Source organism: Patella vulgata, chromosome 5 (assembly GCF_932274485.2).
Source record: "Patella vulgata chromosome 5, xgPatVulg1.2, whole genome shotgun sequence".
Classification (NCBI taxonomy): Eukaryota; Metazoa; Mollusca; class Gastropoda; family Patellidae; genus Patella; species Patella vulgata.
The window spans coordinates 31,755,871-31,992,929 of record NC_065883.2 but is presented as its reverse complement, the minus strand read 5'-3'; the positions used below and the strand labels follow the sequence as shown (position 1 = coordinate 31,992,929).

The following is a 237,059-nucleotide window of genomic DNA, read 5'->3' as shown; positions in this document are numbered from 1 at the left end:
GTTGATAGAGCACTTTTTTCTGATTTCACTTGTTAAATAAATTGTCTCCCACCTTTCGAAGACAGCAGGGGACTATTAAAATGTGTTCGTCTGTCTGTCACACTTTTGGGACACAAAAACTTTACTTCTAATTGAGCTAGAATGTTCAAACTTGGTGAAGGTGTTTATTAGGTCAATGCCTTGATGGTGTTCGGAGATGAGCTTTTTCTGCGTGAGATAAGCAATTTGATTGGTTGATGCTTTTGGAAAAGATAATTTAATTCTAATTAAGTGAGAGAGATGAAATTTGGTGTATAGTTTTTATTATGTGCTAAAAATAGCACCACTTTCTCCACGTGAAAAATGACCTGCATCAATTCTGTTCAGACTAAGCAGAGAGATAAACATTTTGGAACAACTCTCCTAATTGAGGTAGAATTTTCAAACTTGGTGTAGGCGTTCATTGGGTGAATGCCTTGATGGGAATTCAATGATAAACATTGTCTGCTTGCGGTAAGCAGAGATAAGCAATCTGATTGGTTGGTTGATGCCTTGGGGCACGATAACTATGGTTTTAATTAAGTGAGAGTGATGAAACTCCGAATAGGCCTATACTGTAGATTTATTATATACTGAGCGCCATTGAAAACGCATCAAAACGTATAACAAAATGATCCTGTAAACGTATCTTATTTATTTTGCTTCTTATTGTGAACAATATTCAAATGGGAACACACCAATAACAACACATTTGTACACTTATGGATGTTTAATCTGTAATCAAGGGTACAAAGTCAGAGGGGTCAAAACCAAAAGTACGACACAGATGTCAGTAGCCTCCCCACACCATTACACTTCCCCCACCCCATCGATTCGTTTCGAAGACGCAGCAGTCTGCAAGACGTCTCCACACACGTTGACGGCCATCAGCGTGATAAAGATGAAAGCGACTCTCATCACCCAAGAGCACACTTTGCCAGTCTACTCTTCACCATGTCTGGTGTCCTTGAGCCCATATCAAACGCCGCTGACGGTGATGATCCCTGAGGATAGCTCCAACATAAGGTCGTCGTGCATGGAGTCCTACTTCTCTTAATAAGGCGAATATAATTCGGCCGAATATATCAAACCTGTTTGATTTAGGCGCCGATTGATTCGGCCGAATCATTCGGCTAGTGTGTCCATCGCTTTAGACGTCTTACGGTGTTGGCACTTACTGGTCCTTGTCTTCCGACGACTGCTGCACCCGTTCGCGTCGCTGGGCGGAATCTGTCACGCAGATGAGTGACCCGGATGTAGCGGTTGTAACGGGTTGTGGACCAGGACGTTGGCGGTCACGTGTTGATCCAGTAACTCGAACACGTTCCACCAACCTTACAATAGTGGACTGATGACAATTGAAGTGTCTGGCAATAGCACGTGTAGACATGCCAGACCTGTACACGTGCGCCTGGACATTCCCATGGCTTCATTCCGTTGATTTTCAGTAAGTCTCGGCATCTCTAGCTCGATTCCTTCACACGCCCAACAACAGATTACGACAGATTGAGATTGACGTTTCACAGTTCATGTACTGCACATTAAGTTGAAAACATGCTTTTAAAGGGCTCACACACAATGCTGCACGTGAATATTGGGTTTTTCATGTGCATCTCGTGCATTTTTGCACACGGGCCGATATTTTTTGCGTTTGGGAGCATTGTGTGAAACAATAGTTCGTAGTATTGCATAATATTATACATACAAAACGACCTAGTAATAAAATATTTGGGGAAAAAAGTGATGCGTTTTCCATGGCGCTCAGTACAGCATTACCTTGACTAAATTTGACGATGAGACTTTTCTGCTTAGGCTACGGAGCGATAAACAATTTGATTGGTCAGGACTTTGGAACATAACACTGCTGTTAATTCTGCTTAGGCTACGGAGCGATAAACAATTTGATTGGTCAGGACTTTGGAACATAACACTGCTGTTAATTGAGGTAGAATGTTTAATCTTGATGTAGATGTTCATTTGGTGAATGCCCTGACTGAGTTTAATGATTAACAGTTCAAACTAAGCAATGTCATTGGTCGATGCTTTGGGACAAGATAACTTTAATTCTGTCTGATAGAGAGTTCTGAAACTTAGTGTATAATTGATAATCAGTTTGATTGCTTGATTCTTTTGAAAAAAAATAAATGTGCTATTAATGTGTCATCTATCTATTTAGGGATTTCGGCGGGGAACATCAGCCTCACTGTTGGCATCTATTTTTGAACTATTAAAGAAAGAACATCTCTGTATCTTATATCTTACATAATGTATATTTAAAATACAATATGTTGCAAAACATTGAGATCTGTCCCCATTTGGCTACAAACTGTATCATGTGGAGGGACTGGAAGTTAGCATTATCAATGGAATCTCAAATGGAAATAATTTATGAAAGAACCATTATCACTTTTACAGTGGAAACAAATGTGTTCAATTTTGTATTTACAAAACCTTGTAAAAAATATCGAGACTTAATTTCCGCAACTTATTTTGTACCATGGGCTGTTGGACTCGGAAAAAAAAACATCTGTCTTAAATTTTGCAAAATCTAATTAAACTCTATTTTCAAATTGTATTGAATCAAGAATTAGTCGAACTACAAGATAATAGTTCCAATTTAAATGGTCTACTTCCTGTTCTGAAGGCAGTTAAATTGAGGAATTTGTCTTCTGGGAGGGTCCAAAACTAAGCTGGGGGGGGGGGGCAGTAAGATGCTGAACATAATAATCATGTAGTCAGTTGATTGCTGATGCCTTTTCACTTACATAGTTAGCAAATTAGTTGAAAATAATGATCTTTGATCCCGAAAGGAAATGCACTTGGAAGGGTATCTACACCGAAAAGGTGGTGTTCATTTTTTTAGGGTAGGCTATACCAAGGCAAGTAGCAAGTAGTGGATAGAAATACTTAAACATACATTATATATGCAAGAGTTAAATCTGCCTATTGCATGTCTTTTTTAAAGCCTGAAATGTTATCTAAATTATTAGACATTAATTAAAGATACATTATGTAAGATTTAGATAAGTAGCTGACCATTCTTGCTATAATAGCTCAGATTCATATTACTTTCATTCATATTACTTCATTCTGAGTCAAGTTATGACTGTTGTTTTGAAAAGATGTGTGCATTCTTTGGGACACCATAACTTTAGTTCTAATTAAGTGAGATTGTTGAAATTTGGTTTATAGTTTTATTACACCAATACCATGACTAAGTTCCATAGGACCATAACGGGTATTTTCTGCTCAGGGTAAGCAGAGCGATAAGCAATTTGATTGGTCAAGACTTTGGAACACAATAACTCTCCTTCTAATCGAACTAGAATGTTCACACTTGGCATATGTGTTTATTAGGTGATTGCTTTGAAGGATTTCATCGGTCGATGATGCTTTGGAACAAGATAACTTTGATTCGATCAGATAGAGAGTGATGAAACTTAGTGTATGGTTGATAATCAGTTTGATTGTTTGATACTTTTGAAAAACATAAATGTGCTATTAATTAATATGTGTCATCTATTTATTTTCAGATTTTGGCGGGGGTCATCAGCCTCACTGTTGGCTTGTTCTTTTTTATTATACGGGAACTTAGAAATGTGGTCGTATATTGCCGTCCGTCACAATTTCTTGTGTCATGTGAACACTCTACAGCCTACATTTATCACCTGATTGTTTTGAAATTGATATATGTTGTTTAAATCAGTGCGATGAAAAGGTCTATTTAATTTCAATAGTTTCCGTTGATTTCTTCTGGAGTTATGGCCTTTGTTGAACATTGTGAACGCTCCAATGACAAGAGTTATCTGATTTGTATGAAATTTATATGCATCCTTTATATAAGTCAAAACTAAGAAGCCTATTGAATTTCAGCAATTTCCGTTTATTACTTCCAGACTTTTGACCCACGTTTCACATTGTTGTACCCCGCCTTTCGAAGAAATCAGGTGATTATTAAAATGGGTTCGTTCGTCTGTCTGTCACACTTTTTGGGACACAATAACTCTCTTTCTAATTGAGCCAGAATGTTCAAACTTGGTGTAAGTGTTTATTAGGTCAATGCCTTGATAGAGTTTAAAGATGAGCATTTTCTGCTTAGGGTAAGCAGAGATAAGCAATTTGATTGGTGGATGCTTTGGTACACGATAACTTTAGTTTTAATTAAGTAAGAGTGACGAAACTTGGTGTATAGTTTCATTACATCAATACCTTGACTAAGTTCAATAATGAGCATTTATCTGCTTAGGGTAAGCAGCGCGATAAGCAATTTGATTGGTCGAGACTTTAGAACACAATAACCCTCCTTCTAATTGAGGTAGAATGTTTAAACTTGGCGCAGGCGTTCATTAGGTGAATGCCTTGATGGGAGTTGAAAATTGTCTGCTTACGGGAAGCAGCAGAGTTAAGCAATCTGATTGGTTGATGCTTTGGGGCACAATAACTTTGGTTTATAATGAAGTGAGAGCGATGAAACTCCGAATATTGATTCATTATATCATTACCTTGACTTTAAGTTCGATGGTAAGAATTTTCTGCTTAGGCTAAGGAACGATGAGCAATTTGATTGGTCAAGACTTTGGAACATAACAACTCTGCTTTTAATTGAGGTAGAATGTTTAAACTTGATGTAGATGTTCATTAGGTGAATATCTTGACTGAGTTTAATGATTAACATTTCGAGCTAATCACTTTCATTGGTAGATGCTTTGGGACAAGATGCTGTCTGATACAGAGTGATGAAACTTAGTGTATAGTTTGATTGCTCGATACTTTTATAAAAAATAAATGATCTATTTATTTTGGGATTTCGGCGGGGGACATCAGCCCCACTGTTGGCTTGTTGAACCGTGTGAACGCTCGAACGCCAAAAGTTATCCAATCTGTATGAAATTTATATGCATCATGTAAATTAGTGAACCGAAGAAGCATATTGAATTTAAGTCATTTCCGTTAACCACGTCTAGAGTTATGGCCCTTGTTTAACTTTGTTGAACGCTCAAAAGACAAACTATCATCCCATATGTGAAATTTATATGCATAATTGAAATTAGTGAAACAAAGAATCCTATTGAATTTCAGCAACTAGAGTTATGACCCTTATTTCATTTTGTTGAACCTTGTGAACGCACGAACATCAAAGGTTATCATCTGATCTGTATGAAATTTATATGTATCATTGAAACAAAAATCCTATTGAATTTCAACAATTTCTGTTAATTACGTCCTGAGTTAAGGCCCTTGTTTCAGTTTGTAGAAACTTGTGAACCCGGAAATGACAAAAATTATAATTCGATCCGTATGAAATCGTCTTCTAAATTCCCTTGTAAATTCCCTCATTACGTACAAAAGAATAAATATGCGACAAGCGTATGTTTCGTTGTCTGGCAACCTATCTTTATTTGATTTTAAAACCGTTCAATTAATATATGTTGGTCACACCAAAATCACGGTTGAGTTCGAATTTCGTGTAAATCGTTCTGTAACTTCCTGTCAAAATGTACGTTCCCCTTTACACAAACGTTACAAAGTATTACCAAGGTTGTGCGCATCGGGAAATGAAATGAAATGGGGTTTAACGTCCTACTGTTTTGTTCAGAAATGGAAGACGGGCATTCGCCATACAGTGTGCTATGAGGGACATTTTGTCCGGACAGTGGCACTGCGGCCTACTCTTACATCGAATTCCAACTGTCAAGGGATCTTTCACGTGAACGCCAATGTGTACACGGGACCTCGGTTTTTCGTAACATCCGAACGACTAGACAGCTGTCCTTATTAGGCCCTCCGCCCTGAATCACTGACAATGGGGAACCACGCCGGAAAATCTGGATGAACTTTCTCGGCCAATGCCGGAATCGAACACCCGACCTCCAGGCTAGCGAGCCAGCGTCCTACCTACTTAGCCACTCCGTTCTGGAGTTATGCACCTTACCTTTTACGCAAAATGTTAAATATGTGCAAAGACGTTGTTCGATTTTGGTGATCTTCGGACCTTCCGTTTTGAAGTTGTGGTCCTACCTTTTACGCAAAATGTGAAATATGCTCAAAGTTGTGGCACTTCCAAAGGTCAAATTTATTGTTTGATTCAGATGAAGCTCAACATATTATGTTATGGATTAAAAGATCTTTGATGCGCATCGGACTGTCCATATTGATGTTATAATCAACATATTAAACAATGTACATTTTGTTCATTGTTTTGATTATTGTTCAATCTAGGATTATTGTTTTAAGCACGTGGACACGAGAGCTCACATTTCTTGAAGGTATCGTAATCGAGTTTGTTTAACAGTTTTCCTTTCTGGTAAGCTGCAGCCGAAACATAGCTGATGTGTGGGCGTATTAGCACGCTTTGCCTAGCTATCTTTTTCAAATTGAGTGGAAAGCATTGGAGATGACGAGTGTCCTCGAAAATCAGAGTTCCACGAGGAGCTTCCTTTCTGGAGCTATGTCCTGTTATTCAAAAACCTTTTGAACTCGATAGAGGCTACACTTTATAACGGATCTTTTCCAAACTTGGTGTGAAGCATTGGGGTCAAGAGAGGACGAACCTTATCGATAATCAGCGTTCTGCGACTCTCCGCACCGGAGCTACCTCCACCCCCTCAGCTTTCCTTTCTTGTAAGCTACTGAGGAAGCATAGCGGGGGGGGGGGGGTAAATCTTGGTTTTATGAGAGATGGACGAAATCTGGTACCCAGACATCGGAATCAGAGTAGCTTACCACACTGGAAATCGCAAAAGTCATGCTCAATTGCGATGCTGTACAAAGTATTAGCTAAAATGTTATCTTAGGGTCGAGATATTTATCAGGGGAGCTAGGGTGCGCGGATATTAAGCAAAAGGTGTGATGGCATAGTTGACGATGCCATCGGTCATTGAAACAGGCATAAAATTATCTCTGTTTTCCATGCGTGTATGACGGTTTTCTAGCACTGCACACAGACAAATATTGACATGCATAATGATCAATTCGTCTGTAACGAGATGTGCAGTTTGAAAGGATAAAATTCGTATTTGACTTCAACTTGACGAATTTAATATCTGTCCACCAACAAGAAAACCGTGGATGACTGTTTGATCAACTGTCCGCATTAAACACGTCTCTATTTACACAAAATATTGGTGACAGTAAAAAGATTTTGTTTGTTACTTGAGCCTAAGATAAGGGAAGTAGAACGAACCACTGTTCCATGTTAATATCAGACATGAGACCCCAGTTGAATGAATACAAATTGATTGTGGGTATTTAGATGGAAAGAGTTCGTCAAGCCAGACTTGACATTATTACTCCTGACACAATCATTGCACGAACAGTTTGCTTTAAAGAAACAGAGAAAACCTATCTCCAAACTCCAATAATTGCCATGACAATCAACTGGCATGCAACATCCGTACTATCATGACGTAAACTAATCTCCGAAAATTGTTCAGACGTGTATCAATTTAAACATTAACTTCAATTAGATGAGGCTGTCATGGATGTCAAACAGATAATATCCAAAAACTAAGATATTGGCACCCTAATTCAATTAATGCGATTTCACAATTTTGACAAACTCAAAAGACATCATCTTTTCTTGAGCAGAAAATCTCCTCCACAAAATAATTTAAGCCCCTGGGTGATGATTGTCGAGTTGATTGGGTCATCCACGATGCCTGCACTATGTTAATTCTAATATAGAATTTCCAACAATGGAAAATTAATGTCAAGAGTTTTATCTTCTTTTTTTTCAAAATGGAAAAGAAAAAAACAACAATACTAGCATAGGCGACAGTGCGCCCCATTTTGATTAGGAGACCATATATTCTTTCTCAGGTGCTAATTCCTACTCAAGATACCTATTTATCGGAATGTTAGGTAAGGGGTATGCTTGTAATTTAGGAACACCGTTTACACATTAATCCTTGGAGGTTGACAAACTTATCATTATTTGTAACAACTTTAATCGGGAGTTGTTTACCAATTAAGCACTATTTCTGCTCACTTCCGGAAAGCATATTTTTTTAGATTGAGTATGAGTATGGAAGCGCAGATAAACAATATTATGTAAAGTGTGTTACTATTATATACGGGAAATTAGTTAGATTAGAAACTTGGTGTAGGTGTCTATTACATGAAAGCCTTGACAAAGTTAGATCGTGCACATTTTCCACCAAGGCTAAGCAGAGATAATCAGTTTGATTGGTTGATGCTTTGGGGCAAGATAATTTGATTCTAACAGACGGAGAGTTTTATCTTTTTTCAAAATGTTGGGTTTTTTTGTTGTTTTTTCTTCTTTTTTTTGGGGGGGGGGGGAGGTATTTGTATATTTATTCTCGGTGCCATATTTGGTAAAGCGTACGAAAGCCCGTAGTCTTGAGGTTTTGCGCTACAAAACTATTTATATGTCGAAGTGCTCCTAACAAGGGCTATATATTTTCCCACTTTGGTCAAGATCGCCACTATACAAATATAAATAGCAAGGACTTTGAGGCAGAACTATACTCGGACCTAGCTTTCACTGTAGCTGCTTGGTGGGAATCGTTCTTCACTTGATAATACGGTGTGAACAGAATATAACCCTGGGCATTAAATGAATATCCGCCATAACTCATGATGTCAAAATAGATACTGAGCTGATCATGCAGACCAGTTTTCCCGTTTTGACTTTACAAGGATCTCGGATTTTCAATATGATCTAAACAGAGCCCCATGGCCATTATCACAGATTTCCATGGATGTTTGAATGGTGGAATATTACGAACCATAAAAACGGACAATATTCTCTGTTCTTCAAAAGAGTGTAATTGGGTGTCTCTTTTTAGATTAAATTTCTCCTGCCTTTACAGCAGGGTGTGTTCATTTTATTGTAACTCTCACGAGTTCTCTTTTAAAAACCGTACTTAAAGCTAGGAGTAAAATAAGACCCTGGCTATGGTTATAAATCATGTGCAATAACCTCTTTTTATACTGTCGACTTTTACCATCTGTACACCTCACGCGTTCAGCAGTCCGAAATGCACTCAAAACATGCGCCGTGCCACAAGGGTCATGGCAACCAATGAAATAAATTAGCCTCGCGGATTAAACCATTATGGGCAAATAGATGGAATTTCTTCTAAATCACCGAGATTCTTTCGTGTGATCGGAGTGTAATTATTGGAAATAGATACTTGTTAACATGACTTTAATCCTTACTTCTGTTCATTGGCCAGTCGAGGATTTCCCGGGTTAATAAATCCAATAAAATATGTCGTCTGGGAAGTTGTTTAGTTGGAAGTTAGTTTAGGATTGGTTAATGAACAGGAAGGAGTAATATACTTCAATCACATATTCCCCAGTCCACGATAAAAAGATGACTTGATTGCGTGTAACAGGGTGGATAACTTTAAAATGTATCTAATTGACCATGTGCTTCAATCAATCAGCACTTCGTTCCTTGTCTTTAAATCAAGAACACGTCTTTGGTTTGGGGAAAACAACCCCCATAAAATATGAAGAATGACTGTCTTTCCAGTTCAGACGTTCAGTTGAACTGGTTTTTAAAAAAAACGGCGATCGTTAAACCAGTTTAACTTTGCCGTCTTAATGCAAAGGTGGTAAAAATAAACCATTTAAAAACCCCAGCTGTAGTACCATGGGTCTTTTGTCAGACGTGGAAAGCGGGTCTTCCACACCCCAGTCGCCACATTTGGCGTATAGCCCATGCACTCTCTTCTTGCTACATATCTTAATAGCCTTACTGATCGTTTAGTATTTTCACCAAAAACAATTTTCTTCCACCAGATTTCTTTTTCACCAAATTTTCTTCACCTTTCTTTCTTATTTGCCAAATTTTCTCCACCAGATTTCTTTTGGGTACTGGTTCTACGTGTGTTTTTTTTTTACCTTCCAGATTTCCTTGAGGATCGATCCTGAGTTACGGCAACCAGATCAAACATGTAGATTCCCTTGAAGGTCGATCCTGGTCACCGTACCAAATCAAATATGTAACACTATGCAGTGCTATGCGTCGCTGGTTAGATGTGGAAAGTACACTTAAACAAACAAAAAAAAAACACATCCAACGTGTGACACATATTAATGGCCTTGTGATCGTCTAGTATTTTTAATTGTCTTCTTTGGGTTCCTTTTCAGGTTATGTATTTTATTCTTACTACCATCTAAGTAGCTAAGCCGCTTGTCTTACCAGGAATAACAATGCATCAGTTCAGTTCTACATTTTATATCAAGCTGGATACATATGGTATACAATGCATAATATATTACATGAGCATACTTAGAATTAACACCTTTCTCTCAACCCCAACTCCTATAAAAGTCCGGAACCCAATGATATTTGAATTATAAATGGCTGGTTTGAGCTTTTCAACAGATTTGCGCACGTCATAACTTAAGATTCTGCAAAAATATAATTTGATTGGATGGTTACAGTGAATGATGCAATTAGTAAATTTCAAATCACGTGTTAAACATGATATTCTGATTCCCACGGAGCCAGCTATGTTTACCAAATTATAACTCTTTTTATGTGTAAATCCGTCACTCATTATTTGAGTGCATTAGATATGATTTCTATACAATGTATCTATGTGAACTCAATAATTAGTTAAAGATACAATATGGTCGCAAAGACCATAGTACTACACAGCTCGCGACCTGTCTTCGAGAAGGCCTTTTTTTAAACTGGTTCATCTTAGCCGCCTGAACGCGTTGGCTTAAAAAATCCGGCCCCACTTCACCTTGGACAGGCACAATACGCAGTAAGTTACAGTCCTGGGAAAATGACGGCGGCGTCATGCATTGCCAGTGTTATCTATCATCCATAAGTACGTTGAAGACTAAAAGGTTCTGGGTGACCGAAACTATATTAATAATAATCGAGTGATTGGGGCAATTTCTGTGTGATGAGGGGACGCCATTCATTTCTATATCAAAGTAATGCCATTTGAGAATATATAGCCGTCACATGTGTACATGCAAGATTTCCTTTCCAGAATCGATAAAAAAAAATTTATTCGACACACGTAAGCATTTTACATAATTCCCTGATTTCTCATATTTTAGTATTTTATATTTTTTAACTATCTATCAGGAAAATGGGTAGGCCAACAAAAAATCCGCAGGATAGCTACCCATGCGTAGTTAACTCTATATACCCCCCGACCTATAGGCATGGGCGTCACACATGGGCCCAAACTCCTATTTATTTACAACAATTATTAGGAATAGTTAAGATTCTATCTGTATAAAACCTGTACATATCCCAATATGGTTTACATTGCTAAAATAAAACACAGAGATAATCATCCTGGAAACATGTGTGAAGTGAAAAGTACCTGTGTTCCATAAAATTGTGTCTAGTTAGCCTGTCAGTAATATTTTTTTTAAATTTTTTTCTGCCACTTATCAAAGTGAATCGCATGCAGGTACCCAAAAACATAACCGCCTAAACCAAATATTTATCGCTCGCTCCGCTAGCAACGTAACCATAATGCTTTTGCACGCGGTGTTTGTTTATATTTTTTAGGGGTTTTAAAAAATGGGTTAGGGGTTAGGGTTGCGGACCCCCCCCCCCAATATATATTTCACGGCTACGCCTCTGCCTATAGGAGGTCAGAATAGATTAACTGGTTTGGCTTATGGTACGTGCGAACTCAACACGATCCTGTCTAAAAAAAAAAACCGGCTATTTTGAACTTTTTTAAAAATAAGCGTCTGAACGTTTGGGTTAAGTCTAACAAAACTAACAGGACTTAAATTGTGTCAAATGAGTAACGGAATATTTATAATTGGATGTAATATTGTAAAACATTGAAAACCTTACAGACACAGACGATAGGTCACATTTTTAAAACACCAATTATGTCATATTCTAAAGACCAGAATTGGGGGTTCTGGTTGTACCTCAGTTATAACGAATACCATTTGTTACGCAGCACAGTCGAGACATGAACTGAACATCAGAAATGAACTTGTTTGTAAAAGTTGTATTAAAACATCACCTTAGATTATGTGGATGATAGACAAAATTTAGCAGTGGCCGCTGGTAGGGGGGTCTGGTGGGGTTCTCCCCCCAGAAAATTTTTGAAATTTGACAACGGAAACGCGTTTTGCAAGCACTTCAGGGAGAAATCTACTCAGGGGGACCCGCTTATACGGGTGGACTTATTGTTTAATGGGGGCCTGGGAGGACACCGTCCCTGCCAGCACGCCCCTGCCTTCTGTTCCGGAGCCCCACCCAACTCTTTGTCGAAGATTATAGGTGGCGCTGGCTAAATCTAGTTTTAAATTATACCGTATGCAGAGGATGTAAAATTCTCAATTCTCAAAGTAGTGGACAGAATTGCTCTGAGACCTTAAGGGTTGTCAGTCCAAGGATAGGAGCTGTGATGTCATTATTCTGGCTCTTTTATTTAAAATTTTACACAATTAAAGTTAATGTGCAGAAAGTACTTATGTAATATACAATCTTTTGAAGTCTGTCGATGGTTAGATGACATAAAGCCTACGGAGATCATTAGGAGTTAGTTAGTCCCAGAGTTACTATAATCTGTAATGAGTCGTTGGTTCGGTAGTCAAGTCTAGTTTATTGTTAACGTGATTTAGTCACAGATTTAATTTGTCTTTTATGTCGTTACTGTGCATCGAGACGACATTCGGCACGACCTTCAATTCTCCTGTTGCAACTCATTTTACAAGCAAGGCGACAAGAGTCAATCGACATTCATTTTGACACCAAGCTGGGACAAAATGATGTTCCTCATTATTCACTGTCTCAAATAACGTGTGGCCATCGTTTGTACACGGATAGAAAAGTTGATCGGGGCAGAGTTTGACCAAAATCTCTGTCTAGTTATCATGAATTAATCATTAACGTAAATTAATGAGTCCTCTTAATTCTATCCCTCATATTTTAAAAATTATCCTATTATTTTTTGCTGTTTTTGCATTTGATATATTTCAGCTCTTATATTTAAAACATTTTTTTCTTTACTTCTCTATAGAAAAAAAAATTGGTCGAGATATTATCGTTAAAATTTAAGAACAAACTATCAGCCTGACGAATCGAATTTATTACAAACATTAAAAGAATCCCGAGACACGCAAATAATGGTCCTGCAACAAATAAAAGCAATTATAAAACGTCGTTTAATCTTTCCAATTATATGCGAATTTATGACTCAATCCTTGTTTTAATCAAATTTCAAATCTTAACTTAAGCATATCATGATTCACTAAACACATTAGATAAATGTTTAATCACTTTAAGGAGGAGAGAGATGGATTTATTATTGTTGATTTATAGAGATTCAAGTGGTTGGTTAACGCCATTCTAAGACGGAAATGGGACCAATAAATTGAAGCATGGTTGAGATTTCAAAATGGTGATAATGTAACTTCGCTTAAATACACTTTCCTTTCGCCGGAAAAGAAAAATGTATTTTTTGCTGGATAAGATTGGGTGTGATCAGGGTTCTGCAATATCACCAACCCATTTCATGCTGTCAACTATGACCTAAATAATGTTATCCATAGCCAACTGATTTAAGCGGATTTTAGTGCCGAATTCTCTCCTTATAAGTAAGATACAAAATTTACCCTGTCCATTTGCCAAATATTCCAGCCTTTGTTTTTAGCACTCCAAAATTAACATTTTTAAAAATTCAAATCATGTCTATAGCATTAAAATGTCCTGGTTTGCTAAATCGTTATGTTTCTCGCATCCCTCAAGAATAAACCACAATAACATAATGATGACCTTTGAGATAAACCATGCAAAGTTTAGCCAACGGAATTATTCTAAGCCTGGCAGGGCCTATTGGGGCTATATTTCACAAGCAGTCAATAATCAAGATTATTGAGCCTTGATAAATCAGCTGTCCACAGAGAATACATCAGCTGTAAGGTCTTTCATTAACACATATAACCCGTGGATTTTTTGCATTTATTACAGAAAGTAGTCAAGATGAATATTAATGGGTGTGTAAGACGAGAAACAAAGACAAGACTTGAGCTAGAGATTCTGGGGATTGACCAAAATAAGACCCCGTTACTTACAATAGTAGAGCAGCGATCTCAAAACATTTTTCAGATTGCCCATATCATCAAGCTATACCAGGATGCTATATACTACTATACGTCGTACCACCTTCCCATTTTTGAAGACAGGCTTTCAGATGAGTCATGTTATCAGTCAAATCAAACGCGTTGGGGATTTTCGCCGGTTTTTTTTGGGGTTTTTTTTTTTTTTTTTATTTCATATTACTTGACCATATAGATAGATACACCGGAGTTTAGAATTTTCAAAGAGATCTACTAATCTACCCCGCATTATACGTCTGTGTTGTTTTGGGGTATTTTTTACAGCTTTGGGGTGCGCTCGTGCAAAGCGTTTTGCTCTAACTATGTCAGTGCTTGGAATTTCATAATTCCTTTAGGAACGGTCTCTGATCGGGCGATAACGGTCTCTGATCGGACGATGTCCGGTGATCGTTCCTATCCGTCCCTATATAGCTGCAATGTGAAAATACCGCTCGTCCTCAACTCTGTTCTAAGCCTATTTTGGAATCCTTACAGACTTTTTTCTTCGTGATTCTTCTTTGTTCGTCAAAAGGAATGATTTCTCGCCACATCTGACGCAAACATATAATAATTCAACACTATTTTCAAGTAGAACTTTGCGATTAAAAAACACACAATCCTCGCATGTTTAAGTCTCGTAATGGCTAATCAGTTCAAACCTATTTTGTGTATGTTTTTAATCGCAAAACTTTACTTGAAAATAGTGAAAACGGTGAACAATTGTCGGCAAGGATTCCAAAATAGCCTTAGAACAGAGGTGGGGGGGGGGGAGGTGAGCGGGATTTTCATATTGTAGCTATATAGGGATGTATAGGAATTAGGATGGTCTGTTGTTACTTTGAGTTGCTGAAAATGACAAAATCTCTTTACGGATTCGCATCACTAATATTGTTGTAGAAAAGAGAATCTTGGATTATGGTGCTTTCCATAACTACTTTTATGGACACGCCCCATACGCTGGGGTCTTTGAATATTTTGACCAAAATAATGGAATGGGAAACTTTAGTTTTACATTTAAAAGTTCTGTTTCAGATCTATTTTTCTAGCCACTGCCTTTCATGGAGTGAGGTGCTGGCTCACTATTTAAGGTGTTCCAGGTTTGATCCCGGTGTATACCGAGATATTTGCTTGGAATTATCCTGCCTAGCGCCATACCCTTCACCCCTTGGTGGATGTCGGAGGGCCTATTCGTCATTAGCCCGATTTCAGTAACCTGGTTGGTGCATTAACGACACAGAAAACAATAATATTATGTTAAAGGGGAGGTCCCAGATTTCTCAGGATAACATATAACAACTATGTTTTTATATGTAAATCAGACACCAAAATGCCTGAAAATCTCAAATCAAAATATTGACCCGTTCGGTTTACCTAACTTATTTAAGGAATTCCATTTTTCATTTGTATGAGTGACTTAACACTGTAACTTCGGCGTTATTCGGGGACCTACACGTCGTGGAATTTTCAAACTGAATATAGCCAACCCAACATGGAAACTTTATTTCTTCGAACCATAATTTTAAAAGCTTTAGATAATTACGCAGGACCTGGATAGCGGTTTGCAAGGGTCTTCCATCCAAAAGTAAGCAGTTTTAATCAAAATCCAGTGAAATCCTGGAAGAAAATGTTTGGGGATTTTTCTTAGCGACGTTTCGCTACAGTTATGGTGGGTTGATCGATTATTTCATAGAGGTTGCACCGGTAGTCACAGCGAGGTTGAAATTTTTTTCACAAGACCCGTGTTAAAATGTGCAGAATAAGTCAAACATTATCCTACTGGACGATAGCCAATGTGCAAGGGGCGAACGTTTCCTTACACACAATTCGTGCAGTTTTCTTGTGGACTTTCTGAAACTGTTGAATTCGGTTTAGTGGGAGACTATACAAAGAGAAATAGGCCTACAATAATCAACTTTTGTTCTGTACCGTAATCAAAGAAAATGGGTACTTTGCCCAGTATATTGTAGGAATTGGATGGAGTTTTTATAAAAAATATTTTTTTAACGAAATCGAAATGAGGCACCCCACACCCACCACACACAATACTCCATTGCTTGTTGGAGACCATAAACGAGACTGACATTATCTAATTATTCACAGTAAAAAGTGCCCAAACTGATTATTTGTCATTGAATTAAGAAAACAAAAACCAGAATATCAACAGTAGATAATCTCCCGGTTCAATTAAAAAGAAGCACCTTAAAAGATTTTAGCCAATATTATAAGTATCGCTGGTTTCATATGACCATATCCCCTTTGTAGAGGATGCCGAATGTTGACAAATTTTTAATTCGTCATATCTTTGAAAAAATTGAACCAAATGAGGACCAGAAGCGTTTTAATCAGAATACTGGTAAGTACCGTGTTCTCTTAAGCGCATAATACTGTACATGTATATCGTTTGCCATTGTTCTTTTCCCGTTAACAGACTGGACAAAGGTCAATAAGTGTATGTTGTTTGTGACAAACCCTCGTTAATGTTCAATATACACACAATACGATATAATCCCATTATCGTTTATTAAATATTGTTAGGAAATATGAAGGATAAAGAAAGGCATGGGTGATGAAATTGCTTTCAAGATCAGTTGAGAGCTTCGTGGAAGGCATTATAAAAACAAAACAGAAATGTTTCCCCTTTTGTTCTTTAAAAAACACAATGACTAAGAAAAAACGTCTATTTTCTGCGCGTACAAGTTCAGCGTTAAACAATAGTCTCGCAATGGTTGCATTGATTCCAATATTGGCACATTATTAGTCATGGCCAAACACTTTAGTATTGCCCGAACTAATTAATTCCCCTAGCTGAGAGAAGAAACCCAATTGACCGTAGAATGATAAATAAACTTCGTTTAGATCATTTTGCCAGTGTGAAAATACGGTGCTAAAAGTGTGGTAGCGTAATTGTTACGCTAAACCCTTTCTACAAAACGCTCGCCTCTATTTCAGACTTTTAAAATTTGCTTTTATTCGACGAGAAAAACTGATAATCATAACTTGAGTTGTGAACACTCAAAAAGGGTCTGCCTCCAGCTACTTTCAAATGTGTTCATTTAATGTTTTTCTCATTATTAGACGATTGTTTGTTGAATCGATTAAAGGGGATATGTCTCTGTCTGTTGCACGTCTTCTTGTTTAGAGAAAGATCATTTCCTTCTTCACCATGACAGCTTTGATTGACTTATTTTATGATGCCCAATCCCTTGTTTGTTATTTACAATTTATTATTTCACTAATAAAATGTTTAGTCCATATACCACAATATGGATTATGCAGTTATGTAAAATTGGTTCTTGTCTTGAAATGATCATTCGGCGTGTGTTTGTATAATTCTAAACAATAATCCAGATTGAGTGTGTGTTGTGTAAAGGGGGGGGGATATCCACCCATGTTCCCTCGCCATAATACAGAAGCCTTTGGGGTTTTAGGTGTAAGTATGTGTAGGTTGTCACAAAGCAGGAAATAGTCCATTTCATCATTTCATGGAAACCCCAGCCTATAAATATCTTTGGTGGAAAAGTTTATAGAAATGACAAAATCTCACGGATATGATTTGTCGGGGTTTACAGCACAGACACTACTCGTTCATAAAACTTAAACTACTGGTGGTGAGGAACCACGCGACTATTGTCTTTCGTAATTCACGTAACAATTGTTGAAGGCTGTCCCCCATTCTATGGAAATACTAGTGAAGATACTATCAACTAATTTTATCGGTTTATGTCTTTTTATGATCAATTAAGAACTTTAAAAATTGACACAAATGGGTCGAAACGCATATAATAATGTAACATGAATGTATATAAAATGATTTGCATTCAATCGTTTCTGTTTTTACATGTACTGTAATTTCTAATCAGTTATGTTCGGCGAAATACGACAGAAGTCTCAATGGAATGGCAATCTCTAGCGTCTAGTTATTCCAGTTTATACCGATGGTATTTATTGCGCACGCTGTCCAGATAAGAATAATAATGTCGTCACCGTTTGACATGACTTGTGCAATATGTCGAGTCCCTTGTTACAAATGACGCTGAAACGCATTATTTTGTCTTAAATATTGAATATCGGAAACCCATCTTTTCCCGGTAAGATCATAACATCAATGTTGATTTAAATTGACAAATAATTCGTGTTTTCAATGTTGAAGACTTTGGATGATATTGAGTCAGAGACTTAGATACTTTAATAACAAATATACGCAAAGGCAGTATATTATGGTCTACATATTATTTCCCAAGGACTGGCCTATGAATAATATTGATTATCAACTACATGTGTAACGTTATAAGAATCCATTTAAGGTACTATCGACGAGTCCCCTGGAAAACTTCATTACACATTAATTATCATTGAAGACATTTAGTCATTAAAAAATCCTAACGAGGGCCTTGCTGTGCTCTTCAAAACTAAACTTATTAACCCTGCTGTTCAGATTCGTTGCTTTCTTAAGAAACCATTGTTAGTGGCTAGGTTGGGGGTCAGTGCAGAAGAGCTTTTCTTTCAACGAGAAAACAATGAGTCCCTTCTTATTCTTCCTAATATGTGCTAAGTTAATTGTTAAACACAACTTTAATGCATTCAGTTTCGTTTTATTTGTCCAATCATCATCATAGGGTCACGTCATTTTTTCTGTCGGTTGTCCAATAATACATGCCCACCAGAATCCACATGTATGCCATTTTTGGGTACTGTAACTAAGAAGACAAAATAAAACACGATGCTAGACCAAACATCAATCATTTAAAGATGCATTATGTAAGATATAGATAAAAAGCTGACAGTTTTCGCTATAATAGTTAACAAAATAGATAATGAAAAGGGAACATGTTTAAAATTTCAGTAAATTCCTTCCTCTTAAGCCGAGTTATTGTCCTTATAAGAAGAACAGTGTAGTCTCGATTGTCATTGCTACCATTGTTACGATAATAAACAAAGTCTCGATTATCCACTTTTTAAATTATATTAACTAGAAATCGTGTTTAAATCCGTTGAAAATCAAAAGCATCCGATGGTCTAGAGCGTTGATTATGGGCTTAACATGTGAATAAATGTCTTATTTATGGTTTTATGAAAAACGAAGTTTTAATGCAGTAATTTATCGTCACGAGAATCGTGTATTGTTTCAATATAAATAAAATGTATGTTTTGAAAATTTCAATACTCATTACACACCTATAAATACTATTTCTCAAAAATACCCTATATTGTCATTATGAAAGCTAATTGTTTTTCACGTTGAGTTAACCCAGTAGTATTAGTTCAAGAAATCTAGGATGCATACTTTGCATAAGCTGTAATAAAAGGACTATCTCATAAATCAAAAGCACGTATTGATAGAAATAATTAGATCACACTGTCATTTGTCACATAGAAAGTCAAATGTCACTGATGATTTTTTATACTAGCAGAAAGTATGCCTAATGACGTATGGTATAAAACCAAGATAAACGCCCGGTCGTAAAATGTCATTTGTCCTTTAGGATCTAAATATATCGTATTCTAATGATAAGAACAAGTCGGTGTTTTTTTCTCTGGATAAGTCAACACTGAGAAGATTATTTCTGCAGTCATCAATCCTCGCTTCCCATCAGTATTTTAAGCTAAACATTACAAACGATCTTTTTCTGCGATATTTCCACATCCTTTGTGTTGAATTGACTTCGCTGCCTGCCACTTCGCCTTGAAGGCGTCTTAATAATCGAAGACTCGAAATGGATGGACAAAGCGCTTTGTCGATAACGGGTTTTGCCACCGTTATGTAGACGATGCACATACGGTGTTCGACGGTGCGTGAAGTAATTATCATCCTTGGATAGGCCCAGTTTAGATGAACATTGTCATCAAACCATACGACGTTAGAGTTCGCATTCATCTATAAACAGTTATAATTACAGTGTTAAAACCACTGGCTTCGCATTTCTCCCCTTGACATATTATTAGTGTTCAATATTTCATTATTACATTTTAAATGTGACAATACAATGGATGCGATTTATTCAAAGAACTATATAGACCGGAATATATTAGACTCATAAAATAGTTCTTATTTACCTTTTTGTTTTGGGATTATTAGAAGATCAGTGATGTTGTGAAATAGTTTCTAGAAACTAATAAGTTATTTTTGTCCCCATCGTGAAAATTATTATTCATTCCATTCGCATTTTTTCTTCATCACCAAGGAATAGTTTTTCTTTATGCCAATGGAAAATGGTAATTGTGACCAGCGGCCATAGAAATGTTGGCTTGTTCGTCAGTAAGCCGGCGTGACGTTTTCTTTTCTGTCTTGGATGCAATAGTCTTCAGTTTCTCTGCTTTTCTTGTCATCTCACACGTGTTCGGAAGTCATAGTAATCTGAGTTGAGGTCGGTTCCTGCTGAAGGAAGAGTGGGAGATATTTTAACAACTGAACTATTCAACTAAACCAGTGAAAATATGAGGGTAGCTAAAACTTTGTTTAACCTGTGGTAGGTGATGATAACACAAACAGCTGAAAAAACTCTAATTTTATAGAGAAAGGGGAACTTTAAACTGCGTGTCTGTCATTAATACGATACGTGTACGTGGTGTCTTGCAGAATGGATACCTAACCTAAGGAATGTATATGACTTTGTAAAAAAATATTTGCTTTCCCGTCTCTTATTTTTTCTGGATTCGTATAGAATGGAGAACAATTGGCCTTTAAACAGATAAATATCTGTTATTTAAAGCCATCTCGACTGTTTGCTGCGTGTTGTGTTTCAAGTGATTCTATAAATGGATAAATCATTCCTGGTGGACACTATTGGATTTAAGTAGTTTTTAACTTTACTTTTATGTGCGTAATTGACTAGTGAAGAGCAGCAAACTGATTTTAATTCACTGGCGTCTGAAGGAAAAACTTAACAGAAATCAAATACGTTTGACAGAAGCTCGAGCCACTGAGGATCGAAGAGATTGTGAAAGAAAACAAGGACGGATGAGATGGAAAAACACATTACGTGGTAGGGTGCTAATGTTATACAATTCATTGTAATTCTATCATTGGTTTCAAATCACGGGGGCACTAACAAATCTTTTTAATTAGGCGCAGAAATCCGCCTTTCTTTTGAAGTAAGGTTGCCCATTTCTCCCCATCTGGTACAAGTTAACGATCAAAAGAATGGTGACGATGTTCCTTTAATTAATGAATTTATTGTCACCGTATACGTGCTATAACGCTCATTTGAATCGGATTCTGATTTTCTTTGATATCAGTTTTCAATAAATAAAAGACATCTTAAAACAACTAAAGGGAATTACTAGTTTAAAGCTATACGATATTATTATTATTGCGTCGATGTCAAGTGCATTCGAATTACAGGAGTCCCAAGCAGGAACGGATCCAGAGGGAGCGGGGGGGGGGGGGACTGGCATTCAAAACTCGAAATAATGATATAGACTATACATGTCTATATTATAGACATGTGTGATATCACAATTAATGCTTTGCATCAATGAAATTGAATCACAATGTGATTCTATTAATTCATTATAAAAATCGACGTCAAACCGGGTGTTGGATATTTCTCTCTTTAAAAAGCTCAATGTGTATGTATTCCTACGTATTATTTAGAGACGATTATGGCATCATGCATTGTCAACTATCAAATTTCCTTAACATGAGCCTGGCAGACCCCCTCCTGCAAAAAATCCTGGATCCGCCCCTGTCGAATCCTACGTTTGTGGTATGTTTTCTCAAGATCCCGTTAAATCAATTTTCTCTCGCTTTCGCCAATATTGAATTTGTTCCTATAGATCTATATATGGACCAATTTCGGTCGTTTGTTCAGAGAATGGTTTTAAGGTTGATAAATTTTTGCTAACACTAGTAAGATTTATAGCCATGGGCAAAATAGTTCTAGTAATTGACGACTCGTGCTGTTGTGGCCAGAAAGTTATTTCTTTGGTGCACATTAGAGATGTTGATTAATATGTACACACATAAAATGTTATCCCAGTGTTTTGCTGGTGCAGGGATAGTTTGTGAAAAATGTAATGAATCTGGACTTATATGAAGCTCCTTAAAGTTAAAAGAGTTCTAACAATTTGTGCCAAGCTGGTTTTTTAAACTTTGTGGTAGGGACAGGAGAGGGAGGGTGTGGGTGTGTGTGTGTGTGTGTGTGGGGGGGGGGGTTGCTTGTTGGGACATTTAAATTAGTCATAAAATCGAACCCCAGAGTTATTGTTCTTGCCTCCATAATTATTTACACTTTTTACATAGTTATTGCTCCTGTCATTGAATCCTTGGGAGCACGGTGGCTAAGTGAGTAAGATGCTGGCTCGCTAGCCTGGAGGTCGTGGGTTCGATCCCAGTGTTGGCCAAGAAAGTTCATTGGGATTTTCCACCGTGGTTTCCCCATGTCAGTGGTGCAGGACAGGGGGCCTTACAAGGACAGCTGTCTAGTCATTTGGATGGGATGAAAAACCAAGGTCCTGTGTACACATCAGCGTGCACGTAAAACCACTTTTGGAACCACTTGAAGTTGAAACATGGCAAGATTCAGCCAATTAAAAAGTTCTACACAAAGTTCTTCAGGCAACAGCAAGTAAGATTCAGCGCAGCAAAAAACATCACTGAGAAACTGATCAAGTTTGTAGCCAAGCATTATCAGCCCCTCTCTCTCTTATTGACAATGACCATTTTCGGGAATTGGTAGAAGCCCTGAATCCATCCCACAATTTGCCGTCAAGAAAAACACTCAAAAAAAGAATGGAAGAAATCTATGATGCTGTTCGTCCCTGAATGTCAAATCAGGGATGACCCAAGTCAGAAGTTAGCCCTGTGACCACAGCTGTATGGACATCAGATGAACAAAATGAGTCTTGCATTAATTTAACCGCTCATTTTGAATCACCAGATTGGGAGATGGTGGCTAAGACTCTAGAAGTGAAATCATGTCCAGGTTCACATACCTCGGATAAACTAAAAGAGCACCTGACGGAGATGGCAGATGACTGGAGTGTGGTTGAGGTCCGCGTCTATTTGTTGCGATGCCATGGACGACCGAGGTCTTGTGTACAGATTGGCAGTTTACGTAAAAGATACACTGGCAATTGCTAAAATATAATCTTGAGTATTGTTCACTTGTCACCAGAAATTTCACGAATTACATAATTAATTAGAAATTATAATAAAATGAATATAAACCACTTTAAATAAATTTATATTAAGATTTGAAAATATTCGAATAGTATTCGAATACTCGAATACAAATTTCAAGACCCAACGAATATTCGAATAGTATTCTTGTTCGAATATCCGAACACTAGTTAAAACCCATTTCATTTCATTGAATCCTTGTAAACACTCCAAAAGATCAAAGTATTATTTAGATGGAGTAATACAGCACACTATTGCTTCAGTCATGTACAGTTGTATTTTTGGTGGCCTATGGTGCCCCACGGCTATTGGTCGATAGTCATAACGTATTATATTTTATGTCGTTTTTTTGCAAACTTCGAATGATTCCGTGATTACACTGTACGCTAAATAAAATCCAGACGATGTGTTTGAAACTAAATATCTCAACCACAAATTTGCTTTGTATGAATCAACAAATGATTCTGTGATAGCAGTTAGTGCCCCACCACAATTCCCACCTACTTCACTTCATCACTTGTCTGCCTGTTATTACGCATACAGCTTTTTGTGTACAGCCACATTTACCCAAGTGGGTAAAACAGGACAAAACAGGTGACCTGTTTAATACCATAGATTAAGGTTTTTGTATTGACCTCAAACATTTAGGAGCAGAACCAGATTTAGTTGCCTTAAAGTTCAGTGAAGTTTCTGAAATGTTATTGGCATATATTGCACTGCCGTAGACAACAACTGCCATAGTGGCATTCATTAATTCCGGGCTTCTAAAAAATTCTTAATCTATGTAATATTATGAATTATTTTGTTATTACAGATGAAATCTCATTGTGAAAGAAGTTCAGCTTACATGGCGAGTGGTCACAGTACAAGAAGCGTTAAAGAAAATGGTGACCAAAGAGTTCGGTCTCCCAGAAGAGCAAATATTTCTTCATCCAGAACCAATAGGTATCTTTCACAGGTATGATTATTTTCAAATTTGATATATGAGGTAAAATTTTACCTGAAAAATCAACCTTAATAAGAATAGGATCTTACAGTAGTGTTTGGATTGCCAGAATCAAATCTTCTGCTGTTTATAGCATATGCCCATTAAACCATGCCTCTAAAAGTTAAGTTACCTATAAGTTACTCATATAGTATTTCATGGTCATAACTTTAGTTAGAATATATACAATTTTAATGTCTGTTATTATTATGTAATTAAGCACATCTGAGTATAGAAATCTTCATAAAGGAAAGACTGACTTGTATGAATATAAAATAAGAATGGTGTTAGGGATGTGGGCAGGGGAGGGGGGGGGGGATATAAGCAATAGAAAGCAAGTATTGCATGGCCATAACTTTAGTTCAGACTGGTCGATTTGAGAACTTTTTGAAATATGATATATTTTTTTATTAAAGTAATTGAATAGTTTAAACAATATTTTATTCAATGAAAAACTGGATTGAGCAACAAGCAAAAGCCTATATTAAGTTCTCTCTTTTGATCATGCATGATGGTCTTAAACTAAATATTTAACTTTGTTCTGGCATGTTACGGATTTTAAAAGAGTTAGGTGTGTAATCTAGATTTTTAAAAGGATATCTTTAACAACTTCACAATTAAGCAACTGGATCAATAAGTGGACCCCAACAAATAAAAAAAACATGGCATCACAGTCTTGTGTGTAACATTTGGCTGTGTCAAGTTTTTAATAACATTTTAACAATGCTTAGCCTAGGATATCAACTAATTCAATATTCAGAGGTTAATCGAAAGGCTTGGGTCCTATTGTCAGGGAATTAAGTTCAATTGTCAGTGTCTTGCTGAGCTTAAGTTGTTCTATGATGCCTGGAATTGTTCTAGTGGAATAGAAAAGGTCTTATTGTTGACATCAAGAGTGATTGTACCATCTGCCAACATGTATTTCTTTACTAATATCATTTTAATGTTTCTTAAATTAATTGCATACATCAGAAAAATATTCAAGCTTATTTTTTTAAAGATCTGTTTCTATGAACATAATTAGTTCATCTGTTGGACACACAAAACATTTCAACTATTTTAATGTTTCTTAAATTAATTGCATACATCAGAAAAATATTCAAGCTTATTTTTTTAAAGATCTGTTTCTATAACATAATTAGTTCATCTATTGGACACACACAACATTTCAACTATTATATATCATTCACAACTTGTTAGCTAATAAAAATTTGGATATAAAAAGAGATCTTATTAAAAAATCTAGGAGAAATATTGGTTATTGAAGTTAAAATTGTGTTGAAGATTGCTTGGAGAATATTTCTTTAACTTTTAATACAGATTTTTAAATAAATTAGTGTTATTATTGAATGTGGTGAAGCCGTGTTAAGACATGCCTCTGGTTAATAACTTTACCCAGGGTACCAGTTTCAATTAACATAAATGTATGCATTATTAGTAATATATTATAGCAGGCAATTGAATTTTACAGGCTATTAGAATCAATTTTATGGTTTTAATGATAACAGTTACCATAAAAGCTGTACTCTAGTCAAGCTTTAGTGAATTGTGATTATTTATTTAATGGCCAGATGGTGGTTGGTTTAAGTCAAAGTTTGAGGGGATGAACAGGCATTGTCCAGTGTTAAGATAGTACTGTTATAGTTATTATGAGTGGGATGAGATGAAGGGTTGAAGGGTCAAGATGAACCAATAATACCAACAGTTGCTAGAACCAGATATTCTACAGCTGTTTCAATGAGATTATACTGATGGCAGTTTCGTCTTCAATAAACAAAAGAGCAATCTGAATTAAATTATCATCATACACAGTTTTATAAATCAGGGTAGATATCAAATGGAAATATCAATAGCTATAAATTTGTAAAATGCATTAAGTATTTGTTATACTTCTAAGCCATCGTTTTAAGTGTACAAAGTTTGTAGTTCTTTATTGAGAAGTTTAACGAATGCTCATTAAAAATACATTACTTTAAGTAGGTCAATGCTTGGATTTTTGCTAATTAGATTACTTTGAATATAGTATTATTCAAAATTAATTAAATTTATTTTCATGGTAAGAGTGATAATGCCCCTTTAAGGTTATATATCTGAATAATGGACATTAAATGACAGAGTTTACCACATTATCATTTCATTTCCACACCTTTGTGTGAGCATATAATTCAATCTAACCATCAGAAACAACCATCACTAAATCTGTGGTATTGGTCAATGTTCTTGGTGCCATTGTGTCCAATTCCATGTGGTCAGGACTTTCATTTTAACATGATCATAACCGAGTATCTACAAATAGAGCCAGATGTAGCCATATTTCAAGACAATTTGATTAAATTATCAAAGAAACTATAAAGTATGAATTAAAACAATTTAAGATATTGGACTATACTGTAAAAGCTTCCCTTCTTTATTTAGATTGTTGAAAATCAAAACCATAAAAATATGTGTTATTCGATCATATTCCCTTTTTCTTTTTGAAATTCTGTACCCTTTTACGAAAAAGGTCAAACCATTTATGTCTTTAATATTAGCCCATGAAAAATCTACCGGTACCTTAATGTTCTTATTTCCTATAGATGTCCTTCAGCTAGACAAGTAATGCCATACGTAATGTGTCCTTAAATTAATAATATCCACGCAATTTACTATTAAACTAATTTGAGTAGACTGATTAAAGGTAATCATCCTTTAAGCCATTATTTACAGTTTGTCGTAAGCAAGTCTTAATTTGGAACTAAGAAAATAAGTCTGGAAGTCTTCCTAAATTTGTACATGGCACAGCATCATCAGATTCCTGCTTAATTTGTGAAAAAAAACTTCCTGCTTAAAAATAAATTATTAAATTTTCTTTGCACCCAATTATTTTGGACATTCGATTTCTGTCAATTTATAGGCTACATGCATATAAACCTCGCGATTTTTTTGTATTATTATTATTTTGCCTTGAGCTTATTTACTACCAGTGTAATATCACTGTGAATAGCTTATTATAGACTAAAATCAATCTGTTGTATGTAGCTAGAAGGAAAAATTTGATGTGTTGTGTCACATAGTCATTATAGATAGCATATAAACAGCCTGTAAACATATATTCACAACACTCACATAATGAAATATATGATGAGTTAGCCTCAAGCCTACTTATTTATCAAGTATGTGTATCTCAAGTCCACTTACTTACCCCTATATCATTCATTTAATGTGCAGACAGGACGTACTCTGTGTATACTCATTGGTTTTACTTACTAACTGGTCATTTTTCACGGTTGTCAATTGATTAATACAAGGCAGTCATTGTTATTTTACCTTTCATCTGATCCTCTGACTATCTGACAGTGATTTACCAGCAATAATTTATACCCATACCTATTAAACCCAACACATGTTTTCACTTTTGTTCATTTGTCTTTTTTATGTAGAGAGAACAACTCTTTGCCGAGAACAATTTTGGTGTCAGATCACCAACACCTCTTCATGTAGTTCTATCAGAAGACAGCACAAACCAATATTTGAACCATTCCAAAGAAACTTCAGTGGATAAATTTCACAGCCCCAAAAAAGACCATTCAAAATTGAATGAAATGGCTGATTTTAGATATACGATGAATGGACCACCATCATATATTGGAGACAGAAGAAGACATTTGTCAAGGATGAGTGAAAAGTGTCCACCACCATCAGCTCTGGAAGGTTCAACAATACCACAATCTCAATCACCTCCTGGATTACGTACCACACAAAGTGGTGTATGTTGTGAACATTGCAATAATTGTTTAATAGATTTAAAACGTCAAGCTCTCAGGATTATGTTTCCAGTAAATTCACGGGGTGAACCTCGATTACCTTTGCACGTAAGTTATTCATTTTTTTAAAATTAAATTTAATGATCTCATTGGCTAAAATCAAAAAGTCTCCTTCATGGAAATATAGGTTTAATTTACTTTGTAGATTATACCTTTATCCGCCAGTTTGGTCCTGTAACTCTCGCTTGTGAAGCTTTACATACATTCAAATTTATTTGTGGAAAATATTACTTACAGTCAAAATGATGGAATCTTCTCATTCTTATGAAGAAAATAACATTTGCTACGAGTATTGCAAATTTCATCTAAATTTGGTATTCAAAGCATAAATACAGTCTGCATTGTATAATATTTCTGCTGTATTGAATGTTTTCCTTTGTTTAAGTGTTTAATTTTATGTAAATGAATAATTATAACACATAGGCCTCTATATGAGCAAATCGGGTAGCATAATAAATGTGGTAAGGTGACCAAATGTGATAAAATTGAATACACAGGAGACTTTTTCTCTTGAAAAATTAAAAAAATTGTGTTTTACCCGACAGACTTTTTTCATGAGAACTCTCAAGCACAGCATGGAGCTGCTAATGGGACAAATTAGTTTTAAAGTTAGCCATGCTGTGAGGAAATTGTAATATTACTCATAGAATTGTGTAATTAGAAATGGGTCCCATTGAAAATTAGGCGTCATTGTTTCTTTACATGGGTCAAAGATGTCAAAAAGCTTTCTATTGATATTAATGATGGTTATCAATTACATCAGTGGGAGGGAAGAGAATAGATTTTAAAGATTACAATAGATGAGATCTAATTAAAACATTTAGATGGCATTAATACAGTATTAGAAAATGAAATAACTGAATCAATGGACTTGTGGCATGAAATAGTAGAAATTAGGATTTATTGTGTTATGGATGTGTTTTGTTATCTGTTATTTGTATGTTTTCAGGTTTTTATGATTTATAAAACAATAATCATTTTCCTTATTACTTAACAAAAATAAGGATTTGAAAGTGTTCTTTAGATAGTAGGCCTAATCTAAATTATTAAAACAATAAGCATAAATTAAATGTCATTTTGAACATGATGTTTGTAGATAGAAATCAAATATTTGTCAGACATTGACTAACAATTTTAGAGAAATCAAAATGGCAACACGAAATCAAAAGAAATCTATTTCAGTTAAAAAGAATTGATTTGAACAATTATTCAACCGATATATGCATTTTAATGAGACTATATTCTAGAATTTTGTGATTATACCGAGTTTGTGTACATGTGAAGGTCACTGAGAAGATGCACCCATTATTTGGATATTTATGGAAATTTAAGTTTTTTCATCATGAATTTGTGAGCTAAAACATAACATTGATGAATAGCAATTTCTATTTTAATTTTATTTTACAAAAAGGTGAGGGTTTGTTGATTAGGATTAGGATTTTATATAATCATTTCTGTTAGTTTGTGACACACATTTTGTGTTTTCATATGAAAATATTTTCGTAATGCATGGATCATTGATCTAAGGTGTAAAAAAATTGAAATGTTAATTTGATTAATAGCATAGATAAAACTCTAATATTGGATAATCAATTACATTCACCCTATCCAAAAAGTTTTGTTCCTCCAAGTTACCCTTGAGCAGAAGAAGTTTTATTGCCATTAATTATGTTAAGATTACATAAAATAGAATACCAGTGTAACAATTAATCCATAGACAAAATGATATCCACAATAAATCATAGATTAATGACAGCTAGATTGAATGTGACTCTTTTGCCTAAAGCAATAAGTCTAGACCGAATTAGTTCAAAGGTATAATGTAAGCAAAGGATGTCTGCTGGGATGAAAGTCATCTGATCATAATTGGGATCCAATTTATTGTTTTCTTGTTGACCTGCGACAATTAACACTTTAGCAATTGCTTTAATAAGTTTTAAATTAGTGAAGGTGAGACCTCATGTATAATGTATGACTTAGTCCATGCTCATTTGCATTATGGTCAGCTGTTGGCTTTAGTGGTAATATTTTGAGGGTGACCAGATATAATTTAAGATATGATAATCAATATCATTAATCTGAATTAAATGAAATGAGACAAAACCACAAATTGTGTTTCTAGTATTTTCTGATTAGAATATTCCTGAGTTGTGGTTGAAATAAAGACTTCTGCTCACCATGACAGATGGTAAAGTTAGTTTTGTCCCAATGAGACAGATTTTTTATCTCTCATTATATTTGTCATGTGCTCTGTGGAGAAGATTTTAATTTTTATATGCCTAATGGTGCAATTGGTGAATTAAATGTGACAGTTTAAGTTGAGAGATCAGAAATTTATGAATAATAAGTGAAGTATATGTCGCCTTTTGTCTCAAATAAAGGTATTGATTCAAATTCACCATTAAGAAATGACACCAAATTTATTTAAATTGTTGAAGAGAAACGATCTGTGCATTTGACTCTTACTCTGACATCATGCACTGTCAATTTTTTTAATGATTTTTTTTATTATAAAATTCCCTTTAAAGACAGATTTTTTATACGCCATGTGGACGTATATTGTCGTCGCCCCAGTTTGTTCGTCCGTCCACAATTTGTTTGTGGACACTCTACAGGTCACAATTTTTATCCGATTTCAACGAAACTTGAAATATAGCTTTATCTCCCTAAGATTTCGGTTCCTTTCGATATTGGCATGTATCAGACCATAACTTCATGGATTTTGGCCCCTGATTGTACGAAAAATCACGTTATTAGCTTGTGGACACTCTAGAGGTCACAATTTTGATCCGATTTGGATGAAACTAGAAATGCATGTTTATAACCCAAAGATCTTGGTTTCTTTTGGTATTCGTGCAAATCGGATAGTAACTTTCTGAATTATGGCCCCTGATTGTACGAAAAATCGCGTTTTGGGCTTGTGGTCCCCCCAGAGGTCACAATTTTTATCCAATTTAAAAACCGTTTTAGTATATCACTGTTACACCATAATAAAAGTTGAGTTCGAATTTCGTGAAAATCGGACCAAAACTGACGGACAAAATGGCCCCTGCTTGTACGCGAATAGTGTAAAAATATTGTATATCAAGGTTGTGGACCCTGTAGAGGTCACAATTTTAATCTGATTTTGATGAAACTTGAAATGTAAGTTTATAACCAAAAGATCGCGGTTCCTTTCAATATTCGCTTATCGGCCCGTAACTTCCTGAATTATGGCCCCTGATTGTATGAAAAATCAACTTTTTTTAGGTCACAATTATTATCCGATTTCAAAAAACGTTTGATTATATCACCGTTACACAGTAATGAGGGTTGAATTCGAATTTCGTAAAAATCAGACCAAAACTGACCTACAAAATGGCCGCCCCTCGTAAAAAAATAGTTTAAATATCTGGTATATCAAGGTTGTGGACCCTCTGGAGGTCATAATTTTGTGCCGATTTTGAAGAAACTTGAAATGCATGTTTATAACCAAAGATCTTGGTTGTTTTTGATATTCACGCATAGCCCCTGATTGTACGAAAAATCGCATTTTTAGATTGTGGACTTTAGAGGTTACAATTTTGATCCGATTTTGATCAAACTTGGAATGCATGTTTATAACCCAAAGATCTTGGTTCCTTTCGATATTCGCGCATATCGGATTGTAACTTCCTAGATTATGGTCCCTGATTGGTCGAAAAATCACATTTTTAGCTTGTGGATTCTCTAGAGGTCACAATTTTTTTTTTGATTTTAAAAAACGTTTAGATCACTATTCCACCATAATGAAGGTTGAATTGGAATTTTGGGAAAATCAATTGCTGCTCTTTGTATGCAAATTGTATAATAAGTATGTAATTCAAGTTTATGGACCCTCTAGAGGTCACAATTTTTATCCAATTTTGATGGAACTTAAAACATATCTTTATATTCCAAAAATCTCAGTCCCTTTTGATATTTGCACATTTCAGACCATAACTTTCTGGATTATGACCACTGATTGTACAAAAACTCGTTTTTGTTTTTAGCTTGTTCTCTATCCATCTCTTGTAAAATGTGGGCGTATCCTGCCTGGCAGCCACTGGTTTATTAATATATACATATAAGTAATAAAAAAAATCAACAATAATTATGATATATATATTGTCATGTTCAATATATGAATCATTTATGTCAGAATCAGATGACTGTCACATGATTTTGGTTAGTGAACAGAATACAATATTGAATCATTCTTAAGCCAATTACTGTACGGATTAAATATGCTGCAAAAGAAAGTTTCTAGTGAACTGTAGAGCATCACGCCTTAATTCTGTGTAAATTGTATTCCGGTACATTGATTCTGTTCTCTTTAACAGAAGAATGACACAATTTTATAATGAATCATGTTATAAATTTAATTTGACGTCATTAATTATTCTTCGAATTTACACAAATCTGATCAGAGGACTCTTCTCTTAAGATATGGCTCTTCTCTTCTTTTTGACAAGTTGAAGTCGATATAAGCCTTCTTGTATTTAAACTGATTATAAAGGATTCAGTAACTTGGGACTAAAAATAAGTATTTCTACAAAGGCAAATATAAGAATAAAAGCTCATATAAATCACATGAATCTTGTTTTAAGAAAGTCACCTCTACATTTAATTTAACTACACAGAAATGAAATAAAACAGGATGTAACGTCCTACTTTTCTGCTTCAACCGAGATAATGAAGCATACGCTATACAGTGTGCTATAAGGGAAATTTTGCCCTGACCGCAGCCTACTCTTACTTCAAATTCCAACTGTCAATGTCAAGGGATCTTTTACATGAATGCCAATGTGTACACAGGGCTTTGTTTTTTTGCCCATCTGAAAGACTAGGAACTGTTCTCTGTCCTGCACCACTGACGAGGCAAAACCACGACGACAAATCTTGAGGAGCTTTCTCGACAAACACAGGGATCGAACCCGGAACATTCAGGTTCGGGAGCCAGTGCCTTTCACACTCCCGTGGCAATTTACTCAAAGTATTTAATCTGAACTCTTCTGTTCATATTGACAAAATTGAATATTTACCACACTATATCCCAAACTATATCTCAGTGTGAATACAGCCTAAATTATAGCTACTCTGGCTAAGTATTTAGGTTAATAAGAGAAGTAGCTAATAATATAGATAGTTTTTAAGTTAATCTTATTATTGATCCCTTGATAGCAGGAATTGTAGAGACTTAATTGGTCACTTACACAACCTACATGTATTGTTCAGATGACAGCAACAAGGAGATCTTCAGATAGAAATAGCTGAAATGTCGTGAAATGATGAATCTAAACACTAAGACTAATCTGATTTGATCTGTTCAAAATGAAATGAAAGAAGTGAGGTCTTATTGCACAATTACTTAGAATGTGGGTTAGTTAGATTGAAGTTGTGTTGGGTTTTCCCTTTGTATTTAAAATGATTAATGTGGGGGAATAAATTTGGCAAGGTAATAGTCAGACAAGCTGAAATTCTGATCAGCGGTATAGTCTATAGTAGGCATGTGACAATATTCCATTGTATGAATGTATTGTGATATATTTTGACTAAGAAATATATATAGTGATACAATTTCTGAAAGTCAATATATCATGATAATTTAATGAATAATAGTTTTTTTTCATATTTGCAAATATTTCATTCTTAAATTGTTAAAATCACCTTACAATGTCTTTTCAGATGGAAAAGAAAACAATTCATTGCTTGATTGGTGTTTATTAATATTAATATATCACTACAAAAAACTGTTCAATATATTTACTGACTTAAATAAAAATAAAGCCCAGTTCAAGTTGTTACATGACCATTGTTCATTTCTAAATAATTAGAAATACACATTACGTTGATGAAATACAAATTATTAAACAATCTTCAGTGTGCATAAATATTGCATTGTATTGCAATATTGTTTTCAGCTGTAATATTCAGCCCTAGTCTATAAATCTGCCGGTTCCATGATTATTCTAAAACAATATTGCCTCATGCTGTGAGATTGTGTTTATGTATCTCAGTAATTGCTGGATTAGATAAATATGAAATGTTTGGGTTTTTTAGATACTATAATTACAATACAATAATCGTGTGTCCGTCTAAAGATCTATTTTGATATCAATAATTGATTGGGTCTTAGGTATTGGAATTCAATTTTGATTCAGTCGGTTTCTCATTAAAAGTTAAAGTAACGATGCATAATTTGTATTTTTTGGAAAATATCAAATTTCTCACAGATTAATCCACGCTAATATGTTCTAATTGATCACCAGTATTTAAAGATGCATTATGTAAGAGCTAGATCCTTCTTGTTATTTAATTCATTGATTAGACATTTACCATATTCGTATGCCAAGCCCATAATACACTCTCTAGATCATCGAATGGTTTATATTTTCAATGCATTTAAACACGATTGCAATGACAATCAAGACTACACTGTTCTTTAATCGGTTGTAACTCCACTCAGAATGAAATAATTGGATGGAAATTTTCAACATATTCCCTTTTGATTATATATTTTTAAAATGTTATAGTGAGAACTGTTAGCTCTTTATAGAAATCTTACATAATGCATTTTTAACATTCAATTAAGAAAACAGAATGAAAATAACACTGCTAGATAATCACATGTTTTATTGTGTATTATAATAACTACTGGGCACTGCTTTCTGAAATTTTGTGACTTTGTCTCCTATACATTTTTACACGTAGTGAAGAGTTCGGTATTCATCTGCTTCCCACATGCAGAGTTCTGTTACATGCAAATCAGACCCAACGCTTGAAGGGAACAAGGGTCCAAACAACTCACAGTAGGGATTTTGCTAATGTTTTTGCTGCCTAATACCATATTGCGTATACCAGAGTATTCTCTCTTTTAACATCTGCATGTTACAAATACCAAAAATTAAATGATAAATTCCAAATATTCAATGGTTTTTGTATCAAGCGTGAATTGCCATTTAACCTCTTTATCACATAGTACACAAAGTAGCAATTTTGTGAGAATTATTAAATCTTTTCCAAATGTCACTAAAATGTTTTTGTATAATAATTTAGTTGTTTTTCAGTTGTCAAATATGAATACAAATAAAAACTAAACCGCTGCCTTTTAATTCAAATATACCTGTATGTAAAAACTTTAAATTATAACTGGGGTCCATATGGACCCCTTGATACCTGCTATGTGATTCTCACAATGCGCACCGACAAGGGTTATAAAAGAAGGAAATTTAACTGAAAAATATATAATTACATGAAAATAAATTGTCTTAAGATTAAAATAGTGAATGATCTGGCTTGTTGTGTCTTTAATGTGCATGCAGTATAAAAAGGCATTAGATTTTTTAAGCTGACTATATTATCCAGTAGCTCACACATTGTTTGATCTACATTTACTTCAAGATATTATTAAAATATTATGATATCTTCCTACCTTTATTAAATACACTAAATACTCTTTGCATGATCTCCAGCTTAGTCTATTGAAAGATAAGACTGATGTATTTTAGAAATGACAAAGGAAGTCTAGTATAGACATCAATGGGATTAAAGTGGAATCTTCGTCTTTGGATCAGTTGATGTAAGTTTAGTGGTAAAGTTACCAATGAAATCAGTTGACAGGAGGTCTGGTTCATGTTGTCTCAGATTGACATATTATACAATCACATTGAGTTAAATGATTGTCACCTGTATAGATATATATATATATATATACATCTGTAAAGCTAAATATTTGACAGAGAATATTTGATAGAGACAACTAGGAGATATTTCATTGTTTAAATTTTTGTAGTGAATTCCAAAAGGCTGTCTTAAAGTTATCAAGGTATGTTTCAGTTTTGAAGTTCTAAAAGTAATATATATTTTAGAAACTAATATTATACATTTAACAACACTGATCAATGATTATATACCCACATAAAATGTAAAATTAGCTGCAAATTATTGGGAGCTTATAGCTGTCCTTTGGATCGTTTGTATATTGATGTCAGGGACAATCAATTCAAAATCCTTATAAATATAGATGGAATTTGGACTTTTTATTGAAAATTTCAGTTTCCACTTAAAATAGATACACCTACATGAGTACATGAAAAAAAGGTATTTTCAGTATGATTTGTATGTTTCAGAATAAAAACAGTCTGTTATGTAATATATTTAACACCTACGTTGATTTTTTAGAGACATTGTATGTATTTTTTGTCATGAAATGATACTTTTGTTTTTGAGAAATAGATTATTAACTTGACAAGATTATTCCTGTTGAGTTTTAACAGAAACTTGCAGGCAGAAATTTTTATTACTTTTATTGAGAACATAAGATAATACATTTTGAGTTATGTCATGTTTTTAGAAACAATTATCATTTTTAGTCTCATCATCCCAAAGGGCTTATGTCATCGCTTATGTCATCACTTCTCTCTGTCATTGGTGCATAGTCTGGTTGCCAGTCCTGTGAACTATTATACTGTACATTTTCTGAAAACTCCTCGATGGAATTTAGTTAAATTTGGTAGGTACCGTTTATTGCTTGGATGGTATTGATTCAGATTTGTTCCAGTGAAGTTGATTAAGGGGCAAACTGAAGTCATCTTTTTCTTTAGAATGGCTGAAAGGATCTATGTGAAATTTTGTTGGGATCATGGTAGATGACGAAGATAACTTTGTTAAGATGAAAGGGGGGGTCAGTTCTGTAGAGGTGGAACAGGACAGGCCATCCCGTGTGAGGGTTATTTAAGTAGTTTTATCTTATTCTCTTAAAGTACTTGACATATTTTGTTCAACTGAACTTGATGATGTAGATCAATTCAGTTCAATACTATATTATGACATAAATGAAAAAGTTATAACTCCTTTAAGCTGAGATGACACATGGGTCAAACACATTTTTTTAATTTGCCCCCCCATTAATCTGGTCTGCCCTGTGTTTGCCCCCCCCCAATAATTTTAGAAAATAAAAAAAAGTATTTGTGATACGTTTCGGTAATCAATACCTTCTACGGTGAATAAATCCCACATCCCCACTCAGTCATAAACTTGCATGTTGTAGAGCATTTCCGACAGTCTATTTTTCAAAATTTTCTTGGCGAGGTCCCCAATGGACTCACTACTTTGGCGCTCACAAGGGGAATTCGTTGAGGTTCGCAAGTCCGTTCGTTTGACATTTTGTTCTCTAGTCGTATAAACTAGTGATCAGGCGACGAACGGTATCTGGGCAGATCTATTTATCTCGACGATCGGTGCCTGACAGAATACTGTAAGACAGCATTTCCAGCAGTCTATTTTTCAAAATTTTCAGGGGGAGGACTCCCTACTTTGACGCTCATGAGTGGGCTTCGTCGTGATTCGCAAGTCCGTTCGTTTGACACTTTACCTCAACGATCAGTGCCTGAAATACTGTCAGGCTGCATTTCCGGCAACCTGTTTTTCAAAATTTTCTGGGGGAGGCCCCCAACCCCTAGTTGAAGCTCGTGCCTTTGCCCCCTTAACCTTGGACTTTGCCCCAGCTTTGCCCCTCCAATCACCGACGGCTGGCGCCGCCACTGATCCCAGTGCCCCCATGCCAGGAGTGCATCCTGCTAGGTTGACAATAAAATGATACTTAGTCATTCGGATAGGATGGAGTGGGAAAACAGAACTCCACCCTTGTACACGTTGATGTCCACATGAAGAATCTTTAACTGTTAGATTTGCCACTGTCTGTGTAATATTACATCTAACCATTAAAATGAAAAATATCATTGGGACGTATTGTGTTGATGAGACATTCAAATCCATTCCATTTGATTGTGAATTATTATTATATGTGTCAACTTGACGTCAATTAAAAATAAAACATAACAATTAACAAATGTTGATTGTTATTGTTTTACTTTGTACTAGGGACCTTTCACATCGGTAAGAAAAAGAACGAATGTTCATTTACGTTTTCATTTTCGTATCTCCTAACATACGGTTTCGCAATCCGACATACGATAATAGCTGAAATAAATAAGAGAATTAGGCCTTCATCTTTAAAATTAGGCCTAGAAGCTTAGATAGTGCAGCTTTTTCATTAAATGAACCAATTGTATCTGAATCACCTGAAATTCTATTATTCAGACTATAAATATATGAGGCAAGAAACATTTTCGTTTCCATACCTACGTAAATCCAGTTCCACATGCGTAACGTTCTTCACTGGCTGAACACTCATGTACGGGTTGACATCACAAGTACACCTGAATCGATGATGTTTTAGTTTTAGTTTTCATATTTGTACTGATGTGAAAGATCCCTAATAATGTCTATTTGTCCATCAGCAATCATTGGTCACTAGAATGTCAGTTGGGTGCAACTTAGTTATGCTTACAGGCAAAATGTAAACTGCATTTTAGGAGAGTTTTTCTTTTGCCCTAAATATATGTAGAAAACATTTTTTGTTTTGGTTCAATACTTCACAGAGGATTGGTTGATAATTGGCAGAGGATTGGGTCATGTACAACATGTAGAATGTAGTCAGGTTTAAGTATTTTTGATTTAAAAATAGTTCGATTGATACAGTGAATATTTATTCTTTCAGCCTGTGAGTTATATGAAAGTTGAAGAAATGTTACAAGTGCCTGATAATTTTCGTCGGTATGTGAAGCGAGAACGCTGTGATGTTTGTGAAACTCCTATAAGACAGTTAAAACAAGAAGCTGTTGCTATGATACAGTCCATCCAAAAAGCCCAAAGTGCCTCATCTGTTCCTGCAAATATACCTGCTTTAGTTGGATCCTATAATATAGGTGCACATCAACGTAATCATCAATCCAACAGGTAAGACCAGCTAGAAACAATTTATCACCATTTAGTATCTTTACATAATCTATCTTATCATTATTTTGATTGTTGACGTCATAGAGGAAAGTCAAACTATAAAAAGTTCCCTGTTTTTGTCCGATTTGCTGAACATTGTTACATTCTGCCATCTTCATTAGCCCAGTTGGAGGAGAAAAACAGAACATTAAACACCATTTCATTCATTCATTTTATGTTCGTAGGGTTTAGGAACTTTTTATGTGTATTTCGTCCTTGGCTTTAATGTTTGAATGCATAATCATTCACCATTTAAAAGATACTTTGTCTTACCGTCTATTACTTATTTATTGGAAGATACGGAAAAAAAACGCCCCAAAACAAGGTCTTATCATATGATTTTCTATTGTTATCAGTAAGTAAAACAGCCACAAAACAAAAGCTAGGAAAAGTTAGACATTTTGGATATCAAAGTACATGCTACGCTTGAATTAGTGGCTGTGATAAAACTTTCAGTGGCTAGTGGGAGACAACTCTCTTTATTTGGAAATTGACAAGTTAAATTGCAGGGACATTACTCATCCTGTATTGCAGATTGTCACACTCTTGGTATGAAATATTTATCTCAAGGAATGGATGTCTCCCATTGATTACCAGCATTTTATTATATCATTGATATCTGGAGCAGCAGCTAAGCTTAAAAAATTTGCCATCTGGAGTCTGGACAGTTTATCGTTGTCTTTTATTAAGCCCAGATTTATAATAAATTTTATCAGAAAATGTAACTAATTTGATCAATCTCTGAATGTGTAATCCCATTCTTTTAGTGTTCGGCACAGATAAAAGTACTAATTTTGTAGTTTCTATGCTGTTTTAGCCTGTTAAAAATGGAGAGCATAGCATCACAATATCCCTGCTTAGCGCTTCTCTTGCTGTAATTTCTAGAGGATATATTTCAGGCTGTGTACTTTTTTGGCAGATAATTTGATTTTACTTTTTGAGCTCATTGCATAATGCATAATATATATGTCGTGTCATCTAGAAATTGATGTACATGTGGAAGTGTTGTCATTGCTTGGAGTAAATAATTCTACCTCTAGAAAATTTTAAAAAAATGCAAATTGAATCTTTAACTCGCCAATTGGAATTAAAAAAAGTTTAGGTTACATATATGATATCTCTTAATTGATTTTGTACAAGTGCGAGGCAACATGGTCTATTCAGTACAAATTATAAAGCAAGCCATACATACAGTACTGGATGCTATTGACATTTCATTCTGTTGGAGAATAGTTCAGTAAAATTCAGTTGGGAATTATGAGAACAATTGATAGAAGTGAGGAATTGGAAAAAGAGTTTGATACGGGCCATGATTTAGTATGATGTAATGCTGAAACTGGTCACATGTCAAGTCATCCATACTTTTAAATGATGTAATAAAATTTGCAGAGAAAGCGAATCAAAGATATTAAATGCTGTAAGAGAATTTGCCGTCATGAATATACCAATCAATATGAAGCAGGGGAACATGCTTCAATGCATTTTTTGATCATATAAAGAAATGAAAGTACCATGCTTCATTTCCTACATCGCTTTACATAACAATTTATGATATTCAAATATTCTGGAGTGGAAAAATTTGTAACTTCCAAAATAATGACCATCATATTTCATAGTTTTATGAGATTTCGTCTCCTTTTTCTGTCAGTAATGGAACAACATTCCCCACTGTGTTTTTGTCATTGTTCTTTATTTAGTAGATAGTATTTTATAAAACTACACAAATTCCCTTTTAAAATATTACATGATTTATAATAGGATATGATAGTGAACTTTGAAAATTCAGCATCAAATTTTTTCATATTGGATATAGGCTTAAAGAGCCAACTTCACCAATAAAATAGATATCTTTTATGTCATATCAAATTGTAATCTAAATAGCTATTGCCAAAAAATAATTGTTGATGTTCGCCAAAAAAATATAAAAAAAATGCAGCCAATAGAATATGTATTCATTGTTAGAGTTTTTCTTAGATCTGAGCTCAATTTAAGATTTTGTGTGTAAAAGTTTCAAGAGATATTGGTAACTATAACTCTTACAGTACTACATTTACATATTAAAATACAGTAGAAGTATGACTGTTTCTGTTGTTTAGTTTTAGCATTTAAGAATTAAAAATCTGTTTCAATTTAATGAAGTTAGTTCTTTTAATTTCATTGGATGTCAATTGACTGATATTGATTTCTCAACTTTTCAACACAAAGAAGGCATTTCGCAGTCTGAAAATGGCCCAAATTGACAAGAGAGATTTCTGAAAAAGTTCTAGTACATGCGGTTTATGTTTGAAATCTGCATTTTTGATTGGATTAAATGACAATGATAGGTTCATCTAACTCCGAAAATAGATATAGAAAATAGAGGAGGAAATGACTTGATAGATGTTGACTCTGATGTTCTATAAAAACTTTTGGTCAGTGATGCTTACCTTTAATCCAGGAAATCTAAGATTGATTGATTGATTAGGCATGAAGTTAAGCAAGCGTTGAATTTATCAAATACACAAGAATTGTGATAAAAGGAAGGATATAATTCCATGATATATTTACAATACATGCCATTGTGGTGAAAACATGGTGATCAACTTGAGGTCATGGTACTGTTAAGTAAACTACCAGAACCAAGCATTTAATGCTCACCATTCATTTGTACTTAGGGGGGTTGGATGGCTGATACGTGCGCGCTGTATCATAAAGTCTGTATCATAAAGTCTGTCATTGAGTCAACCATATGTTAGTCCCGAAATGACCTAGTTTGTGTCGAGTGGACGTTAAACCCCATTTCTCTCTCTCTCTCATTTGTACTTTCACCACATAAATGGATCTGTTATTTGATAAAGACCTAAAATACGAACTACTGAATTCTGAAAAAAGTTATTCAAGTTTAAACTCTGTTATTTTATTCAACTTAAGTATGATTCATGTATTTTTACAATGTGATTGTGTAAGCTCACTGAAATTGGAGTTTATCAGCAGCATTTATGACATAACTAGACATATTTAATGGAAATAAAAGATTACTTTAAATAGATCATATACTGATACTTTTGAACCTAATCATAAGTATATATATATGACAATGGAAGTAAAAGTTTAATTTAAATGGATAAATGTTTCATGTAAAAATATATGAATTGACTTTTGAGCTTATCAGGTACATATACCTCAGTAACAGAACAATCCGGAAGCAAATTATGTAATTTTTGACGCATTAGGTACTGATGTATATGGAACATGGTTGGTGTAGAATAGTAAGACCTTAAACCCCATTTCATTTCATATGACACAATATACAGGAAAACTCAATTCTTATCTGTAACGTATATTATACCTAAGCCTAGTACACAGTATCTTCAAGACACATCAAAGGAAGAGCTATCAAAATGTTTTAATATCCTGGACTCCAATTCTTACATTTGACACATTGGAGTGCATTCATTCATTCATTCATTCATTCATTCATTAAACCTATGACATGCTCACCTTGTTATTCAATTCATCACAATAGAATAGTCTGTAGAGAAATGGTGGTGGGATGAAAGAAATTAGGATGACTAGTAGTATTAAATCAAACATGAAATGATAAAGAGAAAATAATTAAACAAGACATTGACAGTTATCATCAATAAAGTCAAATGAATAATTAAAGCCAAACATAAAAATCAATTGGTCAAGAAGTGTTGAGGTTTGGACGTTGGTAAAGACTATAAACTGACCAAGAACGGTCTAATCACTAGGAATTATTGTCACCAGCCTGCAGGTCTGATTATTAACCATTCATGGTTCCTGCGTAAATTACCCTTCACGCTAAAAACCTTGAAATAATCCTAACTAGTCGTAATTAACCACAAGATTTAGATGACATGCTAGATGTACATGATGACGATCTCCCTATCATAATATCATTCACATATATTGATTTTCAAAGTTCAGATTTATTTATTTTAAAATTTGTACACAGTGTTAGAAATGTGAGTATATTTTATGTAAATATATCGTATTTATATATTTTAAAAGATTAATATAAAAATTAGGTGTTAAATTACCTTAAAGAAAGGCTTTAATCTAGGTTTTATTGGTAGATATGAATGTGATATTAGATTCCCAATATTAGATCCCTCTCACCGGCCCTATTCCTTGTAAATTTTTTTTTTTCATTCTGCGTAACTTGGTTTATCTGCTAATTACCTTTTAGATCAAAGTATTAATACTTTGCAATCAGAATTTACAAACTTCATTTTTGAGATTTTTGTCATGTACTGAGGCCACCTGCTGTCGATTTTGACAAATTCATGTGCTGGACTATGTATTTGAACACTGGTCGGAATTAATTTTTATTGTATACATTGCATAAACAAGTTACTGTTTTAACTCTTAAATAATCTAACCAGCTGCTTTACCATAAGATGAAAATTCATTTAATTATGTGTACATTTAATTTTATTGTGTTTGTGACCAATGCTTGTTATTCAGTAGACCTGTACAAAATCAGAACTACGTATGTCAATCTTGCATAATTACCTTTTCGTAAAAAACTATTATCAGTATATTCAATAAGAAATATACAAATTTACATTCAATCACAATAGTACTCACAGCTCCTTATGTTCAAATAGAATGAAAGTGAGAGGGTGATGTTTTTAGACAAAAAAATCTGTCTGTAATCTGTCCTAAAATCAATATGATCTTTTTTAAGATGGATTATTTGTATTCAAGCATGACCTAGAAATATCCTGTCTGGATCATGTCTGTCAATTATTTGACTGGCTTCATAAAAATATCAATAATGGAAAATGAAGGTTAGTTTACACAAACAGGCCCTAATCAAAAACAACATTTTCAATTTCCTAATCAGTAAATTTGAGCCTTTGACTATAATCAGTTAGTTTGGCTGCTTGTATGTCTGAATGCGGCAAGGATTATAGAATTGTTACCATTACGAGTCGGCTGTGGAGAATTATTAATATGGATCAATAACCCCAACAGCTACCGTTTTATTTCTTCTCTTAATTTGAACATTTTTTCACGACTGCCGTCTCTGATGGAATGTGCTTACTCTTTGAACGCGGGTGTTTTATCGAAAGTAAACTTATTAATTGATTATACAAATTCTAGTCTACGATATTGTAAGGTAAGCTCCAGGAGGAATAGACTTTCTCTCTATAGGTTTAATGATACAATTATTGGATTGACTATTCTGGCTTCAAAATGATTTAGATTTTTTATCAGCAGCCATACAGTGTATATTGGCTTAAAACATATTAGCTTCATAATATATTTATGTTTTTTTCTTCAGATATTTATCACGGACATCAAAAAGTAGTCAGTACAGTTCATGTGTGTCGTCTGGTATACCATTAGCAGCTCAAGCACAGGCTTATCTTGAACAAAATGCACAATCCTGGTTAAATCCTGTTAATCGACATAATCAGGTAGGATATTTATATATTGTTTTCTTGCAGAAATTGAAACAGACTGTCAGACATAATTAATTAATGTAAATCATAACTTTAAAAATGGATGGATCTTTACAGGTACTATCTTTATTAGCTAAGTGGGTGCAGAAAAGTAGGATGTTAAACTCATTTCATTTCATTTCCTTTACCGGTAAAAAAATATTACTAATAGCTAAATATGAATTTTATACCTACTGAATATATTTAAAGAAAAACCTGCTTTTGAATTTACTATTAAATTAAATCCCTAAAGATTATACATGTTTACACATTGGATGATAAAATGGTCTTGTAAAATAACGTAACCTCCATATTGGCATAACAATATACCTTGGCTGCTTTGTTTCCCACCTCAACAAAGTGAGTATTCAATTCCAGCCTTGCAGATTAAGAAGTGAATGAAATGAAATGGGGTATAACATCCTACTTTTCTGCTTCAACCAGGATAACGAAGACATCTTATGCCATGCAGTGTACTATGAGGGAAATGATGTCTGGACAGCAGTGCTATGGCCTACTCTTATTACATGTACGCCAGCATGTAAACAGGATCTCAGGTTTTTTTTAACCCATCCGAAAGACTAGTCATTGGGTTCCTTGCCTTACTCACTGTGGCTTCCTTGCAGATTAGGATGGTATAGGTTGGGGAAATATTCCTTCGCCCTCTGCCATAGTTCACTTGTATTAAATTAAACATGTACTTTAGAAAAATGATTACTTTAATGTTTAAGCCTTTAAAACTTGAAGCTCCTTATATTAACAGTAAATATTTATGCTCAAAGAAATTGGAAGCACCAATTTAAATGGGGTTTAACGTCCACTCGACACAAACTAGGTCATTTCAGGACTAACATATGGACCCCGAGAAAACCCACAAGGTTGAACAGGCGACCCTACTCATTGTCACGTACAAGCAAGGAACCGAAACCACGCTAGTTGACTAATGACAGACCTTATGATATATCGCGCACGTGCTAACCATTCAGCCATCCAACCCCTCTTTCCTCAGATGAGACAAGCCTAAAGTGTGAAAAGGCAGTCTGATGACGAGGGGTAATGGATTCAAAGTGTTATGTGGACGATATATAAATAAATACTGTACAGGGCAACACCTTTATATCATGATGAACTCTTATAGAATCAATTGGAGTATTCCTTTAACATTGGAAACTCTTAGCAATGGAATGACTCTATTTTGCAGTGTTATAGAAATGGCATTGACGTGACAATGGTTGCAGATACATTTACAAAATACACTAGTTATTCATAGAATATTCATCAACATTAGATTCATTCTTACTCATTTACTTTACTGCAATCTCAGAGGAGATAGAAATGCAAATGTGTTGCTTGTCCAATTTATGTACATGCCAAAACACTAAAAATATAATCCCTGTGGATGATCAGCCAGCAAGCAGTTGAGTTATCATGAAATAGCGTGTCTAGCTAAATGTGTGCATATAAATTTAAACTGGGTTTTGATACTGTGATTAGAGCCGACGGTCAGTGAGTTGCTATTAAAGAAAATTCAATATTCTTTAGTTGAGCTGACTTAAAGTTTTTATTTCAGATAATAGAAAACTAATTTCATAAAAATAGTTGCGATAATGTTACATTCTTAGTATCTCATGACGATGGTTAGAATACTTATTTGGGGTGTGAATTTGTGGTTGATTAATTAGAAAAGGTTTGTGATTCGTATCATTTTGGTTTTAAGATTTATTTTCCTGACAGTTGTGGTCCTAATGTTTGTAAAGCATGCACTAAAATAACAAAGTCAGACACTGTGGTTAATTTTATTTTTCCTAATCATTATAAATATTTTCAGATAAAAATGTTTTATGGATAAGACAGATGAATTTATGCTCAAAAAACATCTTTCTAAAACTGTTTACTTAAAGGACAAAGTTGGTGTCAGCCAATGTTATGTATGTATGTAATAGTTTTGGTTAAACACATTACAAATATGATTTTAACATAGAGATCTTAGCTACAGTTGATCTGTAACTATACCCTGAAGAACTTCCATGTAGATACAGCTCTCTATTTCAGTTGGTAACTATAACTGATTTACTTTTTATACATCCCTTCCAGAATCTTCAACTAAGGCAAAAATTTCTTTGTTAAAGATTATTGGGAATGTGTTTAACCATTTCTATCACATATGTAAAATTGGTGAACACCAACATTGTCCTTTGAGAATTGATAGCTTTATATTCGATAATGTATTCTTTCAAGAAAAACAATTAACTGGCTAGTTCATTTCTAAAACATGCTATAAACATTTAAAAGATACATGTTTATTTATGATCAGTTTTCATGCTGTTAAATATATGTACAAGACAGTTAACGTTGACATAGAACATTTAAAAGAAACAGGGAAATTACTTCTGTTCAGTAACACAACGCATGTTTTCCCAAAAGTAAAGACAATTAAATTATATCCGAACCTCATCTGCGTTCCAATATGTCCATGCATTCACTTTAAAGACATTGCATTTATCAATGTCCCATGATACTTAGCGTAAGACGGAAAGGATTACAGGTCATTTTCCCTTGCAATATTGATAATCTATGATGGTCTAATGTAGGCAGAAACAGTCCATGGAGACACATATGGAACAAGGCGATTTAAATCCTGTTACAATTACTTGAAATGTGTTAATGATTTGCAAGACAAACAAGATAGACAGATTAATTTTAAAAGACAAACTCGACTGATGGATTTTTCATGCTTCCCAGGAGAGTGTACATTAGGTGACCATTAGAGAAATGTGTCTGTCATGTCAGAAAACTTCTGTACTTGTAGAAGAGAGAGAAATGTAGTTAAGGAAAATGTTTAAGATATGTCAATAAATCATATGATGTGTTTTGTATTTCATTGGAAGTAATGGAAAGTGAGATTGATTACTGAATTTAATAAAACTTAAGGTAGATGTACCATTAACTCCCCCCCCCCCCAAAAATCTAGTTTTTGCCCTTGTTTAAATTATAACCACGATTTTGCTAAAAATAAATAGAAAAGATTTTGCTAAAAAAAAAAGACAAAGATTTTGCTAAAAAAAGGCCAAGATATGGAGCTTAGCTCATAGAGAGAAATGGGGTCTATATATTTCGGAACTAAGCTTAGCTCAGACGTATAAACATTTCTTCAGGATTGATTGGAAAATTTGTGTGTGGGGGGGGGGGGGGAGGTGGGGGATGATTTTTTTTACTTAACAGTGCAATGCTTAGTGTTAATCTATCATAAATTCCCAATATAAATATGCACATTTTGTACACAAAAAGGATTAAATTATTAATATTTCAAGTATGGTTCGTCCTCGAAAAAACCCTAATAGTTGGAATTCCGAGAAGAGTAGCATTGTACACGTCACCATAGCAATTACATAAAGTTTACCTTTGTCTCACTATGACCAATTATTGTGTTGGCAAGACATTAAACTCTATTCCTTTCTTTCCAAATAATTAGAATGCTGGTTTAAAATGACTTTCCTTAAATCAACAGCCACAGCTTTTGTTGACTGCTCTAGTGTATATTTTGAATGTGACTGATGCAACTTATACAACACCAGATCTTTCTACATTTGAAACTCCCATTTTCAGTTCACCTATTGTTTCAGATACATCTTCTGAAATTTTCTTTTTAGGGGATTTCATATAGCTAGCAAACATTTTTATTCCCAGCAAATGTATTTTCTTATATTTTTTGTTAAGACGTACTTCTGTTTACATATTATTATTATATAATGAGTAAAAGATTAGAAATTAGAGATTATCACCAAAGAATGACAGAGTAAGAGTCTTATGGAAATATTAGAAAAAATATGTAGAATTTCTGAAAGAATGAATTGCCATACCCTGGGGTTGTTCATTGACTTGAGGTAATATTTATCCTTCTGTGAGGTCATCAGACTTTTTAATGCCATGTAATTTTTCGCAGATTTTTTAGCCTCAAGGCATGCTTGCTTCCACAATTCAACAAGTACGTTTTACTAATCCTTTGCAAGCCATTGATTCAACATCATAAATACGGGTGGGTTTTGTCTTGTGTTCAAGATGTCCGACAAACACAACAAAACCCGCAGGGGGTTTAGCCCTTGCAAAAAGCTGATTTTAGAAGAAATCAAAAAGTGCAGATGACTTTGCTTGATTGAAAAATTGATTTCTCATGGCAGAGAAATTAATCTGAACGGGAATAAAACAGAATGATAGTTCGTAACTTGAGATCTGTCGACTAGAGTAACCCCTAAAGGCCGTATATCTTTTAACATCAAGGAAATTTTATAACCACAAATTTAAACAAAATATGAACATTCAAAATAGTCTGACAATGGAAGTTATGGAATTCCTGCAGGCTCACCGTGTCATCCCCATATGATGAAAATATTAAAGGAGAAATATTACGCTTCAGGGTATTAAACTGGTTTAAGTCTATTTGACGTTTTGACTAATGTTAAAGACTGAGTCAGAGCAGACTTTTAACTATTCAAATGAAGATTTTAGAGTGGAGAATTATGAACAGATCTGGCCCAGATAAAGAGTGTGTTAAACTGTTGTTTGTTTTTGAATCTCAAATAAGGGAAATTCCATTTCTGTCATTCTTTTAGAAAAAAATTGCTTTAGGGTGTTGGCTGATGAGAAATATTGGAATTTTTTCATTTAATTAAAGTGCACTTTACAATTTTTGAAAGATTTTAATTAAAGTAATCATTGAAAATTTTATTGGAGGATTGATGAAATAAGATTAGAATGTTAATTGAATATCAAGATGCTTATGGAACAATGTAATATGTCATATTGAGATGCATATAGAACAATATAATTTCTCAGATTTCTTATATATAGTGTTCTAGTTCTACTTTATACTTTCCATGATGGTCCTTCCCCTCCAATTGCAAGTTTTCTTGTTAAGGAGGGCTATTTCGACCTTGCAACTGAATGCAACTGGCGTTTCGGCAACTGGGAGCAACTGAAAGCAACTGAATGCAACTGAAAAAAGTCGACCTGAGCGCCTCTTACAACTCAAAGCAACTAGTTGCAGTCAGATGCACATGTTCAACTTTCTGCAACTGGCTGCAACTAGCGGCAACTAGTTGCAGTCGACATGAGCATTCTTGCAACTGGAGTCAATTCGTTTCCATGGAAATAACATCACGTGATAAGAGACATGTGTCATGTGACTTTATAAATAAGCAAATGGAAGCGAACGAAGACACCCAATTTTCAAGTTTTGATGATGTCGACAATAATATGCTATTAGAATTGTAGCAAGACCGACTATGTCTTTGGGTTGCTTCTTCTAAGTGATTCGCCATTTTGTTGATCATGTGATGAATAAATTAACAGTCACATGTTCAGTGTGATCGCTATCAGTTCCGGGTCGACATAAGCTCTCCGAATTCAGTTGCTCCCAGTTGTCCTCAGTTGCTGATATGATCGACATAAGCACTCTTGCAACTGACTGCAACTAGTTGCTTTGGGTTGCAAAGTCGACATAAGCCCCACTTTAGAGCAGCGTGATCATTCACTTGGGCTAACACAAATCTTGGTGTATTTTTAATTGCATCTAAAACATGTAAAAAAGACCTTGTAAAATACAATCTCAGAAGTAATATTTATAGTGATTTTCACTTGATCATTATTCATTCAAAATTGCATTCGAAGGCATCAAAATATCCAGAAAACACAGTATCAACTGTTAAATTTGTATGCTTCTGCAATTTGTTCTAGGGACTTTTACATTATCATTAGTAGGTAGGAGAGTTTGACTCTTGCTATTATGGTACACGGGCAGGCGATACGTTTCAAGTCAGTAGCTTGAAGCGTATATATGGTATTAGTGTCAGTGGCCTGTGGCACGAAGTAACAGTATATTGTCGCATACATAATATATTATGTCAACGCTTGGGCGATATAATATATTATGTCAACGCTTGGAACTAGGATGGAGGTGACTAGGCATGAACTTGCAACGATAGATTTAATTGGCGCTTTGATAACCAATGAATGCTTGTTTTTTTCTTTTCTGTTTTTTCTCTCTTTTCTGTGTCCTAACCCTAACCCTAACCCTAACCCTAATCCGAAAGAAAAGTGCCCTTTTTTGAAATTCTGACATCACAGGTGCCCTTTTTCTGATAAGGATGCCCTCTTTTATTTACAGGGACACTTTCTATGGCTCTGATGACGCGTACATTCCACTGAGTCTACAGGTCTAATATGCTAACACGCTTGGAGCGTCAACACAATATATTATGTCGCCCAAGCGTTGACATAATATATTATGTATGCGACAATATACTGTTACTTCGTGCCACAAGCCACTGACACTAATACCATATATACGCTTCAAGCTACTGACTTGAAACGTGCAGGGTGACACGGGAAGGTATACAACTGGCTTGAATGCTGTATCTGTGATGTATGTGCAGGAACTGACAGGAAATGCAATTCACTGAGATTACCGTAACTGAAAGAATTTATTCCTTGAAGAATCATGCATGATTGCATATATAAGATTTGTGATAATACTAATATGCATCGAAATTTTCTTATGAGAGATAATAAATTGCTTAGAAGAGATACTTGATAGGCTAAAGATCTTTATGTTCAAGTGGTTTATAGTACGGTATGGACAAGAAAAAAAGAAGAAATAATTCTCTAACAATGGTGACGGATAATATATGTGCCATTTTTAGTTCCTGTATTGAAATATAGAAACTGTTCATGAGAAGCAATCAATAAATAAATACTTAATACAAATTAAGGAGATTAACCATCAGTCAAAAGAATCTTATATGAAGAAGCCCAAGGGTTAGGTTAATCACATTTGTTATAGGATTTAAGCTAATTACTTACTTAAAGAACTACTACCAGTAAAAAGATTATGATAGGGGATCAAGTCTGACTAGCCAGTTAAGTGTGATATGTCTAATATGACAAGATGAATTATTTTTATAGGTGTAAGTTAGGATAGAATGGTATTGTTGTATGCTTGCAGGATTAATACATCCTTGTTTGACATTCAGTTTAGCATGTGATTGGGTTATTGGGAGAAAGGTGTCGGGTGACCAATTACAAGAAGTGTGCATCCTCAAACAAACTTCAGTTGTGGATGTAATTCTCACTTTGAAAGAAAAGATGTAGAAATTAGATTAAATTTTTACTTGTTTCTTAAAAAACGATTAAGAAGTGTCAGAGGTCAGATTTCTGGTTATTTGAATGGGTGAATCAATGGTCATTTAATTGGTAGTTTAAGCGTCAAAGGATCTTTAGCAAGTTTAGACCCCACCTTCTGAGAGTCAGAGCATTTATAGTTATAAAAAGTTGATTTGTGTGACAGACTGAATCCATCTACTATCAGTTACTGATAATCTGCTACTCAAAAAGAATAGATATTGAATATCAGGTATATTAAAACGCTGCCTTAAAAAGGTAAATTTGTAACTATTCATATACAAAACCAGTTTAATGTGTAAAAAAAGACACATGTTGCAAATTTGTGATTAAGATATAGGCATTTATATTTCTAGCCCAGATGTCCACTAAAAATTATAATCAATTTTTTTTTTACATCTTAATGTATGTTTGATCATGATTCTTGTCAAATCAGAATTAGATTTATGATCAGAAAAAAATGTTGTTCAATTTGTTACTATAGCAGAAATTTGTTAGAAAGTCATGTAATTAGTGGAGTGTATGGAGTGTGGTTCCTGCTTGTCTGTTATTCTCTTATTGCCTTCCTTAGTATTCATACCAAGTGGCAACACAATCTGAAGTAGAGAAGATGTCCGTTCTTGTTAAAGTGAGGTATTACTCATCCCTAAATTTGTATCTGGTGATTTTTTTTTTTTAACTCAGTCCTACTGAATTTTGATGAAGAAGAGTAGTTGCCCTTGTCACCTGACAACCAGTGTCCAAACGTTGATAATTAAGTTTTCGTCTTCTGATCAGAATTCAAACCCATTCCAGTAGCGTTTTAAATTCTATTAGGCCATGGTGGATGTTGTTTAATTATTGTAAAGGGGGCAAATGTCAAAAAATTAGCAGGCAATCTGAGTTAAATAGCAGACCACTTTAACAGTAGTTAACTCCATACCCACAGGTGGTTAAAACAAGCTACAGTTTTTTTTTTTTAAAAAATATTTAGATTAGTCAAACGTTTCCTTTTAAATATTATCCATGTTATATTATTGAAATAATAATCTATTATTGTGAGAATTTTGGGGATTCCCATTGGTACTAATTAGTATTTGAAAAAAAAATGTTGACCTACTGATAAATTATTAATTAACTATTAAATAATTAAATTGGTTCTTTTTGTCCTTGCAGTCCATCTGTCACTTTTTATGAAATGTGGTAAATTTATTTCTAGCCAATTGATTTTTATAAATTGAAGTAGTCATGTGCAATCTGTTTGGTCAATTCTTTGTAATATAGTACCATCTGTAAATATTTAATTGACTGACTGTAATGTTTTTGGTTAATTGTGTGAAACACAATAACTCTATATCCAATGAACAGATACATATATATTCATTATATTATGGGGAGATGCTAATTGTAGGCTGGTTGGGGAGGTTCGGGAATTTCTGGGGTCCACAATGGCCGCTTTATATAAATGAGTATTTTGGGGAATACTAACCCTAACCCTTTTTAGAGGGAAAAAAGGTAAATTGGATTCAAGTTCAATCTTCTAAAAAGGGTGAGGGTTAGTATTCCCCAAAATACTCATTTATATATATAAAAAGGCCATTGTGGACTCCTGAATTTCCTGCACCTCCCCGACTGGCCTACAAATAGCATCTCCATATTTTACCACAATCAATAGCCTAAGGTGAAACTTCATTCAGTATATACTGCTGTCTGATTGTTTGATGAATGGATTTTGATAAAACTTTGAATGTAAAATCTTTTATAATCATACCTCTCTTAGGTTCGAAGATCAATGCTTATTTTATTGGCCTACTGCAATCTGATTGGTTGATATCAAAAACTATGAATATATCTTAGTCAGAGTCCCAATTTCAATTGAGCATATTTAATTACCCTCTTAAATCTGAATGGTAAATGTGTATATATGTTGTATTATCTGAAATCTATCCTTTCTGTGAAACCTTATTCATTGATGGGGATCACGTGGCTAAGTGGGTAAGATGCTAGCTCGCTAGCCTGGAAGTTGGGTGTTCGATCCCTGCATTGGCCGAGAAAGTTCATCCAGATTTTCCGGCGTGGTTCTCCCTTGTCAGTGATGCAGGACGGAGGGGCTGACAAGGAAAGCTGTCTAGTCATTCGAATGGGATGGAAAACCGAGGTCCCGTGTACACATTGGCGTGCACGTAAAAGATCCCTTGGCAGTTGGAATTCGATATAAGAGTAGGCCGTAGTGCCGCAGTCCGGGCAAAATTTCCCTCATAGCACACTGTATGGCGTATGCCCGTCTTCATTAGCCCAGGTTAGGAACAGAACAGTAGGACGTTAAACTCCATTTCATTTCATTTCATTTCATTTATTTATTGATGAGATATTGTGTCAGGGACTATAACCAAACCAGCCAGTTTCTTTAATTTGGGGTATTAAGAAGAAAAAGTGATCTGTGTTTATCTCTTAATCTTTTATAGGTTATTCATGCTTCAACTAGTGATCAAGTTGTTTCTACTCTCTATATGTGGATCTATACATGTATCTACAAGTATTGAACTTGGCCCAACATTGTGTCCGGAGGCTATTTTCACACTTTATGGCGATATGAATAGCCTGATCTATGGCATATTGCATTTCACTGTCAATATTTTCCCCTCTATAGCGGCTTGCTGAGACCAGATCGAAGCTAGAATAAAACATTACAAAAAGATGAGCTTTTATCCTATGGCAATAAATTGTTCTAAGTTAAGAAGACTAATATTGATGTATACATGTACATGTATGGCATCTTTTATACCAGAGTTATTGAATTCCTTGGGGCATGATTCCTTTATACGTAAGAAATAAGAATTTGAGCACATGAAAGTATATAATTATAGACATTTTAGGAGATAGTGGACTAGTTTCATTTGTGATATCATTGATCTTATAGGCTATAGGCCTACCTGTAATTTTGAAACTAGAAGGAAAAATGCTCTTGTGGTAAGACATTTTCAAGTTAAACTGGCTCATTCGTGTCAGACAGTGGTCGATTTATATATTTGTGGAAAATTTAATATATTGCAGATAGCAGTAGCATTAAGGGAATATTGAAAGTAATTTCTCAGAAATATTATATTGGAGTAATTGGACACAGATCTTATGGACAAGTCATTTAGATATAAATTTGCCTCATTGTTTCAAGAAAACCTTTGTCCATAGTTCCTATATTCTGTTCTTTTTTTTAGCACAATCTGAAGACATTGATGGAAGCAGACTCTGTATCAGACTTTTTAAAAGTGGGTTTATTTTTTTACTATTTTCAGGTCATTAATGCTAGAACGAGTGGACATGACAGGATTTATATGGAGTTGAAACAAGAAATAGACATGGGATCCCATGGATGTTCATCTCTCACAAGAATACAACATGGCAGTCAAGCAAGATGTAACTCACCTGCTGAGATTGGAATGGAGGATAATAACATTTTCTCTAGGTAAGTGAAAAATACTTATATAATAACAACCACATTACACCCATATTCTTCATCAGCAGATCATTGATTCAGTAGTTGTCTTATTATTTAAGTTTCTCATTTTGGGACTAACAGAATAAATATGCTACTATTTTAATTTAGTAATTCACTTGTGTGTAAGGGTCTCTAAGCAGTGGAAGGAAACCAGAGAACCCTGATTCAAATCATCGTCACTTGAATCAATGACGGGATGATATAAAGTACACTCGTCAGACCCCGGAACCCCCAATGTTAATGAGGAATGTGTTATATTAGCGTACTGAATCTTTAAAAAATAATTCACCATTTTCAACACTAAATTTGCTCAAATTTAAATTCACAACATTTTATCAGTTTCTGTTAAAGATCCAGGGGCCTATTTCATGAAATTTTAACTAAGATAAAATCCAAATTTTAGTAATTTGATTGGATAATATTAGATTGATTTTAGTGCTTAGCCGATCAAAATTGAAGTATCTACTAAAATTTGGATTTTATCTTTAGTTAAGATTTCGAGAAACAGGGCCCTGGTGACAGAACAATTAGCAACATTCAGATATTAAAAACTGTATAGTCTGTCTACTATGACATAAGGGAAACAATCAGTAATCTTCTTATAAACTTGTCCATTAAAAATTAAGAACTGTTTAATGACAGGATCATAAATTGTCACACTTGAAGAAATAATAAATTGGACAGAATGATCTGAAATGATTCTTATTATCACCATATGATCATAGTAACAGACAAAATAATGACCACTTGACACGATCCATACTACTAAAATTTAGAAACACCAAAACAAGTATTTCCACACCCCACAACTTGATCAGATGTTCTAATCGTATTAAGATGAGGCATTGATCACCCATGAAATATCCTCTAACAAATTTCCCATAATTAATGAGTTTTACCAATGACTCACGTATCAGAAGGTGATCATGGTCAAGAAGCACATTATGTGTACTGAGTGTGATAAAACCATAATTGCAGAAAATTTCATTACCTAAAAATCCAATAAAACTCGTAAATTTAGGTACGTACCCTCGTTTAGTATTGTAATAATGAGATGAGGAGATGAATGGTTGGTGACTAGTACTTGCGATTTGATATTATCTCGATATTAATAATCATAATATACCGTCACGATGTCTACACACTTAGTAATCCAATGTTAGTAAAGACATGCGCTGTTTATTGCCGTCTGATTTTTTAAAATATATTTTATTCCTAATATGATATTGGATGAGCTGAGAAATTGCAAGAATGCCTAGATTCATTGCCGGGTCACCTGTTGTATTAAATTTGAAATTTGTTGATCTGTCCCATACACTCCACTTTAAAATTAGAGCTAATAATTTATTAGAAGTAGATCAGTTTAAGTATTTATATTTTCCTTAAAGATGCATTATGTAAGATTTAGATGAAGATCAGACTGTATTTGCTGTAATAGTATAAAAATAGATAATGAAAAAATGAATATAATGTCAAATTACTTTATTTATGAATGTTTGAAGTTTTAAAATAGTACTGATAGTCTCAGTTGTCAGGTACAATGATATGGCAGACATCTTCAAAATCTCAGCCATCCGATGGTCTAGAGAGTTTATTATGGGCTTGTCATGTGAATTAATGTCTAAATAATAGTTTATGTAACATTTGAAGCCAGAAAAACGATCCACAATAGGTAGATTTAGCTGTTACATAATGCATCTTTAAAAGAAAAGCATATTATCTTCTTGGAAATGATGAAAAAATAATACAGACAAGATAAATTTTCAGAATAATAAAAATCTATTTACAAAACAAATGAAAGATAGGATGTTTTTGCGTTACATAACTCAGGTAATTGAAAAACATAATCTTATATTGAATTAACTTTATTCTAGATAAGTTGAGCCAGATAAATAAAAAAAATAGGTCGTTGAATAAAAAACAGATTACGCAATTGGATGTGTGATTAAGTTGAACCAATGGTGTGTTTGGTTACATTAATTTTCTAATCATGTTGTGTTGTTATGTATCCTTACCTAGTGATTTCTGATATTTGATCAGACACTTGATGACACACGATTTCATTAAAAATCTGATTTTTATGTCAGATGGCATGTAATGAATTGCTATGCTATTGCTACCACGCTTAAAGCCTCACAATATGAATTTTAATTCTTGTTCTTGATGATATTTGATCAAAGTATTGGATTTTTTACACATCATTAACTTCCAATTTATGAATATTGATTTTGTTTCCTCTTGTGCAAGACTTCTGTTTAAGCACATTAATATGAGGTAATGGTATCAGTCCACATAGAAAGAAGTTGGGTTGAATCGGTCGATTGATCATTTTGATCATTCGTTCTCTAGAGGTCAGATTTACAGATTCATAAGTTCAGTATTTGACTGGCTTTTTTGACTTACATTTCCTGATCCTTACCATTTTCTTTACAATAATTTTTCTTTTTTCTTGTGGACTCATAAAAAGTGCCTGCCTTCCTGAAAGAATGTCATAGTGTCAGATGTCTGACTGTATTTATTAGACAATAAAATAGGGATAGGAAATGCCATGACAATTTTCCAAGTCTTCAATGTTTGATTCGATTACTGTTTCATTTTTCAAAAACTGAACAAAAATTCATTTATAATATCCCACTGTTAAAGTCTATTATCATCATTTGAGGAATTACTTGCAAACTACAGTATTGTGAAAGTTGAATCTCTAAAAGGTGTATCTATCCAAAAATGGTTCAGGTCCAACATTCAAGATTCTCTGCAGTTGGGATATTCTCAAAACAAGCCAGTGGCACCTATAATCTTTGCTTAAATCTTTTAATGGGCCTCTTTTTAATCCGATTAAATCCAAGCTGTGAGATTATTTATAGTTGATATTTTGATTTTGTCTTCCTAATTAAACGTTAAATTTGATTATGCTATGAAAAATTAGATATTGTCAAAAAAAACCAAAACAAATGTTCATCCGTAACTTTGAATAAAGTCACACTGACACATTTCACCTAAATTTGTTTATGATTAAATCGGACAAGAAAGTTGGATGTGTAGTTTCCAATAACACCAGTTGTCCGATCTGCAAAATGGTTTATGATAAAGAGCCACAGGAAGTAAAGCTAATGTGCTGCCACCATGGAAAAATATTCCTTGCTCACATTAGGCTAGGGGCATAAATCCCACTATAAACTATCATGCCATGAAATCCCATTCATTTCCTTTAATTTGAAAAGCAGTTGGAGCTTCCAGTAATTGTCCAGATAATGTGCTTAATGTAGTTCATCACAACTGTCAAGGTATACATTACACATTTTAACAGTTCAAAATCAAAGAAAAATTCAAAAGTTGTATTCAATGTTATATGGTACCTTTATGATGTGCTTAGTGGTCTTCAGACAAGCGTATGAAATAGGCTTTATATGAACCCATTTATTCGTCATCCAAGTGTACCTATTAAAATTAAATTTCTGGGACTATCAGTTAATGTAAATTGGTCACAAGATTTCTTTGTTATTGCTTATTTGAAATGTAAATATATCCTTGGAAAGTATAATTATAATGAAGCATGACTAAAAACATACTTTTTTCTGCCTGAATAGAGAAAAATTTACAGACAAAATATAGAAATAATAGTTATTAAAAATTATTAGGATTTAGTCTTATCTGATGGTTCGTTTGGAAATTCTAATGTTTAATACTGATTATTAGGAATCTTTCAGATAGACTATAAAATGCTGATGATGCAGCGTCTCTAAAGCAAGTTATATTGAAACCAATTAGATGACAAATGTTCTGATGATTCTAGATTTCTTATTGTGACCATCTATGGTTGCAGGAATTGTCCAAACATCAGTTATAGATCTGCCTATTCATGTTCTGTACATACTGCTTTAAGTGTTTAACACATAGCCTCAATAAACATTCATCTTATTTTGTCAATTGATCGTAATTTGCCTGCATGTTATGTTTGCCATGGTATAGTGTAGATAATGTTCTAGAAGCAGATTATTGGACAAAAAAGATCAGCAACTTTATTAAACATATTGTTTCATTTATTGTCTTCTGTGTCTGAAATTGTGTCACCTAAATTTCCACGGCTACAAAACTTGGATGTAATCTATGATTACAAATTCCCACCCATCCCCAAGATTGTGTAAATTTGTCATTAAATTCAGACTGAAAAAATTTATTGTTGAATATCTCCACATCTGTCATTCTGTCCATTCATTAACCATTGTTGCTTTGTTCTTTATACTGGGGGGGGGGGGGTGGATGGCCCAATGGTAGGTGCGGGGGCGTTTCATCATAAGGTCTGTCATTGAATCAACTGCCATGGTTTTGATTCCCCAGTTGTACATGACAAGGAGTAGGGTCGCCTGTCCAACCTGGTGGGTTTTCTCTGGGTCCTCTAGTTGCCTCCCACTGCTAAAGACCCCTATTCGCAAGCGAATTATTGAAATAAAATTGAACAATATGTTAGTCCCAAAATGATCTAGTTGGTGTCGAGTGGACGTTTAACCCCATTTCTCTTTCTCTCTCTCTCTCTCTCTCTCTCTCTCTCTCGTTATACTGAAGTAATGGATCTTCTGAGATCAGGTGTTTAATTACCGACTGGACCTTGCTAGAGCATTAGATGGACCCACGCCTTCCTACAAAATAAATCATTTTAAAAAAATATAAACCAATTTTCCCCAGAAGATGAAATTAACAGCACTGTATACCCCTTCCCATTCATAAAAGTTATTTAACAACTTCTTTCTTTGAACAGCTGTGCTTGCAATTGATGGTGACTGTTTGCCAAATTATGTGGAAATTCTTCCCCTAACATTGCACATGTAACAATTGAAATGAAAAATATCATGTTAGTCCCAAAATAACAAAATATTGTGTTGATGAGGAGTTATAATCTAATTATCTACAAGCAGGGCTAAATTTTGATTTGTCTATGAGAGGGTTCAACTATTTTTTTTTCAACCAACTAATTCAATTTAAAACCTCCAAGTATAAATATTAGATTCAGTGAATGGATTTATATAATTTATTAAAAAGAGTTCAGATATAATTAGCGACAACATAAGCATTTGATTATTCACCCTCTCGACTTCTAGTGAATTGCATAGTAATGTTCTTAGTACCATAAATCAATTATATTTTACAATAGTGAACTACAAAATGTGAAAATGGTTGTGTATGTGAAGGAAAGGTTCTGAAGAAAGCTCCTTTCCAATTTATTAAGACACAAGTTATATTATGATGGGAAGAGAATAATAATGAACAGTGTGTAACAATGGTGACAAACCATGTAAGCTAATACACACCATTTAAAAACTTGTGTGAGAAATTTTAAACTGGAGTTGATTAAAACTTTCCTCCCTGTCTAATGGCTAACTTAATTACCAGGGTAGACTCTTATAATGTAGTAAAAGTCATGTGACACACCAGTAAGATTGGATGAGCAGCTTAATTTGTTAGACTGTAAAGGTATTGGTTTTCCAGCCTGGCTTCTAACTTGCCAGTTGTAAGTGTGGACTAGAGTGAAGAAGGGGCCAATATGACTGATAATATATCATGGATATAGTATAGAACTCACAGTAAAGTGGACATGCTGGATTTGATATACATGTACATGTATACTTAGGCATGGTCTATAGAGTTGTTCTTTGAGTGTTTCTTTCTCCAAGGATTAGAACAAGTAGAATAGGATATTGAAAATGGATTCTTTTAATAAGTAAGTAATCTAAACAACCTGTTGATTGCTATTTATTTTGGTTATCATCTACTATTTGTTTTAGTTATTTCTTTCTTTCATGGAATATTTTGGTATTTCAAAACTTTTCGTTACATGATTTTAACTTTGCAACTTTTTATGAATATACTTATGTATGTTACAAACTATGTGTTTATTAGTTGAGAGATATTTGGATTGCTTATGAAAGAATTTACATGATTTACAAAGATATTTGAAGATTTTATTTTTTTTCACTATAATGAACAGAGCAACATGGTTGCTTTTTTGCGTTTTCTTGCTTAGCCTTGTCATCTGTACCGCTTACCATTATGTGATTTTTGTTGATTATTTGTGTTGAAGTCGTCCACTGGACTTGGTAATTTGACCATAGAATTTATAAAGGAAACACTGTGGTTATTTTATTATGTAGAGAAGGCCGGGCTACCAAGGAGTTTCATTTGCCCATGCATTCAGACAGCTAATGTATATAGAAATGAAATGAAATGAAATGGGGTTTAACGTCCTACTGTGCTGTTCCGAACTGGGCTAATGAAGACAGACATATGCCATACAGTGTGCTATGAGGGAAATTTTGCCCGGATAGCAGCACTACAGCCTACTCTTATATCGAATTCCAACTGTCAAGGGATCTTTTACGTGCATGCCGATGTGTGCATGGGACCTCGTCCCATCCGAACGACTAGACAGTTGTCCTTGTCAGGCCTTCCGTTCTGCATCACTGACAAGGGGGATCCACGCCGGAAAATCTGGATGAACTTTCTCGGTCAATGTAGGGATTGAACACCCGACCTCCAGGCTAGTGAGTCAGCGACTACCCACTTATAGCCACCGTGATCCCTAATGTTTATATAAGCCAATTTAGAAACTCAGAAGTTTTAAGCCAGGGGAGTGTAGCGTTCACACAGACTATAAGCAAAACCAGCTAACTGTTTTGACCGAAAAAAAATGAAAAGTGCATGCCCTAAGCTAACTGAGTGAAGCCACTCAACTCCGGTAGAGAGTTGTTTTTTTTTTAAACTGGTTTCTTTGATAAAACGTTTGTGTTCAGATGACAAGGTCAAGCTGTTTAAGTTTTTAATTTTGTCGCCCATCTGAACTGCATATTTATTATGTATCACTGTGAGCAGTATACAAGGGGCATAAAAGAACATCGTATTGAATTGAAGGGATAGAAGTATAGTGGACACCAAGATAAGCAAAAGTCTGTAAATGAAATCCATTTTAATGCAATCAGCATTTGATGAAGAGAAAACTGGGAAGAAATTGGGGTGTGCTGGGTGTTATAAAGAAGATGTACTTATTTAATAGAGAGATAAGTTATTTCTAAACCTGGTCTAATACAGACAGACGACAGTATATTGATTGATTTGGGTATGTTGTCAGAAAGCAAGGAAGAAACAAGCGTTGAGATAATGAATCTAATTTCACAGCACGGAAATACTGTTCACTGAAGCACCAACTTAAAGACACACCGCTTCTCAATGGAGCCAGTTTCTTAATAGATATAATACTTTTTACGTCAAATCAAGCACCTATAGAAATGAAGTTTTGAAAGAAGTAATCAGAGTATGTTATAGATATGAAGCAGCACTTTGCCTTGAAATGTCCAATTCACCACAGAAATTCTTTCGATTAATTTAATTTAACTTCTTCTTAAATCTCCTACATTTTTTCCCAATCATTTGAACAGCTGTATTAGAAACTATATTGAATCTTATCTTTTGTAAATTGAGATGTGCAACATATGTCCTAATAGTTGTATTCTGATTAAAAGAAAGTACAATTTATTTTAGTTTTTCATAAAAAATGTTAATTTCTTTGATGTGTATGAAATAAAGTCTGTAGTTGTTTCTATCTCAGCACAACATGTAGCCTACAACCAGCTGTCAGCGACTACCAATAAATCTCTGATTGATGTAGAAAAAGGACCCTTTAAAATTAATGACATATTTCCACACACATATCTCATTCATTGCTATGTGTTTAATGGCAGCCTGATCAGTGAAGAGAAACCAGAGATTAAATTTGATGAGTTGATAAGATGTTTAGTTGGGGGTACTAGATATGGACAGCATGTTTGTATATATGTGGGTACTAGTAAACACATGTGAACATATAATATGTCAAATCATTCAAGAGTTGAGATGACCAGTACATTATTGAATTTGAGTGAATGTCCATGAAATTTGTCCAAATGACTCTTAAATTCAAACAGTCAAATATTGGTTTTGTTCACACATGTATACTTTTGATATAACTTCTTTCCTCTGTATTAATATGTTTGATGGGATCCTTCTAATAATTTAAAGAAAACAATAGAAAAGCATTGATTCTGTTGGAAGAAAGTTTGCATTTAGTTAAAAAAAAGTTTGCGCCTAGTTATAAAATCAACTATTAAACAAATGATCACCCTACATCAATATTGAACACGAGGCTGTAGACATACTGAAATAAGCAAAGACAATTATTCAGAACCAATTTCTTGAATTGACAGCATATTATTTCTTGGTCTTATATATATTATTAATGTGTATATTTTTAATATTTTCAGGGCTGCTCAGAAAATCAGTAAAAAGAAAAAGCGTCATCAGCCACCTGATCCCGAACCACCACCATTTCCAACTAATTTTTGTGACATCATCCGTTCATCACCTCCACCTGCTCCACCATGTTTAGCTCGAGGTCTGGGACGATTACTCAATCCTGGTGCTGGAAAGGTAAGAATTATGAAAATTTATCATTATTCTTTAACCATTTCTGGGGTTTGTTTTGAATATTATTCAATATATGGAATAATACTGAGGCACAGAAGCCCTAACCCATTCCATGTGAAGCAGTAATATGGCACCAAATTGATCTTGCGTAAGCTATAAAAGCCAGATTATGCTTGCATTAACTGCAGATTATGTGGCAGCTTGAAAATGATGAAAAAAAATAACAAATTCAGAAATATGTGATTACTCTCAAATAAATATATAATCAAATATTGGTCTTGATATGGTGCTATTTTCATTTGAGATAAATATCACGCAAATAATGCCATGCAAATTTGCTAAGCCCAGAAGTTATGGCACCACTATGGAAGCTGTGAAAGCTGTTTCTTCTCTTTTTACTCATTGGTTGCATCAATGTGAAAGTGATGTTTATCAAATTTGATAGTTAAAAATTCATGTGTCTGCATAATTGATTTGAGAAAAAAAGACATGAAACCAATAAATGGAACCCATAAATAATTGAGTGAATATCATTTCGGTGATTACTTCAATCTGCTAAGTTGGCTCTACATGCTCGGGTGAACCTTTGCTACATATATATTGAATTCAACAAAAAATAAGTTTGCTATAAAAGTTGATAACAGCAGCAGGATTGTGGAGTTTTGACCGGTATACAGCATGGTATATAAAATATATGAGGGAAAGGATTTTATAGGCTAGACATGATGGTACTTATAAAGCTGTTTTACTACATATTGACAACATGATAATCAAAGTTATCGTCTTATATTGCCCTTTTCACCAAACACACCAGTTTTTTGTGGGATTTTTATGAGAAGGCTTGTCCATTAGTTTAGGGTGACTTGTAGTGCAGGAGTTGGTGGTAGATTGACTTTGCAAAATGGGTGTCTGTTATTACTTTCATATATATTTCAATTTGACCAAATTAAAAACACAAACCCTGAAATTTGTCATTTTAAACATATTAATTTAGCTATAAAGTTAAATGAGATTCTTAATATCAGTTTAATACACCATTTAGAAATTTGAAACCTTTTTATAAGAAAATGTTATGGATAATTTATTTTTGGTCAAGTAGTCAGAATTTGCTTTTATGTTTTGGGGTTTGCTAGGTCCATTATTATTTTTGTGGATGATATCGGCAACAGGGGGTAATTCATATTTGGAACTGGGAAGAGAATAAACTGCAAATATGTGTCCCTGTGTTTAAAAGCTTCTGGAACCCCATTTTGGTTCACTTCTCTGACGATGCCCTCAATATGAGTTTCATTTATTCAACCAAAGTAAATTAAAGATAAAAAAATGTTATTTTTAGTACAAGGCAATGAATTTGTTTGGATCCAGTTTGATTACTTTTCACATATTTTATTTAACTGCTACTGATATTGAAATAGATTCAGGACATTTTTTTTTTCTTGGCATGGTATGTGTCCCTACACACATAACAAATTTATTATTGAACATTGGTATTGAATAATTGAATTTAATCAGCACTATATTGTTGGTTTTTAATTCTTTTGGGATGGACTGGGGAAAGAATTTAAAATGTTTTAAACAAAATGTTCTTCAACTCAAGACTTCTTCAAATTCACAACTGTGCCTTAAGCAATAAAAGTAAGAAATGAGGACTTTGAACCTCATTCGTTAGTTGTTCTTGCTTAAAGATTAAAATCTGTTTCCACCATGGGTGATACCGCATTGAGACCTCTTATCACATTTTGTTTTATAGTGCTAATTTACAAGATTACTTGCTGTGTTTGCATCTTGGATTAGCAAGGAAGTTACATGTTAATTCATGATTTGGCAGATCACCATTAAATTTGGTTGACTGATTGACCAGATACGGGTCTCTAGTTTATAGTTTCTAATTGTTAGCAACCAGAATTTAGGAGACAGATAATTATTCACCTAGTCGCCTGATTATGTAAGATAAGGGCACAAAATTTTATGGCCGATTTGATAACAGTTTCTTAAGAAAGCAAATCTGTCTTAGGAAACCATCTCAGTCTGTTCTGCAATAGAAACAAAACAATTGCCTAATAACTGATTATAATGGTAATTTTTTATTTCATTTTGCTGTTTTGAAATAACAAATAGTTGGGGTGTTTTATCTTTCATTAATATTCTAAATGTTTTGTGTTCAATATTTATAAATGAAAGCCAGCCTTAAAAAATATGTATTATGCTTGTATTCTTTTTGTTTTCAACTGTGTGGTTTGAGAGAAAAATATCAGACTGTTTCTTAAAAAATGATGAAAAGAATTGATAAACGGTGTTAAGAAATGATTTTTCTTAGTGTTATGTTTATGTGGGTTGTCAGTACTCCAAAATCAATATATTTTTACATACAGTCTGACTTTGACTTGATACATTTGAGTTGTAATAATTAAAACTAAGATGTATTCATGATTTAGGTCCCCACGGGAGTTCAATAGAAATACTGTGCTATTATCAAAGTAGCTATAAGATCAAGCTGAAAAAGGTTACCCATTACTGCTAGCTGGACCTAGTGGTCATTGGTGACCATTGGTCATTTCTGCTCAAGTATCCTGTTAATAGTGACCCATGCTCACTCTATCTTCTGTAATGGTCTTGTTTTAATTAGAACCACCATGATGTCATCTTATAATGGGCCTTAAACATGGTAGTTTTTGATTGAAATACCCAGAGGGTCATTTAGTAATTGAACTTACAATATTTACAACCTGATATGTGTTAGTAATCCCATTGATTAGTTAAATTACTTTAATACAAATAGGTCTCTTACAATTCAAAAGGAGTAAAATGTATCAGTAATCAGTCTTCAGCACCATGGAATAACGATAGAATGTTAATGTTATCAATGAATTGTTATATTTTATCATGTCTACACCAGGACTAGCCATGGTGGCAACATTGTCTTGTTAATATGTATATACTGGGGAACTGTAAATGTTACTTTTTGTTGTTCTTTTATTGGAAATGTCTGACTTGTAAAGGTCATCTGTATGTCAAAGATCGTATATTTTCTTATTGTTGGCTTTTAAAAAGACATTTCTATTTCTATCTTGGCTGAAATAAAAGCATTAGATCAAATTTGGATTTCTAAATAAAACAAAACATTTACTGGTCTTGCGTCTTTTCATATGGATAGGCACACTTCTTACTTTGAGTAAATAACACCAAACAATGAAATTTGAGAAAGAATTCATGTGGATGAAAAAAAAACAACCCCAGTTTAATTTGGACTTACTGCTGGGGACTTTAACATGGAGATCAAAGTTTCTCTGTGCAGGGCACAATAGTTCTATCTTGGTCTATCACACTGTAGCCTATATACTAGCCATTGAAATGTCAATATCATATCCCTGTTACGACCCAAAATTTACGCAATTCAATATATATATACAAACTAAAGTAATACTAAATTGGTTGCATACATTTCCAAAAGTAGAATAATATCAGCACATGCAATATGACACTGTTGTAAAAATACTAAACATTCTTTAATTAATTGTAGCAACATTCCAATAGACTAATAAACTGTAATCAAAGCTTGTTCTGGACATTCAATCATTGACCATAACTAATTATAATATCCATGGTGGAATTAGTACACTGATGTAACCCTAGCATTACACGGGCTAACTCCTCTAATAGATTTCTCTCAAGTTCCTGACAATCTTAGATAACCCATGGGAATATCAGCACCGTTAGTTATTCCAAGATTGATGGTTTTACAGATTAGGTATTTCATGGCACTGTGTAAAGTTAGTGTTTGACAACATAGAACAATTAGTCTAGGATATCTGTCGTCACATGAAATAATATAAATTTTTCTAATGTTCCAGTTGATTTCGACTGGAGCCTGTCTCACCTCCCACTGACAACATATATAAAATATTGCCATGGTATCCAATTTCTGTCATGCTGCTCTGAGAAACGATATGAACCCAGCCTTTCGGTACACTGATGACCCCTGAAGAGTAGATTTAAATCAGAGCCATCCATACATGTAAATATACATCTGGGTTTATTTTAAGAAAGCCTAGAATTTGAAAGAACATACTATGTATATAAAGGTCTGTGACTTTATCCAACACAGGAAGGAAATTTGATGATAGCAGCACAACAGAATATTCTCCTCCTTCCAGTGGTACATGTAAATAATTAGTTATCATTCAGTTGGAGACAACATCTTTAAAAACAAATCAACTCCACTTTCTATCACGAAGGAGTCACAATATTTGCTGGTGTATCTGGTAGATGCTGGTCGAGAAAGCTTTATTGGTTTTAATTCCTTCATGATCATATATGGTTTTAATGGCAAATTTTAGGCTATTGAATTTTGATAGACAATGCAAGAGAACTGCACATCAAAACCGAGAAGAAAAGAAACAATACAAGAACACAGCACATGTACATATTCCCAGAGAAGAAATATAATTTAAGATAGAACTGAAAATATTAAACAAAAACATATGTGGACTGGCCCAAAAATGGAAATGTAAAAAAAATATGTAGATATAACAGCAGACGAGTTAACATCAAAGGAACTTGTATTATATTGGTAAGTGCAGGAGGACTGCACCACACATGATAACTGTAGAAAATTTAAATATGTTTCCTCACTTAATGCGCTACTTGATATTGTTCCCTTGTATCCTAAATTGATCATGTCTGTAAGTAAGTTTGGTATAAGAACTAGAGCTATGAAAGCATTAATTTATTATTAATTACGGGTGGTTGTTTGTTTGCTAAAAATCACTTGATAATGTCTAGACTGATAATGAAAGGAACTAATTGTATTCTTCCACTACAGATAGTAGTGTGATGTTAATGAATATAACATTAATTGCTAAGACCAATGTTATTATCAAAAATAACTTGATTACTTCTGCTTGCCTTATTCAATTCATCCGTAAGCCAGATATAAGTGGTCAGGCTTAAGTCTTGTTAGGAATTACTTGAGGCGAGACGATTTTAACTTGGCTGTTAATTAACCTTGGGTGTTTCAGGTAATGAATGGGTTAACAATTGGTTAATTGATTTTGGTGAGAGATGTCGGAAATAGAAACTAAAATAAGGGTTTATAGTGTGACAACTTCTAACCTCTGAGTCATTTTGTTCAAGACAACTTATTTCATATAAACTAGATGCATAGAGACGATTCTACAAGGGTATAGGTACTTTAATCTCCCCCCCCCCACCACACAACTACACCTAGAGCCAATTTCAGCTGTTTATCCTCAGTTTCTCACATTCACAATAATTATTATAGCCTGCCAATAATTCCTACAGTGTCTGCATCTTCTCATGCGTTGTAGTCAATTAATGCTAATTGAATGTTTTGTCTATGAGCATGTAATTATATTAACTGTACACAAGTGCCTAATTTGTCTTATATACACCAATATAATTATAAGGGTGAAAACTAATTTTATTTACCTTGAGCTAGAATTATGTATTGACCAACACAATGGTACAGTAAGTACATAAAACCATTATATAGTTTATCAACACAACCTCTTAAGATCTTAATGATTTTAAACTGTTCCTAATGAGCAGAAGACAAAATATAGCTGGATGTGGTAGGTTGAACACATGGTATAATGATGATACATGTGGGCTACAATGATATAATAGGATGGAATGATGGATGACATGATTCCTGCTTTTCTGTGTTTAACTTATCTTTATGACACTTGTCACTAAATTCTTACTGCAGATAGTGCTGGGCACCACAAGATTATAAGGTAGATATTGAAATTTGATAGGTAGACCCTTCTAATTTTCAATACTTCAGGATAGTAACCATCATATCTACAGCTTTCTAGTATATCAGAAACTATTTTAATAATTTATATCAATTTGAATGAATGATATAAATTGTAAACTTTTGGGAGAAAGAAAGTTTGCCAGTTTGAATCAAACCATCTCCAGCAATTTGTGTCATTATTGATGGTTTGAATTATTTAAAAACATTTTGATTCATTGGTGCTAATATTTTGTAAATGATTGTATAAAAGGAATCATGTTTGGGTTTTTTGTGCATGTGATTAATTTGTTTATAGAAATATTGACGACGCTGTGTCGCGGAAATAGTAATTTGTTTCTTTGTTAGTTGTGGTGATGATAGTTATAGATTTTATCACAGTTTTAAATTCAGTTAATAATGCTTTTGAGTAACCATATTGACAAACAGATTCAATTAGTGCAATTGAATAGCAAGTTGAAATTTTATTATACAAAAATTTGTCCAGAAGCAATATTAATGTTGTCAACATTGTGGTTCCTATCTATACAACATTTAGTAAAATAATTAGATTATAGACTTGATATTATACCTCCATGTCTCTCTTTTATGTCTCGCTATTAATAACAGTGATCATAGGCCCATTAGGCAAGTTTTTTTTTGTCGAAAACTGTTCTATTTTCTAAACTGTTTTCGCACATTTTGTAGGCAGTAGTGTGATATTTAGGCAATATTTATAAATAAATTAAGATACAATGGTCCTGTGAGCTTATGATGGTGTCAAAGTTAGGAGTTATTTTTATGGGGGGGAAATCATGTGGGTCATGAAACAAGCACTGAAGGTATAAGTTTGATAGGTGGGATTGTGTCATATGTAAGAAAATTAGCACTGGGTTCATTGGTTTAAAGATTAAAAATGCTGTAAAAGGCCCCTTTAGATGTAATTTGTCCATGTCTCTTGTGTATATAATAATGATAGGTTTGATGACTGTTGTTTGTTTATATAAGGTATATTGTTTAATGGTCCACATCGCCTATTTGTTATTATTTCTATCTAATGGCAGTCAGATGACTTCCATCACACTTCTAAATGACTTATAATGACTCCTTAGATACAAAATTTTATCCAAATGTCTTGATAGATTTTCCCTGGTAATTCGAAATGTATATTGTTTCATGTATTAAATATTTAATGGCTGAAGTTTGTTAGATATTAATATATATAATTGTGATTCAGTTGCCAAGACATATTGATGTAAATAGCCCCATGTGGAGGAAATGACGCCATTCGACTTATTTTGACACCAAATATTTGAGTCCATTAGAGACGTTTGATCTATTGTCGTGTTATGTTTTGAATTTACACACCATTTCTTGAATAGCTCTGGGCATGTTTTTCTTCAACAAGATACAGTTCTATCTTAGTTAGCTACTTTACCATTTCACTTCACTTATTTCAATTGTCAGCTTTTACCCACTCTTTTATTCATAATGCGACTGGGTGCATGTATCCACAAACAGAAATTATTTTTTTTTTAAAAAAACAGTATAAAAGTTTCCCTGGATGAATATCTGACTGACAAGAGGCAAAATAGAAACAACATGCAGAGAAGAGCCACACAACATTCTCCCAAAGGAATCATCAAGTTGTCAAAAACAATTCAATCTGGAGATAATCGGTTTAACCCCAAACAATATGATGATGATGAAGATGATGATGATATTGTCACTGATAGCATGCAAAATGAATCTCATGGGTTGAACACTAAACTTGTATTTGTTTAAGGCATACATGGATATGCAGGCTCAAGTGCTTGTGTTTGAAAGTAGAACCTGAGTTGTCTGTGCAAACAATAGAATGAACATAGGTCATTCCATACTTAATTCTGAAATCCCAGATAATTTTAGTTTTCATGTGTATTTATGTGTATTTCTATTGCTCTGTTCAAGATATCGATTTTGCTTGAATATTTTTTTCCAGTCAACATTAGCAATAATCAAAATGCAGCTTTTTCAAAAGTTGCTTATACAATTTGTGTGCCTCAAATTTACATAAAATAAATTATCTTGAACAGTCACGTTGAAATAGTCACTTTGAGTCTCTTCAATCTGCCACTTCAAACATGATGTGCATTACATTCCAACATGTAGTCGTATATGCAGGCATGCATTTTGTTCTGTGTAACATTTTTGCTAAATCTATTTAGTAGAAATAATTTGTTCACGTTTTGACTGAATAGTATAATAAAGTTAGATGTAGGTTGAGCACCAATGACATATTCTCTATAAACAGACGACCATCTTCATAGTTTGCACTATTCATTAAGTTAAACAGTGTTATGGGGCCAACATGCACTGACAGCTTATACTAATCTTATTGTAAGATTGCGGTGGTACTTTCATTGCATCTGTAAACCCTCACACAATCAACACCCCTGTTTTCTTTCCTCTCAGTCAACGTGAAAATTAGATTTTCTTCTTGCCTTTTCCTACAGCCATTGCAAGAAACGGGTAAATAGATTGATAGAGAAGAATTATTTCTAAATGAGAGCCATTTCAGTTTGCGCATACACCTAAAATAGAAGGATATATATTAAATAAGTTGAAATGAGTGTGAGAGAGAGGAGAATAGATTTAAATTGAAATGTATGATTGTAGTAGACTTGTGTTGTTTTTTTTTATTATTTTGTTAATGTAATAAAGTCAAAGTATATTTAATTTTAAATTTGGGTTCAATTGTGATTAAGAAATAATCCAGAACCTAATCAGTAGTATTTACTTCTGTGCCTATGTTCTTTCACTCATGTGACTTTATTTGGAGGTGACTTTAATGATTGTTGTTGCCCTTGCTGAGGGGAGAGATCTACATCACTGTGGGGATTTCTGCCTTTGACATGGTGAACCTTGCCAGTATTCCTCAGAGCTCATTTATTGTGATACACATTTATCTTTGGAGACTGTTAGTTTTCCCTAGAAATGTATTTGTTTTATTCAAGGGTCAAAATGTGTTGAGGAATTTTGAAAAGTATATCATGGCTTGTTGAGTAATTAGGAGTGGAGTACATGTATCTGTTGTGACTCACTAATGAAGTTTGGGTACTACATGTACAAATTCCGATACAGGAACTTTCAATTTAGATGGCAGCGCCAGTGCCACAAATCATTATGATTATGAAGTTCTGGTGGTTAGGCTGTTATCTGTCATAACTGTATGGTTCTGTCAATGTCAGATGGGCAAGAAAAAACATAAATCATGACATACCAGTAGTCTTCACAGTTGGAGAAAAACTCGTTTGTTTCTGTTGGTAGCCATGATAATTGTCAATCGAATAATTTATTTTAATTTGTAGAGAAATTGACCAGCAGTTAACCTGTCACACAGATATTCATCATAGCTGAAGATCATATTAACGTCAAAATGTTTTTGATTCTGTCATGTGTTAACTTAAACAAGTAAATTAGTTTCATTTTGAAACTTGCTGTTTATTTAGTACAATCAGTTGGAGGTAAATTAGTTTATATTTACTATCTGGGGGTAAACTAATTTATCTAGACAGAAAGGTAACTATTAAACATTCCATACAGATTGATTAATTTGTTGCTCATGACTTCACCTCAGTGGAGATAGTCAAGTATCATAAGATGAATTTAATAAAAGTTATAAATGAGTTTTATATCTAGGTTCATCATCTAAAGTCAGATGGCATACCTATCGCTTAAACAAAAGAGTTATTCAGATGTGAAAAAATAGTTTTAGAATATGTAGAAAGCAAAGGACAAAAACATTTAAGTATTTAAACAGATCTGTTATATATGATTGTGATATGCTTACAATTATAAATAAATTTAAAATAATGTATCCAAAAAATTATTTTCAATTTAATGAGACAGATTCATTTTAAATATGCACCAAGATAGGGTGTTCTTGGGTTTTGTTTTGGGGTTAGATTTCAATTAAGCTAAAGTTCCTTGGAAATGGCTTTTGTACTGCAACAACTACCATCTATTAAAATTGACTGCCATATTAGATACCGAATTAATGGCATTATAGCTCCAAGTCAATAGTTAAAACAGCAGGGACTGATAAGGGTTACCTAGTAATTATTTTACTAATAATAGACGCCCCTGATGTCTTAGATTATTTTATCATTAACTTTATATATTCATTATAGTTGTCTGCCTATAGTGGTGGAAAAAGTAGGATAATGATAAGAGGTTATTATATGACAGATATATAAAACCAGACAGAAGATTACTAAAGATATGTCAGTCAATCATATTTAGAATACGAAATATATCTTATAGGACTGATCTGAATTGCAATGATATTATTTGAAGCTTAAATCACTAATTCATTTATTTTTTGTTAAGTTATAATTTGTCAGTTGGGACAATTATGAAATAGACATTGTGACTTTAATATTATTGTCTCATCAATGGTTCCTTACCAACCAAACATGTCAACCCCCAGGTATGAAAAATGATATTATTTGAATCCTAAATCAGTTATTCATATTAAATTTTGTTAGGTAATCTGTAGCCTGTCAGTTGGTACAATTATAAAATAGACATTGGGACTCCCATATTGTTCCATCAATGGTTCCTTATTAACATGTTTGGAAACTTATTTGAGAGTGTGAATGTGCAGTCTGTGTACCTATTGCCTTGAATGGTACTTCTACTCTAGCATTGCCTGGCAGCACTATTGAACTATTGATATAATCTGTGTAAAAAAAGATAAAATAGAAATTTGTCAATAGAGTATCAAGAGTTTTTACGCTATATGTGTTAAAAGTCAATACTTAATCTATGGAATGGCCACACCATTTTAGCACATTAAAGACTAAACAACATTAATCAGATCTGTGCCAAAGCCGATAGAATTAATAAAAATTACAAATCAGTTGTGAAGCAAATAGTTTGCTACAATGAGTTGACTGGGTCTTATGAGCAGCGATATAGAACCCAATTACTGATGATGTGTGTTAGTCATACAAGATAATGTACTAAAGGCATGTATATTTACAACTATCCAAAAACAATTGGCAGTGTCCTGCTAGTAGGTTAACATTGGTCATAGAATTGTAAAAAGATATAGCACATTTAGAGGAGTAAATGTGTTTTGTGTTTCAGTTACCATTAGCAACAGTCATATTTACATACATATTTTAATTTAATGTACAGATTTATTGTAAATGATTATCATTATTGTGCCATCAATAGAAGTGGAATTTGAAATGACAGCATTTATAGACAGATATCAAAATTATTCTCTAGAACTGGTAATCATTTCCTGTTATATATAAAGTCAAACAGATCTTAATATTTGTCCTTCCCACTATTTTAAATCAAACAAATTTCATCTTCAGATTTGTTTAAGCACCATTTTATACAATCTTTATGGACTGTTGGAACTATTGTGGGCATAGGTTTTGCTGTCTTACAATCTTTAACAATTAAACATCAAATAAAAAGATACCTTCTTCAGAACAGTGTATTATTTCTAATGCATTGTAAGATGAACAGTGTATGGTGCTCTGGTTTTAGTTATAATTGCTGGTCCTGACTGACTGGCAGTGAAATTGACCAGCTGAGAAAATATTTTGTGCCATAAAATTAGATATTTGAAAGAATATCAACTTAATATACCATAAATACTATTGTGTAGTATTTCTTCATTAAACACCTATAAATTGGTTTAATAGAACTAAAACTAGAAATGATCTCTGTCCAAATTTTGTGCTCAATTTGAAAGTATTTTGAAATGGATGTTTGTTGAAACATCTATCTATTAGAACTATTCATTTGCTTTAATAAACATATTAATCTTAATGTATACTCCTTTATTTTACAAGATATGCAAATACAGTATTTGGAAAATTGTGAGAGTTCTCAGTTTATAATAGTACATTTGCACAGTAACTTGAAATTTTGTGTAATTTATTTTGTTCTTAAGACATTAATCAAATTACAGTACAGAAAAACAGCTTTCTGTTGAAACTTGTGTACCAGATATACCTTAACTCAATTTATCTTTATATTAACTTAACTATTTCCAGGAACATTTCTAAAGTTAAGAAGTGGCACCACTTGATTTGATAAGTCCATATTTTAAAACTAGAATCAATATTCTTGTCTAGGATAGAGGATGGTGTTTAATCTAATTCAATTAAGAACAAAAAAGCAGACACAATATTTACATATTTACATACAGAATGAACTGCTGATGTTAAAGAGACATTCACTAAAGTCAGTCATTCAAATTAGATTTTTCAATTGATTTGATTAGATTTCGCTGTTCTAGTTATTCCCTAGTGAACTTCAGTTTCAGAAATTCATTTGTAAATGGTATTTATCATAATGTTATCATTTTGTCAAAAAATATAAATGATAGATTAAAATCATACAATATCTTGCATATTTCATTAAGAAAACGGTATGCAAAATATTTGTTAAAGGGAAATTGTAATATCTACCAAGAAAATGATTGTGTTTAATTTTAAATGATATCTTATTCAAAATAAATATAGACTCACGAAAATTCAAGCAATGGCCTAGCAGATCTGGCTCTAAATCTGCACACAATCTAATTTAAACACCCTTGATTCAACTTGATAGTCAAATCATATTTTTTTTTACCTACTGGCAAAGACCTCTAATGTTCTAACGGCTCTTTAAGCATTTTTCTTTGGTTCAGTATTAAGTGTTAATTATTCTTGTGATAAAAAAAAATGCTTTTAGATAAAAAAGATGCTTTTAGATAAAAAAGATGCTTTTAGATAAAAAAAAAATGCTTTTAGATAAAAAAAATGCTTTTAAATAAAAATCAACTGTACTTATTAATCTTTATGATAAATACTGACAGAAAATCTTGGTGTTTCCATAGTGAAATATATAAATTTAATTTAGGATTGCAGAAACATGGAAATTGGTAGGATAATGAGTTTGAATTTATGCCAAAATAATTGAAATATAGGATAATGTTGAACTGATGATTCCATTATATTTTCAGGTAAGGGTGATGTTAAAGATATGTTCTCCTATAGTTCCTGGACAGCAAGAACAAGGACGAAGTTTTCTAACCATCGACCCCCGCCGTAAACAAGTGACGGTACATGACCCGACTGCTAGTGGATATATGACGTCAGCCAGTCGAAGATCTGCTGTGGCCGCCCCTAAGATGTTTGCTTTTGATGGAATCTTTTCTCCAGACGATTCTTTGGTAAGATATTAGTAATATTCAAGTCACTTGAATACATGAAAACTATTTGAACACAAATTTAATTATAACATGATTCTTTTAATTTCTGTCTTGTTCTTTCAGCCTGAAGTATGTGCTGGCAGTCTTTCTGACATTTTACAATCTGTTGTTAGTGGTGCTGATGGCTGCCTGTTTAGTTACGGACATTCAAAACTTGGTAAGTATTAACATTATAGGCCTACATAACCAATTTTAATTAAAAAGGGGTATGGCAACAGAATGTTAGTAAATATACTTAATTAATTCTTTGAATAATTTTCCTTCAGGTAAATCCTTTACAATGGTAGGAAAAGATCATTCACCACAGACTCTAGGAGTAATACCTTGTGCTATAGCCTGGTTATTTAAATTAATCAGTGATCAGAAAGAAACGACAGGAGCAAGGTTTTCTGTCAGAGTTTCGGCTGTAGAAGTTTCAGGAGCACAAGAAATATTAAAAGATCTATTGGTGGACTTCAGTAAAGGTAAAGGAATTGCATGCATAATTGTATACAACGGGGATTTAATGGCTGAATGGTTTAGAACACGCACTTTAGATCATAGGGTCTGTCATTGATTCAAGTGGTGTGGTTTTGATTCCCCATTTGTACCTGACAATGAGTAGGGTTGTCTGTACAACCTCGTGGGTTATCTCTTGGTCCTCTTGTTGCCTTCTACTGCTAAAGATTCCTATGCTCAAACAAATTATTAAAATAATATTGTATCATGTTTGTCTCGGAATGACCCAGTTTTGTTACGATTTAAGTTACACACTATCTCTCCTTATAATTGTATGGCCTGTATAATAGTGTTTTACTTTCATTCTTTCATGTTTTAATACACGAAAACACTTCCAGGAATAGTCATTTATAATATTTTTAGTAAAACTGTTTGCTTAATATTTCAATTAAAGATTAGATCGTCATCATTTGTTATAAATTTTAATTTAATTGTCATTGTCAGACTTTTTCCTTTTACACTTGTTTAACATAAGGGAGATACAAATTATTTTTGTCCCTTTGTTTTGTTTTTTTAATTATTTGTATAGACGATATTCCCAGTGAATTTGAAAATGAACAGAGATCTCTGTTTTAAAACACTGTAATGACTCAATATTTGTGCCTATTTCCATGATGGTGTCTCTAGAGAAAGCTTGATGAATCGTTTGTTGATAGCGTCTGTTTTGCGGTAGAATGGACAAAAACTAGCACCTTCTTTCGTTATGTAGTTATTTTAGTTCAAAGAAAACCTGATTAACCCTTGGTAAACATGAGCAAGAGAAAATGTGTCCATTTTGACAGCTGGAGTAGTATTATCGTAACCATATTCACCAATCAAATATCCGCCTGCTACCTCACAACAATAGACATTTAATCTCTAGTCTCTTACAACAAGACTCTTACTCACTAATAAAGCTACAGAGCAAAACTTGTGCCTAAGATCGACAAATCAGATTCTGTGCAACAGGCACTAAAATGTTTGAATATAAAAATGATATTGCTCTCACCAGTAAATTCCTTTATATGAGTCATTGGATTAATTAACAGTTTAGTTAATTAGCTGAAGAGGATCAATTTATGATAGTTGAGATTAGCAGGAAGAATGACCATATTGTCCACAACTAGTGCAAGGATTAGATGGTAAAATGAGATGATGACAACCAGAAATCTGTGTTTATCAGACCACCCTGTATGATTAGATATTGAACTTCTGCTACCATGTGTCATAGTGTGCACTATTTACAAATAAAATTGAAATTGTAGACAGAAACAAGCTGGGTCTGCTCCCATCAGACCAGCAACATGCGCCTTCTCCTCTAATGTAAATAAACCCATGGCTTGTTCTCAAATCTCAATAATTAATCAGCCTATAATGCTTCCTAATTAAATGGTATGGAAAAGAAATTAAACTTCTAAATCATTTCAAATTATCCATAGAAAGTAAATAGATACATGTTTCCACTAACCTTAGGTGTGAAGGCAGTTTTCTGCATTGAGATATTTAATTGTAAACTGATGCAGTAAATGACTCTGCATTTGATTGGAGATGTCTGTCTGCCATGCTCATTTAACTTTTGTTTATTTATACAGTAAACTTGGCTGCATTTTATGTGTAACATTTGTGATCATTTAAATCATTACAATTTAAAATTTTCTAATGCTGCATTTTCAATTAAAATTATTTGAATGCTACATTGAATTCATGTAATGAGCTTAACTAAGAATGACTGAACATACTTATTTTACTTATATTAAACTGAATATTTTGTGTTTTGGACATGAAGACACATGTTACACTTTTTTCTCAGTAGCGAATGCAATTGTCTCCCTTATGCTCTTATACTATGGACAATTGAATTAGTAGAATATGCCTGTAGGAAATGTGTGTCGACCTTTTGTCAATATGTCAAGTACTGGTGTTGCTTTGATAAATTCTTTCAAATAAACAATTATTTATTAATTTGTTATGTCTTAGCAATATTTGTTTTGACTAAGTAAAACATAAATAGATGATGATACTTTTAGGGGTGGATGGTTGTGAGTCAAATGGTGTCTATTTAAGAGAAGATCCTATTTGTGGAACCCAACTAGAAAATCAAAGCGAACTACGAGCTCCAAATGCTGAAAGGGCAGCTTTCTATTTTGATGCTGCCTTGGCTGCTAGAAATAAAAATGGTAGGTTATTATTGATCATATGTATGACAATAAATTAGGATATAAACATTGTATTGAGAAAAGTAGTCTGCTAGGCATAGGCTATTGATGTAGTTCCAGTGGCATGGTTGCTGGGGGTAAAGGGTGTGAGGCCAAGGGGTACATGTTCCCCATGCAAGCTTTTTCAGCAGGGGCACCAAAGGCACCAAAATTCTATTAGGTTTATTTTTCACATGGTTGTTTATTCACCCTGGTTAGGGGTATTGCATGACAGCTAGAGTATCATAAAGGGGCAAATTTAGACATCTGTTAAACTTTTTGATAGATTTTAACTGGTTATTGAAATTTGTTAAAATAAAATTGATCAACCCCTTAAATTCTGGGTATCAGAACCTCAAAGTGCCAATTTAGCCAGCTTGATGCATTTCAAGAAAATTTATTAGATATGTAACTTTATTGTCAACCCCATAGGGACATATTCAAGGGGCAAATACTTTATGTATTTCAACTGAATTTGGTAGATGTCCTGCAAGTGCTGGTGTTTATTCAGATTCTTTCAATTGAAATTGCTATTATGCCCACTTGGGCTCTCTTTTATAATCGGGCAGATGTTATTAAAATGTTCCTTTGAATCAATATTTATTTTTACACAGAAAATTGATATTGAATTGAAAAATATTTACATAATAACTATTTATTTACAGTGGAGGAAGATGGACGATCATCTCATTTGTTATTTACCCTACATGTCTATCAATATAGAATAGAAAAAGCCAACAGAGCCGGATTACCTGGTGGTAAGATCTATAGATCATTTCATTTAATTAAAGAAAAGAAAATATGTACATAATTGATTGTATTAAATTATACTAACATTATTCATTGTTAGAAGTAAAACATCCAAAGCAATTAAAATCTAAAATTGACAAAAACAAGAGCAACAGACAAGACAAACAGTCCAATAATTAATTCAATTTCAGGAGCCTATTTTTTTAGGCTGATATATTCTGAAATAATAGTGCAGTTGTAATTCTTTGGCAAAACCAATATTTGTTTATGAGTTTGTTTTCAAATTAATCTACACTGTTAAGCCCTTGTGTGTGTTTAAATGAAGGAATTTAATATAGACGCACCACTTTTTCATAAATCATTTTCCTAAGTAGAAATAAAGAGTTTTGTTTAATATTTTGTAACTTCGCTAATTTAATAGTAACAGATCAGATATATAGTTAACTGACGATTGTGTTTTTGTGAAGATAAAAATAGGTATATTGTTCAAAGTACTCATTGTTCATTCATTGGAAATAAAATAAAAATGAATCTTTACCATTTTGATTTATTTGAATAGTTGCTGGAGGGCGAAGTCGTCTACATCTGATTGATTTAGGAAGTACAGCCAGATCTAAAGATCCAAAAAACACTTCTCTTAGTTTATCTGCCCTTGGTAACATCATCATGGCTCTACTTAATGGACAACGACATTTACCACACAGGTAAGGAACAAGATATACCTTCAATATACTTCATAACCAGTATTGTTAATCTCTTCTGTAAACGAACAACACAATATTTCCTACATCTTTAAATAAGAAAAGGAATTCACTTCTGAAATTTATGATATGCAGTTGACATACAGCACGGTATCTTCTTTGAACTAGTTAGACCATTAATTTGTTCTAGTTTTAGTTTTAAACAAAATTAACTATTTGCTTATCAGTTGTCTGTTCTGTTTGATTCTTGCTTGAGCCAGTTTGATGGGTTCAATTTGATTTTGACTATGAAATGTCATCACCGCATTGGATAGATGGAAAAAAATCCTGCATAAAACCGGGTATGCTTACTCTTTCTGGAACACCAATGGGCTTATCTGTGACAAGGATATTGTTTTTTAGTGGGTTCATATATAGTTAACAATTATTCAGACAGTGATTTAAGATATACCAACCCTCTTGATGACATGAATTAAGGTAAAATCTCAAATCATTAGCAATAAGGGTGGTAACTTACATAACATACCAAAGGCAATAACTAAGAATTTCTACTGAATACAGAATTTCGCTTTACACCAGAATTACCATGCTTACTAAGCATGCTTACTCCTGATTAAGAAATTATCATAAACACTTGTTTTAATTACATGAGATCCGAGAAAGTAAATTAGCTACTCACTAAATGCTGTGTTAATAAATCACAATACAGCTGTATCTCCTTAAACGTATACATTACTTTTATATATTTTAATTTTTTCCCATATTGGATGTATCAAAAACTTAATTAAATGAATGAACCACTAAAGGAAAAAATCGTTATCACAAGTATGAAGTGCTTTGAGTTCATTATTGGATTGGTAAGAATCTAAGAGTATTTGGCACCCCTAACAAAGATCAAAGTTCTAAATTTAAGTTGGAGACCATCTGGTAGATAGGTCTATGACTTGTTATTGACAGTTAATGGCATTATGGTGATGACACAAAGTTCAAATACCATGAAAATACCAAACACTTAACACTTCCTTCAATCAAACTTAAACTTGATTAAGTATATCTTAAAGTCTAGCCAACTTCTCATACTGAATTGAATTTTAACAAGTGTAAGAATTTTTGATGACTTTTAAACTTACATACTTTGACTGACATTATTATTAATATGTATTTCAATGTCCTTCTTCCAATTTCATCATGTCAAATATATAAGAATGTTTGATTAATATGAAGGCTTATTCTCATGATTCCAATACATAGAAGATTGGTGGAACTAGATAATATAATAGCCCGTTCAGATGCTTAAGTTGAACTGGTTTAAAAACCCCGGGGATTGTTTAACCTGTTTAACTTTGTCGCCTGAACGCAAATGTGGGGCAAATAAACCAGTTTAAAAATCCCAGCTCGCGACCTTTCTTCGAGAAGGCGTTTTATTTTAAACTTGTTCATCTTGGCCGTCTGAACGGGTTGGCTTAAAAACCCTAGCTCCAGCTTGCTTTGAGCATGCACAGTACGCTGTAGGTTACATTCCTGTGAAAATATTGGGGTCAGGCAGTGCCAATGTTATCGAATGCGTGCAAGAACCGAATAAAGAATATGAAGCTACCCATGCATAGTTAACTGTAACCTCCGACCGAAGAGGTCAGAATAGTTAAACTGTTTTGGCTTATAGTGCGTGTGAACGCAACATGGCGCTGTGTTAAAAACCCCCCCGATTTTGAACTGGTTTAAAAATAAGCGTCTGAACGGTATATTAGATCCCACAATAAATCTGACATTCCTCTAATTTTTCATTTTGGCCTTTTGAAGTTTACATTAGTTTCTTGTGATTTTACACCACCATCTTTAATTGTCTGTAAATGTAATGGTTCTACAAGCGATGACATAATTTATACAGATTTCTTTGGCCTATAGACAGTAAAATGTTAAGCATACACTTTTTTTGAGTTTTTGTTATTTTCATATTTAATATGTTGATTAATGATAAATGAAAATTATGCCAAACCTCAATTGTCTCAAAGTTTTACAAATTTTGCTCTGCATGTTACTATGTCATTATTTATACCAGTATTTTCACAATAGATTCTCAGTTTCGGTACTTTAATAAGATAAATTCATTTATGATGTAGAATTATTCAAAGCAAAATAAACAATTTAGCTAAGTTCATAAGAGTCACAAATATATTTTTATCTGTCAGCAAACTGACTCTTTAACATCATGATGGCATGATTCAGTAAGGTTTGGTATTTTGGTTGTAAAAGGCATTCTTTAAGATCCATATTTGACAGAATAACCTCTAACCACTATATCCAGTGACTGTCATTAAAAGATATGGCACTACAGAAATGGGATAGATTTTTCTCCATCAGCAAGTATAACCATAAAAATAAAATTGAAGAGAAGAAATAAAGTTTGCTCATGTGTTTAGATTAGAAATATTTCTAGTGAAGCATAATTTTGATTAGCGATTTATTGCCCAACGTATAAAATTGGTTTTGGTCCTATGTTGATATATTTTGGGCTGATTTAATAAGATTAATGGACGACTAGCTCTAATGGGAGAGCCATTTTGTGAACAATCGTAGGCCTGTAAGATATATATCTTAATCAATATACAATCCTACTAGCTACATCAAATACAGGAGAAATCGACAACAACTTTCCTTTAGCTTTATGTTAGACTTTTACTCACATAAATAGTCCAGGTTATGGGAGAGAAATGCATCTCGTTGAAGTTTATGTGGTAAAAGGTTAGAAAGTGGCCTATTTGGTATAACTTTTCACGTTTAATCAATGATTCTTGACTGATCAGTTTGCAAATGTCCACAAATTAACTCAACACTTAAATTCTTTCGTCAATGATTACCATATACATGTAGCCACAGATCGATTAAAATGCATTTCAACTATTTGTAAATGTTACAAGATAAAATGAACTGCTTACTTTAGAGAAGTTTATAAATTAAGTAGTAATAGTAAAAAATATTTCAAAGAATACACACACAAAAAAATAAAAGTATCATTTTGGTCCATCTGTTCACAATCTACTTGACCAAATTATAAATGGTATGAACAAATCAGCTGATTGACATTTTGTAGCAACACTTCCAAATTGATATATCATGCTGATTTTTTTCCAATATTTTAGGATAAACAAGAAACTAAATAAAAGTAAATTAAACTGAATGAATGAATCGATTTGTTGTTTGAATAAGCTATATTAAACAGGGTTATTGCTGTATATACGAGCATATGTATTTGAAAAGGGCAAGTTTTTTCTTAGAACTTTATACTGCTGATATTTTAGTATGGCCACATAGCGTCCTTTAATATTAATATCATGAAATAAACACACAGTTCATGTATTAAATTAATTCAAAATTAAGAAATACCTACATTACATAATAATTTGAAGAAATGGTTCTCTACATGCTACTGATATATTATAATTTGAGGCATTTGTTTAATAACCAATTAAAATACAAGAAATAATTAAATACTTTATATATGTATTAGGATATCTAGATTTCAAAAAGTAATAAGGTGATTCGAACAATAATCAGAGTTACAAGGTTTTGGAAGTGCAATATGTTGCCTAGAAAAACCTATTTGAAGAAAATGCTATGCCAGATATGTATTTAGGTTTTAATAATGAGTATATTTAGAACATTTGAAAAATAACTTTGAAATTAATTTTTGTTACATAAAAAAAAATATGAATAGATATATTTTTGTTTGTGATATAATTAAAGTCTGTATCAAAAAGTTAATATTCAGCTTTCTGGACGTTTGAAAACCTTTACCATAATTAATTCTACAAGCTATTTAGTGCCTCCTTTCAATTATTTTCTGAATGAAAACAATGTCTTTTCAAAGGCCATTGTTTATTGTGTTGATAGCATTATATTATGAAATCCCCAAAACATAATCATGTGAAGTAACTTTTTTCATTCTGATAATGATTGAACTAAATGACACATTCAAATTAAAAGAACCATTTTCCTGTGATTTGTCTTGTGTTCAAGATTTTGCCTGCATATCTCATTTCTTAGGCTGTAAAATTTTTTATGTCTCTAATAGCGAATCATAAATTGTCGTAAATAGCAGCGAATTGTAAACATGAGTGCCAGTCAGCAGCAAATAAAACGGTCTGTTGTCGTTATCGAAAATTGCGTTTTTCACAGATGTATCCTTAGATGTGATGCCTATTAGAGACGGACTGGCCATTTTAGAAGGGCTAAAGCTCGTAGATTATGGTTGATGTAATAAAATTCTTTATTGGCAGGAATGGGATATATTTAATGACTACTCTAGTAATTTCAAACAGCATTCATTAATTTGCTCATTAATATTTTTATATGATAAGATTTGATGATTAGTGCGAAGTATTAGACTTGTTTATTGGTGAAGAGATCAATATAGAATAAGTGGGAATTGGTTAATGTTCATTTTCTTAAATGAAGGAGTCTACTGTTAAGTAGATTATATGTAGAAGAATGATTTTATGATAAGAAAATATATACTGTAAAAGTATGTGATAAAGGGTTTATGTGCTATAGCTGTATAATGTGTATCAGTATTTATTATTGCAGTATAATTTGCAATACAGTATTAAACATAATTTGAATGAAATATATTATCACTTTCAATTGTATTTATACCTCTAATATGCTATTGATCAATCAGAATTTCTCAGGAGACAGAAATTGGGCTGTTTAATTTGCCACTTTTGTTGAGCACACAATTTTGCATCACAGATATTAATATTTCATTTTAATGAAAAAGGACACATTACTTACACACACACACACCTAAGTAAGTGACAGCTTCTGTTTACCATATAGTTACTTCATGTATAAAAATAGATTTACCACTTTATGGTTTTATCAAATGTAAACTGAACTTCACTCAGGAATTCATCAAAAAATGGATGTAAAGAAGTTTTGATATTTTTGAAATTTTAGAAAATATTAAGGAAATTGTCCCTTCAAAATCTCAATCTCTGGAAATGGATAGCAAAAGTTCTTATGAGGAAATGGAAGGATACTTTATCTATGTAGATGTATAACTCAACAATTTTGGTTCTAGTTTAGCCCAGAAAATTTTAGCATTTTCTTCCATCTTGTTACAAATTGTTCCATAATTCAAAAAGGAGGTCTAAAAGTTTTCAGTTTTATTGTGCTGTTGGATTTTGCATTTTGACTATTAGATAGTGTTGATTATGCTTGAGATTATGGCCATATATTGTGTGAAAGGCAGCTGGGGGTCGGGCAGGGGATATGATAAAAAAAAATAATTGATCAGCAATTATTGGATGTTTTAAAAAATGATCATCCAGTTATAAATAATCCCTGATCAGAACTGAATATTCGCCAGTCCTCCACAGTCACGTCAGTGGGAGTTAATTAGCTCAAAATATTAACTTTATTCCTTTTGCAAATTAAATTCTAAAAAATAAAGGTGTTTGAAGTATATCTGGATAAAGAATATTCCTATTTAGTGAAAATGGGCACATGAAATAGTAGGAGAGAAGACAATCAGTAAAAGGCACCATTCTGACTGGACAGTTTACGTCACTATGTCGTATGTAAACGTAAACAATGGACGTGCTATCGAGGCCATGTGATGTGACATCACACGTTTGCTAATGTTGTACAAAAAAAGTTATGGTCAATCACGACTGTCTATAATAATATAAGAATTGCCCCTTTTCCATAAATGTTCAACCGAACGTTTGATTTTGAATAAGAAACTTGGTTTGCAAATTCCCTTAAAGTTGATAACTGTCTGCTTATCAAATAAATATTTGATTTGCACTTACATATTTTTTGTTTAGCAAACTGTGATGCGTTGGGGTATCTGGGGACTGTTCTGACAGTGCCCTGCTCTTGTTTTTTGAATGGGCCTGTTTCTATTGCTACTATATTATTATGACGCATCTAAAGAAATTTCAGAAATCTTTTGTTTAATATTTTTCAGGGACAGTAAAATAGCTCAGTTACTACGAGATTCACTTGGTAATACAACATGTCGAACATGTATTATAGTTCATGTATCATCAGCCTTACCTCATCACGCAGAAACGCTTCAAGTTGTACAAATGGCTGCCAGGATGCATCGTATGAAACGCAGAAAGGCCAAGGTTTGTAATCATTTTTTTGTCTACATGTCTGATTGGTATAATTATTTGAATTTCACCAAATTCTTTATATCCTAGATCTAGATAATAATGTCTATTATAAATTGGAATCAGTTCCATACTTTTCTTGCCTTTAAGCATGTAGATATTAGGATGTAAATAATCAGCAGTATATCTCAATCAAACCATTCAGCCTCCCAAGTTTTGATACACTTTGTAACTTAGCAAAACGACTTGCATATAATGAATGAATGAAATGGGGTTTAACATCCTAATTTTTGGTATCTAGCACCTTACTTACTGAGCCACTTCGGCTCCCGGCATGCATGGAACATTCAGTGCTAGTTGCATATCAACGATTAGGCAGTCATTCACTTAGCAAGCAAGTACAAGACGCCCTTTAATATTATATGTATGGCCCCTGATTGTACGGAAAATCACGTTTTGGTACGATTTTGATAAAACTTGAAATGTATGTTTATAACCCAAGGAAATTGGTTCCTGTCGATTTTCGCGCATATCAGAACGTAACTTCCAGGATTATGGACCCCGATTGTTTGAAAAATCGTGTTTTTAGCTTGTGGTCCCTCTTGAAATCACAATTTGTATTCAATTTTAAAAAATGCTTATATATATCACTGTTACAACCTAGTGATGGTTGAGTTGGAATTTCATGAAAATCCGACAGAAACTGCCCAACAAAATGGCCACTCCTTGTGTGCAAATAGTGTAAAAGTATGTAAGACCAACGTTGTGGACCCTCTAAAAGTCACAGTATGTGCTTATTGGACCATAACTTCCTGTGATTGTACTAAAAAAATCACTTATTATTTTTTAGCTTGTTCTCTGTCCATCTCTTGCAAAATGTGGGCATATCTTGCATGGCAACCGCTTTTTTGTATATTCCATTGCCAAACGCCCCATACTGATTTTCTGAAGAATCATTCTTTCTGGGTGGTTATTTGTTTTTAGCAAACATTTTGCTGTTGAAAATAAGGAATGGTTCCTACTGCTGAAATATTTGCTCAAGTGAATTTTTTTTAAGCAAACTACATCCAACCAAACCAAATCTGGTTTTGCATGAACAGGGGTGTTTAGACTTTGTCATAAATTCTATATATATGCAGAACTATAAAACTGCCACATGTTATAAAACAGTTATATAGCTAAAGAAGCAAATTGTTTAACAAATGTTTTTAATTTTTACAGCAGATATCAAGTACAAGTTCTGAAGATAGTTCTACAGATGGAAGTGGTAATTTTAGACGGCCATATAAAGGTCTGCGTATGGGAACCTTGCGTGAAGACATGTTTGTGTCTTCTTCTCATTCAGATCCAGACAACTATACATCAAGTAGTGAACAATCATGTGATACGGCCATATTCTTAGGATCTAGCGGACAGTCTTTAAGTGATCGTGATTTTACTGACAATGAGGGTCCACATCGATCTGTGCCTAGAACAAATCCGCGTCTTCCGCGTCGACCTGGTGGATCTCGTTCCTCAGGTGATGAAGGTTCTATGTCAGATAGTGGCAGAAGTATGACATACTCAGATCATCAGCGTCTAAGGCCCAGGATGGGTGCTTCCCCTATGCAGCAGAATCATTATCATGTTATAGAGTCCCAGTCAGCCCCATGTTCCCCGCAACGTCATCCCCATTATAGCCAACATAAGATTTCTCAGGTAAAATCCAAACAGTTTCATCCTCACTATTTATCAAGTTTAATAGAAGCAGAACCACATCCGGACAGAAGTAGAAAAATCAGAAGTCATTCCAGCAAGCATCAGAAGTCAGTTGGTACATCTGCTGGTGTAGGTAACAGTGAACATTGGGTTGATGGTCCTATCTATGCTGAACCAATGGAAGTTGATCCGGAAACGAATTCTCACAAGGTTCATGAACATTGGATAGACGGTCCACAAGTTTTCAAGAAAAGTCCACAATCTCCCAAACCTGATTCTTCAACTCGTAAAAAGTTAAAGAATGTTGTGGTCAGTTCAGAAGAACGATGGATTGATGGACCCCGTGAAATGATTTCTAGTGGAAGTAAATCAACAAATAAAAATCAGGCCATGCATACATTAAGTACTGTAAACGATAACCAAGTACCACCTTCTCCCAGTCCTAAATTAAAACATGCTACAACCGGTGAACGAGCTTCAAAACAAGCCATTATAAAACAAATACCCGATATTAAAATACGACCAGAAAGTAGTATAAGTGTAGAAAGTAATACTTCAACTCATGCTGAGGCTGCTACATCACGGCCTGTCAGTATTTCTAGTAATGACGGACAGATGAAAGATTGTATTGATATCAGTGAAAATATGGTTGTTAAACCATTTGTTAGAGACTGGGTAGAAAAACATCATGATGTTCCAAGTACCATTGAATCTTCAGATAATCATTGGATGGACAATAATGAAAATACGTCTAGTCACAGGAAAACAAAATTACACGATTCTTTACTTAGAAAATTGCACACGTCTGCCTCAACTGTTCGAGATTCAACTCAGAATTCTCCAATGAGTAGTAGAAAAGCAAAAACTCTCAACCCCCGTTTGCACAAATCAAATTTATCTAAGGAAAAACATTACACAAATCGTGTCACCGAGTGGGTGAAATCTGTGTCAAATGAAATGGAACAGAGTAGTGAACTAGAACGCCACGGGTCTGTACCTTGTAAATTAAATGTGACTTTTGACAGTGGTGAACCAGAAATGAATATTGTTGATGCTAGTTATGATAGTGTTGATACAAGTGAGTGTGTTAGTGCTAAAGATTCTATTTACGAACACGATGTGGAAAAGAAGTTGGAAAATGTGTCAAATAGTTGGAAAACCCCTGATAATTCTGTTGGGGATTCCGATTCAAACATGAAACACAGTGCTGATGGAGATTCTTATACAGATATACCGGAATATGATAACAGTTGTTCAGTGTTAGAACCATGTAGATTATTATTATTACGTAAACCTGATGGAGCTTCAAATCCTAATTTATCAAAAGACTTTTTCAGTGAAACTTGTGTAATTTCCAGTGAGCATAATGAAAGTAATACGACTTGTAATCAACTTTCAGGATATATTCCCGAAAAAACTACCTCAACTGTCCTGTCTGGTTATAAACCCGAAAAAGAACTCTTTCCTGGAGTAGGTGCTTATGATAATACTAATACGAACTCATCGATGAAAACTGTTAAAACAAAGCCTTCTCCTGTACACGGTTTGGTTAAATTAAGTACCGTCCAACTTCCATCAAGTTTAAAATCGAGTCAACCCGCAGCTAAAACATTTATAGATATGTGTAGTTCACCGGAAAGAAAAAATGTGAAAAATGTGACTCAATCTGTTCCTTCGAAGTGCAACGAAAGAGAAGCGAAGGCTGTCAAATTTAAAAGTGCATCGAAAAAAACGTGTAAGAAAGTACATTTAGTAGAACCTCAATTTATTCACAGTACTCCGAAAGAAAATAAATGTGGGAAAAAGGAAAAAGAAATGTTAATCACGCAGCGAATTGTCAATGTACAGTTAAGTGAAAAACATAATGATTCGGACAGTGGTAATGATAGTGGTATTGTAGCAGCAGTAGAAAAGAAATTGTTGTCCCCATACAGTAAAATAACTAAACCTCGTACCCCGAGTCATTCTAGTAGTGGTCATGGTAGTGATAATAGTAGTTCTATTAGTACCGAGTTACATTGTCATCATGGTAGTAAGTCGGATAAAATACACGGTGGTACCAGTAGTGGATATGAGAGTATGTTGAGAGAATCAGAAGCTAGCTGTTCTGATACTGAGGATATCAAATTAGCAGCAGATAAAAAGAAAAATACTCTTCGAAAAGGTAAATTTTTTATGTTAAAGTATGTTTAAAGACTTGAAAATGAACCTTTTTTAACTGAATATGACATCATTCTACCCTGTATACAGTCTTCTGTAGATCACCAACTGAACATTGGCATGAACGTTTATCCATGAGAATTATTATTATATAAGTAAGCTTATATAATAAGACACAACTGTATGGTCAAAGTCAACCAATACATGTAAAAAAAAGTTTTATATTTGCTCTAGATGTGAATTAAACTCTTATTTTTAGATTCAAACTTCTGCTGAAGATTGGCAGATAGTAGACAAAAATGCAACAATACATGTGTCATGCAAGGAAGGGAATGATCTTAAACCTGTCCTGTTGGACAAGATGTCATTTATAATATATATGAATTATCCCAAAAGCTTATTTTAAATCCATTTGGTTTGCCTAGAATTCTTTGTTATCATAAAAATATGCCAGTAGTTCTTAGATTACCATCTCTTGACAAATTCAGGATATTAATTTATGATGTTATTTTATTCAGGTGGTAAAAGAAGTAGATCCGCACCAAGTCGTGCCATAGAAGTAGTAACTCTTGATACTTGTAACCTTAGTCCTATCAGTAAAATGAAACCAACTAGCCCTTACCGTGATTCTCGTCTAGCAGCTAAATTAAAAGACAGTCATCTAGAAATGAAGACAATGACGGTTAAAGAAGCAGAGAAATATCAGAGAAGGAGATATGAAGAGGAGGTAAGTAATGCCATTTTTATATGGCCACATTGGATAGTCTATGAATTTAGTCTGTTCTGACACATAAGTTAAACTTGTTTAAAAAACCTGGATGGTTTAAATATAAGCTTCTGAACAGCCTATTAGTGGCAACCTTTATGGTCTACTGTGGGCATAGGTTTTGCTGTCTGATGACTTCAGTAACAACATGTCACAGTAGCCTTATTTTTTTGCATTGTGAAGGAGATTAACCTAAATTTACATGCCAGCTCAATCACATAGCACACTTTCCTTTTTAGCGGAACTAGGGGTTACCCCTAACTGGTTAGGTTAGAACTGCTGTTCTAGCTTGAAAAATTTACATGCCAGCTCAATCACATAGCACACTTTCCTTTTTAGCGGAACTAGGGGTTCAAAATCTTCAACATTGAAAACACGATTTATTTGTCAAATTAAATCAACATTCATGTTGTGATCTTACCGGAAAAAGATGGGCTTTTGATATCCAATATTTAAGACAAAATAAACATTTTACCATTGGTACACGAATCGTGTACCATAATGCGCTTCAGCCCCAGTTGTATCAAGAGACTCGAGGAACGAGGCTAAACACATTGCACCAAATCAAACGGCGTATGTAGACTGGAATAACCAGACGCTAGAAATTTGCACTCGCTTGAGACTGCTGGCTTTTTTCGCCGAACATAACTGATTTGAAATTGGAGTAAAAACGGAAACCATTGAATGTAAATCAGCTTATATACATTCATATTACAGTATTATATGTGTTGCGACCTACTCTTGTCAATTTTTAGGTCCCAAATGTTAGCGATTTAGCTCCTTTAAATTAGAATTATTTAAAATATTTTATATTTATAGTTCATTGTCAAGGGTACTGTAGCTAGACAGCATTATAACATGGGACTATCAGATTCACAGTCTGACTGCAAATTATAGCTAAGAACATGATAAATAATCTTGTTTGGTTCAAACATTTATTTTTCTATTTTACAGCATTTAATGATTGTAGAAGAAGATGTGAAAACTGAATCAACTAAGGATACAATATCATTAGAAAGATCATCAGGCTGGAATTTTAGCTGTAAATTTTGGATGTGTTTTTCATGTAAGAAACCACAAGATCAGGAATCTACGGCTGTATAAATGACAATACAAGTGAATGATATATTCATTGTCTAAATATAAAGTGATGAAAATTACCCTTTTTCTGATCAAATGATATGAAATGAAACCTGTGAAAATGAAAAAAAAATATGGATTTGGTATCTTTTTCTTCCATCCTCTTGGCTTTGTAATGTGTCAAAAAACTTTAAAAAGTTGGAAATATGTGCAATATGTTGATTTAGTTGAAGTTAGACATTGTAACTGATGACTATATTTGATTATGATTAAGTCTATAATTTTTACATATAATATATTTTATGTAAAACATCCAGTAACCTAACTAAACTATAGCAGATTTTATTTTTGTAATCACTGATTTCATGGCTATATTTGTCTATTTAAATGTTCCGGAATCTCAGTTGTATCGATTGTATATCTGATCAAAATTCAAAAAAATGTCTTATAGAATAATGTTATTATTTGAATATCTTTAGAAATGTTTATGAATTATAATTTAATACAAATGTTTGTTTTTACATTACATTGTACTTATTTAAGAATTTTAACATATAAATCAATCATCTTCCCATGGTCAAGGTACTGTAAGACAAGAAATTGATGTGAACTTAATGCAATCTAAATGAGGTTACATGTACACATTGGCTGCGCTTAAAAGAACTCAAGGCAGTTGGAATTCAAAATAAGAAAAGGCTGTAGCATTAATTTCTTGTTTTACAATGCATGTTCACAATTCACAAGTGTACTACTTTGACATAGACATATCTAGTTACCTTTATCGAACTGTGTGAGAGTCGAAGGTCTAACTTGTTTTGTTGGAATTATTGATGACAAATCAATGTTTTTAAATTGATGTCTTATTGCCAAAAGATCTTCAGTACTTTTCCTTTGTTTTTGTGTAGTTAAGGTATAACATCTCTGCTTCTATTATATCATGATGCATGTAAAATTGTGATATGCAATTTGATGCAAATCATCAAAAATCAAGTGGCCACCTGCTGTTTCATTCTTTTGTCAAGATCAATATGCATTTTTGTACAATTATTTTGTGTAAATTTTTGTAATTTTCTATTTATATATGAAATATATATATATACAATATGGTGCTGAATGTGAGACAATGTTTTTATATTAAAATAGAAAAAAAAATTGTAATTATTGATTGTATTTAGAAAACATGTAGGATTACAGAAGTAGATTTGTATATAGATTTGTTATGGAGTATAATGCTTTTGTTATTTATAACTTGGAAATACTCATATTGTTTCATCTTGCATTTTGAGGAGAGTCTTCATTTGCCATTTGGTACAGAAAAGTAGGACATTAAAATCCCATTTCATTTCATTTTGTATCTTGAGGACAGTGATGCTATTAACATTTTCTAACAAGTAAATACAGTTTTATATAGCATGACAAACAGAATAGCATGTCACATAGGATAATTTTCATTTACTAGAAAATGATATATTTGTTCCACCTAAACATTTTTTTTGAATTTTAATGCTTTAAAAATAATAACTCTAGATATTGTTGTGAAATAGATTGTTTGGATTTTAATTCCCTAACTTGGTCAATGTGGAATGGATTTTGTTTTATACAAGGATGTAATTTTAAATTGGTGATCCTGCTAATCATCGACAATAGTGTTCTTTTGTCAATAGCACCCTAAGTATTGCAAAAAGTGTCCGACAAGGAAGGATTTGGCACCTCAATCTAGTCTAATAGTTGTATCAATCCAAAGCATATACTGATGAATAGTTATTGTTATATTGTAGTTAATGTTTTGAACTATAAGTAGTTTAATACTTATTTATGATAGAATTGTTTGTAGATAAATTAGTATCTATATGTAAAACATCAGTAAGCTGTGTGGTTTTGTAGCCTAGGTTACTGTATGTATATTTGTGTATTTTGTATATTAATATGATCTATTATAGTAATAAAGAAGGGTATAATCAGTACATAGAAAATGGCTTATATGTTTAAATGGGTTACAAATCACCCTGGGTGCCAAAATATATGGGTCCTTTTCTCTGGTAAAACAAATACTCATGGTATGATGCAAAGACTGAGTTTTATTAAAGATACATTATGGAAGATTTAGATAAAGAGTTAGCCATTCTTGCTATAATAGTTCGATAATAGATAATGTAAAATGAATAATTTGAAAATTTCATTTAAATTACTCTATTGCAAGCGAAAATATTAGCCTTTGAAGGTTTGACAAGATGTGTGCAATAATTTCAACCACCATACCGGTTGTTCGAAGCCGAAGCCAAATCTCGCTCCTCCATTTTTAAATTAAATCAAAATATGGCTGAACGGTTCTAATCTATTTAATATCGGAGAAAGACCTGCAATAGGCAGATTTTGTTCTTGCATAATGTTTGTTTAAGGGGAGCTATTCATCATCTTTGTAAGTTGTCTCTTTCATATGGGACCTTAAATTTTGATTTATCAAAATGATAAGAAACTCTTTAAAGTCCAAGGGCAGACTTCCAGCATGATTTCCTCTTGTCAGTGGTGCAGGATGGAGGACCTGGCAAGGAAAAGCATCTAGTTGTTTGGATAGGATGGAAATATGAGGTCCTGTGTATGCAAAAGATTCCTTGGAAGCTGGAATTTGATGCAAAGTAAGTGGAATGCCACTATCCTGTCAAAATGTCCCTCAGCACACTGTATGGTGTATGCCCGTCTTCATTAGCCCAGTTGGAGCAGAGCTGAGGTTTCTTAGAGTCTTTTACATAGGTACCCAGTCAGTGCAGAGGTACCCGGTCAGTGCAGAACAGAGTTAAACCCTATTTCATTTCTTTAACAGGTTTACCATTGGTCGCTACGAAAAATCACCCCAACCCTTGCATTATATCCATAGGAATTACCATATTATGTTAGTCTAAAAATTACCAGAATATTGTGTTGATAAGACATCAAACCCCAGGCCATTCCATCCATGTGTCTGGTCTCCTTTAATACTTCCCAGAGTCAAACTTTTGATGTAACAAAAGTCTACTTACTATCTTATAACCCCTGCTATTAAGTATATTGTATGTAAAATGTGTATAACCAGAATTTAATAGCTTAATTTGTTTGATTATTTGAAATTCCAGTGATAAAGTCATGTCCCTGCCTTTCAGTGTGAACAATAAATATTTAATTCTTGTCTAGATGCTGGCAGAATGACATTTAACTAATCAGCTGTGTTTTTATATTTTCTTAAGATTGCACGTAGGGGTCTTTTGCTGTGGGATGAAACCAGAGAAAACCCTAGAGTTCAGTCAAGCGACCACTACTGCTTGTCACATACTGTAGACTTCAAAATGATCCTAAAAGAGTTGGCCTTTAACGCCTCTCCAGTAGGTCTTGCATGTAATATGCTCAATACGCTGATAATAACCACGTATTAGTAATTATTTGCACAAGGTTTTTTGGTATGTTTTTATACGCCCATGTATATGTATCAACCTATCTTTTTTGTTGCCAAACACGTTAGTTTAATTCGAATCCAAATATATAGTTTTGGTAGGACACAATTTGGTATGTAAACTAAATTTATGTAGAATAATAGATAAAACACCCATCTTTAATGTGCCTAAACATTCCTGCCAACTAAGTCATATACCCAGATGCATTTGTAAATTTATTAGAATGGTATTTACCAGGTTTGTATTGATGTAAGCATGATTTCAGTTTAAGCTGTGTCTGTGAAGTGTAATTAATGTATACCTTGTTGGAAATCTATTATTTGACAGTATGCAGAAAAGGCCTAAGGTTTAGGGAAAGAGTCTAGTCCAGGACAAATTAAGTTTAGATTTTTAGATGTTGGAGTGTGTTCTTATTGTTGCCTTTTGTCTAGTTGCAGCTAATGTGTGTGTTTTCCTGTGCGTCAGACAATATTAGAATGAAGTTATAATGTCATAATTTAGAAGAATGTCTTTTCTGATGTGATGTTAAAATGATGTTAATCTGAATCTGCGGTTTAAATCTATGTCCTCTTGACTTGTCATGTTATGAGATTGATGTCCTGAAATATTATTTAACATTGTCATCGAAGAATAATGTTCTGATGTTTAGAAAATTATTCAGCAAACCTACCGCAATACTAGCAGCCATAGTAGTATGTCTAGTTAGCAGCCGCTACAGATACAAATGTGTGTTCCAAACCCACAACACTAGACCTTAAGATCTAGAGTGCATGCATTAGAACATTCGGCCATCTAATCTCCCCATTATCTTTATAAATAACAGACAACATATAAATATACTAGTATATAAAGTGTATATTATGTTTGTTAATATACAAAAAGACAAATTATACATCTTGATTTTACAATTAAACTTCATTTCATTATGTGAGTAGATTATGACAAGCTGGAAGCTAACAGGTTAGTTTCAGAAACAAAAAAAAATCATCTCTTACAACATTTATTGATGATTAAATTAACAAATTAACAAAATGATTTCTTGAATTCTCAAGTCTTCAAACATTTAATATTTTTATTTTCCACGAAAACTTTTGAAAAAGTTTTTGAATTATTTGAGATTAATTTAAGTGGCTAGAAATTATAAATCATCTTAAATTACTGTTGGGTTTTTGTTTCAGAAAACATTTATTTATACACCTTACAAAAAATTCTACATTCCTGATTTTTCTTTGAAATTAAATTTAAGATTGATTTGAATAATTGAACTATAACTTAAATAGTGTTTTATTTTGAAGAGTTCATACAAGTCAAATATATTTGAATATATTACATAGACTGAAAGACATAATATGAATAATTATAGAAACTTTGTACAATTTAACATGGAAAAATGGTTATAGGATCTGATTTCTATTATGCATATTAGCATGATTAATTACAATTATTGTACCAGCCATAAAATTTTCTAATATGTACAAATACTACTTACACCAACATATATGTCGTTTGAGTATTTAGACATTATGTCCTTTATAGTTAAAATCAATAAGCACCATTGCATATAAATATAATTCTTTCAACTAAGAACATTACTTAACTATATACATGTACATACTTTTATCAAAATGCATATAGCATATAGGATCTTCAATTCCTTTACTTTAGACTTTAATTTAGTTTAATAAATAAGAACTTAACAGAACAGTATCCAAATTCCATAATTTAAATCATGGACATTGTCTTATTTATTCAATCTAGAAAGTTATCCAAACGTCAACTATATAAAAACAGAAGACCGTTTATTAAAGAAAATATCAATACTTCCTTCACGAAATTAAATATCATTGCACATAAATTAACACAACCATAATATAATAAATTTAAATATTTTTAAATTCCTAGACAAAATATTTCTCAATTCATTGTTTTAGAATCGAAACATGTGACCATCATAACATGTGACTTGCAAGCATCTACTCGTTTTTCCAGTATGGCCGTTTCATTTTGCAACGCTGTTACATTGTTTGGGTCCTCTAAATCCGCATATTCAGCAACAAATACTGAAATTATTAACATGCAGCATGCTCATTATGTATTATTTATTTTAGTAACCATAGCAACATTATCGATACTTATAATATTCAAAACATAGCTTCACATTATTTTCTGTATTCAAAATATTATCTTATACAAACAATTGTTGAATTCCATAATATGTAAATATTTCTTAACAAACAATTACACAAAAATATATATATATATATATATCCAAACACGAAGTGATTGATTATTGAATATTTAAATGATTTTAATGGCAAACAGATCAGATGATGACTAAAAATGATTTGAATCTGACGGAAAATTATGAAAAAGTTATCAAAAGTCTAACAGTAGGAGTAAAATAGGTATGATGGATGATATGTACACCCAAGTCTTGAAAATATAAAACTTAAAAAGATCCAGAATGTAGATAGGATAATTTACAAATCATGTATTAATATCAATTTTCAAGAGAAGATCAGCTGAATAGAGCTCCTTCATATTTAAGATGTCAAAGATCAAATAGTTGACTTCTGTACTGGTATAACTCAATGACAAAGCTTTGTATCTAGAGTGGGATAGCATAGATATCATGCCCCCAAAATAGTTTGACATTTAATGTTTTATTTATATAAAAAGTTTTAATTTTCAATAATTAGGGTCCATTATGTGCTTATATAAAAATAGGCATGACCAAAAATATGTGCAGTACTATATAACATACACTAAGCTACTTCTAAAAAGAAAATAACAAACTATGGCACCATATGTGAAGACTAAAAAGACTTAAATGAAAATAAATTCTGTGTCATAGTAAATATGTCAAAACAAAACAAAAATATTTTGGCACAAATGTGTGAACTAATAAAAGGAAGGAAGAATTATTGTTTTATAATTTAATGTACAAGACCAAACCGAAAATAAATTGGATATGAATCTGTCTTTTTAATATGGTGGTGAATATTAAAATATCATTCAATCAATTATCAGAAACATATCAAGCTACCAAAAATGGAAGCTCTGTGATGTAGAGAAGTATTACGGCTGTGTTGTGGTACCTGGAGACAGGCGTTACCCAGGCCTCTGGTAAAACATCGACAAGTGAATCTAAAACTATCTTTTGAAGAAACAGGTTTACGTCACAACATCACACATCAGCTGGTTGTTGTCGTGGCTTACACGAGAAGCACATGAGAAACTTACAATCAAAACTCCAGCCCGACCGTTCCATCATGATGGTATCTTTTGCCATTACAAGTTCCTGTTTTAAAGTTTCCTGTTTGTTTAGTAATTGACGAACTTGTTCCTTTCTCTCAGATGTCTAAAAAAAAAAAATAAAATCAAAAGCAATTAGTAGGCACTCAAATCTCAGTGTGGTGCCATGCACCAGGCAGGATATGTACAAAAGGTTACACTATTTGTTATAACACTTCTCATTTATTAAAAAGTTCACTTGGCTAACCATATTGTTGTGTTTCTTAGTTGCAATTATTTTTCAATTGTTAAAATGTTTATGAGACAAATCTAATTACAGATGAATGACTATGATTGAAGATTTTCATCATACATTTTATAGAGACTTTCTATTCCAATTTCAAACATATTCTGACAGAACATTAAAAGCCACAGTTTTTAAGGATGATTAAGGTTACCATTGTCTTTTGTGTTCATTACTCTTGCTGTGTTAATCTCTGTTTAGTCTGTATCAGTGTTTGAGAATTGTCTGTGATATCACCCTAGGTGGAAGCAGACGTAAAGCCCCAGAAGAAGCAGAATGGTGGTAAATTTCTACTTACCTCATCATCAGGTCTCTTTCTTTGTAACCGGTCTATATCATTAGTGGTATAAGATTTAATATCAACTGGTTCTTCTTTTGATTTGCCGTGTTTGTTCTTCATAGAAGGACTGGATGTTTTGCGCTTAGCAGCAGGACTTTGTTTACAACTATCAGGGGGACTGTCGGATGTTCGACCTGGTGCGGATCGACTCCTTCTTGTACCTTGAAAATATGACAAAAATTATACCGTAATGACGTTAGCATCTCACATCAAACAGGGTCTAAAACACTTTAATATTCAAAGATGTATTATGTAATAAAAGCTAAATTTGCCTATTGCAGGGTGTTTTTCTGGTTTCAAATGTTCTATAAAGACATTTATTCATATGATAAGTGTATACTGAACTCAATAAATCACCGGATGGCTTAGATGTTGAGTGGATTAGACAATACCTGCCCTATCTATGTTAAACAATAATATGGCAACACACAGAGTAACAGCCAATCGAAGGACTGTAAATCGAAAATTAATATGACCTGTTAATCGACAATTTTCGATTAATTTTTATCTAATTCTTACATAATGTATATTTAATAAATCCAAAAGCAGTCAAAACATTCTTCTAGATTTAAGGTGTCAAAATTTATATTTCAAACAGGCCTGGAAATAATCATCCTGTCACTGACACCATCCAGTAATACAGGCTTTGTCTGACACAATTATGTTTTCCCACACACATTTATCTTTGTGCTGATACAGGCTTTTTTTAAAGACAGTGTAGTGTAGTGTTTACACATAATATAAGCCAAACTATTTAAAGGTCAGAGTTAACTACAAATGGGCACATGTCATCATTTTGCCAAGAAAATAACTGAATGCAATGCCCAAAGCTAGCTGGGTCTGTAGTTTTTAACCCAATCTGTTGACAGCCAAGACAAACCACATTTTAAGAAAAGCCTTCTCAAAGACAGGTACAGAGCTTGGGGGTTGGGTGTGTGTGTTAAACTGGTTATATGCCACATCTTTGTGATCGACAGGGTTATTAAACCAGTTTAACTTGAGCATCTGAATATAGGTTCTTCGATTCATGACCAGTAGACAGACATTGTCAGTTATAATTTAATAGTACTCAAAATTTGTCAGGTCTGATTCCATACAATTTCAGTTCCCACGTCACATGTATGGTTATATATAATTTCCTGTTTTAATACAAAATTTAATAGTAAATAACAACTGAAGAGTATAGCTTACCATTTTTTCGCTTAGATCCCTTCTTGCGTTCCCCAGAACTTTCACTGGCACTATCGTCATGCTCAGAAGAACAGCTAGCTTCTGATTCTCTCAACATACTCTCATATCCACTACTGGTACCACCGTTTATTTTATCCGACTTACTACCATGATGACAATGTAACTCGGTACTAATAGAACTACTATTATCACTACCATGACCACTACTAGAATGACTCGGGGTACGAGGTTTAGTTATTTTACTGTATGGGGACAACAATTTCTTTTCTACTGCTGCTACAATACCACTATCATTACCACTGTCCGAATCATTGCACTGCTTTTTACTTGAATTTTCACCCATTTGTCCATTACTCACTTTCAAAGTCACTTTACAGTCTTTCTTTTTTGACTTAGCCTCCTTCGTTGAGCCATGAGATAATAGAGGTAGTTTGCTGTTTCCGTTGGGTGTTTTTGGTTTCGAATTTATTTTGGCGACACCGTTACTTGTAGAAGTACTAACTGTAACACTTGTTTTAGATTTATTTTTGTTTTCACTTGTTTTACCATTATGAAGGATGGATTTTTGTTTTTTCTCGGGTGAATTGTCTTTACTAGATGGTGTGGATGGGGTTTGTTTCGGACTGGATGATGGTGAATAAGAAGGTTTGGGTAGGGAGCTAGGCTTGACGGTGCCATTAAGTTTATGCGGAAGCGGGGGTTTAGTTTTTATATTAGGTTTGTTGTTAGATTTGTCTTTACTATTTGTTAGTGAAGTTGAGGTAGATGTTTTCTCACTTAACGTAACATTTTGTCGAGACACATTAGCCACAGTCTCCATGTTATCACTATTAATACTTAACACTGATTGGTCGATACATTTTTCACTGAAAAAGTCTTTTGATAAATTAGGATTTGAAGCTCCATCGGGTTTACGTAATAATAATAATCTACATGGTTCTAACACTGAACAACTGTTATCATTGTCCGAGGAGACCGAAGATTGTCCCTGGCTGTACGCCAGACTACTTAATTTAGCACTAGCACGAATTTCCTTTTCAGCACTTTCATTGATATCGTTAGAAAATGATTTACTACTCAATGTTTCATTGTCTGTTAACTGATTTGCAAGAAGATGCATAGATTCGAGTTTCTCTTCTACGTCCTGTTCGTAAATAGAATCTCTAGCACTAACACAGTCACTTGTATCAACACTATCATAACTGGTATCAACAATATTCACTTCTGGTTCACCACTGTCAAAAGTCACATTTAATTTGGTTTTGGAAGCAATCTGTTCGAAATCTGAATCGTGATCTGTATTTGTTTCTGCATCGGCCATAGAAACAGATGAAAAAGTTGTGTCTAAAACCTCAGGCATCTCCATAGAAACAGAACGTACCCATTCTGTAACACGATTTGTTGTTTCAGGTTCTTTAGGAAAGATAGCATCTGGTAGTATACTGTCTGATTTTTTGGATAAAGATGGTGAACTTGTTGGTGATGGATAAGATGATGATGAAGAGGTTTGTAATTTTTTGATAACTGATTCATGAAATATTGGTTTGATTGGGTTATCCGAGGTTACAATGGTATTGGGTACTTCATGATGTTTTTCTACCCAGTCTCTAACAAATGGTTTAACGACCATATTTTCACTGATATCAATACAATCTTTCATCTGTCCGTCATTACTAGAAATACTGACAGGCCGTGATGTAGCAGCCTCAGCATGAGTTGAAGTATTACTTTCTACACTTATACTACTTTCTGGTCGTATTTTAATATCGGGTATTTGTTTTATAATGGCTTGTTTTAAAGCTCGTTCACCGGTTGTAGCATGTTTTAATTTAGGACTGGGAGAAGGTGGTACTTGGTTATCATTTACAGTACTTAATGTATGCATGGACTGATTTTTATTTGTTGATTTACTTCCACTAGAAATCATTTCACGAGGTCCATCAATCCATCGTTCCTCTGAACTGACCACAACATTCTTTAACTTTTTACGAGTTGAAGCATCAGGTTTGGGAGATTGTGGACATTTCTTGAATATTTGTGGACCATCTATCCAATGTTCACTGACATTTTTTGGTTCAGTATAAATGGCACTTCCGGGTCCATCAATCCACTGTTCACCTCTTACAGACTGTTGACCATCTTGGCATTTTTGTCGTCTGCTTGAAGAGCTGTGTGCCTTCTGACTCTTCTCTGGTGTGTGTGGACTCGCATCTCTCACATCTGCAGGCATCTGTGATCTGGTAACCAGCGGTTTAGCATGAGGATTCATTCTTCTAGAAGAGTGTGAAGGATGGTGTTGTGGTGAATTGGGAGCTGAATGCATCTGGAGAATATTCTGAATTGGTAAATCTGCTCGTGCAACTGGTGACTCTAAACCAGGACTGATGAACCTGTGATGATCTGAATACGTCATGCTTCTACCACTATCAGAAGCAGAACCTTCATCTCCCGAGGAACGAGATCCACCAGGTCGTCGTGGAAGACGAGGATTTGTTCTAGGCACAGATCGAGGGGGACCCTCGTTGTCAGTAAAGTCACGATCACTTAACGATTGTCCTCCGTTAGATCCTAAATAAATGGCCGTATCGCACGATTGTTCACTACTTGATGTATAGTTGTCTGGATCTGAATGAGAAGAAGAATATAACACATCTTCTCGTAATGTTCCCATTCTTAATCCTCGATACGGTCTTCGAAAATTTCCACTTCCATCATTAGAACTGTCTTCAGAACTTGTACTAGACATCTGTAAAATAGATTATGCGACATTAAGACTGAAGACATCAAGAGGAGCATCAATGTGCCCAAGGATCGTTGCATGTATTAATTTTCAGCAGCTTATGTTAAATGTATAAAAATATGCAATGCCTACCAAATAATTCAAAGCTATATTATCTCTATTTTAATAATTATGTAGACAATAAAATGATTACAAACCTTGGCCTTTCTGCGTTTCATACGGTGCATCCTGGCAGCCATTTGTACAACTTGAAGCGTTTCTGCGTGATGAGGTAAGGCTGATGATACATGAACTATAATACATGTTCGACATGTTGTATTACCAAGTGAATCTCGTAGTAACTGAGCTATCTTACTGTCCCTGAAAAAAATATAGAAATATCTTTGAATATTAGTTTCTTGCCATGAATTTATTCTTTTATGTGATCTATCTATATTGACCAGAAACCAGAAACTGAGCATGACATCAACACCGCCATCTTGGAATTGCATCATAGATGGAAGACTGTCAATCAATGCACAATTGTATAAGAAACAAGCAAACCATGTTGATTGTACTTGAATTGAAGGAGCCTTAGGCTTTTTTCTAAGAGCATCGGCCCAAAGAACAACAAGATAGGTAGTGCTTGAGGCCCAGCTCCTGATCCAAACACAGAACAGGGAAAAATCATTTGTTCTTTATTTTGGTTACATTTGAAAGTTAAGACCAGTTGTTTTAAACACTAGACAGAGATGAATTCATTTATGCGTTGTTAAAAAGACATATTTTCCCCCAAATCAAATAAAGCCATGATCAAAAGGATTTAACATGACATGACCACTTAAATTCCAGTGAGTTAATTCTTTTTAATTTATTAAAATCCTCATTAAAACACATTGGGAGATGGATAGATTTTAAATCACAGTTAACCACATCAGTTCTACTAACATCTCAGCAACTCTATCAGTCATGTTTAAGCAGAACAAATATGTGTAGAAAGGCGATGTATTTTAGGTTGACAAGTAATTGGAAGATGTTATTAAAGTTGAAGGGTGATCTAGTGATCAACATGTGTAATAATAACGACAGTGTGTAAAGTTAACCTATATATAGCGAGTAACACCAATTAATTCATCTAATCAATATGTTAACTTTTATATTCTGCTAACATCACAGGAATCGTTCTGTTTATCTATACTACTACATCCTATACTTTCACGCCAAATATCTGACCACCAAATCAAATTTTTCTATGACTATTTGCCAGTCTTGTTTAGAAGAGCGACAATTGTCTACAACAATTCATACCATTTTCCATAGAAGTAAAAACATCGCAGTTCTCGGAGGTCCAATAAAACGCCCCATCATTAGACGAATTGTGTTTTAATGGCAAATCTAACAAAATAATGAAAACTTCAAAAGATTTTGTCTTTCTTGTATTGAATACACATTACTATTGCCTGGAGGCATTACATTACATAAATATAATTTATAACATTACTTCTTTCCTAATGATACCAATTCTCTACTTCTATACTATAACGAAGTTAGAATTGCTTGAATTCCACTTGTATTGTAGGTAAACTTGTGGCAGACGAATGAACTACATCATGATATGTCATCGTTTGATATTACATCTAGAATGAAATCATTGACCAAGTTTTCAAACATGAAATAAAAATTCTATTTTTGCAGAAAACTTATTAGTTCCATTCGATTTCATTTCAGCACATTAAGCCACTGGTTTACAAATTTTAATCTTGAATTTTTGGGTTTTTTGGGTTTTTTTTTAATTATTTCTTATTTATCCCCAATGAAGATTATTTATTTCAGTTTGCATTTGGCATTTACTCGGCTATCAAACAAAACTTCCAGACACACAGAACAACTGTGACATTTAAGTTTTAAGCTTATTAAGCAAATTTAGAGTTGATTTCTGGACATTTGCACACTAATCAGTCAAGAATCTTTGATTCAACGTGAAAAGTTATACCAAATAGGCCACTTTCTAACCTTTTACCACATAAACTTCAACGAGATGCATTTCTCTCCCATAACCTGGACTATTTATGTGAGTAAAAGTCTAACATAAAGCTAAAGGAAAGTTGTTGTCGATTTCTCCTGTATTTGATGTAGCTAGTAGGATTGTATATTGATTAAGATATATATCTTACAGGCCTATGATTGTTCACAAAATGGCTCTCCCATTAGAGCTAGTCGTCCATTAATCTTATTAAATCAGCCCAAAATATATCAACATACAACCACCTTCTTCTTCTCCTATATATCATTATTGGACCCTAATATCGGTTTGAAAGAAACTCAGGAGACTTCCAGAAGAAGTTTTAATTTCATCATACACAAATATCATATTGAAAAATGCTGAATAAACTCTTTTCGACAAAGACAAGCTAATCAAATTTCAAAATTGTAGAGTAATATCATAAATACTTTTGAAACGTCTATTAGAAATTAACTAGTCAAATGCAGTTTAGTTCAAAACTATACCAACATTTCAATCTGTTTTATTTTTCATTAATTTATTCCACTTCATCTTTGACATATACTTAATGTATGATTGGTTGACTCCAGATCAACCTACCAATCAAACCCTGTGATGCAGAAAATTCCATGATTCCTTTAGAAAGGTTTTGATTATCGAGATATTTAATTGGTTGTCTAATCAAGGTCGTAACTCAAAAGGTATTTATTAAGTTATCGCACCGGTTCAGAATGTCATTAGAGAGAGAGAGAGAAATGGTATTAAATGTCCACTCAACACAATCTAGGTCATTTCGGGACTAACATATGGTGCAATTTCATTTCAATATTTTGCTTGCTCATAGGGGTCTTTAGCAGTGGGAGAAAACCCACAAGGTTGGGCAAGTGACCATACTCCTTAGGTATAAGCTTGGGATGGAAACCACGCCACTTGACTCGAATGACATATTATACAACGCTTCACCACAGTTAGACAACTCAACCACATGACTGATCACCCTATCCACAAATCAACCACCCATTTTATTTAGATGTTAATAAAATGTTAATTTGAGAAAGAGAACAAGAATAACATCTGATTTAATTGAAATTATATTGAATTATACACAAGAGTTACCAATATCTTTAAATGCTCATTTTTTCCCCTTCCCTGTAATATAATAAATGTCTTACTATTTTTCTAATCTATATAAATTATTTTAATAATTAAACATATGTGTTTGGATTATCAGCAGTGCATGTCATCTTAAACTCTGTCTTATGTTTTTGTATTGATTTTGTTCTAAAAATAAACAACCTTCAAAGTCTGAGGTCTGTGTTTGCTTTTAAGAACAAAAACCTAAGATCACTGGGTTTATCAATTATTCATTTGTTTCAAAAGGTTTCAAGTCAGCTTTGAAAATATATGTGCTGTCTGATGAAAAGACTAGAGCAAAAACTACAATAAAACTGAGAAATGTTATAGGGTGTTACAGAAAGCATAAGAACACCTTTCTCTGTACATGGCCACCATCACTTCTAAAACCCAAAATACCTTTTACAGCAACATCAAAGTGCCACCTAGATTCTTTAATTTATAGAAATTCAAAGAAGCTAGCTCAAGCTATTAACAAGTGGTTGCCATGCAAAATATGCACACATTTTACAAGAGATGGACAGAGAACAAAAAAAAAATGATTTTACGTAAAATGAGGGACCATAAACAGAAAATTACAATCTGTTTAGCGCAAGTATCAAAAGGAACCCAGATCCTTGGGAAATAAACATATATCTTAAGTTTCATTGAAATCAGATAAAAATTATAACCTCTACAGGGTCCACAATCTATTTGCATACGGGGAGTGGCAAATTTGTCGGCCAGTTTCAATCCGATTTTCTATGGAATTCGAACTCAACCGTCATTATGGTGTAACGGTGATAAATTTAATTGGTTTTTAAAATGGGATAAAAATTGTGACCTCTGGAGGTACCATATAAGCTAAAAAGCGTTTTTTTGTACAATCAGGGGCTGTAATTCAGGAAGTTAGGGTCTGATATGCATGAAGATCGACAGGAAGCTTGATCATTTGGATAAAAACATATATTTTAAGTTTCATCAAAACTGGATAAAAATTGTGACTTCTAGAGAGTTCACAACCTTAGTACTACATACTTTTACACTATTTGCATACAAGGAACGGCCATTTTGTCAGACAGTTTTATTCAGATTTTCAGAAATTCGAACTCAACCATGATTATGGTGTAATAGTGATATATTTGCACGTCTTTTTAAATTTTAAATATTGTGACCTCTAGAGGGACCACAAGCTAAAAACTTGATTATTCATACAATCTCGGGCCATAATCCAGGAAGTTATGATCAGATATGCGCGAATATCGAAAGGAATCGAGATCTTTGGGTTATAAACATTCAATCAAGTGTCATCAAAATTGAATGAAAATTGTGACCTCTAGTTTGTCCACAAGCTAAAAACTTGATTTTTCGTACACTCAGGGGCCATAATCCATGAAGTAATGTTCCGATACATGCCAATATGGAAAGGAACCAAGATCTTTGGGAGATAAACCTATATTTCAAGTTTGGTCAAAATCAGATGAAAAGTATGACAATATACGTCCACATCAAAATGTGGGGTATAAAAATCTCTGTCATAATAAAAGAACTGACAGGCCTATGGTTAAATCATGTGATATATGCAGAGCCAATCAGATCAATTTTCTTATATCTAATAAATTAATAAAACTAGAACTATAAAACTGATCTTTCTATGATTTATATTAATATGATCCCAGAAATCATTTACTGCCGGAATATATGATGGATGGAAGAGTAAAGAGAGCTCTTCCATCAATATAGCAGAAATCGGATAAAATTTTCATCACTTGCATATCCTCACTCTCATCGTATTATCTATCAAATTGTCATAACCTGCCAATCATAATATCAGCAACTACAATCTGACATTTTTATATTTGTACAGTATTTGATATTTATTCCAACTTTTCACTTCTGCCAGAACAACACCATTTACAAACAACTATCTCAGCATGCACAAGGAAGGATGTTGCCTACTAGTCAGAAATGTCAAGTGTAAATTAGCTTGGACCACTGGCAACTTGATATGGTTTTGTTTACAATACAGGAATGTTAGAGGTGATAAATTAGCTTTGTTCTGTGGCATACAGTTAAATAAAAAACACTATTTATTAGCTAATTCATAAAGAGAAGAAATAAGATATTGTGACAATGCATATATTCAAGCTGGCAGCTCCATGGTATCGCTTTTCTTGTGCAGCAAACCAAAATAACAATAACATGCAAGGAAAAGTGGCTAGTGCGCTAGTAGAAATTGAATTAAGTGTTACAACCGTGAAAGAAACATGGTGATACAATTGATGCACTGTTTGGTTTTCTCTATTGATAACTGTGATTTATATTCACTAAAGACTAAATATGATTTAAGGAGAAAAAAGATGGCGTGGAATAGAATAAACAAACAGTGCAGTCTCTCATTCGTAATAATCTTTCTTTTTCTCCCCTACGTTATTTTTGTCTCTTCTTTCATGCCAACGAAGTAACGCTGTTATTTCTTTCAAAAATATTATGTAAACTAATTAAATGTATTTTGCCCCCTTTATTATTCCAAAACCGAATTCCATTTTATCTACTTCATACTGTGAATGATAATCCAATTAAAGGTACCATATACCAGATGTAATTTTTCTGCTTCAACAAAAGTGGGGTATGTGCAGACTGTGAATCGAAAAAGGTTGGATCAAGTTATCATCGGAAGGCAGCTAAACTATAGCCTTGACAACTATTACTGACAATTTCACATATTATATACATCTATCTATGTCAAACTCTATGGGTCATTTCCATTATTTTATGCACAATCATTATTAAAGTGTTAACTTGCTACCACCGTTCATTTACTCATTTATCAATTTCGGCCTCTACTAGATATGGTACACTTCTCAATTATTGTCATCACACATATTCATATGTCTGAGTAAAAAATAAAATGACATTTATTCTCAGCCACTATAAGAGCATCTGGACTACCTATTGCTTGTAGCTATATACAGAATATTCCAGAGAAAGACAACACACAAATTATAATTACTTTCATGTTTTCTTACCTGTGTGGTAAATGGCGCTGTCCATTAAGTAGAGCCATTATCACATTACCGAGGGCTGACAGACTTAAAGAAGCGTTGTTTGGATCTTTAGATTTCGCTGTACTTCCTAAATCAATTAGATGTAGACGACTTCGACCTCCAGCAACTATAACAATAAAAAAAGAAGAAATTTCATGAGATGTCAACAGAATTAGGTTTTATCTACTTATCAATGTAAAATAATTTGAAAAATATTTTTTTCAAATTAGTTTTAACATTTTTTCCATTGTGCATCTAGATATTACACCATTTTTTTTACCAGGATAAATTGTGGCCTCCCTGTTTTTTGTGGCTCAAGAATGAACACTTTTAGTTTCATTAAAATTCACTGCAAACTTCAGCGACTCTCTAGAGTGACATTTAATTAAAGGGCGGGTCTGTAGGTACAAACAATATTTGTCAACTGGTTATTTGCATGAGTTGAAAAATAAATCAGATTATACAAGTTTGTACCGAATAGAATTCCAGAGTCTTTGATAAAAATGTTAGATATAGAAATGTGTGTCAGGTTTTCCAGCATAAGTCTATGAATAACCAGTATTTAACGTAGAAAATATGCTAACTTGTCAAGATAACGGTTATTCTGTCCCATAATAATAGTTTAACGATGGTTAGAATTACACCCCACAATCTAAAACATGTTTAAAGCGATAGTGAACAACTCAACATATATTTGTATTTTATTAGATAATAAAGTATTTAGTTCATATCTTTCTGTGTTGAGACATTTATAACTTCACACTCAATGTATTTTAACTTAAGATCCATGTACATTCAGTACCATTAAAAATATAGGTTTTTAACCTTATGTAAATAATATACTGCCACCCACAAAGTCACAATTTGACATCTCGTATGTGAAACTTTTACTTCTAAGGTTGTTGAAACATTTATTGCTTTATTTCATGTAAATAGTAGATATTACTTCTCTTCTAGTACATGTAGGAGGGAGTATAATATGAAATGAAATGGGGTTTAACCTCCTACTGTTCTGCTCCGACTGGGCTAATAAAGATGACTGGGCTAATAAAGATCGGGCATATGTCATTCAGTGTGCTATGAGGGAAATTTTGCCCGGACGGCCTACTCTTATATCGAATTCCAACTGCCAAGGGATCGTTTACGTGCATGCCAATGTGTACACACAGCCTTTGTATTTTAACCCATCCAAATGACTAGACATCTGTCATTGTCAGGCCATCCGTCCTGCACCACAGACAAGAGAAAACTACGAGTATAATATGAAGTTCAGAAGACCAAATATAAGTTAGTCTAATATAACACCTGCTTTTTTAAGCTAGGAGACTCTAAGGAGAGTGTAATGTTCACAATGACTAGAAGCGAAACCAGCTTGACATTTTCGATGGCTATTACCATGGGTTATAGCTACAACTGCAAATTTCAATAAAAATAATGAAATATGCATGCCTTGAAATAAAATGAAATGTAGTTTAATGTCCTACTTTTCTGCACTGACTGGGCTAATGAAGACGGAGTGCATGTCCTTAAATAGCTTAAACCGGCAATATTAAGCAGATCTGGTCAAAAAATTAAGATAAGCAGCTGTACAATCATCAATGTTTTAAAGTTTTGGTACGGAATACAACTCTCAATCTGGGCTTTGACATGCAAAAATCCTTCACCTATTGGTAGAACTGAATGTGTAAAATCCACAGAAGTTCTGTTCAACAGGCTATACTTTTCTGGTGGAAAAAAACATCCTCCATGGCTACTATGCTACACAAAAACCTTGCTGTACCCCAGTTTGAGTATACAGATGGGTGTCCAAGTGTTGTAGTGAATCCCCCTATTATAACATAGAAGGGTCTTGCTAAAAGGCTGGTGTTGTCATTCAGCGCTGTAATCAACATGACTACATGGAAATCGCTAATGATATTGTTTTGTAGAGACTGGCAAAAGAACATTGGCGCTGTATCAATGCAATTAATGTTTCAAAAATTCAGTTATTTGCCATCAAGCCTCCCATGTAGACCCAAGAAGAAATTCTTAATTATCTTTTTGCAAAAAGTAAAATTGAGTAATGAAATCCTACTTTGCCATAAGTAACTTATATGTTATTTAATCATATCATAATGTGCAGAAGTCAAAACATATTTAAATGTATGTACATTTAATTAGTCCACATTAGTTGCATATTATATTATCCATGCCTAGATGTAAAAGATTTTAAAAAATTTATCCCACAAAATTGTTATCATTAATATGATTTAAGAAAAAAATCTTCATTAAAATTGCTTCCAGATAAACTTTATATCAAGGTATATGATATAGTAAGATGAAGGAATTGCAGTCTTGGATATAAGATTTCAATATGCTAGAACTCAGCTTGTTCTAAACAGTAAACTTATATGTATTTTGATATGTATCTATTTTAGTTTTAAGTCTTTTGCCAAAAATAATAAATAATGCTGACTTTAATTATATCTCAAAATTGTAGGAGTACAGATTCTTGCTTTATCTGAAATTACTTGATTTTGTGAAATTTATGCCTAGCGGACATGCAGGTTATAGTTTTTCCAAATGAAACATGCATGTTTTTCCTCCTACTGGTAAAACAAAGATAGAATGCCAGGCAACGACACATATGCCCACAGCAGCTTAATCGTCCGAGCGGTCGGCAAGGGTTGTCGCATATTTATTTTTTTGTAGGTAATTGGGGCATTTACAAGACAATTTCTTATAATTTTCGTCCTTTGAGGGTTCACAAGGTTCTGCAAACTGAAAAAAGGGCCTTGTTTCAAAATAGTCCTCTTCTAGCTGAACACACTTTTGCCAACGATGTTGCAAGGCTTGAATGCCAGTCAGGAAGAAATTTTCTTCTGCCACCCTAAAAAAGTCATTCACACTGACATGGCAGCATCATTACCAGGAAAATGATGACACACTAGTTCCTTGGAAACAGGTCTCATCCATGGTTACAAATCTGGCCAAAAATATTATAAGGATATGCCTCAAAATGGCGCAGATTGTCACGGGACATCAGAATCTGACATGTTTCTGATCCGCAGTCGAGGTCTTTGGCACCCATCTTGCAGAAACTTTTGTCATTCCTAACTCGTTGCAGATAATGGCACTGGCTATAAGTCAAGTGGTCAATTGTCGATCTGCCATCACCATGTCACACACCCAGGTAATGGTCTGTTGAATGGTGGCTGTTGATGGCCTTCCCGTCCGGATGCGTGATGCGTGTTATCGTCAAGGCTCTCTCTCTCTGCCAAGTTTAAATTTTACAGTCCACTTCTTTACTGTGGAAAAGGAAGGGACATCATCCCCTCCCTGGTAATATACTATTCAAAAAAAGTAGGGGATATTTGATTTTGGGGGCATAATACTAAAATATGCAAATGACTACGAAAAAAGTCACTATAGAACCTAACAGAAGAAACATTTCCAATTACATGTGACGCCCAAACGCACCAATAGCTACCGCATGGAATGCAGGTGATGCTTGGGATCATCATGGGGGTCCAACCCAAGATTTGCACGACTCTGACTTTGAATGTTACAGTCATTGTGGCATTGAATTCCAGGGTGGAAACATCAGTTTAATTGTTTTAGTGACCAGAAAACAAATTTTGATATGCGTCGGCTTACCCAAAATGAAAGGTTACGTGCCCTTGGCATGCTACAGATCGGCACAACACAGGCGGTTGTGGCGCGGACGATGAATGTTTCTCAGTCTGTCATAAGCAGGCTATGGTCCAGATACCGTGATACACAATCTGTACAGGACAGACCACGCTCAGGTCGACCAAGGGCGACAACTCAAGCCCAGGATCGATTTATCCGTACCTTGGCCTTGAGAAATCGTGTCATCACAGCAAATCAGATCAGCGCTCGTCTTCAAACAGACACTGGTGTGAGAGTGAGTGGCCAGACGATTCGGAATCGACTGCATAGGGGTCACCTTCGCGCCCGACGTCCTCGCGTGATCCCTTGTTTGAGAGATCATCACATTCAGGCAAGACGTCGTTGGTGTAGGGATCGTCAACACTGGGATAATCGACGCTGGAGCAATGTGATGTTTTCAGATTAGTCAAGGTTCACTGTTGATTTTTTGGACAGACGTAGGAGGGTGTGCCGTCGTCGAAACGAGCGCTTCAAAGACATTAACGTCATCAGACATGATCGATTTGGGGGTGGTTCTGTTATGGTGTAGGGAGGCATCACTGTTGCTGAAAGAACGGCTTTACATGTTGTTGCAGGGCGTGTTACAGGCCAGTACTACCGGGACAACATCTTGGCAGTCCATGTTGTGCCGTTCGCACGACGTCATGGCCGCCGTTTCATCTTCCAGGATGACAACGCAAGATGTCACAGGGCCAGGATCGTTACAGGTTACCTCCAACAACAGAACATCACCACATTACCTTGGCCAGCACTGAGTCCCGACCTCTCCCCCATCGAGCATGTCTGGGACATGCTTGGACAGAGGTTACGTCAACGTCAACAACGTCCTGCCAATGTCCAAGAACTTGCTGCTGCGTTGCAACAGGAATGGGACAATCTGGACCAAAATGACCTTAGACGTCTCATTAGGAGTATGCCACGTCGGATCAATGCTTGTTTGGCAAACAGAGGAGGATTTACCCGTTACTGACTTGGTTGTGATGCTGTGGTAACTTTGCTGTTTGACCCCGGGTATCATTTTACCCTTATAATGGTCAGTCTGTGCCTTACTTAGTCTAACGATCATTTGGAATAAATCGATGAATGTGAACTTCATTTCATTTTGTCATTTGTTTCTTCGTCAGTTTCATTAGGTGACTTTAATAACATTTAAAAATCAATTATCCCCTACTTTTTTTGAATAGTATAATATGCTCAATCCTCTAAGAGATGACTGGAATTGTTGCTGCCAACCAGGATGCAGGTCCTCGTCAAGGCTCTCTCTGCCACACTTAAATTCAACAGCCCACTTTTTACTGTGGGAAAGAAAGGGGTGTCATCCCTTAAAGCGGAGACCATAACAACATGTATATGTGTTGGGTTTAGTCCATTCAGTTGCAGGTACTTGATGGCTGCCCTATAGCCAATTTGTCCATTTCTGGCAATTTCAATGGGTAGACCGGGTACAAAAACAATAAAACTACAAACAGTTCTTATGTCTATGATTCATTCAATGATCGTATTTGTTGGTGGCAAAAGTTTATTTCAAACTAATTGATCTACCTATTTCAGATTTGAAAATTTCAGTCAGCCCTCGTATATGCTTTTCATGAAAACATAGCATTTATTCAAAAGTTTCAGAGTAGTCCGCCACGACCCCTGCTGTAATTTAGGCAAGAGAGATTAGGTTTAATGTCATTCAAAACAAACAAAGTCATTTCACAACTAATATTGGAGATTGAAAACAAATTATCATTCGGTCAGTTGGACAATTAAAAAGTCCACCAGTTATATATATATAATATATAATTTGTATTACGCTAATTAAGGTTAATTTAAACAAATTATTCTATGTACCTATCAGATTTTATCTCGTTAATGGACCATATATTTCATAAGTTGACATTAAATATTCAAATTATACAGATATTTGATATCTCTATCTGGACAGTCCAGTAACTACTGTTTGATTTAGTTGGATTAATTCACAATATAATATCAGTTAGGAACAATTTGGCTAATCCTTTATTTGGTAGAATACATTACAATGTATAAAATTTAACTGCTTGTTATAGAATGTAATTGGAGAAATGTTTATAAGGATTCATAATTTTGAAATAACTGTTTAAATCCAAGCTATATCCAAGCCATCCGAGGATCAACATAGTTGATTTTGAGCTTATCATGTAAATAAAGGTCTAATTAATAATTTCTATAACATTTGAAGCCCAAAGAAAGACTTGCAATAGGCAGATTTAGGTTTTAACTTATGTATCTTTAATTACACTGACATTTATTAAACAATCAATATGTTTATCACTCTACATAACTTAAGCAGAAAATGACACTTATTGAACTTAGTCAAGGTATGAAACATCCCTCATCCCCACGCCAACAATTAAAAGTTATTATGTTTCAAAGTCTTAGTTAAACAAATGACATAGCCAAAGCAGAAAATACTCATCATCAACCCAGTAAAGCTTTACATTCACTCACTTTAAAGCAGAATTATTGCGTCTTGAAAACCCACATTAATAGTTCCTTGCTTTTGGAGACAATAATAAGGATATTTTGTAACTGATATTTTGCTGGATTTTAAGCAATCAGTTTCTGTTTCAACAGAAATATCAAATTCATCAAGCATCTATTATCTCTAATAGTATAATGGTTAAAGTAGTCTATCATGACTTGAGATTGGAGAAGGTTGTATACAAGAAAAAAAAACTATGTGTTCCATTTAATGTAAAAGAACCAGGTTGTAGTGGAAATGAGGCACCATTAACTCACAAAACACCACCCCAGATACTGATTTATAGCACCATTAACACTCATTCTGGCCACTTTCCAAATATTTAAATTTCTCTTCCAATTTTGTTCAATTACAACCTAGCCACCAAATATTTCTTATATTATTTAACTATTGAAAGTTGATTAATTAATACGTACTGAAGCATCTGTTTGGGGAAATATAATTAAAGAATTGACAAGAGCGCTTCATTAAATTTTCTTAATTATAAATAAAGTTGAAAAACACATGAAATCAATTACGTCATGCATATTAAGATAATTAGGATGATAATAGAATGCCAGCTACATTACATAAGTCATTTTTATATGTTTTTAGCTGGAACCAGACTAATGTATTCATTAGAAGACAGACATTCAAAACACACACAAGTAAAACCCAAGACCTACTCATAAACACCCCAGCATAAGTTTTGTATTTAAAAAGAATAAGAAATTGTATTATGTAATATGCAGTATGCCACAGGAAGAAATATTCTCCCTCCCAGAATATTGCCTACAGGTATTATTATTTTTCAAACTCTCATAATATCTTGATGAAAGTTCACTTGAAAGACTATGTTAAACTGATAAAGATTGTTTAATTTATGCCAGTTCCATATTCATTTCTTATCAAACATTCTTAAACAAGCCAACAATGTGATTCATGTCCCCAGCCTAATCCCAAAATAAATAAAGGACACTTAACTTTTTATAAAACGAAAATGAAATGCGGTTTAACGTCCTACTGTTCTACTCCTACTGGGCTAATGAAGACGGGCATACGCCATACAGTGTGCTATGAGGGAAATTTTGCGCGGACAACGGCACTGCGGCCTACTCTTATATCGAATTCCAACTGTCAAGGGATCTTTTACATTTATGCCAATGTGTACACAGGTCCTCGGTTTTTCATCCCATCCGAACAACTAGACAGCTGTCCTTTTCAGGCCTTCCGTCCTGCATTACTGACAAGGGGGAACCACATTTTTTTATAAAACATCAAGCAATCAAATTACTTATCACTCTTCTTAACATTATGAGAAATTGGTCATTATCAAACATAGTCAAGGTATTGATGTAATGAAACTATACATTAAGTTTCATTACTCTCCCCACGTTTAGAATCAGAGTTATCATGATGTTCAAAGTCTGAACCAATGATTAAATTGTTAATATCTTTGCTTAGCCTAAGCAGAAAATGCTTATTCTCAAAATTAATCATGCATCAGCTTTCAGCACTCTCATTTAAAATTATCAGGTTCTTTAGTATTGCCAAATCAACTTGATTATCTTTTCTTAGCATAAGCAGAATATGCCCATCATTGACCTTGGTCAAATCATTAATCTCATAAACATCAACAACAAATTAGCATTTTACTTCAATTAGAAGCTAGTGATTGTGTTTACAAGGTGTGACGAACAGACATATGGACAGTGTAAGCAGAAAATGCTCATCCTCAAGTCATCAAGACATTCACCTAATGAACATCTGCACCAAGTTTGAACATTCTACCTCAATTAGAAGTAGAATTATTGTGTTCTAAAAAGCTGCTTCAGATGAACAGACAAACCAAACTTAATAATCCCTTGCTTTCTTTAAAAGGTGGGGGACACTACTATTTCGGCTAATGTGCATAAATGAGAATTTTATATAAAGCAATCACATATTTTTGTTGGTTGTGAAATTAAACAGCTTCATTCTAGGACGCTAGTAATGGAATTTGAGGACATCACATTTCAAAAGGAGTTGAAGACAACTAAAATTGTTGACATGGACCATGCATGTTCACTATTTGAAATAACTTTAGAATAAAGGAGGTCATTTATCACATTTCTTAATTCTCGGTGTGCACATTAATCTTTTCTTTGTTCATATTTACACCAGAGATTGTTTGTTTTCTGACTAAACTTGAAAAGAATTCCAAGATCACAGGAAAAATATCTTGGAACTTGGACCAGATCTATCATAGATGAATCAAAAGGAAGTTCTGAAGCATGCCACAGGCAACTTTCCATTTTTTTCTTGTAGAAACATAAACATCTATGAATATCAACAAAATATAGAGAATAAATAACGGTATTACTTACCACCAGGTAATCCGGCTCGGTTGGCTTTTTCTATTCTATATTGATAGACATGTAGGGTGAATAACAAATGAGATGATCGGCCGTCTTCTTCCACTGTTGAAATAGAAAGATTTAGGAATAAGTAAAGGTTTGAACCTCACAGCTTCCTCGGTTATCTTTTTCTTAGATATAAATAGTGAAATCACCTCAGAAATTGAGCAGACAAGGAAGATAAATATGTTTATACACGTCTGATTAGCAAAAAATGCATTTAAAGAGTAACGAAAGTGTCTGTTTGGCATGCTTCCCTGAAAGTGAAATCGTTCATAACTTTCACGTAATATGCATAGAATCAGATGTTAATATGATATTTATGTATATATTTTTAACTTCCTGTTTAACTTCCCATAGATCTATCATCTTGATTGTCTTTTAATGGCTTCCCACTGACATACACAGGGGATACAATCCAAAGAGCTGGGTAAAACATTTTCTGCTGTTTAACACAGATAATCAATTATGCTATTCAATTAACAATTAAAACAACCAGATAGATTTACCAAACTTTAGATCTTTTCTTAAAAATTAATCAACTACTTTTTAAATAATTCATTTTTTTTCATCTAGCTAAATACTTCAATCTAAGTTTATCTTAAAACAGTATCTCACCATGTTTACTGGTTGCAGCCAAAGCAGCATCAAAATAGAAGGCTGCTCTTTCAGCAGTTGGGGCACGAAGTTCACTTTGATTTTCAAGTTGGGTTCCACAGATAGGATCTTCTCTCAAATAGACACCATTTGATCCACTGCCACCATCTGCACCTTGATAAGATGAAAATGTTATATTTATCTAACCATCAAAGAACATCATAATTCTGCACTTTTTGGCACCATGAGATTGGATTTATACCAAATATTATCAATGCATGTGCAGTGAGGTTTAATTTATTTGCATAAATCATTTCAAGAAATTTAATGGTTTATCTCAAGGGAGGTAATCAGGCCTGTTATTTCATTTATGTCTGCACCTATTATATCATATGTACATTAAACACTGCCAGGTAAGCTGAATAAACATACACATGTTAAATGGAGGGTGCAGACGTCAACAATATATCAGTATATTTATTGGAGAGATCTATTTTTTTCTCATCAATCAGTCAACTGTTTGAATTTATAGGTTCTTAATCATGACTTACTTCCACGCATATGTACATATAAACATGTAGGTAAATTGATCTACCATTCAGTTTCATAAAGGTAAGTATTTAAGAGTTTGAAGGCAAAAAAAGAGCAAAGTAAGTGAAATTAAATTATTATTGATAAACTTTTGTCAACGAAAAAAAAAAAAAAGAGACATTTGGATTTTGGAGCTCTTCATCAGTTGGTAACAAAAATTATTTGACTACAGTTACATTGAGGATGTTTAAATTAGATCATGTGCCAAATTTGAGATAAAATGTCCAATTCATCACTGATTTATAGGCATGTTAGCTTTCAATTTACAAGACTTTTTTTAGTGGTTTTCAAGAAATTTCTCTTAAATTTATCGATTTCCAAAATAGCCAGTAATGGTATTTACAATTAATGAATGATTAAAATAGGGTTAAATGTCCTACTTTTCGGCACACGCTGAGGGAAATTTTGCTCTGACAGCAATTGAATTCTAACTGTCAAGGGTTCTTTTACTTGCATGCCAACATGTACACGGGACCCGGGTTTTTCATCCCATCTGCAGATATATTGCAGACATATTAAACTGAACACAAAAATCTCTACAAATCAAATAAATTGAAAGAAATGCATGCACATCAGGACCACCCGATTTTATTAGATGCAATAAAAGACAAATATTAGATTACATAGTTTGTCCTTGCAAATGGATGAGATTGAACATGAGGAGATCTTCATGGTGATATAATTAAAACACATTAAACATTACACGGACAATAAAACTCATTTACGTACATTCACATCCGTCATCAGAACTGATGGCAGAAACGACTCCATTTTGATTATTCTAACCAAATGAAAGTGAAAATTCTGAAGACTTTGTATTACTGAACATATCCCACAAGGGCAAATTGTGGCTGGCATCGCTCAATCAATTGTAGAATTTATTTTCCTACTATACATTCGGTACATGACAATTCCAAGTGATTGGTAATTGATTCATTTCCCCAAGCAATGGATAGAAACGACTAAAAGGAAGCGTTGAGTGGAATTCTAACGTTTCCAATCAGACAGACGAAAGCAGTTTGCTTCTACATTTTTCAAAGGGTGGGCAGTGACAGTATGATACTTCACAATTCTCACCACAAGCCTGCGCTGATGAGCTGGGGAGTTAAGCATCAAAATTCACCTAGAGCAAATCAAGTGATACGGAGGCGCTATTATCTAAACTTCTGTCCGCTTATAAAAGAGAATTATTCAACAATTTAGACAGTCTTATCTTGGTGTACGATCAACATCAAATTACTAAAAGTGGGCATTATGAATCAATAGGTTTTGTTACATTACCCAAACCTAAGGGAATCGCAGTTCAGTGGTAAAAGAATATAGCACTTATGTATATTTACTATTGATTAAGTAGAACTAGAGATTTGAGCGTGAAACAAGACAGAGTAGAACATGTCACTTGAAGCTCCATTGTAGAACATAAAATAAGTTTTATCATTATGTATGTCCTCTTTGGTTGGAAAACGATCCGAGAACAATTAATTCTCACCCATTTTTTCCATTTATGAGATAGATCATTGTGATATGATCTGTATAAAGTTGATTATAAGTTTCTTTGATCCATATTTTTATGAAATTAACACACGTCTAACAAATATTTATCTATCTACTTACAGGTCTTTTCATTTTTTTTTTATTATCAATTGACAAGGGATCTTCAATTTGTTTTCTGATCAGTATACTGATTGATAAATTGATAAATGGAGAGAGAGAGAGAGAGAGAGAGAGAGTTTACAAATATCCAGGAATACCAATGTACCTGCTGGAAAAAACTTACAAGGTTTGAGAGTCAAAACTACTCCTTGTTCTATATGAGATAATATTTTAATTATTAGTGCTCAACAATAAATTAACTTTTATATTCAAAATAGGAGTGAATAAAATGAGGTTTTAACGTCCTACTTTTTTGCAGAGTTTAACACACACTGACACAAACTAGGTCATGTTGGGACTACCATCTGGTACAATTCTGTTTCAATAATTAACTTGCACATAGGACTTTTTAGCAGTGGGAGGTATCTGGAGGAACCGGAGAAAATCAATGAGGTTGGATCATGGGTAGGCAACCCTACTCCTTGTCATATACAAGCTTGGGATCAAAACTGTGCCACTTGACATTGAAAGACCTTACGATCTAACTTGTGCCTCGACCAGCTAACCTCCCCCAATTCTGTCTAAAGTTGTAGACAACTTGTAGTAATGTGACATTTACTTATATACATTTGAAGATGATAAATGAGAACAAAGTTTTTGTGAATTAATAACAAATCTATTTTTTTGTTAATTGCAGGAACTATTTTGACCCTGACATTTCCTAGTGTATGATTTGACAACTTGTATTGGGGATAATTTGCACACAACTTATAATCACATTAGTGTAGCTTTTATAGCTCGAGAAATCAAATGTCAACTAGCGTAATTAACAGTAATATCGACAACAAATGATATTAATCCCTATAATAATCTCAATAGATGCTTGCCTTTATTACCCTTCGCTGAGAAATACACAAAGAATCTAATAGTGGTTTAATGAGTCATTAACTAATATGGTCATATTTTGTTTTTATTAGGTGTGAAATGTGGTAATAAATATTATAGGCACAGCAGCTGTGAAATATAGTTAATTCCAACTATACAAGAGTCTGTATTAATGAAATGAAATGAAATCAAATGGGGTTTAACGTCTTACTGTTCTGCTCCGACTGGGCTAATGAAGATGGGCATACGCCATACTGTGTGCTATGAGGTAAACTTTGCCCAGGCAGTGGTACTATGGCCTACTCTTATAAAAAAAAGTCCAACTGCCAAGGGATCTTTTACGTGCACGTCAATGTATACATGGGACCTCGGTTTTTCGTCTCATCCAAATGACTAGACAACTGTGCTTGTCAGGCCCTCCGTCTTGCACCACTGACATGAGGAAACCAAGTCGGAAAATCATGATGAACTTTCTCGGCCAATGCAGGGATCGAACAGGCAACCTCCAGGGTAGCTTTATTAATGAAAACTACCCTTAAACATGCATTATGCAAGAGCTAAATCTGATTATTGCAAGTCTTAATTTAGGCTTCAGATGTTATAGAAATTATAAATTAGATCTTTATTTAAACAACAAGACCAATATCAACTCTGTAGACCCACGGATGGCTCGGCTACAGCTCGGATTTAAATAGGATTTCACTAATTGATTAAATCAGATAAGGGGTAACCTGATGAAAATACGTCAGTTAGATCGAGGCTAAATGATAGAGTGTACTTAGCGAGGCCGCTGTAAAGCGTTTCCGTATGCCATTGAAAACTTTACTTGATAATCGAGATATGTAGGTGGAGTTAACTTCTGTCAATCAAACGACCGGCAAAGGTGAAGACACAATTCGCTACCATTTCTAGGCAAATATTACAATGATGATAACTATGTTCAGAATAAAGTAATTTGACTGAATTTTTCAATATATTCTTCTTTCATCATCTACTTTTGAACTGTTATAGCAAGAATGGCCAACTCTCTATAAAAATCGCCCATAATGTATCTTTAAGCGTCTGTATAGTATAATAGACAAGAGGTTTTCGGGGTCCGATTTAAGACCACCAGCAGCAATATCATCCATACTAGCATATAAAACTGCTTTAAAACAATTCTACTGATATCACTGACATCCTGTATGTGTACATTGTGTATATTTCCAAATAAAAGGAGAGATAACGTTACAATTTACAATATTGCAATATAGTCGTATAAAAACTTGTCAAGAACTCTGACCTGCAGAGTATTCATAAAAATTAGATGCAAGTATGTTCATAATAAAATGTGGGGAAGACTAAAAACTGGCTAAAAAATAAAAATTGCAATAGGTCTTGTGGATATGGCAGGGTATGCTTACTCTTTCCTGAACACCTAAGGTGATGAGAGAGATGGTGTCTTGTGGATTTTAGCGTTGCTAATATATTTATTTGCTTAGACGTTCTTCAGCATATTTTGTATTGATGTTTCTGTTTCTTTTTCACAATGTTATAAAATCAAACGCATTTCATTACTGATAAGATTCCTACATGACAACTGTTGAACTTGTGTGAGTCAAAAAGGTCTTTGAAAAAACGGAAAACACAAGTTTGGTTATCTAATACAGACGGAGAAAAAAAAGATGCCATACACTGGTTATCAACCAATTCCATTTCAAGTTTGTAAATATGACAAATCAAAGCTTGATTCTAATTCGGTAGTGTGTCACTATTAAATCTTAATATGTTGTTTGAACTGCCGTCAACTTTAAATATTATATTATGACACATGGTAGCAGACGTTCAATATCTAATCATACAGGGTGGTCTGATAAACACAGATTTCTCGTTGTCATCATCTCATTTTACCATCTAATCCTTGCACTAGTTGTGGACAATATGGTCATTCTTCCTGCTAATCTCAACTATCATAAATTGATCCTCTTCAGCTAATTAACTAAACTGTTAATTAATCAAATGACTCATATAAAGGAATTTGTGGTGTGAAGAATATCATTTTATATTCAAACATTTTTCTGCCTGTTGCACGAAATCTTATTTGCGATAAGTTGTGATTGAATGTGCTCGATGGTTTTTATTAGGGAGTAAGAGTCTTGTTGTAAGAGACTAGAGATTAAATGTCTATTGTTGTGAGGTAGCAGGCGGATATTTGATTGGTGAATATGGTTACGATAATACTACTCCAGCTGTCAAAATGGACACATTTTGTCTTGCTCGTGTTTATTAGGGGTTAATTATTTTCTTGTTGATGATGATGAATTATATGGCTCATCAAGGAGAGCGAGAGAAATTGGGTTTACCTTCCACTCAGTACTAACTAGGTCTGTCATAAATTAAATAAATTGAAATGGGGTTTAACGTCCTACTGTTCTGCTCCGACTGGGCTAATGAAGACGCACAAGTGCTATACAGGATGCCATGAGGGAAATTTTGACAGGACAGCGGCACTATGGCCTACTCTTACATCGAATTTCAACGGCCAAGAGATCTTTTACATGAACGCCAATGTGTACATGGGACCTCAGATTTTCGTCCCATCGGAACGATATACTTTGTCTCTTGCCAGGCCCTCAGTCCTGCACCACTGACAAGGAGGAACCACGCCGGAAAATCCTGATGAACTTTCTCGGCCAATGCAGGGATCGAACACGGGACCTCCAGGGTATCGCGCCAACGTTTTACCCACTGAGTCAGTGGTACAAATATCATTTCAATAACTCAGTTGTGCATATGGGTCTTTAGCATACATTTATTTATATGCACTTTAAAGTCAATATTTCCAAGGTAAAGATCAAAAATATTACTATTTTTGCAACATTATATATCAGGATACTTATAAAGAAAATGGAAACTGTTAAGGAAGCTATTGGCTTTTTTATTCTTGTACAATTTTACGATCATTATAGTATTTTTTATTTACTTAAAGGAAATGTTAAATAAAATATGCCACAAAAAATAACAGTAATGTATCATTAAGTGTTTGAAAGATGAACCTAATCCATTTTTAATATGTTTACTTCTGTCCTATGTCAAAATATTAATTTTCTCTCAAATGTTCAAAATACCAAGAGTGTAGCAGAAGAGAAGCAGATTTGATTCAAGGTGTTACAACATAAATATCTGACATAGTTTGACTATTATAGAAGCTAGTTAGTAAGAAGATTAGTACATTCCCGTGTCAGTATCAATCTGCTGGAGTTCTTCCAGTTAACCACAAAAACAGTTGTGTCTAGCTATAGGTTGTCAATATATCTAGCTCCTGTAGCTCATACAAAAATAACCATACTTTTAAATTATTCTTTGAAATTTTAAAATTACTTCTGTGCCTGTTTGGACATCATTTGTGTCCCATTTAAATATCCAATTTAAAAAGATGGGTTGCCAGGAAACAAAACATATGTCCACTGTAAGTAAAGTGTGTGAACGGGCTACAAAAGTTGTGGCATATCATTCTTTTGAAGGTAAAGAAAGTATTTATAAGACACTAAAAACTGATCAAGAATAACAATTCACGAAGTAATTATAAGAAATAATTAAAGTTTGATTTATCATATATCGGAAAAATTGATGCACTTTTCAAATGTTCAAAATTTACATCCATGCTCAACTTTTAAACATATTTGAGTATTCTAGTTTATACTGGTAATTAGTGTTTCAGGTATGCGTTATGTCAATCTTCTATCATCCACCTATTATTACAAACAGATGTGAAGAGTGTCCAAAAAAATCTCATTATCACTACTTGACCAAACAAACAAAATGGCGGACTACATTAACCAAAAGTAACACTTACATATTTGACTAAACAAACAAAATGGCTGATTACATTAAGCAAATATATTTGTGGTTTAAAAATATAATTTTCAAAATAGCTCTTACATACCTCCTGCAACTTCAGTAAGAAGATCTCTTAAAATTTCTTGGGTTCCTGAAACTTCTACAGCTGAAACTCGGACAGAAAATCTTGCTCCTGTCGTTTCTTTCTGATCACTGATTAATTTAAATAACCAGGCTATAGCACAAGGTATTACTCCTAGAGTCTGTGGTGAATGATCTTTTCCTATCATTGTAAATGATTTACCTGAAAAAGAAAGGAGAAAGTTAGTTTCCTTCTATTTTACTCAAATTTGGCTCCACAGATCATAACAATGTCATTTTAATATAAGTTATAGTACAGCCAGAGATGCTGTAATAGAAATCCCTATGGCCCATCCAAAAACAGTGTTCATGTACCCATCCCATCACATTTGGTTAGAAGACACACCCAATAACAGATGCAACTAAATTATAGAAATAATGTTGTTGTTTTAGGGATTTTTTGTGCTCTTGTCCCTACTTTAGAAAATCATGTATACGCTTGTCTACAGACAAGCATATAACAAAACCACAGATGAAATTTTCCCAAAAGATATCGCAAATAATTTCTTCTAATATGCATCCATATTTGAGGAGAATCATGTGCATTTTCTCTTGAGTTTATTTTAAATAATATCATATGTTATTAATGTAGATGTGCTTTTATTGTATAAGCTTATAGAGGTTCATGATGAAGAGCCATTTCTGTTGTTTAAAATAAACATATAGCTCTACATCTGAATCCATGTTGTCTGTTTTCTCCATTTTAGTTCTTAAAATGTAAAATTTCTATGTAAAAGGCACAAGTTAGATCAATATAATTATTTAAAATGTAAACTTTTTTCAATAACAGGGCCCTTTCATATATTTTCTTAGTCTGAATGAAAGAACTTAAATGACCACACCACATGATGGGAGATTCCTCTATAAATAAAATGAAACAAGTAAAGGCCATATTGTGAGTGACCATCAAACCATCTGCTTGTTTAGGGAATCTGTCAATATGTTGGTGGTCTGACAAGTTTGAAATAACTGACAAGAGGTTGATGGTATGACTAGTAGATCAGGTTTATACTAGTGTATAACACAGGTTTCATGTATATGATAGATATAAAAGAAATACTGCAGCAGCTGCCCAGCTATCAAATATTGACATAATTCTTCTTTTTACACCTGATACAGGAAATTATACAAATAAATACATCAACATATAAACTTGATAATAGTATTATCTAGTAGGCATCCTTTAATTCAAATGCTTTTCAGCTTTTCTAATATATGTTTTAAGCAAAATCACTAGATGACCACTAGAAGGCTTTAATTAAGGCCAGGTCTCAAATCATCAATTCAGACTCTAGCCATGGGAATGACAAAAACTTAAGTTTTCAGTTATTGCAGACTTAAATTGTGTCATACACAATTTAAGTCTGCAATAACTCTGCAATATAGTTCTTATATTTTTAACCAATTAAATATGACCTCCATCTTCTTAGACCTCCGGAGCTTTATCGCGAAGGTTCACATTTTCCTGCACCTCCACCTTTCACCCTGTCTAAAAAGCAGGATCCACCCTGGTTGAAAAATGACATGTTCAATTTTAAGGGTCTTAATTTGTGACACTATATTATTAATTCCACATAATTTGTCCAATTTAATTGCCAAAATATTCTCAAATTTCATCTATTGTTATGAAATGTATTTCCTCTAGGTAAGTCAACATGGGAAGTAAAACATTAAAGAGGCATATTACTTCAAAGATCTGTACTGGTTGGTAAAAAAAAAGGGACAAACATGAAGCTATGCAAACTTTTAGACAAATTTGACAAATCATCACAGAAATTTAAATGTTTTATGTTTCAATTTTCAGGGATTTTTAAGATTTTTTATTGAATGGTTGTTTAAAATACGATACTGAGAGTAGATCAGTACTTGGATTAAGTTAATTTAAAGGTTATTTAAAATATATTTCGAAAAATTAATTACATAACTTTTGTGGTGAGTGTGATACTACCTCTTAGAGTTATTTTAAGCACTCAAATTTGCATTGTGTCATTAAAATGGGTATGAATTTGTAGTCAAGTAAAATTTTGTTTGGAATCGGTGTTTGACTGTAAACATGTATATACCCGGTAGATTTCTTGAATGTAAATGAGATGTCATGGGATATCAAAGCAAGCAGTTTTAAAGATATTATTTATGATCAAGTCTGTTACTCTGTCTGACCCTAAACAATAAATATTCCTTAATAATTCATGTGACTTTCAGCATCTTGTCCTTTTACCGAACAACCTCTAGTAATTTATCATATTTATACCATAATATCTACACAAAGAACATGGTCTACCATGCTAGTGACTGGAATAAGAAGGGCAAAATGTTCAAACATAACTAAAGGTGTTGGGTACTCTAAAATGCACTTGTAATTTTTGTTCATAAGATATGACATTTTTTATTATTTGGTGTGATAAACTACATATTAATCACCAAACAAATACCAATTTTATTTACCAATTACTATGTTCCAAATTTGGGCCAAAAGCATGATAAATGGTGCTGATGACAACAAAAGTCGAATTTTCTCAGTTATGCCTGAATGGATTTTCATCAAATTTGACATGAACAATGCTAATTGCAATTCCCAAAAATTCCCAAAAGGACCATTTTTGGCCATAGGCTATGGTTTGTCTGGTATCCATGGAAATGGCAAAAAACGATGACCTTGATAATCGTGTCCTAGAGAGAATTCCTTCTGACGTCATATATATAGATAGAAGTCAATGATCCAGTGTCATAATTTATTCAAGAACTGATCTAGGTCGGGGAAACCTTCTCATTTGCTATAAATAGTTTGGGTTTTTTTTCCGCTTGTAACTCCATTATTACACAACAAACAGTCACTGTATTATGTCTCCTCTGGGTTATTTTACACATGGAACAAGTGTGCAGAGTCTTAATAAGATTGGTGTTGAAAGGTTAATGTGTATCTTAGACTACTCAACACCCTTAACAAGTGGTTATATGAAGGATTTCCAAAAGCGTGGAAGAGAGAACTGGGGTTTAACGTCTACTCAACACAAACTAGGTCATTTCGGGACTCACTTTTGGTTCAATTTTATTTCAATAATTTTTTTGCGTGTAGGGATCTTTTGCAGTTGGAGAATTTTAAAATGACGTCAGTTAGTATTAAAGATGTAGATACTGATAATATCCCAAAACAGACACCTCATAAAAAAGGTTTAAGGGTCTTTATATCACAAGAACAGCATCCTTTGGTTGATTATATAAGTCAGTTGGTGTATCTGATAGAACAATTATTTGAAGACCGAAGGGTGGATGGGAGAGGGCATGGTCCAAAACTTTATCCTTAAATATACCATTCTAATAAATACCAAAAGATTTTTCAAATTTATGCATCTTACTTCAAAATGCTTCTTGTTTTAAGAAGATATCCTAATTAACTACTTCAAATTAAACATTAATAAGTAGATTACATTGGATACATAAAGTGCGAAAAAAAATGTTAGCAAATATCAATAAAACATCTGACTAGAACCATACTAATCATGTCCATATACCATAATTCACCAATCATTATTAATCAAGCCATAAAGACGTGCTTATAGCAGCACTTCAATCTACCACGCTTGGTTAATTAAGTGATCCCTGGGGCAAGATGTATGCTATTTTAACCAATATGCACAATATTGATTCCCTTAGCTCCGCTCTTCCTGATGGTCAGTATCTATTGATATCAATACTGACCTCATTCATGATTTTGCTAATCATATTAGTTAGTATTGGCGGCATTGACCTGTACGTCTGGTCAGTTGCTGGGAAAGGCAGACAAATCAGTTTATCAAGCACAGGGTATATGGGTAAGAATTCTTTGGAATCAATCAAGAACTGATCTAAAAACAATACCAAGTTTCCGTTGATTAGGGCGACCCTGTACCGACTCATTTTTCATTCTAAATCTACTGGCGTTAAATATAGAGTTTAATGACATGTGTCGGGCCTTCACTAACAAGATAAGTCACCTCCATCACTGACAGGAAAAGATTGTAACATCGAGAGAAGGAAAATGTACTGAACTATTTCAACTTCAACCTGCATCAAACCTACATTTTCATTTCGATAGTGAATTTTTTTCGGGGTAGCATGGATAAGGAATGAATCACTTTTGTCAAATCAGCACTTAGTGAGACGAAGCATGACAGAAGAGGACACTATGCTGACAAGTAGCTTAATTTACATGAGAAGATTCCAATAATCAATCCATTAGAATAAGCAGACCAAAACCAAGTAAGTCTAACATTGTTAGAAATATCCGGAACTAAATTACTCCCAGAAACAAATCTAAATTGACACGCTATAAAGGGAAGTGGGTAGACAAGTCTATAGGATAATATTAAATCTCTCGTAACCATAGACCTCGAATTGAACCAGACATCGTTAAAGCCAGTTTCCCCACCTTTACCGACTATAATGGTATTGAACTGATCCAAACTGATTTCATTACTATACAAGAGGAAACACAAAATTGGGGATGAGTATACTTTTTTAAGGATTAACGTTAAAAATTCTAAAAGCTACGGAGCGTGGTTAATGCTGAGAATCTGGTAATAGACTAAGTCCACCATTATACGAGCCATTCTACATTAATTATTTTCTGTGCAAGATACTGTTATGTCTTTAATTTACTAGACAAGATAAGTCTAAGCTAATGGCATATTTATCTATAAACAGAATTTGTAGAAAACTACTATTATATTTTCTTTATAATCTTTTAATGATATTTTGAACTACTGGTAGAAGTAAAATTGTTCAATTATAGCCGCAGTCTTAGATATATTGTTTAAGCGGCATTAAGTAACTGGATGAGAATAACACATGACACAATTATATGGAATACAAGTTACTTGAAAGATTTATTTCTGGTGACGTTTTTGAGAAGGGTTGATAAAGATGAGAGAACCCTTGTTGAAACGTCACCAGAAATAATTGTGTCATATAATTCCATATAATTGTGTCATGTGTTAGTCTCACATATATATTAGGTTGTGTTCACACTAAGAAATAGTTTGGGAAAAAGTGTGGCAAATACCCATTTTTTTCAATGCGAACACAAATGTTGAAATCATAATGTGCTATGAAATTTCACTCTTATTTGTTTCACCTTTGAAATGTGAACAAGTTTAAAAGGTTAGAGAAGTCAAGCTGATACATTTTTTTTTTCATTTATTTGAACACAATTTAATTAAAACATTGATAAAAAAAAAGTTAGGGTAAAAGTATCAGAATGCAGCCTAAGAGAAACCTGTACAAGGAATTGTGTATTCCCCCAATACACCTAACAGCAGCAAAATCGGCAATGCTAGCTTAAAAATCATTATCAAGAAATTTGACAGGGCAAATTTATACCCAAATTTAACCTCTTTGATATCTATTGATTAAATTCACATTTTCATATATAGCTGGAATCCATGTAAACGTAATGTAACTCAACACAATATTTGCATTGTCATAAAGTTTGCAGACAAAATTTTGGAGATTATCTCTACAAGGTTTAATATTTATAGCTTATACTTTCAGACACAGTCAAATTAATTATTTATTTACATTTTGACATGAAATTTGCGTATGTATGTCTACTTCATCAAAATATATCCTAAAACATATATCCTTTAACTCTAGTTGTTGGTTGTTCTTTTTTAAAAAGTGTTACATCATTTACAACTAAAGTCACTGGCAACTTTTAAGTGTGATTACAGAATCCTTGGTGATTTGTGTGTCATTTACATACCAAATTATATATATGAGATATAGTGAGGATCTTGAGATGATTGGTTCCTCAAGTGCACGTAGAAATATGATAAGACAGATAGATCGCCTGTCTCAAGTTATTATCTGACGTAAGTGTACTCTTAACAATAGGTTGGCAGTTTTCTCACGTCACAACCTTCATGTAAATAATCAAAATCAAAAATATGTGGCAGCTTATTAAACTATTTATTCATTGTTATGTGTGACAGGCCCAGACTTGAAGAAACTTGACAAGATAATTTCTAGTTTCGGCTAAGTTCTAGAGAATCAGCAGGAGGCTACATGTGGTGGAATATTTACCAATTTATATAATGGTCTATGGCTGCTCTCACTCTTACATTTCAATTTCATGCTGAGCTGTTGAATTGATTAGTTAAATTGCATTACTTATGGCAATAGTGTTAACACTGATAAAAAAATACATACCACCAAAAAAACTTAACGATTTAAAGATGGACCAATGTGCAGAAAGCGTATTCTGCATCTGCAGACAAAGTTCAGTGCATATTTTCTAATTTACAAATTGTTTGTATATACAAAATTGCTACTATGGCGGTGTTTACATAAACATGTTCATGTATATATCATCAAAATCCCATAATTTGAATGGCGTCTGCCATTCAGGTCTGCCTCTTATTATCCTATCCTTGGAATATTTTTGTTGCTAAGCAATTAATTGCTATATCATTATTATTTTCATTCCATAATTATCCTACATGTATTAATGTTTTAACCTACCAAGTCTTGAATGTCCATAACTAAACAGACAGCCATCAGCACCGCTAACAACAGATTGTAAAATGTCAGAAAGACTGCCAGCACACACTTCAGTCTGAAACAAAAAACCGAAAACAATTAAGAATACTAGTTATTGAAATAAACTGCTAAGACTATTCTGCAACTAACACAGTTAATAATATGCTGTTCAGACGGCCATATTCAAGTTATTCAAGGTGTTTTTAAGCCAGGGGAGTTGGTATTAACACATAATACCAGTTTAACTGTTCCAATAGCCACCATCAAAAGGTGTATGTCCTACTTGAAACTGCTGCATGCCCTAAGATAACTGAAGCTGTTCAGGCGGTCAAAATATAACCCAAAGACAGGTAGTGAATGGAGGTTTTAAACTGGCTTATTTGGCCAATCTTTATGTTCAGACGAGAAGTTAAACTAGCTTAACGATCACCAGTATGTTTAAATTTCAAATAAGCTTAACTTTAACCTTTGAATTACTTTACCAAATTACTTATGTAGTGGTGTATGTATCGTACATGAGACAGGATTGCGTACTCTTTCCAGAACACATACATAAAGATACTTTTCATATGTTTGGGCCGTCTTCATTAGCCCAGGTTAGGAGCAGAACAGTAGGACGTTAAACCCCATTTCATTTCATTTCATGTTTGGGAAGTAGACATAGCAAACAATTCCTGTTGTTTCTATGTAAATTAGACAGCTCATGATTTTTAAAACAGACAATTTAGAAATAAAATTTCCAACTACCAGAACAATAATTATGCTACATGATTTTTAAAACAGACAATTTAGCCTCAAAATATACCAGAACAATTATTCTACAAAATTAACCCAAGAAATCAAGTCTATTTGAACCAATAATCAAAATAGAAAACTCTGGTTATGTTAACAAAAGATTCTCTTTTATCGTGGTTAATGAAATCAGCGATCAATCATCAGGTGTTAGAACTGTTAATATAGGTAGACTTAAAAAACAAATAACACAAGCTCATCCACCGGATTAACTCCATCAATCCTGGTAAATTAACTCATCTCTTCATACATAAAGTAGTACTTATCTTAACATATATGTTTATAAACAACGTATTACGGTCGTATATAATAGAAGATTGACTAATTATGTCTTCAAGATCTCCAGGAACAGCTATATACTCAAAGTTATATTTTCACCCTCATCATGTCTTCATTTTATCTGATTTTTGACCAAGGTTCCAAAAACAATCAATTTAACGCAAGTAATAATAGATAGGCACTCCCTGGAGATTTGGAGAGCTTATATAAGCCAGTGGTTTCAATCGAAAAATTGTTATCTGAAGCCAACGGATTTTCATCAATCTATTTCAATCAACTAAACTTAATTTTATTTGGTCAAATCGCAATTCAAAGGTTATCTAAGACAATCCTGGTTCAACTAAAATAATCAACACCCTCATTAAAGGAGATGGTTCATTTATTTCTGTATTTTAACAATAGATAAATAATGATGGTAGCTACTTTAGCATGCTACTAACATCAACTTTAACAAATGTCACACAAAATTATATATTGTATACAGGTCACTGGGAGAATCCAAACAATTTTCTAAAAAAAAAAAATAACTACATTTTATGCTTGACAACACCACATTGACAAATCTGGTAGTACATGTATGATAAAATTAAGGGTTGTGCATGAACAAGACCACCTAAAAATTGATCCAAGTAGCTAGCTGTCATCATTATCTATCTTTTGTTAAAATATAGAAATAAATGGCCATCTCCTTTAAATATTGGTTATTAAGAAAAGGTATTCATAAAAAATAGCATAAAATAAATAGTGGACTACTGAAGATATATTGGTTCTTATAAAATACTATAATATACCTTATGCAAAAGAATGCAGTCAGAGAGTTAATGATTTTCCCTCTGGTCAACTTATAATACAGTATATATAAAAGCTGTTTTAGTTGGTCAAATTATGGGTTAAAGGTGAGATTAAGTAGTGTTTCAGTGTTAACACTTCTACTGATAATATCTCCCAAGTGTCAGTTAACCTCTAACACTTGAATGGAATTGCCATTTAATAGCAAAGACTAAAGATTTGACCATATGTTGTAGAGCTTAGAAGAAGGCTTTTGAGGATGATGTACAGGGTATACTACTTCATGGTCGTCTGGCAATGCTATTATATACTAATCAGTTCACGTCCAGGTACAAATTACTTTCTATGATAGCCATTAAACCTTTAAGATTTCTTTAAATAGAAAACGAATATACAACGAAATTTCGAAAAGTGAGTACCAATGTTTTAACAAATTTAATTTTTGAAAGAATCTTTAGTAAATCCAAAATTTCAGATCAAATTGAATCTATTTTATGACTACCAAATATCTGTCACCATAAAAAATACTTTGAAAAACCAAATAACAATAGGCCTACAGATTTAAAAAAAATTTCTTCTTAAAGGCTAGCAATTAACAAGGTTAAATTTGCCTTCAAAACAAATACCTATAATTTATAAGATACAGAAAGAAGAATACATCTGATGTAGCTATTGATGATAGAAATCAAATCAAGATAGAGTTTATCCCAATGATCAATCTGTTTCATTTGATTTTTTATTCAAAACATGTACGTGTGACATCATGAAGCAATGTGGGCCGTCTGCTGATTACAGCAGAAATATTGGAAGAGAAATGATTTGGTAGTCTGCAGTTGTCAAGATGATAAAATCAAACATTCCAGCGTTGAAGCACCTTTATCCCCATGGTGAATATGAGTGAATGTATTTATGATTTGTAGTTGTTTGGTGGTGTTCCGTCCCCCAGGGCTAATTTTAACTGTTAACACATGTTGTACATCTAAACACAATCTGTTCATAAAATGAACAGTGTTTTTTAATCAGGTTTTTTTGTTTAATTTAATAAAACCTTCCTAATCCGTCTGCTTACTTTAAGTTTTATACAAATTAATGATATAAACATTCTAAATCTGGTTGAACTTATCTCACTTTGCACATCTGTGGATTATCAATTTTATTAATTAATCAAAGTTTATAATTTACCAGAGAATCATCCGGAGAGAAAACTCCATCAAAAGCAAACATTTTAGGGGCGGCCACAGCAGATCTTCGACTGGCAGACGTAATATATCCACTAGCAGTTGGGTCATGTACCGTCACTTGTTTACGGCGTGGGTCGATGGTTAGAAAACTTCGTCCTTGTTCTTGCTGACCAGGAACTATAGGAGAACATATCTTTAACATCACCTTGACCTGAAAATATATAAGGTAATTAATGAAAATGCATATTCATAATGTAACGAAAAATACAGATTCAAAATGTAACGGGAACCGAAAATACAGATTCATAATGTAATGGAAACCAAAAATACAGATTCATCATTGACATGATTGCATGGGAAGTGACTGAAAAATAATGACAGTCAATTCAAAAAACATAACTGAATGGTCTGCCAAACACCCATAAATGAAGGGTCGACACAACAATAATAAACTAATGGTTAACCCTACAGGTCAACAAATGAAAACTCATCAATAAGAAGTTATATCGAGTGCTAGAGAAAGAATAAGCATATTCTGCCTCATGTAAGCTACTTTTCACAACTTTTAACTAAATGAACAGCAATTTATACCTGGATTTCAAAAACAAGCTTATTGGTTATAGGATAACCTTGGGGATCAAAACTCAAAAGCCACCAGAAAATTTACCAGCCACTTGAATTTAATAGTAAATAAAGGTTTGTTAGGTGGTATTCGTTTTTCTAAGCGGATAAATTTTCACGAAGTAGTTATGTAAATAGCGTAAAGAGTAAAGAGAATTCGTTCCTGAAGCCGATTTAGTAATGAGAAAAAAAAAATTTGGTTCAATGTCTCCCACCATTTTATATAAACTGACAACTAGATATATACTGGATGGGAATGGAAGAATTTACCCATATATTGTCTCACAAGAGGTCATGAATAATTCCACCATTTTTTCAACCACTTGTGCTGGAATTCATTTACTTAATACCGAATACAGACGGAAAGTTGTTGAATGTGAAAACAAATTGACTAACTGTTGGAACGAATTTAATCTTCACATACGCAATAAGATTGGACTTTATGTCTTTTGGTTATAATGACATATTTATCCGCCTGGTCATAATTTGATAAACATTGTTGAAAAGATTCTTTTAAATTCCATTTGCTGGAACTGGACTTGATTGATCTTGTTTCATCTTGGATGAGATCAAAAGAATCTAATACCAAAATACAGCTTATAAACCATACATATATTATTCTAGACTTTGTTGCATCCAAACTTTTGGGAAGTGAAGGAGATTTTATGGAAATGGGTCATAAGATCAGCTAGTTTATTACATCAACGAAAGATGCAGATCAATACACATAAATTTTATGACTGAAAAACTGACATGGTGAATTTCACATCTGCTACTGGCAGACATATTCATTGAAATCTTTGAAAAAATTTAATAACGTATAAATAATGATTTAAATGAGTTTTATGAATAAGACAACTTCTTTGGAATCGCACAAGAAATAATCCACCTGTCACGTATCATTTTGGATATGGTTATGGAAGTAAAGAAAGAAAAAGACCTTTACAAAACAGTGGAAAAGAATCTATTGCTAGCTTATTATTTTATCCAGACAACTATACTAATATATTTTTGTCTTACATAGGAGTGTATGAGCAATTATCTAGACCTCCAATCTGATTAAAATCAGATGCGTTTTTTTTTAATTTTCTTTCATTGTATATTCCACGTTTTATATTTTACCAGAAACAATATTACTTAAATTCATTGTATCATTGTGTTGTGTTCAAAGTTGTGTACTGTAAACAGCCAATGAATGTGCAGCTGTACATGATGCATTTGATGTCACCTGTGTCCACACTAATCATTCTGAATATATGTTCAATCTTATATTATTAGTGTGAAAAATCAAAACTATCAAGACAAAAGAAATTAAAGATATAATACTAATTAGAACGTCACACACAAAAAAGTCAGATCATGAAAGAAAATCTGTTCTCTTTGATTAATTAAATAAAACAATTCCTGTCAGTTTTCCTAAAAAGAAATAACAACCGTTGGTGTAAAAATCAACTGAATTTCAACATCAGTGAGCTGGTTTTTTAGTCTATTGATCTATTGATTCTATGAACCAATATAAAATGTTCTCCGCATGGTAGAGAGATAATTTCAAGGTTGTGGACCTATCCCCCTCCTGATCTCATCAATCTCCTACAGTTAAAATAAGCAGGTTATGTTTTTACCTCCTACTTAATTAAACTCAATCCCAGTTTGATACAAGAGACAGCAGCAGTATGGCACCATATTGTCACATATGTTCTTGTAAAACAATTTCTATAAAGCAAGGAATGGCATTTGCCTATCGTAAGTCATAAAATACATGGCTTTAAAATAACATGAAGACATTGACTTTTGGGTTATACATAAATTTCAGAATATACCCAGGTTGATAATAATGTAGGCGTAAGAATGACCACATGTGGAAAATCACATCATTATATTTTCCATCGTACATGTAAATAACTAATTATTCTGTCCGTTGATCAAAAGGATATGCAGTTCATCTCATCAATTAATTATCCGTTTCATCATTCTTCTGTTCTTCTGATGCAAGCTAAATGTCTAAAGAGCCCTTGAATATTTACATGCAGAATGTACATGTACTTGCATTTGAATATTGCATATTCTACAGAAGTAAAGACCTGTCAGTTTTCAAAGGATTTTTTTTTTGTCACATCTAAGGGTCAAGTTAGGAAGACAAGAATTAATTCAATTGCCTTTTGGGAGATGTAATCAAGCAAAAATAGCAAATTTCAATTTAGATATCATTCTTTCTCCAAAAGATATGAGTCGTCCGTGCATGTTCCATTTATTCCGACTGAATGAGAATGGTCTTTTGCCTCTGCTTCACCTAAAGCCTTGTGATGGAGATTATCATAGCAGAAATTAAAGATGGCTGATTGTATCAAATGTATCTTTATGATAACTTTGTGTTGTATAATGAATGAATGTTTTCCTTTGCTCGTGTCAAAAACACTGACAGTGTGACAAGAGGTTCTGTTAAAATGATTTGAATCACTGATCAGATGTCACTTTGAACCTGTTGCTGGGGTTACGTCCTCTCAAAACCCCGCATTCAAATAATTACCCAAAACATCTCTCAACAACACAATCATGACATAATCAAAAGCCAGCAAATCTCTTTTTTTTTCAAACAATTTAATCAAACTAATTCAAGTGCAAACTGGAGGCAAAGAATCAAGAGCAGACACTGAAATCATCAACTACAAACAAAAAACACTTTCTAATTCTCATCCATATGGTCATACAAGTTGCTATTGACAATTTTACAAAATGAAAAACTGTGTGTGTGTGTGTCTTTCTGTGCATTGTTATAGAACTGCCTCAATGTGTAACCTTTTATTAATGCTCAAGCTTAGCTTTATAATCATCTTAATGTTCCACAATCACAAACCATTGCTATGTTTTGGCACATTCCCAAACTGAAAAGGCTCTCATTTAGAAATAATTCTTCACTATCAATCTATTTACCCGTTTCTTGCAATGGCTGTAGGAAAAGGCAAGAAGAAAATCTAATTTTCACGTTGACTGAGAGGAAAGAAAACAGGGGTGTTGATTGTGTGAGGGTTTACAGATGTAATAAAGGTACAACCACAATCTTACAATAAGATTAGTACCAAGCCTGGGCTTTATACTAAGGTACCTTTGTCACAAGAAGGATTAAATTATAAGGATGTAGCTACAAGAATGCCATCTAGTTGTTATAGTAACAAGAACTGGTGGCACCAACAACAACCTTAATGTTACATACGTGTCAATATTGATGACTCTTCAATCTGATTAAAACCAGATGTTTTTCAATACATTTTTTTCCTTTTCGTTTAAATTCTGTATTTTATGTTCTATCTGATTCAATTTTACTTAACTTCTGACAAGTTCTATCAATGTGTTCTACTTGTGTACTGTACACAGCCAATGAACAAACAACTGCTCTAATCACACTGAGACTCTGTTCACTGATCTATGTATAGTTACTGAAGTCACGTGCATAATGCCACCAATGTCAGACGTTCAAACAGAAGCTGTTCTAGATATATGTTAGTTTAGTGTTGAAAACCATCAAAAAATATTAAGATGAAACAAAATAAAGACATATTTTCAATTAGACTGGATAAGAAAAATGAGAGTTTATTTTTTTAGTAAAATTTAACTGAATTAAATGAAATATTGCCAGGTAATACAGGTGTGTTGAACAATACAATTTTCCATGACGACAGAAGTTGTCAGTGTGAGCTGTGTCTGTCCCAATATATAGAATGACAGTTTTATAGTTATCATTCTTATTCTAATTGCAGCTCATTCGCATGAACAATTTGTCAGTACGGGTAATGCCAGATTCTGGATAATTGAGATAATGCTTTTGCACTTCATGTTTATCTTTAAATGTATATGTTGGATATGTGGGACTGATTATCCAGTCAATGTGTATTTTAACACTGCTGGCATAATTAGTGCAAAGTTTATACTAATTAATTCTTTTACTGATAATGTTTGAAAGAGTTAATATTTTGAATCCAATCAATGTGTATTTCAATACACTGCTGGCATAATTAGTGCAAAGTTTATACTAATTAATTATTTTACCGATAATGCTAGAAAGAGGTAATAATATTTTGAAACCAAATTTATGGGGTATGGAGTAAAACATATTATTTTCATTATTGTAAGGTCTTTTCATAATATTTTGTTTAAAATTTCAACAATGGGATTGGTTTCACCAAATCATGATATTATGGGGTTTTTTTATCATAGGAGACATATGCAGACTTTGGTAGTAAATGGCTTTGACAGAGAGATTTTATGTTAATAAACGGTTTCAAGAAATAGACTTTATATTATTAAATGGTTTAAGCAGATACCAGTATTATATACAGACTTTTTGTTAAATGGTTTATGTACATACCAGACTTCCAACAGAATTATATAAAGACTTTATGTTAATAAATGGTTTACGTATATACCAGACTTCCAACAGAATTACATACAAAGTTTACTTTAATAAATGGTTTATGTATATACCAGACTTTCAGGAGAATTACATATATACTTTATGTTTATGTATATACCAGACTTACAAAAGAATTATATACAGACTTTACGTTAATAAATGGTTTATGTATCTACCAGTCTTTCAAGAGAATTATATACAGACTTTATGTTAATAAATGGTTTAGACAGATAAAGTAAACCTAATGGACTGTACTTCTCATCTGAAACCATAAAACAAAATGTGCAACAATAACCATTAAATACTTAGAAAGTGTTTAGAAGATACTGTTATAAAGAGACCACCATCATCTGTCTCTTGCAGGAGCTTTTAAAGAATTAATGGTATAGTCACACACCACCATTTCTTAGGAATCCTTGTGGACTGGCGTCTGTTAGGGAAACTTGTCATCTCCATGATATAAATACAATAACAACATCCCAATTAACTCAATTATTTATCTATATTGATATTGAAATCATAGTTTGAATGATGGGTAGTGTCGACAAAAGGGTTATAAAAGAATTCAAAATTGATGGTGTTTGATTTATTTAAGATTTTGTTACTTGTTATCAGGGACATTAGTTTAGTTATTTCATCTCTTGAGAGCTAGTAGAACTATAGTTAATGAAGCTATATAGTCTATTGTTTTAATGGTCATCAAACGTGACATGATAGTATTCCCACAACACTTCCATACCTTCACCAAAACAAACAATTCTGTTTTAATCCAATAAACCACTAAAATATTTATAAACTTTGCTCTTAGTTTTCCAATAATTCAATAGCTGGTAGTTTTATAGCAGGAGTAGAATTTCACGTTAAAACCATTTAACAATAAATAAGTTGAACTAAGAACCTGTTTATTTGATATGAACAGTTTCGTGCAGTATGTGTGGTTTCCCCTTGTCGGTGACACAGGACAGAGACCTGGCAAGGAACAGCATCTAGTCATTCTAATGATATAAAAAAAACCTGAGGTTGTGCACACAAAAAGACTAATCATCGACAGTTGGAATTCGATATAAGAATAGGCCATAGCACCCTGTTGTCCAGACAAAATGGACCTGGAGAAAAGCCATGTGGTTGGACAGACGACCAGATTCCTTGTCACGTACAAGCAGGGGATCGAAACTACACCACTTGACTCAATTACTGACCTTATTTAACGTGCCCACATTAAACCATTCAGTTCAGACAACTCCCCACCCCTCACCCCACCCTATCCCTGAAAATTAATATAAATTTTAATAATAACTGTAATTTACAATCTGATCATAATTTACTTATCAATAAACTGTTATTATCAATAAATGTATGATCGTGTCCATACACGTTTTAATACTACATTAACTGCCTAAAATGCTTATTAAATATTAAATATTTATAGACAAACATTCCAAGGTCAGAGAAATAATAACCACACGTAATTTAAAACATGTTAAACACACAACAAATCATTTTACTTCAAGCTTTAAATAATTACTGTTTACACGCTGAATTGCATCAATTTGCAAAAACAAATCATCACTTCCTCCTATTCAGCAGAAGACAATATTTTCAATACAGACAGCATTTCGTAGGCCAATCAGAAGTGTAAAATAATGATAAACCTGCCAGCTTAGTTAGCACCTAATGACCGAAGAGACAAAAAATAACCCACCCTTTAATCAATAAGAAGTCATTTTCAATAATTTCTGATCAATTTTAGCATCAGTGGGAAAATTCATTATCAAAATGGCAGCATAAAAGTCGTGTAATGGGCAAGCTGGTGTTTTCATTCTCTGCACATAGTTCATCATATTGAATGTTTCTGCTCAGGGAATTTATATTGTGTTAAAAGAACAAGACCAAATTAATTTTTAGTATTTTGTATTAGAAAGAAAAGGGATGTATTTTTTCATCTCGTTATTAAAACAATGTTGAATGTTCCTCATTTATATTTTTCCTCCAATAAAATATATTTATTATGGTTTTGAATTGTATAAAATTTGCAGTAAAATGTCATCATTTAAACATACATTATGCAAGAGCTAAATCTGCCTATTGCAGGTCTTTCTTTAGGCCTGAAATGTTATCAGAAGTAGTAATTAGACATTAATTAACTTATCCAGACCATGTTTATTGGATTAGGTTCCGATTTGCTGTTCGACTTCCATTCATAATTTAATCAAGAAATAGATAATCGAGACTTTGTTTTTTATCCTACCAACTTTAGTAATGATGATCGAGGCTAGATCAAAAATTCAATTGCTAAAATCTTGGTTCATAGTGGATCAATTGGACTGAAATTTTCAGCAAATTCCCTTTACAGTATCTAGTTTTTAACTATTATAGTGAGAACTGCCAGCTCTTTATCTAATCTCCCATAATGTATCTTTAAATTGCTTGGTTTCAATTAACTATTATATTTCAATTTTTCTAAATACAGTTTACATAACATACATTTTTCAAATACTCAAAGTTTAAGCAGAATTTTGGATCAAGGACAGTATATATATATATATAGCATGTATTTATCTATTTATCAAGGACAACATCACTAAAGCATGTATTTATCTATTTTACAGTTAGAACTCACTAATCATCAGTAAGCCAACTTCAATAAAAATTCCCTCAAGATTCTATCCACTGGGGTTATAACATGAAAATGTGAGTCTAAAATAAAAACCATTCACAGTAATACTGTTAGAATATGATATTGGGGAAATGAACTATGATTGACATGTACATGCAAAGATAAATTGGATTGTGTGAATCCTGAATACACATCTCAATATACTGACCATCGCATCTCTGGAATATTTTTATTGACCACTGCTTTCTCTTAATGGTACATGCTTGTCAATTGTAGCATATTTCCATACAGATGAGATATTATAAAAGCATGTAGTTGATGGTATAGTGTAAATAGTTTTACGTTATACATTTAAATCACCTTATTACCATTTACTTCAACTCTTTCTAACATGCTATAAAATACATACATAAACTAGTGTCTTCAGATATTGGATATCTTTATAGGGATATAAGCATGTAATATGGACCATGGCCTTCAGATGCCTGGTTAACGAGAATCATGAATATGACTAAACCATTATTTTATGATGATATTTTGTTTCAGCTAATCAGTAGTTATATTCGTGAACAATATTTAGGGTTAAGAGAACATTAGTTTTGAATATAACACAAGTGCCACAAAATAAGAGTGAGGGAGCAAACTTAGTAACCTCATCACCAACATCTCTTGAGAACAAACTTTTATCCAGAGTTCTCAGATAGTCATGTTGTGCCAGTTATAAAAATATCTTCATCCCATTTATTTCCATACACAAAAACACATACTTATGGAAAAACAGCTACTTATTTATTTGAGCTGTTTTTCCATAAGTATGTGTTTTTGTGTATTGCTCTATCCAGTTACTATTATACCATTCAGACGCTTATTTTTAAACCAGTTCAAAATCGCCGGGGATTTTAAGACAGCATCGTGTTGCATTCACACGTACTATAAGCCAAACCAGTTGAACTATTCTGACCTCTTCGGTCGGAGGATAGAGTAAACTGCACATGGGTAGCGTCATATTCTTTATTCGGTTCTTGCACGCTGTCGATAACATTGGCACTGCATGACCCCAATATTTTCACAGGAATGTAACTTACTGCATACTACGCATGCTCAAAGCAAGCCAACCCATTCAGACAGTCAAGATGAACCAGTTTAAATTAAAAAGCCTTCTCGAAGAAAGGTCGCGAGCTTGGATTTTTAAACTGGTTTATTTGCCCCACATTTGCGTTTAGACGACAAAGTTAAACAGGTTTAACAATCCCCAGGGTTTTTAAACTGGTTTAACGATCCCCAGGGGTTTAACTTAAACGTCTGAACAGGCTATAAGTGCCTCTAAAAGATTATCATATATTTCAAGTCATATCAATGCCATATATTGTAATCTGTTCTTTAATTAACAAAATTGGTAAAATAAAAAACCAGCTCATCATCTGCAACTACTAAAGCTGTAACTACCAAACTACCAAAACAAAAGCATGATTTATAGGAAATAGAAGGTTACCAAAGGTTTGATAACAAACCATACATCAAGATATACACATGTAAATCTTCAAGAAATGGATAATCTTTTTTATTTTGTTTATTTTTTCATGAATTATCTTAATTTCACATGTTTGGTAAAATATCAGATTTAAAACACATGTAAAACTTAAGTTTATTTTCATGAGCGAAGTATATTGAGCGTAAAAGTTACTTTCTGATTTGCTTGTAGATCTTTAAATAGAAGTTGGCTATCTAAAATAAACAGAGCTTTAACAAAAAGGGTAACAGATGTGAGAATTATACAAGTACTTAAACTTATAGCATTTGTCGTCTGCTCAAACACCATATCAGTTCCGAGAAAAGACAAATTTATGAGAGTAATCAAGAAACTAATTGCACGCCAAGTTTTTATTATTATCCATTGATAAGACATGCTTGTGTTTTATGATCACATTTTATTGTAATATTTGGCATCGATAATCTGACCTTGTCATGAATTGGGAAGGGGAGGTCACTAGAAAGTAATAAAATGGTATGACGACATGTCTGCACAACAACAGAATGTGTCACCATTTTCATATATTTTTTTTTTATCATTTCCTTCATTTGTATTACAACAAAAAAATGTAGGTTTTTGTTAAGTAACCATTTGGTTCATTATAGCAACCGTACCACTGTGGAAAAATATAGATCTGTGATATAGAAAATTTTGCAGAAGAACCTTGTTTGTTCATTTATTCATCGAACTTGTGTCCACTTCTACAATATGTCATATCCCAGACAAGACAGGAGTCACAGAAGCCTGAATATTGATAAGTTTCAACAGTGACCAGATTGCTCCATAAATGGTTACTTGATCTTTAAAACATTATTAAAGATAATTCTAACCATAATATTCAAAGTTCATATTTCCATCCCGAAGTCTTTCGTCCTATCCTAAAAATATTGGTTTTTAAAATTCTTCATTTTTTATTTTAAATTAAGGTAATTACTATCTCTATGGCATCTAACTGAAATAATGGCTGAACCATGATACAGTTTTTCGCCCCCATAATCCTTCAACTTCACAGAATGATTTCTAAACTAAAGAGCTAGAAAGTCAGCGAGAAGCGACCTATTAGCAGATGAACTTACAGATAAGCAAGCCATCAGATACAATCAGCCTAGTTCTATCATCATTTCAACTTCTGCTGTGCTTCAGCCATTATTGGCACCGTCTGTCAGGCAGGCAGTTAGATTATCACCGATTCCTATGGTGTCATTACTTACACAACATTATCTATCAATAGCTTATGGAAATGATATAATGTTTACAGCATATAAGTTATCTATATTCCGCTAGTATGAATATCATCAATAAATAAAAGCGCAATATCTTCTTTACGTACTGACACTAAACCATCCAGCTGAGAAAATTACCTAAGATTTATATGTTGGCTTTTTACAGCAAGAAAATGATTGGTGGAAATGATTGACGCAGCAGAAGAACAGTTTCGACAGTTGGTTTGTCATTTTGCTAGATCAGAATGTCAAACAGAAGCAAGGCTATGACAATATGGAAATTGACTACAACCATTAAGTCATTGATTTGGGTTATACTGCCAATATAAGACTCTACTGAACTAGAAAAGGTTGCCTATCATATTAATAGCTGAAAAATGATGTCTGTCTATTTGAGTTTTTCTTTTTTTTAAAAGATAAAAATTAGGGGAGAGAGAGAGAGAGAGAGAGAGTTCACAAATATCCAGGAATACCATTGTACCTGCTGGAAAAAACTTACAAGGTTAGCGAGTCAAATCTACTCCTTGTTCTATATGAGATAATATTTTAATTATTAGTGCTCAACAATAAATCAACTTTTATATTCAAAATAGGAGTGAATGAAATGAGGTTTTAACGTCCTACTTTTCTGCACTAACTAAGCTAATGAAGTCAGTATTTCATAGGGCTAACCCAGCCAATGGAATGTTTTACGAAACAGGAAGGATGGACCTGGGGTTGGTTGTCCCACATATACTGGTATATCTTGAAGATGAAGGATTGTAAAATATGTTTCAATTCTTACCTTTCCAGCACCAGGATTGAGTAATCGTCCCAGACCTCGAGCTAAACATGGTGGAGCAGGTGGAGGTGATGAACGGATGATGTCACAAAAATTAGTTGGAAATGGTGGTGGTTCTGGATCAGGTGGCTGATGACGCTTTTTCTTTTTACTGATTTTCTGAGCAGCCCTGAAAGTATAAAACAGACATAAATAAAATGTATACATGTATATGAAGGATAATAAATAAAATACAGATTTTCTTAACAACCCTGATATGATTTAGAGAGAGAGAGAGAGGTTTAATATTCATACAAACTAGGTCAATCCTTGAATGTCATATTGAATATTAAAATCTCCACAATAATCACTTGTGCAAGGGTCTTTGGCAGTAGGGGGAAAGCCAGATATAACCAGAAGAAACCACCACATATGCCTCGATGAGCGACATAAAGCACATGCACGTTTGACCCCTCCCACACCCACTCCTCCCCACCCATGAAACTTGTAAAAGGCTAAGTAAGTAAGCTACACAATCAGATACATGTAGGTATCCTCATATCATAGGAAAGCGCACCACTATTGAAGATGATTTCCTTATTTCACTCATTGAATTTCAAATGTATGGAAAATAGCACGTCAGACCTATTCCAGTCATTAATCATAACCTTAAATTTATTTGTTGAATAAACAAACGTATCAAAGGTATAAAAAGACAAAACATAAAGGAAGTTAGGTCATCAAGATAAAAACTAGAACAATAGAAGATGACTTAAAACAAATCTTAAAATGTCCTAATTCATCAAATAATATCACATTTATTTCAACTGAATCCCATAATACTGTCCAGGAATTCATCTAACACTGTTGAACATGCATGAAAGCAGTAAAAGATATAATGGAGTCAAATGTTTTGCATGATGAGTTTGACCTTTAGCCAATTAAATCTTCAGATAAACTTTCTGATTTATAACAATAACACAAGATCAAAATAAAGGTATTATTTAAACAGTAAAGCTCTGTTTTCTTGCTAAGATAAAAACTTCTATTTGTTAATGTGATTCAATATACTATGACATGCAATAACAATTCATTCTATGTATCTTTTCTTTGTCACTGTTATAATATTGATAAACCAATTCAAAAAGATTGTGTATATATATACTCGACCCAAACTAGGTCATTTTGGGACAAACATATGGTTCAATTTTATTTCACCAAATCGCTTGTGCAGTGGGAGTAACCTGGAGGACGAGGAAAAGAGCCACGAGGTTGGACAGGCGATCCTACTCATTGTCAGGTACAACTGGTGAATCGAAACAATTCCACTTGACTCAATGACGGGCCTTATGATCTTGGCTGGTTAATCCAGTTGCTTCAGTTTCTGAAATCCAAAGTCCAAACAATTAATCTACTTAGGTACATGTTGTGGTAGGTAGGATCGAGTAGGATATGCTTCATTTTTATGAATACCCAGCATCACTTCTGATTTCAGTTCACATATTTGTCACATGTTTGTTGCACTTTTGTAATTAATGGTTTACAACAATAAATTCCTAAATATGTTGGGTTGTTTCTAATAGACCCAAAGAACATTGGAATCGTTCAACTAACATTTAAATCAACTAAAGTTTACTATCATAAATGCTGCTAGAAGCACAGTATTATTACATAATAATTCATTTCCACACATCTTATTATCAATGGTAGTCATATGAATTTTTTATAGTATAAATCTTTATAGTTGATGTATCTTGTTGCCACCTTTCTAAAAGTCAAAGTGTGTCATATAAAAATTAGCATCGTTTGCCTTAAAAAATATATTCAAATTGGTATTATTCTGTATTAGACTTGATAAATTGGCTTTCTTTTTAGATTATACCATGCTACTAGATTTATTATTGTTCTGGAAACAGAATATGGAATGAAATCTGAGGGTTCATACATAAATCTGATAACCAACAAAAACTAGAAAATCTTGAATACCTGATAGTCTCATGTCTTACATTATCAGATACTTTTTATATTTTTAACAATCAACAGACCAAAGTCACTGTTCCATCAATAAGTGCCTAGCCCCAGCCCCTAGGTACATTATGTTGCTATGGACATGTGTATAATACAAGGGATGATTTTGCCTGAACAGGTGTGTTTCCATTTAAATTGCAGCCCAGGGTCTTTCACATGCATCATAACCAGCCTCTCCGACTTTATCAACTCTAACCTAGTTAGAAATACTTTGACCTTGATGAGTCTATTGTCCTGAGAATATGTCTTGTAGACTTCCGGAGAAAACAAATCAAGAGTATTAATTTTTACATTTAATGTTACATTTGAGAACCAAGTGAGAGAAAAAAGTTTGGTCCAATCCTTAAACTTGAATTCAAATCTGAAAACCAGAGGGGATCACAAAACCGACATATTTTTGAGCATATAGATTGATTATCGACATCCTTTGCCAAGACAAACAATACCATATAATAAAATGCAAGGAAATACATATATTTATATCATATCATAGGTTAATGATTTCTCCCTGTTGACATTTACTGGCAGATGGAGATGAATTGATACCTATAGAAAAAGGTATCAGTAAAGCATCTTAGTGTGTTTATATTCCAATAACATGCGGGAATGGTCTTATATCAAAGGTGATAGGTAATGTTAAAACAATCCATCTCAACACGTGGAAATTCTAGAGTAATATTATTGCTGGCTGGCCATAATACTTATCGACAGCTAATATCTTTGCCCTGAGGTTTGCTCTCGACAACTGACACATCGCCTGTTGTAACCACTGTTCATCCTATCTCAGATATATCTAGCACAAACAGCTTAATCAAGTACAGCTTACGTTACATTCTAATAGACTGGATTCCCCCCTGTTTCACGGCACCTTGTGAAACATTGGCTAACTTCATCTCTGAAGGTGATCAATTTGTAATAGAATAGGGGGATCAACATGGATCCTATGAACTGCAGGAGTTTAAATTAATACTCCCTAAGTTCCACCATCAACTTTTCAAAATGTTTCTTATTTACTGATGCTTTTAAAAAAATGTGCACTGTCATCTATGAGAATACAAAAAACTTATCAAATATAGACCCATTCAGCACTCAAAGTCCAGGAATTAATAGGATCATTAGAATACATCAGAAACTTTCTTTACCATTTTTATTTGTCTATTTAAAACTGTAAAGATAGTTTACCAGAAAGGAAAGGCACACCCATAAGCAGCTTTGTTGATAAATATTTCTACTGTACCTTTTTTACAAGGTTTCATAATAAATGCCGGCCCATAACTATAGGAGTTGTCATTGAAATTCAGAGAAAATCAACTTATAATCTGTATTTGTAAATCAAGTCGAGTAACAATCAATAGATTTCTTCCTGTTTAATCAAATGAATAAACAATAACATTTTCAGAATACCAATTAAAATTGTGTTCACGGAGGTGCAAATAAGATTTTGTATATTAATAGGAATAACTTTTCATGTTGTTTTGGAATTCTGAAATTCAACAGGCTTCTTCTATTCAATGAGCTCACATAACTTTTCTAAAGACATTCTCTGTTTCCAAACCACCTATTGAAGTAGAAAATTTTCCATAAATGGAATGAAATGGGGTTTAACATCCTACTTTTCTGCACCAACTGGGCTAATGAAGAAGCACAATTTCTCATAAATCATAAGGGTTTCTTGTACGGATTGTGGATGCATGTTTTTATCGTCAAATCTTATTTCAATATAACAATATTATCTGCTACATATTAATAGTGCTCTTTTACAGATTTTGGTCAGGATGTATTTGTTTATCTTCTAATCTTATTTATACCTTTCATCTAGGCCCTACTACATATCAATACTTCAAAAAAAAGACTCTATGACATTAATCATACATGAAGTGCTGATAGATGGTATACTTAACAGGGCGGATTTATGTAATATCATGTACCATTAAGTTAAACTGATTATCACGCTATCCATTTTAATTTCCTCCTATAATCTCTTAAGTGATTTTCTATAATAGTATGGTCTAGACTATTTTGTCAGCTGTGTATTCATTCAATTAAAGTACTATGATGATTGAAGCTCTAGTGGTCATCGTTGTCAATTAATATATATTCATTTAATCCTACCCCCCACCCCCTCTCTACTCAGTATATGTACTGACCGCCTGCTTAATGAAATAATCCTTCATCAAAATCCCCCAATGACAGAATGATTAAATTGGTAAAGACTGGGGCTTCATTTGTAATGCATCACTTCAAATTCAATTTTCAACAAAAGTAAGTGTCCACAATCAAATTACACTATACATTCATTAAGATAGTTATTTTGAAGTTAAATTAATACAAATTTAGGCACCTCAAATACAAACGCTGGCAACTACTAAATTGGAACAAAATTAAAAAATGTTTATACATTATACATATGCATTAATTTTTCTAAATTTAGAATAGCATGTTTTAAACTGGTGATACAATGACATGCTTTGCATCATAGGTCCTTGTTGGTAGTATAATGCCGGTCAAGACCGAGGGCTATGGAAAATGACCGTAACTAGAACTGACCCATTGGTCAATTTGTTATAGAGTTGTATACATAGTCGTCCACAGATTATACTGAGTGTTGTGTTGATAATTAATGAGTGTCTGGTAGTTAAACAATAAAAGTTAATTGATATGTGTAGTGATCCATTGTTAGTCATTCACTATTTGAATCCCCCACACATTGTCCATGTGTCATAAGAGAGAGTGAGAGAGAGAGAGAGAGAGAGAGAGAGAGAGGGAGAGAGAAATGGGGTTTAACATCAACTCGACACAAACTAGGCCATTTCGGGACTAACACAGGGTTCAATTTTATATCAATAATTCGCTTGCGCGTAGGGGTCTTTAGCAGTGGGAGGAAACCAGAGGACCCGGAGAAAACCCACAAGATTGGACAGGCGACCCTACTCCTTGTCATGTGTCATAAGAATTTTCTAAAACAAAGCCACTTTATCACTAATATGGTCACGCACGATGTAAACAAGATAATTATGATATTCGCAAAAAGGGCAATCAGAAAAGAGGAAGTACAGCTCTTCGAATCCAACCAACTGTCATATTAAATAAAGATAGGTAGTCAGGCAACGAAAGGGTCATAACTCTGGCAGTAATTATCGGAAATAGCTGCAAATCAATAGGATTCTTCGTTTCATGACTTTAAATACTGTATAAAATTTAAAGTCAATCGGATATTAACTTTAGCCCCTAGAGCATCCACACACCGATGGGGGCAACGACAATATACAACGACATTTCAATGTGGGGGTATAAAAACAGCATAGAAATTATGCAAGTCCTGAAGAACGTACGTGTTGGGAGAAAACTACATTATAATATTTTTTACAACGGTATTATGGCCTTGTGGGAATTGTAGAACTAAAATCTAGAGATTAGTCAACTGAAAAATTAAGAAAATTACGTATTCCAGTGCTATTGTGTAGCAATATTGATAATTCCATGTGTTGCCAAAATGTTGTGTATGGTTACTCTAATTATACACGATAATCTAGAGGGCACTAGTGTCACTAGCTGTGAAGTTAGTTATCCATTAGTTATTTACTATTAGGGTTTACTTCACAATTCTGCGGTCCGTAATGCCATAAGAGTTGGTATAAAACCGATAAATGTGAGATATATGCCGTGGATAATTATATATTTATCTTCATTTCGAAGTTATTGTATTACAACTCAAAATTATCCAGGACGGTGTGTTTTCTATAGAGCATGTGTGAGCTATTGGAATGATTTTTCTATGCCCAATTCAGCTATTTCGATTATTTAAGTAGCCAAAGGGAATATTTCATTAATAAACAATTATCATAAGCCTCCCTAATATTTCATTAAGTTCAATATATAATTTTTTGTGTACACCATGCTGACAAAGTGGTGTAGACACATGAATTCAAAATACCCTACCATGAATAAAAAACATGAAATGTGAATTTATTTTGCAAAGTTTTTGTGTGTTATCAAAAATTACTGTGGTAGCTCTGCCTTGCATTATTGGTTTAAAATTTTGTGCCCCCTCTAAAATAAAAAGAAATCATGTGGTTTCAATGCGATTTTCAATGCTATAAAAATATTACTCAACCATTGTCAAACATATATCAAAACTCAGACTAAAGTTTCTTGGTGCCGGGGAAAGAGAACGAAGTTTACAACATTGGGTAGAGTTCCCCCTTGTTGACATGAATTACCAAATATTTTGGAAAGTGCATCAACATCCAGAATGATTGATTCTGCAAGTTTTCGATATAGTCTAGAGATTGTAATTATTTTCGTATATAAGAACTCAACCATATTATCGATATTCCAACTAGGGGAATGGCTTCCCTATAATTGCATGGTTAAGACTCTGACCTCTTGCAAGTATATCTCATCCTATTCTACTATGAACTTCACTGCATAATTTCAGACCAATTTTGTTGTATATAGAATCTGTAGTGGCACTGATCAATTCTCTTGCTTTTTTTTTTTTTTTTTTCAAATCATTCAGTTCCTTTAATTTTTTTAAATATACACATATCTCAAATCCAAAATTATATTCTTTGTCAAATTTATAAAAAGATACCATTGCATTATCCCTTTTTGGTTGTACTTTGTATTCAAGAAACTGAACTGTATTGTTCCCATTTTGACAAAATTTACCTATTTCGTGCAAACTAGATGGCATGCAAAATTTGAGGCAAGTCCGATACGCCATCACAGAAATATACATGTTTTAACTTTTAATTTACAAATAGTACAACCTTTTTAATTGGTTATCAAGGAGTTTAATGAACGCTTGCAAAAGATAATTTACTTGGTGCTTGGATTTTTGTCTGTATAAAGTTATTTTAAATATATTATTCTAACCTTATTACATGAAAGTGATCATGCCCCTTTTATATGCTCCTTCTTTCTTTAATTACACTCTATTCATGTGTACATTATTCAGAAATTTTAATCAATGTTATCTAATTCATTCATTAATCTTATCAGTTTTACAAATTTTCAATTATTTCTTTCACTTATTTTCACCCTAGTTATCACATAATTTACTATCTAACCTTGTGCCAAAATACTTATTAGTAAAATAGATTTTATTATGATAACATATGTAGTGAATCGAGAGTATCTCCAACATACTGATATACAAATACTAAAACCATTATCTATACTTTAATACACACAAATACTTTCAGCTTGATGTACAGATTGTATAGACTGGCACAAAATATGAAAACAACCCTAAGCAATGAATTATGGTTCTGCCAATATGTCAATCAAATGACTGAAGTTTACCTACATATATACAGTATATATCTATCTACCAGGAAACCTTGGAATATATAACAGAACTACTTACCGACTCATTGTCTGAAATGGAGGTTATAAGAAACAGGCATCGAAAAGTAAGATTTTGTTCAATAACATCTTACGTAAAATTGGCTTGTCCAGTTTTCTCGTCCTATACACTCTATATCCATGATATATTATCAGTCATATTGGCCCCTTCTTCACTCTAGTCCACACTTACAACTGGCAAGTTAGAAGCCAGGCTGGAAAACCAATACCTTTACAGTCTAACAAATTAAGCTGCTCATTCAATCTTACTCGTGGGTCACATGACTTTTACTACATTACTACAAGGTACACAGTTTCAACTCTAGTGGTAATTAACTTAACATTACCAATTGACACTGACTATTTATCTATCCATCGTCAAGTTTTTTCTTATCTACCAGCAAGTTGATCAGTAATGAAAACTGGCATTGGTTAAAAAACCACAGACAAATCTTCTGCCTTACCATCTCATGTGTAACAGAATCATTCCTATCAAGTATGAAAATTCTATTAGAAAAATTCCTGTAAATCTTGAATTCCATCAAAAAGGCTTCCCCATGTTGTAAATAGTTTATAGAACCATTTTCAACATTCCAATTAATGAGAGCATTATAAAAACCAATGCAGATACTAAGGGTTACACATACAGCTTAGGGTTTTTGAACTAGATTACAATTATTTTTTTTTTATTAGCATAAAACATCATGTTATGTCATAGTCAATTGCTTTACCTGAAAGTTCAACATAACACCTATTTTAGGCTCTGTTCAGATTGCAATTGGTATTCAAGTGAATTTTTCAACCTAATCCCCTTATATTCCCAAAGCAATGGTAAAAAGCATTATCAGGGTGAATTTTTTCATTGGTTTACAGTAGACTAATCAAAATAAGCACTACAACATCTGGTGTGTTTCTATGTTAACCCTTTTACAGTTACACACCATTCAAATGGCCTTATTTTTAAACAAATAAGTTGTCTAAAGTGTGCACTGTAGATCATGCAGTCTGTCATCAATTCAAGTGTTGCAGAATTAATCCCAGAGGACAGGGAATAGAACCATACACCTAACCTTGTGGGTTTCCTACCATCTATGCAAGTCATGGCTTCTATCTCAAGAAGTATGATTGTCTGAGTAACATCATAGGTTTTCTTATGGTACTTCAGAGTCAACTAGTTTTAAAGACCTGTGCTCATAAACAAATTGTTGAAATAAAAAGTGTCATGTTAGTCCTGAAATTACTGTATTAGTGTTGAGTGGACGTTACACCCCCTCCCCCAACCACTCTCTTCCTACCCCCTCTCGCTTTCTCCTGTACTGTTTTGTAACCATTCCCTGTACACAGAATACCAGAAAAAAAACCTGACAAACATGTAACAGACTATTTATATATGTCTTGTCATGCAACCATGTAATTAAAATAATATCACTCTGGAAAATTTATTCTACCAAGAGCCGAGTGTTGTAAACTTGTATTTCTTTTTATGTTCATACAATAAAAGTAAAAGGATATTTGATATATCAAGCAGAAATGTATAATTTTCTAGTTGAGGCATATGGTAAAGAAAATGTTTCCTATTTAAAAGTCATCAAGTGGAATGTATGTATCTGAAATTTCCATGTATTAGTAATATTCACACAAGCAATGTCCGATATACGGTTTTATGCACATGAATGAACTTTTGAATAATTATTTAGTCTCAATTATTTTAAAGAATAGCACTATGAGTTTGCCATGTTTTTTGATTCAGAATTATTTTTGCATTGTTTGAATTTATGCCAACTAAAGCAATTTTTTTCTCACTTGATCTTAAGTAAGGTTCCACATCATCTTATTTTTTTATGGGTTACTTTACTCACCACATAGATCACAGGAATACTGTGCATGTACCACATGAAGACTGTACCTCGATATACAATTAGTTTCTGCACCTCTATTTATATCTCTGTGGGTAAATTTGGGCATTCTGGGACATAAAATGTGAACACCAGTTCCTCAAATTGCCCTTCCTTAGATGTATATTTAACTAGAAACTCTAGGTACCTTATTTGTCTGCGATACCACCCAAGGTGGAAACAGAGGTTAAGCCTTAAGCAAGCAACCAACCAAGGTATCTGAACCCTTGGTAGATCATCCAATTTGAATGTCTGGTATAAGGTTCTCTTCCTAAGATTTCCCTTATGGATAGTCATGTTGCTCAAAATGAACAATTTCAAATGATAGATGTCTATTGATATATAAGTCTATAAGTGTACAAGAATAAAATCGCCACGATCGAAAGATGATTGATATTTGTTTTTTGTCTGGCGAGTTTACGATATGTTATAAGGTGGAGTACCAGTAGTTGAACTAATCATGATTAGTATATACTGTAACCTAAGATAAAAGGTTGTAAGATTATCAACGCTCATCAACGCCAACATATAAACCAGACAAACAATAACATCCTGTATATAGAAAATATTATTGGCGGAACGTGACTAAAATCTGAAAAATCGCTCTCTGATAGTAATGGTTAAAAATGGTATTGTTACCCTAACATGTTTTACATGTATACAATCTTTGTCAATTATTGATTGAACCCCCATCGTTTTTTGTCACAAACATCGGTAATCAATTTATTGACCAGAACCAAGGTTAACAACAATTCTCTAAAACACGTTTCCCTTCTTTTTTCGCTCGTGAGTTTAATCAAACATCCGAGAAATAATGGTGCAAGAGCATTGCCATCTTATCAATACAGGAGCTGTCAGATATCCAACTTGTTGCCTTCTGCTTCAACAATCAATGGTCCTCTTTTACTCGTCAGATATAGTTATTTCAATATTTCATTAGAAAGTTTTCATAATTAGCCCCATCTTCGGGGACAGATAAAAGAAAGCTCTTCCAATAAAAAGGAATACTTTAGTCAATGTTTTTCTTTTCTCTTTGTGAGAGAAATCGTGTAAATGTATTTTGTTTTTACAACCCAACTGAAAGATACTTGACATCGAGGAGATCTAGCGAAGCAATCAGAACGAACGTATGTGGCACTTCTACCTTCTTCTCGTCATCATATGTACTAAGATGGCCTTCTTAATTTCTATTTTTTTTAAAAATATATTCAGAAGTAGATAAACTTAGAGACATTTAGTAGAATATTGGAGAAGACACTTACAACATGAATTGTGGTTCTATTGGTATACGGTCAGTAACAGTGAATTTGTGCAGAATTTCCAGACAACTGAAAAATGTAGTTACTGACTATATATGACAAATATCAAATACACTTTATAATGTCATTCAAAGACCTAGCCAAATCGGATTAAATATTGTAACAGAGTTCTGATCAAAGGTTAACTATCCAACAGCACATTTTTCTCAGTGATGACAGAGAGCCTGGCAAGGAACAGTGTCTAGTCGTTTGAATGGCGCAAAAAAAAATGGTCTCATGTCCAGACAAAATTTACTGTGTGATGTGGAATATGCCCGTCTTTATTAGCCAGGCTTGTGCTGAAAGGTAGGACGTTAAAGCCCATTTCTTTCTCAAAGCAGTATGTTTTATGACCTAAGACATACTTACTAGCTATGGTGATTGGCTCTACTACTAGTGATATGACACGATTCCCTCAAGGACAATATAGACTTATAATATAATAAATGTTAGAACAGTGTACCAGCTTTTAATGGTGTGTTAACATGAGGTAGAATAAAATGTCATCAGAAGATTATTACAATCTATCTATAATTCATCATGTTTGTCTACTATAAAGGCAACTATAGATGATATATTCAATGTCTTATAACTAGTCTACATACATAGTCTATAGAATAAAATATGTCGTAAATATATTACACAATCATGTACATATAATTGCTTAACATGAAATTGGATTCCTTAGTACAAGTAAATGTATAACTTGTAACTTGCGCAAGTTGTGGGCAGAAATAGCGGGTGGGAGGGAGTCCTCACCAGAAAATGAATGAAATTTAAAGGTATAACTTTAGCAATTATAAAAGCTCCTGAAACTACATTTTGAGAATAAAGGAAACAATTGGGCCATGCTACATATTTCACTGTACCTTTGGCCCATATATGGTTCATACCAAACTGAGAGTTCCACAGTGTCTTATTCTTCAGTCGGAATCTGGAACTAGTAATTAATTCATTTAAAATGTTCTCATGACCACCTCCCTTTAACCTTTGGCACTCCAAGCATCTTTCCCTTTAACTGCAGGTGCACAATTTCTCAATGCCAGTTATCGATTCCCAGTAGAATATTCATTTTTTTCTATTGGTTCTGTATGTAAATATATGTTGTTAATATATAATATTTAAATATCTGTAATAAATTAAGCTGCCAAAGAAAAGACATTTTCCTAGGAGCTTTATTTATTAGAAGATAAAACCATGGCATACTATAGCACCTCTAGATGGTTTCTGTCAGTATGGTTTTACATGCTTAAATGAATGCAACGATCCTGTAGCATAGCCAATTTCTCATTTTGGTACATTATCATCTTTCCCCGCTGAGAAAGAAAATAGAAAGCTGTGGTAAGAAGAGTATAAAACACAGAAAACAATAACCAGATTGGTTTCAATAACTTTGTTTCAAAAATACCAACTTGCAAGTATAACTTACAAAACCTCTAAACAAACACACAGCTTCATCTCTTATTGACGCTGAAATTGATTACTTTCAGACTAAATTCAATAAAATGGCCACGGTAAGGAAAGCCTAATCATATCAGTGACTGAAAAACTACTCTAGAGTGCCGTGTATTTGCTGATAGCAAATTCTATTACAGCCTTGAGTGCCTTCTTTTTGTACCTCTAATTATGAAAAATGGCCAAATAAAAAGACTGGATATAATCTATATCTATGTTCTTTTATTTGAATCAGTTATAGTAGCTCTGATTATCTTGACTGAAAAAGTCAAACTGAATGACAAATTTCTCAAAGGATCCAGCTTCTCCGTTTTTAAATTCGGTCACTGTATATTTAGAATTCAGTGTAAGGTCTTGAACCAAATTGACTCCCAGTTTAAACAGATTCAGTCAATATCTATTAATTTGTCGCCTTTTGATTCTGGGAGTCAATAATATTTACTGGAATAGGTAGAATTTTGTTGACACTCCATCAATGTGTTACTGTCTGCTTGACATGGGGCAAGATGTCTGTGCCCAAAGGTCTACACACCACAATATTGTCACTTAAACACTGATTGCCATCAATAAGAAGTAATTCATCAAGTAAGCATGAAGGTTAAAGAATCATCAAGACCGTTAAATCAACTTGGACCACAATGAAAGAAACAGCAGTAGTGCGGGGGGGGGGGGGGGGGGCGCTAGGGGGGCGCTATGGGTCAAATTAGTGTTGTTGATAGAGAAGGAGAAGGAGGAGTTGGGGAGGTTGATGATAAGTAGAATGGTAGGCACATCACATGAAACACACCCACATAATTACACTCCATATCAATTCCCATTCTCACTTTTCTTGCTCTGTGAATTACAAGGATTAGAAACAAATATGTAAAATATCTGCGTCTTTAAAAATATTGACTTCTCGTTATACTGAATTTTAATATTTAATACTTCGATATATTGTCCTTATTTTCTTATTAAAGATGCATTATGTAAGGTTAGATAAAGAGCTAGTCATTCTTTCTATAATAGTTTGAAGATAGATAATGCAAAATGAATATATTAAAAATAAATTTCATTCAAATTGCTCTATTGTGAGCAAAGATATTAGCCTTTGAAGGTTTGACAAGATGTGTGCATTAATTGTACTGGTTGTTCGAAGCTAAGCCTCACTTCTCCATATTAATATTGAATCAAGATATGGCTGAACAGTTGATTATAGTCTTGTAGTGTTAATAAATGTCTAAGTAATAGTTTATATAAAGACCTGCAATAGGCAGATTTAGCTCATGCATAATATATGTTTAAATTTTAAAAAGATTTTTTAGATTTGTATAAATAGTGAATGCAGGCCTGAACCATTTAAGACCATATTCAGATATTAATTGATGAGATTTTATTCCTCAATTCAGCACAGTATATTTTCTCTATTTTCTTCTCAAATTTTTGAATAAACTTTAGTGTAGTAGGCCATGTTACATTATGTTATAGCTATTTAATATGCTATATATTTTTTTTAATTAGAGGGAGGGCAGTTTAACTTTTAAGTGGGTACACCCATCATCCAGCTAAAGGTCCATTGAGATTTTTGTTGAGATAAAAGAAATAATATACCCAAACTTTATTTTTCTTACAGTATATATTACACTCATATTGTGTTAAACAAGTGTTCTCTTTCACTTCTTTTCAATGATATCTCCCTTGTTACTTCAAGTCTGGGTTTTGATGAATAATTGCATCAATTATAGTACAAACAATAATTGGTAAAATGTGACTCTCAAGATGCTCCAACCCAGAAAATTCGGGAACTAACCTGACCAAGTGGCCAATTTTTCAAGGCAAATCCAGTGCATTGTTTTCCCTAGCTCCATGCGATAGAGGGACCCGCCGCCATCATTATAATCAGTGAACATTATAAATCCTCTATTCAATAACATGATGAGATTATTTAGTTCATCTAGACAGACAAGTTACAAAAATTATTGCCAAATCTCAGTAGGTATTGACTGGTCTTATAGTATTATATAAAGTCTCAACAACCGCGAATAACTCGTATCAATCGTATTTGTGGCTAGCTAATTGTATTCTCTAGTGTGAATGGTAGCTGAAGTGCTTGGTTTACTTTCCTACTAATACAGATCAATACTATATAATCTGTCAGCTTATCTACCAAGTCCTAGATGAACACATCTTTACATTATTTACTATACAGTAATTATACTATAAGCTTCTCTACAGCAATCTTCACATTTCCTACTTATTCTTCGCTTCCCAATATAAACATTCACATAAATAAATTCAAAAGGATCCTTTTGAATAAAGTTCTGGATTTAGGTTGGAAAGCCTAAGCAACCTTTAAAATCTACCAACAGTTTGAAATTATCTGATACTCTTCTGTTGGATTATTGAAATAAATGAGACCACCCATCGTGTCAACCATTTGTTTGCCCTTTTTGAGACTGACTTGGTATCATTTGTTCTCCTTCCATGCTAATTTTTCAATATAGAGCAGAATTTTGCCATGGGAACCACAATCCAGGATGATCTGTAGAACAATTTCAAAAGAAGACTGGAGCCTACATTTTGCAATCCTTCTGAAAGACTGAGTAGTCTTTATCTTCTGGCACTCACAATAACATTTTTCCTCAAAATGGGAGACATGTTAAGGAAACTCATTAAAATCGTATTTATTTGAAAATTAACACCGTTATGGAAAGGTTTGGAAACAAGCTAATTTTTGACCAGATTCTTATCTTAGAATTAGATTATCAATTCCGTTAAAATATTCTGATGTTAAATACCATATATTTTGTCATATTCCTCTAATTACCATACATGTATTCACTTCTCTATGTTTCAGATCTGTAACAGACACCTGTTTTTCAAAAATATCATTGAAACAACTTTTGATTGCATTAAGATGTCAATTCCTATTAAATCAAACTAATCTATAGTAGTCATTTTATAGGCAGTATTAATCATTTTTTTTACAACCTAATAATATATTCCAAAAATAATTTTTGTCAAAATAACTTTCTTGATTTTCATTTCACAAGAAGCTATTATAGCCTTATCTTTATTTAATTGTGCAAGTGATATTATTTAATATGGCACTTAAGAAGCAACATCACTTTATATTACTAAATAAAGAAGACATCTGTCCATATATGAACAAATTTATAGGTCTGCATAAACCCTAAAAAATGTATGCAATCATGATAACAATCTTACTCAACCAAAACTTTTCAAGTATTCTGATAGTTTTAAGTAAAATACAGGTTGAAATGAAACATACACTACTGGGGAGGAAAAAAAGCAGATGAAATATTGTGAAAAGGAAGAAAAACAACTGTCAAAAAATTCTGGCTGCCCTTCTTTATGCACGTTCAATCAAGGTTCTTTATTACAAATACATTGTGTTGGTAAAATGTAAATCTATTTAATCTAGACAAGACCTATATAGAAAACGCTTTAACTTCCTTCTAAATTAAGGACTATTGTTGGTGAAGTAAATTTTCCATCACATGAAGTATTTTGGTTCCAATCAGTGTTACGCTTGATGCATGTTGATTTTCTGTTTCTATGGTGATTAACAGAAATAGTGGCGGAAATGAACCACAAATGACCTTCTTGAGCCATAAAATATTTTGGTATTCACCAGAGAGAAATGAGTAGTATGGTGATGTGGATAATATCATTAATGTTAACATGTTCCTTCTTGTAAGCCATTCCTTTGCTAAGACAAAAAAATAAAGACAATATGCACACATTGGATGAAATTGTACATACACTCAAAACGTTAAAATGGTAAATGGCAATTCATTTACTTCAACAAACCTATTTATGTTATTTGGAGACAAATAAGCTAGTTTACATGTTGAAACAGGAGAAATTTAATTTATATGTAATTCATGTATATTGGTTCAAACAGGGTCTGCCATAATTGAATTGGGCTCAAGAACATTGTTCCATCTAACTGACTGACTTCTGTTCCCAGGTTATTAACAATCCTGAAACACCAGTATGAGACTGCTAGTTGTTGGCCAACAAAAGACGATCACAGTCCTAAGATAAATATATATTTAGATAAAATAATCTACATGAGAAATTAAAGATTAAGAACTATTACATTAACTGTACTTGAACTAATTTACAGCTAGCTGACATATACCAACCGATATGTAAATAATCATAAATCTATATTGAGACGTGTTCAATTAGGACTGATATCCAACATGCCTTTCAAACGCTATAAAATTGAGCTTCCTATAAATGAAGTGTATAGACTTACTGGTTATAAGAAAGTAGTTAAGAGAAGTCAACCACATTTATCTCCCTTCAATATCTACATGTACATTTTATATATTCTTTACATTTAATGGTAGAACAATCTAGTTACCATAACATATATATGTATTCAATTAAATAAATAATACTGATTATTAGAAAACATGTTAGGCTTCTCCTTTTTGAGGGTATCAATAAAAGTATCAAACAGGGCCTGTGAGAGGGGAGGACAGTTGGGACACTTGTCCAGGGGCCCGAAGCCTAGAGGGGCCCGGAGGTTTGCCAAGTAATGTTTTCAAAAAAATTGTTGGTATAAATTAAGGAACAAAATACACTGTTACTTAGAAGTAGAAGAAAATGGGAGTATGTGGGTACCAAGTGGGGTGGATAGGATTAGTTGGAATCTGTCAGTTGGAGCCCTGGTCCGTTCTCGTTCATTTTGAAGCTCTTGTCAATGTCAGGGTATCCGGTCAAGTCAGGTAATTGGGGTCTAATCTTGGCATGTAGAACGGTACAATAAAGGTGAGCATGCCAGTGTTGATCACTCTAGGTAGGCTGAATAGTTTACGTCATGAAAAAAAATTAATTTTATATTTTTTCGTCTGATGGTCACCGTTTTTGTTTTTCCATTTGTTTGCTTGCTTAAAATTTCCTGTCAAAATCGTGTACATCTGATTATTATGACATCAGTAAAACTAAAACATAGTATATGTATTTGGTGTGTCATACGTTGTGTTAAATCTCAGCTACCCCAGATATACATTTATCTTTCAAAAATTCTAAAGTCTGGAGGGACAGAACCCCACCGGATCCCCTCGCTCAGTTGCTTGTCATAGGGCCTGATCTTAAATTGATATCTGATGCCGCAAAGATGTGCCGACGCAGACAAGACCCCTTCTTGCAATCTCAGGTGTTCTAAAATTGATGAGAGAGAGAGAGAGAGTTTAACATCCACCCGTCCACTCCACACATAATAGGTCATTTTGGGACTAACAAATGGTTCAATGTTATATCAATAATTTGTTTGCGAGTAGGGGTCTTTAGCAGTGGGGGGAACCGAAGGACCCAGAGAAAACCCACGAGGTTGGACAGGTGGCCCTACTCATTGTCACGTACAAGCAGGGAATCAAAATCACACCACTTGACATAATGACAGATCTTGAGATTTCATGCGCATGCGTTAAACCACCCAAACCCCACATTCTAAAATTTAACATCCATAATTTTTTTTACTAAATATGCCTGAATAAATATAGACAACCCAGTCATTTGAGTAAAAAAAATATTCATCAATTCAAAATTAACGTTTTTTTGGGGGGCTTCTGAAAAGACCACTAAGTAGAGATCCCTACAAAATACTATGTGAGAATATGATAATCTCAATATATAGAATGTGCTTTCTAAGTAAAATACAGTATATTTAAGTTTTTCATTCTTTTTCAGTTCAAAGTCCATTTTTGCATACACCTTTGTTGATCTATGTCAGGTCCAGTGTCTGGTTAAAGAAGGTATCTAAGCTAACTCTATAGTCCAGATTATTCTGGCAATATTTATTTTCAAACAGGGTTGGCAGAATAGTGTACACTAATTAATTCTTTTGCCGGCAACATTCGAAAGAGGTATCTTTAAACCAAGTTAATACAACATTATTATTATTTTCATTCAAGACACTGAAACAAACATAAAATATCTCAATGTCACCAAATTCAGCAATGCCCCTTTAAATTATCAATCATGTCTTTCAGTCAATAACGGAATATGCTATACTGCCACTTAATTCTGACAAGTATAAGATATCCTTTTATGAACTCTTGTTCCTGCTGAAAGAAGAAATTGAATATGTTGAATAAAGTTGCTGATTTTTCTTGTCCAATAATCTGCTTCTAGAACATTATCTACACTATACCATGGAAAACATAACATGCAGGCAAATTACGATCAATTGACAAAATAAGATGAATGTTTATTGAGGCTATGTGTTAAACACTTAAAGCAGTATGTACAGAACATGAATAGGCAGATCTATAACCAATGTTGACTTGTTCATATCAAGTGTCCAGATTTAATAATGTAGATAACCAATTTGTATTTGTGCAAGACTCAAGTATTTTTTCTAAAACATTCAATTTTTGACAGGTCAAATAAGCAATATTTTTAGACATTTTTTTCCTCCGGATAAATCTCCTATTTTTTCAATGATTTGTACGAAGAGTAGAAGGTCATGTATTAATCATAACCTCTATGACACATACTTTCTGTGAGATGTGATTTTGGTTGTTTACCAAACAGCTGGTTAAAGAAAGATATATTTCTATTGTATTAAATATGAGTTTACCTAAAATATCTGGTGTAGGGAAACTACAGTGTTTTGTCACTTTTTATAAGCTGTTAAACTAATAAAGCCATCTGGCTGTATTGACAGGTGGGTTAGCTTGTATCAAGTTTGATTGAGATAATACAATTAGTTTTTAATTAGACAATCTATTTTACATGGAACACCTTCAAGTTCGTTATGATCTTCCATTTGTAACAAGTCTGTTGTGCAAGCAGCACTCTTCAGAAAAGCCTTCCCTGGAAAACTTTCAAGAGGTTTCCACCCTTTGTTTAGAAAGGTTTGCTATTGGATTCTAAAGCTTATCAACTGGAAACATTTCTAGCAAACATTAAGATGGGTCTTACTTATCACCTTAGGATAACTTTCTTCCACTTGTTTAGAAATGTTTTAAGTAATTACTTCAAAAAGTTTCTATACCTCTGAATTGGAAAGGTTTCTCCTTTCATACTTGAAGATTTTCTACTTAGCTATTTCCCACTCATTTAGAAAGACTTTCTGCTTTCTCTCTCCTCTTATAAAAAATATTCCTCTCCATTAGAAAGTTTCTTCCTCACATTTGGAAAAAGTTTCTCAATCTCCTATTTCAAAATTACTCCCCACAAATGGACACACTTCGCCACTGACTTGTTAGGTTTCTCTTCATTTATTTGGAAATGTGTGCTTTGGATTACTCTTGCGATGATAATTTTTAACTGTTTACCCTGATTTATGAGTTATAGCAAAATTTAATGACCGAAGCTTTTATGTGAGATTATAATAGCATTAACTTTGTCACTTTTATGTCCGAAATTATGTGATTATCATCAGTATTTATTAAAAAGTATTTAAAATAACATTAGTATCTTTACAAAGATCTTGGTGTTTGGTTATGACAATCATATCTCTTTGATCTTTTCAAAACTTAATTTATCGATAATTAAAACTCTATCATAATCAGGTAGAGTAATTAAAACCATTGTAATTAAATCATCACTTCATAAATCCCTGCCTCTAGCCTAATAATTATTCAAAATTATTGTATGATGTTGATCGTCACATTAGTAATGAGCTCCTGTAACGACTATTCATAAGATAAATGTTTTATTATATCATCACTAAAGTATTTCACAATTTTCAAATTTGAAAAACCACAATAACTATTTGTTTAGCATATAAAATATCATTTTATTGTGAAAATTTATGGAAGATGACTGATCTAATATTGCTTGTGCCATGTTTCAATTTCTGTTGAAAGGGGACATCTTCAAAAGGGTGTTATTGATTTATAAGCATGGTAATAGCTTCGTCAATAAGCAGGCAGAAAAAAAGGGTGTATAATTACTGTTATACTTTACAAGCGATCACTTAATGTTGCTAAATCTAATGAGATATTGTATAATGATTTAATGAGCAAATCGCCAACTTAAACATTAATGGACAAATGGCACAGAAAATATTAGCATTTTATCAATGAACAAATGACTCTCGGGTAAACAAAACCAAACTGTTAGTTTCTCATGCAATCTTCTAATTCATCAAGATTTCAACAGAGCTTCAAAGAAAACTTAGAAACAAAGTCATAGATTAAAAAAAAAAAACAGACAAAAGCAACATTTAAGAACTTTTATATTAAGAATATCAATGTAGCATGTTACACATAATCATCAACTTTATTCTTAAACTTTAAAACACTTCAATTATAAAGAATCATTTTCAAAACTTTTCCATTTGCCTAATTATGGTTTTCACATGAGAACAAGTTTGAAAGAATCATCACTAAAAAAAAAAGAGATACAGTTTCCTTGTTGAGCTTAGTCCAAAATTGCGATCAGTGGCTAAAATGAACAAAATTTTCTACTTTAGTTGATTTCTTATTGAGATGATTCCGGAAAACATCCTAACATCTGACAGTAGTAAACTGACTTTTTTCCGAGGCTATTCAACAAATTCTTCTCAATGACAGAAATTACTTGATATCAATATTGAATTTTTACACATCATTAACTTCAATTTATGAATATTGATTTTCATTTTATTCTTCAAACAACCTAATAAATCTTCTTCCATTTTCACGCTTATGTTTTTTGCATTTCATCCATTTTCTAGCAAATTGGTAAATTCAAAATATTATTTCTAATTAGGAAGATTAGACTTTTGTTTGTCATGGGTCTTTTTCATCAAAGGATGAAATTTGATAGATGAAATGTTTTAAAATGTTATGTCACACAATACCTTTAACCTAAGACATGTCTGTGACCTCATTCATGCTATTAAGCACATTTCTTAAAGGAGTTCAGATTTTTGGACCATAGCTACTTCATCATCTCTATCTTGCATATGTCTGTTTGAAATGTGCCTTTCACCATGGATTTATGGAGTCCATGCTTTCACTTAAAAGTTAGGACTTAAATTCAATTCAAAATTTTTGTTAAAAAAAAATACTAACGTTGAAATTCTGAATTCCCAAATCCCATGTTGTTGGTTTTGCTTAAATTATAATACACCACAAATCAACCTATTTCATAAATTTAATATCGTTCTTGCAATATATGGATGGATTGGGGTTGAATATCCTTTAAATACAATAGCTGTATGCACTGGGAACTTATCAGGTCACGATTCATTACAAGGTGGGCTTCAAAATTAAAATGATCAAAAGCGTGCCTTGTTATCTATACAAGTCATGAGTTGGTTCCAACCTGCCAACACCTGCAGTTTCCTCCCACTTCTAAAGACATATGTTAGTCTTGAAATGATCCAATAGTGTTAATTAGATAACATCCCAACATCAGTGTCACACACTAGGTAACTCCGAGATTTACAGTACATCACACAGTAATTCTCAGAGCATTTTGACTGTGCAGAGGTGCATATATCTACATCTCTGTTAATACCAAGGTCTTGCCACAGGTACCAAAAGGGTCAATACCAAGGTATTTTATGTCTTGTAACAGGTACCAATATGGTCATCACTATCTAACGGTACATGTTTGAATTAAATTTACTATTATTTAGTCAAGTATAAACATATGACAACTACTTTATATGGTCTGAAGCTCTGGCTAATTTTTTTCCACTTAAGACGAGCTGAAAACTGGCTGTTTAAACAAGTAATAGAATCAATGCATTATTTCCTTGCTAATAACAGTCAAAACAGCATTAGGCAGATAGAGCAAATATTTAGAAAAACTGTTGGAGAAGCCATGAAGAGGAACACTAAGTGTTTGTTTCCGCATTCAACACGTTGTGTGCTTCTTAGACACTTTCACCCACCAAATTTATGAGTCATTGGTAAAACTCATTAATTATGTGAAATTTGTTAGAAGATATTTTATGGGTGGTCAATGCCTCATCTAAATCGGATTAGAAACTCCGATCATGTTGTGGAGTGAGGAAAAGCCCTGTCAGTGCTCCTGTGTTTTGGTCATATGGTTTTTGTCAAACGATAAAATTAGCTGACGAGATATTGCGTATTTTACCACAGCTTACACGGCGCTAGTTCTATAGCTTATTACATCAAAAGTGCGGTGCTGTAAAAGAACGCAAACAGTTCAATAGAAGACATGCAAACTTGTTTAAAGATACCATTATTTACAAAATGTCTTCAATCAGCGGAAACATGGGGTATCTAATCGTAGATTAATGAGTTACAACAGCAAATAGAGGACAGAATGGGCTGCATTGTGTGAATGACTACATTAAGACATATTTTATAAGCAAAGTGATTCTCTACACCAGCATTACCAGTAAAAATGTATAATACAGTATATCTAACACAGTATTTTATTATGTGTTATAACTTGTCGATTCTGGTTTACCTAACTTCAAATGATCAGTTATGCCAAAATGTTTTCAATATAAATGTTACATGAATATACTGAATATCAATGGTGGATCCAGGTAAGAGGCCCTAGGGGTTCCGCCCCCCCCCCCCCCTACTTAAATAACATTACTAAAAATACACTTACTATTCTATGAAACATGTAAATTTGAGTTTTTTGTTAGGTGCAGTATACAGTGAGGTTGTCGTTGATGAAATTGAACATTATATTCGGTTCCAGATCAAGATAGTGCCATTAATGATCAGTGACACCCTGATTTTCGAAATGTCCTTGGTGACACTAACCAAAAATCCTGCATCATTCACGGCTGAATATGTACGGATGTACTAGGAAGATGATTATTTGCCTTGTGTATGCATGGATGTTCAAAACAGACAATTATTGATGATGTCATTCTGCTTTGGGTATGCACAACTATCGATAATGTCATTCTGTCTTAAGTATGCATGGATGTTTTAGAAAGATGACCATCGACATCACTTAGTCTTGGGTATGCATGATTGAACTTCCAAGATGAGTAACAATGACATCCCACCTTTCACCAACAGCTGTCCAGTGTGATTAAATATATAGAAATAAAAAGTGTCTTACCTTGATAAGAAACTGCCTGCTGGTGTTGGTATTCCTGAGGAGATAACAATAGGAGAACCACTTCTAGCAACAACAGTACTGTGATAATGATGTGAGGCTGAAGTCGGGAGTGGTGGACGGCCATGAGGACCCATATTACTCTCGTTTTTTACTTCTGCATAGATTCTCTCCTGTTGATTAGGTCGATTTGTTATTAACTGAAATAATAATTTTTAAAAATAAAAAGAACCTGAGCAAAATTAATGATGGATTTATCAGGATGCATCAGTCAGATTTCATATGTTAATCCTAGTTATACAAGAAGAGACAGTGATAGTAACAATTCAGTTTTACTGTCAGTAAAGGAAATATGATTGCATGTTCCATCAAATTTCTATCCAGAAAAATTACAGTTTGAATGACAATGACTTGTTTTTTGGGTGTTATTTTTTTAACTAAAGGCATTACTGTACATGTTCTAATAAATTCCTGCAGAATTTAAATAATTTTGCACCAAACATATTATGGGGCACAAGTGATTTATCAGTAGAGATACAATGTAACAGACTTATAAATACATAAAAAACAAGATTTCTTCACATATTATTGGTTTAGAAAACATATCAACTCTTTTAGAATATACTTATGCAATTTTTGATTAAAATCATTTGATACTGAGGTCCATCACATAATCAAGCAATCATAAGGCTTCCTATGATATTTTGCAATTACGTCACCTACTTTCATGTCTTTTCATCAAGAATGCAATTTATGAGAGTGCAGTCTTCAGAATCAAGGTGGGCAACCACCTATCTATTAATAAAACACTTTTTATATCCTGCTATTATTCTGAAACAAACATCTTAAGTTATCCCCAACTACAACCCTACACAATAAAGTTGCCAATTAATAACAAATTCTGACTGGTTGTTCATTCAAACCGATACACCTTCCCTACTCACATTGTCAACACTTCATATAAATTTGAAAAACTAATCCTTTACTTGAACAAACACTTACAAATGGTTAACAAACCTCTTACTCTAGTCAGCACACAATACAACAAATTTCCTCTTTGTATCAAAATACACAAAAAATTAAAATGCAAACATATAAATATATATGAAGTGTTGTTGAATTTTGTTTAACTGTCCATCTGCCTGTATTTGTAGGCCTATTATAAAACAGAATTCTTATATTGTAAAGCAGAATTTATAGTGGAACACCATGGCATATAATCTAAGGTATTACACGAGAAAAAAATATAGACTAATTTCTCTAAACTATAATAATAAGCTAGATGTGGAGAGGTTATGGATCTCCAACCAACTTTATCTGTTCCCTGCCAAAAACTTAATCAACAGAATACAATTAAACGCAAGCTTGTTTTAACCACCTGTGGGTATGGAGTTAACTACAGTTAAAGTCGTCTGCTATTAAACTCAGATTGCCTGCTAATTTTTTGACATTTGCCCCCTTTACAATAATTAAACAACATCCAGCATGGCCTAATAGAATTTAAAACGCTACTGGAATGGGTTTGAATTCTGATCAGAAGACGAAAACTTAATTATCAATGTTTGGACACTGGTTGTCAGGTGACAAGGGCAACTACTCTTCTTCATCAAAATTCAGTGGAACTGAGTTAAAAAAAATCCAAAACACCAGATACACATTTAGGGATGAGTAATACCTCACGTTAATAAGAACGGACAACTAATTTTTCTGGTCCCTGGTTTGTACATGCATTAATGTCTGTCCAATCTACTGATGTTATCTCTCGAACTACCACCAGAGAAAAAACAGCAACATTTGACAAGTGAGATCAACATGAAAGAATACGGTGACATTCCTGAGTTGCCAAGACAGAACTAAGCTTTCATCAGTAATTGTAAAAGTGAATTTCGTTGACTTAATGAACGAGAGAAATTCCTCATCTATCCTGAATTATTGAAACCTTTTTTAGCACAAACTTCCCAATGATTAAAGTACACTATCCCCTAATGGGGGATCATCATCAATAAACACCATTTACTAAAACCATTGTTGTGTTTCTTTACTACTGTATCATATAACTGGTTTATTGTGTATGTTTGTTCATTATGATCATGATTAATGATCTTTTATTATAATTGTTATATATTATTAATCGTGATGTTATCATTATGTATAATAAATTGTTGATACATTTTATAACATATTCATGTATCAAAGATTTGTTGCATTATAACTGTTTGTAGACTTACATACTGGATGTGTTAGGATTCATTTGTGTATTGAATAATTGGTTTTGTATGATTGTGTAATAAATAAAATCCTAAGTGTAAAATATATTTGCTTGTGTATCATATATTACATGTATTGAATAATTTGTGTATTATGTTTTCTTGTGGATTGTATATTAATTGATAGGTGTATTATGTACTGATTGTGTATAAGTTGTTATTGTATATTGTATGTGTATTGCATTATTGGTGTATAATAAACTGATTGGGTACAAGTTGTTTATTATATATCATGGGTATTATAGACTACTTGTGTATTACATAGTATGTGTATTGAATAATTGGTGGATTATGCATTCTTGTGTATTAAAATTGTATGAGTATTAACTATATGAATAAAGAGGTGTTTCATGTGTAAATATTATATGATATTGAACAATACATTATTTGCTATATTATAACCGAAATATTAAAAAACCCAAACAATATTACCTCTGAAAGGGGGTCGAATACTTGGTCACAATCTATACCAACTGATCATGTAAATTGACTTGTTCAAAAAATTGAACAATGTTAACCTTTTTTTATCTGTACATCAAAATCACTTCCCCTAAAGTTAAAAGCACACCTTCATTGGTTGTGATAAGTGATTAAATTAGAGAAAAGGAATGTATACTAGGATACACAATCCATATCAGTTTGATTTCAATCATGCTTGTCCACAATTTACATTTAAATCAGTAAGAAATTGTCTCATCAAAAAAGTGTTTTTGGGAGTGTTTTGATAAAGGCTAACTGATAAATATGTAGAATCTGCCAAGGCAGTGGAATCTAAATCTATTCTTTACAATCTTGGTGTTATTGGTAATCATTAACCAAATGGTACAAAATGAGTTCAGTTAAAAATTGGTACACTATCAAAGTATAGAGACTTAAAATGAACTTTGGGATATTTTCTGGATACAAAATTGGGTAGACAGAGATGATTTCAATATATCTCCCTAACAGGATAATAAACCATATGGAGAAAGTGTAATATACATGTGTACTATTGTAAATAGAAAAATGACAAAGGTTACCAACAGTTGAACTTTTTGCATTGTTCTAAATCATAACTCTGTGATTGGATTTTGAAAATGCTCTGTTGCTTCATAGATTTCAAAAAGACGAATCCTTACAGAAAGAATGAATTGTGTTGTAAATAATTCAAATTGTGAATGTCAACCTATGGTTAGAACTGTGTTGTGCACTGACCAATAAGCTCTTAATTAATTCTAATTAAGCTAATTGCTTCTAGTTATTACCAATGCAGTTCAAATTCTCACTGCACCTGCGAGATTTTATATTCATACGTGTAATAAATATATTGTAAAACTTTATGATATTTATATTCAATGACCTTTCAATTGTGTATAGGACGTTTTATATCATAACTAGTTGTAATGATATTATCAATTCATGAATATTTATAAGCAAGAACTTGTCTTTGCCTCTTTACTGCCAATATTGAAGTTAAAAGGTACAAGCCAGATCGTTAACATATATATATCAAATGTGAAAATAATTTAAAGGTAGAGCCTGTGTCATTTTGTAATCACACACATAAGCATAAAAAGACCATCATGATGAATGGCTGGCATTAGTGGCCTATATGAAAAAATAGCACAATTATTATTACTTTATTTGTCTAAGATATATGAACACGGTTGTGTGAAATCAATAGTAAACAAAGGATATAACTATGGTTAGAATTTATTAATTTCAACAATTTTTGCAACAAAATATTTTTCAATAAAAGTATTTTTGATCACGTAAAGACTATGTATTTAAATTTTATTCTGGCATGTTAATATCTATATACAAATAACAATAAATTCATATCTTTAGAAGATTTCTTAGAAGGACATTACTTAAACAAATTCTGAAATCTGACAGAATAAAAACCTGTTAAAAATAATGAAAACCGTAAGCCTTTGCCAAGCTATTATCAAGATTGAAAGCAGAAATTTCGGATTTAGAAAATAAATGACTTTACAGTTATTCTCAAAAAGTCTGAGTCATAAGGTCATGTAACCTTGAAATTCAAAAGAAAAGAGCAGCTAAACATTAAAAATTGGTTTTAATTTAAACAAATATACACAGCCCAGTTAAGTGATCTTCTAGATCTGCTAGCAATGAATGTGGAGTTTAAGATCATGTGTCAAACTTGTATGTAAACTATGTAAACTATAATATTGTTCTACTCATTCCCTTTCCCCCTAAAACACTATCCAATAATTCATTCAATCATTCATTCAATTATCAACTGCTTGACTTTCACTAAATTTGAGATTTTTCTTTTAATGCTTCCTAACTGCATCATTAAAAATTATGTAAATGATTTCAAACTACCTATAGAGCTTTATCTTTATTTGTCGAGCTTTACCTATATTTGTAGAACTTTACCTATATTTATAGAATTTTACCATTATTCAAAGAACTTTACCTATATATATATATAGAACTTTACCTATATTTGTGGAACTTTACCAATATTTGTAAACTACTGGGTGGTTAAGCATATCCCAATATATCTATCTTGGATGTACATAAAATAAGCAAAGAATATTATTTATTTCCATACCAACTTTAGACCAGTAACATTTCAGTGCATATAGTTGTATATACTACCGTATTAGAGTTTAGATCTCACACTGACAATAACTTATTTTACACATTCATACTGTATTTAAGTACCCATTCTACATACATACACCTGGTTGTCCCACTCATAAAATAACATTTTATCTGCTCTTTTACAGAATAAAACTAGCAATTAAAGTTCTTGTTTTAATGAAATTGACTGGTTTGACCTCTATGAACCACAGTTCATATGTTTTAAAGGTATTTTTGAGCGAGTTTTATTGACAGTTAAGTGCACTGAGAATTAATTGTAAATCTGATATATGATAGTTTAATGTTGGTTGGTGTCATACAGATACCATTGTCATAGTTTAACATTGTTGATTCTAGTACATCGATTAAACTAGACTATAATCCAGACATGTCATATCAAAACTTAATTAAAGATACATTATGGGAGATTCGATAACGAATTGGCAGTTCTCACTATAATAGTTAAAAACTAGATAATGTAAAGGCAATTTCCTGAAAATTTCATTCAAATTGATCCACTATGAACCGAGAACAAAGCGATTGAATTTCCGTCTAGCCTTGATCATCATTACTAAAGTCAGTACGGTAAACAGCATAGTCTTGATTATCCATTTAATCGTTAAATCATGAAGGAAAGTTATGCAGTAAATCGGCTCACAATCCACTAAAGATCGCAGGCTAGCGATGCCATCTAGAGTTGATTATGGTCTGGATAGGTTAATTAATGTCTTATTAATAATTTAGATAACATTTCAGGCCTAAAGAAAGACCTGCAATAGACAGATTTAGCTCTTGCATAATGTATGTTTAAATTCCATCATATATGAGTCTTTCATATTATATTTTCACTTTAAATATTTTGGACAACCTGAATTTGAGCATAAAATTTTCCTTTCCCTTACTCCTTAGTTTTAAAACATTGGTCTCTTCAAACACATTTAAATTTTTTTCAACTCAATAAACAATTGTTGAGATATGCTGGTTTTTGATATAGTTCATCTTTATGATCATTCAGTTGAGCCATGCCATTCAAAAACATATTTCATCAACTATTTTATAACTACATGTAAATTTTCTACAAGGAAATAAAAGCCTAATTGACAGGTCATGGGTGATGACATTTTTAAAATGTGAGGTGTAAAAATGCAATGATTTTTTTTTTATTCCATCTTTTATGCAAACAATTTGACAAATGTGTTACATTATCGCATATTTATTAAATTACATCATGGATGAACAAGGATTTGATTTGAGCAACACACCATTTTTGCATTAAGAAAGAAGTTTAAGATAATGTGAAGCTTCGATAAAGACAACCTCTATGACATATTCCATAATGGCAGACAGTAAAGCAGCTACGCATTGAATCAGGTTTTAAGAAGCATCAATAATTACTTTAAGGTAAAGACGACTGACCCTCCCTCTCCATTTTCTACTTCAGTATATTGTATAAGCCTGTAAAATCTCATTCATCAGTTCATGCTGCCCGAAGGCTATTACTTCTCAGCAATGGTTACAAATGGTCAATGAACAAAAAGCGAGTGAAAAGCCGTTCAATCCAAACGAGCAGTTTCTCTATGAAGCACTCTATGGATTATACATAGTCATCTGCAATTGTACCGCACTCCCTTGCTTGCGGCCACATATACAAGAAAATGTAGAAAACATTAAAAAAGAAAATGGTTGATAACCTCACACAGGGACAAATTTTGCCTTAAGCTATCGAACAGTCAAACACTGAAGGTGATACATGCATGAATGTTCCATCATTCCTAAATTAAAATATACTATAAGAAAAGTCCAAAATATTTGAAGGAACATACTTCTCCAGACTTCAAAATCAAAATTTTGTCATCAATAAACACTGTTCATTAGTTTGATATCTACAATCAAAAATTAAAATCTAACCTTTTTGATAATTCTGTATAATTCCATTTTGATTAATCCAAGTTTATGTATGAAGTCATGATATGTAAATGATCAACAAAGTATAAGTAATAATATATACACAATCTTGATCTACTTATGTAAACATTTCACACATTTAATAACTCTTTCGTTAGTAGATATATATACAACTTATTACTTATAATCTACACTCAATGTTCCTTCACATGAGCCGTAACATAACAAATCAACATAAATAGTTATCTAGAAGGTATATGTTTAAATAATACACATTATGATAATCTGCTTTTAATCCAGAAAGGATTAATGAATTAACCGTCTTCACTATTACCTACCACCCACCATTTCATCTATAAGTATGTATGTCAAGTTTGTACTGGTAAGGAACTTTCAACAGGTTTGATAAGTGAGAGAGAAAAAAGTATATGTCTTAAGTCACTATCTAAATATGCAGTCCTAGTCAAGTATATAAGCTTGTTAGTGATAAATGAAGAGTGGTATCAGGTGTTAAACACTTCCTTCTCCAGGTATGAAATCTATCACTACTTATACTGTGATGAGATTGAGATATTATAATGCAAAGCTACTACTGATATTTCATTTAGCGGAATGAAAATTTCATTTAGGTAAAAAAAGAAAGGAACTGGATTAATAGTCATATTAAGCTGGATTTGTTGAGGTCAGTATGGGGTAGACCTCCCATGATAATAATTTTAATATATCAGGTCCTACATGAAGTCACACCTCTCTTATTATGTACAGCAACAATGCCATCTTAAATACTAGAATAATGTACCTACATGTATTTAATTAAAATAAAGTAATTAATTTATTCATCTGTTCACCCGACACATACCTAAGCTTATTACACCATACAATTATAATTGACTATATAAATTACAATTAACAAGGTGTCAATTGTAATATAAAAATGTCAAAAGGTCCATGAAAAGAAGAGGTATCATTTACCTGATTAAGCATATAGTACCCTTGCTGTGGTTTTCAAATTCAAGATTAGTATTACCATATTAAATCTTAAAGGGAAATTGTAGCCCATGTATGGTTTTCTTATTACTGAATCAATGAATTAGGTGCAAATGTAGCTACATATAATTGTTCATTATAAGGTGAAAGAACAAAATTGACTCTGGTGTGAATATGGTTACTTAAAGGATTCCTGCCATCAGAACCTTAAGGATTGTCAGGGCTGACATGGCTGACGTGGAGAGTGTGTCTAGCCATTCGGATGGGACTAAAAACTGAATTACCACATGAGTACATTATTGAGTGGTCATAAATGTTCCCTTAAACATGCATTATGCAAGAGCTGAATCTGTCTATTGCAGGTCATTCTTAGACATTAATCAAATTATATATCAGTTCTCAATGCCATCATTAGCCTGCAATATTATATATCAGTTCTCAATGCCATCATTAGCCTGCAATATTTAGTCGATTTGAATATATTTTTTTGATGGATAATTTAATGTAAAAATGGATAATCAAGATTTTGTTTACGATCATACCAACGTTAGTAATGACAATCAATGCTGGCGTAAAATTGACTAATATCTCGGTTCAGGGTGAAGCAATTTGACTGAAATTTTCAGCATATTCTACCTTTATTATCTATTTTTTAACTATTATAGCGAGAAGTGTCAGCTCTTTATCTTATCTTACCTAAGACCCCTGTAAGCTACCTTGAAAAAAGTTTGCAATCTTTTAGTATTAACACACTGTTATTTCGGTTAACACTACTCATCCTTGGTTCTTTGCAATTCATTTTTAGCACTATGCCACTAATGCAAAGACAAGGTTGCCTTGTACAAATGAAGTGTAAAAAAAAAGGGTGTATATTTTACTAATATGTATCTTTATATATATTTTTACACTAAATGCGTATGCAGGTATAATAGGCCTAAAGTGTGTATGTGGTTATAATAAAGTTTATAAATACACAGAGTGCACATATTGTATAAGGATTTATATATTTTAATATGTATGTGGTTATAATAAAGCGTAAATACTAAGTGTGTATACATTGTAATAGTGGGTATCTATATTTTCGTGTACATGTATGTATTCATGAGCGTCGATTTAGGGGGGGGGGGGGATGGGGGGAGTCCCTCCCTTAGAATCGGAAGGGGGGAACAATATGTCTCTGTCCCTCCCCCACCCCCCATGATTTTTATTGGCAGGACAGATTTTCAGGTTTATATCCACATGAATGTCCATTCGGAAAGCTATCTAACCACTGCCTTGTCAATATTTCAAAAAGCTAGATGCAACCATGAATAATTTTGACGTTAATTTCACCTCGACTGACTTGTCCCGCTACGGTAAATTAACGAAATGCTGGTATCTGGACAATACGATGTTGAGCTTGTTTCTACGTATCCGGAATTGAATCAGGACTTGGAACAAGATTCCATTCTTCAAGCGCCAGTTTTCGACTAAGTCTATTTCACTTGTGCACAAAGCGTTCCTCAGTATGTCACCTGAAGTGAGGCAGATGTTCCCTTCTGTCAAAGCTCTTCTCCGTCTCACACTGCTAAACCCTGCTATTTCCTACTCAGATGAGCGATCCTTCAGCACTCTGCGCTGTATCAAAACTTGGCTGCACAACTCCTTGATGCAAAAACGGCAGTGTCACCTTTGATGGTGTGTGGGGTGGGTGCATAATGACCTCCTTCATGATCTGGACCCAAAGCATGTCGCCAAGATATTCATTGAGAACAGTCCTAATCGTAGAATAAACGTCTTTGGACGATCCACTTAAAGCGGTGGACACATAAGCCGAATGATTCGGCCGAATCGTTTGAATCAATCGGCGTTGAAATTCGCCTAGTGTGTCCACTGTCATTCGGATATCCGAATGATTCGCCCGAATTCGCCTAGTGTGTCCACTTTGCCGAATGTAGAATTCATCAGCCAATCACCACCCATATCAAGCTTTGATGTAGGTAGTGAATTTTTCCATATAGTCATCATATTATCCCTAGTTACTACTTTCATCGAATAGCACTGGTACAGTTAACTGTTGGTAATTATTATTTGGGTTTGGTAATGAAATCTTCCAGGTTCCATGGTTCGTCCGCCCCCCCCCCCCCCCCAAGTTATCGCAAATCCACGCCCTTGTATGTGGTTATAATAAAGAAGTTCATATTAAAGTTTATCATGCTATCTGTTTACATGGGACTTTATTGTGACATATTTGGATTTTGATACTGATCAAATACAATGTATTTATATGTAAGTAAATGTGTTTACTTATCTTCTATTTATATGCATACTACGTACTTAAGTAAACATATCAATTTCTTTTGCATACATGTGTATGTGTGTGTGTATATATATACATGAGATTTCATATATTTCAACAGTTGTAAAAATCAAAGTTCAGTAACATAATAATCCAAACCAATTAAGTCAATAGTAATGTACTGAAAGTGACACAAACTTTTAAATTACTTACATGCACGATTGAGAGTAAATAAAAAATAGTGTACTGCAAAATGTATCTTGTATATGAAGTTTACATATTATAATTGTATTTGTAGTATATTTATTAAAAAATATTTTTTGAATCCTTACTTTTTGACAATGTATGTGTATACAATATCTATCTTATTTGAATAAATATTGTTTAAATCAATTAAGTCAATCTGTTAATATATCTTCAGCTAATAGAAAACTTTCTAAATACAAACAATCTTAAATTCCTTGTTTAAAAAAAATTTGTAGTACTTATAACTAATTGTATATTTTCAAATCTTTCAAATCTAACAATACACAAAAGGTGCCGTTCAGTAATGTACTTCATGTTCCTGAAATCTACGCTTTTTATCCATTTAGTGATCTCTAATAATTACCTATTATAACAAGATATATTTTTTTATAATAAATATATAAATATCCTACCTGATTGTGTCGATTAACAGGATTTAACCAGGATTGTGCATTTTGTTCAAGATAAGCCTGTGCTTGAGCTGCTAATGGTATACCAGACGACAGACATGAACTGAACTGACTACTTTTTGATGTCCGTGACAAATATCTGAAAATAATAAAATTCGTTAAAATTCAAAATCATAACAAAATATCAAGTAATTACAATTGTCCAACAATTACAATACCATCATCAATTAATAAATAATTCCTTAAATTTTTTCCAAATTAAATTTCCACTGTCATCAAGTGGACAGTCACCACATTCCATCAGAGAAGACAGCTGAGAAAAAAATGTCCAAATTAAGAGAAGAAATAAAACCGTAGCTGTTGGGGTTATTGATCCATATTAATATTTCTTCACTGTCGACTGACAATTGTATAATGAAGAAAAGAGCAGAGTAAACAACCAGTTATCTCCCTCTTATGAATATGGAGGTGATAATTGTCAAGGCAGCCTGGATATTTATTTTTTTAAAAATGTAAATAATTTATTGTTTGATCATGATTTTTTATGAACAACAGTTTATTTTCTTATATGATCATTAAACAGAACTACCTATATCAAGCTATGCTAACCATGCATATATTTGCATATTGGGGGCATAATTGCATAACAAAATTTGCATATCGGTAGTACAAAAGCAAAACAAAGTGTTTTAACATTAAAGTTTGAGAACAAGTTGGTAATCAAAAATGATTGAATAGAAATTTAATACTGATGATCCAGTAAGCCCAGAAACACCCTTTTAATTAAATTTGTACAAAACATAATATGTGAATCCATGATAGAACTGTGAAATATTTATGAAACAAATCAGTTTATTTAATTACACATAATCATCTAATCAATTAATGTAAATTAATAATACATGACAATCAATAGGCCATCAAAGTGTTCATAGACATTTCTATTTATAAGATAGCTGGAGTTATCTCCCTTTAGTCTCCACAAAAATCATACCATACCAAGTCCATTAATTCAATAATACCTGTTGGGCTGATGATTACGTTGATGTGCACCTATATTATATGATCCAACTAAAGCAGGTATATTTGCAGGAACAGATGAGGCACTTTGGGCTTGTTGGATGGACTGTATCATAGCAACAGCTTCTTGTTTTAACTGTCTTATGGGAGTTTCACAAACATCACAGCGTTCTCGCTTCACATACCGACGAAAATTATCAGGCACTTGTAACTTTTCTTCAACTTTAACATAGTTCATAGGCTGAAAAACATAATAAAAAATGAAATTACATAATTTTCATAATATTAATACTTTTTCTACTGCCTCAGGATCTTTCAACACCCAATGGTTTATGAGAAAAAATATCTCATAAAATCTATCTTGCCATAAAGTTTGATCCTTTTTAATTTAATGGTGTAACCCAGTAGTTTTTAATTTTAATTATATGAGAGTGAACCATTTTGATTTATGATATAAAGATACAACTAAAAACGCAACTACCTGTCTGTCTGACACGATATAGATAACAAAAGTGTTAACAGAAATTTTATTGCCATATCATATCAAAATGGTTTCTTTAATACATTAGAGGATTAATTTTATTTCAAAATGAAAACAGGTGATATATTAAAGTTAAAGAGACATTCTAGCAGCAGCTAATCATATTAGAACAACCTTAAAGATGTATTATGTAATAGCTATATCTCGCTATTGCAGGTCTTTTTTCTAGCTTAAAATGTTATATACATTATCATTTAGACCTTTATTCACATGACACACACATAATCAACTCTTTAGGCCATCAGATGGCTCAGATATGAAATTGATTAGACTAATACATCTATATAATATACTAGGGTTGAAACATTCAATGCTCTAAATCCAAACAATGATTCTCTTGGATTTAGTTTTGTCAGAAATCAAGAGTATGGTCATTTATGGAAAGATAAAAATGTTATATAAATTATTATTTACACATTTATTCACATAAGCAACTTTTTAGACCATCAGATGGGTTAGATATTGAATTGATTAGACTAATGCATCTTTAATGTATATCCTTGGGTTGAAAGTATGAACCTCTTGAAACCTTCAAGGCTCTAAATCTAAACAATGATTCTCTTGGATTTAGTTTTGTCAGAAATCAAGAGTATTGTCCTTTATGAAAAGATAAAAAGTCAATTCTAAGTATACGGTTTAGGGGAAGACTGAAAATGGATCTTTACAAAAATTTCAATATTAATAACAAACAATCACAAAACACTATAATTAGTACTTAAGCTAATGCAAGAACTCTGCATGGAATCTTTAGCATGGTTAGGTAATAATATAGACTATGGTGCCATTTTATTTCTCACAAGGAGCATTTTTGACATATCTTAGACACTATTGAACTATTCCACAGAAAAACAAAAATGTTGTGAATATCTTAAGGTGTGTTGCCCTCTTTATCAGTCTATTCAATTACAGTAAAAAGGAATTTGGAGAAATCTAAAGTAAGAATGGTGCCAGGTTTTTATCCGACAATGCGAAATGTGCCATTTTTTATCATCACTCAATTTCTCATTTCAAGATATTTCCACTGACTTTATGTTTTATATCCACTGGAAAAGTCATTAAAATGATCTTATCATGAACTTTATAGTTTTTAAAGTACAGAGCACATCTGTTATATCAAGAAAAAACAAATGTTTAGAATGATGAATGTATCTCCTGCAAAGACATGGAATTATTCCACTAATAATGTCAATATAATATTCTGAACGATTACATCCACTTTCTGCCCGGAAGAGATTTTTTTTTAGATTTTCACAAGTTGTTTTGGAAAAGGTAATCAATTTAACTGATATAAAGGATGTTGTTGTATTTTTATCCTATCCTTTTACATTATACTATAGTAATAAAATATGTTTAAACCAACTAATTGCACCAGACTTTTATGGAAGACCAAATGTGACAATATTAATGATTTTTGTTTCTACATTTCGGTTTAAACATTTTCTACATTCCATGCACAAAATCAACATTTTAAACTATCAATTGGCTTTATATTTCATTTACAAACTGCAATGTAGAAACAAAAATCATTAATATTGTTTCATTTGATCTTCCATAGACTTTTAATTTAATTTAAATTGTGCTAGCACTGTTAGCTATAATTACTTGTGTTGACATTAAAAATAGCCTCATGATTACACTGCAAGTATTTCAGGTGTTACCCTTAGTTAAAGAACTCCTAATACAGTATTTAGTAATTGAACATGATATAAAACACAAATTTATATGGAAAACAATCACTGGGTTTATTTCACACTATGTTTCAACAAGTTCCTCATGTAAGTGATGTCATCCAATATTAGAAGAGTAAATCATTTAAATTTGTTTATTTGTGTCCTAATTAATTGTTACTTGTCTTTCTTTCTACCATTTAAAATCAGAAACTTACTAGTCCTGGTTCCCACAGCAATTTCTTCAAATCATCTTTATTGCACTAAGAAATGTATGCTGAATCAATTGATATTACTCTGCTTTTCCAATGTTTCACTTTTCCATAATTTTGTCACTTTTTAATGAAATCAATTAAATTTTGGATATATAAAATATATATATCTATAATATATCTTTCCTTGTTGGTCACTTATTGCAATACTTTGGACACTATTGACAAAAAACTGCTCTTCAGTGATTAGCAAGACTGCTTTTATTTAGTGCAACATTTGGGCAGAGGTGTCTACAGAGGTTTTGAAAGTTGATTATAGTAACTGTTACCGTTATTTATTTAGGTATTTTAAACATGAAGAAATAGGTGGACCATCTCCTTCAGACTAAAAAAAGACCCCTGCATATGGATCCCTACTTTCAAATTGACATGTTGGCATTGATAATTGAAGTGCCAATCTTGAGTGAATCATAGGTACATTTACTAATTCAAGTGTTGACAAATCACACATCATCCATAATAATAACCTTCAACTTTCATTGATTAATGTCACATCTTCATTTATTATATCAGTATTATTTACTTTTACCTATTAGTCATAATACAAATCATACCAAATAACATGGGAGTCATGGGTGGAAGTGGGCAATAGATATAATTTTTACCCAAATCAGTGAGTGTGTCATTATTCTGCGCAACACCTAGCGTAGATATTTGATGGGGTTAGTGTGTGCTGTGTGAGAACAGGGTAGGCCAAGGCGTGTGTCGGTAGTTGGCTGATGTAAAGGTACTGCAAGTGTCACAAAAGCTGTGTCGTTTTTTGAAAATGTTCAAAATTTTGACAAAATCTGCGTCTCGGTCAAGGTGACAATAGTAATGCCAAAGAAATACATGTATATAAATATTTATATTATTCCTATGAGTAACGCAATGTTGTGAGATGTGACACAGCCTTTTGCGACAACTGACGGCCACAAACAACTTGCAGCATGTGTGAGACATGAAACATTGTACACAACAAACTATGTACAGAATCAATTTTATGTCCGTGTATATTCAAACATAAATTAAGTGGACATTTTATAACCACCAAACAACATTATGTAAATGAAACTATCAAATGTACATGATTTTCAGTGCAACATATAGCTTAAAAATCAAAAACTATATCTTGCTGGTAAAGCTTTTTTATCAGTATCCTACCATATATCAATTAGAAGACTTCACTGAAGATAAAAATATCCACTGCCTTGGCAAAAATGCTCCACACAAACATACTGAAATTTTTCCTATGCTTATATAACAGCAACTACAGGTGAATACTCCTTGTCCAATGTCACTAAAACTAGCTCAGTATCCAAATCAAAGTGTTTTCTGAATGCAGTGTTTTAACACTAACTAACTTGTTGTGTCGTAAATCTGTCGTAAAGACAAAAGACAAGTATGTCACCTGTTTATCTAGGAGTAATTAGATTGTATTGAGCATCACAATGACCAAACAATGACCAACAGAGCAGCATTAAGGACCGTTGATCAATATACATGTCAAAGGGGGATTAAGACTTTAGTTAATTTCCTATAACTATAACTGATTTACTGCTTGTTTACTGTGTCCTGCAGGCTCTTCACTCCATTAAGGCTTTTTACACAGTTCAAATACATGTCATTGATTTTTATGCACTATCTTGTATAACAATAACAAGCTTTCTATTTATTACACTGTTACTTGAGCATCAGGCCATATATAAAAAATATTCTGTCACATCACTTGAAAAAAATATAAAAAACATCCTCACTGATTGCTGCACTTCATATTTCCCCCAGTAAAGGAAAGTAGCTCTATTAAATGTTTCCGATTGAAATTGGACTCAATTATCAAGTATGCAACTTTCATAAATGTTGCTGATAATCATAAATACAAATACAACTGGACAATCATAAATAGACTTGTTGTTATCGGAATGTAGTGACTTGTATTCATTGGCTTAACCTTTTAGATCTTGGTAAATCTTGACTAGCTCATATTTGAAACTGTAAGACATTATTTAAAACTTTCCTCTCATAAGATTTTTTGGCACAACTGTCTAAGAACCAGAATATTTTTGGGTATGGCCTTACAAGTCTGTCTTAAGATGTTTTATTGTGCCAGTGGCACTCGTTCGTTTGCAAATTCATGCAATAATGACGATCTGTTATTCAAGACAGGGAAAAGATATGAACTTTGAAGCTCTTCATTATTTTTCATTCACGATCATTATTAGCCTGAACAATCCTAGTAGTTTCCTAAATATTATTTTAATATCTAATGTAACATGTTTATGCATGAGCAGGTGTGAATAAAGGGCCCTTAACCAACCTAGTGTGCACCCAGAAAAAGGGGACAGACCGTGAAAATTGTGTGTGGTTTGAAATACACCGAGCTGTGTCACTTACATCAATGTTACTGTAATTTTCACACTTCACAGTTTCATATTGATATATCAAACTGCAACCTGAGAAACCAAAATAGACCTCATCTCTCAAAAACTGCCGACACCCATGTAGGTTTGGCTGAGCAGGCAGTAAAATACAAGTCTCCCATGGCCCAATTGATCAGGAAGTTGTTTTTCTCCTGGTTTTTCTAAGTAGTAGTTATCAAATCATAAATTTCAGCACAATGTCGTGAATAAATCCCTACCTGTGTTATCACTATTTACATTTTTTGTCCCCTGGCCTTGCCCCCCATCCCCATTTTACTCTGAAATTGTCTATTAGCTATATTACAGGCAGAAAAATGTCTCAAAGATGTGCATCCTTCCACGACATTGCTATGGGTGCTACTGTCTCCATGTTGCATGTGCCTGGCTGCTGCTTTTCAGATTTTTTGCATTCACCATTAGATGGTAATGAATTTTATGCTATAATTTTGCATCATAACTCAGCCATTAAATAATCCATTAATTAAACCCATTATGGCAGTGTATACAGATTTTACATATGCGATTGATGATTCCAATTATAATTGATCCTTAACAACTCACTAATAATTCCTGTAAAGACAAAGAGTTTTTACATATTTCCAAAATGTTGTGAAACCTGATAAAGCAAGAAAAATAGAAAACTGTCAGTACATCAATTAGTTTAAATAACAGATCAACTATAGTAAAGATCTCTGTATTTGAAATGTATTTAACCTATAAAATATGTAAAATCTGTGATCACCAACCAGTATTGTCCCTTAAATAACAAATTATTACACATAAACCGTTACACACATTTATTGGTTAAGCTTCCATTTTAATAATAAGTCGCTTTTTTGTCGATAATCATCATAATGCTGTAATTTGATTAGTTACTTCGGCGGATTGTAAAACTATATAAACAGCAGATTTGAGGAGAATAAAAAGGCATGTTGTGAAAAGCCATCTTATCTTCTTCATCAGTAAACAAGAAAATACAACATGAGTTTTTAGCATCCTTATGTCATCCTCAAGATATTAGTGACAACACAATGGATGAAACACAAACTAATTCTGATTATTCACAGAGTTAATGAAGCGCATCGTGTTTAGATGTTGCTTTTTGTCTGAAAAAACAAAGGCAGCACTAAAAAAATCAATGAAATCTGTAACAGAATTGTGAGGTAGAATTTCATTGGAGACAATCTCATAGGGTGTTTAATATAGATCCCCATGCTGATAATGCCCCATAGGAGATAGACCTCTGGCTAAAATAGAGAGAATAAAACTCATGAATTGTTTTCCAGTTGGAATGACCAAATTTCTGGTGGTTGCTATGCATAATTCAATTGTCAAAATTACTGCAATAATTGAGTTGTGAGAAGTGGAGTGTTTGCGTGAGGAAAAGGGATATTCGGCTATCGGACTCCGATTTTCATTTTAAAGATACTCCCTATTAGGGGTATTTTTTGTCTCTGATTAAGAAAAAATTCATCAATGGTGACAGCTGTCAGTGCCAGCTCATACCTCAAAGTTAAAACCAAGATAATTGGTGTTTAATGAGAAATTCTTCAACTAGTTGTAGAGCTAATCTCTATAGAAACTTGTTAGATGACAAGAATACACAATCACAAATTACATGAATCAAATATAATTAATAATATGACTGATTCAGCCTAGCTGCTCCTGGCAATAATTTGAAAATATTTTTTCAGATCTTAAATTCTATCGACATGGAATAAGTCACAATCCATAACGAATCTAAAGTTTGTAAACAGAGAGCAACTGAATATTGCATCAGTGGAAGAAGTTAAGATCTGACTATTATAATACATCTTTTATTATAATACATCTTTTATTATATGTGATCTTTTATCATATTCCAAGTATCGTTATTATACCAATGGCTAATATATGGTCTCATTTGTTATAGGAATCAAATAGATAGAGAACTTTTCCTGCAAGCACTTCATATAGGTTGACTTGGGCTCCATGGTACAAAGCATACATTAGAGTTTGTGCAATACTTCCCTGTTAGTAAATCTATTGAAAAGCAGTGGTCACACTGAATGCCGATTCTAATACTCAAGCAGTCTTTATTCGAATGCTATTTAAAGATAAATTCCTGGTTGGTTTTACTGATTTTCAGATTTCTAGAAATTGTAAATCTTTTTAATCAAAATATTTTACTGTGTTAATATTATTCAATATTTCCTAATGGGAACAGAATGCATTCTCCTCCCCCCCCCACACACACACACAAACACACATCCACCCCACAACAACAACAAAAAGATAATTTTGAATAGCCTTGAATAGCTATTCAATTTGAATAAAATTTGTGTAAAACTACAAAGTTTCAAGGTTTAAAGTCACATTACAAATTATAAAAGAGTCGACAAGCATGACAAGGTTCAGCCATCCCAATATGTTTATGTTGGTTCTAGGAGTCATGATGTATCAGATGAATAATGTAATCTGTTTAATTGAGTGTAAATGTGAATGCAATCAAATATTATGATGATTTAGAAAGTTTCCAAGAAAGTCAGAAACCAAATAAAATTAGAGATAAAATATCTGTCTTGCTGAAGACAAAACTAACTTTGCCATCTGTCATAGCTAGAAGACATCTTTATTTTATCCATTCTTAAATACCACAAAAACATTCTGTGGTTAAAACATATTTGATTTTTGCATGTGAATACAAGTATTGGCACTTTTACTTTTTAATTTAATGTCTGAATAAAAATTTAAATAAATTAACCCATGGCATGAAGATATTAATCATAATAAATTCAAATATTTTTTTTTTTTTATTGGTAATTATTTCATGGAATAAATGATTAATACAAATTTAAATTTGTGGAAACCAATCTTGATATTAGACAAAACATGACATAGTTGTTCAAACTTGAAAAAAAAATCAATTATAATTTCATTACAACTTTCTTTGTGTTTGTATTAAGACAATAAAATAAAACCAAGTACGAACAATTCAAACCATTAAGACAAAATTTGAAATCCTAAAAAAACAGTATCGGTAAACTAGTGTAATAAGCAGATGAACTGTTCAGCAAGAACAACAGTCTGGAAGAGTAAGATTACCCTGCCTGGTGCCACACCCACTGCATCCAAACAATTTGACAAAATCTTGGTAAAATAGTGTAATCAGCAAATGGACTGTCCATTCCATAATGCACATGATGAACAGTGGTAAAAGGTGTTGTAGACATAATTAGGAATTTAGTATAAGCATCTATTGAATATATCTAGAATAATAGCCAAAAGAGACATATTATGATTTTTTCACAAAAGTATACAGATTTCTCAACAAGAAGTCTAGGCACTAAAAACCTCATTTATACTATTGGTTAGTACAACAATATTTGTATATTATTTCAAATTAGTCAAACTGTGAACAGCCTGGGTCAAAATTGAGTGGAAATTTTAGTTGTGCAAATTGAGTCCAGTCAAGTTTTTTAGTACATAACATGTCCATGTTTCTCATTGTGATCTTAATACTCTGTTTTACTTTAACCGTAGCAACCGTAGGGTACAAAATTGAGACGGTGGCAGATTGGGCCTTGGACCGTCAGAGTGGCCAGAGGGCCCAGAGGGGTATGGGGATCACCGGCCCGGATTCTTTTCAAAATTAATCTTGGTATACACTGAAAAATCTAATGGCCTAAATCCGAGGATGAAAATGGTCTATGAGTGCATAAAAAATGAATCGAGCTGGTTTTGTTTTCTCGTCATGTCACATATTCTTAATTCCGATGGGCCCTCTCCATCCAAAGGAAAGAGCTATTCAGTCAGCCTCTGAATCCAGACAGAATATGGCATGTGGCAGTGTATGTTTACTTTCATAAACACCCAATACCGGTTTTCAGGAGTTCACATAGCTAACAAATATTTGATGTACTTTCGTTTTATTGAAGTCCAGTGTAAATAGGGTTGTTTAATAATTGAAAGAACAATCTAAAGAGTACACTTAGAAATTTCAGACAGATAAATTGGTTTTCAACATTTCTATGGTTCTGTGTAAAACCTAATTGTTATCTATCCTTTACAAAACAATTTATATTTTAGCACCTACACAGAATTACATGCTATAAAAGGAATAATTGCCACACACCAGTCAACTCTCAAAGTAGGGTATGGTTATATTCTTTCAGTACATTTGCATGTAGCAGGCAATGGGATTCCAGAATAAATCTGGATATCAAATAAAAATAGATGCTATAATAGATCAAACAAAAATATGATGGCAGTCTTCATAAGTTGATTTATACAAAATGTATATTTTATCACTAAACATAGCACACTACATGTAGGTCCAGGAACACCAAAACGTCACCATCAGTGCCAGAAAGGATTATTGGCATGGTTATGTGTGGAGGTCTTCACAGAAAAGTGCTTTTTAAGCTGGCTAAGTTCAAGGTCATGCATTTGACTGAAATAAACGGGCCAGATCCACTTACACTTTAGTACCAGAACTGTACCAAGCTGTACTTAAATCCTATATTGAGACCACCTGACATCCAAGGGCTAGTTCTGGTCAGGAATGAGTATGGTTCAACCGGTTTACAAAAATTTGAGGAACAGTTCCAATATTTTAAATTGGGTTTCAGTAGTGGTAATTTTGGCTCAGACAAGATGCAACCAATCCACTCTGAAAGTTCTTTTACTAAAACTAAAGGACTAGCATTTTTCCTAAAGCTGTTCTTACATGCATAGCTTTGTTGTTTCAATGAGATAGAATCCAGGTTCTACATGTATAATTGTATATGGAGTTGCATGTCCAGCTAACCAAATAACAACTGCAGTCTCTCACTGCAAAGAGCAGATATCTTTCTAGTGCAGACTGAATGTGGCGTCATATTTTTATTCATTAAATATCTCTTCTCCTAAAATTTAAATTTTGATTAACCCAAACATGAAACCCAATACTAATGAACTTGAATGAATCACCTTAAGTGAAACAGTTACGGATGCAAATGACAATATCTAATTTTATTGGCTATTGCATGAGTCGAATTCAATTTGGGCAAAATGTGCTGTTAGAGCATTGAGTGAGACTAAAATGATATAATTTCTGACAACATCAATATTTAACTCAACTATGGCCTGAAGAAATAATATGCAGATCTGATTCCTTGTGTCAGCTGAAATGGGTCAACCTTCAAACCAATTCATGACTTTAAAAGATACACATATCAGTTTCAAGCAGCAAATACAAACAAGGATGACAAATGACAGTTAATAAAATAAGAACAAGCTTTTATAAACAAATTGTAGAATCAGCTTTGAGTACAGTATTAAGAAATAAACTGTTGTAAACAGAAACAAATTTAAACATCATAATGTTGCTTATGAACTGTTGACAAACCAATAAATGAACAAATAAATGACATATATCCAGCAAAAACAGCTTTTCTGTACAGTGGGCTTGGTAGGTCACATGCATGAATTGTAGATCACAAAGTCTACCATCTATCAAAAGTTGTAAGCAAGATTGCATAACTGCAGGTGAGAGAGAGTAGATAGGGTTGTTTGCTTTTCCTCAAGGGTTATCCAATTTCTCCCCCAACTTCTGCATTATTGACAAAAATACAACATGCAAGTTCCGAAATGACCTTGTTTGCATCGGACAATAAATTTGATTGCTATCTGTTTAAGAATATCACATATCTGTCTCTTGAATTGTCTATTTAGTATATTTTGGTTTTGATAAACAATTACTGCTACATGTATATGTACTTCCATTTAAATATAATGACAATTTTTCCTAGTTAAACTTCAGACAGTTTGGTTTATATTTGTATGTCAGCACTGTTGTAACTGTAAGCCTTTACAGTCTGACTTTTAACATTTTTTTGCATTTTGGTCTGTTTGGAGTAAATGCACTGTAAAAATGAAAAAAAAAAAAACTCCCAGAGTTTACTAATCCAATGATGGGTAAAAGAAACACATTAACAAAAGTAATACTTCAATCGTATCTAAACCATAGAAGATTCATGTAACAATTACACAGATTTTTTAAGAATATTAAATGGAGTTAGCCACTGTATAATTGTTAGAAGTGTGACAAGTGATACAATAACAATGGATAATTTATTTCCACCTCCATCTGTTTCAATTTATGATCCTGTCTCGCATAATATCTGTTGTCATTTTACCACTAGAGATAGATCTTTATGCTATTAAATGAATATTATAATAAAATCAAGTATACATATATTTGATTGTTATATCTTCCTATCGCAACAACTTTACCCTATATATATTTTTTTCCAAAGTATAAGCCTCATGGAAAGGATACTGATGACTTTCTAAACAAAATACATAACGTACTCCCCTTTCCTTTGTACAGAACATTATTTATATATCTGAGAACTTGATATTAATCTTTGGAAATTTTTTAGGAATTACCAGGTATTAAACAACAGTGTACTGGCATGGCTTTTCTTGTTATTAAATAGCAGAAATATATCTAAGAACATCTAAAAGAGAGACATTGTTCTAACTATCCAAGTACTACCAGCTGTGAGCCCCAAGGACATATTTCATCTGTGAAGTGCTCTTGTTGTCATGAGACCTGATTGCACCAGATAATAACTCGTTGAGACGCCAAAATCAACCACTTCAGCTCACCATCGGCTAAACCAGCCCCTTACTGCTGGTAGCTCGTAATCCAGCTGAACACGATATACTTGTAGATATCAATTTAGTACATGAACATAGAAACTCCTCTTACCTATTGTCTGTGAAACTACATCCATCTACCCTCTAATCTATAATACTAATAGCAATATCTTACTTCATCTAGCTTCCAATATTGACACATTCAATCCGAGTTTCACGTTCATCTTGTTAAAGAATCGTGCAATTAAGAGAAATTTGATTGAAATATGTCACAAGCAGACGGGTTGAAGAACTTTTAAGAGAAGATTATATATGCTGCTTGTCTGAAAAACCAAGAACTCTGAAATTCAAATACTGAATTTCAGACACATACAACGTATTCACAGATAATTGTCTGGATGAAATTACCAAAAACGGAATATTAATAAAGTTTTCCAACCAATGTCGGCCATAATCACTAATTCAACATTAAAATGTGTGATTATGCTGTCAGAGTGATGTGAAAACAATAGCCTACATCATGCTGATCCACCCCAACACCCTAATATGTCACTGTCATGGCCCATATAATATTTGTCATCTGTACTGCAAAGATACTATTTCAATTGGCCTGATTACAACTGAAATTGCATCATTTGTAATTTTCTCACCCCCTTCCTGACAGATATAATAACATTCATCATGCACATGGTAGGGTAGAAGTCTCTTATTTACTAGAGGTGGCATACTAATCCCCAGTTATAATAAATATTTTTAGCACAGCGTTAATAACCCTTAATACAACTTATTACCTAATATATCACAGTTAATAACATATAGATAACAATGTAGGTAGAATCAAGCCCCAAGAAACTTCCTGGGTCATACTCCCTGATAATACAATAATTGAACTCTATGTTTCGAAATGATATATAAATGAAGAAAATTTTGTGAGAAAGTCAGAAACAAAGTTGAGTAAAGTAAGCCCAATTTGAGAGAAAATTCATGAGTAAAAACTTACCAGTACAAAAAAATACAACAAAATGTGTTAGGTAGCCTATATGTATGGGAACTCCTAAAATGAGCAACTGTATCCGGTGTTTTAGAAAGAGTAAGGATAACCTGCATCATGCATGATAACTGCCACTGCTTATATCAAAGCACAAATTTTTGGATAAAGACCACAAATACCAATAAGAACTTCTCACTATATACACAAAAAATCAGTTTAAAGGAGTTAATCCTCTTTGATTTGGGACAAAATAAAGTATTTGAATTGGGTTATGTGTTATTCTAATTAGTGATTGGGCACCTTATGATTAAATATTTGCTTCACAAGATTATGCAGAAATCAGCTTGTTTTCTAACTTTACCATTATTTTTGCCTTAACCCTTTCACTGCGTATACCCGGTAGTACCGGGTATTATAAAATGTCGGTAAAATGCGCGTACCCGGTATTACCGTGTACTCAATAAAGCCCTCGCTAAATTTAACGTCATAACTGCAAGTGCCATCTATCGTTTTTTCTATACACTAGAACATATTTCCACGTGTTTCAAAGCGTCAAACCGTAAAATGGCGGGGTGCAGAGTCCCACGTAGACGATTCACGAAATCGTGGATGACATCTTCGCTGACCAAGACAGTGAAGACAATTTCGAGGCGGATGATACACGTAATTCATTTCCAGTTGATAATGATAGTAGTCAGGACAGTGATTGGGAGTATGACGTTGGTGGTTTGTTGCTTGACGTTCCGCCTTTGTCTCCCGTGCATGATGAACAAGGCCAAGGTGACCATGATAGCCCTATGTCTGCAGTAGATTCTGACGATAATACGGATGTTGATAATGATGCTGGGCTGCTAGATCATAAAAGACGTAGGCAATCCCCGAGTCCCGAACGTGTACATAAATTGACTGACTATAGTGATAATAATATGGGAACGGGCGATGAAAGTGATGGTGAAAACGAAGTAGTGCAAGCTGCATGTGTTCTTGTCAGAAGCAGGCGTGGTCCGCGTGTTCGTGGTGGCATTGCTCGTGGTCCGGTTCCTGGTAGGCCTTTATTGAATGACAATAGTGGTCTTGGTAGTGGTAGACGTGGCCCACGTGTTCATGGTGGCTCGGCTCGTGGACACCGTGTCTGTGTTCGTGGTGGCCATGGTGGTGACAGAGGTGGCCCTGTTAGGGATCAGCGGGGCCGACCGCACGCTAGAGGACAGGGGCGGAGGCCTGCCAGAGCTCAGAACCCCAGGATAGTTTGGGACATTGATCAGAATGACAGTTATATGCCAAAACAAATTCCATTCGTCGGTGGCGAGAGACTCAAAGTTAGAATTGGTGACAATGCTACTATTGATGAATTCTTTGCCCAGTACTTCACTGACGATATCTTCAGCTATATTGCAGATGAAACAAATCGATATGCTCACCAGTTCATTCAGGAGAACCAGAACAACTTCAAAGAGTTTTCCAGGGTTCATTCTTGGAAAGACACTACTGTACCAGAAATGAAGACATTCTTTGGTTTACTTGGACTGATGGGTATTATTCATAAACCAAGGCTGGAGATGTATTGGTCAAAGCTAGATCTGGTAGAAACCCCTATATTTGGGCAAATAATGACAAGGGATAGGTTCTTCCTTCTTCTGAAATTCCTGCATTTTGCAAATAATCAAGACCCAGCATATGACCCAAAAGACCCCAATAGGGACAGGCTTTACAAGGTAAGGCCACTGATTAGAAAGGTGAGGGACCGCATGAGGCGGGTATATGCCCCTGATAAAGATCTCGGCGTTGATGAGTCTCTATTATTTAAGGGCAGACTTCTATTCAAACAATGTATCCAAACTAAGAGGTCTCGCTTTGGAATAAAGTTCTATGAACTTACTACATCCGAGGGTATTTGTCTTGATTTTATAGTCTACTCCGATGAAAACACATTTAGAGATCATGATGATCCAGAACCTCAAATGCTGGTAACTGAGCGAATCCCTCTGAATCTGATCCAACCATATCTTGGCCTGGGCCACACGCTGTATCTTGATAACTACTACACATCTCCTGCTTTGGCTACATACCTCTGTGGGACCATCAACCTAAAGCGCGCAAATTATCCTGGTGACCTTGGCACTAGACGACTTGAGAAGGGGTCATCATGTTTCATGAAATCACAAACAGGGCACATGCTAGCTGTCAAGTTCAGGGCAAAAAAGGACAAATCAAATGGCAAACCTAAAGAAGTATGTATGTTGACCACAGAGGGAAGTGCTGCTATGTTTCCTACTGGAAAAGATGACAAAGATGGAAATCCTATTTCTAAACCTGCCTGCATCATTGCTTATAACCACAAGATGGGTGGGGTTGATATGGTAGATCATATGGTACAGTGTCACCGTGGTGCGGAAGACATACAAATGGTACAAAAAGGTAGCTTTGAGGTTGTTCATGGCATGCGTATTGTGTGCGCATAAACTTCATCGCAAGTTCACGCCGTCTACCAAAGATTTCCTAGCGGACCTCAAGGACCTCCTGGCTATACTCATAAGTTCCAGTCCTAAACTGAACAAAGAAGTTATAAGGACAGACACAGTACACAGGCTTAAAGGGCGACACTTTCCTCAGAAAAGAGAGGCAAAGGCTGGCAACACAGGGTACAGAAAGGACAAAATGTGTCGTGTGTGCTGGGCGCGTGGACTTCGCAGCAGGGCTGGTAGAGAAATCAGGACGGTTTGGATTTGCCCTGACTGTCCAAGCCAGCCAGGTCTTCATGCAGATCAGGATTGTTTCAAGGCCTATCACACACAATTTGATTACTCTGTAAGTTCTAATGGAGACAATGGAGATTCTTCCGATGGAGACGAGTAAATGTTCAACTTTCATGGTTATTCACGATTCTGGTATCTTTCATACATTCCTGTCTTCTTGTGAAGAAATCAAACAATAAATAATCAAAACTTGATATTTTTGTTCATTTTATATATATTTATCAAAATCAAGTGAAAAAAACAATATCCCATAAGTATTTCATGGAGAAAAAATTGTTTTTGCCATAGATTTAGAGAAAAAAGAGAAATCCAAAATGGCCGCCATGACGTCACGTGACTATATGATTATGCATATTTCCAAAATTCTATTTTTTCCTCTTAGTCCAACCTTATACCCATCCCAACACACAAAAAGAATTCCCCAAAAAGCTTTTATAAGTATTGTTTGGCATCTAGTTCAAAATCCCTCTTTTTCGTCAAAAACGGGTCTAGCACAGGCAGTGGATTTACGTCTAGCATTGAAAGGATTAAATATCGACAGTGGAACACCAAAACGGTCATCTAAACACTAGCTTTATCTTTGATCATAAAATTTTCAATAATAAAGACAGATTTTCATCCCACAAAACAAATCAACATATAACAAAAATTTATATCGACAAATAATTTTTTGTCCTAAATCAAAGAAAGAAAAACATTACTATGTAGCAAAGCAAATTCTAATAAAACCTTAAGACTCAGCCAGACATTGAAAGTGCGATTAAACTGTCTGTTTATCGAGGTTTGTTTCATGTCAGTATTTTGTTTCAAATTAGAAATACATGTATGTAACCTATTGTTAGTATTTAAATTGACAGTATGATTGAAGTATTTGGGTTTGTGTCTGTCTGACTGTAAGACCTGCTTCTAATATTACCATCTTTAAACATATGTAGGGGTAGAGTATATTTTAAGATGGATGTTAGGATGGGTCTAAAAGTCTTCCCTTCTATATCAGGTTACTTTCTCTAGGAATCAAGTAGTACAACTTTGATCTTAGATTATTGTTATCAACAAAAACATTTCTTACAAAATAACCTTAAAAGATAGGTCAGTCACAAACATGTACAGTACAAACACATTCTACACTCAAAGCTATTAAAAATGCACTGCCTAATTCGTGAAATATTTCTGGTAAAAGTTTTCTTGGGATTTCCTATCTTATGGTTCATAGGTGAAACTTGTGATGGGTCTCTTTTTGTGGAGTTCTGGATTTGTACCCAATATCAGTTCTCAGTAATGAACTTTGTTCGTGCAAATGCAACACTTATCTTTTTTCATGAATTTAAGCAGTCCCATGTCACACGTTTTGCACGTGCATTCCCTGCACTCTGGCCCTTTAAATACAGATCAAAATTTCAACTTTCATCACCCCGGAAAACAGGAACAGAGCTACATGTATTGGCATGCTGGATCAGGGGGCTTATAGGTAGCCGTCGGCAGACACTTTAATGTCCACCCATCGACCATTGCTCGCCTCAACGCTTCCACGCCACTGGAAGAGTTGCCAATCGACCCCGACCTGGAGCGCCACCTGTAACAACCACTGCTCAAGATCGCCACATCCGACTACAGCATCTGTGCAACAGGTTCCAGTCAGCTACTCCTACTGCCAGGAGAACTGTTGGAAAACGGCAATGTCAGATCAGCCCTCAAACAGTCCAAAGGCACCGGGCTGCTATTGGATTATGCTGCCGTCGACCATACCAAGGTCAAATCCTTTTGCATTGTCATCGACTTGCCAGACAGCAATGGGACGCAAATCAGGGGTATCTGCACAACACACCATGGCGAAATGTCATCTTCTCCAATGAATCCCGATTCAACCTCAGTTTTCTGAACAATCATCATGTCTGTGTTATGGATTGGCCCGCTATGTCTCCTGACATGAACCTGATCGAACACCTTTGGGAGGAACTTGGACGACGGGTTCGAACTCAAGCTGTGCTACCACGAACTGTTGCAGAGGTGGCACAGGCACTCCAAAAATCATTGGCAAACAATCCCACAGCGTGTAGTGAGACATCTGTGCCAGTCCATCCAAGGCAACTTCAGGCATGTGTAAGAGCTCAGGGTGGACATACCCAATATTGACTTCAGCTGACCCCTGCTTTGTTTCATGGTTCTCTGACATTTCGGTTTTGTGCATTTGTAGTGAATTCTTTCATGATCCACAGATGCTTGTTATCTCGATTTTGTCAATTGTTGTGTACATTTGTTAAAAGTTGTTGCAGTAAATAAACTTTGAATTTGGCATTGTGTTTTTAATGGCTTTGAGTATACATGCCCTAGTACTGCACATGGTCAGTTGAGGTGAATCCAAAATAAAATTTTTACATACATCTTGTGCAAAAAAACAGAAATGTTTTGGTTGGTCTTGTCATGTATCCATTGTCTTGCCTGTACACTTATTTGTTCTATACAATTATCGAAAGAAGAACATTTGATCCTGTTTTATATAAAATATGTTTATGGTTTAAATTGTTTGCTTAGTTTTGTCTGAATTTTTAGCACAGAGTGTCTTAATCTTTTTTTAGTTGCCCTACACTAAGAAACTGGCATTGTCCATATTTATATACAACAATGAAATACTCTCTTGATAAAACACATAGGATTTATATATGCAGCTTATTCCGGGCATTAAAATGGATAATTTCTAACTTAAACTTTAGTTCTTTCTCTTCAAAAGGAGGAATCAAATATTTAGGAACAGAAATCTTTGTAACCAGTACCAGCCTACTACCTGTAGCTTTATTTTACAAATATCTTATTAAAGGGGAATTATGAAATGAAATGAAATGGAGTTTAACGTCCTACTGTTCTGCTCCTAACCTGGGCTAATGAAGACGGGCATACGCCATACAGTGTGCTATGAGGGGAATTTTGCCCGGACAGCGGCACTACGGCCTACTCTTATATCGAATTCCAACTGCCAAGGGATCTTTTACGTGCACGCCAATGTGTACCTGGGACCTCAGTTTTTCGTCCCATCCGAACGACTAAACAGCTTTCCTTGTCAGCCCCTCCGTCCTGCATCACTGACAAGGGAGAAGGGGAATTATGGTTGGATAGATAAAGAGCAGGCAGTTCTCACTATAATAGTTAAAAGCTAAATAATGTAAAGGGAAAATGCTGAAAATTTCAGTCACTTTGCTCCAATCTGAACCAAGATATTAGCGATTGAATTTTAGGCCTAGTCTTGATCAACATTACTAAAGTCTGTACAACAAATAACATAGTCTTGATTTATTTATCAATGAGCATTGAGCAGCAGATTGGATTCAAATCCAGTGAAAATCTGACACATAAGATGGCATCGAGAGTTGATTATGGCCCTGATAAGTTAATTAATGTCTAATTAATAATTTAGAAAACATTTCAGGCCTAAAGAAAGACCTACAAAAGGCAGATTTAGCTCTTGCATAATGTATGTTTAAGTGATAGATTGATAATTACTGATCTTACCTTGAGAGGTGTATTCCGTGTTGTATTATCTGGAAACATAATCCTGAGAGCTTGACGTTTTAAATCTATTAAACAATTATTACAATGTTCACAACATACACCACCTTGCACCACATGCCCCTCTATTCCTTTATCAGTGGCCATATTACATACATCCTGTTTCATGGTAAACATTTCGGATGAAGGAGAAAGTGGGCGTTGTTCGTTAATAGGTGATAAACATCGACCATCTATAGTTTGGTCTACACAGGGTGACGAAGGTCTTCCGAACACAAAAGATAACTCGTTGCCCGTTTGATCCAGGGATCGTTGTAACCGTTGATTTGTAAGAGGAGAAATTGTTCCGCGAATTGGATAATCTTCATCTTCTGCTAAATCCTCATTGTTAAACTTTTCCAGTTCGTGGTATTGGGGTTGGTGAACGATTACATCTGCTCCTAATATATCCCTGATAGGAGTTGAAGCTCGTGGACCATCTAAATTACTTATATACACCTCTTTGCTATTGGATCCACTGATGATTCTTTCATTCTATAATAGAACAAAATATGTATTTAACTGTCTTACATTAATAACATTAATAACAACTAAATCTGGGTTTTATTGTCATAAATAAACAATAAGATGATAAAAAAAATGACATAAGCCTAAGGATACATAAGACGGTGACAGTCTCTGACAGTCGAAAAACAAGATCTAGTCGAATTTAAAACATGTCTTTATGAAAAGCAGGTTTAATATCTTGAGAAGTTTTCTTGTTCAGATTAATAAGAATCTGAAATCTTGTATGCACAAGATTTGGACTAAATAAAAAAATATCAATTGATTATAAATTCTGCATAAAGAATCTGGGTTTATAAATTGTATGCTTGCCATTTAAATTCATGATTGAAAAATGTATTAAATAATGCAGCATTCTTTAATTTAAAAAATTAATCGACTAATGGCTTTTTTAAATGTCAATCAATCAGATTGATGAAGATAAACATTTTCAACTGCACCAGATGCTACTGAACCATACTACAAATATGAACCTACTTTTAATGCACATTTATAAAGGAATTCATAAAATTGTATGCTCATGAAAAATAAACTTGATGTCAGCTCATGCAACAACCATATGGCAGGTATCTAATCATTGTTTTATTGTTTTAAGCAACAAAAGCAAGAATGTTTACAAATTAATCCATCATTTAAATAAAATCGAAGTCAGGGTAACAAAAGAAAATCAAAATTTAAATTACAATATACTAGCTACCTTTGCTTCAAAAATATGTATTTCCATACACACGTTTTCATAAGTCAGATGTACATGTCTAGTGACTTATAAGTGATCTTGCATTCTGTTAGATTTTGAGAATGCTTCACAAAGGTAACATGCTGGTCATATTTCATACAATATATATGACAGACAACCAAACAATGACCTTTATCCTTCAACCAGCCATGCACACTGACCATAAATCATATTTTTCACTGTACATAAAAGCATATTAGTAATTAGGCACAATGGCATATTGTCCTGCCTGAACAATAGTTCACTTAACCCCATTCTCGATATGGCCATAAATTCCACTTACTTTGAATATAATATACATTACAATCTATCTGGTGATCATTCTTGCAAAAATGAAACCAAAACAAAAAACACCTGGCCCAAAATTTTTAGTTTCCAAAAAATTGACATATGGGTAAGTTTGAAAAATGATTCTATCACAGTTAAAATTTACAAAATGGCAGCCAAACAGCTGTTATTGAATAGGCTTATAAGAGAATTCTGTGAACGAAAAAAAAAAACTGATTTGAAAAGATGGAGAGATTGTAGTAGAATTTGAACTGTCTGTGATACTAGTTATAATCAATAAGATCTTAGTTACATATATTTCAATGTTGGCTTCGTGAGATTCGTCTGGATATACTTCAAACTGACTTGTTTTAATGTTTACCCTTCGTATTCCGCAGGATTATCATACATATCATACCAGATTCTTCACAGAAATAGAAGATAAAATTCCCTTTTTATGGTCAGAGATTGTCTTGCTTGAGCGATCTTGTGAGAAAGAACAATCTTAAGGAGCGAAATGTTGCCTACCTACATGTACGATGTGAAGTCATTAAATGTCTCGACAAGTTCATAGATAAACTAGTGTCTCATTCATAAGATATTGGCTGGATGAGTTACTGTTGTATAAAATGTCTTTTTTCTCACCATTTTATGACAAGATCTCGCAACTTAATGTGTCACACACAGACTGAGATCTCATTTATCTATCTGTATATGAAACCTTTCATGAATATTTGTTGACAAGTTACATCAACTATTTAGTATAAATCAGAACCAGTTACCAAATATGTACCCCCCTTACTTGACAATAAATCATTACATTTGACCAATATTGTATGGCTGTTAGACTCATGGTTGGTCTGGATTAATGATTATTGACAGAAGAAAACAATTTAATTTGTATTCCATGCAATACATCTTTTATTTTATTAAACAATAAAATAAATTGTAGAAATAAGTATAATCCACCTACAAGATCAGTTCATTTTGGAATATTTATTACAAGTACTTCAGATAAATGTTTTTGATTTAGTTAAATTATCTATATGGCAGGATAATCAGACAAATCTCCAATCTTAAGATCCTGGAGCAGTATTAAATTTATATTCTATGACTAAAATGCTAAACCTGTCTGATTTAGGTCAAAATAAAGTATTGAATTGGGAAGATCTGATGAGTTATTTCAATTAGTGCTAGGACAAGACAAGTAGGTTTAATAATTTCATTTTTCATTTTATTGGCTTAAACTGTCGAATGTTGCGTACAAAAACATAGGTTCTATCTGCAGACATCAAAATTTTTAAAGTGGACAGTTAACCACTTCACAAAACAAATTAACACTCCATGTTGAAATGCACCATAAACCCCATTACTTACTCATTCTCACTGTTTTTACATTTCAGAGTTCACAAAAATCTTGACAAGAGCCTCTTAAATGAATGTAGGCAAAACAAAACTCTAAATAATGAGCAATTTCAAGAATAATCTTCTTAATAATGCAAAAGTCTTTTTTTCACATCTTAATTCAAAATTAAATATATTTTACTCCGCCTTTACAATTCAATTCAAATCTGATTTCTTATCTATAAAATGAAGATTCACATTTTATGTTATCAGTTTCACATAATTATGTTTACAAGTCTATGTATTAAATTCAATAAAAGAATGTAAAATGTATTCAAGTTTTAAGAAAAAAAAAGGAAATCTTAGCAGACAGTGAGTCTATGTTTTATTATATTAAATAGTATTCAATTACAAAATTTGATGCCATCTTCACTATTTCTTAACACAACTGAATGGTTATCATTGATGTTGCTTCAAGCGATTACTCAAACTGAAATTAATTGTATAATTAAACTAGCAATTATATCATTTTGACAACATGATAGGTTATCGATAGGTTATTTTAGTCATTTTAAAGGCATGTTGAGCCCAATATAACATTATTACAAGACTTTTGGGTTTCTTTTGATGCTTGGATTTTGTGTATTGCTAGGGTTTTCCTTAAAAATTCGTAACATTAGTGCTATCTGTGATTTGTAACAGTTTACCTGCATTGTTTAATAAATATTTGAAAACGGCTGTTAATTTGATAGTTTTCTTATGGCTTACAATGTCGGTGTTTCTGACTTCTTGTATATGTAGTAGCCCTGTGGCTTTGTTAATTGTTATCTTCAATTTACTATGCACAAAATATCAGAAAGTCTAATGTACAATCTGGATTGATCTGGATGAATTGCAGTTCTCTCTCAAAACTACTGAGCAGAAAATTAATGCCATTGCTAGAAATAACTTTGAGATTTACAATACACATTGAGCATAAATGAATCCCAGGAAGTCTAGATCTGTGACAAATGAGACAGTAAGGCTGCTGTCATGGTAAAATTCTCACCACATTTGCACATGTAAAGTGTCCACTACATCAAAATAATATTCTACATGTCAATGAATTACAAAGTTAATATACAAACTTTGGCTTTTAACCCTGAAATTATCTTATCATACATAAAACGGTGTCGTGAAATTAAATTTTAGTCATGTTTTTAACCTTTTAAATTGACAGTGTTTAGTTCTCGTTCTGCCAGTCATGTTATGAAAGCAATCTTTAATTTAGTGTGGTGTTTGAAGAGTTATTTGTCATTGATTCTAGTAGCAATCTTTAATTTCGTGTGATGTTTAAAAATTTATTAGAAGTTGATTCTAGCAAAAACACATCACAATTTATATGGAATACAATCAATAGTTTGTACACATAATATATGACGTTTCGACAAGAGTTGTTGTGTTGTTCTAAAGTACAAGTAGTAGCTGTGATCATTACTTATCTCTTAGAATATAGTAATACATGAATCGTCACCTTTAAGTTACATGTCTTTTTTTGTTGAAAAAACTTACTTCATGTTTCATTTTGTGTTCGGAACCTGTTGAGTTGATTGGTCGAACTATAGCATGTTTATGTACAGTATATGGATGAGCTATTACTCCTGTGTTGGCTGTTTGTCGTGATGTCAAGTGATGGGCTCTACCGGGTATACCATTCCCTGCTAATGTAGGTATACCAGACCTCACTGTACGAGCCCTTTCCATATTGTATTCTATCTGAAAAACATAAAAATTAAATCCTTCAAAGAAAATATGTCTGAGAACAATGTAGTAGGATTTTGAAAACAAAACGAAATGTATTTAACATTTGATTTTAATCAGATCGCTTTCCTTTCAGAAAGGATCTTTGGCGTGCACTATCAACTTGTATCCCGGATGTGTGCTTTTCATTCCAATGACACGGCTATTTAGACACACTGTACTCGACATCCTTTCATCTGTTAGTTTGAACTAGTTTTTGTTGAGCATAATCTATCAAATTAATGAATATCAAAAAATAAACGGACACACACAGATCTTGGGGAAATATACCTAGCAAGTGCAGGCTACTACTAAGTCTTTTTTTAAATCTCTCACAAGTCAAGACAGAGTTCTTATGCAATATCCTGGATGATTTCAGAAAATAAACCCTTCCATATTTCATCAATCAATTATTTCTACGGAAGGTTAATAGCTAAATTATGTTCCAGTCTAATATAATAATAGCTAGAATAATCTTTATGGAAGTTATTTCCTAATAAAATAATTTCATCAGTATTAATGATAACTGTAGATATCTTCTAATATATATATTTTAGTTTACATACTGTATGTAATCAGATAACTTTTGCAGCAACCTTCAAATGACATTTCACAATCATCAATACTTTATCACCAATTAGAAAGATGTCTATCTTTTTCTAAAGGCCATTATCAAAGTCCGTGGACTCCACATTTTCTTGTAAAAAGAGTGTGGCTAGAAGGAATGTTTTTATATATAAAACCATTTCATGTCATTTGCCAAAGGTAAAAAAAAAACCCCAAAGGATTAAAATTTCTGACAACTCTTAAAACTGTCATTTTTTAACACAAGCAAAAAATATTGTCTATTTCTTTAGATACAATAAAAGAAACCTAGATGCCAAGATAGTGTTAGAGCTCAGTCTAGATAAAATTTGAAGGATAGGTTCTAAAATTTAATTTAGAGACTAAAAATGGTAAATAAGATTTAGGGACAGAATTTTGCCAGGGGGGAGACCAACACCGGTAATCTGATATACAGTATTCTGGACAGGAACTTGTAGATACAAAAGTGGATATTTCAACTTTCCTAATAAATAAGACAAGATGTGGTATCAGATGTTCTGAAAGAGTATGTATATTCTATTTTTGCATGAGACATATTACTACATACAGGTAAATTATGGAGTAATGCTTTGGGACTTCGATTTTATAGACCAAGCTAAATGCACAGAGAGAGAGAGAGAAATGGGGTTTAACGTCCACTCGACACAAACTCGGTCATTTCGGGACTAACATATGGTTTAATTTTATTTCAATAATTCGCTTCAGCGTAGGGGTCTTTAGCAGTGGGCGGAAACCGGAGAACCCGGAGAAAACCCACGAGGTTGGACAGGCGACCCTACTCCTTTTCACATACAACCGGGGATTCGAAACCACGTTAGTTGACTCAATGACAGGCCTTATGATACAGCGCACACGTGCTAACCATTCAGCCATCCAACCCCCCCTGGAACAGTCAGATGCAACATGATGAACTACAACTTAGAATAGTACCATACCTGGTAATCCATAATGTTTTGCTCTTGAAAAATCTATCATGAGGTTATCAAAAAGCAACAGGTGTACAACATATCTTAAATTATATCTAGCAGATAAAAATTACATGCCCCAGGTTTGCCTCTCAATGTATTTTAACTAGCAGGCTGATTAATTTGACCTCCTTGATGCACAGCTCAATAATCCAATACATTTCATGCAGAATTGAAATCATAAAACTGGATACTTTGAGAGGGAATATTATCAAGATTGTACGAAGAAAATGGCTGAACAGTAAGTAGATAGAGCAAACTGATTAAAACACAGATCCCATTCGTTTTGTTTTTATAGTTCAAAATTTCGTTTTACTTGTCTTTACTACACTAGGATCTGGAAGAGTTGTTATCTTTGAGGTGTTCTGAATGGTGTGAAACGGTCTGTTACAGCGAGCTTTAGGCGTTTTTGCATGGAACTGTGGGTAATCCACTAGTAACATCAATGCCGATTGGTTAATCAAATGTCTGACGTCATAGGGCCAAAAGCCGCTAGTATGACCTCTGATGTGACTCATCGATACAACTGGTCAGATCTTCATGTAGTGTAGGCCAACGAAAGTATAAAAAAATGAAACAAAATATAGATCTGTATTTTAATCAAGACCGACAGTTTTTATGTCATTATCCCTAATGCATCCGAAAAATGATTGATTATACTTCCATTATTGATTAAACTAATTAAATTAAATCCAATTTAAATTATGGTTGGCTAGCACTACATATACAGTATATGAAGATTAACTACTTCTTTACAAGGGTATGGTATGGTCTAATTGTAAATCGACTGATTATAGGGGACTTAAACATTTTACCTCCGAACTATACAAATAATCTGTCATATACATATAGTTTAATATAACAATTTTATCAGATTAAAGGTAAGAGTTTTAAAAAACCTAATACATTAATATATCTTTAAAATAAATGAGTTTTCAAATACTTATTTCAATTTTAAGTAGCCTACCTTCAGATTTATAAAATATGTGTAATAAGTTACTAAGATAGTTATATACTTTCAAGTATATATAGACAAAACTTAATTTACCTATCTTTGATCACTTAAGAAAATTGCTGGAGAACTCAGGTATGTCAGTAGTTATTAAAACTTTAATAATATAGATTATTAATATATCCTATTTAATTTTCACTCCAAGATGTACTTGAGAGTAATTCTCTGATGTACTCTATAACTTGTATGTTCATCAAGAGTTTAAGATTAGATCGTTATCTCCCCTTCAAGCATTAACAAGGAATGTATCTAGGGACAGTGAGTTAAAACTTACATTAGATAACCTGTGATAAGTCAAATCCCACTTCAACATACTGATGCTCGTTTATTATCTTATCATAGAGATTATATTTTCTGGAGGTTAACACAAAATAAAATTATTTTTGGCTTGTTCATCATTTTGTTTTTTCAAAAGTTTAATTTCTACTTGCTTAGATCATCAAGATAACATTCTACATTCCTAATAAAAATAATGTTTCTGAGTAAATTCATATAAAAAAAAATATTTGAAATTCAATTTCTAGGTAATTTAGATTGAAAAGGCATGGCACTTTGAACTGCCCAAAAGAAGACATATTTGCCCCTCCTTACTAATTAACAGGGGCTAACTGGGACGAGGTCAGAGAGCCAAAAGTAGAGGGTTCTGGGTTCCATCCTGATTTGACATACTTTTCTTAAAATATATAAAAATCATCTTCGCATCCATTGAAAAATATAATGACCTAAATCTGAGGAAAAAAATGATCTATGAGGAAACAAGTTGGTATGAGGGCCCAGAATTACCCAGTCTGATCCATACTAAACTTATGCTTCAGAACAAACACCAAGCTAGTTGACAGACATTTTAATTTACAAATCGATGATTTTAGTCAAAAACACCAAGTGAAGTATAGGCTACTTCACGAGTTCTGAGAAGTATTTATTCCGCTTCCATTTAATCAAATATAAAATGTTTATTTAGTCTTTGTATGTATTGCAGATGTGAAACGGAGTAAAACCTCATTACAAAGTTTTTACATACAGTATGGTGGCCATTCAGGACATAGATATATTCTTGAAATAGTTTTCAGTGTGTACAACGAGTCTGCCCCTGCTAATAAATACATTTGTAGAAATTTGGCAAACAGTATAAGACTATGGGTGGGAAACAAAAGAAGCGAGATATTTTCTATTCAAATAGCAGAAATAAAATCTTCTGCAGTGTATAAAAAGTGATAGTTTTCCAAAGATGGATTCAAGTTTCAAGAACATATAATGCATTTTTCAAGCTAATTACCAATTTGTCAGCTGTGAGACAAGCCAAAAAAGTGTCTGGTTCTTCAGATGATGCAAAAAGCAACGATTCAGTTAACACATCAATAGCAAATGCCTTAACAGCTGGCATTCAAAGAAAAGAAGATGGAAGTATCACTGCCCTGGCAAAATTCATTTATGTCTTATTGTAAAACCACACAGAAAATAAAAAGTCTCAAAATATCAAAGTATTATACTGACAAGTCATTAAGCCCATTTTCTTAATTGAGAGGGTGGGTATGGTGAGCCCTATACCATAGTCCTTCATCAAAAGTGTCTTTTTTAATCTCCTAACCAGGTAGGCTTTCTCCCACTGCTAAAAATCCTACAAATAAGTGAATTATTGAAATAAAGTTCTTCTGGGGAGATGACCTAGATTGTGTGGAATAGCCTTTAATTCCATTTTCTCAATCAAGATAATGCTTATAATATAATAAAGTAAATTATAGGTGGGCTAGATCCAAAAAGATTCATGACCCCTATTTTTGAATAACAAATTTAAACATACATTATGCAAGAGCTAAATCTGCCTATTGCAGGTCTTTCTTTAGGCCTGAAATGTTATATAAACTATTAATTAGACATTTATTAACAAAACAAGACCATAATCAACTCTCGATATCATCGGATACTCAAGATTTTAACTAGATTAGAACAGTTTGCCATTTAAAAATTTAATTTAAAAATGGGAAAGCGAGGCTACATGTAAGTCTCAAATATACCAGTGCCCTGGTTACCACTATGCACACATCTTGTCAAAACTGCAGTGATAACTTGGCTCAGAATGAAGTAATTTGAATGAAATTTTCAATATTTTCATTTTACATTATCTATTTTTGAGCTATTATAGCAAGAATGGTCAGCTCTTTATCTAAATCTTACATAATGTATCTTTAATAGTCAACACCTTTCACAACTATACCTTAAGGTTACGTTGATTTTCTAATTATTATATGATAATATGGAAAAGTATAGCAAAACTAGACCAATATATTGTCATTTGTAAACCATGATAAAAACACGTTTACACGCCTACCCGATCTATTATATACAGCTTCTCTAGATGGAAATAGTCCACTTACTATAAATTATATCTTGTCTAAATTCACTGGTAATACTGTAAATCCATACTGAAGCCTGGGTCTTATGTCGAGAAGCTCACTTCAATCCCATATATATGTAGCCGATAATTCCCAATAAATCCCACCCATTCTAAATATGTTTACAAATCGTCAGAACACAGACAACGAACGTAAGGCTAGTTCATATTTCCAATACAGCCTGACACAATTCGACGAGATTAGACCTCAAGATATCCAAACAAATACGAGATAATCCTTTACGAATACACAAGTCACTGGATAGTAAGAAACCAATAACCCACGTTATTTTCCATTTCAGCCATATTAACGACTTTTAAACTCTCTTTACACGTGCATATTCAGATCAGTAACCTGAGCGCCGGCATGTCAAAATCTACAATCACAATGACAGTCCAAGTCTCTGATAAGCTGATCCCACGAAGGGTTTTAATACACTAGCTAGCTCTGTTATCTCCTGTGTTTGTGATTTAGGGATAGCAGCCATTAGACGTACCTGATCGTTTTTCGCTCCTATAGCAAACCGTTCTATTCTAATACCCAGTCTCCAGCCAGGTGCTTCACTTCGCAAGCCTTCTTCAACTGACATCTAACGCTATAAAAATCGCCACATGCTCTCCCTGAACGTTCCCCGTATAACGCGGTCAAGTCAAGAAAAGAGATTGAGAGGCGTGCAAGCTTCAAAGCGATGTTACTGTTTAATACGAATGACTTAAATAGCCCCGTTTTCTCGGTGTGGCTTTTATATTGGTGAGCCGTTGTAAGCAGGCGAGATACGTGTACCTTTCAAATTACTTACACCGCTCTGACTTTATTTACTGTGCTTATATCTGCCATCACAGTCATTCATTCATTGTATAGAACAGTCTTTTGTTACAATTGGCAATATAGCCTGCGTACAATGAAAGAGTATCTAGACCAGACTGCCAGATATAGATCTATTATTTGATTTAGTAGTCTCTCAGACTTCTCTCTAAAGGCGAAAAGAGTGTACAAAAAAAGAAGTTGCCTGCTCAAATTTAAGAGAAAGGATGAAAAGACATCCTCAATATTTCTTAACAATGGAAAGACCACAATAAAGTCATTAAACTGGGAAAATATATATAGTTCACTTGTATTTTGGTAAAATTTATCCCTTTCAATAGATTTAAGAATTTAAAAAAATGTGGAAAAATAGAAATTTCTCAATTAGTCTACACATATTTAATTCGATTTTGATGAACAATATGTAAAGATGCTAATCTGTGTCAATTGTATGTAAATAAGATAATTGGAAAATGGTTATGAAATTATCGATCATTACATAAAACGGTGACAGGCAACTTACACATCCATTTTTATAAAAGTAAGATAGGAACAAAAATTCAATTTGGGTGAATCCAATGTCAGTAGTACAGACGCTCGTGAAACGATCGATCCAAGAAGTCTTGACGCTTCTGTCAACTTAAAAATTGTCACCAAAGCTTGCTAAGCGACACCCGGGGGAGCGCGCGCTAAGGAAGAACATCTCCCAAATCGATTTGACAAACAATTTACTGAAAACATCAAATGTAAACGATAGACGGTAAGCAGAATGGAAAGGACAGATTCACTTTGTGTATTGATAACTAGTTTAAATTGTCTTTTTAAAAAAATTCTGTCCCATGCAGACAAAAGGATATTGTGTGTCTAATGTAATCATTATGAAAGACGCGATGACATGGAAATGCCATAATTTCATGAAAGTAGGTCCCCTATATAAACTGCATTCGTATAATTACGATTGAATTAGGGAGAAGGTAATGTTTACAGTGACACGAATAGGAGCCAAGCTACCGGTTAGACCAAAGTATGTCGGCAACTCAACAATGCCATTTCAGAAGCAGTTACGTTAGGTTTATTGTTTGAAAAAAATCCAGGAAAGGACATTGCACGCATGAGTATACCAAAATATGTCGGCAACTCAACAATGCAATGCTGACTGGATTTACATCTGCCGTATTTTAAAATTGGCCCGAGCAAAGGCTTTGCAGACTAGTATAATATTCATGATTTAAAGTTTACCCGGGCAAGGTATTACTCCTATTATACTGATATATTTTACTATAAGTCTGCTTGTGCAATGACCCTTTTTATCATATTTTATAGTTCGCCCCGGTAATGTCATTGCAAATTAGCAATGTTTATGATATTTTTACTATTTATATTAAAGTAATAGATTGTTATTTGGTCCCTGGCCAGCGTACACCAAGTCAATACCCAAGGGTTAGGCGGTGGTAGGACTGGCGAAATACGCATATATCTATCCAGGATGAAGTTTTTAAAAATTAAAATTATTGCAAATGTTGTTAACACGCTTTAGTTAGCGTTCATTCTTAATAGCACTTAAGATTAAGAATTTAAAACATCAATTGAAGAGTTTTGTTTATAGAATTCTACTTTACCTATACTGATTGCATGTCTAAAACATCTATACACGTATCAAGTTTCCATAATAGAAAATACACATATTACAGTAAATAAACCCATATAGAAAATAAATTGATATCCGGGGTACGTACATTTCAAAACATTCAATTCCATTGAGGGCAAGATAGCCTGCTGTATATTGACAAAAGTGAAAAGGTTTTATGGTGAATAATGTATCAAATAATGCTATAAAGAGTCGGATAATATCTTTATTGTACAGTGATTATTGTAGAAAAGTAGAATTTCCTGCGATTTGATCATCTGTTTTATGTGATTTCTGGCGATGTCGTGAAACTTCAGATCGTGACGGAAACATCTCTTAGGTAACACGAACCCGACTTCCAATTAAACGTTTGAGACAGGGTTAGAAATATGTAGGACCTACGTCAAAGGGGAGAGATGAAATAAAAGTTAATAGTAAATGAGAGTGATTAACGCCTTTAAATCGTTATAAATCCGTCTTTTCAAGTGCTACTTGTTCATAAAGAGTTAATAAATAGGTAGCGTGTCATACAAATAGAAAGTACATAATAACTATTTAGTAGGCTTCACTACAAAAATCAAACGAGTTCTACGGGGGTTTTGATGTGGTTTTACATAAGAATAAATGTAGTATTTATTGTTTCTTTGGGGTATCGCCGTTTGATATATTTCATTTGGTTAAATATCAATTGCTATGGAATATCAAGAACGTGTTTGAAGTCTGGGATACAAATACATTTGGGTTTCGAAGATCATTGCCTACTGGAAACAATGGCTTTCCAATGGGTCAATTAATTCGTAATTCGTATCACTGGCTCAGTAAAGAGTCATTTAGATAGTATTTACTATATGAAAACTTCAAATGGACATAACTTACATCAGGACTGCAGACAGATTGATCTGAATAATGTTTTTGAAATCAATATATTTACTGTAAGCAATAATTGCAAGTGCTGGCGATCAAGCATTGCCTACCAAATTGTCTTCAGATCTGAATATTTAGAAGTACATGTGGCGATCGAGTCATTGCCCTGGCAAACAGTCCCATAATCTTGCAAAAGGAATATACGTCGCTTTAATCTCTAGACATCCTCTGTTTATAATTCGCATTACAATCTTATTAAGTGCATTATGCTAATCTCTTAAGACATGAAAGACGCGTAGACACTAGACAAACATTCCACGTAAAGTGTTTTAATAGCTTCTATACACTGTAATTGTCAATTGACTTAAAGGTCATTTAAAACAACATAAGAGATTTTAAATAGTATACCCTTATATTTAAGTTCATCCTATTACATGTGATTCACATTGTTTTCTTTTGGGTCTTCAAAGATATCAGATGACATGATCATAGTCAGAAGGACATGTTCACCATGTTAGCTTCAAGTACAGATACCGGTATGCAAATTTATGATTTAGCACATGAATTCATATTAACCACCGTGTCATTCGTGTATGTACTACAAAACTTAATATTTAATAATAAATATATGATAGCCCGGGGTCTAGGAATTATTTTGGGTATAACTGAATAAAAAGGTGACCGTCTGCGACCCTATTCTTTAAAGCCCCCAGAGCACCTGACCCACGCCACATATTATGATGAAAAAAGAAATTCGGGACGTGCTCTTTAATGTGAACAGTGCAATATTTATTTAGGCCTCAAAATTGGGGGTTGAAGAGGAGAGGGGGTATGGAGGGGTCCTTCCTTTATAGAAATTAAATGTTCGAAAAAAATGTAAATTAGGTTGCATATAATTTTATTGCCCGATGCCTATAGCTTGAGAATAGTTTTGATTAGTTTTTTCTTGGAAGGCAGAGTGTGTAATTTGAAAAATATCTTTTAAAGTGACTATCAACTCACTCAAATTGGCAAAACATCTTACCATAGCCGCAAACCTAGGTGCAACACCTTCAGATGTGAAATATAGCAAAGAGTCTTAACTAATTTATTTTCCAAAGAATTATTTTCAGATCATGAATGGCAAAACAGCCAAATCTTGGACGCAAAATTTGTTTCCTAATTATTTATTTTATTTGAACCCAAGCCATTGACCCATTCATATCTTTCTATATATTACGCTCCTCACACACTTTAAAACAAATTGTTTCCTAATTATTTATTTATTTTTTTAACTTTGGCGATTGACCCTCTCCCGACACACACACCGGTCTCCTGGTTTGTGTTTGACTTGGCTGGTTTCCCTCTTCATATAACTCGGGTGAACAAATTATTAATTACGTATCTATTTGATTCCTGTTTTCTATATGGGACCTATTTTATTACAGTTAAAATTGAATTTTAGTACTTAAGGTACCGAACTAAATCCAGTTCCTGGTTAAATCGCACCTGTCCACTGTTCTTAATCGACTGGGTTTCCCGATCGAATAATAAAAATGTAGCCCAGATCCCTCTTGGGTTGATATGATGATGAAATGGTACTGAACGCATAAAGACTTGCGCTTCAACACAACAGATATCATCAGCGGTATTCAGTTTCCCCCTATTTTGTTCTATTTATATCAAAACGGTGTAGTTTTCATCTAATTGTCAACTGACATTATTCATTGAACATGAGGTGAATAGCGGTTGACCCCGGGGTCAAACAACACGATACTTATCTAATCCCTCCACCGGGCCTTGTATGACCTCTCTACCTTGGTCAAACAGTAACAGGATGAAATCATAACAATAGGAGACCGTACATTAAGGTACCCCAACCCGTTTACATTGAGCAATAAATCAACTTTACAAACGCGCATCTACATATTTATTCACAATTTACATAAATGTCTATTCTGTAACAGTAACAAGTTTTAACTTAACCCACCTGACAAATTTTAGTATCATACAAATGTCTGTGGTAGTAATATGTATTATGGGAAAACATACTGTTCTAAATTTACAAATATTTTTCACAATTTCTAGATTACGCCGGACGTCTAAGGAACTTGTCCCTGCTAGCCCAACTTGTCAAGCACTGAGTGAATACTTAACATATATTATTTAAAACACAGCGTTCGATACGATGAACAAGGGTTGGACCAGTGAACTGCAGTTATTTACTAATTTGAAAAGAGCGCTCTGATTGACGTCATCAGCGAGCTTCGGATGTTATCAACGCAGTCAAGGAGTCACCCGTATGTCGTAATATCAGTACATCGTGAAGTACAAAGTGGACAGAAAGAGAGTAAACGGTGTATAAAATGTAATAAGATAGAGGTCTTTTATCCAATGTCTCAAAGGAGATTATCTATTATTTTTTTTATATTCTAAAGAAAGGTAGATAATGGCAACAACTACTCAGATCAACTTTTAGAAAAACTGTAATGCCCTCGTGAACTCGGAATTTGTACTTAAACTCTTGTTGTAAAATAATAGCAAATCATAACACTGAAATGTACTCTTCTTTTAACACCCAAAGACTACCAGTTAAAGATATCCGAAGACTGGTAAAACTTTCCAATAGGTTGTCGTAATCAAAATAGACTTCAGACAAATGGTGTAAAGCTGTTCTCCTAACATACTTAAACCACAAATCCACGCCAATCTATGTCTTAAAAAAAATTATTCGTGCATAGAGTTGCCAAGAAACACACAAAGAACAAAATGGAGAATTTTCATAAGATTTCTGACACTTGTATAGACTTATAAGTGTATTGAAGATCAGTTTTGTCCTACAAACCCGAAAAGGAACACAAGATCAAGTACTAAGGGCTTATGTATACCAGAAAAGGACCCCGGATTGTACTAAATCTTGTTGTAGACCCACAAAACTTGTCTATGAAGATAAGAGATTTTGTCCTAAACGGAAGAATAATAACATACGATTTTAACCGGAAAACAAAAATAATAATTAAGTTGCAAAGTGTCCCCGGAAGAGGTTCATTAAATGGAACGATAACATCTAAATGATCACAATCTGATATAAACAAAATCAAGTAATCACCAAAAGTTACTAATGTATTCCTCCTCATAAAGGAGTTTCTTGTTTCGCTAAATCGATCTCTTAATAGGTTGCATCTGGGAATCTGAATACACTTATTGCCCAACATTAATTTAATTCGGCAAAGAAATCCTTATAATATATTGTGGTCCTTAAGTAACAATACTGATCTTTATATATCTGAAACAGTCATAAATTACCATAATAAAGGAAAGAGTTGCGAATAATTATAAATTTACCTTTTATTAAAACAATAAAGTGAGTTTATTAAAGTTAATAAACCCACGGGTATCTACCATATTTCGTAACATCAAGATAATGACGTCATATGTGTTATTCAATCGACTTACAAGAAGAGATAATTCTATTAGACTTCCCGTGGAGTTTCGCACAATAATCAACCTAACTACTGACACTTAACATTTACCACTATAAACCCCCTACCAATTTCTTAAATAACATTATCAGTTTATTATCATCATTCGTTTCACGCCTTTTATCACCAATAACGCTAATTCAAGTGTTCAAGTACAATGATAGATATAGATCGTGGATTCTATCGATGCAATGTAGCAGTAAGTTTTGGGGAAGTGATTCGGTACAAAATAAACAAAGCGTTGCAACTTCAAGGAGCTTAGCATCCTACTCACGGTACGTAATGATGTACCATACTAAAGCCTCCTTTTATAACAGGAATCAAGTGTATACCATATAGTTAAGATAAACAGCTAGGCTTTTGGATATATGATGTCGACTTACTTACCTAATAGGTGTAAAGAAAGGTAGCTTAATTAAATATGATTATAAAGGGGTTTATATGTAATCCGTATTTTATCACGCACAAACATCTTGATTTAAACGCAAAAATTGCTATGCCATAGATTATATCAAGAAAGTTCAAAAGAAAGATCAGCCCCTTGAAAGTTTATAGACTGTGAATTAGGTAAAGGCATTAACCCATTTCAGAACTAGGAGACAGACGTGTAGGTTTTCCTGAAGAATCTACGAAAGTATTCAATGATCGCTTTGAAAGGACCTTTAACAACTACAGTGATGAAAGTTTGATGAGCTGGTAATGTCATGTTAGAATGCTTTCACGACTGTATGACACCAATATTACGCCTTAGAAGAGAATACTTGGTTTAATGTCTTTATAATAGCTGATCTACGAGAAGAAAGGTGACAGGCGACATTCCCTTAATAATCATCGTGATGTATGCAATAGTATATTAATGATTTTCGATCATCTCATATTCCTGTGCATCTTTCAAGATAAGACGACCCTGTCAAGCTGTTTCAAAACTGCAGTAACCAAAAACAAAGACGTTTTTTGTCAATAACACCTGAAGTCCTGCAAACAGTGACCGATAAACCATATCCAATGTTTAAATAAATTACATTAAAAAAATTGACAAAAGTATGGATAATTGAAATTTTGACCCCAGTACACAAAACTGATTGATTCAAGATGACTGCATACATTTCATAGAGTAAGAAGTTTTACCAAAAAGAAAACAAACACCGCTCTTATTGGTTCTTGTCAATTCTTTGTAGGATCGAAGTCTTGTATCGTAACTGTGGTATAATATATAGTAAGGCTGACCGTTCAAAAGAATGCTGAAAACATACATGTATACATTTGAAACGAGACAGGGCTAAATATCTGACCATATTGTCATTTGGGTATATACTAATGATCGGAGGCCAAATTAAAAGTAACCAATGAAATGGGACAAACATGAGGTAATTTGATTTTTATGATTACTTGGGCAATGCTGTTCTTTAAGTGGGATCCAGTGTGCACATGGCCTCTAGAGGGTTCACAACCTTGACATACCATATATTTACACTATTTGCGTACGAGGGGCGGATATTTTGTCCGGCAGATTTGGCCCGATTTTCACGAAATTCGAATTCGACCTTCATTAGGGTGTAACGGTGATATATGCAAACGGCCTTTTAAATCAGATAAAAATTGTGACCACTAGAGGGGTCACAAGATAAATATGCGATTTTTCGTACAGCCAGGGGCCATCATTCAAGAACTTACAATCCGATATGCGCAAATATCGAGAGGAACCAAGATCTTTGGGTTATAAACATGCATTTCAAGTTTCATCAAAATCAGATGAAAATTGTGACATGTAGAGTGTCCACAAGCTAAGAACCTAATTTTTCGTACAATCAGGGGTCATAATCCATGAAGTTTCGATTCGATACTTGCCAATATCGAAAGGAACCAAGATCCTTTGGAGAGTGTCCACGCGGACGGACGGATAGGGGCGACGACAATTACGTCCACATGAAAATCTGGGCGTATAAAAAAAACCGTGTTATAATAGGCTAAGTAGGGGTACACAACTGTCGTTCAATTTTGACTGTTCACGTATTTCAGAGAACACAGTGGATTATAAATTACAATAAATGTTTTTAAAAAGTGAATATAAATGTGCTTTTATTCACATTTTCGTCTACTTTAAAGTCCCAAAGAATAGAGCTACACCGCTCCTTTAATACTTATGTGCCACGACAAATTAAAACGAGATCTTTAAAATTATAGACATGGGCCTATTCTTTGTCATAGAAACCCAATAAATTTTATAACATCAAGTCATGCAATTAACAGTTTTAAAAACTACGTAATAATAAATCGATTTAATTGATAGCAGAATCTGTACAGGACTGGTGTCAAGGAAAAATTGACGTGCGTGATCGCAGATTTTTAACGCGAAATACACACATCTATGTAATATTTTCGGTTACAATAATAGGATGATCTCAATAAAGAGGTGAAACTAAATAATCCCAGAAACATCTTCAAAAAGGAATGTAAATCTGTACGACTGTTATAGTAAGAGAACACAAAATATGTGTGTATTAAATAGATCTCTTTATTAAATACACATTATGGGAGATTTTTATAGAGAGTTGGCCATTCTTGCTATAACAGTTCAAAAGTAGATGATGAAATAAGAATATATTGAAAATTCCAGTCAAATTACTTTATTCTGAACATAGTTATCATCGTTGTAATATTTGACTAGAAATGGTAGCGAAATGCGTCTTCACCTTGGCCGACCGTTTGATTGACAGGCGTTAAGTCCACCTACATATCTCGATTAACAAGTAAAGTTTTCAATGGCATACGGAAACGCTTTACAGCGGCCTCGCTAAGTACACTCTATCATTTAGCCTCGATCTAACTGACGCATTTTCATCAGGTTGCCCCATACTTGATTTAATCAATTAGCGAAATCCTATTTAAATCCGAGCTGTAGTCGAGCCATCCGTGGGTCTACAGAGTTGATTTTGGGCTTGTTGTTTAAATAAAGATCTAATTTATAATTTCTATAACATCTGAAGCCTAAATTAAGACTTGCAACAATCAGATTTAGCTCTTGCATAATGCATGTTTAAATAAGCAAACAAGTAGAGAGTGCCTTTGGAGACGGCTTAGTGTAACATTCAAGCCCTAAACATATTCTCGTACTATAAAAAAAAAAAAACTTTACAATTCCATATTTACTGGATATGAAAAACAAAATTTAACATACATTATGCAAGAGCTAAATCTGCCAATTGCAGGTCTTTCTTTAGGCCTAAAATGTTATCTAAATTATTAATTAGACACTAACTAACTTATCCAGATCATAATCAACTCTCGATGGCATCGCTAGCCTGCGATATTTACTGGATTATGATCTCATTTGCTGCTCGACTTCCATTCATAATTTAATCATGAAATGGATGACCGAGTGGATGTTTTTTATCGTACAGACTTCAGTAATGATGATCGAGGCTAGGCCAAAATATTATACGCTTAATTTCGTCGGTTCATAGTGGATCAATTTGACTGAAATTGCCTTTACATTATCTAGTTTTTAACTATTATAGTGAGAACTGACAGCACTTTATCTTATCTCCCATAATATATCTTTAACTTCAATTACCTTTACACATTCAAATGTAATATAGCCTCGATAGTCCCAATTCAAATTGCCCCTTCTTCGTCTACAACGAATGTGGGTCTGGACAATCGAGAATGATTTTAATATCTGTACGGTTCAGAAAGCTCGTTTAAAAAAACGTTCTCACTTTCCTATTAGCACATCCGATAATCTAACTAGGAGGTTGAGAGTGACATATCCTCCTGCAGTGATTTTTGACTACTAGAATATTTATATAAACAACAGGATTTCTTTTAATAGGATTAAAAACGACAGTTTGTCAAATTAATCCACCTAGTTATAAATATATAAATATTTGATAATCTCCACTCCATCATAACATTATATTATGATCTGGCAGGGCGACTACTAAAGACTACCATGGCGAAGTTGTTTTAAGTCGTCCCTACAAGAAACTCATTGTCAGTCTGTCACATAACTATCAGACAGGCTACAATGCAAAAAGACAAGCATTTGTATTTTAAAAAAATGAAACTAAATCACAATTTTCTTTTATATATCCTGTCCATGTGATCATACATGTGTTTATACATCATCAGACGTTTCTTTAAAACATCACCATACGTGTCTTCAAAACACTGTTCTTAGTATTATTAAATCAGGGGTTTCCCTCATAGTCATACGTTCTATTAGTTGAGTTACCACTACAAACGACCTGGCCACCATGCGTTTCCTTTCAGGGCTGCCATTTTGTATGTGATATCAAGGTAGTGTCAAATGACATACATTACACCTACTGTTTGGTTGATGACTTGAATTGTTGTTGGGAAGATGAAAGATACGGCTAAAAAATGTAACAACATCATATCACACTAGTTTGAAGTTGTGAAGTTTTTTGGGAAAACAGTCCAGACAATCATGCATTTGTCCATGAATATCATTATGCAAATGTATGTTCATCTTTTGAACAAAAGTGTGAAATATTGGGTGGGGCTTAAGGACTGCATGTGCCGATACTTTACTGAAACACTGAAAGTCACATGGCAAATACACGTTTACAGATTCCGTAAAGTCATACTGTTTTCGAAAAGTTCAGCGGACGACTAAGGACACCAGTACTTGACAGTTGACTGAGTCTAGGGCTATATATAATATAATAATAAATTACATTCTAATGGCTCTTTAAGTTTATTTCGTTATTGGTCAATATAGGATGACTATCTCACAATGCCATCTGCGGCAACAAGAACACGATAGAAAATCGCGATATCGTATTTTCGTGGGAATGATATATTTTTTACAAAAATACACTAATACATACAGTCTATCATCATCAATACGCTAAGTGGATATAATTTGAATGACATTTTCGCTATAGTTTCTAACACTATCGGTCTAATGAACAGCAACTTGTATGGGCTTGTTATATGAAAGCCTGGTTGAATGTCGGTATTATAAATTGCTTGTAAATGAAGCATAACTGAATCGATATGTTCACTATGGGATAGCAGTGATTAAAAAGAAAACGTCGATTATTTAAAGCCAATATAGACCGCAGTACCAACGGATCAAAGTCATTATCATCCTTTTTGGTACTATCTCAAAATCCAGTCCAGATTAACCAGTAGTAAACCAATCATTACGTGAGCATTTCAAGTCATGTCTGGACAACAAAAATCCTCTTCCGACAGAAAGATAGATGGCGCAATAAATTAAAGCCATGTCACAGATACATAGCAGAGGAAGTGAAGCGTAAACCAATCAATACTCTTCTATTATAGTCTCGGATGTTAAGTATGCTTTCTCCATTAACGGTGCATCATCTATTGTTGCTTTTTGTTACTAATAACACCAAGATTCACCAATCAGTCATTTCAATTACACCCATGAATTACGAGACTTTTATTCCCCAAATGACAAATTTTCAGCTCAGATAAATCAAAATAATACAGACAGTTCTAGTATTACTTTAATCTTTGATCAAACATTAGTGCGGAATGATCTGTTATAAATATTAATTTAGATGAACGTTATAGTTAAAGTTGGTTTAGTTGGTTGGAACGCGATTTATTATTAAGAAGCATTTTACTGGGCAGAGACAGCTAACGATCATTCCATAAAACAAAGTTGTTCTGGTTGTGTTAAAAATTATTGTACTAACCGACTGGAAACCTGGTATACATCGCCTTCTGATAAGCTATAAAAAAATTACTGCAAGAGTGATATACAACAGAAAAAAGCAGTATAAATAACTAAAATTATACCAACATTTCGTTTGGTTTATTTTTCAGTTGTTTACTCCATTTCATCTTTATGGCACCCGGTAAAGTCAGTCGGTACGAAAAACCCAGGTTCATTCGTGAACACATGGGTGTGCACGTTCAAGAAACCTTGACAGTTTGACAAAATTCTCCTCTGCACACGTGACCGAAAAAAAAATAACCTAATATTAGTCTGATATTGACGGAAATATTGTGATGACCAGACGTTAAACGCCATAACTTTAATAATGTATTCGCGGTCACCCAGAACATAGTAGGCTTTATATCAACGAGTCGTCTGAATATTGACTATTAATAATAGGATGACAATCGGAATAACTGGAACGAAAAAAACATTTGATTTTAAAGAAAAACCTAAATGTAGTATCTATTATGTAAATGTCGTCACAGCTATGAACTAACAAAGATGCGAGGCATTTAGAGAAAAAGTGCGTCGTTATATGTATATACATCAACTATTTTACTGTTTACAGTAGCTTCGATATAGAAAACACGAATTATTTGTCAATTCAAATCCACATTGGTCTTGTGATCTTACAGGGAAAAGATGGGCTTCTGATATCCAATATTCAAGACAAAATAAACATATGTGTACCATAATGCGTTTTAGCGCCATTTGGAACAAGGGACTCAAAAACGCGACTAGACATATTCCACAAGTCATGGTGACGCTATATTCTTTTCTGGAGAGCATGTGCAATAAATACCATCAGTGTAGACTGGAATAACCAAACGCTAAAGATTGTCATTAATTGAGACTTCTGGCGTATTTTGTCTAACATAACTGATTAGAAATTACAGTAAAACAGTAACGATTGAATGTAAATCAGTTTATATACATTCATATTACATTATTATATGCGACCTATTTGTGTCAATTTCTAGGTCCCAAGTTGTACGAGCAGAGCGCATGTAGCCTACGCCAGCATATTCCTATTGCCAAATCTGGTAACGAACTCAAAAGAGGTAGATGCATCTAATTTAAATAACTCCAAATATTCTAAATAACTGCTCCATAAAAAGAAAATATTGTTACGATTTTGGCTACCAGTTACACGGGTAAGTAGACGATAGATTGTAGGCCCATATTGTCATACTATTACTCTGTGTGTGTGTGCGTGTGTGTGTTCGCAGGGGGGACCGACTCAAAAAAGACTGAGGTGCACCTGAATAAATTTAAATTGATACGTTTATTCAGATTGTCTGGTTTTACACAGGCACTGGTTAGGCAGGATGGCTTTGTACTAGAAATTCTTCTTTGTGGAGCCAGCTGTCTTATCATTTGTATGGATTTTGAACAAGTGAATTATCGTGGAGCCAGTTTTAAAACATTAAGTAATTCTGCCCACAATTAACATTTACTAAAAAAAAATTTTTCGGGTTCTATATAGGCCTATTACACCGGACTTTAGACTGCTATTAACACGGTAGCTTGCTTGCAACGTCTAAAGAGTGATTTTTGGAAGCAACAACAAACCCATTTCGATTTGAACCACCACATGAAGTTTTGACATGGATTGGTTTTGACATTAAAGCTTCTTTAGGGGGTTCTTCCGTTATAGGTGTTCTTTCTATATAAAATGGGCACATACCTTCAAAGACTGTAGGTTGTCGTAAATAGGTTCATCGGTATAATGCCATGAGGGCGGAAACATTATATCTTTCTCTAAGGAATCAGCCAATTCCAACAGTTTTTCAATGCAAATATCCAATTCTTCCATAATAAAAACGTTTATATATATATCTCGATTAGAATGTTAAGCGTATATCTACATCTATCGTTTGATTGGTGTCCGCCGATTCGTCTCAATAAATATATTTTTGTGACAAGTAGAAATCATTTCATGGTGAACGTTTTATTCAAAGCGCGCAATAAATCAGAAGCTGGCTCTAGAACATCTTGTTCCGATGTACGATTGTCTACAAGACGTCTACAAGACAATATTCGAGTAACTCAAATATTTAATTTTAACTGTTCGATATATATGGCTTGTTCATGATGTAAATTCACATGACATTTGAAAATCGTACCGCTCGAAGCTATATATTTCCACAGGAGGTAGGTACACAGTCATCACACGATGACAAGCGAATGACATTTATTTTTTTGGTTTTGTTTCACCACTCTGTAATAGTCAGTTGCTCTGAGGACAGTATTTATTGAACAATAAATCGGTGGGTTGGGTTACAGACTGCACGAGCCCTTTAAAATAAACCCGAAAGTTTTCCTCAGACAATGCAGTCGGGTAACTCAGAAAATTTACGAGGGCGTCTTCCGGATAAACCTGCTACGAATTCGTTGGTTCCCACAACAAATAATAAGACATATTAACACTTTTATCGTAATGTAATCGAACTTTTTGTGGCTGAATACGTTTGTACTGAGAAACATTTGTGTTCATAATGTTTCTACTAGTTATCTATAATTATCAGTAAAGCACTTGATTACACAAAGGTTCTCTACTTCATGTCAATAAGCCATAATCATAACGATTCAACTCTTTGTTATATAAACCCTTGTGATATATATTTATTATCTATAGGCTTTTGATGTATAAAACACTAGAAACGATAAACGTATGTTTTGTGCACAGAATGTAGATCTGTACAGGCTCGCACTTTGTGAAATATATACACCAGCAACTGCTATCCATCACACGATGTCAATCATCCAGAATGCACTCGTTGCTACAGGTGATTGGGATGGGAATTGTCCAATAATAGAAGCACAATCCTTTGTATTTCTGCACTATTTTACTTTACACTGTCAGACATTGACACAACGCCCTAATAACAGAAGATGTTTTGAACGTCAGTCTGTTACTATGAGAGAAGACGATTATCCTTTCCAGACGTCGACGTAACGATCTGCGAACAATTGCAGAAGCTTTAAAAATGTGCCTAAACAAACTGGTGGTTATATCACTTTGTAGCCCAACACGAACTATTTAATACACGAATATAAGTTGACCTATAAAGTTGATTTTCTTCATCTTAACATCTAATCACATCGTCCATCTAGGCAAGATGTGAATAATATGAAATTTGCACTTCGACATTGTTTGACATTTTCACACGTCAAACTTGTTACGCAGTTATATTAAACACACTGTGTTGTGTTTTGTATGCACCACGTACAATAATGACAGGCAGTTAAAAGATGATATAAGCCAGCATTTATACATGCACTCACAAGGTCAAAAAACATATACCCGCAAGTTGGCGCAACATTTTGTTATCTTATTGATGTTAATACCAATCACACATTGAACAGAAAAACATTTGTATACATATATCAGAATAAAAGTAATCTTTATGAAAAGAGTAAACAGTCTTGAGATCGGACGAACTCTAATCTATCATATATGTTTTTATATAGTCTAAACAATTCCTTTACCAGTTAGCAAATCGCTTAAATCCCAACAGCATAACTACTAACTACTTTAAAATTTCCATAACGTTTTTTTTCTCTCCTTAATTAGAAACAACTGTTTATGATTTATTATGGTATACTTTTATATCAATATTTATTACCTACTTGATTCATTACACTTACATAACATCTACATGTTATTTATTGGGAATTAGAAAATTACATTTAGACATGTAATATACCGACTGCATATTATATTAGAGGTCATCTTTTGCCATGTTGGATTCGGTCTATGTAATACATTTCTTTCGTGTTTATTTAACATTTTAATCTGTAATCCGTTTTACAAACCCGGTAACTATTAAAGATAGGCATACACGCAGCTTTGTTCAGAGGTCCGTAACGAAAAATTGCCAAAATTTTATTGCTTTTTGGTCAAACAAAGTAAGTGCCTTATGCTAGTTTCCAACTGTCACGATTCGCGCTACGATTGAATTTTTGGTTTTAATCGTGGAGTAATCGTAGTGATCGTATCAGGTCTTATCATATATTGAGGTCAGTCGTAGCAATGTGTTGATCGTATCGAAACGTATCCGCGCGTATCTGCAAGTACTAGATCGTGGGTTCAATAGAAACTTTTGCAAAGCGGAATTTTTCCATCCGTATCACATATACGTATCGTCACGATAAGGATACGCGATACGTTGCGTCAATAGAGACTTTTGGCAAGCTGAGTTTTTCCCATCCATATCACATATCCGTATCGTCACGTGATACGTTCCGTCAATGTAGTTTTCGAGTTTTGGCAGATATTCCCGCCACGTACGTATGAGTAGCTGAGCTGAGCTTAATTCTATTACAGCATGATAGCAGTTGTCTACCAAGACCACCATCAGTACTAGTCAAGTGCATAGCCTATAATTCCCTGGAGTGAATAAAGTCGCTCGACATTCGCTGAGCTATTAAAAAATATTTACTGTCGAATCTTACAAAAAATTTCGACTTCGGCTCGACAGCAATTTTTGGCTTCACTAATGTATCATTTCAGAAAGTTTATACCCCTTTACCATAGAATCACATCATTTAGAGATTTGCAAGGTCCCACCTCCCTAAATTTATCACGTAGATCAAGCAGCATATAGACAGGAAAAATATGAAAATTCATTAATAATGATTAAATTCCAGTTTTTACCATGGTTAAAATCACAACAATACACACCATTGTGTTCTAGGATATACATAGATTCATAAACACGCTATGGCACAAAAAGATGACAATGTTATACGGACCTTATCCGTATAAAAGTTGGTCGGTACGTACTGCCGTATCACGTATGAGGAATACACACACAGCGATGACGTCACAAGCAAAATCGATACGGATACGCGATACGGACCAGGAATTTACGCTTGCCAAAAGTGTCTAATATATCCTAAGCAGCAAAAGAAACGTCAGGTTGGTATGTTACTCTGAATAGACGCATTGCCTAAAACTTGCCAAATGTTTTTATTGTATATTTGTGACCATATCTCCAACTTTACCTGAGCAGTAAGGCTCCTTCTCAAACACAGATTTGAACCCAGGAAATGTTCTCAAAAACGCAACCTTACTTCTGAGATGGTACTGTGTTCTCCATGATTTTCATGTAACTCATGCTGCACGTGCTGATCACCGGGACCAGCCCTATCAAATGCACCCCATACCTGGTTGAATCATTCACACTACAACGTCAGCAGCATGCCACGACTCACAACATTTCACCGTCTAAAAGTAGCATCACGTATAAGAAATACACACACATTGATGACGTCACACGCAAAATCGATACGCAATACTGACCAGGAATTTACGCTTGCCAAAAGTCTCTGTCAGGGACAATCCTATCGTAACGTATCGCAGGACAGTAGGAACCTAGCATTAAGTACCTTGATGGTATAAAAACACATATTAAATTTTATTGTAATTTCTAATCAATTATGTTCGGTGAAATACGAGAACAGTCCAAATTGAATGGCAGTCAATTAGCCCCTGCTTAGTTCATTCTACACGGGTGTTATACTGTTATTAATATTTTGTCGTTTGTGAATCAGCCATTTTAATTAGCCTACTTCCGCGTTGCGCATTCTGGGATATGGGGTTCTTTTTCATTACAAATGGCGCTCGAACCCATTATGCCCAATAGAGTACACTAAACCGTATACTGATGTTAAAATGTCCATTGTGTCTTAAAAATTACCATGGCAAGATAATATCGGTAATGATTGAACTGGACTAATAATGAATACTTATTTGTGTTTTTAGAGGTTAACACCTCTTAGACAACTTTGAAGTTACTGTATTCACGGGCTGCTGAAGCAGGAAAAAGCTTTTATACGTTTTCTTGGGGAGGCCCCTACACGGTTAACTCCACGTTCGCTGATAACCGGCATGGCCGTCTGTAAACGAGAATTTTCTCGGGCATTTCACTTTCAGATCTGCCCCTAACATTCATCGGGCCCGTACGCCTATGAATGTGACACCAAATAAATGGGAACTTGTGAGATAGTATGATTAGATTGTATCTGGTGCGCCCACTAAACACTTGTCTACATTAGCTCAGTGGGTGCAGAGAAGTAGGACGTTAAACCGCATTTCATTTCCACAAAATAATGTGCATTCCTGAAGGGGCATAACTCTGCAGATCAGCAGTTAAGTATCTACAAAGGCTTCTTCGTCTCACTCATAAATTTCAAGAAGAGAAAACGGAAACCCCAATCACTAGTGCGTCCATTAGATGTTGCTTTATCGCCAAGGGGTATAAATTTGCAAGTATTTGCCAAAAATCCTTCGTCTCACTAATGTAAACAAGTGTAAAAAGATCTAAAAAGTCAAAAACTCATCAAGGGCCATAACTTTGAAAAAATCCTAGAATCTGAAGAACATTGGTAACCACTTTTAGACCACGAACGGACATGATTGGTGGCAGTCTAAAAATGCTCGACCAACTATCAACGCGGGCGTATAATAAATACATTTATTTTTTTATGGACAGAACACAACTGACATGATTTGGTGTTCAAACTTAACTATAGGCCGCAAAATAGATGGTAAAAATAAAGCGACAGGGATTATAAATACATTTATTTTAGTTAAGCAGGCTATACATTATAGCTTATTTTCTCATCACATCCGCTTCAATAGCCTATTAAAGACATATAATTTTTTTGTAAATCGCCAATCAAAATTCTTTCTCGATCAATTAACTTCTGTAAATGTGAGTTATAACCTATCATACTGGTTGTTTCCTACATGCAAGCTACCTACCGCCGTGCGATAGATTATAGATAGCGACTGCTCTAACTTCATCTTAAAAACTCAACTTTTATATAAACATGAATTGAAAGACATGACGCGCAAGATCAGTGATGTGTCAATATTGTTTCCATCCTGGATAAGATAAATATCTCTATATATAAACATACATGTAAGACCTTAAAACCCCCAAATCAGCATATTTCTTGAATTTTCTGCCGGGTAAACGACCTAGCTGGGTGCCATAATCAAGATCTATTAAAGATGCCTTCCCATGTACAAACTGGGTGATTAAATGATATATTACTATTAAACAAGAGCATCGCTAACGCTGCAATATACGTCCACATTCCAGCTTTGATCGATATGGTACTTTTTAAAATGAAGAGAATGAAATATGAAATGGCTGTAATATGATCAGAGGCAAAGAAGGCTAGGCGTCGGGTTTGTTTTGCCAAATTTACAGACAAAATACTAACAAGAGGTCGGGCAAGTATCAAAATAAATAGTTGCTGTCTTTATGGTATAAGGAATAAATATGCAAAGTTCCAAGATGATCCATTCAGAATTGCAGCCTGTAGACGATAAATACAAAAACTGGGCGTGGCTCTGCCCATGGGGGTTGGATATGGAAACAAAATAAACAGGTACCATCCTGTTATTGAAATGGCAACATCAATAGTTGCCTTCCTTAGGGTATAAGGAATAAGTACACCAAGTTCCAAGATAATCCATTCAGAATTGTGGCCTTTGGGCGTTAAAGGCAAAAATTGGGCGTTGCTCTGCCCCTGGGCGTTGGGGCATTCACCAAAATCAATAGTTGATGCCCTTAGGCTATAAGGAATACATATGCCAAATACCAAGTTGATCCATCCAGAATTCGGGCCTGTAAACGATAAACATAAAAATTGGGCGTGGCTCTGCCCCTGGGGGTCGTGACATGCAGTTGTCGTCCTTAGGCTATAAGGAAAACATATCCCAAGTTCAAAGACAATCCATTAAGAATCGTGGCCTGTAGGCAACTCACAGAGACACAAAGAAAAAATGGGTGTGGCTCTGCCCCTGGGGGTTGGGCAATCACCCAAAAAATAGAGGTCAGCCTTTGGGTATAACGTATAAGTATAAAAAAGTTTCAAGATGATCGATTAAGCATTGCAGGCTGTAAGTGACATACAGACACCCAAAAAGTAAATAGGCGTGGCTCTGTCCCTGGGGGCTGGGCATTCACCACAAACAATAGGGATGTTCCTTAGGATAGGAGTAAGCATGCAAAGTTTCAAGGTGATACGTTACGAAATGCGGTCTGTAGATAACAAACAATGAATACAAGAAATGGGCGTGGCTCTGCCACTGGGGGTCGGGCATGTACCAAAAACAATAGGGATCATCCTTAGGGTATAAGGAATTCATATGAAATTTTTTCAAGACGATCGATTAAGAATTGTGGCCCGTAGGCGACACACAGACACACAAAGAGAAAATGGGCGTGGCTCTGCCCCTGGGGTTTGGGCATGCACCCCAAACGATAGGGGTGTTCCTTAGGGTACAAAGAAAAAGTATGCAAAGTTTCAATATGATGCGTTAAGAAATGCGGCCTGTAGACGACAAACAAACAAATACAAGAAATGGGCGTGGCTCTGCCCCTGGGGATCGGGCATGCACCAAAAACAATAGGGGTCATCCTTAGGGTATAAGGAATAAGTATGTAAAGATTCAAGATGATAACTTAAGAATTGTGGCCTGTTGGCGACTCACAGACACACAAAAAGAAAATGGGCGTGGCTCTGCCTCTGGGGGTTGGGCATGCACCCCAAAAGATAGGGATGTTCCTTAGGGTACAAAGAATAAGTATGCAAAGTTTCAATATGATACGTTAAGAAATGCGGCCTGTAGATCACAAACAAAGAAATACAAAAAATGGGCGTGGCTCTGCCCCTGGGGGTCGGGCATGCACCAAAAACAATAGGGATCATCCTTAGGGTATAAATGAAAATGAAATGAAATGGGGTTTAACGTCCTACTGTTTTGCTCCGAACTGGGCTAATGAAGACGGGCATACGCCATACAGTGTGCTATGAGGGAAATTTTGCCCGGACAGCGGCACTACGGCCTACTCTTATATCGAATTCCAACTGTCAAGGGATCTTTTACGTGCACGCCAATGTGTACACGGGACCTCGGTTTTTCGTCTCATCCGAATGACTAGACAGCTGTCCTTGTCAGGCCCTCCGTCCTGCATCACTGACAAGGGGAAACCACGCCGGAAAATCTGGATGAACTTTCTCGGCCAATGCAGGGATCGAACACCCGACCTCCAGGCTAGCGAGCCAGCGCCTTACCCACTTAGCCACCGTGACCCCCCTTAGGGTATAAGGAATAAGTATGTAAAGTTTGAAGATGATCACTTAAGAATTGTGGCCTGTAGGCGACACACAGACACACACACGCACAGAGAAGGGGCGACGGCAATATACGTCCACATTATGAATGTGGAAGTATAAAAATAATCAAACTAATTAATCTATCAAAAAATTCCTCTAAATCCCTCTCAAAACATTGTATTCGCGAGGAAATACCCCAAGCTATAAAAAATCTATTCAAAGAAGTCATGCTTGTGTCACGTGACTTTGTGTTCGCTGAAACTAGCCATGGCTGCCAAGCTGAAGGAGAGTCATTCCATATAAAGACGACGTTGTCTTTAATCGATGTCCATTTACCATAAATATCGAAGCCTAAGTAAATTCTGAATTATCCCCTGTCCACTCCGTTTTTCGCAGTTTAATCTCAGGATCTTGTGTACGTTTAAGTCTCTCACCCTGTCCACGTCCGCTCACGATCATGGTCATCAACATATACATTAAGCACTCCCTGATGATAAAAGGTCAGACAATCTACGCGTGCAACCTTTGACGCATCTTTGAAGGCTTGATCTTGTTTTAACTCTGTACATCTTATCAAGTCCTTCACGTAATACCCTGCATATTTTGGCACTAATTTCGATTGGGTGCTGATCCAGCTTAAGAGCCTATCAGATTCTTCAATCATCGCGATTACCAAGTCTCGTGCTTTCTAGCTAAAATGTCTACCTGTGTAAATCGAGTTCAAGGTTCGATCCATGTTAAGTTTTCTGAGGAGGTAGCCGTGTTTGATTTGAGTTTGTTTGTGTCATATCTGATTGGCCACTACTGTTCACGTGTCTTCGGTAAAGGGAGATAACGTAGCTATAAGTTCGGGAATTGCAAAGCAATCAAGCAACGTCAAGATGTTGTAAAGCTCGCAGTCGTTACTTCAGGAACATGTCTTTGAAGTCACTCGAGTAGACAGTCCTAATTTTCAGGCTGACATTTAGTGACACCCTCTCATTTTTGTCCTGTGCGCACTCCATGGATGCTTTTCTGGGAATCCAGTATTTTTCTAGTAAGATTGGGTGTCTACTTTCCATATATGCCATAATTGTCACACTTTTATTGGAAATAGCCACCTGATAAATACTTTTGTGGGAATGTATCTTTAACGGACGGGGAGGAAACCAACGTACATATACCACAGATTTACAATGTAAAGATATGATTGGGAAACAAGATAAAGGTGGTCATCCATATGATTTAATAGCCCAAAGTCTCGACCAATGAAGTTGATTATCTCTGCTTAACCTAGCCAGAATATGCTCATCCTCGAACTCATTCAAGGTATTTACCCAATAAACAACTACACCTTCGTGGAAAACGCTAATCACCGGACTCAGTCTAGATATTCACCTAATGCCAAGTTTGAACACAACCAATCGAAAGAGTAGTTATTGTATCCCAGCCTCGACCAATGAAATTGCTTATACCTGCTTAGCCTGGACAGAATGTTCTCTTCATCGAACTCAGTCAAGGCATTCACAGAATGAACAACTAAGTTTGAATATTTGTGTTCCAAAAGTGTGTAAAGCAGAGACAGACAGACGGGCGAACCCGTTTTAACAGTCCAATGTTTTCTTAAAAAGGAGGGGGAAAATAAACCGAATAATTTCTTAAAAATATGGATGGCATATCCATTGTTGTACAGGTGGTGTAATAAAATGACAACTTAAAGAAGAACGAAATAAAAGGAAACGAAGTACATGTATTAATAATATACGAAATGACTTCATAGAGTCTGTACAATAACATGAATGTTCACTAATATCATTATTAGATAAGACGTGGCGCGTGCCATCGGGGACTATGTCCTACATTCTACAATGTCGAGTAATTCTAGAACTTGTATATTGACAATATCAACAATGGCCATGTTGTTATACTTGCAATGTTTTTTTTCCAGACGTCGTTAACGCAAGCCGCCCACAAAGGCTAGCATAACACACCTCGAATACTTCTTTGCTTATTTACATTCGGTAGAAAACGACTTCTGTTTCCCTTTTCTTCAGACACAATTCTAACCCGTACAGGCAACGACAACACGGTTAACATTTGTGAAATTTTTTTAAAACCGGCCGCTTTGATAAGATCAATCAGTTTTCTTGAATTCATTATAATCGGAAGCCAATTACTACACGCCGAATAACCTATAAATTATTTCTTATAACAATATATCTATAATAATATCTTAGATAATATATAATTTTCCAAAACAATACCCAAGAGATAGAAATGTCAGAGTAATTACTGTATGATTGGAAGTGTTCCATTTTATTTTTTTATTGAAAAGCCAACATAATAAACCAGGACATCAAAATTAAATTCGCTGATCGTCATTTGAGGGATTTTGAATCCTTTGCAAACTACACTATGTGAAATGTGAATCTCTTAAAGGGATACCAGTCCATAAACTTAGTAGAGTACATGTTAGAGTGGATTATGCCGTGAAAATTATATACATGTATTCCCCGAGCAATGCAATTGACGACCATCTGCTTTAAGCTTAAATGTTTCTTGGGGTCCCAATTCTACAGGAGAAGTATTCTTATGACAAACCATGAGATATATTTATATAATAGTCCAAGAAAGCAACGCAAGAGAATTTTCATTTTTCTCAGGGCAACTATATCCCATTGATCTAGCAAACAGACTACACATGTAGTATATTGTTTACAGTTTCCATAAAATAGGCCAATTGTAATCGTCCTAGTCATTTATTTAAACATGACTGTAGAATAATACGTCATGTAGAAGAGATTAAATAAATACCATACATGGTCTATACTCTGGTCTTATTTTACAAATGAGCAAAAACCCCCAAAACCTATTTTGAGGATAATACATCATTATTATGTAATTGCCACCATTGCTGGCAGACCGGGCGGCATTCTACGACCACCATAAACATCGCTCATGTTGGAAAATAACTTCTAAGTACATATCAAACGTAAAATAATCAGTACAGCTTATACTGGGTGGACTTTATTCTCTTCCCTTTCACTATAATTACATGAGTTAATGATAAGTTAGTATGAAACGGCCTCCATGATTAAGCTATCAGGGGTCCTTCAAATAGTCGTGGTGGTTAAAAAGTAAGTTGACGTACCACATTTATCCCTGTCAGACACACAGAGTTCGGTAAGCAATCATAAAACCCTTCTACTCTTGAAACCATTTGGTAAGTGGCAGAAATAAAGATATATTGACAAGATCTCGAATCAAGTAGACCTGACTGAAATGAAAATAGATGTAATTTTGCAACTGGGAATGTTCGTCAAGTAATGAAATTAGATATCTAGCTCTCCGCCATTAAATAGCAGTTATGTCATCACTAATCTGCAGGATTTCACGCAGATGTAATTTACAATAGCTTTGGTTATTTGTTACAATCGTTTTTTATTCTGTTTTGTGCTAATATGTCAACCAAGAAATACAAATATTGTAGCCATCATTATAAAATGCGCCCTTACGTTTTAACTACCACTGAGATGAGCAAATTAAAAAAGGGTGATTTTTAAGACAATACGATTAGCTTGCATTTTAACTATTTTACTCCGAAATAACAAACATAAACACTTACCACATTTAAATATTAGTACGTTTTGAAAGTGGTCAGGTATCAAAGATGTTTATTTTTTACGACTAGTGTTTTGTGATGATATGAGAATAAAGTCATTAGTAGGTATATAGTAGGTGTAGAGGGAGATATAGGAGTAGATTATATATAAATTAGTAGATCAAATGACCTGTATAATTGGTTTACTGTATCCCTGGAGTCTATAGATAAGTGTAAAATGCATATTTATAGTTCGAAAATAGAGAAATACATATTCTTTACAATCTGAACTAATGACCTGAATTTCTTTTTTAAATTGCTTACCTATTTATTACTTTTGAATGCCAAATCTCTTGCTTTGAATAATATTTATTCTGATACCTTAATTAATTATAAACTTCTAGTTGGTTTAAACCAGAAAATGAACAAGCCATTCACAACTGGGTGTGGACTGCGGATTTATATAAATTATTTATTCTTGAAAATGGAAACTTACTTTAACAGTACAACTCGCTCGTCTACGATCTTTTAATATTTAGCCCCCATTAATTATGAATGGCAGGCAGGCCTACCTTTTTATGGACAAGTTTAACTGATATTGACTCCACCATTTATTAAATGGCCATGGTACGAACTATTTGAATGGAAAAATTATTGAATGACCAGCGCACCCCAAGTCCCAATACAGTTTTTAATCCAGAACACGCAACTCTTCGGTTGTATCAAAATTATTCTTCAGATTACAATGTGGCCTGTTTGTTACACCTTGTGCTTTTTGGTATTTCTAATCTAAAGCTGAGTTCACAGAATTCGGATTGGTTTGTCTCGGATTAAAAGCGGTGCGTCACATTACAGCTTATTCGGGTTGAATTCAAATTGAAACGCGCCACACTAAATGCGCATAACTACCATAAGTGAAGGTCATTCATATTCGTGATCTTAATTTCTTGAAACGAGCAAGGCTACATCCTCGAAGCCGGGTCTTGCATCTTCGGCATCTTGAAATTGAGCGCGGAGCACAATTTCGTCTGCACCAGAATCAAAGGCGGCTGAGGATGACGACTTTTCTGGTCGCGTCTGCTATGCATCAACAAGTTGTAAGTACATGCACTTCAATCTCGACTCTTGTATTTGCAATATTAATTTTTATTTATTTGCAGAATATTGGGCCGGAAAATACACACGTTTCTTTCCAAGCGATAACAGGGAGTAGAAGTGAACATGCGCGCAAAGTTATTCGGTTCGGTAAAACCGTTGATCTGAATCAAGCGCGCCAAACTCAAATTTAGACTGCGAATAGCCCGATTCGGGGTATTTGTTCCAGATTGAATTCGGAAAAATATACGGACTCTTATTTCAGAATAAGTTCGGATTTTAGCGAATTGGATGTGACGCCTAAATCCGGAATAAGACTTTATTCAATCCAGATTAAACCCCCAGAGTGAACGCAGCTTAAGACATCTGGGAACGTTGGTGGCTTAGTGCGTAAGGCCCTAGCTCAATCTCTACGAGATTCGAGTTTCATCCCCGGTGTTAGCCGAGTAAGTTCTCCGAGAATTTCCAGCACGATTTCCCCCTGTCATTGGTGCAGGATGGAGATCCCGATTAGAAACAGCGTCTAGTTGTTCGGGTTGTACGATAAACCGAGACCCTGTGTACATGTTGGCGTGCACGCACAAGAACCCTGACAAAATTCGAAATAAAAAGTAGGCCGTAGCATCATTGTGAAGTTAGTTTAAGCGTAGTTGGTACAAAACAGTAGGGCGTTAAACCCCATTCCATTTCATCTAAGACATCTGCTTATCGTTTTGGTTCAAATCTATAAAATCATAGTTTATCAGATATCCTTGCAAGATCAGTCAAAGAACTTAACAATTAGGATGTTTTGTGCATTTAAAGAAAAGATTCAGAAGAGCGTCATTTTCTTTTCTTTATTGTTGATGGTGATCATCACGATCCTGCTGTGATGCACTACCAAAACAAACGCTACTAGATCACCTGTGCTTAGCAAGTTCTTTGAAATATGTTTATGTTTATCATTATCTCAGTATGAAGATACGGTGCTTCACGCTGGCGTGTATT

The 237,059-nt window shown here is 33.8% G+C and overlaps 2 protein-coding genes and 1 long non-coding RNA gene across 4 annotated transcripts; 2 read left to right on the top strand and 1 right to left on the bottom strand.

Annotated features, from left to right (window-relative positions):
• The first annotated feature begins 20,958 nt into the window (after positions 1-20,958).
• On the top strand, positions 20,959-27,981 carry LOC126822316 (uncharacterized). The gene is made up of 3 exons (XR_007680764.2): positions 20,959-21,068; positions 24,021-24,164; positions 27,611-27,981. It is a non-coding gene; the product is annotated as an uncharacterized LOC126822316 (long non-coding RNA).
• A 10,552-nt stretch (positions 27,982-38,533) lies between these two features.
• On the top strand, positions 38,534-94,317 carry LOC126822274 (kinesin-like protein KIF26B). Its single transcript, XM_056101403.1, has 14 exons — positions 38,534-38,794; positions 44,127-44,262; positions 54,735-54,904; positions 63,226-63,391; positions 76,156-76,365; positions 76,468-76,561; positions 76,671-76,868; positions 78,909-79,058; positions 79,742-79,834; positions 80,386-80,530; positions 86,499-86,661; positions 87,868-90,508; positions 91,023-91,231; positions 92,225-94,317. Exons 1-14 carry the CDS (start codon positions 38,568-38,570, stop codon positions 92,372-92,374), a joined length of 4,752 nt encoding a protein of 1,583 aa, XP_055957378.1. The 5' UTR covers positions 38,534-38,567; the 3' UTR covers positions 92,375-94,317.
• A 2,293-nt stretch (positions 94,318-96,610) lies between these two features.
• Positions 96,611-224,058, bottom strand: LOC126822271 (kinesin-like protein KIF26B). 2 transcript variants are annotated; one of them, XM_050551049.2, is made up of 17 exons: positions 223,944-224,058; positions 204,578-204,781; positions 200,119-200,649; positions 181,367-181,605; positions 180,348-180,483; positions 169,660-169,856; positions 146,649-146,814; positions 135,466-135,675; positions 132,406-132,499; positions 125,873-126,070; positions 118,900-119,052; positions 118,252-118,344; positions 109,708-109,852; positions 103,782-103,944; positions 100,845-103,590; positions 99,612-99,814; positions 96,611-99,136 (listed from the first exon to the last, which is right to left on the bottom strand). In XM_050551049.2, exons 1-17 carry the CDS (start codon positions 224,004-224,006, stop codon positions 98,963-98,965), a joined length of 5,715 nt encoding a protein of 1,904 aa, XP_050407006.2. In that variant the 5' UTR covers positions 224,007-224,058; the 3' UTR covers positions 96,611-98,962. The 2 variants fall into 2 exon arrangements, with proteins under 2 accessions (XP_050407006.2, XP_050407007.1); XM_050551050.2 differs by lacking the exons at positions 169,660-169,856; positions 180,348-180,483; positions 181,367-181,605; ... (1 more) ...; positions 204,578-204,781; positions 223,944-224,058 and adding an exon at positions 154,024-154,181.
• Between the last annotated feature and the right edge of the window lie 13,001 nt (positions 224,059-237,059).

Coding starts and splice junctions, on each gene's coding strand:
- LOC126822274 (XM_056101403.1), top strand. CDS start 38,568: ATGAAAGTTGAAGAAATGTTACAAGTGCCTGATAATTTTCGTCGGTAT. Junction 54,905..63,225: donor GATAATAACATTTTCTCTAG/GTAAGTGAAAAA, acceptor TAATATTTTCAG/GGCTGCTCAGAAAATCAGTA. Junction 90,509..91,022: donor GAAAAATACTCTTCGAAAAG/GTAAATTTTTTA, acceptor TATTTTATTCAG/GTGGTAAAAGAAGTAGATCC.
- LOC126822271 (XM_050551049.2), bottom strand. CDS start 224,006: ATGTTTCCGCCCTCATGGCATTATACCGATGAACCTATTTACGACAAC. Junction 135,676..146,648: donor TCAATCCTGGTGCTGGAAAG/GTAAGAATTGAA, acceptor ATATATTTTCAG/GTCAAGGTGATGTTAAAGAT. Junction 99,137..99,611: donor GAAAGAGACCTGATGATGAG/GTAAGTAGAAAT, acceptor TTTTTTTTTTAG/ACATCTGAGAGAAAGGAACA.